The sequence below is a fragment of the Sus scrofa genome, chromosome 1, assembly GCF_000003025.6.
Source record: "Sus scrofa isolate TJ Tabasco breed Duroc chromosome 1, Sscrofa11.1, whole genome shotgun sequence".
Classification (NCBI taxonomy): Eukaryota; Metazoa; Chordata; class Mammalia; order Artiodactyla; family Suidae; genus Sus; species Sus scrofa.
This window is the reverse complement of record NC_010443.5, coordinates 254,077,938-254,366,295: the sequence shown is the minus strand read 5'-3', so window position 1 is coordinate 254,366,295 and position 288,358 is coordinate 254,077,938. Positions and strand designations below refer to the sequence as shown.

The window sequence follows — 288,358 nt, the reverse complement described above, 5'->3', positions numbered from 1 at the left end:
CAATGTTAGATTCAAAGTTTCTGTGTGTGCCTAATACTGGGTATTGGTTTCCTTAGTACCTGCTCAATCATCTAGCAGGCAGTCCCGTGTCATAGAGGCCTGAAAGGTAAACATGGCATTCCCAGGCCCCTTTGCAGTGGGATGCTAAATGTGACCTATTTTATCAGGGCCAGCACTCTGGGCTTTCACTCTGGGCCCCCAAATTAAGGGGATGCCAAAATACTCAGTAAAGAAAAGAAAGAGGGCGTTCCTGTTGTGGCTCAGCAGAAACAAATCTAACTAGCATCCATGAGGATGCAGGTTCAATCCCTGGCCTCGCTCAGTGGGTTAAGGATCCAGCATTGCCGTGAGCTGGAATTCCATGCTGCTGTGGCTGTGGTGTAGGCCAGCAGCTACAGCTCCAATCGACCCCTAGCCTGGGAACCTCCATATGCCATGTATGTGGCCTTAAAAAGATAAATAAATAAATAAATAAATATTTTTTTAAAAAAGGAAAGAAAGAATATTTTAATATTGTGTTTTTTTAAAAAAAACACAATATTAAAAAAGATTTATGATAAAAAGTACTAAAATTTTTAATAAGGGCTGGATCAGTAATAGTGTCGAGCCATATTGGAGCCTGTGTCCAAAGAAAAAGTTACTAATACTGATCTTGTCTTTCTTGTATGATCCTAGACTTGATTTAGGAACCAGGTTAAATCTGGAGAGGAGCAGGTGCCAGGCATCCATTCCTCGCTGGTGCAGATTCGAGCAGAGATAAGATGGGTCTAGAGCAGCTTTGCAATTTAGCAGAGGTGGCTTCCTGCTCATAGCCGAGGTAGCATGTTTTCCAAAGCATGCCTCTCAACCACCTTCCAGTAGCGGCATGGGCATCAGCTCCCTGGGCAGCCCAGTTCTGCCATTTGGCCTTGGCAGTTGTTTCTGGAGGCTCACCCTATAGTTTTTTCCCTTGGATTTCCCAATAAACAGTGCACAGAGCTCCTTCTGTTGACAGCTGGCCAGAAAAGATTTTGTTCTCTGCAGGGGAACCATGACAGACCCACCAGAGATGTTATGGAGAGCAGATGCTAGCCCCTTCCCTGCAGATTAGCCAAGTCTTTGGGGATCAAACAGAAACTGGAGAAGGTGCTGCTGTGAAATGACATCATCAGTGTAACAAATGCCCTTGAAAGATTGAGAATATTTAATCTCACCAGCTTCACTTTTCTTATATATAAAATGAGGGGTGGTAATTCTAGTTTCATAAGGTTGTTGTAAGTATTAAATGAAATAATATACACCCTAGCCTAGGATCTGACCCAGAGGGGGTGCTCCGTAAAACTTTTAGGTATTATCAGTATTGATTTCCCTTATGGGAGTGCCCTTCATGGCTCAGTGGTTAACAAACCCGACTAGGATCTATGAGGATGTGGGTTCAATCCCTGGCCTCGTTCAGTGGGTTAAGGATCTGGCATTGCCATGAGCAGTGGTGTAGGTTGCAGATGTAGCTCAGATCCCACGTTGCTGTGGCCATGGCGTAGGCCAGCAGCTGCAGCTCCGATTTGACCCCTAGCCTGGGAACCTCCATATGTCATGGGGGTGGCCCTAAAAAAAAAAAAAAAAGACTATTTGGCCAGCTCTTGGCATGATCCCTAGCATAAATGAAATGTCCAGTAAGTACCAGTTATGGTTGTTATCGAGAACGACTCCCCCCCATTAATATTGAGGCCAGGTAGCAAGGCTTCTGTAGTTGACTTTAGGTTTTCCACTAATGGGGAATCATTTTAAGCACTTTTATATTGTCAACACATTGCAACAAATTGCATTCATTTTTAGCATCAAGCACAGAATTTAATTTAAAGGGCATTTCTGCTCTGTGGGCATTGCCCCTGCTGGAGAGGAGAGGGGGAGGGGGACGGCTGTGTGGGTCCAGTTCTTATGCATTTTCCTCAATTATTAGCAAGATTTGGGAGAGACGGGTTTGTAGAGCACAGGTGAAATTCCTATCGTGACCTGTTACTATCGGCTCCATTGTAACAACATAGAACCACAGGCACCGAGGGGTCATGGTCGCCCAGATTCAAAACATTTTGGTCTCTCCCAAAGCACAGGGCCTTTGACTCTGTACCGTTTTTGGATCCTCTGCCACCTCTGTCAGGGCTAGCTCCAAAACTGGTAAAAACAAAGGTGATTGGTCAAAGTTTACCAAATGCTTTCCTTTGCGTGTCTGAGATTTTAAACCTCAGTCTCCTCCTCCCCTTGAACATTTTTTTTTTCTTGCAAATGAGCAAAACACACTCTTTTCCTTAAAATTCTGCATGTTCAGCGGGGATATTTTTGGGCATGGAGGTGGATTGTAATGCAAATGCCCTTGATTTTCTTGGGCCGCTCGCGAATTTCAGTGAGTGATAGGCCCCCTTGAGATAAATGCACTTTTGATAGAAGAAAATTCCCTTTTCCCTTGTGAAATGTGCTGGCAGCAGATACTTCCAGCTGGTGGGATTTGCTTCTTAACTCAATGTTCATGCAGGGCTCAGCTGAGCAGTCCTGGAAGATGAAGCAAGGACCCAGGGTTCGGACCCGGAGAAGCCTGTGGGATCAGGGTCCCAGAGGAGAAGGACCAAGATACAGAGAGCTAGAAACAGGGGCCTCCACATTAACCAAGAACCGAGAACTGTGGTGCCCTGGAGGTGACTAAATAGGTGCAAAGCACGGAAACTTAGAGCCAAGATAAGCAAGGGTGGGAGACGGGGACACAGATGAGCAGAACTCAGGAGCAGGACAGATAACAGGGCAGCTGCCATTTATCCTGTCTGTCATGTTGAAGCTGCAGCTGCCGCCAAAGCCACTACCTTTCCAGCCATTCTTGCTTATCCATCAGAGTCTTTGGTGGAGAGCAACCTGCAGCCGTCTCCACTGGACCACTTGGGGGTGTGAACCAGTTCCGTGCATTGGTTTTTTTCGACTCCCAAGAGAAATGATTTAGGATTATGGCTGGGCCAGCGGTATCTTCCAGCCTCATGGACCTCTGCCAGTGTTGTCGTGTTCAGGGGGCTTGACAGATGTTGGCCCGGAGAAGGAGAAGATGAAAAGAAAAAGGAGAGCTGCTTTGAGCAAAGACTCCAGGGAGGCAGCTCCCCACTCTTTATAAGGAAGACTCCTCTAGTCAGAGCAATGGGGGTGATCAAGGAGCAAGGAGCTTCCTGTCACCAGAGGTGCAGCCTCCCGCAGGCCTTCCCCTGCAGAGCGGTGGTTGGACTAGATCACGGTGGAGGGCCTTTCATCAGGGATGCTGTGAGTCAGTACCCGCCCAGGTCACAGCCCTGAGGAACACTTGCCCGTGGCGGTGGCTCCCGCTGCACTCAGGGTTACGCCCTGACTCCTCTCTTCCTAAAATAAAAGAGATATGAATATACATAATGAAAAATCTTCCCTTTGCCTGGGGAAATTGACAAAGAACAGTCAACACTATATCATATCTTAGTGAAAATATTAGATGTTCAAGTAAAAGAAAATATCTTCTGGGAGTTCCGGTTGTGGTGCAGCAGAAACGAATCAGACTAGTAACCATGAGGTTGTGAGTTTGATCCCCGGCCTCGGTCAGTGGGTTAAGGATCCTGCGTTACTGCGGTTGTGATATAGGCCAGCAGCTATAACTCCGATTCAACCCCTAGCCTGGGAACCTCCATATGCCTTGGCTGTGGCCCTAAAAAAAAAAAAGAAAAGAAAAGAATCTTCTGAGCCTTCAGATATAGAGAAAAAAGGAAAGAAAATAATGTCAGCATATATTTCTCAATGGCAACATGAAAGACTAGTCATCAATAGAGTACTGTATTCAAGGAACTCCAGTATATAAAAGCATGAAAAGGAATTTCATTTGTCCTTCAATAGGAAGACGAAGAAAAATATTTCTACATAATAATCCTGCAAAAATTTATAGACTATTGTATTCATAAGTCCTTCCTGAAGAATATAGCAGGGGATTATCTAAAAACACTAGCCGAAGTTCTGATTTTGATCATTGAATTATTTAACCATGAATCTATGCCTAAAACTTAAATTTCCACAAAGGTGGGAGAGAGTTGTGTAAATATCACATATTCTGAGTAAGCTGAAATTATATAACTAAAAATAGGGACCGGAGAGAGGTAAAAAAGAAAATAGAATAAGTTCATTATTGCTACATAGCTAATAAGTATCAAAGAATATCGTTTAAAGTCACAAACCAAAGAGCAGTACACACAGGGAAAGAAAGGGGAATAAGGACAATAAGAATTTCTATAAACATAACCACTAAAACAAAACCGCAAACTTTCTAAACACCAAAAGAAATACAAACAGAAAATGAAACAAAATTTAAGTGAAGAAAATAGAATACCTATCAAAAGCATACAATAAATATGAAGTAGTGTAGCAGAACTAATACTGAACTTAAATCATATTAATAAGTGGAAATAGAGATAGCTTGTATCAGTCAGGATTCTCCAAAGAAATAGACCAAATAGGAGATGATAGATAGATAGATAGATAGATAGATAGACAGACAGACAGACAGACAGACTGATAATAGATATTATGAGGAATTGGCTCCTGTGATATGGAGTCTGTTGTATCTCACAATCTGCTATCTGTAAGCTGGTCAAGGAGAAAATGATGGTAGAATTACCATCCAGACCTGAGGTCCTGAGAACCAAGGGAGCTAATGGTGTTAAGTCCCAGTCTGAGTCCAAAGGCCCAAGACGCACCAGTATGCAAGGTCTGGAGAAGATGGCTGTCCCAGCTCAAGCCGAGAGAAAATTTCCCCTTCCTCTACCTTTTTGTTCTATTCAGGTCCTCATTGGATCGGATCTTTACCCAAATTGATGAGAGCAATCTTCTTTACTCAGTCCACTGATTCAAATGCTAATCTCTTCTGGGTCACACCTGGAAAAAACCTTTTACCAGCTATCTGGGCATCCTTTAGCTCAGTCAAGTTGACATGGACAATTAATCATTGCCAGCGTGTCTGTGTTAGGGCCTCTCTAAGAGAGTGCCCGATTGGGTGGCTCATCAACAACCGAAATTTATTTCCCACAGTACTGGAGTTTGGGAAGTCCACTAGCAAATTGCCAGCGGAGAGAACAAAGTGAGAAGCCCACCATCTATGAACCAGGAAATGGATCCTCACCAGATTCTGAATCTGCTGGCAAGGGAGCTTTCTGGGATCTCTATAGGCACTGATCCCTTTTATAGGGCTCCTCTGTCATGACTTAGTCACCTCCTGAAGGCCCCACCTCCAAATACCATCACATTGGGGGTTAAGTTTCAACATGAACTTGGGGTGGAGATACAAACATTCAGACTATAGCACTTACCTACTAGAAGAAAAAGATGTGCAGATTGATTTTAAAAAACACATATTTTGAAACTAAGTAATTCCAGAAAAGTAAACATAGGGCTGGAGCAAAATATGCCAGGCAAAAGGAAACTGACCCCTTCACCAAATCAAGGTGAGGAGTTCCCATCATGGCTTGGCGGTAATGAACCCGACTAGTATCCATGAGGTCACAGGTTCCATCCTTGGCCTTGCTCTGTGGGTTAAGGATCCACCATTGCCGTGAGCTGTGGTGTAAGTCAGAGATGCAGCTCAGATCTGCCATTGCTGTGGCTGTGGTGTAGGCTGGCAGCTGTAGCTCTGATTCGACCCCTAGCCTGGGAACCTCCATATGCCACCAGCGAGGTCCTAAAAAAGTCAAATAAATAAATAAATAAAACAAGGTAAAATTCAGGCCAATAAGTAAATAAATAAGGCAATGCAGAACCCTGGATAATGTCACAGCTTCAGTTCAAGATGAAGAGGTAATGCTTATGACTATCACTGCACCAATAATACATAGGAATCTTCATAAAGCAGAAACTATAGGACTTGCAAAGTGAGATGCACAGAACCCAATAATATAGGGAGATATTATTTTTCTCTTTTTCTTTTTTAGCCACCCCGCAGCATATGGAGTTCCTGGGCCAGGGATCAGATCCAGCTGCAGTTTCTTTCTCTGTTTTTTTTGTTTGTTTGTTTTGTTTTGTCTTTTGTCTCTTTAGGGCCACACCCGTGGCATATGGAGGTTCCCAGGTTAGGGGTCAAATCGGAGCTGTTGCTGCCAGCCTACAACCACAGCAACGCCAGATCCGAGCCACGTCTTCGACCTACACCACAGCTCATGGCAACCTTAACCCACTGAGCGAGGCCAAGGATCGAACCCACCACTTCATGGTTCCTAGTTGGATTCATTTCCACTGCGCCACAACGGGAACTCCCCAACTGCAGTTTCGACACAGCAACATTGGATCCTTTAATCCTCTGTGCCTAGCAGGGGATCAAACCTGCATCCTGGTGTTGAAGAGACACCACCGATCTCTTGGGCCACAGCGGGAACTCTGAGAGATTTTTATACAGCTCTCTCACTCTAAGAAAGATGAAGTGGACAAAATGTGAATATGGATAATAGAACTTCTAAGCAACATAATCTGTAAGGTAGATATTATGTATATTTATCAAAATGTATGCCATGATCAATAATAGACAAGGTGCCATCTTCTCAAGGGCCCATAACGTTCACAAAAATTAACAATATATGAGATCATATGAAAACATTAGGAAGTTCCATAAAAAATAAAAACAGAAAGAATAAACAGATATACAAACAGTTCACTAAAACATGAAAAATAAGCAGAAAGAACAAAATAAAGAATGCCATGGAAGAAATAATTGTTGAATCAGAAAAAAAATGTTTAGATCTCTTGGCACAATTGTATTCAAAGAAATTTTTAAGCCTAAATGAAAAAGATAATTTTCTGGGAAAAATACCATTTAGCAAAATTGACACAAGTGGAGATAGCTTATATAGGTCAGGTTTCATAATAAATAGAGAAAATGATGAACAAACTAACCCCATAGGAGTTCCCAGCGTGGCTCAGTGGTTCACGAATCCGACTAGGAGCCATGAGGTTGCGGGTTCAATCCCTGGCCTTGCTCAGTGGGTTAAGGATCCGGCATCGCTGTGAGCTGTGGTGTAGGTTGCAGACATGGATCCGGTGTTGCTGTGGCTCTGGCGTAGGCCGGCGGCTACAGCTCTGATTAGACCCCTAGCCTGGGAACCTCCATATGCTGCGGGTATGGCCCTAGAAAAGGCAAAAAGACCAAAAAAAAAAAAAAAAAGAAAAGAAAAAAGAACTAACCCCATAAAATTTTCAGCCTCGAGTGCTTTGAAAAGTTTTTACTGTTCCTTAAAAAATCAGGTAATTCCAATGCCACTTAAGCTGCTGCAAATAACAGGAAAAAAAGGCAAACTTCTGAATTTTAGTAAAAAGTGAAAATAATACTGATCTCTAAACCTGATAAATACTGTGCAAAGAAGGAATCTAAAGGCCAATCTCACTTACTGACTCTACAAAAATCTGAAATAGAACTTTATTAAACAGATTCAACAGCATATTTAAAATAAAACATATCACCAAATTTCACTACAATAATTTTTATTACAACAATTCAAGATTGGTTCAATATTAGGGAATTAATATAGTTCCAACTATTAATAATTCTAGAAATACAAATAATATAATCATCTCCACAGATGTTCTTCTTAGTTAATATAACTTAATATATCCAAAGGTAACATATATAAACTTAGCCCAATTACAATAAAAAATATGACTTTGTATTTGTGTGGAACTAGACAACCTGATTTTAAAGTTCATATGGAAACAAGCAAGAACATCCAGGAAAACACCAAAAACTCAGAGCAATGGCAAGGGAAATTAGTTCTCCCAGATGTTAAAACATATAAGAAAGCCTCTAAAATTAAACTAGTATGGAACTGACACATAACTTCGCAGATGCATCCATGGGATAGGATGAAAAGATCAGAAATAGACTCACTACAAGTGGAGAGTTGATGTTATTAAAGAAGGACTCCCAAATTCTGGGAGAAATATAAACATTTAAGATAAATGATATAAAACAACCAGATAATCACTTGGAAAAACATAAAGCTGGATCCTTATATCATATCTAGATGAATTCAGAGATGGATAGAAAAATGAATGGAAGGATAATCTGTGATAAAGTACAGAGAGTTAAAATGTGAGTGGCAGGTCTTGTGTAATGGATGTTCACTAGAAAAACTTGGATTTTCTAGATGATTAAAATTTTCATAATATCTGTTAGGGGAAAACAGAGGAGTTATTTATTTTTTTTTTTAAGGCACGGGCATTGGCTTGAAGAGGCCCCCATTTGCCAAATTAGGACAATTCAAGCATCAAAACAAATAATGAAAACAATGGACAAAACCAGAATGCATCAATAAAAAAAATCTGAGTCCATAATAAATACTGAGAAGAGAGAGCGAGAAAGACAGAGAGCCCCAGATGCTATTGCTAAAAGTGACCATTACTCCAACTCCTCATTGTGAAACTTGGTAATGAAAGGGAACAAATTAAGCCCCTATTTGATCATTTTAGGATGCTCTACAGCCTATGCCAACTAGTTGATGGAAAACACAAGTGATAGAGGGAAAAAGTCAAAGTATACGAGAAGAAAACAATCAGAAAACTCTAAAATGTAGGATGTTCTGCAAGACAGAGGCCCAGTATTTCCTAAAATCAATAAAAGCCATGTGTGAGAGATGTTTTAGATTAAAAGAGATAGAAGAGATAAAATGATCAAATGTAATATATGAGTCTTGATTGGTTCTTGGTTGAGAGAAAACTATAAAAGACATTTGGGGGACAACTGGGGAATTTTAATGATGACTGGATATTAGATGATAATATACAACTATTGCTAATGATCTTGGGTGCAAAATGACATTCGATTATATACAATAATTTTCTTATATTTAGATATAATATTTTCTTATATTTATATATAGAATCATTATGGGAGTTCCTGTCGTGGCACAGCAGAAACAAACCTGACTAGGAACCATGAGGTTGCGGGTTCAATCCTTGGCCTTGTTCAGTGGGTTAAGGATCTGGGGTTGCCGTGAGCTATGGTGTAGGTCGAAGACGCGGCTTGGATCTGGCGTTGCTGTGGCTGTGGTGTAGGCCGGTGGCTATAGCTCCGATTAGACTCCTAGCCTGGAAACTTACATATGCTGCGGGAGCGGCCCAAGAAATTGCAAAACGACCAAAAAAAAAAAAAAAAAAAAAAAAGGTATAAATATTGCCTAAGACTCAGATTTCGTGGTTACTGAAGACCTACTATATGCCAGGCCTGCTGCTCAGCACTTTTACGTATGTCATTGTATTCAATTCTCATAACCTCCCTGTCAAGTGGGCCTTACTCTCTCCATTTTGTGAATAAATAAATGAAGCTACTAACTCTTGACTAGCATCACAACGGGCAACTCAAACCCAGAGCTGCTGACCTCAAGGCCAGAGTAAGTTAAGCGGCAGCCTTAGCTGCAAAGAAACCAGGCAAAGTTAATGATCACAACTCAGAGAGACCCATATAGAAAACGTTAACTTGAAATCCCTCCAAGTCTTTTCCGAGCATTCCCAACAGAGGACATAGGGTGAGCAGAAGCAGGAAGATTGGAAAGTGGAGTGTGTTCTGGAATAGCAATGGTTCCTGGCTTTGGGAGGTGGAAAAAACGAGAAGAGGAACTGAGCTGGAAAGGATGGCTGGGCCAAGGCAAGGCAGGCCTGGAGTGCCATGCTGGAAAGTATGGGCTCTCCCTGGTTGGTAGGAGGAAGCCATGGAAAGTTGGTATGAGGTGAAGGGCATGGTCAGATAGTGACGTGTTCACTGCTTTCTTCCTCCCCAGTGGGGGACCCTACTAAAATAAACACAAACAATCAAAGCCTACAGAAGGAATTGGAGCAAATTTTTGATGTTTTATTTATGAATTGAGCATTGGTCAAGTGGAAAAAAAAAAAAACCGTAACAAGATAAAAAATTTATGTACAAAGAACCACTCAGTGGCTTATAATAACCCTTAGAAGAGAGGGGGAAAATGAAAAGCTATTTCATAAAAGATTGAAACTCCAGTGTACTCAAGGTTTGAGTGTAGGCAAAAGCTCTCTTGGCACCATGGTTCTTTAATAAATGGAGTGTTTCTATGATGGGAAGGCTTCATAGGGAGTAGGCCCTTTCTGTGCTGCTTGGGGCACTGGCCATTGTCCAAGGGCTTGGGGAGCCACCAAGCCTGGGCAGGACACTGCCACTCTCTCATCACACTGCTGGGCCAAAGGCCAAGATTGGGCAGATAACAGAACAGAGTATCTTAGACTTGAAGAAGCTAAAAAGCTCCCAGCATCCTCACTCCAGCCCTTAAAGCTGCCTCATCATCCCCATCAAGGGATTATCTGCATTTTCTTCCTCCCCTAAAACAAACAAAAGCAAACAAAGCATATACTGTTCATTTATTTCTGATCACAAAACTAACACATGTTTGCTAGTAATTTAGAAAATATGAAAGGGCACAAAGAAGAAAATAAAAATCACTCATTTTACCATCCAGAGATAGACAGTTATATACTTTTTAAAAAAAGTAATCATATTGAATATGCCATTTTGTAATATGCTTTCTTCATCTAATAATATAAAATTTTACCCATGTGAGTGATCTTCTATGATAGCATTTAAAATCACAATTTAACTAATCCTCTTTCGTTGGACATGTTAATTCATTAACAGTTTTTAAGATTATAAAGAATTCTATAACCAGACTTCCTGTCGTGGCTCAGTGGTTAACAAATCCGACTAAAGAACCATGAGGTTGAGGGTTCGATCCCTGGTCTCACTCAGTGGGTTAAGGATCTGGCATGGCCGTGAGCTGTGGTGTAGGTTCCAGAAATGGCTCAGATCCCACGTTGCTGTGGCTCTGGCGTAGGTCGGCGGCTACAGCTCTGATTGGACTCCTAGCCTGGGAACCTCCACAGGCTGCAGGTGTGGCCCTAAAAAGACCAAAAAAAAAAAAAAAAAAAAAAAAAAAAGAATTCTATAACAAACACCCTTGGGAGTTCCCATTGTGGCACAGTGGATTAATGATCTGGCTTTTCTCTGCAGAGGTGCCAGTTTGATCCCTGGCCTAAGGTGGTGGATTAAAGATCCAACCTGTGACACAGGTTGCTCTGTCTTAGATTTGATTGCTGGCCTGAGAACTTCCATAGGCAGTGGGGGTGGCCAAAAAAGAAAAACGAATACCCTTGAATGCAAATCTTTTGTGTGTTCTGCTTTTTTTGGTGGGGGTATGGGGGGGGGGCACAGCATGTAGAAGCTTGACGTGGAATCTCAGTTCCAAGACTTGGGACTGAACACAGGCCACAGCAGTGACAGCGTCAAATCCTAAACACCAGACGATCAGGGAACTCCCTCTTTTGTGTATTCTGGTTATTCCGTAGAAAAATAACTTTTTAAGACTGAAAATCATGTGTTTTTCCTTATCTGTGAGTCCTGTTGTCCTGTAACTCCCCATCCATTATCAACACTCTTTATTACTTCAGGGGGGAGGCGTAGGTACCTTCTAGAGTCTAGACCAAAACAGTCATTGTCCAACTTTAAGTCAAGTTAGGTTTTTGAGGCCAGAGCAAGGCCTTGAAAGATAGGCCTTGTTGAGAAAAATTAAAGTTTTTAAATGCCAAATGCTTCTTTACTGTCAAAAAACAGAGCCTGGAAGTGTCCAATTATGAATTTTTACATAAAGCCATATTACAGGAAAGATGATGAGTATAGATAAGGTAAATTCCCATCAGAGAGAAAAGGGAAAGGGAGGAAAGAAGAGGAGAGAAGAGAAACTATATGAAGGAGAGATTCAGACGTCCAGACCCCTACTTCAGCGTGTAATCCCCAGAATGGAGGATGGGAGGGAATAGGTGGTATTATAAAGATCCAACATGCTATGGATTGAAAGCTGAAGCAAACTGCATGTAGGCATGTCTTACCTTTTGTAGCTCTGGGAGGCAACATGCTTATAGGGCAACCCTCAGTCAACATAGGTAGCTGCAAGGAATTCTGATGTGAGATGATTAGGCAGAGAGAGAGCTCAGTTCTCTCAGCATATCACATAGGGGAGCTAGAAGTTCCCATGCCCTGGAAGGGAACACAGCAGAAGGTACTGGGCTGTAAGCTCACCAGTGGTGCCCACAGGGAGGCGATATAGCAGGGAGGGCTATAGGATGAACCCCTGAATCTGGAGATTAAATAGTATTGGGGCTAAAATGCAGGCAGTGTAATACCAGCTAGAGCCATTCAAGTAGGAACTTAATTAGCAGGAGAAAATGGCGGAACTTCCTAGGAACAACCACAAAGCATTTCCAGGGCACCATCCTCTGTATCGAGGTGACTTGCCCCTCCTATTGAAGCACCAGTCACTTTTCTTTTTTTTAAATTGGGTTTTAATGGACATAAAACATTGTGTACGTGTAAGGTTGATTTGATACATTTCTATGGCAATATGGCAGCCTCGCTATGGCTTCAAAAACCTTACTTGACCTAAAGTTAGAGAATAGCTGTTTTGGTCTAGACTCTAGATGGTACCTATGCCTCCCCCCTGAAGTAATAACGGGCACTGATAACGGATGGGGAGTTACAGGACAACAATAAGTGTTAGCAATATGATAGCTACCACTTCTATCACGTCACATAATTATAATTTTTTCTAATCCTTGGCTCCAAAGAGGCTCTGTCTGATGGAACTTAGGGTCTGAACTTTCAACCTGGAAATGCATCCACCACATACCAGTGGATGCTTTGCTTGCCACTGGACGTCATTATGGGAAAGAAAGAAGTAGTCCCTTCTTGAGCAGTGACGAGAAACTCACTGTCCCCAGAGAAATTTACTCTACCTTTGCTTATAAAAAAGTGGGTTTTCTTGGGAGGGGGAGTGGATGCGCTGGGGTTGTGGGTTGGAAATCCTATGAAATTGGATTGTGATGATCATTGTATGACTATAAATGTAATAAATTCATTGAGTAATAAAAAATGAAATTAAAAAACAAATTTTTTTTTAAAAAGTGGGTTTTCTTAATACTAATGGGCTTTCCATTGGCCTAGCCCTGTGTTCTGAACAAAGTTTCACAAATATATTTTATCTTACATGTCTCCTCCATTCAATTGGTGGAGAGAGTTTGAGGTACAGTGTTGACAAGAATTTTGAGGCTTATTCTGGCTCTATGGGAGGGTGTCTACACTCAGTGAGTAATGTTGCTATGGACTTGAGGGGGGTATCTGACAGCACTTGGGCCCCCTATCTCCCAGCCCTGCCAAGCCATATAAAAGTAACCCAGCTTTTACATGCTGGTCCCGAGCTATGGAAGACCGGGATTATTTTCCTCCTGCCTTCTGTTCAGATTAAACATCCCTATTTTTCAACATACTCCTTAAGTGGTATGCCTTCCAGACTTCTTGTTAGCCCTGGACGGTTTATTATTGCCTCCCCCCACCATAAAATGGGACACACAGAAACAGACATATTCAAGCCTTAATTCAGAGCCCTTTACACACTCACTGAGCATTTGTGAGTCCCCAGCATGTTCCAGATTCTCTCTCTGGCGCCAGTGTGCACAGAGGGAGATCACCTTCCTAACCTGTTTCTGAGGGGTTTGACCAGTGAGGGTTACGGCGAGATTGCCACCTGCCCTACCTCCACCATGAAGAGTCTGTCAAAACATCCCAAATCCCCATCTGCTGAGACTCCCGAGGTCTTTGCATGCCTGCTACTGTGGAGCCCTGTCACCTTGACCCTGGATCCCTTCACTGGGACCAGAACTCGGGACAGGGCATCCTTCCATCTCCTGTCAATTCCATCTTCTCACTTTGGCTCATCTCTCCTGGCCGTTGAGGCTCCTCTGACTCCAGACGCTGCCACCCACCCAGCATATGTGTTCTCAGGCCAGTCCTCAGGGACAGAAAGGGACTCGATGCAGCTCAGATTTCTCACAGGACCGAAAAGCAAAGCCAGCTTCACACCAGAGCGGCACCACTGCAGTGAGCCTACACTTGGTCATCCTTGGTTTTCCATCTCACACTCTCTGAGGGTCCAGCAAGGTTGGGAACCCACAGGCATGTGAAAAATTCCATATTCATCCGAGTTCTCGCACATCTGCTGTGTGCCAGGCATACATATTCCTAGTCCCTATGGAACTTACATCTCAGTGAGGGCAGCGGGGGTAGGGAGATGAGCAAGAACCTAATAAATTATATAGCGTGTTAGAAAGCGATAAGGATGGGGAGAGAAACTGTAGATTGGGGTGCTGATGGAGAGACTGCAGCATCAGTATTGTGGTCTGGGCAGGCATTATTGAAAAGGCGACATTGGAGCAAAGACTTGGAAGAGGTGAGGGGTGAGTCTTGCGGATGTGGGGGGGGAGGGGCAGGGATGGTTCTGACAGAAGCAGCCACAAGGAGGTCAGGGTGGCTGGAACGCAAAAGTGACAGGGAGGACGGTGGGAGATAAGGTCAGAAAGGCAGTGGCGGCAGAGCATGCAGGGTGGGTGGTTCACACAAGGATCCAGAACCTTCTCAGGGTGAGATGGGCTGCCATTGTAGGCATGATGTAAGCTGCCTTGCATGCTTAAGGGACGAGGGTGAGAGCAGAAGATTCAGTCAGGGAAACCAGAAACGGAGCCCAGAGCCGGGCGTGACCTTTCCAAGGTCACACAGGAAGTAGGGAACAGAAGCAGGAAGAGACCAGTTCTCGCAGCTGCTGCTGCCCACGGCTCTCCCTGCCGCCGCCACCCCGACCCCTTGAAACATCAGATGCCCCAGCCTTCAGTTCAGCACTCCAGCGGGTCAGAGGAACTCCAAGCCAGTCCCCAAACCCTGAAAAAAAGTTTCATGAAGAAATGGCGAGAGCAGCTCTGTGATTACAGCCTTAATTTTGCTCTGATTCAACACTGCTCTCCCCTCCGGCATGATTAGTCAGGTACCATTACCATTTTGTAATGAGATTAATGAGAGAATTCATTCAGAAGTCATTATCTTACCTAATAATGACCTTACTGATTACTGTATCTCCTTCAACTAGGTTACTGATTTTGATGAAAATATAATAAATATAGCTTGCAGCACCTGGAAATTTGTTCTCTGCCTGGAATAGTTCTGAGGTGAAGACTTATTTTTAAGAATTTCTTGAAAGTGATTAAATATTTTGGTTCTCCTGAGGCAGTATTTCTGTGTTTTCACAGATGACATTTTTGAAATGTATGAAATATTTGATGATAAAATATTTAATAAGCCTGGCGTTCATATTTTTCAGACATCTGTTTCTACTTTGAGACTGTCTGAATGTGATTTTACATGAAATTTCTATTTGCATGTTGTGTTGGTTTAAGAAAAGGGCTTGTGCTATGCATGACATATGCGTCTCATAAAATAATGAATGCCCCGCGCCTCGCAGTCCAGAAGATATTGTACAAGAAGCATTGTGGTCTGCATATTAAAATGCATCTAAGCAAATCATTAAATAAAAACAGAACCATTTCCAGGGGGGGAATAATGCAACCCAACTCATCAACTGAGAACCTACTCGGTACAAAGCTACAATGGAGAATAAGACATGAGTTTTCTCCTCAAGGTTCAGATTTGGTAAATGTTTAGTAAACTCCTACTCAGTGTCTGCTGCTTTTAGACCCATCATCTCATTTATGAGATAGAGTAGTGCAAGGACATAGGTTTCTGGACTCAAATACAGGAGGTTGAAGCCCCGCTTTATCTCTTGGTGATCATGTCACCTTGGGCAAGTCACTTAACCTCCCTAAGCCTCAGTTTTCACACCTATAAAATGAGGATCATAACAAACTGCTTAATTTGTTGCAAGGGTGAATAATACAATGAGAAAACAGAGTCTAAAGGGGTTAGAAGGCTTGCTCAAGATCACAAGTCTAGTTAGTAGTGAAGCTGGGAGTCCCAGCCTCGTGGACCTCAGGTTTCAAGGTTGTTCTACTGTGCCATCCCATCTCTTATCCCTGAAGTTCAACCTTGCTGTGAAAACAAAGGAAGCATCAATTTGGGAACTTGATGTAAGCTCTTATGTGATTTCCATAAATCTACATAGTTATTGTATGATACCTGCTTCACTCCCTGTTCATCTTAATCCATGCGTCACCTGTAAAGATGGATGAGTAATTTGGAGGCTTGATTGATGTGGGTTTTGCCTTATGACTTTCCTCGAAGTTAATGGGAGCCATGCGGTCCCAGATCCATGAATCACTCCAGCTGGAAGTGCTCCATTTATAAGGAAAGAGAGAACAAAAGATCAGCAGGATGCTGGGAAAACAGTCACACTCGGGGCTAGGAATTGATGGCGATAAAACTCCACATTTGGAAGTGTGGTGGGGGTGCTATGGGCACTGGAGCCGGAGTCATATCTAATCCCCACCCATCTTGCTGTGGAATCTTGAATGCAAGTCATTTCTCCCTGTTGGGCCTCTCGTTCCCTACCTTCCCCAAAGAACTAGGGATTATAAATGTCACTGATTACTGAGGGCCTACTATGTGTCAGGACTAATCCAAGTGCCTCACTGAACACACATTATCTCCTTTTATCTTCACAAAGATTTATGAAGCATCATTAGCCACATTTTGCAAACGAGGAAACTGAAGCACAGAGAGGTTAAGTAACTTACCCAAGGCCACTCAGCTAGAAAGTAGCAGAGGCAGGATTGGAATGCAAGCAGGCAGACTCTGAAGCCCTGGTCCATAGCCTCTACCTAGACTGTCCAGTGGGTATTAAAGGGCTTTATGCACATGTGAGGTCTGTCATTACCATTATTGTATCATTCATTGTATTTTGGTTCTCAATGAAAAGGGAGATTCAAGAAAATAAAAGAGGAGTTCCCGTCGTGGCGCAGTGGTTGGCCCGTCCGACTAGGAACCATGAGATTGTGGGTTCAATCCCTGGCCTCCCTCAGTGGATTGAAGATCTGGTGTTGCTGTGGCGTAGGCCAGCAGCAATGCTCCAATTAGACCCCTAGCCTGGGAACCTCCATATGCCACAGATGCAGCCCTATAAGGACAAAAGCCAAAAAAAAAAAAAAAAAAAAAAAAAAAAAGGAAAAAAGAAAAAGAAATTACTTTGTGTGAAGTGAAAGACAACTCGCAGGACAGATGTGGCAGACATAGACATCAACGCACTGACTCGTGATTGTCTAACTGGGGAAAAAGAAAGAGATGGAACAAAGCCAGGGAGAGGAGCCCTACAGAGACAATTTATAAAAACTAAGAGGTAAAACTCTAAATAGATATTGATCAGCCTTGGAGTTCCTGTTGTGGCTCATTGGAAACGAATCTGACTATGATCCATGAGGATGCGGGTTCTAGCCCTGGCCTCGCTCAGTGGGTTGGGGACCCGGCATTGCTGTGAACTGTGATGTAGGTCACAGGCGAGGCTTAGATCCCCCATTGTTGTGGCTGTGGTGTAGACTGGCAGCTGTGGCTCCGATTCAACCCCTAGCCTGGGAATCTCCATATGCCTCGGGTGCAGCCACAAAAAGCAAAAAAAAAAAAAAAAAAAAAAAAAGATATTAATCAGCCCACATCCTTGGGTTTCCACAGCTACACCCCCATATGCAAAACCAAGTGGGGAAACTCCTGGATAGGACCAGTAGGTAAAATTGTGCTCTTTGAAATGTGGGAGGTCAATGAACAGTTGACATCACTCGGGGCTTTTCGGAAATGTGGAATCTCAGGCTCCACCCCCCAAACCTTCAGAATCAAAATCTGCATTTTCATGAGATGCCCAGTTGATTCACTCCCACATTCCAGTGGGAGAGGCTGTACCCTACATCCACGTGCCAACAACTTGGGGAGCCATGCTCCCTACCCAGAAGTTAGAAATGATCCAGGAAGCAGGTGAGAGATGCCGAGTTTATGTTTTCTCAAAGGCAAGGGATGCAAAATCAAGGAAACTAAATCACAGACAGTCTGGGAACATGTGAGATACACACATATGGGTTGAGACTGGGGTGAGCCCTGGCATTTTTATCAGGGGTGATGAGAAGTCTGAGTGCAGAGGCTACCCCAGTAGGAATCAGACTGACCGGGGTCTCATCTAAACCCTGACACTGCTGCTCTGTGGGACTTGGGAAAGCCAGATTGAGGAGTGGACAGCTGGACAACTGCCCAGGGCACAAATCCGCGAGGGAAGCTAAAGGATCACTAGGATAAATTGTTGCAATGCATTCCACTTCCATCAAAGTAGACAGCGCCCTCCAGTGGAATATAAAAATAAAACGTTCCTCCCAAGGATAGCCCTGTCTTCGGTGGACAGGTCTTGGTGGCCTGCGATTCTGGAAAAATCCTTTCCACAAAGTCAGGCTGGTTACCAGACACAAACAGCTTATTTCATTATCTAAATAAAAAACTCTTTAATATACCTACCAAAAAGTTGTAGTTCAGCCCAATGCAAAAGAAAACTGAAGAGAGTATTTGCACCATGCAAAAGTGGGGGCTGTTTGGAACGCTGGGCAGGTATTTTTCAGAATTTGATATTCCTTCGGCCTGAGGAGGCAAATTATTTGGTAGATTTCTTTTCCTGTACAATTTCTATTAATGTAAAGCAGGTCTCTCTTCCCCTCTTGAAATAGATGTGAGGCAAATATTTAAGGACATTATTTTGAAGGGTTACCACATAAACCACCAGCCTGGATCACTCATGGTCCTTAATCCCTCTCTGCCCTTGGGTGAATCTCTTCCACACCCACCCGGGTACTAAAGGCTTAAGGGAGAAGATGGGTTTCCAAAAAAGCACAACAAAGAGCCTTAAACTATAAACCCAACAAAGGAACATCCAGAGTCGAAAAGGTCCCCAGGCAGCATCACTGGTTCTTGCTCCTGGGAAATTATCCTGGTCGAGAAATTTGGCTGAACACAGACAAAGAAGCAAAACAAACTGGACCAGAACCCCCAGGGTGTTCCACGAAACCCTGCCATGAGTCTTTTAATAAAGACGTTGTTAGCCGCTGCTGGAAATGTGGAGCTATTTTATTGCAATGCCCCCTTCAAAGATCTGACAAGCTGCTAGAGTTAGTGGCTAAAAGCCCGAGTTTGGAACCGCACAGACTTGATTCCAAAATGCTCCGCCACCTAATACACGGGTGACCCTAGCAACTCATGGTATTTCTCAGAGTCCTGGCTTCCTGGTCTACAATGCGGGCAAAACAATTCCTCTGGTTAGGGATTGTTATGGCGGAAACCTCATTCCTCCGACTGCACTTCCATGGCAGGGAACACCGGGGGAGTAACACGCTGGCGTCTTGCCCAACCCCTTCCTCTTCTACCTGCAGAAGAGGAAGGAGTTGCCAGATGTGGAGCAATAGACTTTGGACCAGGTTCTCAGTGGGTGGAGCTAATTTATTTAAAAGGTGGTCGACTGGGGCTGTCCCCTTCTTTAGGTCCTCCTGTGTTCCACGACAGTGCAGGGCAGTAAGTAAGTAGGTGACTCTGAAGCCCAAACTCACCCCAGGTAGGCTGTTCTGAGGTCTAAGTTGGAAAACTGGAGTATAGCGAAGATTCTTAGCAAATCCTTTGACCGCAGGTATGAAGCCCGTTTATGAGTAAAAAGCTAACCTTGGTCTCTATTGGCCTGTCTCCTGGGTCTTGTTTCTCAATGGGTCCTCGTTTTGGAAGGGAAAGAAGGAAGCATTTTTTATTGAGCCTCTTATTTCCCCTAAGGTCGTGGTGGAAAGAAAATGAGCTATGTATATAAAGTATCTGCTTATCATAGGCATCAATAAAAGATTATTGTAGTCATTTTGGCCCAGTTCGTCGCCCAGAGAGGAGGTTTTCCATTTATGCCTGAGAAAGAGGCAGGTTACCAGCAGAGGCTTCCATGAGGACATCAGGCAAGAATTAAGCCTCAGGAGATGAGGCGAGAGCTGTTAGAGCATTTTGGACAGGAAGATTTACACGCGTAAAAGTATGGGTGCTGGGAACATTTTCCAGTTCCTTGCAACCTGGCTCCTACGTCTCATTTCCTCAGCATTCCTTGCCATTTGTCCATCTTTAATGTCATCTTCTCCCCCCCCCCCGGAGTGATCAAGTCTTTGTCTTCATCTGCCCTGGATGGTCTTTCTGTTCACACAGCCATTATCCCTATCCAACCATCCCCCCGGGATCACATCTCCCTTTCTCTCGCAGGATAATAGAGCCTTCCCAGAATGAAGACGACACTTCCCTGGCTCCCTTGCAGCCAAATGTGACCATGTGAGTCAGTATCATAAGGGGATGTGAATGAAAGTCAGGTGTGCACCTTCTGGCTCAGGCCTTTGAAAGGGGGTCTTTCTTGCTCACCTGTCTTCTCCATGTTGGAGGCCTCATCCCTGCCCTCCCTCCTGGAAGCCTTTCCTCACATAACAGTGACAAAGGATGTGTCCTCAGGATGTAGAACACTCGAGAAGGAATCTACACCACAGACAACTTTGTAAAGCAGACTCTCTAGACAAACTAGGGTGTTTAGGTGGGAAAGGTATTAACCCTTATGTAAACCACTGTTATTTGGTCTCTTCATATGTTGCCAGAATGATCTGAATCAATCCTAGCTGCATATTACCATTATGTGGGAGAAGGTTTTTTGGAGGAGGGAAGAGCACAGATACAGGCATGCACGTACCTTCTATGGCTGGGGCCAAGTCTGCGGTGGAAGAAGAGTGGTGAGAGAGAAAGCAGGAGAGGCTGGCGGGATCCAGAGCATGCAGGGCCTTTTATGAAGGCTACGGAATTTGCACTTTATGCTGAAGGCAATGGAATGTCATGGAAGTGTTTAGACAGGCGAATGGCAGGGTGGTAAAGGCAACACCTGCCTTAATATGCAGGGAGCTGGAAGAGCCAGCTTAGAGCCTCCGTTGCTGGTCTTCTGGTCCCCAAGCTGGAATTGCCCACCTGCCCCATCTCACCCTCTTCTCCAAGATCCCCCTTAATGAGAGAGAACCCACGGACTGAAGAGGAGGCTTGATTTCACCTATTCGCTAGAAAGAAATTTCTCTGGAATTATGGCTGCAGCCCTTCTAGCTAGCAGCACTAAAATAACTGAATCTCTGCACCCTTCAGAACTATGTGCCTAGTCAATTGATTATTATTATTTCCATCTCTAGAACATTAAGTTGATCCATAAAAAGCCAATGAGAAAATTTCACATAAAGCCATTAATGGTTTCCCCATCATTGGGCCTCTGACAATATGGCGATGTTTATTCTTAAACATTCAGGTATCATTGGAGGCATCGGATCCTTGGTCCTGCTCTCAACAACTTTGGTGGAGGTCGTAAGCATGGATCACAGTGCGTGCCCTCGAGTTATGAAGTTCCCTTCCCCCTCTCGTGGAGAACAGGAGTGGTGTTCTTTCACTTCTGTTATCCGTGCAATGCCTAGGATTACAAATTGCACCTTGTGGAAGTTCCCTAACATTCGGTCCAATTGGATCAGGCTGATCTATTCCTTAAACTTCCAGTTAGTGACGTTTTACTCAATTGGACATTATGTGTTTTTTCATCCAGGCTTGTATATATGCCTACAAATATAATTGGATGGAATCATGAATTTTCTGGGAATGATTGCTCTCCTCCACAGAGCCACTTCACTCTCATAAAACACGCTTGACAAAAGAAAAGGAAAAAAAAAATCCTTGTTATGATGATTGGTGCCTTATTTCTGTGTTTTTCTAGAAAGCAAAATCAAGATATATGCTCGGCGTATTTATTTTTGAGAGCAGCAGCAGTGGTTTTGTCAGAGAAACAGACTCAATACTACCTGCCTTATGCCAGCGTGCCACAGGTATGTATTGTCTTTTTAAATCATTTTAAGCTACTTTCTTCATATATCAGGGCAGAGAGTCAATAGATAACTTTCTCAGGTTGAAAATAGCTTGCAATTTTCAGTGATGGCAGATCTTATACACTGTATAGTCAAGAAGACACTGCTCACCCGTGCCTTGTCTACCCTCATGACCTCTAGCCCTCTTGCTCCAAACACACAGCAAATATAAGTAAATTATAAGAGGGAAACTTGGAGTTCCCTGATGGCCTAGGTGGTTGAGGATCTGGTGTTGTCACTGCTGTGGCTCAGGTCACTGCTGTGGTATGGGTTTGATGCATGACCTGGAAACCTCCACATACCATGGGCATGGCCCAAAATATCATGGCCCCCAAATATATACATATATATATATATTTTTTTTTATCACACTCAAATCAGGAGTAGCATCTGGAGTTCCTGTCATGGCTCAGCAGTAACAAACCTGACTAGAATCCAGGAAGACACAGGTTTGATCCCTGTCCTCACTTAGTGGGTTTAGGATCATCATTGACATGAGCTGTGCTGTAGATTGCAGGTGCATCTTGGATCTGGCATTGCTGCTGCTGTGGTGTAGGCCAACAGGTGCAATTCCTATTCAATCCCTAGCCTGGGAACATCTATGTGCCTTGGGTGTGGCTCTTAAAAAAAAAAAAAGTAGCATCTCCATGGACCAGAAATGGAAAGTTGGAAGAGGGAGCCTGTCACAATGAGCCTGGAGGCTCCAGGTTGGGAAGCAAGCAGAGGGGGTGAGAATTTGGATCCTAGAATGTAAGAGGAAGTAACAGCCTCCAACCTAAGAGGGGTTCCAGAGCCAGGTTCTTTGCTCCACACCAGGAGTTTGAATGGGCACCCTCTCCTCTTGAAAGGAAGCTGAAAGAGTCTACTGACAGCTTCCACAAACTACATCTCATATGACACTGCAAGCTCAGGGAGCCGGGGGAAGAGGAGCCCTACAACCAGGATCTCAATCAAGCTGCTGACTCAGTGGAAGTATCTGAACATCCCCAGTGTCATCACTGGACTAGAGCCCCAGGCTGCTAATGTAAAGAGATCCTTCTGAACTAAGGGTCTCAAGGGGTAGCGTGGAGATACCCTCACAATGGCTGGGCATGGAGGAGTGCTGGGACAGAGAGAGAGCTCCTACTCAAGATGAACCTGTGAACTAAAATGTTTATAATGTATGAAAAAGTGATATCAGTGAAAATGGCAGAGTTGGGTCTTCCAAAAGTTTTCCACTCCATAAAAGCAATAAGGAGACTAACAGAAATTTTCACAATCAATATTTTTAGAAGTCTGGGAGTTAATCAAAAGCTTACAGCACCCTGAGTCTCTCTTGAGGAAAAACAGCTTAATCTTGATAAGGCAAATGCTGTGGCACTTTCATTTGCCCTAGTCCCATCTCATGCTCTGCAGCTCCACAGTAGCCTTGATAATCAACAGCTTATGGTCATCAGCCTAACAGTCACCAGTAGCAGAACAGGGTTGATGCTTCTTCAAATCCCAGAGAACTGTCTTCATTTCACCTGCCTGGTGGTTGCCTAAAAGATCCCACTTAAAAGGCTACCTTTATTTGACCTGGCTCAAAGCTCACACAGCACCGAGGAAAATGGCTACCAATCCCTAGATTTCTATACTTAGCCCAACTATCATTCCAGAGGAAGAGCAGAATACAGGTGTTTTCCCCCAGATGTATCATTTTCTGTCCATTGATCTTTGCGTCAAGAAGTTTGAAATCAAAGAGAAGAATTCAAAGAAAATGATAAACACAGAAATTGGTAAAATATGCTAGCAAATTTAATGAACTATTTTCTGCATAATAATCTTCACACCATTTCTTGTATATTTAAACAGAAGTGAGGAGTTCCCATCGTGGCTCAGTGGTTAACAAATCTGACTAGGAACCATGAGGTTTCAGGTTCTATCCCTGGCCTTGCACAGTGGGTTAAGGATCCAGCATTGCCATTGAGCTGCGATGTGGGTCACAGACGCAGCTCAGATCCCACTTGGCTGTGGCTCTGGCATAGGCCGGTGGCTACAACTCCGATTAGACCCCTAGCCTGGGAACCTCTGTATGCTGTGGGTTCGGCCCTAAAAAAGACCAAAAAAATCTGTGTTTCCTAATCATCAGGAGCAGAAGCAGGGACAATATATAAAAAACTTTACAGCACAAAGGCAGGAAAGAAAACAAAAGAAAAAGGATAAAAAATGGGGGGGAAAGGATGTAAATAAATCCAAAAACCAGGAATCGAATAAATATAAACAAATTAAATTGACATCGACAGCAAAGACTGTCAGATTTTTTTGATCAGATTTAATTAAAAGAAAATAACAAATTTCTGACCACTTAAAGTTTTTTATACCTTTCATCTCTTAACTTGAGAAGACTCTTTAGCAATCAGTATCTCTTGTATTGAAGAAACGTTCCTCTGAAGTTCCATCCTATTTCCTTCTCTGCTGTTAAATTTAAATATCGTTAAATTTAATACTTTCACTTTTAAACTAGCATGGACAGTATACAGTTTTTCCTATAAAATTATTTCTGGAGTTCCCGTTGTGGCGCAGTGGTTAACAAATCCGACCAGGAACCATGAGATTGCGGGTTGGGTCCCTGGCCTTGCTCAGTGGGTTAACGATCCGGTGTTGCCGTGAGCTGTGGCGTAGGTTGCAGACGCGGCTCAGATCCCGAGTTGCTGTGGCTCTGTAGGCCAGTGGCTACAGCTCTGATTCGACCCCTAGCCTGGGAACCTCCATATGCTGCGGGAGCGGCCCAAGAAATGGCAAAAAGACAAAATAAATAAATAAATAAAAATAAATAAATAAAATTATTTCTTTCTTTTCCCCCTTTCTCCCCCATTTCTTCCCTCCTTTCTCCTTTTTGGTCTGTTCACATGCAGCTGTTCATAGAGCTGGATGTAATTTGTAAGTCGCCTGCTCTTATAGAAAACTGATTTGGGGAGTTCCCGTCATGGCGCAGTGGTTAACGAATCCAACTAGGAACCATGAGGTTGCAGGTTCGATCCCTGGCCTTGCTCAGTGGGTTAAGAATCCGGCGTTGCCCTGAGCTATGGTGTAGGTCACAGACGCAGCTCGGATCCCACGCTGCTGTGGCTGTGGTGTAGGCCGGCAGCTGTAGCTCTGATTAGACCCCTAGCCTGGGAACCTCCATATACTGCAGGTGTGGCCCTAGAAAAGGCAAACAAAAAGACAAAAAAAAAAAAAGAAAGACAGAAAAGAAAACTGATTTTGGCACCAGGCCAATCTTGAGGTAAGACCCAAAAGTACAAGGTTTATCATTAAAAATTCCACTTACTCCAATGTGAGCCAAGCAGACATTGCTGGTGATTCCGTGGGAGAAAGAGTGACAGTGTTTGCTCCACAGTCTGCTGCAGACAGCTTAACAAATCCCCATCAGACACCCCCCATCCCAAGTCCTACGGTGTCATGATCGACTAGGAAGGGCTGCTGTTTCCCTGGACACTTTCCTTCCCTCTCTGTCTTCTCAGCATCTGACTCTACCCACCTGACTCCTATGCTCTTAACCTCTTTCCCTTTCTTATGCAGGCCCATTTAACTTTGTTGCAGCCCTTCCAAAATTCTCATTCCTTATATTGTCACCCCACTCAGCAAAGTGACTACCTTCGCTCCCCAAACCAGAATGCCCCCCTCTTGAGAATGTAGCAAGGACCATGAATAACAATTGACCTCTTTCCTTTCACACCAGACATGGCTTAAGTGAACACAAAACTTGTCCTAAGTTCTGATCTTCTCTGATCGTCAGTGTTTTCAATGAAACCACATTGCTGAACGAAAAATTAAAATCAAATGCCTTCTTTCAGACAGAGGGGAAGGGAGAGAGGAAACATCGTCAAAATTAAGAAGAATTTTCATTAAAAACACCCAAATTCTACCACCTTGATACAGCATTATTATTATTATTATTATTATTACTGTTCCTGTTATTTTTATTGCAATTTCCCTTGGGTTTTATATCAATTCATTGACAGCCATTCCCTAAGATGAATTCACCTATGTTTTGATGCTGTGTTAAATCCATCTGTGTAGCTTATTCTTCTTTGCCATCTTTTGGACAGTTTGTACTGATTAAATCATGGTATTTCATAAATGATATTTTTATCTTTTAAGACATCCACATCTTGCTTGATCCATAACCTTAGTGATGGGATTCTAGTGAAGGATCGAGTCAAAAGGAGGCTTTATAATTCATTGTACTTAATGTCCTGGGTACCACTGAAAAGTGCACAGGAAATATTAAATTTTGAAGAAAGGATTTTTAGCAAACATCCTAACAAGTCCTTACATTATTCAAAAGTAGATTAAAAAGGAATGAATTACCCACACAAGGATAAAAACAATCCCATAATCAAGGGATGGTTCAAATGTTTAAAATAACTCTTAGAGACACAAAATTATCAGAAGTACCCTTAGACAATTGGATAACAAATACTTAACATGTCCAAAGATGACAAAAATGAGAAAGAATATGATAATGGAATAGACATAAACACACCTCAAGGCAGAGGGGTGAATTTTCAGAGAACTGGTCATTAGATGAATTGATAATTAGGCAAAGCGGGTTTTCAGGGATTTCATCTGTTACCGTTTCAACTTAGTTGCGCTCTGCATATTCATTTCATGTTCTATTTCCTTCTCATTTCACATTATAACTAAAGCATTTGCCTCTTTGTCACATATTCTTTATAAAATTAATTGCTCTTTCAATGACATTTGGTTTTTTCTGATTATAAAAGTAAGATGTGCTCATTATAGAAAATTTGAGAAATACACAAAAGCGGAAAGGAGAAAACAAGAATCAACCAGAATCCCATCGTTTGGAAATAACCACTTTAATAAACATCTTCTCAGTCTCGGTGGTGCTGGGTGGGGCCGGGGGGCGGGGGATGACATATACGTGGCAATTACTAATATTTATTGTCAGTCTGGTATTCTGTCATAAATTGCCCCGTAATTCTGTCACCCACTTCCAATTCATGGGTTTGTTTAGTTGTTGTTGTTTTTTGTTTTTAACTTCTCTCTCTCTCTTTTTTTTTTTTTTTTTTTTTTTTTTTGTCTTTTTGCCATTTTCTTGAGCCACTCCCACAGCACATGGAGGTTCCCAGGCTAGGGGTCGAATCAGAGCTGTAGCTACCGGCCTATGCCAGAGCCACAGCAACGCCAGATCCGAGCCGCGTCTGCAACCTACGCCACAGCTCACGGCAACGCCGGATCTTTAACCCACTGAGCGAGGTCAGGGATCGAACCTGCAACCTCATGGTTCCTAGTCAGATTCGTTAACCACTGAGCCATGGCAGGAACTCCTAACTTCTCTTTTCTTGCCTTTATAGATGGGACTATGTTGAAGTTTCAAGCATATAACTTTCTGCCTTTGTTGAATGTCTTCCCCTTCAGGAAAACTTCTCAGAGTGGGATTATGGGATCAAAAGTTCTTACCACGTCAAATTCTAACCCCCAGACAGTTCAAAAGAGAAGACTGAGCCAGAGAGGAGGAAACACCTACCTCCAGTTATTCAGCCACCTCGTAGCCTGGAACCCAGGTCTCCCAACTCCCAGCCACCGCGGTCCCCACGGCTTAGTCTATTTAGGATACGAAGCCTTTCCAGATATGGGGAACCCATCATTGATGGAGGCCATTCGGTTTGTTATTCTTCTCCCATTAAATTAAAGAGACTATAAAAGTTTTCTAATAACCAAATCCTTCAAAATGAACTGTTTGAAGCCTCTGAAGTCTCACCCTGGGGCAAGACATTAAAAAGGCTCAAATAAATCTCTGCAAAGCCTTTATAGGAGCCTTAAAACCCAATTCCACAACAAAATGCTTGTTTTTATTATGAATTGAGTTTTTATTATCAGCACGAATGCTAACGGTGCTGCTGACATGGTAAACAGAAAGCATACGCGCCGTCATAAATATTCACACACCTTTGGCAGAAGTAATTGTTACCTAGGGCAACAGTTCTGGCCAGTTTCTGATGGGCACTCCCAGAGATGTGGGGAATTCAAAACGTGAGGCGAGCCCTCCACCCTGGCCCCACCACCCACACACAGGAAAAGGCTGGGGCGGGGGCTCCACCTCTGAAGGCCTGGGTGGCCTGTGGGAACACGAAAAGCCCGGGCCGGAAGGATCCCGTCTGCTTGGGACCGGTGTGCAGATGGGAGGCAGGATGGGAAGATTGAGATCATCAGATGCCACAGGCTGAACCAGCCTGCTTCTTTTTTGTGTTGATTGAGGTAAAACCCACATGCCATAAAATTCACCATTGTGAAGTGTATCGTTCAATGGCATTTTGTACATCTACAATATTGTACAACCATCACCTCTATCTAGTTCCAGAACCTTTTCATCACCTAACACAGAAACCCTGTACCCATTATGCAGTCACTGCCCCGCCCCATCCTCCCCTTTCCGCTGCCCTTGGCAACAACTCATCCACTTTCTGTCCTCATGGACTTGACCATTCTCAACATCTCATATTTATGGAATATACAATATGTGACCTTTTGTGTCTGGCTTTGTTCACTTAATTTTTTCAAGGTCCCTCCATGTTGAAGCCTGTATGGGTACTTCCCTCTTTTTCATGGTTGAGTAATATTCCATGGCATGAATATGACACATTTGGTTTATCCATTCATCAGCTGATGGACATTTGCATTGTTTCTACCTTTTCACATTTGTGAGTGGTACTTAAGTGGACATGTGTACACATGTTTTAAATATCTGTTTTTAATTCTTTTGGACATATTCCTAGGAGTAGAATCGCTGGGTCATAGAGTAGCTCTGTGTTTATCTGTTTGAGGAACTGCTAAACTATTTCCCACACAGGCTGCATCATTTTACATCTCAACCAGCGATGTACAAAGGTTCCAGTTTCTCTAAAATCTTGCTAACACTTGCTATTTTCCATTCTTATTATTATTTCTCATTGTGGTTTTGATTTGAGTTTCCTTAACAACTGAAGATGTTGAGCGTCTTTTCATGTGCTTGTTGGCCGTCTGTATGTATTCTTTGGAGAAATGTCTATTCAAGTCCCTCATGCATTTTTTTTCCTTTTTGACTGCCCCCATGGCATCTGGAATTTCCAGGGCCAGGGATCGAACCCTCGCTACAGCAGTGACATCAGATCCTTAACCCTCTGTGCCACCTGGGAACACCCCTCCAGGAGTTTTTCATTTTTGACTCCCCTAAGGTATATGGAGCTCTGGGACCAGATATCAGATCTGAGCCACAGTCATGACCTAAGCCACAGTTGTGGCAACGCCAGATCCTTAACCCACTGTGCCAGGCTAGGGATCAAACCTGCATTCCAGCACTCCCAAGACACCACCAATCCTGCTGCACTCCAACAAGAGCTCCCCCTACCCATTTTTAAATGGGGTTATATTGTTGAGTTTTAGGAGTTCTTTACATATGCTAAGTATGATATCCTCGTCAGATATATTATTTGTAAACATTTTCTCCTATTGTGTAGGTTGTCTTTTCACTTTCTAGGTAGTGTTCTTTGATGCACAAAAGTTTTAAATTTGATGAAGTCCAACTTATCTTTTTTCTTTTGTTGCTTCTGCTGGTGGTGTTGAATCTAAGAGTCATTACCAAACCCAAGGTCATGATGATTTAACCCTATGTTTTCTTCTAAAAATTATAATTTTAGCATCTTCATTTTGGTCTTTGAGTTAATTTTTGTATATGGTATCAAAAGGGGTCTAACTTCATTCTTTTACATTTTGAGACCAGTTGTTCCAGCAACATTTGTTAAAGAGACTCATCTTTCTCTCATTGTGTGGTCTTGGCACCCTTATCAAAATTCAACTGACTATAGATGTGCGGGTTTATTTCTGGGCTCTCAATTCTCATTGATCTATATTTCTATCCTTTTACCAGTGACACACTGTTTTGATTTCTGAAGCTTTGTAATAAGTTTTGAAATTGAGAAGTGTGCGTCCTCCAACTTTGTTCTTTTTTTAAAATTGTTTTGGCTATTCAGGATCCTTTGAAATTCCATATGGATTTGAGGGTAAGCTTTTTCATTTCAGCAACAATAAAATTGTAATTTGGGGAGTTCTTACTGTGTCTCATTGGTAATGACCAACTAGTATTCCTGGGTTTTATCCCTGAGCCTGCTCATCAGGTTAAGGATCTGGCATTGCTGTAAACTGCAGTGTAGGCAGAAGATGTGGCTTAGATCTGGCATTGCTGAGGCTGTAGCTTAGGCCAGCAGCTGGAGCTCCAATATGACCCCTAGCTTGGGAATTTCCATAGGGATTTTGATAGGAATTTCATTGATCACTAGATCACTTCAAAGAGAATTGACATTTTAACACTTTTGTATCCAATCGATAAATGTAGTATGTCTTTCCATTTATTTATATCTTCTTTCATTTCTCTCAGCAATATTTTATAGTTTTCAGTATATAAGTCTTGCAAATCTTTAGTTAAATTTATTCCCATCATGGCTCAGTGGAAACGAACCCAACTAGTATCCATGAGAACATGGGGTCAATCCTTGGCCTTGCTCAGTGGGTTAAGGATCCAGTGTTGCCATGAGCTGTGGTGTAGGTCAAAGATGTGGCTCAGATCCTGCATTGCTGTGGCTGTGGTGTAGGCCAGCCGCTACAGCTCCGATTTGACCCCCCTAGCCTGAGAACTTCCATATGCCTTGGGTGCGGCCCTAAAAAGATTTTTTTTTAATTTATTCCTAAATATTTTATACTTTTTGATAGTATTTTTTTAAATTTTTTCTTTTTTTCTGCTGTAGATGGCTGGCCAGAGGTCCTAGGTCCTTCCCATGATTGCAGCAAGAAAGCAAGCACAGTGGACAGATGTAGGAACTATTCTGAGGGCGGCTCCATGGGAAGGATTGGGTTCAGGGAGTGTGGGAGAGAGAAGGCAGGGCTGTCACCTAAATTTGGGGCTTCAGCTGTTGGGTTTCTGTGATGTCATTCATGGGGACAGGGAATCCAAGAGGAAGAAATAAATATGATGAGGTCAGCTTTGGACACGCAGATGTGGACATGCACCTGGGGACCATCCAAGGAGCAGAGGTCCCACAAGGCAGTTCCAGCCTTATTTTGCCACTCATTAGAGCCAAGGTGACGAGCTTTCCTTCCTGTGAATGGCCTGACCTCAGCTGTTACTCAAAAAGTATTTGTAGATTGGGAGTTCCCGTCGTGGCTCAGTGGTTAATGAACCCGACTAGGAACCATGAGGCTGCGGGTTTGATCCCTGGCCATGCTCAGTGGGTTAAGGATCCGGTGTTGCCATGAGCTGTGGTGTGGGTCACAGATGCAGCTCAGATCCCAAGTTGCTGTGGCTCTGGTGTAGGCCGGTGGCTACAGCTCCGATTCAACCCCTAGCCTGGGAACCTCCATATGCCATGGGAGTGGCCCAAGAAATGGCAAAAAGACCAAAAAAGAAAGAAAAAAGGGGGGATTTTCAGATTGAATGAATGAGCAGCTGACTGTGGGCTCTCACATGCCTTGCTCACTTCGCTCTGTTCTCTTCATTTATTTCTTCCCTTTACCTGTTTAAATCTTGCCCATCCCCCCATGAGCCATCTGCTCCGGGAGTCACGACTCTGTGGCCAGTCTGCAGGCCCCAGGGCAGGAGCCCTGAGGAGCCCTGGAGGTGGGGATGCGGTGACACAATGTGGTTGCTTATTGGAGGCAACCTGCAGGTCCAGAACCATCATCTTCTCTCCCTTGGTTTAAGCACAGAGACGGTGGAGGGCTCTGGAGCAGGGCCTGGGCTCTGGGGAGACCTCGATGGAAAGGGCCAGGCAGGCTGGGTAGATCGGGGAGCACAGAGCGCTCTGGCTGGGATGGTTTCCTGTCCGCCTGCCCAAGCGGAACACTTGTTGATGGCGGCCGTGAAGACAGAAGGCCGTGCCAAGGCGGCTGGAACGGAGCGTGCGGCCGCTTGGGATGTGGGTCAGTGTGTCAGATGCCAAAGCTGAAGAGCCAAGGAGGAGGAACCATGCATCCCGGCTCCCAGGGCAAAGGAACAAGCAGTGACAGAGGAGCAGGGGATGGCAGCTCGGACACACTGCCAGGTTCCTGGTTCTCACGTGTGACCCTGCGCCAGGTGGCTCACAGTCCCCACTGTTCCCAGGGCCTTGCACACTCAGACCCCACTTCCCTGCCTTTGCTTCTGCAGAACCATCACCCATGGAGCCTTCTCAAGTCCTCTCCGCCCATTCATGTCCTAATCCACATTCAGAGCCTCAGCCAAGTGGATGCTCAGTCCTCCTTAGCTGTCGCTTCCTTGGATTCCTTAGCTGTCTGCTGGGGGAGCTTTCCCTGAGCACCTGTCATTCTCCATCTGAAGCTGTCAGTAGAGTTCAGAGGTTAAACGCCCAAATGCCACATTCAGCCTGTCTGGGTTCAAACTCAGGTTCTACCACTTACTAGCAGTAAGAGTCTAAGCAAATTACTTAACTTCTCTGAACCTCAGTTTGCTCATCTGTTAACCAGTGTTAATAATAGTTTCTGGAGTTCCCGTCATGGCTCAGTGGTTAAAGAATCCGACTAGGAACCATGAGGTTGTAGGTTCGATCCCTGGCCTCGCTCAGTGGGTTAAGGATCTGGCATTGCGGCGAGCTGTGGTCTAGGTCACAGACACAGCTCGGATCCTGCGTTGCAGTGGCTGTGGTGTAGGCCCGCAGCTACAGCTCCAATTCAACCCCTAGCCTGGGAAACTCCATATGCTGCAGATGCTGCCCTAAAAACAAACAAAACAAAACAAAACAAAAAAAAGTTTCTACCCAATAAACTGTTGGGGGAGGGATTAAGTGAAACAAACAAAAATATTAGCACAGTGCCTGGTGAATTCGAAGCCCTCAGTAGTTACTCTTACTTGGAAAGTCCACATGTCTTGGACTTTTTCTAAGAGTGTGTGTGTGTGTGTGTGTGTGTGTGTGTGTGAGAGACAGAGAGAGAGAGAGGGGAGCAGAGCTTCTTTCTCCAACAAGGGAATGTTCCTTGGGGAAGGAACTCCCTGCTTCTAGTGCAGTTTGATACATAAAATGAAGTATCAAAGTATCAAAATAAGGTATCTCTGAAGGTCCAGAGACAGTAATCAAGAGGGAGCTGGGCACCCGAGAGGGGCTCAAACCCAGAGGGCTTGAGGAAGGGCTGGGCTGCAGGCCTGTCTGTGGTCTGGCCTGCAGGCCTCTCGGCCAGCCCATCACGGGCCCTGTATCCCCATGCCAGGGATGCCAGGGGCATGCTTTCCACCTGGTCCTCTCTGAGGCTGTTCTTATCCCTTTGCTTCACTCGGTCACATGAATCAGCACGCAAGCTAAGTTCCCAAAGGGCAGGAACTCTGTCCTAGGCAACCATGAACCGACCTCCCTGCGGGGGCTGGAAGAGAGCTGGCATGTGTTAAGCACATTCCAGGCACCAGGGGCCATCCGAGCATCTCACGAATATTTTCCCTGAGGCTCACAGGAGCCCCTTGCAATGTTATTATACCCACTTGAGACTTGAGCCTTCTGAGGCTGACAGGGTGGAATAACCAGCCTGAGATCGTCGCACCAGGACTGGCAGCCTGGAGTTCCCACTCCAAAGCTGTGGGACTTAAAAGCCACCCAGGAGTGCTAGGCCCATAGTAGGTGTTCTTGTGTACTTGCCAGAGGATGGGTTGGCTCTTAAATTAAAGCAGCTGCTTCCAGAGGCCCTCTTGCACCCACCCATTGCCCTATCCTAAGAGTAGCTGTAAAACTCTTGAAAACAAATTATTTGAAAGATTCTTTTTTTTCTCTTTTGATAGCCACACTTGTGGCATATAGAAGTTTCTGGGCTAGGGGCTGCACTGGAGCTGCTGCTGCCGGCCTACGCCACAACTACAGCAACACCAGATCTGAGCCACATCTGCAATCTAGGCCACAGCTTGAATGACTTAAGATCCTTAACCCACTGAGCAAGGCCAGGGATCAAACCTACATCCTCACAAACACTGTGTTGGGTTCTTAACCCTCTGAGCCACAACACGAACTCCTGAAAGATTCTTTAGTAAGGGTTCCTATGAAAGCAGATCTTGGGCCAGCAGAATCTCCGCAGACCCAGAGGGAAAGGGCTCGCTGCAAATAGTTTATGTATGGACCTCCGAGGCAAGGCTGCTGCTGTGCCCTGGACCAAATATTCTGCAGCAGAGACAGGTCAGCCTTCCCCACCAAGGCCAGCTAGAGAAAAGGCAGAACGTATGCAAATGGGGCTGGAGGAGTTCCCGTCTTGGCGCAGCGGACACGAATCTGACTAGGAACCTTGAGGTTGAGGCCTTGCTCAGTGGGTTAAGGATCCAGCATTGCTGTGAGCTGTAGTGTATACACGGTTGCAGATGCAGCTCAGATCTCATGTTCCTGTGGCTGTGGTGTAGGCTGGCAGCAATAGCTCCAATTAGACCCCTAGCCTGGGAATCTCCACATGCTGCAGGAGCGGCCCTAAAAAGACAAAAAGACAAAAAAAAAGGGGGGGGGCTGGAGGGAGGGTCCCCTCTTTTCCAAACACCTCCTGGTTTCCTCTTTTTTTTTTTTTTTTGCTTCTTAGGGCCACACCTGCAGCATATGGAGGCTCCCAGGCTAGGGGTAGAAGCAGAGCTACAACTGCCAGCCTACACCACAGCCACAGGAATGCAGGATCTGAGCCATGTAAGGGACCTATACCACAGCTCACGGTAATGCCAGATCTTTAACCCACCGAGCGAGGCCAGGGATCCAACCCACATCCTCATGGATCCTAGTCTTATTTGTTTCCACTGCACCACAATGGGAATTCCCGGATTCCTCTTTCATGTAAGCTGTATGTGTCTCTTACCCAGTTGCCAGGCATGGCGCCCCCCAGTCCAACCAATGAGAAGAGTATGAACCCCCGCATGACCATCTTTATTTTAGGCAAACTCCCAGCGCTGAGGGATTGAAAACTTTGGACTACATAAGAGGCTCTCAGGCCTGGATTTGTATTTACCTGCAAGGTATTCTATTGATATGAGCCTCAGTTTCTTTGTCTATAAAATGGGGATCGTCAAACCCACTTTAGAACATTCTGCGAGCGATAAAGTGAGATTTGTTTGTGTGGCAGATGCTGTGGTGCATCACCCACCCCCTCCTTCCAGGCGGGGGCACTCAAGCCCCAGGATGCCAGGAGAATTGGTGGCCGATGGCTCAGCCTCTTTCTGGGAATAGAGGGCAGGGGCAGCTGGCATCCTGTATAGGAAGATAAAAGTCCAGCCTCCTTGCCTTGATTCAGTCAGAATAACAAAGGCCTTCCTGGCTTTAGAGCTCCCCGTGGGATGGGCTGAGGCCTCTATAGCAACTGCGTTGCAGCCCAGCTTCTCTCTCTGCTCCTTCCTGTTTTCCTCACGCCCCCCAAGGCATTGTCTCCAAGAGCCTTGCCCTATAAACCACCTGCAGGCATCTCTCCAGCCCAGAATCTGTTCCCCAGGGTGATGGTTAATCCTGCGTGTCCGCTCGGCCATAGCACCCAGATATTTGGTCAAACACAAGTCTGAATGTTGCTCTGAAGCTATTTTTCAGATAACATTAACATTTAAATAAGTTCTGGGAGTTCCCGTCATGGCACAGCGGAAACAATCTGACTAGGAACCATGAGGTTGCAGGTTTGATCCCTGGCCTTGCTCCGTGGGTTAAGGATCCGGCGTTGCCATGAGCTGTGGGGTAGGTTGCAGACAAGGTTCGGATCTGGCATTGCTGCAGCTGTGGTGTAGGCCGGGCGCTGTAGCTCTGATTGGACCCCTAGTCTGGGAACCTCCATATACCCTAAAAAGACAAAAGATCAAAAAAAAAAAAAAAACACATTTAAATAAGTTCTGAGTAAAGCAAATTACCCTCCATAGTGTGGGTGGGCCTCGTAGAATCAGTTGAAGGCCTTAAGAGAACACAGACTGAGATTTCCCAGGAAAGAGGGCATTCTGCCTCCAGACTGTCTTTCTTCAGTCTCAAGCTGCAGTATCAACTCTTCCTGGGATCTCCAGCCTGCCGGTCTGCCCTGTAGATTTTGGATATGCCAGTCTCCATATTCCTGTGAGCCAATTCCTTAAAATCTATCTGTCTATATTTATATCACACACACACACACACACACACACACCCTATTGGTTCTGTTTCACAGGAGAGCCCTGACTAATACACCCAAGAACCGAACCTAAGGCTTGCAAAGTGCCTGAGGGAAGCCCTCCCCAGATGGTGGTTTATATAAATTCATTGAAGAGTGGAGGGGGGGTCTCTGACTCGCATCTATAAGTAGAGACCCCCATCTTCACAGTCTCCGGAGACCCATGCAGGTGCACCTGGCTAGGCTGAAATGGGAGGAGGAAATAAGATCCAAGACTCTTACTTGACTCAGGCTTCCTGGCATTTGAGTTTGGGGGAAGGATTTAAATCCAGAGCCCCTCACTCATTGTCTCCCCTCAATTTCCTCCCTGGTGCTATATTTTGAAGTTAGTCTTTGTTAAATAAAAATGGGATATGACGAATTAGTATTTCTCTCCCAGCAAGTGCAGTGTGGTTGGCAGTCATCTACACACTGAGGTGACATCTGATCGCCATCACTGGGTTTTGGTGTCTACAATTGTTTCCTAAAAATAGACGTTTAAAAAGACATATTTTAAGACTTACGCCGCAGTTACGATTATGAACATCTGTTAATGTTTACAGAAGACCCAGATTAAGTTAGAAAATGTCAGTGCAGAGAATGTACACGGAAACTCCCACACCCCTTGGGTTTTACTTTCATCCACAAACGTGTTGGGATACTCGGGGCACAGCGCTTCTCGTGGGGTCAAGTTCATGGTCATTAAAGCGTGAAGGAGCCCATTAGATCAGTGGTCCTCAAGCAGGGTCTTTCCAGGAGGAGCCGGCTCGCTTTTAAAGGCTGGAACGTCACCAGAACCTAAGTGTGCCTGCTCCAATATCTTAAACCTCGTGGAGCAAAAGAGGCCACGCGTAACCCAAGAGGCCCTGGGTGGAGCCAGCGCCCCAGAAATGGCTGAGCTGGTTTGTGCCTTGGAAGAAAATCGCAGCCTCTGTCAAATGATGTCATCTCGCCCAGCAATCCTGACACATCTTAATAATATTTTGAGGCTGCTCATGACATGCTTGCTCAAGCTTCTGGCAGAAGTATCCCTTTCTATTTATGTATTTGATTAATTTTTATTTTGTCAAGCGCTGATGCGCAGGACAATTGGACAGGAAAGAGGGTTCATTCTGCCTGGGCTTCCTTGGTGGCTGATTTTTGTCCTATGAATGAAGTATGCCTTCGGATGCCCATGGTACTTTGTGTATTTGTAGAAATACGAGGCATTTTTATTAAGATGTTTTGAATATATGACTATGAAACTGTGCATGGCTCTTCCTTATCTGTGTTGATCTCTTGTTTCTATGGTGATGCCCATTTCTCATTTTGATTATGTCTCCTTTTTCCCATTGATTAGATTTGCCTGAAGTTTGTATTATATTAATCTGGTCTTTTTTCTGTTTTCTAATTTATTCACTTTCACTTTCATCTCTATTATTTTATTATTCTTACCATTTTCCTTTGGGTGGTTTTGTTCTTTTTTAGGACATAAACCTGGTTTCTTTTCTCTTCTTGATGGTAAAGTTTGTTGAAAGTTTTGAATTTCCTTATAAGGACTACCAACTCTATGTCCTGCAAGTTCACCTATTTATTAATTTCATTGGTCTAGATAAGTTTTTATAGACAAGTGAGATATTTTAGAGGAAATGTAATCATAAGCAGCAAAACAATCCAACCAACAAAAACCCCTGAAATCGCCAGAAACCCCATTTCCCAAAAAGAATATTGGGAAGTATATATTTTCTCGATTTTTTTCTTTGCAGATTTGTACATATAGGTTTTTAAGATTTTACAAAATGGGGTCACACTTAACATCATTTTGTAATGTGTTTTATCTACCTGAATAATAAAATTTTTAGAATGTCTTTCCCTGTTGTTAAGACAAGATTTACACTGTCTTTTGTAATGGCTGTTGAGGATTTATTCTGTTTTGCAGATATCCTATAACTTATGCTACCAAGTTCCTACTCTTAGACATTTAGGTTGTTTTCATTTATTTTGTCATCATAACACACACACACACACACACACACACACACACACACACACTGCAGTGTATACGCTTGTTGGGTATTTGCCTACCTCCGTGATTATTTCCTCAGGATAAAGTCGTATTAATAGAATTACTGGCTGAAAGTAGGAGTTATGGTTTCAAGACTTTTGATATATTGTCTTTCTTTTATCCCCAGAACAGGTGTACCAGGGATTTGCTCTTAGCCAGGAAACTTCCATTTCCATTTACCCTCACCAATACTGGGTATGTCTAATTGGGGACTATTGGTGGGAGAAGCAAAGGTGGATATTTTTTTTCCCACTTTTTAGGGCCGCACCTGCGGCATAGGAAGGTGCCCAGGCTGGGGTCGAGTCGGAGCTGTAGCCGCCAGCCTATGCCACAGCCACAGCCAGGCCAGATCCGAGGTGTGTCTGCGACCTACCCCACAGCTCATGGCAACACCGGATCCTTAACCCACTGAGCAAGGCCAGGGATCGAACCAGCAACCTCATGGTTCCTAGTCGGATTCGTTAACCACTGAGCCACGACGGGAACTCCCAAAAGGTGAATATTTTTGTACATTTAACAGCCACATATTTTTGGACTGCCTTTTCATATCCCTTTCATCTTTATTCTGATTAATTTACATGATCTTTTTGCTCTTTGCCGTATATATATTACAAATATTTTAGCCACCCTATTGCCAGACTTTCAAACTCGCTTAGGTATTCTTGCCTTATGGAATTTGTAAAGTTTTATTCAGTTAAATATATCAGTCTTTTCTCTTTCATGGTTTTTGTTTTTGCACATATGTTTAGAAAGACCTCACATAATGAGGATCAAATGATTATGCATTTCTTATTTATGTGCTTGCATTTAAATCTTATTAGCATCTGGATTGATTTTAGTGTGTGGTAGAAGCAGATTTTATTTCTTCCCAATAGCCAGTTGGTCTTAGTCATATCCCATTCTTTGCCCACGGAAATGACAGTTGTCATATTAAAAATGTATTCAGGAGTACCTTGTTTTATTGCACTTTGCTTTATTGCACCTTGCAGATTTTGTTTTTTACAAATTGAAGTTTTGCAGCAATTCTGCATCAAGCAAGTCTGTTGATGCCATTTTTCCACCAGCATTATTTTTTAATTAATGTGCGTACATTGTTTCTTTTTTTTTTTTTTTTCTTTTCTTTTCTTCTTCTTTTTTGGTCTGTTTAGGGCCACACTTGCGGCACATGGAAGTTCCCAGGCTAGCGGTCAAATTGGAGCTGTAGCTGCTGGCCTGCACCACAGCCACAGAAACGTGGGACCCGAGCTACGTCTGCGAACTACACCACAGCTCAAGGCAACATCGGATACTTAACCTACTGAGCAAGGCCAGGGATCAAACCTGTGTCCTTATGGATGCTAGTCAGAATCATTAACCACTGAGCCACGATGGGAACTCCTGTACATAGTTTCTTTACACGTAATGCTATTGCACACTAGACTGTGGTGTCAACATAACTTTCACTTGCACTGAGAAACTGAAATTAACTCGTTATGACTCACACTGTGGCCATATTTGCTTTATTTTGCAATGTTCTGGAACCAAACCATATCTGTGGGCTACGCCTATATAGACTCATGCCCTCGCGTCCGTTTCTGCCTTCTATTTCCATAGCGTTGAGGGTCCGCCCGTTCATTCACAGAGCCAGCTCCAGTCACTGCAGTGGCTGAAAGGGCCAGCTCTGGAATCATTCCTCTGACTCTTGAGCTTGTTCCCCTTGCTGACAAGCTCTTTGACTTGGACAAGTCGCTTAAACTCTCAGCTTTGGTTTCCTGGAGGGTGGTGGTGGGATTTAGAAGGGTGTGTGTCGAGTTCTTGGCTCCGTACATGGCACATTCAAAGATTCCATGGTGTATGTGGTATTGCCATTGAAACAGACAGACCAGGGGAACCCCATGGCAACGACTACCCCTTACCCCTCAGGGTCAACTTGGCTCCATCCCCCAAAGCGGGTGGAAGGAGGGAGCTGGGCAAGGCCAGAGCCAGCTCGAGATTCCAGTGACTTCCGGGGGCGGTCCCTGATGTCCCTCCCTGCTGATCTTCACCATGTACCCCAATTGTGAGAGGGTCCCTGCTCAGAGTTCCAACCCCCATCTCCATCAGAACCTCCCCCAGCAGCACGGATGACCACAGCGGATGTTCCTAAATCCAGGGAGTGGGGGCACAGAGAAGGCACTGACATTGCGACATCACACTCCACCTATAAAAGTGGAGCAGGGAGTTCCTGTCATGGCTCATCGGTTAATGACCCCGACTAGCATCCATGAGGACGTGGGTTTGATCCCTGGCCTCGCTCAGTGGGTTAAGGATCCAGTGCTGCTGTGAGCTGTGGTGTAGGTTGCAGACACAGCTCGGATCTCTTGCTGCTGTGGCTGTGGCGTAGGCCAGCAGCTGCAGCTCTGACTGGACCCCAGCCTTGGAACCTCCATGTGCCGAGGATACAGCCCTAAAAAGACACACACTCAAAAAAATGCAGGAGGAGGGCCCCCCATAGGGACCACTGGTCCAGGCACCTCCACAGTGTGTTTTACTAGCTTTACCTTAACTGTCTTAGCACCTGCCCTCCCCTGTGTCCCCTCCCTTCTCTCACTCACACTCATTCCTCCTCTTCCCCATTCCTGGCTCCACTCCCACATTCAAAACCACAAATGGGAGATCCCGACCTGGCTCAGCGGAAATGAATCTGACGAGCAATCATGAGGACGCAGGTTCAATCCCTGGCCTTGCTCAGTGGGTTAAGGATCTGGCACTGCTGTGAGCTGTGGTGTAGGTCGCAGATGCGCCTGCAATCTCTGAACTGGCATTGCTGTGGCTGTGGTGTAAGCCGGTGGCCACAGCTTCTTTTAGAACCCTAGCCTGGGAACTATGATGCAAGTGTGGCCCTAAAAAGACAAAAAACATAAAAACCAAAAAACACACAAATGCCTGCTGCTGCCTCCAACACAGCAGCTGCCCCATCTTCTGACACCTTTTGGCACCTGTCAAGTCCATGCCCACAGGCTCTCCTCCCAGAGAGGACCTCGTAGGGCATTTTCCCAAACAAAGACACTTCCCTCCCTAAGAGGGTTTGGTACCAGCTGTTAAGATGCTAAAATAGTCTCCGCCTTGGTATAATAATAATGATTTCCCCAGTTATTTATTGCTTACCGTAAGCCAGACACATACTCTGTATTATGTCTTTTCAACTTCGCAACATTTCTACAAAGCAGCCATTGGGGGAGGAATATTGTGGGAGGAAGGTGACTGGGGCTCAGAGAGCTGACGTGACTCCATCAGGCCACAGTTAAGTGTCAGAAGGGGGGCTTTGAGTCTGGAGGTGTCTGCCTCTAAAAACGGGGCCCTTACCTATACTCTGCACACCTGCCTTTTCAAGTTCTCTTGATAGATATTTTGAACTTGTTCTTCTGAAAGATCCTACCAGCCTTTTGGTTTCAGGCAGGGAATTTGATATAAAAGCTAAAGGCACATCCCGAGTAACAGCCGTTGGGGAAATTTAGGCAGACATCGTTTTATCCACTTTACAACTGGGGGGACCGTGAGGTACAGAGAGGTTAAGTGACCGGGTCAAGTCCACACAGCAAGTTCTCTGGCAGAGCTGGGATTCACATCCAGACCTCTCATCACTGGGTCTGGGGGCAGCCACCTAATCCACATTGCATCCATCCACTTGTCCTCCTGTCTTCTGTCCTATCAGCCAGGAGGGCTGATAGTGTTTCTCTCAGTGACACCAAATCTGTTCAGGCCTCTCTCCATCCTTCGGGGTTCAACTGCCCAGACCCTCCCTGCCCCTACATGGTCAGTCTCCAGGATGGTCACCTTACAGCTACCAGTCACTGGATCCTCAAGACCATTTTTTGGGGGGAGGGGGGCAAATTACCACCCCCTGCATGGGGGCTGCCTTACCTAACAGCCAAGCCTCCCCTCCACACCCCCTGCTGGGAACAGACAGAGGCTCTCCTTTTGTGCGGGGCTGCCACTAATTGGTCCAGGCAGGCACATGGCCATGGAGGACCCACCCATAGGCGGGACACCTATGATGCTGTGGGCCCAAGGAGCTCATCTCTAGGGCTTCTTCCAATCCCACTGCCTTCCCAGAAGTCCAGTACATCCTCACATTACACCTCTTTTTCTCAAGATGGCCTGGGGGGAGCCTGTCCTTGCAAGGGAGATGTTAACACATCCCATTTACAGAGGAGAGAATAAGGCACCGGGAGGCCTCCGAATAGTACACACAGGTAGAAAATTGACAATGCTGAGACCCAAGCTCAGAAGCTCTCTGATTCCAGAAGTCATGATCTTTCAGGGGCTCAACAGAGGGTTTTACCAGCTACCCAAGGAGGCTACTGCCACCTGCAAGACCAGTCCCTTCTCTCCCGGGTCGGTCTAGCCTCCTGGACCCAGCCGCTGCCATTAGCTACCCTTCGTGGGGGGTGAACCACATGACAACGTCACAAGACCTTTCCCTCTGCGCATGATTTTATACTTTTTTTTTTTTTTTTGGTCTTTTTGCCTTTTCTAGGGCAGCTCCTGCGGCATATAGAGGTTCCCAGGCTAGGGGTTGAATCGGAGCTGTAGCCGCCAGCCTGTGCCAAAGCCACAGCAACTCGGGATCCGAGCCATGTGTGCAACCTACACCACAGCTCACGGCAACGCCGGATCCTTAACCCACTGAGCAAGACCAGGGATCAAACTGCAACCTCATGGTTCCTAATCGGATTCGTTAACCACTGAGCCACGAAGGGAACTCCGATTTTATCCTTTAAGGTCAGCATAATTGGGCCAGTTTCCAGGTAAGTAAACCAGATTGAGAGAAGTGAAGTGACTCATCAAAGTCACAGAGTGAGAGGTGATAGTGCCAACTCATTAACCAGGTTGGTCTTCCAGGGCCTCTTCTCTCGACCCCTACAGGGCTTTTCCAGTGGCAGAGGCCAGGGTGGCAACCTCCTCACTCTTCCCCACACACATCAACACACGCACATGTTATCTCACGCTGTTCCCTGTTTTTCTGTCCACATTCTGCTTGTCCCCCAGAATCCATTACAACCTCCCCTCCTCCAGGAAGGCCTCCCTGATGCCCCCACAGAAAATTCTCTATCCTCTGCCTCCCACAGCTGATTTTCTTGCCTTGGGTGGAGGATCATCCCTTTCTTTGGCTCCCCAGCAGCAAGGGCAGAATCCAAGCTGCACTCATTTCCGAGAACTGGGCCCCGGGTACATTACCGCTTACACAACGCCCTCAAGTGCATCCTCCCTCTTGGTCTCCAACATTGCCCAAGGGTCAGCAAGACAGGGTCAGCTGTCCCACTCCCAACCCAGGGAGCTGCGGCTGCAGAAGGTGTAGCGCCAGCCCAGCCCAGGCCACACCAGCCTGATTCAAAAGCCTGTTCTTTGGACTTGGCTTTGCAATGCAGATTTCATGCAATTGCCCGGCAGTGAGTGACTCTAAATACATATTTACGGGTTTGTCAAGTGTTGCAGTGAGCCCACAGATCCCCAGCTCCCTGCATAAAGAGACCTCATGAAAACCAATGAAGTCACAGCCCCTGCACCCAGCGCCCCTGCCTGCAGCACCCGAACGCACGGTCTCCACCGGGGTGGGGGTGGGGGTGGGGGTGGGGGTGGTAGGGTCCCGCAGAACGTATTCACATCCCCTGAGGGTCGAAGCAGATCAGGGGCCCATCAGCTCATGCTCCCAGGGAGGGGCCAGTGGGCTCTCGATGTGGCCATGTGACAAGCAGAGAAGAGGGGTGAGGGCTTTTCTGGGTCTTGGAGCAGGCTTGTGGCAGGACCTTGCTCACACTCTGCAGAGAAGTGGAACTGGGGTTCTGAGCAGATAGCAGCTGCAAACTGCCCCCCCCATAGTCTTTTGCTTTCTCTGTGTGAGTCAGGATGGTGAGTTACACAGTAACCGACCATCCCCAAATTCCTGTGCCTTAACACTATACAAGTTTATTTTGCGTTCATGGAAATCCACAGTGGTCCCCAGAAAGGGACTTCGTGATACAGGCTGCTGTGATCTCATGGCTCCCGTGCCAGTCTGAGGCCCCCTCCACGACCCCTGCAGCAGAGGAAGAGAGAACCAGGAAGTGCACTGGAATCGCACTGCCATGGCCTGAAGGTGCCACCTGGCTCTTCCATTCATATTTTCTAAGCCAGAAATAGTTAGACAGTCCTGACAACTGCAAGAAAGCTTGGAGATTTCCTGTGTGCCACGGGAGAAATAGCCTTTCGCTGTATGTTAGTAATATCCACTGCGCTTTTTTCTGAGACCCAACTGTTGGGGTTCTCTCTGTTGCCCCTGCACTTGAGCCATTTTGAAAGCTGCTCATTTAGGGAAGTGTCTTAGTCAGCAATCGCTGCATCAATGCTGTATAATAGACCCCTCCAAAACTCAGCGGTTTATGACAATAAGCGTTTACTTTTCTTGTTCATAAGTCATAGATTGATGGCCGTGGCTGTGCTCCAGGCTTCAGGTTGGTCTGGCGTGGCTGCAGGCACTGGGTTGGATTCAGTCTGCTCCTTAGATCAGCAGCTGTTCTGGCATATTCGTCTCCTAGTGGATCAGAGGAGCACAAGAGGCCAAATCAAGTCGGCACATTTCAAGGCCTCTGTACACATCACACCTGCTAACCTTCCAGTGGCCGAAGCATGTCCCGTGGCCAAACCCAAAGTCAGGGATGGGGAAGTGCCCTCCCCCTACCACAAAGCCTTGCAGGCGTGGAAGGTAGAGTTCTATTAAAAGGGGAAGTAAAGATGTGGGAGCAATGATCCAGTCCCCGTGAGAGCTCTTTGGGAAAAGCATGGGGCTCAGAGTCGCACAGGTAGTGGTTGGAATCCCAGCTCTACCCCAGCCCAGTCTTTCTACCCCCTGAGCTTCTGCAGCCCCTTCTATAAAATGGGGCTAATACCTTTCTCTCAGGACTCCGAGGCCACTCCTTAATCACAAGTAACAATTTCGTTCCCACCACATCGAGCGCCAGAGGCAATGCTTAAAGTCCACTGTGAGCTCTGCATCCCTTAAAGGCACACTGCTGATAATTCACACATTGGGGTGAATTAGCGAGTGCAGTGGATCCCCACTGGAGAATAGATTTGAGACCTGAACGCCCAGGGATCCACCAAGGTAGAGGGGAGAAGAAAGGGGGGGATGCTGAAAAGAAAGCAGAAAAATATCCAAAGGTCAGAGTCACCAATTTCACAGATCCCGGGCATGCTGCCCTCAGGATTTGGGAGAGCCGAGGGTGCAGATGTGTGGCTTTGCCACAGGGGTCCCCTCTCACTCGGCTGTTCCTTCCTTCCACAAATATTGACTGACTGCCAGCCCTTACTAGGCTCTGAGGATGGGGAAACTGAGGCACAGGAGGACTCTATGAGACCCGTGAGACCCTGTTCTCCCTGAGTTTACAGCCTCTATTGGTCAGGGTTCCCCAGAGGAACAGAACCAGTTGGAGATGTATAGACACACAGTCCCCAACCTACGTGATTCAAACTTATATTTCGACTTGAGGATGAGGATACAAAAGTGACGTGCAATCTGCAGAAAGTGTATTTTGAATTTTGACCTTTTTCCGGACTAGCGATGAACTGGCTGTACAATCCTTTCTCGTGGTGATGGGAGCAGTAGCCACAGCTCCCAAGTCAGCCCCGTCATCATAAGGGGAAACTATCAGTACCACTGCACCCAGTCTGTTTTCCACTTTCAATGCAGTATTCAGTAAATTACATGAGGCACTTTATTATAAAATAGTTTTTGTGTTTGATGATTTTGCCCAGCTGTGGGCCAGTGTTAGCATTCTGAGCATGTCTAGAATAGACGAAGCTAAGCTATTATGTTCTTTCAGTAGGTTATATGTATTAAATGCACTCTTTTTTTTTAAAGGGTCACACCCGCATTATATGGAAGTTCCTAGGCTAGGGGTCGAATCAGAGCTACAGCTGCTGGCCTGCGCCACACACAGCAAACTATTATACCACAGCTCTTGGCAACACTAGATCCTTAACCCACTGAGCAGGGCCAGGGAGCAAACCTGCACATGCTCATCAGGTTCATTACCGCTGAGCCACAACGGGAACTCCTAAATGCATTTTTGACTTAAGGAGATTTTCAGCTTTTGATGGGTTTATGGAGACAGGTAAAGGAAGAGCTGTGTATACAGACAGATGGAGATTAAGGAATTGGCTCCAGTGTTTATGGAGACTAAAAATTCCCAAGGTCCATCGTGGGACAAGCTGGAGACCCAGGAGAGCCGATGGTGTAAGTTTCTTTCTGAAAGCCAGCAGACTCAAGACCCAAGGAAACCCATGTTTTAGTCGGAGACCAAAGGCAAGGGGAAAAACCCTCATCCCAGCTCAGGCTTTCTGACAGGAGGAGGGTCAGCTTTTTTGTTCTATTCAGGCCTTCAACGGATGCCCTAAGGTCCATGCACAGTAGGGAGAGCCATCTGCTTCTCTCCCACCACCACCACCAATTCAGAGGTGGCGCTCACTCATCCAGAAATGCCCTCAAAGTCATACCCAGAGGAACATTTGACCAAGTATCTGGGCATCCAGTAGCCCAGTCAGGTTGACACATAAATAACCACACACAGGCCAATGGGAAAGGCAGCAACTGAAGAAGGAAATACAAGTGGAAGGGGTAAGAGAGCAGATGAATACGTCTCTGTGGGAGTTCACAGCACGTGGTCCTTTGTTGCGAGACATGTTTTTATAATATTTTCTTAGCCTCTTTGCTGAAAACTCCATCTTGTCCTTCCTTACTTTGTCCCGTCTTCCTGCTTGAGAAACAGTCACGTGATGGTAAATGACTTAAGCTTAAGAACAAAGACCTAAAGGCCTACGTTATTCATAGGGTCAGCTGAATGAGGACACAATGCATTGGTCTAGGCACGCCGGACCTGTGCAGATTGGCATGCCATTTGCACAGCATGATTCGTCTCTTAAGACTAAAAGAGCCCCATGGCCCCAAGGGGTTTATGAGGGGTGGTTAGCTGGATATGCACTAGCAAGGAGAACCGAGGTGCAAACCTAGGCACAAAGGGTTGCCCCAAATAGGCATGCCTTTTGCAGAAGCACAGTGAGGATTCTCTGAAATGCTATGCATAGAGAGCTGACTCAAATGCTAATGATAATGCCTAAAGTTTAGAGTAAAAGTTTAACCATTTACCAGCTAAGTGACTTTTAAAATAATAAAAGAACTTATAAAATAATAATAATAATAATAAAAAACCCCTATATCCTGCACCTACAACCCCCTTTTCCCTTGAGCACAATAAAAGCAGTGTGGTTTCTTAAGGCGGGGCTCTTGGTCCCTGAGACCTTGAGTCCCCCGGTTCCCAACTTTACTTAAGGTAAATGTCCCTGTGTCTTGTTTTTTGTTAACTTTTTTTCCTTAAGTTCCACCGCACCCGTTCTTCAGCCCCATCCTGCTAAGCTGGTCCCGGCAGTCCTTGTCTGTCCTTGGAGGGTGGAAGGAAAGGCAGAGGCGCTGAATGGGGTTTCCGGAGCCCATGAGCAGGTGGAAAAGGCATTTCAGAAGCTGGAGAACTTTCTCTCTGGTCATGAATTACACAGTGACAATCCAGGCCGTCAAGGCCCTGATGGTCCTTGCAGAGGAAAGCAGGCATCTCAAGATTTCCCACCCAAACCGACATTCTTGTCGGTGGGGGAATTTGATTCAATGTGGCTGTGGCCTAGTCTGTTGAAAGATCACTGAGATTCAGTCACTATAAGTCACCTCAGGGAAGGGTCCCTAGTGTGAGGTTTTGCTAGCCTTTGGCTTCTTCTTCTTCTTTTTTTTTTTTTTTTTTAATGTTGCCAGATTTCTTTTAACCTGTTTTTAAAGAGTAGTTTATTTGATCCTCACAACAATACTCTAAGGGAGGCATTATTATTTCTGCTCCCATTTGTGCAGATAATGTGCCCAAGAGGTTAAATAACTTGCCCAAGTTTGCACAGCCAGGCAGCCTGGCCCCAGGGACCACACCTTAAGACCAAGCTGGTATCTCCCTTGTTTTTGTCCGACCAGAATTTCAGTGTTTGTTTCTAAACAGCCAGATGACCTGTGTCTTCAAGAGGATCCACTCTGGCAGGGGGGCCTTCTGAACCAGATTGGGTCCATCATGAATCTGGAACAATCCACATACACCTAGCTACCCGTTTCCTTATGTGGTCAGCATCACGCTGGACACCCAAACACATGAGGAGGTCCCGGCCTTCAAGAACTCCCCCAGAGTCCTGGGAATCCACACCGCCGGCTTCCTTCCTTGGGCTAAAGGACTCTTTCCTGCGAAAAAGCCTCTTTACCTGCAGAATGGTCCTTTGCCCGACTAGCCGCAGTATAATGACCCCAACTCAAAGGCCCAGCCACTGCTCCGTTTTGCACTGGAGCACCTACTGTGGTTTCCCTGCAGCAGGAAGGGGCCTGAGGTCATCCTGCTTAAGGAGAAACCAATATTTGCTCTCGATTTTGCAAAAGGGAGGGGGCGCCATCGCCTGTCCCAGCCATGCCTGGCAGAGGTTGTGAGAAGGTGACTTTTCCATTAAAAGCCCAACTCATGTTTTATGTATTTCTAAAGAGCCACAATTTGAATGCGATTCCTCCTCCCTTTAAGACAAGAACCCCAAAGTTAGTATTTAAAATGTCACGTGCAGCCAGAGGCCTCTGCGGGTCACGGAGGCCTGGATGGTTTATCCTGGGAAATAATAAAATGGATGCAGAATGATTTCAAAACCCAGAGAGTTGCCTAAGAGGTCAAGAATAGAATGTTTGAAACCAAACCATGAATAAATCTTAGGAAAGCTGATAGCCGAACTTTAAGAAAGGAAGCTGGTAAATATGCTGAATTTAAATGTTGAGTTCACATAAGGAGGGTTAGTACAAGGAAGTGACACTGAGGTTGACAGCAAACTGTGGAGGGTCATTGGGTGCAGGCTGTAGGCCCCTCACCAAGGTCCCCTCATCTAAAGCACTGTCCTTATTAACCAACAGGACAGCTGAGACACTAGAGCACAGAGCTAGTGAGTAGCAAAGCCCCCCAGGTCCGCCCGCCTGGACTGATGCATATGGAGGATTTAGCACAGTGCTGGGCACACAGGAAGCACAATATCTATGCTAGCATTATTATTATTGCTGTTGTTGGGTTTTTGTTGTTTGTTGTTTTTTTGCTTTTTATGGTTTTTTTTGCTTTTTATGCAGCTTATGGAAGTTCCCAGGCGAGGGGTCGAATTGGAGCTGTAGCCACCAGCTTACACCACAGCCATAGCAACGCGGGATCTGTGCCGAGTCTGTGACCCACACCACACCGGATCCTTAACCCACTGAGCGAGGCCAGGGATCAAACCTGCGTCCTCGTGGATGCTAGTCAGATTCGTTAGCTACTGAGCCACAAGGGGAACTCCAACTGTTGTAGTTATTATAGGACTTCAAAGACTGAAGACATATCCTTTAGGGTCTCAAGGGTCTCGTGGAATGATCCCTTCAAAAAGACTTCCTGGTTGTCCCACAAAAGTGACTTCAGTGGAAACTCGAATTGGTGTGTCGCCAAAAGTGGATCAGAGCAGAAACTGTTAACCACCACTGACTAATCCCAGCCCCCACCGCCACCCACACACATGCGTAGTAATAGCCTTGTATTACCCATCCTGTAGATCTTTCCATATCAGCACACAGACTGCAGCCCAAGGCCATGGTTGGCTGCAGGTGGAGGGCCCTGGCCAAGCTGGGACCGGGAAAGGCTGCCCGGTGCCGTGATGGATTTTTCCGTGCTTATTTCTCCCCATAACCTCACCTAATTATTACCATCCTTCAAATGCATTCCTTCTGAGATGGATCAATTTAACCGTGAAGCCTGAGCATTTCTATGAACCGACAGGCATCAGGGCGGCGGAAGGCAGGGCCACTCCCTTTGTTCTGTTCTGCTTTGTTGTGTTTGTTCTGTTTTGTTTTGTTTTGTTTAAAGCACCTACACTCCCAAAGCAATTCTTTTTTTCGTTTTTTCTACACAAATCACCCACTCCAGGCCCGCACAGCCCGCCCCTCCCCGCCTCCCCAGCCTTTCAAAGCCTCGCAGAATCTTGGCCCCTTCTCTAAGCCTGTGACTTTCAACCAGGCTGCAGAGTTGAACCACCTAGGGAGGTTTTAAAAGGTCCTGAGGCCTAAGCCACACCCAGGCCCGTTAAACCAGCAGCTGCTGGAGGGGGGCCCAGGCCTCAGGAGCTCTAAAACCCCGCAGGCCCCTCCAACGCAGCCAGCAGCCGCCTGCATCGGAACCGCCCAGTTCTATGCCAGGCCCAAAGACTTCTCTTCTATGAAGCAGCCTCTACTTTCATCTGCTCCCACCCAGAAGTACATACACACCACAATTATTTTTCTTTTCAGTAAAAACATTACCTTTATTCGTTCATTGTGGAGTCAGAAATGGATGCGAAATTTTAAAGGTACAAAAAGATAGCGGGAGAAGTCTTTCCCCCCCCATCCCAGCTCCCCTCCCCAGAAGGGAAGGCCTTTGTCCGCTGCTCTGAGGGCACGACAGCTGAGGGAATTGGCATGGTCTTTGGGTCACTCAAAGACTTCAAGTGTCTTGACTCCTGACTCTGCCACTGGCTTCCATGTGACCTTAGATGAGTTTGAATGATGCGTTTGAATCCTGCGTTTGCATCCTGCCTGCGTTTGAATCCTGCCTCTGCCACTGGCTTCCCATGAGACCTTAGATGAGTCATTTCAGGTCTCTGATGTTTGGTTTCCTTTCTGCGACGTGGAGATGACAGCCCCTGCCACCTGGAGCTGTGAGGCTGGGGAGAGGGGCTTTCTGATTCTCTGCTGCAGCCTAACGAATGGTCCCAACACTGCGAGGCTTATGAAACAACTGTTTAATTTGCTCAATGTTCTGTGGGTCAGGAATTGCAGCCTGGGGGACCCTCGCCCATGAGTTCTCCCCAGGGTCATTCTCTTCGCGGGTGACTGGGCTGGACTACAAGGTCCAAGACAGCTCCATTCACTTGACCGTCTCCCTGGGGCCCCTCTGCTTGGTCCTGCCCCCTCAGACTAGCTTGGGCTTCCTCACAGCATGGTTTCTGGTGGTCAGATCAGAAAGCAGACGGGCTGCCAGTTTCCTAAGGCCCTGTCTCAGAAGTTCCAGCGTCAATCCAGATTCACCAGGAGAAGGCAAACCCCACTATCTCAGTGATGAGAAAGTATTACGGTCGCGATGGGCCGTATGTCATGGAAGCGTCTTCGGAAACACAATCCACCAGGAGAGGAATGAATGCAAAGAGTCAGCATGAAGCAGGTGCCAGCAAAGGTTAGATGCTATCCTTCTCGTCAGCATGCAGTTCCTGTGCTTTTTACTAGAGTTCTCTGTTTAAATGCATCTTTGCACTTCCATCCCCAGTGCCTGGCCAAAGAGCCGGGCACAGATCGAGGGCCAATGACTGTTTCCATGAAATCGCCGAGGTGCTCATGAGGCCACTCCTCATCCAGCCTTATGAGTGCTAATGGGTTGGATGCCTAAAGTGCCGGGCCACAAGCCCCCCACCCCCCCACCCCGCCACCTCACCCCACCTCCTTACACGCTGGTCTCTCCAGTCTGCTGTGTCCACAACCTGAAAGGTCCTCCTTCTCTCTTGTCCTCACAGTGTCTTCCGGTCCAAATTCTCCACGTTCACCACCATGAAACCACTTAAATGTCACCTTGACCCGGAAGCCTTCCTCAACGCCCTGGGCAGCAAGGCAGAGCACCTAGGTTTGAGCATCTGCTGTGTTGAGGGCACTTTATAAGAACTTTGGGATGAACAAGATGGGAACAGGTGAAGGGCAGACACGTTTGGGGGCCAGGAGGCAGCAGGAGAAGAGGCGAGGACAAGGGAAAGGCGTGACGGGGCTCCTGCCTGGAAGGACCACGAGGTGAGTGAGAAGGGATTGGCGACCAGGAGTTCCCGTCGTGGCGCAGTGGTTAACGAATCCAACTAGGAACCATGAGGATGTGGGTTCAGTCCCTGACCTTTCTCAGTGGGTTAAGGACCCGGTATTGCCGTCAGCTGTGGTGTAGGTGGCAGACGTGGCTCAGATCCCGTGTTGCTGTGGCTCTGGCGTAGGCCAGTGGCTACAGCTCCGATTGGACCCCTGGCCTGGGAACCTCCATATGCTGCGGGAGCAGCCCTAGAAATGGCAAAAAGACAAAAAAAAAAAAAAAAAAAAAAGAAGGGATTGGGGACCAGACCAAGCACAGTCTCACATGCCCTGTGATGAGTACGAGCTTCATTCTCCAGGCGAAAAGGGCAGGCATTTTAGGAGAGGGGAGACGTAATGAGATACGAGGCAGGTGTGCAGGCACGAGAAGAATAGAGGGCACAGAAATGATGTTTCATCGGGTACCATCCCAGTACTCAGAGTTCTGAAACCTGGACCGTCAGATCAAGGCTTTCCACTCCCACCCCTGCCCTGGTAGAAAGGGAGACGTAGAGAATTGCCCACAGCAAGGGCCGTGGGCCTTTGGCCATGCAGCTGGATTCCAGAAAATGTATCTGCCAGGCCTGCGTCTGACATTGGGAAATGTCTTAGTGGCACAGGGAGTAATGATTGATAGGTCTGATGAATGCATCCCCATTATTATTGAAATTTATACACATTCTGCAGATCGAAGACTCTCTCAGTGCACGAGTCTCATTTAATATTCACAGCTGTTGTTTTTCAACTGGAAACCTAAGACTCTGGCCCCTAGATTGACAAAGCTGAAATCCAGAGGTAACATCCAGAAAGCAAATTCCCTCCTTGGGAAACTGCCCTCTGCCCCTAACTGACATGTGACTCTGGGCACATGGTTACTGGATCTGAGCCGTGTTCTAGAAGGATGAAGCAGGTCGTGGACAAGCCCAGACCCACACATCCATGAGAAGACTCCAATTCCCTCTGATTATTCATTTAGTCATTCATTCGTTAAGAGATATTTTGAACACCTGCTATTTGCCAGGCCCTGCGGTAGGTGCTAAGAATACAGCAAAATCACCATAGGGGAGGGCCTTGCTCTCCTGTGCCTTACTGTTGGTGGAGCAGACAGACTAGAAAGGAAACAAATGAAGCAAAATAAAATAAATACAGCTCGTGATAAGATCCATGAAGGAAGTAAGCAGCGTTGTTGAATGGCGCAAGGCAAGAAACCGTTTGATTTGAGGGTGTTGTTTCCCGAATACTCCCAAACCCTAAGACGCATTGGGCCCTGGGTTAGGCCTTTTTGCTCCACTTGATGAATTGGTTAAGATCACAAAGGGAGGAGTTCCCATCGTGGCGCAGTGGTTAACGAATCCGACTAGGAACCATGAGGTTGCGGGTTCGGTCCCTGGCCTTGCTCAGTGGGTTAACGATCCGGTGTTGCCGTGAGCTGTGGTGTAGGTTGCAGATGCGGCTCAGATCCTGCGTTGCTGTGGCTCTGGCGTAGGCCGGTGGCTACAGCTCCGATTAGACCCCTAGCCTGGGAACCTCCATATGCTGTGGGAGCGGCCCAAGAAATAGCAAAATGACAAAAAAAAAAAAAAAAAAAAATCACAAAGGGAGAGATGATATAAGACACCAGACATGGCAGGTAGACAGACATAAGCAGTAACCGATCTGTGTGCTCACTCTGGATTTTTCTCCACCGACTCAGATGTTATCTGCAGTTTTCTAATTCTGCTGCATTCTAGGATCTGATACAAGTTCGTTTCCGTGCCTCGGTTTTCTTCTCTGTGCAATGACAGTAATAGTAGGACCCTCCTCATAGAGCGTGGGGAGGATTAGATGCTGCATACATAAAGTGTTTAGAACATAAACTCCCCACATCCTTGGATGGGCCGCCCCTGGAGCTGGGCTTTGAGGTTCTCTTGTGTGCAGTGGGCAGAGGGGAAAGATTACCAGGTGGGGGCCTGTCTTGGTTTGGGTTCTGCCAGAAGCACCCCCTGAGGCAAGAATTTATATACAAGTAATCTGTCGGGGAGGTGAAGGGGATACTGTTAGGAAGTGGGGAAGTGAGGGGATAAGGCAGCCAGCAAAGGGCGTGGTATCAAGCAGGTTGGAGCTTAATCTTCCCGGGGAACTGCAAAGCCAGTGTAGTGCACAGCCTCAAATTTATCCCATGAAAGGGCAAGGGAGTTGAGGTGTTTATACACCAGTTCTTCCTTGGTCACCTATTAAAGGCTACGGTGGTGGTGGGGGGGGGGTAATGAATTTTCAGGAAGCCTGCTGTCCATTGTGGCAGGCAAAGTGCACCCTGGCAGCCTCAGAAAGCCTCAGGGAATCCATACAGATTCTAGAAGTTGGGATGTATGCACAGCCGCGGTCCAGGCAAGAGCTGTGGATGGGCTCCAACAGAGCCCAGCACAGAGGCTCAGCTCAAGTAGAGACACAGTCAGATAAACTTGGGGACAGCAGGTGTAACGTCTGGGAGCTGAAGCAGAGCAGTAGAGGACAAAGGGTCATGCTGATCCCAGGTCTGGGGGCCTTGAATGCCAGGCTAAGGAACTGGGGCTTCATTCTGTGAGTAGCAGGCAGCCCTTAGAGATGCTTGAGGAGAGGGATGCAGAGCTGAATCGAAGATGAGAAACAACAGAGGAGTTTCTGGGGTGGCTCTGTGGTAATGAACCCAACGAGTATCCATGAAGATCCAGGTTCGATACCTGGCCTCGCTCCCTGGCCTCGCCAGCGGGTTATGGATGCGGGGTTGCCATGAGCTGTGGGGTAGGTCACAGACACAGCTTGGATCTGTGTGGCTACAGCTGTGGCACAGGCCAGCAGCCTCAGTTCCGATTTGTCCCCTAGCCTGGGAACTTCCATATGCCTCTGGTGCAGCCCTAAAAAGAAAACAACAGGGAGTTCCTGTTGTGGCTCTAAGGGTTAAAAACCCAGCTAGTATCCATGAGGATGCAGGTTCGATCCCTGACCTTGCTCAGTGGGTTAAGGATCTGACGTTGCCCTGAGCTGCAGTGTAGGTGGCAGATGTGGCTCAGATCTGGAGTTGTTGTGGCTGTGGTGTAGGCTGGCAGCTGCAGCTCTCCTTTGGCCCCGAGCCTGGGAACTTCCAGGTGTGGCCCTAAAAAAAGAAAGAAAGAAAGAAAAAGAGAAGAAGCAACAGAATCATTAAGATGGGGGTCTACCCCACCCCCAAGTGTCCCTGGAACCTGCTGACCTTGCTCCCCGTTCCGCAGGCCAGCCAGGTGGTTTCCCAAAGATACAGACTCTAAGAGCAGCTTGCAAGGACTACTCTGAGAAGTCACTGGGAAGGGGCTGGTGCTCCCAGGGATATTCTCATGCAAGAGCAGGGCCAGTCACCACGCCTAACAGTATTAATGAACCAGAAGAGTCAGACCCGAAAGTTTGGGCCAGAGCTGAATTTCTCCATGTGAGAGTTCTAGGCTTCCCACAGGGGGTCCTCTCTGCCCCTCACCCAGGCCGCCCGTCCCTCCTCTGAACAAATGATCAAACACATTATTAAAGACCGTTGTTTGAAAGGATGGCCATACTGTCAGCATTGCCAAGGCATTCAGGTCTCAGCCCAGCCTTGGCACTGCCAGAGGCGGGGTACTGAAAAGCAGGAGGGCTGCAGTGCCTTTAAATGCCCACAGGCACTGTACTGGGTCCCTCTCAACTCTCTCCATCACTGGGCAGGGTAGTTATCATCTCCATCATCCAGAGGTAAAAATGCAGGCTAAGAGAATTTACAAATTTACAAACAGGGCAGGAGCTCCCGTTGTGGTGCAGCGGAAACGAATCTGACTAGGAACCATGAGGTTGCAGGTTCAATCCCTGGCCTCGCTCAGTGGGTTAAGGATCCGGCGTTGCCGTGAGCTGTGGTGTAGGTCAGCAGCTGTAGCTCTGATGGGACCCCTAGCCTAGGAACCTCCATACGCCAGGGGTGTGGCCCTAAAAAGCAAAAAAATAAATAAATGAACAAACCTGTCCTAGAGCAAAGCTAGGGTTATAACTGGAAGGCTTTGAATATTCTGGATTAAGATACCTAGATTTATAAAAACCTTCTGGTCACGCGTCAAGAAGGAGATTCCATCAGAGTGGGAACCCCTGCAGAGAAGGCCTGGCCATCAGATCGACTTGAGGTGAAGAAGGGCAGGGAAATGTGCCCAGAAGTTAGTGAACTTCCCCACATTTGTGTCACTAGAGTTTATAGGCAAGACACCAAGCTGGGAGAAAGGAAGAAAAGAGACAAACGACATCAGAAAGGAATGCAGAAATTCCTGCTGTAGTGTGGTGGGTTAAGAATCCAACCCACTTGGGTTGCTGTGGAGGTGTGGGTTTGATCCCAGCCCTGAGCAGTGACTTCAAGGATTCAGTGTGGCCGTAGCTGCAGCGGAGGTCGCAGCTGTGGCTCCGATTCAATCCCAGACAGAAAAAAAAAAAAAAGAAAAGAAAAGAAAGGAAAGCCATGCTTGGTGCCTGAATCACCTGGCTGGCTGCATAAATGCCTAGAAGAAAATGCAGAACGCCGACTCTGTTAGGAAAAGACACATTTTGCTGCCGAGAGTAAATCGGAGTCGGGGAAGAGTGACAGAAGGGGAAGCCACGTGGATGAGGAGTGGGCTTGCTGTTCAGGAAGCTACAGTTCCCAAGCATCCCTGCAGAGCTCACAGAAGCAGCAAAAGGGACCCTGTGCCCCATTCTGGACGTGTGGGGGTGAGTGTGTGTGCATGCACATGTGGACTCATGTGTGTCTGCGTGTGTGTACATGGGGGCGCATTGCAAGAATGTGTGTGTTTACGCATAGACACGCCCTTGAGTTCGTGTGTGCACATAGCGTGTGTGTGCCCACAAATTGGCATACAGGGGGCAAAACGCACATCTCATCGTCTTGGAATCTGGGTGGCTCTGACACACAGTAGATGCTGCTATTTACTAAGTCAAGTTCAACACTTGGGTTCTTACCAGGGCACTCGCTGCCTGATCCCTCCCAGACAGGAAGAGGTCAGGACGAAGGTGACAGGGACTTCTGCTTTCTGCAGGTGGAGCAGGAGGAATTTCTTTCCTTCTCTCATCCTGCCTGCCTGTGATTCCTCTCCTGCCTCATCCCAGCCATACTGCCCTGCCTTCGGCTCCAGGACTCCTTCTCCCGCCTCGGGACCTTGTCAGGTGCTCTTTCTTCACAAGGCACCCACTCTCTCTCCGTGCTTCTCTGTGAACCCACACCCCACCCAAGCTTCACCTTCCTCCTTCTACTCACAGCGCAGGGCATCAGATCTCCTGGAAAACTTTCCTCTCCTTGGAGTTCCCATCGTGGCTCCATGGTTAATGAATCTGACTAGGAACCATGAGGTTGCGGTTCGATCCCCGGCCCTGCTCAGGGGGCTAAGGATCTGGCGTTGCTGTGAGCTGTGGTGTAGGTCACAGACACTACTCAGATCCCGTGTTGCTATGGTTGTGGTGTAGGCCGGCAGCTACAGCTGATTAGACCCCTAGCCTGGGAACCTCCATATGCCGTGGGTGTGGCCCTAGAAAAGACAAAAAAATAATAATAATAAAATTTTTAAAATTAAAAATACATTAAAAAAAGAAAACGTCCCTCTCCCTTAGCTGTGTTTTGTTTTGTTTTCCTTTTTTAAAAAAGAAGCTCTACTGACATACTCATACGCCCTTCAATTCACCCATTTAAAATGAACAATTCAGTGGTTTCAGTAAATTCACAGGGTTTCAGCAAATTCACAGTGGTTGTGCTACCACTGCCGTAATTTAATTTTAGGACATTTTCATCTCCCCAAAAAGAAGCCCCATAACTATTAACAGTCGCTCTCCATTCCTGCCTCCCCAACCACTAATCTGCTTTCTACCTCTATGAATTCGCCTAGTTGGGACATTTCACATAAATGGAATCATGGAATATATGCCCTTTTTAACTAGCTTTTTTCACTCTGCATCCTCTTTTCAAAGTTCATTCATTTTGTAATACGTATCAATACTCCCCTTCTTTGGATTGCCAAATAACATTTGGCATGTGGTGTGGATATACCACATTTTATTCATTCTTTCATCAGTTGGTGTCATATCTGGGACTACCTAACCCAAGGTCACCAATATATAGGCCTACGTTTTCTTCTTAAATTTTAGTTGAAGCTCTTACATTTAGGCTTATGATCCATTTGGCCTTTGGCCTTCAACAATTATTTATTGGGCAGCTACTATGTGCCAGTCACTGATCCAGGGCTATGTGTATCTCAACATGTCTGTGAGCAAAACAGACAGCCTCCCATTCTTCTTCTTTTTTTTTTTTTTTTTTTTTTTTGTTGTCTTTTTGCCATTTCTAGGGCTGCTCTCACGGCATATGGAGGTTCCCAAGTAGGGGTCGAATCGGAGCTGTAGCCGCCAGCCTACACCACAGCCACAGCGACTTGGAATCCAAGCCGCGTCTGCGACCTATATACACCACAGCTCATGACAACGTTGAATCCTTAACCCATTGAGCAAGGCCAGGGATCGAACCTGCAACCTCATGGTTCTTAGTCAGATTCGTTAGCCACTGAGCCACGATGGGAACTCCAGCCTCCCATTCTTGAAGAGCAAGATCCGACCTCCCAGTGGAGGAAACAGTCATCAGGAAAACCACCAAACAGGATAAACTGAGCAGGTGTTGAGCCCTGAAAATTAAAACCACATGGCACATTCAGGAAACCGGGTCATTCCATGAGCCTGGATCCCTGAGCAGGGGTTCAGGGCTTCCGGGTGACACAGGGGGTGGCCTTCCTGACTCTTCCCTTGTTTGCAAATGACAGACGGAGGTCCAAGAAGGTGAGGTCAGGTGTCTAGCCCTGCTCGGCCAGGCAAGTGGCAGCACTCAGACAAGGCTTTCAGTTCCCAGGGTTCTGAGGTTTGACTTCCATCACTCGCCTGGAACACGGTGCATTTTCCACACAGCAAGGTTTGTTCATGTTTCTTGCTAGCGCGATGCGTCGAAAGTAGCAGCAAGTGCTCGGATAGTACCTGAGCAGTGTCTTAAGTACTAAAACCCTCTTAGATGAGATAATCCGCATGATGATGTTTACAGGCGATCCCCTCACTATGAAAGGTTCTGCTTTGAGACAGGCTATTTCTGCCTCCACTTAAGATAAGATAATATCTCAGCTAATCCATTTCTCTGTTGGGCTCTGCTGGAACGTCTCCCTTAATCTTCATTATCACTTACCATGTGCTTTTGTTGGGACTTTGCTGGACCAGGTTCACCCCAAGGGCCTCTGCGCAGTTCTAAGAAGAGGAGATCAAATGCCGAATCGCTCAGAGCTACGTCTGTCTAGGGCCCAGGTTGGCTGTCACTCACTGGGCGTTTCATCCACTGGACTTCCAGGTTCCCAGGTCCCGGGAGAATCCCCTGTTCTGACACATCTTCCCTTTGGGGAGGTCTGGGGCTGCTTTCTTTGTGGGAAAGAGCAAAAATCTAAGTATCACTCTGTCAGATGAGGTCTTTGCACCAGCAATCAGCTTTCTGAATTTTAACAGGAAGTAGCATGGTCTCAGTCTGAGACGGTAGGTTGAATTCACGTTGCAGGTCACTTCTGACCTTGTCTCCAGGGAGAGGGACAATCAGCTACCACGGCCGGGGGCGCCTCCCTGCCGGTGGAGATGGTTCCTCCTCAGGACACCCGAGTCGTGTGTCATTGGGCGAGTCATGCCATCCTCTCTGGGTCTTCATATTTTTCTGAATAAGGGCACATTTGGCTTTGTCTCTAAGGTTCCTAGCCTCTAAGGTGGCTTCATGAACTCACACACGGTTGGGCAAGAGGGACTGAGCGTTGCCAAAGCCTCAGTGCCAAAGCATTGACTTTGATGGGGGGAGGGGGAGAGTGGCAGGGGGTGAGATCTACCTCTTTTTTTTTTTTTGTCATTTTGCCTTTTTGCCTTTTTGCCTTTTCTAGGGCTGTTCCCATAGCATATGGAGGTTCCCAGGCTAAGGGTCTAATCAAAGCTGTAGCCACCAGCCTACACCAGAGCCACAGCAATGCAGAATCTGAGCCGCATCTGCAACCTACACCACAGCTCACGGTAACGCCAGATCCTTAACCCACTGAGCAAGGCCAGGGATCGAACCCACCACCTCATGGTCCCTAGTCGGATTCATTAACCACTGAGCCATGACGGGAACTCCGAGATCTACTTCTTAAGAGAGATCATCACGGCAGGTTTAGATCTGCCACGTCCATCCCAGTCGCCACTAGCCCCATGTGGCTTTTTAAAATGTCAGTTGATTTAAATGAAATAAAATGTACAAGGCGGTACTTGAGCCACATTTCAGGAGTACTGGACAGTGAAGATGGAAAGCATTTCCATCATTGCTGAAAGTTCTGACAGCCCTGGTGTAAAGAGCCTTTTCTCGTGAAACATCTTCTTGCATTTTCCCACAGTTCTGTGAGTGGAGGGGAAGAAGGCGAACAAGATTGAGAGAGTCCGTTCTACTCTGCTTCCCAGGTACAGCCTTTGCAGTGCATTGCAGGTGATCCGCTCAATATCTTGTCAAAGAAGATGTCATTACTTCCTTTTTAAAATAGGAGAACTCTAGCCGGAGAAGCAGAGTAATTTTCGCAAAGTTATTCAGCTGGTAACCGTCCCCCCTTGCCCAGCACAGTGGCAGCCAGACGAGGGCGGGCTTTGGATTCGCCAGATGAAGAGACAGAGGTTCAGGGAGGTCACGTGGTTTGGGCCAGGGGTCCCTGCTCTGGAGGGGCTCAGCCTCTCCCCATTCCAGCCAGCAGAGACCCAGGAGGCAGGGGCTTCTGGCCCGCTGGTTCTAGACTCTCAAAGGAACACTTTCTGTCTGGGAAATAACAAACCAAGAGAAAATTCATGCTTTTGCAATGATGAAAATGAAAATTTCCAATTTGCTAGTCAAAAGCCTTTCCCTGTTAAGAGATAAGAGTAAATGTGAGTCTTTGTTATCAGTGATTAATTCATTACAGTGCAGAGTCTCCCGGCGATATCTGCCCCCCCCCCCCCGCCGTGGTTTAGGGGGCCCCAGTACCTGACTCTAGCAGCTGGCCAATCCCTAAACTCCCTTTTGCCTGATCTCCTTGCCAACACCGCTTGGTGATTCTTTTTTTAAGGTTTTTTTTTTTTTTTTTTTTTTGTCTTTTTGCTATTTCTTGGGCCGCTCCCACGGCATATGGAGGTTCCCAGGCTAGGGGTCCAATTGGAGCTGTAGCCACCGGCCTATGCCGGAGCCACAGCAACGCGGGATCCGAGCCGCGTCTGCAAACTACACCACAGTTCACGGTAACGCCGGATCGTTAACCCACTGAGCAAGGCCAGGGATCGAACCCGCAACCTCATGGTTCCTAGTCGGATTCATTAACCACTGCGCCATGACAGGAACTCCTCTTTTTTTAAGTTTTAAGGGAAGTCTGCCATGGAGAAAGAGGGGTGTGTGTGTGTGTGTGTGTGTGTGTGTGTGTGTGTGTCAGTCACAGTGTGTCTGGGGCTGTCTCACTAGGTTAGAAAAATGAGGAAACCTTTCAACAAAGCCCCCTTCTGACTGATGTCTGCAGGCAGAGTGCTGGACTGGGTGGGCATGAGGAGACCCAGGCCTGAACCTAGCTTGCCTGTCCCTCCTTGAGCCTTTCAATTTAATTTAATAAGAATTTATTGTTGTTAGGAAAACTGCTAGCCAGGGAAGCAAAATGGGTTTCAGGTTTCATGCCAACGCCAGCTGATGGGTAACCACTGCCTACTGCACTAGATGGAGAAGGATTCTGAGGCTCAGTGAGCACCTTGATTGATTAGTCATGTCTGCCAGGACCCAGGAGTGGGGACTGGCCACATCCTACAGTAAGATGAGATCAACAGGAGTTCCCATGGTGGCTCAGTGGAAATGAATCTGACCAGCCTCCACGAGGATGCAAGTTTGATCCCTGGCCTTACTCAGTGGGCTAAGGACCCAGCATTGCCATGAGCTGTGATACAGATTGCAGACGTGGCTCGATCCCACGTTGCTGTGGCTGTGGTGTAGGCCAGCAGCTGTAGCTTCAATTCAGGCTAGCCTGGGAACCTCCATGTGCTGCAGGTGCGGCCCTAAAAAGACAAAAAAAAAAAAAAAAGATGAGATCCACAGTAATGATCTATCCATAATAATCGTAGTAATTAGCGGAAAACTTTCCTGGTGAGGTCATGGGGATATCAAGTAAGATCTTAGATATGAAGATGCTTCGTGACCTGCACAGGAGACTCATGATGTCTGAGTGCTTATTAACGCTCTGATTGTGATCATGACGTCCTCGTTCTTACAGCTTGGTCCTTTCCCCCACCACCCCCAACCCCAGAGCCCTTCCAGGCCTTGTCATAGACCTGGAGGCAGCAGCGATGGGGAGGGAGCTCTGTGGGTAGAGCCTCATTCGTTCGTGCACCCCTGCCCTCAGCATTCCCAGCTCTCTTCCTTCCCCCAGGATATGCTGCAAAGGGTCTTTTAAGATCCAGATACTGGCACCGAGATGGTCCAGGCCTCTGTCTCCTTAGTGCTCCCAGAATAGTTGTCCTTCGAATATGGTCTTTGGGGAAGGGAGAAATTCTGTCTTCCGCCCAGACGGTGCCCCTCAAAGCCCCCAGGGCTGGATAATATCCACCCTGCCAGGACCACTGGGAGATGCCAAACTCCAGAGCTAAGTGTGTGGTTTATTTGGTTGATGGTCCTGGGAAGCACCGCCCAGGGGCAGGGGCCATAACTCAGGGAAGGGAAAAAGCCAGTTCAGGGGGCATTCGTGAGCAGGTGACCTTGGTGGGCAAGTGGGGCTCCCTCCGGCTAGGATAATATAATATATAATACAATGTAATATAATATAATATAATATAATATAATATAATATAGTATAATATAATATAGTATAATGATAATAAAATAGAAAGGTCTGAGACTTGCCCACCCGGAAGTGAGGGCGTTGGGACATTTGTCCAGCTCTCACCCATCAGTGCTGGAGGGCTGCTCCTGGGGCATTAACTCCCTGACTTTTCTGACCATCCCCACATGCAGGCCAAGTTTGCATCTGCAGCCAGAGAACGTTCTAGGGCAGAGTTCCAGGTGCTTGAATTAGGAAGCCTCGGGTGTGTGCAAATCTGGTAAGTGCCCAGTAGACACGGGCTGGTCACCCCCAGCATCTTCCCTTTCACAGAAATTTAGATCCTCTGATGAGCCTTCTCATTACCAAGCTGGGGAGAATGAAGCTCAGAGAAGGCAGGAGACACACGCAAGTTCACACAGCAAGTCGCTAGCAGTGGTAATAACCCTAGTGCCAGTTACCACATCATGGGTGCCAGGCATGATGGGAGGGGTTTGGCACAATTATCGCCCAGCTTGGCCATTACCCCTACAAGGTACATGCTACTGTGTCATCTACAGTTGAGAAAACCAGGCTTTGGAATTCTCTGGTGGCCCAGCAGGGATCCGGCATTGTCACCACTGTGACTCTGGTCACTGCTGTGGTGCGGGTTGGATTCCTGGCCCAGGAACTTCGGCATGCCATGCGGACAACCAGAAAAAAAAGAAAACTGGGTTTTGAGAGGGGAAATATTGGCCCAGGGACATCAAGCTGAAGTGACAGAGGCAGAATTCAAACCCAAGTCTGTCTGCCTCCTTAACCTGGGATCTTTTCATCACTGGGAAGAACCAGCAGGAGGCTCCAGTTCAGAGCCCAGGGCCCTCCCCCATCACCCCCCCCCACACAGTCAAGACAAGGAGCACCCTCTAGGTCAAGGGCCTCACCTGGCAGGCGGTCTTAAACTCCCTCAAGAGCTCAGAGCTAGCCCACCGCTGGGCATCTCTGCTTCCCTGTGGGACTGTGCCTCGTTCTTAACTAATTGGAGAGAACGCGGTGGGGGGGGGTATAGATACCAGCAGGAGAGTTAAACGGGGGAACCCCAGTGAGTGAGCCTGACCCTGAGGAGGAGCTGCGGAAGGAGTGGTTACCAGCTGTGCTCCTGGAGGAAAGATCCAGGACCCTGCCTCAATAGCCCCACCTGCAAAATGAGCCACTAGCAAACCCTAAGGGCTCTTCTTGTACCAGTCACTCCTCTAAGCACTTTGCATGAATGAGCACAGAGGTCTCAGACTAAGTAAGGCAGTAGGTGCTGCTAACATCACCCCCAGTTCACACAGGAGGAAACTGAGACCCAGAAAAAGGGAGGGGCCCACCCAAGGTTATTCTGCCCTGAGATTGGAATTTCATTGGCTTGATTCCAAATCTATCATCTCAGCCCCTCTGGTGGAAGCCCCCAGGATGTAGTAAACAACCCTTGCTTACAAAGAGGTTTTGGCCCATGTGGGCTCCTTGGCTTAAGGGCTATTGCGATCTCTGTATTTTACCAAAGAAGAAACAGGTCCCAGAGGGGCCAAGGTCAAGAGCAAGTCAGTGTAAAGAGAGTGTCAGTTTCCCAGGCTGGGATGATAGCAGGGAGGGCGATGAGGGGGTGAAATGCTTCGGCATCCCTCTCTGAGCCTCTACCAACCCGGTGCTTTTCCCCACCACTCAACCCGCAGGACCCCCGGAGGCAGCAGTGCTGACTCGGGACCTGCAAGCCTGTCCCCTGCAGCGGAGAGCCTGGGGACGTCCCTGGTGGCACCACCCGCAGCGGGAGAGCCAGAACCCTCAGGGAGAGTTTATATGGGAGCCATCATTGCAGAGGGTCCCTGGGGCCCAGGAGCAAGCGGGGGATGGGGGGTGTGGGGGGGGGAGGAATGAAGGGATGGGGGGAGGAGCAGAGCAGCACAGAAGTACTAGAAGCCCGAAGGCGATCGTGCACGGAACAGAGCAAGGATCCCGCAGAACCCCCACTTCTGTCTATAAGAGGTGTTTCTCATTCTGCCAACCCCATCCCCATGCACACCCCACGAAGAGCAAGAAATCCCCCAAACTAGGAGGCAGATGATGGAGGATTTAGAAAAAACGAATCTGGAAGAGGCCTTCTGGTCCAACCACACTTGCCCTGAGACTCCAGGAAGGGGAGTCCCAGGGGTCCTCCTGGCCTGGCTGGGGGGTTAGTCCTTCCTTTAAAAGGTGGTGCAGGCAGGTCGCGCTGTCCTCCCCCCCCCCGCCCCCGCACCACCCAGCGTCCCGCGCACGCTCCCTCTCTCTGCCCTCCTGCCCTCACCTCCCCATCCACGGCCTTCAGTCTCCACCTCTGGGAAGGTCCCAGTTTCCCCATCACCCCCCAGGACTCCTCTTTTCAAATCCTGGCTCCATCCCTTGGTGGAGGAGATGGCCTCGGAAAGCCTCTGAGGGTGTCCGGGCATCGGCCCGGGGCTTTCCTCCCCCAGAGGCGTGGTGCTCCCCAGGCCCCCGGAGCCCTGGCTCCCAGCCACCACCCACAAGGGCAGATCACTCCCCATGGGATTCCCAGTTCCTTCCTCTGTGTGGGGGACAACTACTCCCCACTGCCCTCGGGAAAGCCGCCTTCCCGCGGAGCCGCCAGGTCCAGCCCCTCCTCCCTCACGCCCCGCCCCTTCCCTCCCACCCCAGCTCCAGCCTCACCGACGCCGGGGCCTGGAGTGCCCTCATTTCCCCGGGCTCTGTCTCCTGACTCCGGGCACTTGCGCCTGCTGTGCCCTCTACCAGGAACGCCCCCCTCAACGTGACTGCAAATGAAAGAAAAGACGTCCAAGAGCCCCCTCACAGCTGGGGGCCGAGGAGGCCTTTTTGCGGGGCAGGGGAGGGGGGAGCTTTCAAACCAGCTGCCTTTTTTCTCCTAAGCAGCTCAGCTCCTGGCCCCTGGAGCGGGGCTTTCTTTGGGATCCTTTGCAAGGATGGGGAAGGAGAGAGGAGAGAGCAAGGAAACTTCCACATCCTGCACCCCCATCAGCCACACCCACACCCCCGGGGGCCTTGGCACTTCCCCTGCCCCTCCCTTCTCCCTGGATCTCCCAGGCCACAGCTCAAATGCCAGCGCCTCCAGGAAGAGGCTGTCCTGGCCGCATGTCACCCAGTCTAATTGTCTCCACAGCGCTTATCGCTTATCGTGAACTGACATCTTTGACGTGTCCATGTACCCCACTGCCTATCTGCCACCCCTCACCCTCCCGCCATGGACCTTGCCCAGGTGGCTCACTGGGGTCCCCCAGCACCTCAACAGGCTGCTACTTAGTAGGTGCTCAATATGTATTTGTCTAATAACTGAAAGGGCTTCCACGTGCCTCTGCATCTGCTCCATCTGTTTGGAGTTGCAGTGTAGACCCAGATGTGTTATTTTCCCTTGTTAATTACTGCACAGTCATTATAGTAAGAAGTGTAAGCACAGAATGCGTTAATGGGGAAACGTAAAAGACTTCGTGCACTGGCTCGCAGCACACTGGGATGGCCTCTCTGCGGCCTGCTGGGATCTGGAGCGGGGAATTTGGCCTCCTGAATCAGGAGCTTGAGTCCTAAGCCACACCTGCTTTTTCATCCCTTCTCTGGCAAGTCATTTCCAGACCCAGATCTGCCCCAGTAGAGGCAACAGTGGGGGTGGTGGAACCTGGTCCTTGGCAGGGTCAAAATCCTGCTTCCATGTGTTTCTAAAGGGCTGGGGATCAGGGGAAGGTGATGTTGAACAGAGGACTTTACTTCTCTGAGCCTCAGTCTTCCCGTCTATAAAGTGGGGGTGGTGACACTTTATTGCCATAGGCCTAAAAGAGACAACATAGGCAAAGTGCCCACAGCAGGTTTCAGCCACGGTTAACTCGGTGTCCTGGATAAAGGGCAGGCTCCCTGCTTTCACGCCTCAGGCCCCCCTCTTCAGCAGAGATGGTGCAAAGCTGTCACCGTTCATGGATTTTCCCTCCTCTACGCTTCAAAAACCAGGGTAGCTTTAGCAAGGTTGAGTCAAATGTCTTTAATAGGGTTGCAGACCCAGAGTTTTGAAAATGTGGTACTCTGGATGGGAGCATCATATCTTCATGAATGAATTCCCAGGTGTACAGCCAACTGTTACAGCTTCTGGAACCTGTTTATACCTCTGCTCACCCCGGACACACACACACACGCACGCGTGCACACTCTAAATGCCAGCCATGCTCCGCTAGGCAGAGAGAGAAGCACAGATACTCCAGGGGTGAAAACCTTTGTGGGCTCAACTGGCAAGGGAAGGAGAAACAGCCAATGTAAGATGTAAAGTGCTGGAGACTCGGGGGTCTTGACGGATATTCCAGAACCAGCTCTTAGGTCCTCTGCAGCCTCTGGGGTGGGTACCGGGCTCGAATTTCGCCTTCCTGGTGATCCTGAGCGCCCTCTTGTGGCATCAGCGGTTTTGCTTTTTGTCAGGTTGAGTCTGATTTTCCTTTTCTTTTTCTTACCCTTTCTAAAAAGTACTCTTTAATTCAGTGCCACAATTCTCATGCATATGCTACCCCCGATCGCCATTTTTCTATCTTCCAAAGCATTGAAGGCTGAAGATCCCATCTCATGACTGGTCCTACCTTAAAACAAGGAAGCATTTAATTTGCTCTTCAAAAAATCATACAAACGTTGACAATATCGAAAAGCACAAAGAAAAGAGTACAACTCAAGACTAAGCTTTCCAACCACATCGTGTCCAGAGGGAGAAGGGAAGGAGGTCACAGTCCTCCTGGTTGACTAGGGATTTATTTGGAGAGAAAAACAGAAGCCTTTAGACAAAATGTTTTTCCATTTGAGCTCCGTTCTGAGCCTGTGAAAGAGGGTGGATGCCTGGGTTTGGGAGCCGAGTCAGTTCATGCTGTTGACCCTATAAGTGAAGAGGCTCCCCACACTCGCTTTTTTCCTTCCAACTGAGACCCCCATGCAGATAGCTCAGTGGATAGAATGAGTGATGGATGTTTGGCTCACAATTCCATTGATCATCGATTTTGAGCCAAATCCTGTGTGGGCTCCTAGGCAGAGAGACTAAAACACAGCCCTTGCCGCTCAGAAATCATAGCCTAGATTAGATACAGATAATCAAGGGATTACAAACTGTGCTTTGACGGGGGATGAACAGGGTACCTTGGGAACCTGGAGGCTAATCCTGACTCCACCACCCCCTCAGCTGTGTGACCTTGGACAAGCTGTATCCCCTTGCGGAACCTCAGTTTCTCTGTCTGTATAATGGGGGGATGAAAGTGCTCACCTCATTCCGTTCTGGTGAAGACTGAATGGAGAGCAAGCGCATGTATAAAATACATCATACACAGATTCGCTTACTAAATGCTACTCCTCTCCATCCATATTAAATTCTCTTTCTTCAGATGCTGGAGAAGAAACTTGACTGCAACTCCCTGTTAGGTTCGAGGGAGAGAATCATGATATTTTATCTCTAATCAATGCTAGAAAGGGCCCTAGAAACCATCCAGCCATGCCCTCTTATTTTCGAGAAAAGGAAGCGAGGACCCAGAGAAGGCAGAGGGTTGACCCGAGGTCACACAGCAGATCTGTGCTTGGTCCTCGACATCTGCAGGGAGGAGCCTGTGCTTGACTCCAAGACTCCACTGATTGCTCGTTTGGGTAAATGAGTTTCACTCTCCGGGTGTCAGTACCCTCATCTGTACAATGGGCACAGCAACAACCTCCTTGTTAGGACTTATGGAAGGATTGCATTAACTGACTCCCAATCCAGTGCTCAGACCACTATACCTGGAATTTCCACAGCTCAGAATTTTAGGAAAGCAATTCTTCATTTCAACTCTGCACATCTTGCATCCAGAGTTCACGACTCAGGAACATGGCTCACATTCTTCCCAAAGGTAAAGCCTCTTGGCAGAAGCATTGGGTAAGTGGAAATAAGGTATTCCAGGTGACCAAAGGGCAAATTATGATCAAAAAGAGTAAAAAGCAAAGCAGTGTCACCCCGCCACCACCACCCCCTCCCCCCACCATGAACCTCACTCAACAGCACCTCAGGGAGCACGACTGGGTGATGATTTAAGAAGATAGATTGGGAGTTCCCATCATGACTCAGTGATAACAAACCCAACTAATATCCATGAGGATGTGGGTTTGATCCCTGGCCTCACACAGTGGGTTAAGAATCTAGCATTGCCGTGAGCTGTGGTGTAGGTCACAGACATGGCTCAGATCCCGCAGTGCTGTGGCTGTGGTGTAGGCTGGCAGCTGCAGCTTCAATTCGACCCCTAGGCTGGAAAACTCCATATGCCGCTGGTGCAGCCCTTAAAAAAAAAAAGCAAAAAAACCCCAAAAAACAAGGATGATAGATTGCATCTTGATCACTGATAGTCCCTTGATGCTCTTGGCATGCCCAAGATGAATTATATTGGTTTAAGGTCAAAAACAAGACGCTAAGAATTTCATCAAAACATCAGATTAAATAAAAACAAAAACAAGCTAACATCAGAATAAGTTTGCATCTGGGTGAACTATTGCTCATGGTAGCCACCCCTCAGCGTTTCCTCTTTTCTTTCAAAAATAGCTGTACGCTCAGAAGCCTCTCAGGGGTCACCCAAATAGAAAAGCAATCCCCTGAGACTGGTTGCAAACTCCCGTTTATCCATAGCACAATGGAAAATCACCAAGGCCACATGGAGATCTCTAATGATTGTCTCTATACTCACGTAAACAAAAGAACATATAATTTTCCTTTTCTTGCCAGTAGAGTGTTTTATATTTTTATTTTTCTAGTTTAGCGAAAGTGTTGAGATCCTTTGGGGGGGTTGTTGCAATGTCTTGAAATCAAAGATATAATATTAAAGAAACGTTTAGAGAAGAAAGAAGCCAGTTGAGGCGGCTGTTGTTTGCAGTGAAGCCAGTTGTTTTATTTGAAGATTCCGATGTTTTCAGGAAGCAAGTGCACGAGGGTAGGGAGAAGTGGAAAATTCCAGAAAGGGAAGAATGCCAAACTCTCCTGGAGGTCAGGCACCCCCGCTTCAGGTTGCTAAGGCAGCCTGTTCTTAAATGATCGGCTTATGGACTATTTTCAAGAATTGTGGCGGCTCTCGAGCCGACCAATCTTGTGGTGTGACAGGCCACATGAGGTGGTGGGAAGAACTCAGACTCCAGCTCAGACAAGCTAAGGTCTCCATCCGGCTCGGCCATCGCTGGCAAGAGACCCTGGGCGAGGGTTTCACCCCCCGTGAGCCTCAGTTTCCTTATCAGCAAAACGTGATGGTTATTATTGCAACGATGTTTGAGAGGCACCTAGAACAGGGCCTGGGACATAAAGTCCACGCTGTTGTCACCATTCTCCGACAACTAGCATCTCATGCAATCCTTGCAAACCCTCTGAGGTCTTCAGAGCTGGAATCCTTGTTCCCACTTCGCACAAACAAAGAGTCTCCTGAAACCCATTCGCTCCTTCATGATGAGCATGGGTGTTTTGAGGGGACGGGCAGACCTGGGTCCAAGTCTCAGCTCCACCAAGGGATGTCACCCACAGATGACATCACGCAGGTGACTTTGCATCCGTGAACCTGTTTCCTCCTCTGTGTTTCTGCACCTCTGTCCGCTGGCCCAGTCACTGCGTGAACGACACCCCTGAACCTTGCAAGCTCTTGGAGGGTTCTGGACACTAAACACAGTGCCTATACTTCAGGGGACAGACTGGAGGTTGTCAGAGCACCCAAAGATGTCCACAGAGGAGAGTGACATTGTAGATCTCCTCGGGAGATCAGGTTCTCCTTCCCTAGCCCTGTAATAAACCTTTCTCTGCTAAGAAAGAAAGAGGCGTTTCCATCATGGCTCAGCGGTAATGAACCCAACTAGTATCCATGGGGATGCAGGTTCAATCCCTGGCCTCACTCTGTGGGTTAAGGATCTGGCGTTGCCATGAGCTTGTGGAGTAGGTCACAGAAGCAGCTCAGATCCCCCGTTACTATGGCTGTGGTGTAGGCTGGAGGCTATAGCTCCAATTCGACCCCTAGCGTGGGAACCTCCATATGCCTCAGGTGCGGCCCTAAAAAGCAAGGAAGGAAGGAAGGAAGGAAGGAAGAAGAAAAAAAGAAATATGGAAAGAAAAGAAATCAGTCAACTTCCTGAAGCACGAAGACATAGGCCATACTTCCGAAAAATGGCCTTTTCCCCAACAACCTCATCTCTCTTCCCACATCCCGGTTTGCCTCTTTTCCCAGGGGGCAGGCACAGTGGCTGGCATCAGCAGGGCCGGGCTTGGAGGAGAGATCACATGACCCATTTAATTGGAGGTGTGCTGTCTCTACAGGACCCCAGCCCTGGAGGCCCCCGTGGATAGCTTGGGAGCTTCCAGCAATCTTGCTCTCAAGCTTCTAAGTTCACAACCATCCCCCAAATCACCAGCACTCTAAAGCCAGGTTTGGCCTTAAAAAAGAAAAAAAAGAGGGAGTTCCTGTTCCAGTGCAGTGATTAACGAATCCGACTAGGAACCATGAGGTTGCGGGTTCAATCCCTGCCCTTGCTCAGTGGGTTGAGGATCCGGCGTTGCCATGAGCTGTGGTGTAGGTCGCAGATGTGGCTCGAATCTGACGTTGCTGTGGCTCTGGCGTAGGCTGGCGGCTACAGCTCCGATTAGACCCCTAGCCTGGGAACCTCCCATTTGCCACAGGAGTGGCCCAAGAAATGGCAAAAAGACAAAAAAAAGAAAGAAAAAAAAAAAAAGAGGAATTCCCATCATGGCTCAGTGGAAACGCATCTGACTAGAATCCATGAAGATACTGGTTCGATCCCTGCCCTTGCTCAGTGGGTTAAGGATCCGGTGTTGCCGTGAGCTGTGGTGTAGGTCACAGATGCGGCTTGGATCCCGCGTTGCTGTGGCTGTGGTGTAGGCTGGCTGCTGCAGCTCTGATTCACCCCCTAGCTTGGGAACCTCCATATTCTGCGGGTGCGGCCCTAAAAAAAAAAAAAGAAGAAAAAAAAAAGAAAACGCAAGATCAAGGGAAAAGGATATGGAAGAGCCCTGAGCAGTGAGTCAAGAGACTGTGGCTCTGGTGCCAGCCTTGCCTGGATGATCTTGACTATGGCCTCAGCTGCCCTATCTGCACATTAGGAGGCCAGATGGGGGTCAGTGTTTCTCAAGTCTCTTTCAAGAATGTCATTTCCCCTCAGAACAAGAGTTCCAGGATCCAGTAATCTTGTCTCCTTCAGGTAATGCCCATTAGTATATTAAAGGCTCTGAGAAGTCCCGCAGAAAAATGCTCCAACCCTTATGTTAGACTATAATCCCCAAGCAGGGCCTTTTGTCTGCTTCAGCTTTATTCACGGATACCCTCCCAGGCCCCAGAACAATGGTGTGTAATAAACCCTCCATGAATGTCTGGTGGATCAACGGATAAGCGAACTTTCTTTAACCCAGCAGATCCCAAACTTATTTGCTCATAGAATCTTATTTTATTTCTCAGTGCCTCCCTAACCCCCTGGAAGGTGGCCCTCTGAGGAACACACTGATGAATCTCGAGACTCATGCATGGGCCCAGCCTAGATCAGGCCAGCCTGGCTCGGGTCAGCAGAACTTCTGCCCCATAGACTCATGAACAATGGCACGTGGTCGTTGTTTTGAGGTGATTTATCGCCTCATAGATAATTAACACAGAAATAGAATTATGGCTTTTCTGTTGTACCTCTTTACATTTTTCTTTTCCCTGTTCATTCTTTTCCTGCCATGGGTGTGGGCTCTTTCCAGCCACCTCACAACCACAAGGCAATAGGCTGGGGATGAGGGGGCAAGATGGCGGAGGTGGGGTGAGATGGGGGCAGATGGCTTTAAGCCCCCTCACCTGCCCTGGACTGCCCACCTCTGAACATGATGTGAGACACATAAAAGCTTTCCTCTAGTCTAACCTGAGACGGGGATTTTATTATTTGTTAGCCAAATATTCCTAAGAAGGTGAATCAATAAATTACCTTGCTCCCTTAAGCTAGATGAAGTTGGATTTCTGATCTTAACCCAGAGAGCCCTCTTTCGAGTTCTCGTTCATCCACTCCTTTCTGTGTGTTTGGTTTGGAGCTTTAGAAATGTAGTTTTTAGAAAACTGCGCATTTATAAAGTCTAATTTTTCGTGGTTGCTCTGGTGTCCCTTTTGGCCACAGGCAAAGGGACCCCAGGGGTTTGAGGCAATGCTGTGGCGTTTGCTGCAGGAGGCGGCGCGCTTTGAAAGCAGAAAAGCCACCGGCATTGTCCTGGAGGCCTGCAAAGTGTCAGGAGACATTCCGGGGGCCTCCTTTCCCATGTCTAAGGTGGTGCCTCATTCTGTGAAGCACCCCCATTCGGACCCCAGAAAGGTTGGGCTCTGCAGATCCCCTCCCGTTTCTTCCAAAAGGCCAAATGACTGATGGCTTTATATTATTTTATATTGCATTAGATTATTTTATTTTATTTCTTTTTAGGGCCTCACCTGCAGCATATGGAGGTTCCCAGGCGAGGGGCTATATCAGAGCTGCAGCTTCCTGCCTACACCACAGACACATCAACACAGGATCTGAGTCTCATCTGTGACCTGCACCGCAGCTCATGGCAACCCCAGATCCATGACCCCCTGAGTGGAGGCCAGGGATCGAACCTGCATCCTCATGGATACTAGTTGGATTCTTAACCTGCTGAGCCACGATGGAAACTCCTGATGGCTTTCTTTTAGTCATCTGTACTTTAGTTCATCTCTGGGAAACTTTCTGTGTATGACCCAGAGTAGGAGCTCAGAAGTTGTGTGTCAGCTGAAGGAGGGAACAGAGGAGCTGAGGACTATACGCCCCCCACCCCCACTCCTGTCCCCTCCCCCCACTGTTTTGTGACACCCTCTTTCTCTACCATTCTCATCTATCTTTCCCCCCACCGCCCGCCCCAGGTGCCTGGGGAGACAGGATGTGTCCCAGCCCCCTCGCTCGTGATCCCCTCATGCTTCTGGAAGCTAAATACATAGGGGCCACATACAAACAGATTCACCAGAGCCCACCCTGTGCCCAGCTGTGAGCTAAAGCCTCGATCTAGATGTGGCCCAGCCTGGGCAGGGCCAAGAGTCTGGCAGGAACACAGGTGTGGACAGATGATGCCAAGCCAGGAGTGAAGTCCTCCAGGGAGCCCCCAGGGCAGGGGCCCTACAGGGGAGCAGCCCAGACCCTGTCCACGGGGCAGCCAGTATGGGTAACTCACACCTGCTTTGTTCTCCGAGTAGGAGAAAGAAGCCCTTCCTGCAGAAAGAAATAGCGAAGGCAAAGGTGAATTTCCAGGGTGCATCACAGTGATTCTGGGGGCTGCTTATGATCCGGGGGGCTGGAAAGTGAGTCTGAGGAGGAGAGCGGCTACAGAGGGAGGACAGGGGCTGAGTGCGGACAGGCAAGAGTCCTGAAAGAAAGACCTTCTTATGTCCACAGTGAAATCCCAGGGGAACAACTCTGACTGACTGGTCCCCTCTGGTTCGTCTGCCCCGCTCTGGGCCAGGGGAAGAGGCTGTGTGGTTTTCAAACTTGGCTACATTTTTATTTTATTTTATTTATTATTATTACATATATATATATATATATATATATTTTTTTTTTTTTTTTTTTTTGTCTTTTTGCCTCTTCTAAGGCCGCTTCCGCGGCATATGGAGGTTCCCAGGCTAGGGGTCGAATCGGAGCTGTAGCCACCGACCTACGCCACAGCCACAACAACGTGGGCTCCAAGCCACATCTGCAACCTACACCACAGCTCACGGCAACACCGGATCCTTAACCCACTGAGCAAGGCCAGGGATCGAACCCGCAACCTAATGGTTCCTAGTCAGATTCGTTAACCACTGCACCATGACGGGAACTCCTACATTTTTTTTAAATTTTTTTTATTATTCAATGAATTTATCATATCTGTAGTTGTATAATGATTATCACAATCCAATTTCACAGGATTTCCACCCCACAACCCAAGCACATCCCCCCACCCTTCAAACTGTCTCCTCTGGAGACCAAAAGTTTTGCCATGTCTGTGAGTCAGCATCTGTTCTGCAAAGAAGTTCAGTCTGTCCTTTTTTCAGATTCCACATGTCAGTGAAAGCATTTGATGTTGGTGTCTCATTGTATGGCTGACTTCACTTAGCATGATAGTTTCTAGGTCCATCCATGGCTACATTTTAGAATTATCCGAAGCATTCTTAAAAATCCCAGTGCTTAAGCCATCCCCCAGACCAGTTAAACCCGAACGTCCAGGGAAGCCCTAGCTGAACCCTGTCAAGTGAGGAAGAGTTGCCGAAACAGAGCCTCTGTCCACCGGGGCTGAAGAGAAACACAGAGACAGGGTCAGGGGCGAAGGAGAGAAAAGTAGCTTTTGTTGCTTTGCTGGGTAAAGGAGGCCACAGCAGGCTAGTGCCTTAAAGACTGTGCCCTCCCTTAGGGAGAAAGTGAGGGATGTTTTATAATCTTAAAGGAGAAAAACGAGGCTTTAGATGAAAATCAGGGTTGGGGAGTTCCCGTCATGACTCAGTGGTTAACGAATCTGACTAGGAACCATGAGGTTGCGGGTTCGATCCCTGCCCTTGCTCAGTGGGTTAAGGATCCAGCGTTGCCGTGAGCTGTGGTGTAGGTTCCAGACGCGGCTTGGATCCTGCATTGCTGTGGCTCTGATTCAGCCCCTAGCCTGGGAACCTCCATATGCCCTGGGAGCGGCCCAAGAAAATGGCAAGAAGACCAAAAAAAAAAAAAAAAAAAAAAAAAAAATCAGGGTTGGGGCAGGCACACATTCTTCTTTCTTTTGGAGAATTCTAGTCATCAGAGCTGGCGTCAGGAGGTTTTCGATGTAATCCTAGGGGTCTTCCAGGTTCTCATACCCTGGCCTTCCTAGATCAGGTACACTTGTAAGAGAATATGTTTTTCAGAGATTATGAAAAACTAGGGAAGTATCAGAAAAATATCAGGTGCTTAGATTAATCTCTAACTCACAAGCAGTGGTGTTCAGTGTGCAAGCGAGGGAGGGTGCAGGAAGAGCACCAAGCTCTTTGTTTCTAAAAAGCATAAGGAGGCGTTCCATTGTGGCCCAGTAGGTTAAGAACCTGGCTTGCATCCAGGAGGATGTGGGTTCGATCCCTGACCTTGCTTAGTGGGTGTTGCCGTGAGCTGCGGTGTAGGTTGCAGGTGCAGCTCATATCCCACACTGCTGTGGCTGTGCCCTGCACTTGCAGCTCAGATTCTACCCCTAGTCTGGGAATTTCCATATGCCACAGGTGCGGCCCTTAAATAAATAAATGGCATAAGGAATGTAATCTCTCTATTTCAGGTGTATAAGGTGTCTGCATCAGAAGGAGTAGTTCTTAGAAGAAAGTCGTTGAGGGGTGCTGCTGTGACCAGAGAAGGAAGGCCGAGCGGTCGGATCCCACTCCACCAGGAGACCAGTTCAGACGATGCTGCGATGACCCAGTTGAGACCATGGTGGGACTGACGGTTGGTGGGTGGCGAGGGTACTGGCCTCAGTTCTCCATGCTGCCAGGAGGGGGTCTGGCTGTCTCTTTCTGCCTCGGCGGGGGGGGGGTGCTGGGGAGCAGCTGGGGCCCACAGCTGGCTCAGCCCCAGTGCAATGCACACTTCCCCCTTGCGGCCTCAGTCTTCCTGCCATGAGTAAGGTTCTTCCAGCAACAGTTGCCTACGCTGGGTCTCTGGGTAGGGGGGGTGCCCAACCCCAGGCCCAGCCCCTCCAGCTTGGAGAAGCACCTAGTCTCAGCACCTAGCATCTCCCTTTCACCACCCCAGCCAGTGGCCCCACTGAAATCGTAGAGGAATGGAAACTGACTATTTGGAAAAACCAGAAGAATGAAATAACTCAGCAAATTCTTGGGGAAAAAATGTCAAAATTCTATGTAATTGGAAGGTAATATTTATGCCAGTCATTAGCAGAACAGCAAGGTTGGACCATCCCGGTGGCTCAGTAGATTCAGGATCCAGCATTGTCATTGCTGTGGTGCAGGTTCAATCCCTGGCCCGGAAATTTCCACATGCCCTCGGCTCAGCCAAAAATAAATAAAAATAAAAACCTCACTATTAAAAAAAAAAAAAAAAGAGCAGAACAGCAAGATCAAGGCATCCAGGTTTCCTCTAATGGGGGCGAGAAAGGATGAAATCAGTAACCTGCCAGGCCTAAGGCAGTGCTGGACAGAGGGTCTGGCACAGAAGGCTGTGTCACCTTCAAGACCCAGTAGGTTCCCGGAGAGGCCCAGTCTTGAGTGCACCGGCACAGGCATTTGGGGGACCCCCAGAGTCTCTTGACTGGGGCTTTTTATCATCTTACTAGGCCAGAATATATATATATATTTTTTGTCTTTTTCTAGGGCTGCTCCCGTGGCATATGGAGGTTCCCAGGCTAGGGGTCCCATCTAGCTGCCGGCCTACGCTAGAGCCACAGCCATGTCAGATCCAAGCCGAGTCTGGGACCTACACCACAGCTCACGACAACGCTGGATCCTTAATCCTCTGAGCGAGGCCAGGGATCGAACCTGCAACCTCATGGTTCCTGGTCGGATTCGTTAACCACTGAGCCAGGATGGATGGAAACTCCAAATCCTTTTGCTGATGGGGAACAGCTGAGGGGCTGGGGAGCCTCTGCAGAAAGCGGAGCTGACACTGTTATTTAAATTAACCATCAAGCTTCTCATTTTAATCCACCTGAAGGGGCATCTCAGGCATGTTGCGATTAGCCCAAGGGAAACTGGGCAGGGGAAGCCTGTGTAGTGAGAGCATCTGTCTTTCTTGTTTCTAGCTAACAAGACCTAACAAGGTCATCCTTGCGTGGAAATCAAGAAACGCAAATGGCTGCTTGGAGGGAACTTGCAGAGAAAACAATCACCATGGCGATGAGTTTGTATACACGAAGAAAAGGCGCGCTTTGCAGCCAGCGATCACCCTCCCCACCTGTCTGCACCGTAAACACTAGTCACATCTTCCAGCTCCGCGCCTTACGCAGATTCGTGCTGGAAAGCCACAGACCTGATGCCGGCACCCACAGAGACCTCGTGCATCAAATGGTGATCTTTTCTTTCCTTTGAGAGACATTATTCCTTCCAAGAAATACATGCACCTCTGCAGAATGACACAGAAGGCGACCTGCCATTCGGAGATGCTCCTTTGCTCGGTATCTGTTCATTTAGTGATTATCCATCTGACATCTAATTATGAACCCTGTCAACGAGGCAGGGCTGGTGGGGTGCGGGGATCCAGAAAGAAGACACACAGGCTTGGTCCTTCCCCTGGGATGCAGACAGGTCAGTAGGGGAGCCTTAGAATGAACAAGTAATTACAACTAAGATGAATGCCGTCAAAGGTGAGCAAATCAACGGGACAAGTACATAGATTGGAGCAGATGGTCAGGGTGTCCAGACTCCCTAACGGAAGTGACTTATAAGCCAAACTGCCCATGGTGAGAAGGAGGGACTGGAGGATTTCCTGTTGTGGCTCAGCAGAAACAAATCCAACTAGTATCCATGAGGATATGGGTTTGATCCCTGGCCTCGCTTAGTGGGTCAGGGATCTGATGTTGCTTTGGTGAGCTGTGATGTAGGTTGCAGACACGGCTTGGATCCCAAGTTGCTGTGGTTGGCAGCTGCATCTCCAATTTGACCCCTAGCCTGGGAACCGCCATATGCCTCGGGGTGTGGCCCTAAAGAAAAAAAAAAAAAAAAAAAAGGAGAGGCTGGAAGAGCATTCCAGGCTGAGGGAACAGCAGTGTAAAGGCACTGAGACTGGCATGTTAGAGGGACTACTTTTCTTTCTTTTTTTTTTTTTTTTTTTCTCTTTGTAAGGAACTGCTTTTCTCAGATGAACTGTAGACTCGGGGTCAGAGAAGAAGTAGGAAGAATAAACAGGAGCCTCTTCTCATGGTACTTTCTAAGCATGAGTATTTGGCTTCGCCCTGAGGACGATGGGGGACCCTGAAAGCATTTTTTGAGGAAGAGACACCATCAGAACTGCCTTTTCCAGATGTCCCGTTGGCTTGAGGATAGCGGGTGGATTATGGGAAGTAGAGGCAGGGGGAACTCTGCATCTAGCGACTCCATTGCCATCTCAGGCTATTCCGCTTCTTTTGAGTAGAAGGAAGGAGCTGGGTCACAAAACATCAGTTGGAAAAACAGAGAAGCATAACACAAATTATGGAATTCTCAGGAGATATCTGGCTTGGGCCAAAAGGAAACAGATCAGTCAGGAAGACACTTAGCAACAAACAACCCTACGATTTCGGTGGCAAAAGCACAATGAGTTTTGTTCATGCAACAGCCCATTAGGGGTGTTTCTGTTTATAAAGCTCTCCACAAGCTCTCCTCCAAGAGGTGACCCTGGGACCCAGGCTCCCTCTAACCCGTGCCTCTGTGGGATCCCCTGCTTCGGGCCAGGAACGGGGAAAGAATACGCAGAGTCATGTGGCGCGGTCTTGTGGATCAGGCCTGGAAGCGGAATATATCCCTTCCATTCTCATTCTGTCGGTCAGAACCCGAAGGCATGGCAGCTGCCAACTGCAAGGAGCCTGGAAAATGCAGGCCAACTGTCATCCGCCCAGGAGGAAACAGGTTGGGGGAAAAGCAGCCTATTTCTTTCACTGAGCAACAACCATTGGGAAACTGAGACCCAGGAAGGAAACCCCATTTGTCTACAGTCACCCACCGAGGGTAGCGATAGACAGGAGACCAGAATCCCCAAATCTTGGTTTTTGATGTCATATCACTTTCCCGCCCTGTAGTGTGGGGGTGCCGTGCTGCTCTAAAGTGCAATGAAATCGACCCAGCAAGATTTTATTACCAATTGCTGTTTGCAATTGGTAGACAGACAATTGACAAATATATCATTTTCCGTCTTCAAGAGGCTGTTTCTCAAGCAGATCGAAGGACGTGCTTCGGGGATCCTCACGGGGGAGAGTTGTGGGCTCAGCCGCAATGGACAGGGTGCATTTTGCTTTTCTTTCAGTTGTGTTGTCTTTCCACTTTCATCAGACTCAGGCGCCAGAGCAAAGGCCCGGAGCTCCTTGTGCCAGCATATTCTCACTATTGAACTGGCCAGGACCGTTTCCACGGGTTTGTGGTTCTGGTATGTATGTATGTATGTATGTATTTCTGCTTTTTTTAGGGCCACACCTGCTGCATATGGAAGTTCCCAGGCTTGGGGGTTGAATCAGAGCAGCAGCTGCCAGATGGCTTATGCCACAGCCACAGCAACACAGGATCTGAGCCACATCTGCAACCTATCCTCAACCCACTGAACGAGGCCAGGGATCGAACCCGCATTCTCTAGTTGGGTTCTGAGCCATAACAGGAACTCCTGCGGTTCTGTTTATTTAAATGTTTTTTTCTCTTTCATCCACAATTCCCACTATCACTCTGTCCCCTCCCCCCCCATAGGCATCCTTACTAATGCGGCTGATATATATTCTTAAATATGTATGAATCCTTATAAAAATGTGTCATGCTGTTCTGTGTTCATTTATGCTTTGAATTAACATGACTAATTCCATGCTCTAGCTCTCAGGCTGGTTCTTTTTTTCTTTTTCTTTTTTTCCATTCAGCACCACAGTGTGTTCAGTGGTGTATAATAGTTGCTTCTATCTGGGCACAGTGTTCCGTGGTGCGCACCCACCACTCTTTTCTCATCCATTTTCCCAGGGACGGACACCTGGGTGGCCTCCAAAGTCACAGGCACTCCAAACTCCGCTGCTGTGGCAACTCCACATGGGTTCCCTTTTGTCCTATGAGGTGTCTCAGGACATCCAGGAATGGACTTGCTGGATAAATACTTAATTTCCTTAACTGTGGACAAATGGCTTTCCAGAGGCCAGGGCCCTGTTGGCCAAATGGCAGCTCTACAAGAACCAGCAGAGGGCGCCCCCTGCAGGTGGATGCTAAGCCGGCAGGTGGTATTGTGCGAATTGGAAGGGGCTTCCTTTCCTCCAGGCACAGCCAGCACTGGGCTATCAGCATGGCCTGTAGTGGGGCAGTGACTGGCCTTTAGGACGCCCTTGGCCTTTCAGCCAATTGCCCTTGTGCTGCCACCCTGGGCATTCCTGAGAACAGCCCCCAGCTGCAGGGCTCCAGCAAGCACGCCCGCCCCTCCCTGCATCCTCGGTGTCACCGATCTTTCTACCTGTCGCCGTGCTGAGGTTCAGAAGGTGGCTTCCCTGTGTTGTTTTCATTTGTGCATCTTGGATTTTAGCGCGTTTGTGCATCTCTGCATGAGCTCGTTGGCCATTTGTACTGAATTGGCTGGAGGTTTTCCTCCTGTGGATCAGGAGGGGTCCTTTGTATGTTACAGGTAATAAGCACTTTCTGTTTTAGACATAATATGCCTTCCCTCAGGTTGGCATCTGTTCGCCTGCTTTGTGCTGTCCTCTGCTCAACACATGTCCTTAATTTTGATGTGGTCGAATCTAACAGTGCTTTGCCTCATCGTGACTTTTTGATCTTCGTTAGGAAGTCTTGTCCTACCCCCCCCAAATCTGTAAATTATCATTCTCAATTTTCTTCCACTTCCTTTAGAGTTTTAATCTATCTGGAGTCCAGTTTTTGTGTGGGGTCAGGCAGAATTAGTGTGGTTTGTTTCCCTATTATCAGCCAGCTTTCCAAACTGCATCCTTCCCTCACGGTCTCGAGGCACCTCTTTCGCATAAAGTGTTGTCAAGCCTGTGCCACTGCTTGTGGACGTTTCTAGACCCTTTACTGCAATGTTTTTATCACTGTGGCTCTAGGGTCTGCCTAATACCTGATATGATAGGGCACGATTTTTAAAATGGAAACAGGGAAAGGGCAGCCCCGGTAGAGAACAGTGCACAAGCCAAGACCTGGAACCTTCCATCCCGATACTTCACTACCCCAGCTCCTTTTTTAGCCTTCAGATCTTAACTGAAATGTCACCTCCTGAGAGAAGTGGCCCTGTCCCTTTATGTGAGAAGCCCCCCACCACTTCCTATCATAGCACCTTTTTCCTTCCATATGGAACACACACCATTTGTCACTTTAAACAAGCTTGCTTATTTATTGTCTGTTTCCCGGTCAACCACCTCTTCAAGGACAGCAACTCAGTCTTAAGCGATGCCCAGCCTTAAACCAGACTTAGCGTTTACGGAGGGCTTAGGCTCTGTGCTAAGCACGCATAAGTGACTGACTTACTACCCCTCACCCACACACAGCCCCAACCTTCTGCAAGAGGAGCTGTTATTAGCTCCTTTTTGTAGCTAAGGCAACTGGGGCACAGAGAGGTTAAGCAACTTGTCGAAGATCACACAGCTGCAATGTAGATGACCTTGACCCCAAACAATCCAGCTCTCATGTTCACGTTCATGTCCACTGGCCAGACCACCTCTCTGTATACCGCAGAGAAGAGCACACGAGTGGAAGAATGAATAAAGGCAGGGGAGAAAGGGAAGAGTGGTCAGGTGATTAAAACAGAATTAACAAGCACACTTGGGTGCAGCTTCTTTTTCATAAGGAGCCAGTTATTATGCCCTTAATGAGAGTTATTTTTTCCTCTAAGATGATAGTTTTCATAAATTATGGAAAATTCTTTGGCCATTGCTTTTTATGTTATGGCCTGGGGTGGAGCACAGGGGGGTGATGAATGACTTTTTAAATTCCTTCACATTGAATTCTCGAAGACAAGACCGCATGTAGAATCTATAATTAATTATTATTCACACTTAATATAGTTAGATAATGTGAACACATACTTTCCATTAATTTATGTGGCTGATTCCTCATCCTTTTCCCATAGGTATAGCTCACTGATTTCTCAAGTTATTAAAAATTAAAATTCATATTAGGGAGTTAGAGGAACCTGGTGTCCCTATACCTATTTTTAGTCTAAAGTCACAAGCTAGGTGGGGGGGGGCAGTTCATTGCCACGGCTTCCTTTGGACCATTCTCTTTTCTTTCTTCCGTGTAAAAAATGGAGAATTTCAGTCACATTTAATTCCAAACCAGAGATCTACTTCTTGAGCACAGAGCAGTCAGAAGAGTCGGAGGGGGACAAACCCAGATATTTAGCAGGAGTTTGGGGAGGTAGAAGCAGTGTGTATAAAAATACAAGAGGGAAGAAGCTCCCCTGTGGCACAGCAAGTTAAGGATCTGGAGTTGTCACAGCTGTGGTGCAGGTTGCAACTGCGGCTAGGGTTCGATCCCCAGCTTGGGCACGGCCCCAAAAATAAAATACAGTAAGGAGAGGGCAGAGGTGAGGGAGGGGCATTCTTTTTTCTTTTTTGTCTTTTTGCCACTTCTTGGGCCGCTCCCGCAGCATATGGAGTTTCCCAGGCTAGGGGTCCAATCGGAGCTGTAGTCACCAGCCTACACCACAGCCACAGCAATGCGGGATCCGAGCCTCGTCTGCAACCTACAGCTCACGACAACGCCGGATCCTTAACCCACTGAGCAAGGCCAGGGATCGAACCTGCAACCTCATGGTTTCTAGTTGGATTCGTTAACCACTGTACCACGATGGGAACTCCAGGAGGGGCATTCTTAAGGAGAGGGGTGGTACTTAGCACAAAAAAGCCGTTCTGTCTAGCTGTCGGCAAAGTTTTCTGGGAAGGAAACAATTTTTTTCTTACTGCAGGGAAAGATATTGACTTTTTTTTTTTTTTTTTTTTTTTTTGCCACACGCATGGCATATGTACGTTCCCACAGCCAGGGATGGAACCTGAGCTGCAGCTGTGACCTATACCACAGCTGCAATAACGCTGGACCCTTAACCCACTGGGCTGGGGATCCTACCTGCACCTCTACAGCAACTTGCGCTGCTTCAGGCAGACTCTTAACTCACTGCACCACAGCCGGCACCCCAAGATTGAATTTTTAAACTCTAGAGGAGGGGTCCTTTTTTAAGAATAAGAATACACAATTATGAATCCAAAGTTAGACTTGTCAGGGAGGAAGGAATTTTCTTCTACTCCTCAAGGTTCTTCCGGCTAGTCTAAGAATTCAAGGGACATGAGAAGGATTGGCAGGAGGAATATCAATCAAGAGTTTAATGTTTAACAACATGGATACGCAGGGGAGGCCCAGGAAAATGGAGTAACTGCTCTTTGGGCCATTTCTAAACTAAACGAGTGGCTGCATTTATTTGCTAGCTTTCTCACTCTCTCTCTTTCTTTTTCTTTATAGGGCTGCACCTGTGGCATGTGGAAGTCCCAGGCTAGGGGTTGAATCAGAGCTACAGCTTCTGGCCTGTGCCACAGCCCAACAACGCCAGACCCAAGCCACCTCTGTGACCTACACCACAGCTCATGGCAATGCCGGGTCGTTATCCCACTGAGTGAGGCCAGGGATCGAACTCACATCCTCATGGATACTAGTTGGGTTTGTTACCTCTGAGCCACAAAGGAACTCCTGATTTGCTAATCTCTTAAATATTGACTCATTACTGCCTTGACAGTCGCATGCTTAGGACCTCTGTCCCCAGTGGGCTCACCACCTCCTCGGTAGTTATTAGTAAGAGGGCTGGGGATGAAGCTGCCTGGTCTTACCTGGGGCACAGGGCAGGAGTAGGTGATGCCTAAGCTGGCCCGTGAAGGGAGAGAAGGAGATAGACGTCGGAGAGGCAAGGGAAAGGCCTTCCAGGGCACAGAAATGACGTGAGCAAAGCATGGGAGGCAGAAGGGGAAAAAAAAGGCACGGCAGGTTCCGGAGGGCCAAAGAGTTTGCAGGAGAGCGTGAACAAGGGGTGGTAGGAGGGAGCGCTGAGCGGGGGGCAGGGGCACTATAAGCAGAGCACGGAAGAGAAAGAGAAAAGAGAGAGGATGGTTCTTTCCAGAAGCCTCATTACAGGATTCCAAAGACTTGTAGTTATCATGGGACCTGAAAGGGCATTGAGACAAAAATCCCCTTTTTGAAGGTGAGGAAACTCAGGCTCACCTATTGATTTAAATTTTTTTTTAATTTAAGTTAATTTATTTATTTTTTCCTTTTATAGCTGCATTTGAGGCATACAGAAGTTCCCAGGTGAGGCGGCAAATCGGAGCTGCACCCACAGCCACAGCAACGCTAGATCTGAGCTGCATCTGTGACCTATACCTCAGACTGCAGCAATGCAGGATCTTTAACCCACTGAGCGAGGCCAGGGATCAAACACGCATCCTCACGGACACTCAGATGGGTTCTTTACCCACTGAGCCACAGTGGGAACTCCAGGACCATCTATTTTAAAATGAGGAGGTCTCATCCTGGCTCAGCAGAAACGAATCTGACTAGTATCCATGAGGACGCAGGTTCAATTCCTGGCCTCAGTGGGTTGAGGATCCAGCATTGCCATGAGCTGTGGTGTAAGTCACAGGCATGGCTGGGATCTGGCATGGCTGTGGCTGTGGCATAGGCCAGTGGCTCCAGCTCTGATTCAACCCCTAGCCTGGGAACTTCCATATGCTGCAGGTGTGGCCTTAAAAAGACAAATAAAGTAAAATTAAATTAAATTAAATTAAAAAATAAAATAAATAAAAATGAAAAGAAGAACTTTTCAGGTCAACTAAATTCATTCCTGCCCAGATATTTGGGGTTAAATACTGTCCATAGGGCAAGGGCATTTATATTCCAACTCCTGGACACAACCCTCAGAGGGGACTTTGTGACTTTGCAGAAAGCAGCCCAGGACCCTTCCCACTGCCCATGCCGTCAGGAAGCTCTGCCGGTCTGACTTTCCAGATCAGAGAATCACAGGTGCGGTAATGGTAGCAACATACCCAGAGCCACCCTGATTTGCATATTCTGCATAACTTTGCATAAAGCATTGACAAGTCTCAGAGCTTGTAAAATAAAATTCATTAGAGCAGCATCTTGCCCCGGAATCCAGACTTCACATGAGGAGAACGGGAGGGGGGTCTCTCTACGCTCCTAACCACTGCCTCAAGCATCGCTATTATGGGGGCTGGTTTAGGACATTGGAGCAAGAAGCTGGGTTAGAATCCCTACTCTGCGACTTGCCATGCGTGTAACCTTGGACACCCTCTGAAACACCGTAATGAGAAGCCTCCAAGCCTAGAAATACAAAGGAGTGGGCAGAGTCATATGAATTTGCGTGTCCAGTATGCTTGCCCCATGGCCAATGCCCATTCAGCACTTGGCAAATATGTAGGCATGTGGGTCCGCTGCAAGTGCAGCAAAATTTCCACCTAATTGTCCATGCCTCCAAATTTTGATCTCACTTCTGAACTGATTCCTCGCCTATACCTCCCAGAAGAGGAACACATATCCCTTAATCAGAAGGGAGACAGACCATGATAGAAGATAATATAAGAAAAAGAATGTAGGCATTTCCGTCATGGCTCAGTAGTTAGCGAACCCAACTAGCATCCATGAGGTTGCAGGTTTGATCCCTGGCCTCGCTCAGTGGGTTAAGGACCCAGTGTTGCTGTGAGCTGTGGTGTAGGTCAAAGACACGGTTCGGATCCTGCATGGCTGTGGCTGTGGCATAGGCTGGCGGCTACAGTTCCGACTGGACCCCTAGCCTGGGAACCTCCATATGCCGTGGGTGTGGACCTAAAAAGACAAAAAGACCAAAGAAAAAAGAAAAAGAATGTATAGTTATGTATGACCGGATCTCTTTGCTGTACAGCAGATATTGACAGAACATTGTAAATCAACTATAATTTAAAAATTAAAAAAAAATAAAAGGGAAATCGCAGGTCCCCAGAAACTGACCTTCTATTGAGGAGGTCATGGCATCAGAAACTCTGCACTGAATATAAAATCTAACCCATTGAGGAAACTGGGGCCCCGGAGAGGCTAAGTGAAAATCAGGTGCTGAAACCCAGGTTTCCTGACTTCCAGCTAGAGTTCCTGCACCTGCCCCTGTGGAGCTGGATTTAGGACTTTTTTCTCCTCTTTCGGCAGTCCTCTGTCCCATATGGATAGATCTGGTTGGAACTTCCGATGATCAATGCTGCCTCCAATACTCTTTCCCTGCGGCAAGCTCACGACATATTTTTTCCACAAGTAATAATTAGCGACAGAAATATCTGACCTACTTACAACTCCACAAATACATACATTTGGCAGCTTCCACATCAGCTCTGAGGCCATCAGAAGGAGCCTGTTTGGGAATAGCTTTTTTTAACCTGGTTAAATGACAATTCTGCAGAGGGCAGTTGGGGATGCTAATTTCTGCCCACCTTACCTTGCAAGGCTGGCACTGCCCCCCTTCAGGCCACCTCCTCCCCTTCGCGGTAGCATTCAGACCCCAAAGCCAGGGATTATTTTTATATTCTGCTCCCATGAGCAGCAAGGGATTGAGTTTCTGTCTTTGGAAAGACAGATTATGCATAGATCTTTTCAGATTTTTAAAGCAATTTAGGCAATGTGGGTTTTGTTTTTGTTTACTTTTTAAGCCCACTCCTGTGGCATATGGAAGTTCCCAGGCTAGGGATGGAATCAGAGCTCCAGCTACCGGCCTACCCCACAGCCACAGCCACAGTAACGCCAGATCGGAGCCACATCTGCCCCTACGCTGCAGCTTGTGGGAACGCGGGATCCTTAAACCAAAGAGAAAGACCAGGAATTGAATCCACGTGCTCAGGGAGACAACGCTGAGTCCTTAACCCACTGAGCCACAATAGGAACTCCTGGTTTTGTTTTTAATACTAAACCAAAAAGGAATCATTTAGCAAATGTCCAGTTGGATGGATGATGTCAGTTCTGCCCTTGAATTTCCTAAACACGGCCCTTGAAGTTTGGGTGGGAGCCTCTGCTAGTCACCACTGTGCACCTCTTCCTCCACCAGGAGGGGGTCCCCTCCCTTTCCTTGGCCCTCATATGCTTTTCCTGGATTCTAAAACGTTCTTCACAAAATTGAGCTAGATGGGATGTGGGGTCCTGGGGCAGACCCCACTGAAGGACCTCGGTCAGAAGGCTGGGACATTCTGGAGCTGCCCTGCTAGAAGCTGGGGGCCTTCTACCTGCCCTTCCCCAAAGCCTGGCACCACCAACTGCTGGAACTGGGTCTCTGGGTGACATTTGTGTCATGCTACTTGCTAGTGGAAGCTCAGGTTTGCGATGGTATTGTGGGCTCCGATATTAAGTTTACCTGCACTGACTGAGTACCTACTGCTGGGCCCTGGGGACACAGTGAATGAGACCTGTCCCTCACAGGACAGTGTAAGAAAGGATGCCAGAGTGTCTGAAACAAAATCAGATCCAGGAGATGTGTAGGGGATGACTGGATGAGAGAAGGCAGCACAGGGTGGGGGTGGGGGGACCTCATGCAACAGGAACATCAGAGACAGGTGCCTGCAGGAGATGCATGGGAGGCCTCTCTTGTTCATCTTCTCCAGGTACACGTGGGGTGTGGAGGAAAAGGCCAAGCCACATAAAGTTCAAGGGCAGGGAGGGGAACTCAGGCTGGAGAGAAGGGCAACTGTGAAACATATTAAGAGACTCAGACTCTAACAGGAGGGCAATGGAGAGTGAATCGGTTGCTTTAAGAAGGAAGTCACATGATTCAGCTTAGGCCTTTTTTTTTTTTTTTTTTTTTTTTTTTTTTTTTTTGTCTTTTTGTCTTTTTAGGGCCGCACCCACAACATATGGAGGTTCCCAGGTTAGGGGTCTAATCGAGCTATAGACGCTGGCCCCTATGCCACAGGCACAAGCAACGCAGGATCCAAGCCCCGTTTGCAACCTACACCACAGCTCACAGCAGTGCAGGATCCTTAACCCACTGAACAAGGCCAGGAATCGAACCTGCCACCTCATGCTTCTTAGTCGGATTCGTTTCCAATGTGCCACACCGGGAACGCCTCAGCTTGGGCTTTTAGAAGACCGCTTTCTAGGTTCCCAGTGCAAAGAACCACTTGGATGAGGAAAAAACAGGAAGATGCTTCACAGCGTTCCCACCCTCTATTCCCTGACCCAGGGCCGGTGGCAGCCAGGACTCTGGTAGCTGTCCTCTCTAACCTTCAGACGTTGCACAGCAGTTGAAGAAAGAGGACACCTAAAAAGACAAAAGACCAAAAGAAAAGAAAAGAAAAGAAAAAAGAAAGAGGTCGAGGTTGGCACAGTGCAGTGCTTCTGAGAGGCTGAGTCCTGAGCACCAGTGGGAGGCATGAGAAAGGGCCCATGGCATCCCCTCGGGGGGACAGTTCTGCCCCTCACACCGCTGAGAATGACAGAGAGCAGACAACGGAAGTGAGACGACGTCACAAAGAAAATATATAAAAATTTGCTAGAAACAGGAAATTTGTGCGGACCTAGAGGACCCTCAGCTAAAATTGCATCAGGACAGGCCTGTAGGAGGCGCTCTCACACTACAGTCATGCTTCGTCAGTTACTCCATACAGGAAGCCACCTATGCCTACATCTCTCACAGGAAGGTGTTGCCAATTTCACTATGAGCAGGGAGAAGAAAATGCTATACCCTATAACAGCCCAGCCAATCAGAGACCATAGCAGCCCAACCAATAAGAAAACGCAATACTCTGGACTCCCAGCTTCCGCCAATGGACGCTTAGGTTATTACAGCCCCTCCAAACCCCACCCCTACCCTTTCCTATAAAAGTAACTTTCCTTGCTCTGCGTTTGGTTACCTTCTGCCAGGGTTCCCGGGTTTAATTTGCAATTCCCTTGGCTCTTCCTGGATAAACTCTCATTTGCTAGTAAAATAGCTGGCTGTGATGTTTCTAAAGTTGACTACTGATATCTGCAAACATGAACTTGTTGTCCTGCTGAAGGACTGGAGAAGTAAATCACCAACCCGATCAAAAGAGAGCAGGTCTGCTTTCTGGCCTCAAGGTAAGGTGAGTAAAGCCGGAGACACCCAACGTGGAACAGGGCAGTGACCAAAAGGTGATTAACCTCCAAAAATGACCCATCGCAGGTCATTTCAGGCCTCCTGATAGAGCCCAAGGAGGCATGGAGCCTGCGGAAAGTAACAAGATGAGATGCAGAAGAGGTGAGTGAGACGAGGGAAGGAGGCAAGGAAACTAAAAAACCCAAAGGCAGGACCCAGGCCACACTGGTAGCAGTAAACAGCGGAATGGATACCACACGTAACTGAATTGGCAGTTCCCAGAAGAACACAGAAGAAAAAGACAAGTAAAAATTACAATGGATAATATGATCATGTCAGAAAAATGGGGAAGAAGAGAGAATGAAAAAAATCATAAAGAACCCGGATCAAATGAAACAAACCCTAGAATGAAAGAAATTCTTCTGAGCTGCCAAAAGAACTGTGTGCAGATCAAAAGGACCCAGGATATTCCAGGCAGCAGTCATGGCAACATTTTCAAAGTAGGGGAGAAAAAAAGGCGGGGGGCGGGGAGAGAAGCCCTAGAAAGTATCCAGGTAGAAAAGGTAACGACACAGTGGAAATCAGGAGGGTGGAATATGGACCAAACAGAACTGCCTATGCCTGCTGCCGAAAGGGAAGGCCTGTCGTGGCACAGCAGAAACGAATCTGACTAGCATCCATGAGGACGCAGGTTCGATCCCCAGCATTGCTCAGTGGGTTAAGTATCCGTCGTTGCCATGAGCTGTGGTGTAGGTCGCAGACACAGCTGGGATCCCACATGCCTGTGGCTGTCGTGTAGGCCGGCAGCTGTAGCTCCAGTTCAATCCCTAGCCTGGGAACCTCCATATGCCGTGGGTGAGGCCCTAAAAAGACAGCATAAGTAAATGAATGCCCAAACAAAAGGAGCTAACATGTACCCAGATGGTGCTGCACTATAGACCTTGTTCTGGTTCTTATTTATTTTTTAATTTAACCCTGCTTTGAAGATCTATTCTGAGGTGCTGTGGGTTCATCTCCTTGGTGGCTGCGGTTGGCCAACGGTACCCTGTGCTGGGCATCTGCCATTTGGGCTCATTTCCTTCTCTTAGAGATGGACTCCTGGATGGCCTCCTGTTTCCCATTCGTCCCAAAGCATGCTCCCCGGAATGAGAATTTCTCCAGGTTATAAATCCAGGAGAGGGTTGGCAGGTTCCAGATTGTTCTCCAAAATGGCCATGCTCTTTGCATTTGTCTCGATAGCCCTCCCCCTGCCCGTGCAGAACAGCCGTTTCCCACGTTCATCCCCACACTTGGTTCCCTCCAACTTGTTCTTTTGCTAATCGGACTGTGCACTTCGTGGACTTTAAATGAGCTCGAACTCTTCTTCATGCTTTTATTTGCGAGCGATCCAGTTTCTCTGCTGGGGAATCGCCTGGCCATCTTCTGACTGGTTAAAGGACTGACGTGGCCACACGCAGTCCTTTCAGCCCAGCCACCCCTTGCACTGGCCTGGGGTGCCATCCTCCCACAGCCTGTGTCTGCCGCATCCCTGACACCCACGTTTTGTGGAAAAGCCAGGACTCAGCAGGAGTCACCAACTCAGGGTCCCCAGGGGGCCGGGTTACATCAATGACACCAGGAAGCCCATCTGAGACAGGAACACCCAGGGCACAGTGGGTCCTTGGCTCAAAAAAGGCAATCACACGGTACCTCCAAAGGACATTTCTCAGAGTCAGAGTAATTCAGTCTGAAGTTGTGTCAAGTGTAGACACCAAGAGCCGTCCCCACTCAGAGCATTTATGGGCCCTTTGTGGCTTTACTTGTACTTTCAAAATTATCTGTGATAAACCTACCTTACTTGTGTAATTTTCGAGAATTGAAAAAAATGTTCAGGGTACACATTCACGTGTCCTGCCTTCTTGCTCACTTGTCTAGGTGGGTTCACATGCATCACCTCCTCGGAGAGGCCTCTTTTCGGCCATGCCACCTAAAACAGTGCCCTTGTCTCTCTCTGTCCCCTCCCCCTGCTGTATTTTTCTTCATGTCCTCATCACCTGCTGGCGGGACTTTATACACTTCTGTTGATTCGCTTATCCTCGGATTCCCCTTTTGTAATGAAAACCCCACAAAGGTAAGAATTCTGTCTGTGTCATTCGTGGCTCTACCCCAGCACCTTGGAAGAGTAACTGGCCCAGGATGGGCGTTACAGTCACATTTTAAAATATTCTCCAAATGTCAGAGAACATGCCCTTCTTCTTGCCAGACATTAAAAAAATATATATCTGTTTATGTATGTAGGTAGGTGTGTATGTCTTTTAGGGCTACGCTTGTGGCATATGGAGATTCCCAGGCTAGATTGGGGTCAGATTGGAGCTGCAGCTGCAACCTACACCATAGCTCATGGCAACACCAGATCCTTAATCCACTGAGCCAGACCAGGGATCGAACCTGTGTCCTCCTGGATGCTAGTCAGATTCATTTCCACTGAGCCACATTGGGAACTCCAAAAATACTTCTCTTTATAAGGCAGTGAGAGAGGCAGTTCAGAGCTCCAAGAGATAGACATGGGTTGAAAGGGGTTTTCCACAAAATTCCTTCTATTTTCTACTCCAAATAGTATCAAATAATCACCAGAGATTGTCAGCACCGAATTTTCAGCCCCCCACCCCCACCCCTGCTCTCAAGGTTCGTCTCCTTGTTTTAATCATTTCAGTTGCAAAGGTCACCCCTCCCCTTTAAGGCTATGAAGGGTCCTCTCCTATGGAGGTGACAGAGGCGGATCACATCCAGTAACTTTTGCCTCGGGGTGGTGGTGGGGGCACTTAGAGACAAGGATTCCCTCTATTTTCTAACAAAAATATTAGTGAGCAAGTAATAACTTAGAGCAAGATGAAAAAGATCGTGAAAAATTCTCATGCTTTTGTTCTCTCTCCTTATTAAAACTTGGACCATTTGCCTCGTGGATTAGGCAAAGCCCACCGCTCTGCTGGTGACAGTTTATCCAAACCATCTTCTCTCCCTTCCTCCCTCCCCCCTCCCTCCCCCACTCACCAAGCACCCGTCTGTTCCAGAAGCCACAGCAGGTCCCCAGATGTTGAGCTAAGCAGGACCATCTCTGCCCTCGGTGACTCACAGAGCAGTGGGGGCGCTGAGTAGTGGGGGTGCCCCAAGCAGAGGGAACAGCCTCATGGAGGCCTAGAGGTGAGGGGGCATGGAGAGGTTAGGGGGTAGTGGGGAGAGTTGGCTCATCACTTGTTCCAGGCTCCACCAGTAACCCGGCAGCAGTTGGTAAAATCATCTACTCCAGGATGAGCAAGTTTCTGGGGTGGCTAAGAGATTCCCAGGACTGGGGTCTGGGGGCTCTTTAGAGACGGGAACCAGGGAAAGGCCTCTGCCTCTTGTGTGCTGCTATCTAGGAAGTGGCCACAAGGTGGCAGCAGAGGATCACTGCGGGGGTCACCTGTTCAGGCCGTGAGTCCACAGACACCCAAGGGGCCCTAGCATGTGGCCATGGCTGCAGGAGAGGGTTAGAGTCAGGCTGTCATAGGTGCGTGTGTACATGCATGCGTGAGTGAGCACATGCACATATGTGTATACATTGTGTGTATGCCTGTGTGCTCTGTGGGCAGGGGTGCGTGTGTTGTGAACATATGTGATGTGTATATACATATGCACGGATGGGGGTTGGTGGAGGTGTGTGTGTATGAGTGCTTATGTGTGTAGGCACACGTGTGTATGTCTACGTGTGCATATGTGCGTGTATGCCTGGTCACATTTGTGAATGTGTGCTAGCAAAGAATCCTGCTAGGTCAGGCTAGCAAGAATCCCCCGACCCCTTGATATCCCAGTCCTTGGCCTGCCTTTAGCAAGAATCCTGTTAGATCAATTTAGCAAGCACCTCCCTACCCGTGAAGTCTCCACTGACCCCTGCCCTGCTCCTTGCCAAGCCCCTGGCTGTCTTTGCTGCCCCGAGAGTTGGGCTCAGTCTCTCTCCCCTATTGCAATAGACTTGAATAAAGTCTTTACCGTTTCAGCAAGTGTCAGAATAGCTTTTAACAAAGCAAGAGCGAGGAGTGGAGTGAGGGAGGGGGAAATTGGAGGAATGGAAGCCAGAGAGGTGGGGGGGAGGGGGACAGGCCAGGTGACTCCAAAACTCACCTTGGCTTCAGCCTCTGTGAGCCCTTCATCTCTGTCCCCTGGCTGTCCCTGCCTCTCTCACCCGGACCCCTGCAACAGCCCCCACCTCCAGGTCTCACTGCCCCCAGGCCACCCTCCACTTTGCAGCCAGAGGCTCTTCCAAATCCCAGCCCTGACCATGTCCTTCCCCTCCAGGGCCCCCAGCCCACAAGCAGTCCAGCTCGTTGGCCTGGAGGGCAAGCCCTGAAGCTTAGAGCCATGGGCATCTGCATGCTTCCTCCCTTCAAGCCTCAGCTCACCTCACTCCCTCTTAGAAATGTACATCTGAGTCCTGCTCCGTTTTCTAGGCCCAGCCCACCCCTCTTCTCCTCCAAGAAGCCTTCCTGTCTGCACTTGGGCTCACCTCACAACCTAGCAGGGTTGGTTCCACCCCCATGACCAGCCTATCAAGCTCCTGCTCCTCTGTGGCACCCTCCCCTCCCCACTCTCTCCAAGTCATAGGACAGAGGACTACTCAGCCATCTTGCATGGTCTGGAGACAGAGGACTGGCCAGCATGGGCCCTTCTGATCCTTCCTGGCTGGGGTGGCAGGAGAGGGTGGCACTGGGTTTGCTGCCACCATCATTGAAGCCCTGGATATCAAAACTCCTACAGTTGGTGTATCACAGTGTTAAGAAGAAGGGCTCGGAGTTCCCATTGTGGCGCAGTGGTTAACGAATCTGACTAGGAACCATGAGGTTGCGGGTTCGATCCCTGGCCTTGCTCAGCGGGTTAACGATCCGGCTTTGCCGTGAGCTGTGGTGTAGGTTGCAGACGCGGCTAGGATCCCGCGTTGCTGTGGCTCTGGTGTAGGCCGGTGGCTACAGCTCCAATTCAACCCCTAGCCTGGGAACCTCCATATGCCGCGGGAGCGGCCCAAGAAATAGCAACAACAACAACAACAACAAAAGACAAAAGACAAAAAAAAAAAAAAAAAAAAAAAGAAGGGCTCTGTAGCCAAGGCATCTGGGTTCAAGTCCTGGTTCCACCATTTAGCTTCTGTGTGACATCAGCCAAGTGGTCTAGTCTCTCTGTGCTATGAAATGAGATAACAACAGGGTTGCTGTGAGGATAAAACACATTAACACACACACGTACAGAGCACTGAATTTGGCATGTGACATGGAATTAGGGCTTATGCAGCTATTAGCTGTGATCCTCATAAAAGGGTTCGAATCCAGCGGCATCTCTGTGACCTTGGACAAGTCACTTAACATCTGAGCCACCAATGTGCTGGCCACATACAAAGACACATCTGTAAGCACACACACGTACACACATACATGCATTGTGTACAGACATATGGAAGCACAAGCACGGATACACATGTACATACGCACACAATTTTGTGTGTTTATTTGTTTACTGTCTTCCTTTCCCAGCACAGACCTAAATGTAAGCTCCTAGGCAGAAAGCACCTCTGACACATCGGCTCCTAGCAGAATGCCTGACAAACGACAGGTACTCAATAAATATTTTCCAAATAAATGAACAGATGCAGGCTTTCTTCATTCCTAAAATGGGCGACAATAACCCCCATCTCACAAGGCTGCAGTTAGGAATGAACAAGACAAGGCAAGGCAAGCTCGCCCCCCCTCCCCCTCCTCCCCAACCCCGGGCCTTGCCAATTTCCTTCATAGAGCAAGGATCTGGGATTGTTATCTTAGAGGCAGACACCAGGGGGCAGCACAGGATCAACTCACTTTGGCTGTGCTGAACCCTTGCCAAAGGGAGCTGGAAGAGAGGGACCCTCCTGCAGCTCCTGGGAGGGATGGGCTGGGCACCTTGAAACGTCACCTTCCATCCCTTCGTGCCCAGACTGCCAGGAGGACTCTCACAGGTCAGATCCACATACATCACTCATTCCTCCACCAAACCTTGATGGAGTCACAGAGCTCAGAGCCTAGTGGGGAGACGGTCTCTGAACGAGCAATTAAAGTAATTACTTTAATTAAAGTAATTAAAGCCAACAAGCGAGTGCTCTAAGGCAGTGAGCGGGATGTATGGGGCACAATGACCCTGTGTTTCAGGCTCAGATGTGATGGCTGAGCAAGAGTTAACTGGGAGGCGAGGGAAGGAGAGGGTAAATGCTCTCAGGCAAAAGAATGACCTGCACAAAGGCCCTCAGGTAGGAAGAGGCTCGTCTACTTAATCTTTGGCCCGAAGAAAGGAAGAGACTCCCTGAGATCACACAGGAGAAGCAGAGCCAGGGCTGGAGCTCAGACTTCCTGGCTCCCCATCTGGGGCTCCTCCCCCAAACCCTGGTTTCCCTTCCAATAAGCATCATCTCTGATGTAGCAGCGGCAGCAGCTGTGCTGGAGGCAGAGGAATTTTGGCCCTGATCCTGCCTGACCCAACTTCCCCAGTATATGAGCTGATAAGAGATTTTAATTCTGATGTCTAGACTAAGACAATGACCAAATGTCTTGCAGCAAATGGGGCTCCTAAGAGCCTATATTTGGGGCTTGGGAGCTCTCTCTGTGATCATATTTCAGTGGCCCTGGACTGGGGCAGAGGGACTGCTGGGAGCTGCAGAGCTGAGCCTGGAGGCTTCTAATGGACTGAGGGCATTGGCTAGGAATCAGAGATGCCTGGAAAGTTCCAGTTAAGGCTGACCTTCTAAGATGAACATTCCAGGGAGCCTGAGCCGCGGACAGGGTAACCCTGCTTTATCAGTCGGAATAAATAAAGCGGTACTGGGGAAAAAAAAAAAAAAAAACTTCTACATCCAAGAGGTTTAAAACCACAAAGATGTATTTCTCCCTCACACAGGGTCCATGGTGGGTGCAAGCAGGACCTCAAGCTGGGTCAGGGAAGCCCCTGCATTGGAAGCCACTGCCATTAAGTGCTGCCACCTGGTGGTCACAGCAATCATCCCAGGGATCTGAGTCGCACTGATGTCCCGCTGCCCACCATGGGGATGGGGAGTCAGAGATGCCAAGGAAGCCACCATGGGCCCGGCCCTCACTTAACTGAGCTTCCCCCAAAGGGCCATGGACAGCCTCAGTGGACAATGGTGTCATTGACTGAGCTCTTATTCTTGTCATTTACTGAGTTCTCCCTGGTGCTATGATGACATCTAATCCCCATGACGACGCTGCAGGTGGGTACCGATATCCTCCCCCATTTTACAGAAGAGGAAACGGAGGCACAGGAAGGTTTAAGCACTTTGGCCAAAGCCACACAGTAAGTAAATGCCGGAGTGAGATTCACACCAGGCACCTGACCTTCGGAAAGAGGGATGCAACTTCCCTAAGAAAGGAGACTTGGAGAGGTGGATGGGTGTCGAGGAAATTTTTCTGTTATGCAAGTCCTGCCTTTATATCTCTTAGAGAGTTCAGTAAAAATGTATGGCTTTTTGGTGCTTTTCTTTTTTTTACGATTATTTGCATTTTTTTTTTTTTTTAATTTTGAAAAATGGGAGTTCCCGTCGTGGCTCAGTGGTTAACGAATCCGACTAGGAACCATGAGGTTGCGGGATCGATCCCTGGCCTTGCTCAGTGGGTTAAGGATCCGGCATTGCCGTGAGCTGTGGTGTAGGTTGCAGACACGGATCCGGTGTTGCTGTGGCTCTGGTGTAGGCTGGTGGCTACAGCTCTGATTCGACCCCTAGGCTGGGAACCTCTATATGCTGCAGGAGCAGCCCAAGAAATGGCAAAAAGACAAAAAAAAAAAAAAAAAAAGTCTAACCCACTGAATAGTTGAAGGACTACGCCTCATGGAGCTCCACCAACTATTAACACCTTGCTGCACCCATGCCACCTCTCCTCCTCCTCTTCCTTTTCTTCTGTTTCTCTGTCTCTTTTTCTCTCCCACGACACAGCCCCCCCACCCCTCACATTTGCCAAACCCTCCAAAAGTGAGGCGGGGCTCCGTGATGACTTCACCCACAAGCCCCTCCGTGTGCCTCTCCCAGGACAAGGACATTCTTCTACACAAGCCCACACCGAAGATAATCAACACAAATTAGGCAAATCACCCAACACCACGTGAAGATAATCAACACAAATTAGGCAAATCACCCAACACCACGTCCACACTCACATCCCCCCTCCACCCCCACTGCCTCCCAAACGTGCTTTGTGGCTGTTTGTTTTTCTGGATCCAGGATGCAGTGAAGCATCACGTATGGCATTTGGCTGTCATGTCTCTCCACTCCGTTCCTCATGACACCAGGCCCTTTGAGGAATCCAGGCCAGATGTTCTGCAGAATGTCCCCTGGCATTCCCACATTGGCTTTCGGCCAAAGAGTCCCATCGAGAATACGCCGTCAGCCCGTCTCCTCATGGCCGAGACCCTGCCTGATGGCCCGGTGGAGGTGATGGCGGCCAGGCCCCTCCAGCATCAAAACACGCTCCCCTGTGTACATAACAAGCCATTTTAGGGGTGATGCTTCAAGACTGAATATCCTGTTCCCCAGGAACTCTCACCCCGTCTCTTAGCGTGGTGCATAGATAGTTCTGGCCTGAATCACTTATTACAGTGGAGGTGACACTATGTTAATTTTCTAAGCCTTATTATTATTATTTGCTTTTTGGGGGCTGCACCTGCAGCATATGGAGGTTCCCAGGCTAGGGGTCTAATCAGAGCTATAGCTGCCAGCCTACGCCAGAGCCACAGCAACACCAGATCCAAGCCACATCTGTGACCTACGCCTCAGTTCACAGCAACACCGGATCTTTAACTCACTGAGCGAGGCCAGGGATTGAACCCACAACCACATGGTTCCTAGTCAGATTCGTTTCCACTGTGCCACGATGGGAATGCCTCTAATCCTTATTACAGACAGATTAGCAGGCCTGGTTCTTCTGGATGCAGTGGCATCTGAGCCTGTCCCAGACCACCCAGGGCTTCCCGGGTCACAGTGCATGGCAGGAGGAAGGAGGGTGGACAGGCTGCTGCGGAAGAGGCGGCTGGTAACAAGCCCACCTTCATCACCAACTAGCTGTGGGGTCCAGAGGTGGGCCTGGGACCAGCATATCTACTCACCTGGGAGATACTTGAAACACCAGCGTCTGGGTTGGAAACTGCATTCCAGCAAGGTCCCTAGGGGAGCCCTGTGCCTGGGGAGGCCTGCCGAGCTCAGCCTTTCGGAGTGTCAGCCTTTCCAGGCGAGACCGACATTGCTCAAGTCTGGCTTCTTCAGCAAAGCAGATTCTAACACCTGCGAGTGCACGAAGGTGGTGATGGTGATAACTACCCTGGCTTTCTTTTTCTTTCCTTCTTTTTTTTTAAACAACTATTTCTAAGGAAGGAAAAGGAACTCAGACTTTTTTTTTTTTTGCCATTTCTTGGGCCACTCCCGCGGCATATGGAGGTTCCCAGGCTAGGGGTCTAATCAGAGCTGCAGCCGCCGGCCTACACCAGAGCCACAGCAACGTGGGATCCAAGCCGCGTCTGCAGCCTACACCACAGCTCACGGCAACGTTGGATCCTTAACCCACTGAGCAAGGCCAGGGATCGAACTTACAACCTCCTGGTTCCTAGTCGGATTCGTTAACCACTGAGCCACGACAGGAACTCCCAGGAGCTCAGACATTTAGCTGAGATTTCTGACTGGCATGTTTATAATAAATAAGAAGAGTGGAATTTGCTGGAGGAGGGGCCTGGGGGCATTAATCAGAAATTCCATCTATTGGGTTGACTTGTGCAGTCACGGGGCCACATAAAGTTTCTCCTTCAAGTTCTTCTTATGCAGAAGGGCAATGGGGACACGCGCCAGCGGGGGTGGGGTGGGGTGGGGTGCAGAGGGCAGACCAGGCGAGAAGAAGCCTGCCGCTGCCTTGAAGTCTCCTCGGCCTTGGGATTTATCTTCAAAATGCGAGCCAAATTTCCCTTCTGTTCCATAACACACCCCTGTTTGTCTCAACACATTTCAAATGTTTTGAATTGCCGTCAGAAGGGAAGACGCTTCCCACCCTGCGATCCCATGGTCTCGTCCCCTGTCCCTGGCACCGCCCCAGGGCCCAGCAGTTTGGGAAGGGCATGGAGCAAGCACCTTAAGGCACCTGCCTGAGGACCCTCCCTGCAGGAGGGAGCAAGGAGGCTCCAACTTGTCCAGAATCACCCCTGGGTGAGATCATGCCACACCACACACCCCTCACCCATCTCTGGGGCTTTATTCTGCAAAGGCTTCCCTTCCAACACCATCTCCCAGCTCCTAGTTCATCCCTCCCCCTCCTATCCCTTTGGTAACTATACGTTTGTTTTCTGCGTGAGTCTGTTTCTGTTTTGTAAATAAGTTCATTTGTACCATGGGCCCATGGCCCTACTGGTCAGGAATCATGACCATCCCCATTCTACAGATGATAAAACTGAGGCCAGAAGGAAAACAACTCATCCAAGATTGCACGGCAAGTTACAAGCAGAAGTAGGTCATAGACTCAGGTGTTCTGACCTCTGGACCACAGAGTATCGCTGCTGGTTTGTCCCAGAAGTCTCAGCCCTTCCCCCACAAGGTCCAGGAGAAGAGCTGGCTGGGCCAGGAGCCCCTCTGGTGTTGCCAAGGGCAGAGAGTGGCCAGTTCCTGCCCGCCTGCTGCAGGGCAGCCACAGCCTCTGGGAAGCAGGCTCTTCTGCAATGGGAACCAGGTGTGCAGAGAGAGAGGTGCTCAGAACAAGGCAGCATCAGAGGGGCCCATTTCCAGGGCCTTCTGGGCCTCCTCAGGCTGGGGAGAAGCCTATGCTGGGCTCAGAATGGGGGGACACGAGGTACCTTGACAAGGAGTCAGGTTTCAGTCCAGGTGGGGGATGCTTTCTTGCAGTCATGGCTAACCTTGCCCAAGGCTGTCACGAACACACTCCCTGGGCCCTATCCCAGCAAAGGCTGGCAGACTTCACCCTCCAACAGGGATGCTGAGAAGGCTCTTGAGCCAAGCACCATACTGAGCGCTAAACCCCGTTCCTATGGGATGGTGAAGCCAGCTTCAGTGCTTTGGCGTTTAGCATCATTTTCAGTTTCTCCTTGATGGATGGTAGACGACCCCAGATCTGCTGTCTCCAAGTGGTCTGGCAGAGGGCAGTGGGTCTCCTGGGGAGGAGATGACCACGGAACTAGAAATCAGCATGCCTTCATGGATGCTGTGTGTTGTTGAGCAAGTCACTTTACCTCTCTGAGCTGTCAGTTCCCTTCCAGGAAGTGATACTACTGCTCTGACTTTTTCAAAGGGCTGACCTTGGAAGTTCTCAAGAAATGGACAAGGGGGAGTTCTTGTGTCTCTCAGAAACTGGGGCTAAGGATCTGCAACTGTCGTTGCAGTGGCTCAGGTTACTGCTGTGGGCATGGGTTTGATCTCTGGCCTGGGAATTTCTGCATGCCATGGGTGCGTGAAAGAAAAAGAAAGAAAGAGAAAGAAAGAAAGAAAGAGGGAGGGAAGGAAGGAAGATAAGGACAAGGGGCCAGATTTTCAAAATATACTCTCTGCTGCATAGAAGACCTTAATTTATTGTATCCCCTTTTTCAGATGGAAAAACTGAGGCCCGGAGAGGAGGAGCAGCTTGCCTGAGTCCACATGGCATCACAGCAGCAGACTCAGGGCTTGAACCCAGGGTTCCCCTTCCTGGTTCAGAGCTGTCTCACTCCGAAGACCCCAGAAGCAGGGTCACTGAGGAAAGGCAGGCTCTCTGTCCCCCAGAGATGCATCCGCTTGCCAGTAAGTGGCTCAGGAGCCCACTGTGGTCTAGAGGCAGGGGTTCACCTGACTGAACAGCTGGACCCCGGCCATCTTCCCCTTCTTGGGGGGGTGGGGGGTCTCTAGCATCACCAAGGCCACACAAGAAAGATGCCCACACGTGCCTTGCCAGTGGAAGCCTGGGGACCCCAATCAGCACCCTAACTTGCACAGCAAGTCGTGGTTCACAAGGGGTAAGGTGACCTGGGGAAGTCCCTGCCGTGGGACCTCAGTTTCCCCATCCATAAGATGCACCAGAGGTCAGGCTCAATCTCTAATTACCTTTGACTTAGAACAACCAAAATGAAGGCTCGATTTCATTCTCAAACCAAACAGATGAAAATTTTCGGCTCCGAGGCAGCTGGGGGCTGAGCCCAGCCCTGCCCCGGCTCCGACATCCCAGCGTCCTCCCGGGTCCGAGGGCTCCTCCGGCAGCGGTCCAGGCGCAGCCCGGGCACATCTGCTTCCACTCAGCGCCCGAAGCTGGCTGCTCTGCCAAGAACTTGGCCCATGGCCTCGCGGGCTCTCAGGGGCTGGAGAGACGGCGGGTCCCAATTAAGGGAGAGACAAAGGCCCCTGACAGGGCGGCCCTCCCAGCTCCCACATGGCCCTCCCCGCCCTGCAGCTGCAGCCAGACCCAGGGGGCCGGCTAGGCAGCCGCCAAATGATGGGGTCAGCTCCTGGAGAGGGAAGAGGTGCTAAGAGGCCTTGAGTGGCTTACTCAGACGCAGACCCCACCGGGGCCAAGGGGCAGAGAGGAGGGCACCAGCCAGAGGTCTGGTCCAGGCCCTGGGCACTGGAGAGGAGACAGAGGGGCAGCTGGGGACCTGGTAGTGGGAGAGGGCACTGGCTCCAGCGTTAGACAGACCTGGATTCAAATCTCTACTTTGGGAGTTCCCGTAATGGCTCAGCAGTTAAAGAACCCAACTAGGATCCATGAGGACGCAGGTTCGATCCCTGGCTTCGCTCAGTGGGTTAAGGATCCAGCATTGCCATGAGCTGTGGTGTAGGTCACAGACACGGCTCAGATCCTGCATTGCTGTGACTGTGGCTGTGGCGCAGGCCAGAGGCTACAGCTCTGATTCAGCCTCTAGGCTGGGAACCCCCAAAGGCCATGGGTCCAGCCCTAAAAAGACAAAACAAACAACAACAACAACAACAAATCTCTACTTTGCAGCCTCAGACCCCAATGTCCTCTGGTTCCTCGTCTGTCAAATGGGTCAGTAATGTTACCAAGTCATTGTTGAGACTTGAATGAGTTAAGATGCGCAAAATATCTTCCACTCTTTACATCCCAAGAAAGTGTATGTATTGTTATAACTACTGTTACAGTAGCTCCCTGTTATCCAGGGGACACGTTCCAAGGCCCCCAGTGGACACTAAACCCTGGATAGTACTGAACCCTATACAAACGACATTTTTTCCTACGATAAAGTTTAAGTTAGAAATCAGGGAGTTCCCATTTGTGGCGCAGTGGTTAACGAATCTGACTAGGAACCATGAGGTTGCGGGGTCGATCCCTGGGCCTTGCTCAGTGGGTTAAGCATCCGGCGTTGCCGTGAGCTGTGGTGGAGGTTGCAGATGTGGCTCGGATCCTGCGTTGCTGTGGCTCTGGTGTAGGCCGGTGGCTGCAGCTCCGATTCGACCCCTAGCCTGGGAACCTCCATATGCTGTGGGAGCGGCCCTAGAAAAGGCAAAAAGACAAAAAAAAAAAAAGAAAAAAAAAACCCAGAAAAAAAACAAACAAAAAAAGAGTTGCTAATAATAAAACAAAGGAATGATAACAATACATAGTAATAAAAGTTATGCGAATGCATTCTCTCTCTTTCAAAATATTGTACAAATTTAGTGCCTTTTCCATCTTCACTAAGCATTTGTCACACACTGTGGCCCTAACTTTCATAGTTTGATGTATAACAGCAAAACTAGCACACATTTCTTTTTCCTTCTTTACAATTTCACAGATAAATTTGGTTTTTGCGTTTTGGGTTTTGGAGCCATGCCTGAGGCATACAGAAGTTCCTGGGTCAGGGATAGAACCCACGCCACAGCAGCGACAACACCGGATCCCTAACCCGCTGAGCCACTCAGAACTCCAGAAGATTTGTTCTTACCGTAGATCTTAGCAACCTCAGCATATGATTCTTTCTTTCTTTCTTTCTTTCTTTCTTTTTTTTTTTTTTTTTTACTAAGTCATGAATTTTCACCTTTTCACTCAAGAAAGCACTTTACAGCTTCCCTTTGGCAAAGCCAAAGTGCCAGCATCACTACTCTCTCTTTTTTTTTTTTTTTATGGCCACACCCACAGCATATGGGAGTTCTTGGACCAGGGATTGAGTCTCAGCCGTGCAGCTGTGGCGATGCCAGATCCTTTAACCCACTACCCCGGGCTGGGGATCAAACCTGTACCTCTGCAGGGACCCAAGCTGCTGCAATCAGATTCTCAAGCCGCTTCACCACAGCAAGAACTCTGGCTTGACTCCTTTGAGCTTTGGGTCATTATTAAATAAAATAAGCGTCGCTCAAACCGTAACACTGTGATAGGGCAATAGCTGACCTGATAACCAAGCGGGCTGATGAATGACTAAGGGGTAGGGTACGCTGGGGCGAGGGATGGTCCATGTCCTGGGCAGGATAAAGAAGGACAGCGGGACATTATTTCATCAGGCCACTTAGGACGGCATGCAGCTTAAAACTTATGAATTGTCTATTCCTGGAATCTCTATTCAATAAATTTGGACTGAGGTTGACTAAAATCACAGAAAGTGAAAGGGTGAATGGGGAGACTCCTATGCTATTATTAATATTAATTTCAGAGAGAATGAAGAGATCCAGGTCAATATCTCCCCGTAAGGTGGGCTCGGCAGGCTTCCGGATACTGCACCCCAAAAGCCACAATGCAGAGGGACAGAGCTGCCAGTCCCATGGGGATTTGGCCGGTCCAGTCAGACCTGGGTGGCGGAGGCCAGATTGGTCCTCTGATGTCCCACCACAGAGCCACAGTGGCCTTGACCCCACATGGGTTCAGGACCCACAGGCTCTGAACTTCCAGTTCTGAAACTCCAGAGATTCTCACTGCACGGGGCAGACTTACCATCTATTTTGAGAATAAGCCTGTCAGTCCCCTGGGGCAGAATGACCTGCCCTTCTAGGCAGGGAGCATGACTTTCCAGCCAGGGAACAGCCACCAGGTCAGCCTGTCTCAAGAGCCTCATTCCTGACGCCAAGGGCAGCCTTGACGCCAAGGGCAGCCTTGGCGCCCAGGCTGAGGGTGGGGGCTGTTTTCTGTAAGGCCCCGCTCCTGGGACAGTGGCAACTCAGTGAAGGGGACCGACTGCCCCGAGGTGCGGTGTTATTCGTTTCTCTGAGAACGTGGCTGTGATGGTTCACTGGCTGATGCTCTTATATTTGCTGAGCACTTACCATGTGCCAGGCCTGGGCTGAGCTTGGGGACACAAAGGTTGCACGTACCTGGTCCCTGATCCCCCTGCCAGGTCATGGGGGACACACACACACACACACACACACACACAAAAGGATTACGGCTGAGGACAGGGAAGGAGGGAAACCAGATCTGTGACTTAACAACCCTGAGGGGTGGAGTTCCCATCGTGGCGCAGTGGTTAACGAATCCGACTAGGAACCATGAGGTTGCAGGTTCGATCCCTGGCCTTGCTCAGTGGGTTAAGGATCTGGTGTTGCCATGAGCTGTGGTGTAGGTTGCAGACTCGGATCGGATTCCATGTGGCTGCAGCTCTGGTGTCGGCGGGCGGCTATGGCTCTGATTGGACCCCTAGCCTGGGAACCTCCATATGCCATGGGAGCAGCCCAAGAAATGGCAAAAAGACAAAAAAAAAAAAAAAAAAAAGAAGAACCCTGAGGGATGACTGTTGCTCCCAAGATGGTCCAAGAAGACTTCTTCAAGGAGGAGACAGAGCATGAGAAGGTACCAGGTAGAAAGCTGTGGCAGGGATGAAGATGCTCCCGCACTTCTCCTTTGCAAGGTCATGTGAACTTGCATGAAAGATGAAGTCTGAGGAGTTCCCATTGTGGTTCAGAGGGTTAAGAACCTGACATAGAGTCCATGAGGATGAGGGTGTAATCCCTGGCCTTCCTCAATGGGTTAAGGATCTAGTGTTGCCACAAACTGCAGCATAGGTCACAGAGGCAGCTTGGATCTGGCGTTGCTGGGGCTGTGGTGTAGGCCTGCAGCTGCAGCTCTAATTCGACCCCTAGCCTGGGAATTTCTATATGCTGGGGTGGGTGGGGGTTGTTCTTAAAAAAAGATGCAGAATCTGTTTTTCTCACCCTTGAATCTGGGCTTGGCCATGAACTTGCCTTGGCAATAGTCTCTTAGAAGGTCTGACCTACACAGAGGTTTGAAAACATGCTTGCAGGAATCTACCTTCCCCAGGACTCCTGCCTTTACCCCCAGCAAGTCTGCTGGGCAGGTAGGAGAGGCACATGGGCAAGAACCAAGGTGTGTCAGCCACTGCAGCCAAGTCCAGCCTAGACCAGTCAACAGCCCTTGAGTCACCACAGGTGAGGGAGCCCAGTCAAGATCAGCAGAGACCCTACTCAACCCACCACCGACCCAAGATGCATGAGTGGCTCCAACAAGATCAGACAAACCCCACTCAGATCAGCAGAACAATTTGACTGGCTCATTGCCTCCTCAAGACACCGCGAATGGTTGTGTTAAGTTGTTAGGTTTAGAGATGGTTTGTTACCCACAGCAATAGTTAACTGATACAGGGGGAGAGCATGCCAGGCAATGGGAACAGCATTTACAAAGGCTCAGAGGCAAGAAGGAGCTTCACGAGTTGGGACAAACAAAAAGGAAGGCAGCATGGCTGGAACCCAGTGAAGGACCAGGTGAGAGAGAGAAAATGACATCCAGAAGACAGATGGGAGCCACGTCCCTCGGGGCTCAGATATTTTTCAAAGTGGAGGCGGAGCCAAGGAAGTTTCTAAGAACATAGTGGAGCAGGGTTGGGGCAATGAATTTATTCTAAAATCTTCCCTCTGGCTATCTTGGGGAAATGAATTAGAAGGAGCAATGGTAGAAGTAAAGAGGTCATTTATAGGGCTCTCCCCTTTGCAAAGCAGGACCTGTTCACACCAACCCTGTGAAGTAGGCATATGGGGAAACTGAAGCTCAGAGAAGGAGCTAAAATGAGTTGGGATGCAGCCAAAAAAGTGCTTAAAGGGAAATTTATAGCTCTAAATGTTTACATTAGAAAAAAGATAGGTTTCAGGAGTTACCTTTGTGGCGCAGCATAAATGAATTAGCTAGTATCCATGAGGATGCAGGTTCAATCCCTGGCCTTGCTTAGTGGGTAGGGGATCTGGCATTGTCGTGAGCTGTTGTGTAGGTGGCAGACGTGGCTTGGATCCTGCATTGCTGTGGCTGTGGTGTAGGCTGTGGTGTAGGCTGTAGCTCTGAATTTCACCCCTAGCCTGAGAACTTCCATATGCTGTGGGTGCAGCCCTAAAAAGACAAAAAAAAAAAAAAAAAAAAAAAAAAAAAGAAGAAGAAAGAATAAAGACAGGTTTCAAATCAATGATCGAAGCTTCACCTGATGAAGCTTGAAAAAGAAGAGCAAATATACCCAAAAGAAGGAAAAGGGAGGAAATACTGGTGAATAGAAATCAATGAAGTGGAGAAGAGGAAAAAATAGAAAGGAGTAAGTCAATAAAACCAAAAAGATGATTATTTGGGAAATATTAATAAATGAACACATTTCTGACAGGCTGATGAAGGGAAAAAAGGAAGAAAGAAGACACAACTGCCAATTTCATGATGGCAAAGGGGGAAGTTCCTGTTGCAGCCCAGCAGTAACAAACCCGACTAGTATCCCTGAGGACTCAGGTTCAATTTCTGGCCTTGCTCTGTGGGTTCAGGATCCAGTGCTGCCATGAACTGCAGTGTAGTTCACAGACTCAGCTCAGATCCGGTGTTGCTATGGTGTAGACCAGCAGCTATAGCTCTGATTCAACCCCTAGCCTGGGAACTTCCATGTTCCACATTTGCGGCCCTAAAAAGAAAAAAAAAGAAAAAAAGAAAAGAGATTGCAAAGGGGCATCAATATAAACCCAAATAGGATAATAGGAGATATTATGAACAGCACTATGTTAATAAATTTGAAAATTTAGATTCAATGGAAAAGTTCCCTGAAAGACGCAAATCACTAAAACTAATTCAAAAAGAAATAGAAACTCTGAATAGACCCATATCTATTAAAGATATAGATTTGTAATGAAAAGTTTCACACAAATAATACTGACCCTTACATCTCACCATATACAAAATTGATGTGCGATAGATCCTAGACCAAGGCATACAAACAAGAATTATGAAGATTTTGGGAGAAAGTCTTTTGACCTTGGATTAGGGAAAAACATTTTTATATAGGATACAAAATGCACTAAATGAAAAAATTTATAAATTGAACTCCATCAAAATTCTTCAAAATCAAACTTCTGCTCTTTAAGACATTTTGTTGTTGTTGTTGTTGTTGTTGTTGTTTGTCTTTTTTGCCTTTTCTAGGGCCGCTCTCGCAGCATATGGAGGTTCCCAAGCTAGGGGTCCAATCAGAGCTGTCGCCACTGGCCTACACCAGAGCCACAGCAACGTGGGATCCAAGCCACATCTGCAACCTACACCACAGCTCACAGCAACACCGGATTCTTAACTCACTGAGCAAGGGCAGGGATTGAACCCGCAACCTCATGGTTCCTAGTCGGATTCGTTAACCACTGCGCCACAATGGGAGCTCCACTTTTAAGACATTGTTAAGAAATGAAAGGCTAGCCACCGACTGGGAGAAAATAGTCACAATACAATATTCTCTTTTTTTTTTTTTTTTTTTTTTTTGTCTTTTTGCTATTTCTAGGGCCGCCCTCGCAGCATATGGAGGTTCCCATGCTAGGGGTCGAATCGGAGCTGTAGCCACCGGCCTACGCCAGAGCCACAGCAACGCTGGATCCGAGCCACGTCTGCAACCTACACCCCAGCTCACGGCAACGCCGGATTGTTAACCCACTGAGCAAGGCCAGGGATTGAACCCACAACCTCATGGTTCCTAGTCGGATTCATTAACCACTGCACCACGACGGGAACTTCACAATACAATATTCTGACAAAGAACTTGTAGCCAGAATATATAAAGAACTCTTTCAGATCACTAATAAAGACAATCCAATTTTTAAAATATTTGAACAGACACTTCACAAAAGAAGATAACAAATAACCAATAGGCACATAACATGCTTGATACATTTCTCATTAGAGAAATGCAAAGACAAATGACAATGAGATGCTAGCATGCACTCACCAGAATGGCTAAAATTAAAATGACTGACAATACTAAGTGCTGGCAAAGATATGGAGCAGCTGGGATTCTCATGTAATCACTGTAAGGATATAAAATGCTACTTTGAAAACAGCTTGGCAGTTGCTTAGCATACATTTACCACATGATCCAGCAATTCTGCTCCTCAGTACTTATCCTAGAGAAATAAAAACAGATTCCACATAAAGACCTGTACGTGAACATTCGTAGTAGCTTCATCTTTAATACCCTCAGATTGGAAATATTCCAAATGTCAATCAAAGGGTGACTGTTTAAATGAACTGGTGCATCCATACAATAGAACAGTGATCCATAATGAAAGGAACTGAACTATTGATATACTCATGGATGACTCTCAAAAATGTTGCACTGAATAAAAGACAAGAGGCCAGATCCTAAATACAACACACTATGTGATCCCATTTACATCAAACTCTCAAAAAGGCAAATCTTTTCTACTCTGACAGGAAGCAGATCAGTGTGGACGGAGGCCAGAAGTGGGAGGCATTGTCAGGAATGGGCCACAAGGGAATTTTTGGAGGAAGACAGCGATGTTCTACATCTTGATAGTGGTGGTGGTTACTCAATGTATACATCTGTCAAAACATGTCGAGGAGTTCCCGTCGTGGTGCAGTGGTTAACGAATCCGACTAGGAGCCATGAGGCTGTGGGTTCGATCCCTGCCCTTGCTCAGTGGGTAAAAGGATCTGGCGTTGCCGTGAGCTGTGGTGTAGGTTGCAGATGCGGCTCGGATCTCGTGTTGCTGTTGTTCTGGTGTGTAGACTGGTGACTACAGCTCCAATTTGACCCCTAGCCTGGGAACTTCCATATGCCAAGGGAGCGGCTCAAGAAAAACACAAAAAGACAAAAAAAAAAAAAAAATGTCGAAACATACATTGAAATGGATGCATTTTATTACATGTAAGGCATATCTCAGTAAAGTTACACTTTTTGTTTTTTGGCCAGGCCTTCTGCATGCAGAAGTTCCTGAGCCAGGGATCAGACCCACACCACAGTATGGACCCAAGCCACTGCACTGACAATGGCAGATCCTTAACCCACTGAGCCACCAGGGAACTCCAAAAGTTACTTTTTGAAAGTGCTCTTTAAAAAAAAAAAAGTGTGTTAAAGCACAGGAAACGATATCCAATCTCTTGTGACAGAACATGATGGAAGATAATAGGAGAAAAAGAATGTATATATATGTACGACTGGGTCGCTCTGCTGTACAGCAGAAACTTACACAACATTGATTGTAAATCAACTATACTTGAATAAAAAAATTTTTTAAATTTGTGGAAGGCAAGTAAGAGTGAGGAATTAGCAGTATGCACTATTCATAGCTGTAGCATTTACTAAAGGAACTGCAATGTGCCAAGTACCTTGGAAAGGTACTTCCCTTTGGGAAGGGAGAGAAACAGATCCTGCTTTCAGGGAGCTTGCAAAAGAGTTGTTACTGGGGAGATTGGTACATAGAAATTTTCGTGGGGTCCTGATGTGCAGAAATTGGTTCTAAGGTCAGCATATAAAGAGAACTCTGAGCATAATAAAAATCACCCTTAAAAATCCTTTATGGGAGTTCCTGTTGTGGCACAGCTGAAACAAAACTGGCTAGCATCCATGAGGACACGGGTTCAATCCATGGCCTCGCTCAATGGGTCAAGGATCCGGTGTTGCCATAAGCCGTGGGGTAGGTCACAGACAGGGCTTGAATCCTGCTATGGCTATGGCTGTGGCTGTGGTGTAGGCCGGCAGCTGCAGCTCTGATTCAACTCCTAGCCTGGGAACTTCCACATGCCTTGCGGGCAGCCCTAAAAAGCAAGAAAAAAAAGAAAATCCTTTAATGGAGGTACCACCCTGGAAAGCAAGATCCTAGACCATCTTCTGTACATCCGACACGGCCAGCTTTGCTCCGGCTCAGATGGATCTGACTAGTTGCATTTGTTGAATATGCAGGGTGAGATATCCGCCCTGCTGGGTCCTTGGGTTCAAGTTGTCTCTCATTCTCATTCTCATGCTCTCACTCTCTGGGAGCTTTTCGATGATTATAGGTAAGACATGTACTTATATCCTCTACTTCATTTAACAAGGAAGGCAGGCCTTGGGATGCAGAAATGGAGCAAAGTCATGGTTCCTGCCCTGGGCAGGCTCACAGTCTCAATGGGAGTGGGGTGTAGACACATAAACATCTATAAGCCAGTGCTAACTGCTGTGAAGGCTGTGTGCAGAAAGTTGAAGGATGAACAGGGGCCGGGGGGTGTATGTGTGTGTACGTGTTGCATTAGCAGAACGTGAAAGGCTGATTCTAAAATGTATACCGTAATCAAAATGGACAAGACACTCAAAGAATATGTAAAAGATGAAAGAGTTGCACTGCCAGTTGCCAAGGCAGGTATAAAGCTATAGTATAAAAAAGTAAAGCTGGGAGTTCCCGTCGTGGCGCAGTGGTTGATGAATCTGACTAGGAACGATGAGGTTGCAGGTTCAATCCCTAGCCTCGCTCAGTGGGTTGAAGATCCGGCATTGCCGTGAGCTGTGGTGTGGGTTGCAGACGCGGCTCGGATCCCGCGTTGCTGTGGCTCTGGTGTAGGCTGGCGGCTGTGGCTCCGATTGGACCCCTAGCCTGGGAACATTCGTATGCCGTGGGAGCAGCCCAGGAAATAGCAAAAAGACCAAAAAAAAAAAAAAAAGTAAAGCTGCAGGAAAGGGTGGTGTTGGTCCAAGAATGGACACACCATCCAATGGAACAGTATCCAGAAACAGACCCACACAGAGGTGGACACTTGACTGAAGACAAAGGGGACATAGTGAGAAAAGGACAGTGTTCACAGCAAGCAATGCTGTCCATGGGATTGCCATATGGAAGGAAAAAAACCAAACCTTGATAGCTATCTCCCACCATACCGAAAAAAATTCTGTGTAGATTGCAGACCTAAATATGAAAAGCAATTATAGAACTTTGAAAAGATATTAAGAGCCCAAGCTAGGGAAGGATTTCTTAAAAAGCACTAAACATATAGGAGTTGGATAAATTTGAAACATTAAAATTTAGCATGTCTGGAGTTCCCGTCACAGCGCAGTGGTTAACAAATCCGACTAGGAACCATGAGGTTGCGGGTTTGATCCCTGGCCTTGCTCAGTGGGTTAAGGATCCAGTGAGCTGTGAGCTGTGGTGTAGGTTGCAGATGCGGCTCGGATCCCACATGGCTGTGGCTGTGGTGTAGGCCGGTGGCTACAGCTCCGATTGGACCCCTAGCCTGGGAACCTCCATATGCCCTGGGAGCGGCCCAAGAAATGGCAAAAATAAATAAATAAAATAAAAATTTAACATGTCTGACCCCCCAAAATGCAATTAAAGGAGTGAAAAGATAAACCTCAGCATGGGAGAGGATATTTACAACGCATATCTGACAAAGAATTCATATCTGGAGGAGTTCCCTGGTGGCTCAGTGGGTTAAGGAGCCAGCATTGTCACTGCTGTGGCTCAGGGTGCTGCTGTGACAAGGGTTTGCTCCCTAGCCCAGGAACTTCTGCATGTTGTGGGTGTAGCAAAAAAAGGGAACTCGTATCTGGAATAAATTCTTACAACCAATAAGAAAGAGAAAGGCTAAAAGGCATGAAAAGAACCTCCCCCAAAAGAAAACCCAAATGGCAAATAACAATAAGTAAAGATATTCAAGCTTACTGGTAATGAGAGATTTGCAATTTTAAATCATGATATGTAATAACATACCCACTAGATTGGCAACAATTAAAAATTCGACAATAGCAAGTGTTTCCAAGGACGTGGAAAAATGGGAACATTCACTCACAGCTAAGAGAGAGAAAGTTGGTACAAACACTCTAGAAAACAGCTGGCATTATTTCATAAAATTGATGCAATGCATATCCTATGACCCAGCAATTCCAGTTCCTAAAATCTGAGTTCATGTGTGCTCCAGGAGACCAAAAAAAAAAAAAAAAAAAAAAGTTTATAGCAGCACAGTTAAAATGTCTATCAACAAGAGAATGAATACATAAATGATGTCATATGATGGAAAACTCTACTCAAAGAAAGTTCATAAACTGCAATCATACACCCCAACATGGATGAGCCTTGCAAACACCATATCGAGCCAAAGCAGCCAAGAATGCACAAAAATATGTGCCGTATGATTCTGTGTTGATAAAGTTCAAAATTAGGCTGTGGTTTAGGAATGCCTTTGTAGAAGCAAAGCTGCAAAAAAAAAAAGCAAGAAATGATCAAAACCTAAGATCATGACTAATTTTAGTGGAAAGAGAAAGGAGGAGTTCCCTGGTGGTCTAGTGGTTAGGATTTGGCACTTTCATCACTGTGGTCCAGTTCAGACCCTGGTCTGGGAACTGAGATCCCACATCAAGCCACTGCATGCCATGGCAAAAAAAAAGAGAGAGAGAGAGAGAGAGAGAGAGAGAGACAGTCATACAGGGGGTTCTAGTTGCTGATTATGTTCTGTCTTGACCTGGGTAGTAGTCAAGTGGGTGTGCCTGTTTTAACATAATTTGTTAAACTGTATACATATTTGATGTACTTTTCTATATATGTAAATATCCCAGAATAAACAAAGAAAGATGAGAAAGAAAATGACAAGAAATATGCAGATGGGAGAGAAACTGTGCCTAAGGAAGTGAGGGAAGAATTCGTGCAAGAGGGGGTCCATTCAGCAGATGCCTACTGAGAGTCCTCTGCACACCAGACCCGAGATGACAAAAGTAAACAAAGACACACAGTCCCTGCCCCGTGGAATTTACATTCCAGAGAGGGAGACAGACAGGAACGAAATAAACACTGTAAAGTCTTCACTGACAGAGCGCCTCGGGGGTCTTCAGCATCTTAACGGCCTTGAGGGTAAAGTCAGGGGCCTTGAGTCCTAGAGAGTGAGTATGGTTTGCCTGGGAACAGTGGGTAGGAGAGATCAAAGGGGCCAAAGAACCATTGGAAGGTTCTTGACTGGGAGGGAGCTTGGCCCCAAAGAACCGCTGAAAAGCTCCCATGACTATGTGCACAGAACCACTGAGCAAGTGGCATGAGATAAGAAGCGCAGAGAAATGGAAGAGGATCTTTGAACTGGGCTTTGAAGGGTGGATAGGAGTTCACCAGGCAGAAAAGATAAAATCCTTAAAGACTAGGATTTCGTGTCTTGCTCACCTATGCCTGATACATAGCTGTGCTCAGTAAATATTGCCGATTTCTCTTGGAAAGTGAAAAGTCAGAGAACAGAAAAAGAATTTAGAGGTTATAAAAGTGGGGCCACTGCCTTGGCCTTGGATAAATGGAGGTGCAGCCATTGGAAGGCTGGGGGAGGAAGTTGTTCTTAGCATTCTAGGGACTGTCTCATCTGTCAACAGCTTTAGAGGTCTATGAAGTCACCAACAGAGGAAGGAAGGAGCCCGAAAGGAAACTTCAAGAGACCAGCCATCTGCTCCGTGGAAGCAGCTGACACCCTGGCCACCACCGCCACCACGAAACTGGCTTGCACCACCTCTTCCACACCCCCACCCAAAACCCCAGGGTCTCATGAGGGTGACAGCAGCAGGGCCTGGGGACACTGGAGCCAGACGCAATCAGAGTGAGGAGCCGCGGCTGCGGTGGCTTCGGGAATCTGGTTGTTAGTGGGCAGCTGAGGGAGCCTCGCTGTCTCCTCTGTGTTTACTTGGCTCCATTGAGGGGTGAGAAATTTGATCTCCGTGGGGACCGGGCCCTGGTCAGCCCCTGCCCAGAATCTCTGATGGAGCCCTGGCTTCTCAGAGCTGCTCAGAGAATGTCCTGTATCTGGGAAACTTAGGCCAGAGAGCAAGCACAGGCAGGATCTGTCCAATGATAACTGGAGAATACCAGCCCCCAGGGATGGGGCGCTTATGACATGCCAAGCACTGGGCCAACCCCTGCAAGGAAAGGGCTCTCCTTTAACAGTTGGGGAAATCGAGCCTCAGAGAGGGCAGGTAACTTCTCCAAGGTCACACAGAGCTAGAGTTGGGTTGCATCCACATCTGCCCGATTCCAAAGTCTGCATCCCTACCCTGTCTTCCCGGTCAGTGTTTGCCGTATGGCTGGGATGCTGGGAACCCAGGCGTGCCAGCCGGGGGCTCTGCAAAGATCTCCATCCACTGTGACCTCCCTCCACGGTGGATCCTGGAGTTAAGGACATCTGTCCTCACCTAGCCTTCCCACCTTCCCACGGAAAGCCTTGACCTCCCGGTGCCCTCTCTGATCCCACCTTAAGCCCCTGCCTGGGCTTCTCATCGCCTTGAATGCCTCTGGAATAGGTCAGTAGACACCAAATTTCCAGCAGCAAGAATTCCTCCACTGAACCAGCCTCATAGAGGGTAAATCCATGAGGATGGGGACGAGCCTACTGTCCCCAGAATCCCACCATGTGGCCTGGCACAGAGAAGGAATGTGAAAGGTCCTCAGCTCCGGCATCCAGCATGAGAGTATGCGGCACACTGAGGAAAGGCAGGTCTGCTGATTGACAGCTGTGTGACCCCAGGCGTGGAAGGCAACCTCTCTGTGCCCACTTCTCCCTCCACAAAATAAGGATATTTAATACTATTTTTTTGCATGCATTCCATTCCATGATCTCATGCATGCAAAGGGCTTAGCACCCAGCAAGTGCTCAATAAATATTATACCCTGGATTTGAACTTGGACTTTTTTTTTTTTTTTTTGGCTTTTGGCTTTTGATTGGTTTTCAGACTTTCTTCCAGCAGTGTGCTACAACTTTCTGGGGAGTAGGGGCCGGGTACCCACTGCCAAGGCACACAGCACAATACCAGGAATACTGCCAATACTAAGAACTCCATTGCTGTTTTGAAAACTTGGCTTCCCCGCATTTCCTTGGTGTGCAGTTTCTGTGGATTTCTCTGAGTCTTGGGAAACTTGTTGACAACTTCAGGCTGAATCCCTCTCAGAGTAAGCGATCCAAGTGACTGCCTTATCTGGTCGAGCGAAGTGTCTAACCTTAATCCCTCTTGCTGTAATCCCAGCCCATTTTCTCACACTCCTTTCTGAGGTGGGAGCAGCTGCTCTCCCCCCACCCCCCAGGGGTCACATGCCCTAAGCAGGAAGAGAGCAGCCCCCATTCCCACTCCCAACCCAGGAATGTCCCTGGTACCTTTCCTACCGGAAATTTCTGCACCGAATGGCTTTCCTTTCCTTTGATGCAATAATGCTGCTTTGGGCTAGGCGATCACCCACCAGGCCTTATAGGGGAAAACTCCTGAGCCTCCCCAGCTTGGGGAATTCCAAGCAACTCAAGCCAGACGGCCAGGACCCTCCCCACCGCCCAGGAGCCCAGTCCGGGCCCCTTCTCGGTTGGATGGGGGAAGCAAAGTTCACCCAACAAGTTAGTGGCACAGCAGGTCCTGCCACACTGCCTCTGGCTCCCAGGCCCCTGGGCCAACAGGTGGGCTCTTCCCACAGCCCTTCCCAAAGCCTCCAGGCCCCTGGGCCAACAGGTGGGGGCTCTGGCGCCCACTGTCTCCTGAGGCAGGGTCCCTCCAGCCAGCCCCGGAGAACAGAAGGCTCAAGCTGTCTGCATAGTGTCAGGGACATGGGGGTCCACCAAGCCACCAGCACTCCTTTGTCAGCTTCTTCCTGGAATTTTATGCCCACATCCTGTGTCACCACCTGTGACTCTGAGAGCAGACTCTTCCTTGTGAGGTGACCACACCAGCAGGGCCAGGGCTCTGGGGCAAGAGAGGTAAACAGTGCTGATTCAGCAAACACATACATTCACCACACACACACACACACACACACCACTCACCACATACACACACACACACACACACCACACACCACATACACACACACACACACACCACATACACACACACCATATACCACACATGCATGGACACACACACCACACACCATATACCACATACACAGACACACCACACACACACCGTATACACACACACACACCACACACACACATACCACCCCCCCACACACACACACACCATACACCACACACACACACATACACACACACACCACACACACGCACACCCATACACCACACACAAACACACACCACATATCACATACACACACCACACGCACCACGTACACACCATCTCCATATGTGTTAAGGGCAGCACAGTGGCCTCTTGGGTCTGCGGGCCTTCTCAGCAGCCCCTGGCTCACAAACCTTGTGACCCGAGCCTGGACTCTTCCCACAGCCTTTCCCAAAGCCTCCAGTTGAGTCAGAGAGTTGACTCTTAGAGTCAGAAACCCTCTGCGCTCCTGCCCGGAACAGAAAACCCTCTTCCAGTTCTCCTACTGCTGGGGAGCTCATGACCCATCAAGGCACCTCACCCACTGCCAGACAGTCCTGGAGGCTGCCTGGAGGAGCAGGCCTACGGGGTCAGAGAGACCCGAGTTCAAACCCTGACTCCTGTGCTTGCTAGCTGTGTGGCCTCTGGGAAAGTTGCTCCACCTCTCTGAGCCCCCATTTCTCCATCACCACAGCAGGGAATAAAACCTGGGCCTTAGGGAACTGCTGTGAGAATGAAATGAGAGGATACACGGAAACGCCAAAGTCAGTGGCAGTCTCCGCGCCCCCGGGGATCCTAGAGTCTCATGCACATCGTCGTGACAACCACTGCTTCTGCTGAGAGATGTGTAACACGATCAGAACAGTGCTCCGTGCCTTGGGGGCTATGCTATTTAATCGATTTCTAAGGGAAGCACTGGCATTGCTCCCATTTCACAGATGAGGAAGCCAGCACCTAGAGCAGCCTGTGTAACCTGCCGGGGCCACACCGGCAGGAAGGGCGAGGCTGGGATTCAGACCCAGGAACCGCGCTGGGAATCTGCTTCCTTAACCACGGTGCTGCAGGCCTCTTCAAACCTGCTGAGGGTAAGCATTCAGCAAACGCTGCTCATCATTAGGGCTATAATTACCGGAGGGCCAGGAATCTTTCGCTCCCGTCTAAAGCCCTCTCTAAGCTTTCAGCATGAGGGTGTGGGTTTCTCGTGATCTCGGCTTCCACACTCTCAGAGCTGACTCAGTGCAGATCATTCAGTAGCCCCAGGAGCGTGTTCTCAGTCCTTGGCGCATCTGCGGAGATGCAAGACTCAGCCCCTTCCTCAAGTGCCAGGAAAAACCCATTCCCCCAGGCATCTGTGGGTGTGCCCTAGACAGAACTGAAGATGGAATATGGAAAAACGTTTCTACTGCAGAATACAACGTTTTCACAAGCGTCTGACATAGCGGTTTTTAAGCATCCTTTTCTCCCCACCCCCGACACCTCCAAGAATCTATCCCTGCTTGATTTGCCTCATGGGGCCCCTGCCTCCCAAGGGCCCAGCTGTGCACACACAAGGGTCTCCTCTCTCCTCCTCCCCATCCCACACCCCTCCCCCTGCCCCCAATTCCAGTCGGTCCAGGATAGGAATTCTGCTGCCTCCAGCCCTTCGCCCCAAGCCTTCCCACAGTCACACCCTCCAAGGGCCTCCCCGTTAACTAGAGCCACCCTCTTATAGGGCAGGGGGGCCTCTGACAGGGCATCTTCATTCCTTGACATCCTGCCTGATATTCGGTGGCTCAGGACCCATAACCGTAACAGCACGAGGAAATCCTGCCTCAGATTAAGTAACAACAAGGTTTTATTCCCCCAATAATGATCCCAAAATATCAAACGTCCCAGACCTTGGAAATTATCTTGCCCAGAATTTCTCGATGAGGCACCAGCAGCCCTCCTTGTGTGGGACTGTCCCATGCAGAGCTGGGTCATTTAGGATCCCCGAAATTTTCCTATATGCCAATAGCACCCCACCTCCGCCACTGGGACAGCTAAAAATGTTTCCCCGAAACACGTGCTCACGCACAAGCACACAAGCATGTACACATGCTTACACACACACACACACACACACACACACACACACACACACACACACACAGGGTATAGAACCGTATAGAACCAGTTTTCTCTTTTTTCATGGACTGTAGCACATGTACTACCCCAAAACACATCTCTTTGGTATATGGATAATTTTGAGTCGTGGGCCCTTAAAAAGCAGCAAATGCTGGCAGAGGCTTTCTCTGAACTCCCTTTATTCGCCTCAAGACAGATCCTCCGAAAGGAACTCAGTTGTCATCAGTCTCTTGCCCAGGCTTCCCCTCAACCAGGGGGACTGAATCTGGACACCTGTCGCAGAGACTAGAAGTCAATGCCACACCCACATGAGCTCCATCACAAACGCTCATGGCTCCTGTCTGTCCTTCTAGGAGCCCATTATTGTTCCTAAACATCATCCCCCCTCTGGGAGTTCCTGTCGTGGCGCAGTGGTTAACGAATCCGACTAGGAACCAAGAGGTTGCGGGTTTGATCCCTGGCCTTGCTCAGTGGGTTAAGGATCCAGCGTGGCCCTGAGCTGTGGTGTAGGTCGCAGACGCGGCTCGTTGCTGTGGCTGTGGCGTAGGCTGGCAGCTACAGCTCCAATTCTACCCCTAGCCTGGGAACCTCCATATGCCGTGGGAAGTGGCTCTAGAAAAGGTAAAAAAAAAAAAAAAAAAAAAAAAAAAAATAGTAATAATCACCTCCTCTCCCCTAAGAGGCCTGCAGCCTCTGGCCCCTTCCCCTCTTTAGAGGGTGCTTCAGGGAGTTCCCATTGTGGCTCAGCGGTAACAAATCTGACTAGGATCCATGAGGACACAGGTTTAATCCCTGGCCCCGCTCAGTGGGTTAAGGATCCGCCATTGCCAGGAGCTGTGGTGTAGGTCACAGATGCAGTTCGGGTCTGGTGTTGCTGTGGCTGTGGCGTAGGCCGGCAGCTACAGCTCCAGTTCAAGCCCTAGCCAGGGATCTTCCACATGCCATGGGTGTGGCCCTAAAAAAAAAAAAAAAAAAAAAAAAAAAAAAAAAAGATGGTGCTTCAGCATGAATTCTAAGCCACCTCAGGGAGTGGCTCTTCTTGGCCACAGCCCGTGAGTTCCATGTTGATAAACTTCTGTTTCTTTTGCTCTTGTTCATGTGTTGTATTACAGGGGTGTCAGCTGAGAACTCGGAAGGGTAGAGAACATTCCTTTTCTTCCCTACACACACTGGGCTCACGAGGCCAAGAGAGGCAGACTGATGTGCCTGAGATCACACATCAAGTGAGGCTGGAACGCAGGACTCCTGCCTCCAGAGGGAGGGCCTGGCCCAGGAGAACCGGCCCCCCCGCACTGTGGAGCCGAGGCCCTTCTGTCCCCAGGCTGGGCAGGGGACAAGGTCCCTCATTTCATCCTGCTCCAGATCTCTGCAAACCCCATTCCTCGGCCCCATTAGAAGCATCAGCAAAGTGCCAGGCAGGGAGCAGCAGCGACACCCTCAGCCTCTCATGTGTTGAGGACTCACGGGTTCTGCCTGGTTCCCTGTAAACCAGAAACACTGACATCAAGTGAGGTTCGCACGGGGGGCTGGCCTGAGGAAGGGTGAGCCAGCCAGATCTCACCCTGGCAGCTCTGGCAGCCCTCCTCCTCAGAGCCTGGACCCCCACCCCTACCACCCCACCCCCAAGCCTAGCTGTGGGATTCTTGCTGTCAGCTGCCAAGAATGGAGGCTGGGGGACATCGGGGAGGGTTTCCAGAATCCAAAAGCCAAAAGGTGCCAGCAAGCCATGCTTTCCTGTGTGACCAGGCCAAACACACAGCTCCAGTCCATGAAGAGACACATGGGGGGCAGGGCAGAGGGCAGGCCCCCAAAGGGCATGACCTTGACTGTACCTCCCTCCATGCACAGGGCACCTCCACTCACCTCTGGATGAATCCTCGTGCAGACGCTGCAACGTAACCCTCTGCATCCCCATTTCACAGATGAGGCCGTTTGGGTTAAGGATCCTGCATTGCTGTGGCTGTGGTGTAGGCCGGCAGCTGCAGCTCCAGTTCGACCCCTAGCCTGGGAACTTCCATATGCAACAGGTGCAGCCCTAATATAGGGGGGGAAAAAATGAAGTCGGTAGGGCAATTCCAGAAACTTTTCTGCTCAGCCTGAAGTAAGGACAGTCTGAGATAACTGTGAGAGTGCCTGGACCCATGCAGAATGTTCTGGTCCAGAGATAGGGGCCGTGGTCTCCTCTTTTGTCTGAACCCACATACCCCATGGTCCAGGCTGCGGTTCCTACTCAGCCAGGGTTAGTAGATGCAAACTTGACGCTCTCTGAGCTCATTTAGGTGAAGGGAGTGACAGCCCCCTCACACCTGGGTTCCCCTTCACACCCACCCCCCACAGGAAGGGATGAGAGGTAAAGGGAGGAAGAGGGAAGTTCTCACCTGGCTGGGTCTGTGCGGAGCTGGCTTGACGCTCTCTGAGCCTGCACTGTCTTCCTCTGGTTGTCAATGTGGGGCCAGGGGAAGGGACTTTTTCAGGGCAGAAGCTCCCAGGTGGACCAGTGCTCTTCCTGCTCCTCATCCCAGCCTTCCCAAGACCCCGCCCCCTTCCAGAAGATTCTCTTGGGCAGGAACCCGAAGGGCGGTGAGTCGGCAGCTCTCCTCGCCCACAGGGGCCTCAGGGAACAACCTCGGGGATGAAGGGCACCCTCTGCCCTGACAGAGGCCACTTGAGCTTTGTCCAGTGCCCAGTGCCCCTCCCCTTCAGGGCACATGTGTCAAGCTCTCTTCAGGGGGCTCATTTAGGTGAAGGGGGTGACAGCCCCCTCACACCTGGGTTCCCCTTCACACCCACCCCCCACAGAAAAGCTTCCTGCCAAGAAATTTCTCACAAGTCATCTCTCCCATCACCCTTGCTCAGTGTCATATTCAAGGGTCACACATTATCTGTCATTTTCTTGGAAATTCCAATGACCTCGCTCAGCCCATGTGGGCCTCGCCATGTATTGTCCAAACAGGGGTGAAGAGTGTGTTGTCATTGTCGTATCCTTTCCACTCAGATTGTTCCTGGCCAGGGAAGGAGGGAGGACTAAAGAGGACCTGCCTTTGCAGAAAAGCAAGTTTGGGGTTTTTTAATAGTAGGTGGTAGGATTTTTCAATGCTGGTTTAAATCAATAAAGTAATATATATTCATTGCAGAAAGCCCAAACAAAAAAGAAAAAAGAAAAAGAATGAAAGCTACCCATCATTCCTCCCCCAGAGGCAAATGCTGTAAAAATGGAAAGTTTTGTTTTCTGTTCACATCTATGGCAGGATAATTTGTTTTTCCCTTCTCAGAGCCTCTCCCCCTCTCCTCCATCGTAGGAGGTAGCGTGGTTGTCAGTGTGGGACCAGGGCAAGGGACTTTTTCAGGGCTGAGTGGCAGAGGTTCCTAAAGAGAATTCCCACTTCCACGTTTCCTGGACGCCTTGAGCTCAGAGAGGGGTTTGTGCTCCGGGTTCTCTAGGGAGAGGGGAGGGGGGAGGGGGAGAGGGCTGTGGCCTTGAGATTGGAGGGGGGGCGCAGGAGGAGGGGAGGGGAAGGGAGCATGGAGAGGAAGAAGCTTCCCAGGAGGAACTGAGGCAGGGCCTGGAGGGGGTGGCTATGAGGGGGGCTGAACCCCAGACCCCCAACTCTCCCACCCCGAAGGAATCGACAGTGGGGGGCCCTCTGACTAGTGTGGACAGAGGAGAGAGGGGAGGAGCCCCAAAAGGAGACTGTTTCCCACTGGTCCTTTTCAATTTAATTTAATTTTTTTATTTTTATTTTTTTTTATTACTCAAATGAGTTTATCACATCTGTAGTTGTATAATGATCATCACAGTCTAATTTCACAGGATTTCCATCCCACAACCCAAGCACATCCCCCCACCCCCCCACTGTCTCCTCCGGAGACCGTAAGTTTCTCCATGTCTGTATTATATTTTATTTTATTTTATTTTATTTTATTTTATTTTATTTTATTTCATTTCATTTCATTTCATTTCATTTCATTTCATTTCATTTCATTTTATTTTATTTTATTTTATTTTATTTTATTTTTTGGCTACACCAGGTATCAGACCTGAGCCCCAGCAGTGACAACACCGATTCCTTAACCCCTAGGCCACCAGGGAATTCCCCTGCTGGTCCAATTTAAAAATTGAGACAAACATGACATTTCTCGCATATCTAAGTCTGTGTTTGTCTCCCTGGCCCTGCTACTCTCTCTCAAATAATTTTTAGAAACTGCGGCATGTATTAACTATTGTAGATACAGTAGCGAGCTGCTGTGCCTGTCTTCTCCCTGAAATACCTCATGAGTGCTCTCTGTTATCACGCAATGCACTTTTAATTAATTGCTGACATGTAATTCACATAACATAAAACCCATCATTTATTTATTTATTTATTTAGGCTGCAACCTATGCAGGTTCCCAGGCCGGGGACCCTATCCAAGCCTCAGCTGTGACCTACGCCGCAGCTTGGGTACCACAGGATCCTTCAACCCACGAAGGCCGGGCCAGGTATTGAACACAGACCTCCGAAGGGACCTGAGCCCACCAGTAGGCTTCTTAACCTCCTGCGCCACAGTGGGAACTCCAAAAGCCATCACTTTAAAGTGTGCGATTCGGTGGTTTCTACCATATTCAGTGTGTCGTACAGCCGTCACCACTGTCTAATTCCAGGCCATTTTCATCATCCCCCAAAGAAACTGATACTTATTAGTGGTTCGTCGCAATTCTCCCTTTACCCTTGCTCCTACCACCACTGATCTACTTTCTATCCATGGAATTGTCATTCTTCACAAGCCATGTAAATGCAATCCAATAAATGGAATTATGTCTGGCTTCTCTCACTTGGCATCGAGTTTTACGTTTCATCCGCGTCGGAGGAGGTCGCCGTTTCTCCTCTGTGGCCGCGTAGTGTTCCATCATATAGACACGCCGTATTGTGTTTGCTTTCTCATTAGGTGATCAACGTTTGGGTTGCTTCCGCTTTTTGGAAATTATGAAGAATGCCTCTGTGAGCATCTGTATCCAAGGTTTTGTCTGGACAGATGTTTTCATTTCACTTGGATATGTATGAAGGTGGAGGATTGCTGGGTTATGGTAATTCTATATTTAGCTTTTTGAGGAACTGCCCAGACTGTTTTCCACAGTGGTGACACATTTTTACATTCCCATCAACAGTGTAAGAGGATTTCAATTTCTCCACATCCTCACCAACACTGGTTATTTTCTCTCTTTTTTTAAAAAATTACAGCCATCCAAGGGAGATGCCAAAGTGGGATCCCATTGTGGTTTTGATTTGCATTTCCCTAATGACTAATGATGTTGGCCATGCGGCTGCTTTTACATTGAGATTTTAGTGGCTGTGTAAATTCAACCATAGATTAATATATTTTTTTAATTGGCTACAATTTTTTTGTCTTTTTTTTTTTAGGGTCACACTTGTGGCATATGGAGGTTCCCAGGCTAGGGGTCCAATCGGAGCTACAAATGCCAGCCTACATACACCACAGCCACAGCAATGCGGGATCCGAGCCGCGTCTGCCACCTACACCACAGCTCAAGGCAACTCCGGATCCTTAACCCACTGAGCGAGGCCAGGGATCGAACCTGCGTCTTCACGGATGCTCGTCAGATTCATTTCCACTGAGCCACGACAGGATCTCCTAATTGGCTACTATTGAAGAGTCAATTTTTTTTTCTATTTTTCCAACTTACACATGTATTTAAGCCTTTGTATCATCATTATCTCTATACAACTTCGCTCACTCATTCAGTCCTTCATTCATTCCTTTAACACCTATCTACTGAGCCAGGCCTCCTCTAGGCACTGCTGTATGGTGCTGAACAAAGCAGATCGAATGCCTGTCTGCCTGGAGCATACACTCTGGTAGCTTAGTAAGCAATCATGTGGAGAAGTTTATCGTTAGGAAGGCTGATGGGTATGATTAAGGAAAAGAACAGGTGGCACATGTAAAAGGAGTGTGTCATTCTGAGCAGGAGGCCAGGAACGGCCTGAGGAAGGGGAGTTAGGGAAATGTGAAGGCAGGGAAGGGCATTCCATGCAGAGGGAACAGCATGTGCAAAGCTGCTGTGGCACAGGTTCAATGCCTGGCCTAGAAACGTCCACACATGCTTTGTGGGTGGTGTGTGGGCCCAATGAAATCGAATAATGTTAAGAAGGATACGATCCCACAGCTACCAATATGTGTAAGAGGCTTTTTCTTTTCTGGACTTTTTTTTTGCGTGCGCGATGGTATTTGTGTTGTTGTTATTGTTGTTGTTGTTGTCTTTTTGCCATTTCTGGGGCTGCTCCCACGGTATATGGAGGTTCCCAGGCTAGGGGTCGAATTGGATCTGTAGCTGCCAGCCTACACCAGAGCCGCAGCTACGCGGGATCTGAGCAGCGTCTGCAACCTACACCACAGCTCATGGCAAAGCCGGATCCCCAACCCGCTGAGCAAGCTCAGGGATCGAACCCACAAACTCGTGGTTCCTTGTTGGATTCGTTAACCACTGAGCCACAACAGGAATTCCAAGATCAGGATATTTGAAATACTGGGCTCTGAGCGCTGGTGCGAGGAGAGGGGTCAGGTCTTTGGGGAAGTGTCTATCTCTGCCCGGAAAGGGCACTTTTCTCTCTGATGTGGGAAGAACCCCTACCCCCTACAGTCCCACATGTCAAGGGTCCAAGATCCTAAAAGGGTTCCAGATTTTAAGAGTCTGATGGTCTGAAATATCCAAGAAGCTAAGACACCTAAAGATACTGAAAGCTTTAAAGTTTCTGAGATTCTCCAAGTTCCAAAGGCCTCCACTGGCCAGTTTCTAAAAGATACCTGCCCCCGCCAAACCCCAGAATCTGACTTAAGGAACCTGAAAGGAGTAGGGCCACTCTCTGCATCCCTTGTTTTTCTCTCCGGCCTGGGGCTGTGGCCATCCTTCGGGCATGACTATTGCTTGAGGGTCCGGGGCGGAGGAGGGGGCAGATTTTCTGAGTTCAGAGTGGTCTCCACAAGGAGCCGAAGAGGTTCCTGGGTAGGGTCAGCTGGACCTCCGTCCTCTGCCATGTCCCCTGAGGCCCCCAATCCTTCTCGAGGAAATGACAGTTTTACCTGGGGCCCTGGGCCAAAAGTCCCATCTCCTGATTCATCCTAAAGCTCTGTGCCCTCAGAGAGCTCACGGTCTAAGAGGGGACAGATGACCAAGCAGGAAGAGCCCTGGAAGGGACTTTAGTAGGGCAGGGGCATGGCCAGGCTTCCTGCTCTTTGGGGGATCAGAGCTCCTACCCGTGGTTTACTGTCTCCCCAACTGCCACCTGCAGCCAGGTCACACCTCACAGACGCCAGTCCTCAGCTCAGGCCCAGGTGGAGGAATCTTGGAGGCTCCAGTCCGCAGAGGTGGGTGCCCCCCCACCCCCCGTCCCCCCAACTGTTGCTGGCTGGACTTCCTGCTGGCTGGGACCTGCCGCTCCTCTCCACCCGCCCACCCCAGGCCTGGCCCTCCCCGTCGGGACAGGTCCAGCTCAGCTTCAGCTCTGGTTCTGCTGCTCCCTGAGCGGGCCCCTCCTGTCCATCCCTGATGCGTATGAGATGCCCACACCTCTGGGTCTCAGGGAGAGAAGCCAGCCTGCTCAGGGCAGCCCGCACCTCGGTCAGAATCCCTCCCCAAGGGGCTGTCCCCGTGGCAACAGCAGGTGGAGGGGACGTGACTTGGGGCTGGGGGCACAGATCCAGAACCCACATCTGACAGGTGGTGAACTCTGGAAACTTCCATTTCCTCCATATAGAGGGAGGTTTTCCTTCCCACCTCTCAAAGTTATTGGGAAATTGGACCCCTTACCTGTTCAAGAGCCATCACTGCACTTCTCCCCGCTCCTCGACCCCTCCCCCACCTCACAGACGTCCCCTCCACCCCAAACCTTGAGTCTCCCTGAAGCAGCAGCACAGAAGGGGCAGGGATGGAGGGGGGGGCGGGTTGCAGAGCTTGAGACTCGGTTTTAACACAAATGCTAATTGTGGGTCCCAGAATGGCCCTGCCTGGCTCCATTCATGAAAGCACTATTTTTAGCCCAGGACTGGCTGCCTGTGGTCCCTGTGGGGGTGGCCGGGCCGTGTGTCACATCTGAGTGAGCATGGACTCACACTGCCCAGGAAACAGCCCCCCGGGGACCAGTTGCTGCATCCCGGGGTTGCGACCACATCTGGGAGGAGGTCACCGTTCAGCAGGACTGGGAGGTTAAACCCTCTCACCCCGAGGGTGTGGGGGTGGCGTGTGGAAGCAGTAATAAACACACATTGCACACTTGCTAGTGCCAGGCACTGCTCTGACTTTACATGTATCAACTTATGTAATCCTTGCTGTGGGGTAAGTTCTATTATCCCCATTTTAGAGATGAGGAAACTGAGGCTGGAGCCACTAGTTTAACCTCCTTTCAGCCCCCATGGTAGTAGCAGATGGAGCAGGGGGATTTGAAGCCAGGCCATGGAGCTCCAAGGTCCATGCTCTTACTTTCTGGCCCCTTGGAATCTGGACTATAGGTGGACAGTCAGCTACGGCCACTAGGTCCCCCGCGTCAGGCTCCAGAGCTGTCCCTTAGCTTTGTCTTAGCCCACGGAGATCTCTGAGGTCACAGGGAATGTCCAGTCCAACACTCCTTTGGAGGTGAGGAAACTGAGTCCCAGGAAGGAGTCCAAGGTTATGGAGCCTGATGGCTCTGATTCCCAGGCCCAGACAATTCCTACAATCTTCCTTGATTCCGTGGAACCAGTTTATCAGGTAACCTGCCCCCCTCCACCTCCTCAGCTCTCGCTGATTCTAGAACTCAGTACCTGCATGTGGTTTTTTTGTTTGTTTTTTTGGTCTTTGTTTTTTGTGTTTGTTTTTTTTCACATCTGCCCCATGTACAAGTTCCCAGGTCAGGGATCAAACCAGAGCCACATCGGTGACAATGCAGGATCCTTAACCCACTGAGCCACCAGGGAACTCCCAGTACCTGTGCTCTTTAGAGTGAGGTGCCTAGGATGTGGAAGCAGACTTGAGCCCTTCTCCTGACTTGCTGTGTAACCTTGGGCAAGGTCCCCTCACCCCTCTGAGCCTCAGCTTCCTCCCCCGTGAAATGGGAGCAACTGGGCTATCTTCATATGGCTGTGTGCTGGGAACCCATTGCCTGGGGAGTCAATAAACATGGGTTTCCCTAACTTGGGCTTCTCAAATCATTAATGAATCCCTCCTGTGAATGAGAGGCATCATATTCACCTGCCCAGGGCTAGGGAGACATTTGGAGCAAATCATGCCGTGCCTCGTCCTCAGCTTCCCAGCAGGAGAGGACGTGGTGGAAGAGAGAGGGGAGACATGGTCTGTCCATCCTCTGAGCCAGTTGCCCAGATCGGAAAGCAGAACAAGCCTGGCAGAGTTCAGGTTCCGCTTGGCCACATCCCTTCGGGGTGACCTTGGGTCCGTCTCTGCCCTTCCCAGGGTCTCAGTCTCCCAAATGCAGAGAGAGGCCCAGAATCCTTCACAGCTCCCCCTGCCCTGATTTTCTGACTTGACCAGAGCAAGTGCCTCTTTCGGGAGCTTCGGACCCTTGGGTTTTACCACCATCACCACAACCACCATCACACACACACAGACACACACATGCCTCACACCCTGCCCGGCACCTCGACTCAAGGAGACTCCACAGCCTAACTTCCAGGTTCACTCTGGACTTGCCCATGACCCGTGTAGGCAGCTCCCCTCCCCTAGGTGGTCCCAGCCCCTGAGTCACACAGCCTCCAAGGTCAGCTCCCAAAAGGTGACAGTTTCCAGTTTTGAATCCTAGTTGCAAATTTCCTGGCCGGAGAATCTAAGTGACCCAAGTGAGATCAGATGGCCAGTGAGCTGGGTCCTGGGTCATGGGCTAAGGGTGAAGCAGCTGCATCAAGAGCAGGGTGCGGAGAAGGAGGAAATCCAAGCATCTCTAATTCGGAAGGAAAACAAATCTACCTGGAAGGTAAATTTGTTACATGGAAAAATTTATCTACACTAACTCCTCACTTAGGCAGAAATCAGAGGCCCTAGGAACTGGGCTTTAAATCACAAAGAAAAAACTACCCCCATCTCCCCACTGCCAAAATAAAAGTAAAAAGTTCTTGCCTTTAACTCATCAGAGAATCTTCTCACTCATTGCTTATTAACTCTTACAGAACAAACAATTCTAACACACATGAGTTATTGGTTTTCCACATGACGGCATTGTCATGAGAGTGGAAAGAAGTAACTGCAGACATGTCATGAAGAAGGAATGTTTTAACATATAAACATAAATGCACAACAAAGCCTTGAAAAGCAAACACAAGGATTTAGCATCCTGGGGGATGTTTTGCACCCAGGCCCAGCAACCACACAGTGTAGGAGTCCCTACAAGCATGGTGCATCACAGAGACAGCCCTTGGGCATCAAGGAAGAGTAAACCTATGTTTCCTGACCTCCATTTAAGACAACATAACTAGGTAATACATTGTGAAAGATTCCCATTTAATATGAGAAGAAGGAAAAAAGTTTTTGGTTTTTCACAGAAGGAATAAACCTCATCTAGAAAATGCATTCTTGCGGAAAAATGCAGTTATAAATGATGTATGACTATCCAAGGGTTTACAAGCCAATCCAACAAAAATAATAAATGGCACAAATTTGAAACCAAACTCTGTAACTAGCAGCTACAGTTTCATCATTATAGGAATAAAGTGCTTTAACAGTGACTTCAGTTGGATGGAGGAGCTCACGGACCTTGCCAAGAGCTGGAAAGCAGATAATTTTCAGGAGGGATGCCCAGTCCTGACCCACACACAATTTTACCCTCTTGTCTCAGACAAGACCCTCATACTTGGTTGTAAGGGGAAAAGGAGACTCGGCAGATCTCTAGTTTGTTCAAACTTGGGACCTGGAGGAAAAATTCCTTGGGTTCTTGGGGGCAGTGGGTTCCAAAAGATAAGTACACCGAAACAACTGGAAGCTCATGAAATGTTAGGACATCTGGGAAGGAATCAGGAAGATGCGTTTTAAACATAAGTGATTCAGATGCCTGTGGTCCGTGAAACACAGGTTGATTAACGCTGCTTCCCCCATTTCACAGATGGGGAAATTGAGGCCAAGGAAGAAAAGAGCAGAGACTCAAAGTCACACAGCAAGTCAGAAGCTGAGCTGGCCTCTGGCCTATCCAGGGCTTCTTTCCACCAAATTCTGCCTGCCCACGGACTGCCTCCCGGGGCTGCTAACATTCCAAGGAAACTTGTAACAGGAAAGGAAATGTCAGCTGTGCCTGTTCCGATGTTCGAGCGCCCATCGTGACTCCAGGTTCTGCCAGACACAGCCCTCAGAGCTCAGGCAGCCAAGCTCTGTGAGCTTGATTTTTCCAGATGGGATTGTGGATGGGATTACAAAAGCCAGCATTTATTTTTTCCTTCCCCCAAGAAAATAAATCGGCTGTGTTGCTCTAAGAAAATGATCAGAGTAAGCTAGGGTCCGAGCCAGGAGGAGATCCTGGAGGCTTGCCAGCCCCTTACAGCCGCTCCCCGCCCCCCCCAGCACCCCCTTAACATCTTGAAGGTGTCTGACGTCATCGTCGTCGAGTGGAGTAGGGTCCTCAGACAAAGCACCCTTGGGGCTTCAGATTCAAGAACATTCCTCTACCAACCACGATGGCTAGGGGCTCGGGAGGTGGAGGGTTCCTTTCTTCCTGGGGACAAAAGGAATTTTCCCCAGCCCCTCCGATTACACACAACCCTCCCCTGCAAAAAATAAAAAAATTTTAGAAAATGTTTAAAAAATCTAAAAATGGAAAGTGATGGAATATGTGATTCCTGCCAGGTACCACAACTATGATCATCGTTCTCAAAGGGGGACAATTTTCCTCTTCCGGGGGTGGAAAGGGATATTTGGCAATAGCTGGATGCGTTTTAGGTTGTCCCGACCTGGGGAGAGGCCAAGGAAGCTGCTAAACATCCTGCAATGCACAGGACCGTCCCCCTTCTCCCTGCCCGAAGTGTCACTAGCTCTGAAGGTGGGAGACCCTGAACTATGGGCAAGAGGTCCAGGATGTTGGAAGTCTGGGTGTGAGTCCTGGCTTGCCTCAAAATGCTGTGTGAGCTTGGGCAAGGCCCTACCCTCTCTGGGTCTCAGACTCTCATCTGTATGAGGACTTGGTAAAGAGGCTTCTCTCTGGGGCCGTCACAGTTGTGGTCTTTCAGGGCTTGGGAGACCAGGAGGCCTGAGACCATGGGCCCACCTTCTGCAACTTAGACATGGCCCTGCGAGGATTGGGGGGCGGGGGGGGGGGGCTCTACCCAGCCCCTCCCCCACCCCATGCCTGAAAGACAGATGATGATCCGCCCTCCTGAGCCCCTCCCCCCAAGTGCAATATCTGGACCGCCTGCTCCACCAGGAACGGAAAAACCATTATCTCCACATTACATCACTTTGCAAAAATGCAAGTAGCAGTGGTTGCCGAGCAGAGCTCCACGGAAGGGAAGGGAAGAAAGGGCTCAGAGGGAGCCAAGCACCGGCAGCACTGGCCGCTGGCACCTTCACGCATCTCAGGACAACCCTGGACCAGCTCCCCAACTTCCCTGCACTTTGGTCCTCCCGCTTGCCATGAGAGGCCAGACCTGGGCATTGCCAGGAGCGCTCCCCTTGGGAGAGTCCAAGACCCTGTGACTCTTCCAGATCACATCTCTGAGGGCCTCTGGGCTGCAGGTGCATGAGAGAGACCCCCAGGCCCGGTGAGCTGGGATTGGGGGATGGAAGGAGAGGGAAGTCTGCCACCCTGCTCGGCTGAGCCACACAGAGGCCATTGGTGCCACCAAAGTGCTTGAAAACAGACTCTCTTCCTGGAGAGCTGGTCATGTGTCTCAAGCACCAGCCGAATTTCATTCTTGGTCTGGAGTTTGGTGGGGCATCCTGAAGCAACAGAGTGCTGGAAACAGCAGCCCAGGTGCGGGGCGGGGGGGGGGGCAGTGCTTTAATAGATGAATGAGAATGACCCACAATCCAGCATCTTTCCACCAGTGGTCCCCATAAAGAGCAGCTCTGATGAGCAGAGTGGGCTCAGCTACACCAGAGGAGTCCTGGGTTCCAGCTTCTCCTTCCGGACGATGCGAAGTTTTATCCCGAGAGCCTGTAGGGTCTCAGTTCCAGGAGACCAGGACAAGTTCAGGTCAGGGCTTCATGTGGGTGCCAAGCTTGGCAGAGCTGGTACCTCTACCTGGTGATAGTTCCCTCCATGTCCCCACTTGCATCATACACAAAGTTGGGAGTTCCCTGGTGGTCTAGTGGTTAGGATTCGGTGCTTTCACCACTGCGGCCCAGGTTCAATCCTTGGTCTGAGAACTGCAATCCCACATCAAGCCACTGCACACTGAGGCCAAAAAAAAAAACGACAGAATCACCATTCGACCCTGTTGCTTTTTCAGTGGAAGAAGAAGAAGAGAGAAATCTAGATCAGCCTTGGCCAAGCTCAAGAGAGGGTCCGGTACTGTAGCTGAAGGAGCACCCTTCCCCCACTCACTGAGTCCTGCTGGGTGGCAGTGTGGTCTAACGATCAGAATATTCGGGCTGACAGCCCCTCTACACCAGGGGCTCACATATTGGTCTGACAGTCTCCAAAAGCCGTGCCAGACTTGACTCAGTTTTTGCAACTGTAAAATGCAGTTTGGAGCGTAACAAACCCAACTGTATCCATGAGGATGCAGGTTCAGTCCCTCGCCTCACTCAGTGGATTAAGAATCCATGAGCTGCCATGTAGGTCACAGACACAGCTCGGATCCTGCGTGGCTGTGGTGTAGGCTGGCAGCTGTAACTCCAATTTGATCCCTAGCCTGGGAACTTCCATATGCTGAGGATTTGGCCCTAAAAAAAAAAAAAAAAGAGAGAGAGAGAGAGAGAACAGGCATCTCTTTGGGGGGTAGTTCGGTTTGCCCTGCCCTTTGCCTCCTAGATTCATTCTCACCTCTTCCTGTCCTGCTCCAGGGTGGAGATCTGAGAGCCAGAGGAGGAGAGAGAGGTCAGGGCAGGTCCATGCTCCCTCCCTGTGGGCCATAGTGCTGACTGTGGCTGTGTCCCTCTTCCAGGCTCACCCCTCCTGTCCGGCTGCCCCAATCCACACCCCCTGCCCTGTGGGTTCTGGTAACACTCTGCCCGCCTCTTACCCCTTCTAACGGTGCCTACAGCTTCCTGCTGTGGCTGGTCTCTGAGTTGTCACTATCCCCTTCTGAATTCTTTAACCTCTGGGCTACACAATTCTTTCATTATTCTCCCAAGATGATGTATAGATGCCTGACAGGCATACCAAAAGATGCTCCACATCCCTACTCATTAGAGGAATGCAAATCAAAACCATAATAAGGAGTTCCCTGGTGGCCTAGGGGTTAAGGATCCAATGTTGTCACTGCCGTGATGTGGATTCGATTCCTGGCTCGGGAACATCTGCATGCCACGGGTGCAGCCAAAAAAAGAAAAGAAAACAGTATGATAGTTCCTCAAAAAATTCAGACTAGAACTGCCATATGATCCAGCAATTCCATGTCTGGGTCTATATCCAAAAGAATTAAAAGCAGGGTGTCAAAAAAATATTTGTACACTCATGTCCCTAGCAGCGCTTTTCACAACAGCCAAAATGCAGACACATCCGTCCGTTCATTAATGGATGAATGGAGAAGCAAAATGAGGTGTATTCCATTCCACACAATGGGATATTATTCAATCCTAAGTGGAAGGAAATTCTGACACACATGGATGGGTCTTGAGGACATCATGTTAAGTGAAATAAACCAGTCACACAAAGACACGTCCTGTGCGATTCCACTTTCATGGCGTACCTAGAGCAAGTGAAGTCACAGAGACGGAAGGTAGAGTGACGGCTGCCCAGGAAAGCAGGGGAGGGAGATGGGGAGAAGTCGCCTAATGGGCACAGAACTTCAGTTTTGCACGATGAAAAATTCTGGAGATCCATTGCACAACGATGTGAACATAGTTAGCATTACTGAACTGTACGCTTGGGAATGGTTAAGATAAGAGTTCCCGTTGTGGCACAGCAAAAATAAATCCGACTAGGGACCATGAGGTTGCGGGTTCGATCCCTGGCCTCACTCAGTGGGTTAAAGATCTGGCATTGCTGTGGCTCTGGTGTAGGCCAGCAGCTGTAGCTCCAATTAGACCCCTAGCCTGGGAACTTTCATATGCTGTGGGGCAGCCCTAAAAAGCAAAAAAAAAAAAAAAAAAAAAAAAAGGCTAAGATAGTAAAAAAAAAAGTTATCAAACTATTTATTTTATAGAGTTCCCATTGTGGCTCAATGGGTTAAGAATCCAACTGGTATCCATGAGGATGCCGATTCAATCCCTGGCCTCGCTCAGTGGGTTAAGGATCTGGTGTTGCCCTGAGCTGCAGATACAGCTCAGATCCCATGTTGCTGTGGCTGTGGTGTAGGCCGGCAGCTGCAACTCCTATTCAACCCCTGGCCTGGGAATTTCCATATACTGAAGCTGTGGCCCTCAAAGGGAAAAAAGAAGTATGTATTTTAAGTATGTGGGTTTAGCGGGTGTTAATGATACTTCAATGAAGCTGTTTGAGGGGGAAAAAAAATCCCTTCATGAAACTCTCTTCAAGAAACCTGGTGGTTCCCATACCCACCAGTTAGAATCTTCTGGGATCATTCTAAATTCCAAAGCCCAGGCCAATACCCCAGACCAGTTAAATCACATCCCTACGAGTAGGACATGGGCTCCAGAAAACATTTTGGGGGGCACCCAGCACCATTGGGAGAGTTGGCCCTGGAAACAGCAGGGCCTGCAATCAACAGACTTTGAGCTGATCTGTTGATCAGACTTTGGGGCCCCCTCCAAGTTCTCAGGGGTCCTCAACCACTCTGGACAGCCCCAAGAGCCTTGAGGCAACTAAGAACTGCCACTAAGTGTCTGCCCTGGAGGGCATTCACCTTACTGGGCTGGTCATGGAGGGGGTGCCAAGGAGCAGGCCTCCCTTGGCAGCTGCCTGGGAGCTGGGGGACAGTCAAAAGGCCATCATGTTGGGTTTGCCTAAAGAGGGACATCTCTCCTGGCCAGGAAAGGACTTTGAGTGAGGAGGTGCTGGCCCAGCCTGTGGTTTCTCCCCATCCATCCCTCCATCCATCCATCCGTCCATGCATCCATCCATCCATCCTACAAGCACTTCCTGAATACCCACTGTGTGCCCAGCTGGGGCCCTGAGATCCACTAGTGAACAAGAGCTGGAGTCTGGCTTGCAGGGGAGCAGGGCCGACAAGATGCAGAAGATCTGGTGGCAGAAGAGCCCCAGGCAGACAGACAAGTGTTTTGCTCTGTCCCTCCTATGAGTCTTGGGGGAAGTGGGTCCATCTCCGAAGCCTCAGCTTTGTCTTCGGCAAAAGGGTCATAGACCCATCCTCACAGAATTGCTGATGAAGGAAAGGAGACAGGATGACATGAGGGTCCCTTTGAAGCCCTTTCCCCAGGAAAGGAGAGCACAGCCCTGAGCCCTGACCCTAGCCCAGGACTCTTACCTGTAGCACGGCTGATAGGGGTTGGGCTGTGGCCAGGAGCCAAGCTCAGTGGGCCCCCCAAACCTCAAATCCACACCGGGAAGCCCTCCTCCAGAGCCTGGACCTGGGAGCCTGGGTGCCTGAGCCCCCATCCAGCTGGCAAGGTGGGAGACAGTGGACTACTTCTTCCGCATCTGTCCATCAGGGCATCATAAGCTCGCCCAGCCCTGATATCCCCAGGAAGCTAAAGACTTCATGGTCCCTCCGTGCAGGTGGGAAAGTAGGGGCCTAAGGAGCACAAGGGATCTATTCAAGGATGCAGGAGTCTGCATCAGAGTCAAAACTAGAAGCCCCATCTCCTGGCTCCAAATCCCTAGCACCCCCCACACTCTCCTCCAGAGGGGTCTGTGCCCTGGGGACCAGTAGGGTACCATGAAGTCCTGCTAGAAGATGTGGCTCCCTGGAGTTCCCGTCGTGGCGCAGTGGTTAACGAATCCGACTAGGAACCATGAGGTTGCGGGTTTGGTCCCTGCCCTTGCTCAGTGGGTTAACGATCCGGCGTTGCCGTGAGCTGTGGTGTAGGTTGCAGACGCGGCTCAGATCCCGCGTTGCTGTGGCCCTGGCGTAGGCCGGTGGCTACAGCTCCGATTGGACCCCTAGCCTGGGAACCTCCATATGCCGCGGGAGCGGCCCAAAGAAATAGCAACAATAACAACAACAACAACAACAAAAAGACAAAAAAAGACAAAAAAAAAAAGATGTGGCTCCCTCTTTAAGGACCTTCCCAACAAAACCTCAGCTCCAATCAGGCAATGAGACATCCCCTCCAAAGAGCTTCCAAGTCCTCCCCTTCTCCACACAAGTCCCTCTTCTGCTCAAGCACCTTCCATGGCTCCCTATCACCCAGTGAACATCTCACCCAGCATCCAGGGTGCCAAGCTATCTCCCCAAGCTGAGCTCCCTCGGCCCTATGTTCTGGTCACCACATAGGAACCACTGCCCCATTGCAGGCCTTTGTTGATTCTAGAACACTCTTCTCTGCCTTCTTCCTTTCAAGCCACCCAAATGTTGCCTGCTCCAGGAAGCCTTTTTTCTCCCCAAATTGGACATGGCCTCTTCTTCCCTAGGCTACCAGAGGTCTCCTTAGACTGGCTCTGGGTACCTCGAGTCCCATCTGATGAAAAGTACCTGGAGGCAGAGTCCAAGCCACACCCCTTCCTGTCCTCTTCCCATCTTTAGCACCAAAAGCACTGAAAGAGAAAGGGCTTAGTGACACCTGGTGCCCTGAGCTCACACCAGGACAAACGGACAGGGACTGTTCTGTGCCCATTTGGGACCCAGTTCCAGGTCGGAGGTGACCGGAGCCTGGGCTGAGCGCCTGGACGCAGCCCCTGACCCCGCCTCCGATGGCTGTGTTTGTTTTCCTTCTCCCTGGGCAGAGGCTGCGGGGGCCGTTCTGAGCCACAGCTGGTTTTTATTGCATCAAGGCTCAAAAAAGTCCTGAGCATATTTTTAGAGAGAAGGGGAAAAAAAAGAATATTTTCTTCCCTGACCCAAGAGGAGGGCCCGCTCCAATTTTCCATCTGCTCTGCCTTCTGGGTGGAGCTGGCGGGAAAGTCTCTCTGCAGGAGGATCCTTCAGCACGGTGGGTGATGAGCTCAGAGATATGGCAGCGCAAAGGCTGCCTGGCCTTCTGCCGGCCTCCCTCCCCTGCACCCGCCCCCCACAGACACACATACACACACACACACACACAAATGCCACGCTCACACGGCAGCCCTCACTCGACGCACAACCTCGCCCCCATGTATGGAGCGAGGGAAGCCATGCCTCGGATGGACAGCAGTGGAGCAAGAGGGACCCAAAATCCCCCTGGAAGAGGGTGACTGAATGGTGGCTGAAGCAGGGTTCCCCCACTTGCATCCCAGAGCCTGGGGTGTGCAGCCCTCCCGCTGGGCTGTCCGGATCCATAGGACCTGAGACCAGAATAAGGAATGTGATTGATGCATCTCCTGATGGCTGGTTTTCAATTGTCTGAAGATGTTGTCAGGAGGAAGGAAATACAAATCTTGAGCATCACCGAACTCATAGAGCTTTTTTTGCCTTATGTTTTTTTTTTTTAGGGCCGCCCCCAGGACATATGGAGGTTCCCAGGCTAGGGGCTGAATCAGAGCTGTAGCGGCCTGCCTACACCACAGCCACAGCAACGCAGGATCCAAGCCGTGTGGCGATCTACACCACAGCTCACAGCAACGCTGCATCCTTAACCCACGGAGCAAGGCCAGAGATGGAAGCTGCAGCCTCATGGATGCTGGTCAGGTTTTGTTTCGGCTGAGCCACAACAGGAACCCCTCATAGAGTTTTTTTTTGGAAATGCATTTTCCCAATCAAAAATGCTAAATGCATCAGAGTTCTGCTGCAGTGTGTGTGTGTGTGTGTGTGTGTTTAAGTCTATGTGTGACTATGGTGTCTGTGTGTGACGTGTGCTGGCGTGTGTATACATGTACTGCATATGTGTGTGTGTGTCGTGTGTAGTGTACATGTTTGTGGTGTGGTTTGTGTTGTGTATGTTTGCTGTATGTGCTGTCAAGGGGGGGGGGGATGTGTGTGCAATGTGTGTGTTTGAGATGTTCTGAGTGTATCGTGTGTACTTGATGCTATAATCAGGCCAGAAGCACATCTGGAAGGGGGGCTGTGTCGGGGAGGGGTCCCCGCTTCCCCCGGCACACTCTTCCAAGTGGCACATTTTTGAGATCTTTCCAGAGCAGTTTGTTGGGAAAGCACCGCACGTCGGGAAAGTCGTTGGAGGGAAAAGAGCTGTTTTATGAACTGACTCCCTCCCGGGCCCTGCCCCTTTCAGAACTAAACGTTGCCTCTGGGGACACCCAGTCCTAAAGGCCCCAGTCTAAAGACAGTCAGGCAGCCAAGCTCGAGTTCCAAGAAGCCAGTGTTACCTGCAGAGTAGGAGCCTGAGCCCAGCCCCCTACGTCCTCCCCATGGTGGGCTGGGCTTCAGGACCTGAGCCAACAAGCAAAGCCCACATGGGTCCTAGCGACAGTGCCCAGAGCCGGCACTCAGGGACCACGGCTCTCTCCAAACATGACCTCACTTCCATCTCATGCCCACCCAGCAAGGGGGCAGGATTATCCCATTTTATCAGAGAAGGGAACAGGCTGGGGGGGGGGGGAACAGAGGTGAAGGCAGGCCCCTGGCAGCCACGAGGAGAGAAGAAGTCCCTGGAGACAGGAGGGCAGGCTCTGGCTCTGAGGATCAGGCAGGGAGGTCAGGAGCAGCTGGCAGGTTTGTGGGCTTTGAGCTCCACGAAGACCACGGCTCTTCTCTCATATCTGCAGAGATGTAGGCCCAGAATTGGTGCCAGGAGGGGGCGGGCAGTTGGGCCTTTCTCTTGCCCAACTCACCATCTTTCCCTAGCAGCTCAGCTAGGCCAGGCCCCCTCTTACCTACGTAGTCCCTGTGTCCCCAGACAGCAAGGGCTACTAGAGGCTCACCCCTCCTTCTTCGAAACGGAGGCAGCCCAGAAGGGGCCAAGGGGAGCTTCTTGGGAGATGGGCTTTTCTGGCAGAAAGACCCCGATGCAAGGCTTTCCCAGCCCAGAGGTCTTGGGCAAGGCCTCCTCCCTCCCTGTGTCTCAGTTTCCTCCTCTATAAAATAGGGAGACCAACAGCTGTCTCCCGGGAGGGTTGGGGGGACCACATGCAGGTGTGTGAAGCGCTTGGCGCAGGCCTGGCACAGGGAGGTGCTTGATCGACGTGTGTCCTGTTCTTGTCCCCGGCTGCCCTGGTCAGCACGAGTTACAGCAGGGCGTGACTGATCCAAAGGTCCCTGGCCCCAGGAAAAGCTGCAGAAGCAAGAGAAACAGCAGTTCTTGGAAAGCCACCATGGCGTCCTCCGTGGAACATGTGGGCCATTCATCAAGATGCCACTGGGTGGCCACACCAACCAAGGGGCCTGCAGGGGCCCTCCGTGACCTCTCGGCTGCCTGGCTCTGAGTTTCGTGGTCCGTTCTCCACTCCGTGTCTACCACGGGGACATGTCCAGCGGGGACTCGTCCGATGCCATGCGACATTTCCTTCCTGGGGTCATCTCACGTGAGCTTCCCCTGCTCAGAGCCTCTCCTGTTCCTCGCCCCACCCCACCTCACCCCTAGTTGGCATAAAGTCCTTTATGCCTCCGGGCACTGCCAGCCCTCTTGGTCTGGCCAGCACCCACTGTGCTCTCTCCTCAACTCTCCACCTTGCACCCTTCACACCAGCCGTGGCCAGTCCCATATGGCCACCCGGTTTTGGTACCTGTGGGAAGGGTTTAGTCCAGGCCTGGTACACAGAGGTCTGCTCTGCAAGACGTCATCCAGAGTCAGCAGAGAGCCAGGCCTATGTCCCCGCAGGACTGCCATCGCCCTCCACTTAAAGACCCACCTTGCTCTCACCTCCTCCTGGAAGACTTCCTTGATGCCCACCCCCTCCAGGCCAGTAGAGGTGCCTTCTTCCCAGGTAGAGCTGCCTGGTGGGCCCCAACCTTCCTCTCCTTGCTGTCCTATCTGAGTAACTTTAGTCCCCACCCATCAGCCTGGCGTGTCCTCCATCCTGTCCCAAATCCCTGTGGATTCCGTAGAGCTTATGTCCTCCAGGGGTCTTCTTTGCTCTTGGCCCCTCTGTGCCAGCTGCAGGCACCTTACCCCAACAGCCTTGTGATGCCCAGTGAATTTGGCTAATAGAATTCCCTGATGTTCTGGTAGCGGAGAGCAATGCCAGGGCCAAGTACAAAACAAGTTGATATTCAGAGTCAGGCAGCACGATTCGCAATTCGTAGGAATTTGTCAACCAGCTCTCACCCGAGAGAACCTCTCAGCAGTGGGGGAGATGGGGGTGGAAGGGGGAACCTGACCTCTGGGAGTGTTCTGGAAGCCTTCCCTCTCCCAGACGAGCCCCTCCTCCATCTCAGGTGGGGACGAACTTTGTCTGGCCGGCTCCTGGGACTCCCCCATCCCCATCCCCCAGAAGCCCCATCTGAGACAGACTCACTCTTTGCCCATATGCAAAGGCAGCTGCTATATTTTATTTTAATAGTTTATTTTATTTTATTTTATTTTTTTAGGTCCAGGCTAGGGGTCGCATCCCAGCTGCAGCTGCAGGCCTGTGCCACCGCCATAGCAGCATAGGATCCGAGGCACATCTGCAACCTATGCCTGACCAAGGCCAGAGATGGAAGCGGCATCCTCATGGACACTGCGTCAGGTTCTTAAACCGCTGAGCCACAACGGGAACTCCTTGTCCATTATTTTAAATAGCCACAGCTCTGGGCTGAATTGTGTCCCCGCTGCCCATATTCATATACCAAAATCCTAACCCCCAGGACCTCAGAGTAAAACGGATTTTGAAGACAGGACCTCTAAAGAGGTGATTAAATTAAAATTAAAATGAGGTCTTTAGGGTGGGTACCAATCCAGGAGGACTAGTGTTCTTATCAGAAGAGGAAATTTAGACCCAGTCTTGCCCAGAGGGGAGATCCCATGTAGGCATAGGGAGAAGAGGCCAAGGCTGTCTGCAAGCCCAGGAGCGAGGCTTCAGGGGAAACAACCCTGCTGACACCTTGACCTTGGCCTCCAGAACAATGAGAAAACAGCTTTCTACTGGGTAAGCTCCCAGTCTGATAGGGCAGCCCAGGAAGCTGATCCAGATGCTCTGAGGCCTCTCTCTCACTGCGCTCTCATCACCTGTTCCTGGGCCAATCTCCCTTTCAGACTATGAATGCCCTGGAGGCACAGGTACCCATTCCCCCCCCCCCAGAGGTCCCCAGGGCATTCCCCCCATGAATGCCTCTTGGAATAAACAGAACTGTGGTTCAGGGGTTCTTTAAGGCAGGAGAGACCCGACCATGACCACGCACATCCCCTCCCTCCTCCGCACCCCTGCCCACCTGGGGAGCAGCCACCTGGCCCTGGTTGGACCCTCAACAGTCCTGAGAGAAAGGCTTCCCTCCATTTTACAGATGAGCCAACTGAGGCCCGGGGAAGGCAAGTGACATGTCCAAGGTCATTCATGGAGTCAGAGCCATTAGGCAGGAGAGAGCAAAGCCCATGGGTCCCAGGGAGGGTCTGAGACGGGGAGGCCCACCTTCTGGAAGGAGTTGGCAAGGACCTGGGTTTGAATCCCCACCGCTTCTCTTGCTATGTGTGAGCAAGTCACTGACTTCTCTGAGCCAGAGCCTCAGCTCCCGCATCTGCAGGACGAGGCTGAGAAAGATGAGACAGCGCGTGCGGTGCTTGGCATGGTGTCTGAGCCACAGAAAGGCCTCGAGACATGATGGTGGTGCGGCTGCTTATGAGGACAGCCTTCTGGCATCACCCAGCTGGCCCGGCACCTGGCCCCCTGCAGGAAGTCTGACAAAGAACTCTCTGCGGAAGCTCTTCCTGCCGGTCTGCATGGGAGGCGGGCAGCCTCCGTCCCCCTGCCTCTGACCACGGCCCCCAGTCCCCTGCACACACTGTCATTTGCCCCCCGCCCGGCTGGCCTCTATGGCCTATTGTTCTCCATCCAGGCCCGAACCAGGCCAGACCTGCCAGGAACCAGCGGCTAAAAATAGCCCCACCAGAGTGTCGGGGTCCAGCTGCTTATCTCACTCCAGGGTCGGGAGCTTTCCCCCTTTTCCTGGCCACTATCCTGGGCCAAGTCCAGCTCGGCCAGCTCTCAGCTCGCGCTCAGGGAGGTCTATACTCACACCCACTAAAGAGTTCGTGGCAGATTCGAGGCCGGGTACGATGCCCCGAGGGCCGTCTTGGTGCAGCCTTGGCCTGCGCTGGGTTGGGTGGAAGAGCCCGGAGGGACAGGCCTGGGCTGGCAAAGCAAAGAGAAACAGAGAAAGGCATTCCAGGTGGCAGGAAGAGCAGAAGCGAAGGGATGAGAGGTGAGGCTGGACAGAACAGCGAGGGGCTGTGGGGAGTCTGTTTGGCCGAACAGGAAGGGAGTCTTCAAGGGAAACTCGAGCTTCGCTGAGCGGGACCCTGAGTGCCAGGCAGGGCTTTCCTCACCATCAAGTCCACGGCTTGCCTGGGGCAGGTGCCAGGGATGCTTTTACCTCCAGGGCCTCCTCCAAGCCCTCCTCTGTAAGGAATCACCACAGCCCTGATGGAGGTGGGCGAGGGCTAGTGAGGACAGACAGAGGTGCCTTTAGCCCATCCCTCCAGGCCTCAGGCAGGTGGTTTTACACCAGCGACGTATCATCTGATGAAGTTAAAGGTTCTGCCTGTGGGCTGTGAATGCCAAGCCTGCAGCCATTCAGGCCTTCTACTGTCAGCTTTTGGGAACCTGTTCTGGGCTGGGCCCCAGGCTGGGCGCTGGGCACCCAGACAGCCACTCAGTTCCAGCCCTTCAGGGGCCCATAGTCTGGGAGAGAAAGAGACAAGTGAAAAAGCAGCTCTGGGGCTGAGTCACCTGAGCACAGTGCTGGGACTGGGACGGCCCAGGGCAGAGCCCTCCTCCAGACCTGGCCCACTGGCAAAGGCTTCCTGGAGGACATGCTTCCCTGAGCTCAAAGGTTAATGAGGAGATAACCATGTGCAGAGGCAGCAGGAACCATGTTGCAGGCAGAGAGCAGCTTGTGCAAAGGCCCTGGGGTGCAAGTGAGATGAGCTTATATGTGTGTGTGTGAGAGAGAGAGACAGACAGGGTAGAGATGGGGTGTGGGGGGGTCGAAGCCGGAGAGGTCTTTGGGGACCAGATTCTAAACTTCTCTCAGTCATAAACATATGGACATAAACATTGTTGTCACCCACAGAAAGGCTGGTGAATGAGATTGTTGGAAAATGGAAATCCACTAAATTGAGTAGATTAATTTTTTTTTTTTCTTTTAGGGCCATACCTGCAGCATATGGAAGTTCCCAAACTAGGAGTCAAATCAGACCTGCAGCTGTGGCCACACCAGATCTGAGCCATGTCTGTGATCTACACCAGAGCTCATGGCAACACCAGATCCTTAACCCACTGAGCGAGGCCAGGGATCGAACCCGCATCCTCATGGATACTAGTCAGGTTTGTTTCTGTTCTGCCACAACAGGAACTCCCCCTAATCCTATTTTTAAAATTTGGAGTCTGGGAATTTGATCATTGATTATACAGCAAGGAAGGCCTTGTCTCACTTGTCCTTAAGCTGTGCTTAAATAGAGCAGACATATTACACAGACAGTGTCTTCAAAAGCCTTTCCTGAGAGGGTGCAGCCAGGCAGACACGGGTTCTAGGAAGGCCCAGCATGCACTGGCCTGGGGGTGCTTGCAGCCCAGAGTGAAGAGCTTAGTTCTGGTGAAATAGACAGAAGGTAGATCATCCTTCCGCACCCTTGACGGCAGGCACAGCCACGTGACTTGCTTTGCCCAATGGGATAGGAGCGGACAAGTTTCAAACAGAGACTTAAAATACACTTGCCTCTGAATGAAAAATTAATGCCTGTTCTACACAATCTTTCCTAGAAAAAGAGACAGAGCATTTCTCAATGTTTTTGAGGAAGCCGGTATTACCTTGATACCCAAACCAAAGAGAGTACAAAGAGAGAAAACTACAAACCAACAGCCCTCATGTAGATGATGCAAAAATCCTTAACAAAATATTAGCAAATAGGAGTTCCCTGATGGCCTAGTGGTTAAGGATCTGACGTTGTCCCTGCTGTGACTCAGATCCCATCCCCGGCTTGGGAACTTCCACAAGCCGCGAGGGTGGCCAAAGAAAATTTTACAGCTAGATGAAGAAATTAAATCAACACACACAATTTGGGGAGTAAAAAAGAATAAAGTAGGAATAATTCGTGTACCCGATAGAGACATAAATCAATGAAACAGAAATAGACCACACAAGTATGGCCACTGATTTTTGACATAGAGGCAAAAGGCATTCGATGATAGGATGGCTATCAAAAAAATTACAGCGGGAGTTCCCATCGTGGCGCAGTGGTTAACGAATCCGACTAGGAACCATGAGGTTGCGGGTTCGATCCCTGCCCTTGCTCAGTGGGTTAACGATCCGGCGTTGCCGTGAGCTGTGGTGTAGGTTGCAGACGCGTCTCGATTCCCGCGTTGCTGTGGCTCTGGCGTAGGCCGGTGGCTACAGCTCCGATTCAACCCCTAGCCTGGGAACCTCCATATGCCGCAGGAGCGGCCCAAGAAATAGCAAAAAGACAAAAAATAAAAAAATTACAGCGAATGTTGGTAAAGGCGTGGAGAGATGGGAACCATCACATGGTGCTGGTGGGAATGTAAAATGGTAGTTTGGCCGTTCTTCAAAAGGTTAAGCCTAAGAGTTTATGAGTCAGTCATTCCACACTAGGTATATACTCAAGAGAATGGAACACATATTTCCACACACAAACTTGGACGTGAATGTTCTTTGTAACTTTAATAGCCAAAATGTGGAAACAAGCCACATGTCCATCCACTGATGAATGGATAAAAAAAAAATGTGGTACATAGTAGCGGTGTTTGAAAAGTGATACATACAATGGAATACTATTAGGCAATAAAAAAGAAATGAAGTCAGGATCCACACTACAATACAATGGACTTGAAAACATTACGCCAAGTGAAGGAAGCCAGGCAGAAGAGACCACCTACAGTGCGATCCCATTTATATGAAATGTCCAGAACAGGCAAATCAGTAGAGACAAAAAACAGATTTGTGGTTGCCCAGGAGTGAGTAGGAAGGGCTATGAGATAGGGAGTAATGCCTAACAGCTCCACAGTCTTTTTTAGGGGATGATGAAAAATATCTAAAATGGATTGTGGTGACAGTTGTACAGCTCTGTGAATGTACCAAAGAACTATTGAGCTCTCTACTTTGAATAGGGGAATTGCATGTGTGGTTACATCTCAATAAAGCTGTCATTTAACAGAATCAATGGGACTGCCCATTGTGGCTCAGTGGTAATGAACCAACTAGTCTCTTATGAAGATTCGGGTATGATTTCTGCCCTCGCTCAGGGCGTTAAGGATCCGGTGTTGCCCCAAGCTCTGGTGTAGGTCACAGATGCAGCTCAGATCCAGCGTTGCTGTAGCTGTGTCTTGCGTAGGCTGGCAGCTGCAGCTCTGATTCGACCCCAAGCCCAGAAACATCCATATGCCACAGATTCGGCCCTAGGAAGAAAAAAATAAATAAATGGATGAAAAATATTCTTTTCAACAAATGGTGCTGCAGCAAATTGGATGTCCATATGCAAAAATAGATAAATAAATCTCAACATAGATCTCACCTTTTATAGAAGAATTAACTCAAAAGGGATCCTAAATTTTGAATGTAGAGCAACAAAACTTTTAGTAGAAAACATAGGAGAAAATCTTTAAGACCTAGGCTTGGTGAAAAGCTCCCAGCTCTAACACCAAAAGCATGATCCATAAAAAACAAACAAAATGGTAAATTGGACTTGATCAAAATGCAAAGCTTTTACTTTGAAAAAGATGTCATTAGGAGGATGAAAGGACAAGTTACAGACGGGGAGAAATTATTTGCAAATCACACATCTCACAAAGGATTCGCACATAGAGCATACAAAGTGCTCTCAAAACTAAACTGATTAGAAAATGGGCAAAAGACATGAAGGGACATTTCACCAGGGGATAGACAGATGGTAATAAGTACGTGAAGAGATGTCCAATGTCACTGCCATTAGGGAAACTCAAATGCAGGGCTGGATGGGATATATCACCACACATCTACTGGAACAGCTCAAATAAAACAGAGGGGCAGGAGTTCCTATGGGGGCTCAGGGGGTTAAGGACCCAACACAGTGTCTGTGGGGATGCCAGTTTGATCCCTGGCCTTGCTCAGTGTGTTAAGGATCCAGTGTTGCCACAAGCTGTGGCATAGGTCGCAGATACAGCTCTGATTCTACTCCTAGCCTGGGAACATCCATATGCTGCAGATAAAAAGAGAAGAGGAGAGGGGAGAGGAGGAGTGGGGAGGGGGGAGGAGAGGAGGAGGGGGAAGAAAGGGAGGTCCATTGTGGTTCAGCAGAAGGAACCCAACTAGTAGCCATGAGGATGCAGATTTGATCCCTGGCCTTGCTCAGTGGGTTAAGGATCCAGCGTTGCCATGAGCTGTGGTGTAGGTTGCAGATGTGGCTCGGATCCTGCGTTGCTGTGGCTCTGGCATAGGCCGGTGGCTATGGCTCCGATTAGACTCCTAGCCTGGGAACCTCCATATGCCAGGGGTGAGGACCTAAAAAAAAGAGAGAGAGAAGGGAGAAAAGAGAGCCAAGCCAAGCAAAGCAAAGCATAGGGGCACCTTTAATAGCTGGCAAGGAGGCAGAGACACTGAACGTCTCACAGTCAGCTACTCCGGAAGACAGTTTGGCAGCTTCTTAAAAATTAAACCTATACTCACCATGCAAACCAGCAACGGCGCTCCTTTCATTCACCCCAGAGAAATGAAAACTTGTGTCCACGCAAAACTCTCTTCCCAGTTGTTTCCAGCCCCAAACCAGAAGCAACCAAAATGTCCCTCAATAAGCGAATTGGTTTGACAAGGATGTACATGTACAGTCCTATGCATTCAGCAACGAGGTCGAACTGTTCACACACGCAACAGCCCCTGTGGCGCTCAAGGATATTTCGGTGAGTGGAAAAGATAGTTTCAAAAGGTCACACGCTGTGTGAGTCCATTTATATAACATTCTTAAAATGACAAAATTATAGAGATGGAGAGCAGATTCGTGGTGGCCAGGACTTTGGGATGGTTGGCGGAGGGGAAGATGAATGTGCCTGTAACGGGATATCGAGGGAGATCTTGGCAGGGAAATAGTTCTGCACCCTGACGGTGGCAGGGGTTACATAATATACACATGTGACAAAATGACAGGGAACTATATACACACACGGAATACCAATGTCAGATGCTGGTTTTGATATTGTACTATAATTAGGGAAGATGTAATTCTTGGGAGAAACGAGGTGAAGGACACACAGGACCTCTCTGTTTTATCTTTGCACAAATTCCTGTGAATACATAATTACTTCCAAATTGAAAACGGAAAAACAAAAACCAAAACCGCTTTCATGTCAGGGAGGACTTGCCCCAGGGAGGTGCTGACCCTTCTGCCTGGCAGGAGGGGCACATAGAGCAGATCTGAGCCCAGCCCGCAATGAAGAACACCCCAGCTCCTTCAGGATCCATTGACTCTAGTGGGCGTGTAGAAGCCTAAGGGAGAATAAATGAAGTTTTCAACTGCTGAGCTGTGAGTGGTTTGTGTTGCAGCACTAGTATGATGCTAGCTAACAAATACATGTCTACTTGCCATACGTCCTTTCACTGCCCTAAGAGGATGGATGTCTATCATTAGTGACTGTGGCAGAGACAGCTAGATCTTTTCCCCAACATCGGCTCTACACTTCTGTTACCCCAAAGTTATAGAGCCTCTGGTTTTTGTCTGGTCAGGTGGCTTATCTGGATTCAGACTACATTCTCCAGCCCTGCTTGTAATGAACTAGGACCATGTAACATCCACCTTTTGCCCTCTCTTTCTTACTCCTTCACCCTTATCACAAATTGGAATGCAGAGGTGATGGCTGGAGCTCAAGCAGCTATTATGGACACAAAGTGGAAGTTACAATTTGAGAATGGCAAAGCAATAAAGTAGGGGAAATTAGATTTCTTCATGATCAGGGAGACCCCATGTCAGCCCTGGGATGTGTATATATTAATTTCCTTTATGTGAGAGAGGTTACAAACTCTACCTTATGTGTCATGTCACTCATAAAGAACTCAACATTTACTCATATAGTGGCTTCTCACCTTTTCTCATGAGCTTATCCTATACAACTACTAACCATGCTAAGGACTATCATATGCCTTCCATTCATTGAATAAGTATTTATTAAGCATTTACTGTCAGGCGAGGTAATAATGCTGGGGAAACAGTAAGAAGCAAGACAGACGTGGTCCCTATTCTCAAGGGATTTTTACTTGGGAAGACAAGACAGACTGCAATGAAATGGACACATATGTGTAAGTCATTGCCACCCATGGCATGTGCCATGAGAGAAGGGCACAAGGCACTTTATGAACAGATAGCAGGGATTTTCCCTAGTCAGGGCAATCAGGGAAGGCTTCCCTGAGGAAGTGACATCTAATCCGAGCTCTAGAGGAGGAAGGGCTAGGAATACGTATAGCTTATGCTCAAAGGCATTAGGTACTTTGGACCCAGCCAGCCTGGGGTCAAAACCCATCTCCCTCTTGTTGCAATGTAAACGTGGACACGGCATAATCTCTCTGTGCCTCAGTTTGCTTGTCTGAGACATAGAGTTTTATTAATAAAATGCTAATGTAGGGAGTTCCCATCATGGCTCAGCAGAAACAAACCTGACGAATGTCCATGAGGATGCGGGTTCGAGCCTTGGCCTCACTCAGTGGGTTAAGGATCCAGCATTGCTGTGAGCTGTGGTGTAGGTCAAAGACACAGCTCGGATCCCACGTGGCTATGGCTGTGGTGTAGGCTGGCAGCTGCAGCTCCAACTGGACCCCTAGCCTGGGATCTTCCACATGCCACACCTGCAGCCCTAAAAAGAAAAACAAACAAACAAACAAAAAACCCACTTATATAGCATTTACAATGTGTTAGGCATGGTTCTAAGCACTTTGTATGTGTTAAAACTTTTAATTCTCATTATAGCTACCTTGTGGTACTAGTCTTATGCCTGTCCCCATGTACAGATGGGTAAACTGAGGCCCAGAAAGAGAAGCAACTTGCCCCAAGTCATACAACTAAAAGGAAGAGCTGGAAGTTACCTCCCTAGCAATCTGGCTCCAGAATGCATCCTCAAGACTCTTAGCTCATGGGGTTGTAGTGAGCGTAAGATAATAAAGGGTCAGACAAATACTCAACACAGCACTTGACAAGTATTAAGTGCTCAATAATACTTAATACTTAGTATTAAGTATTAAGTATTGTTCTTGTCATTATCATTAACAATGAAGGGAGGCAGGAAAAAGTGTTCTAGCCAGAGGGAAGTGCACATGCAAAGGCCCTGAGGTTGAAGGGGGGTGGGGGAACCTTCATTCCAGGACTTGAAGGCAGACCAGAAGGGCTGTATGCAGAGGGCTCACAGGTTGCTTTTATCTTTCACGACAACCCTATTAGTGGAAACTATTATGACACCCTCTTTACAAATGGGGACCCGGTGGATCAGAGAGGTTAAGTGACTTGCCTCAGGTCATGCAGCAACTAAGGACCTGAGCCTGGCCTCAAACCCTGTCAGCCTCCGAAGCCCACTATCTTAGTCACCGCTCTCCAGTGCCTCACAATGGACTGGTTCCAGGAATGGGGCCAGTCCCCATGCCAGAACCCTTCAGAGGGAGAAGCAAATACAGCCCGAGGTGTCAGAGTCAGACGCCTCCAGGGGAGAACCCTGCCTTTCTTCATCCCTTTCATGTTTTTATATTTTCCTTGGAGTCACAACCTGAGCTCGCCCCCTGGGAAAGACTGTTCTCAGCCGAGCTCCGTGTGTGTATGTGTGTGTGTGTGTGTGTGGAGGGGGGGTGTGCGTAAGCACAGCACAGGCAGGGTAGGCTGTGGACTTTACCTCAAGGGAAAGAGTGGGAATAACCAGCAGATCCTTCCTCAGCCCAGCCTGACTAGAGGACACCGAAGGGCCGTGTCCTGAGGCGCACTGAACTCAGGAAGACCCAGGGCCCAGGGGTAGGTAGGCTGCTTCATCCCAGTTGGCCCCTCCATTCCTCCGGGGAAGTGGCTAAACCCTATTTTTAGAATCCTAACAACTCACATGTACCCACACACTGAGACACAGACACACAGACCCTACATACAGAGACCCACTCAGCCTGAATCCCAGCCCCTCACACACAGCGCCATCTGCCCCTCCAGAAGGTCCTCAGATAGGAAGAAAGGCTTGATTCTCCTTGTTTCCCAGGAGAGAAGAGGGGCCTCAGCCAAGGTCGCAAAGGCATCTGGGACTGGTCTGGAGGCCGGGCAGCTGCTCAACGGTGTAAGTGCTATTCAGTTACCTCCAAAATGGCAGGGAGGGTCGTGCTGGGCCCAATGGCGCCTGGGGCCCAACTCCATCCCCTTGGGGCTTTGCCCTTGCCGTTGAGTCACCAGCCATCTAGGTAGAAACTGGCTTCAGAGTAGATGTGGGGCCACCTCCTCCTGTGAAGCTGGTTGCAGGGCCTGGCCTCATCCATTGGGTCACTTGGTCGCAGCCCCAGGCCTCCCTCCGGCCCCACGCAGGGCACCCTCTGTGCTGAGGGCTTACACAGATTCATTATCTCACCAAATCCACATGAGTTCCTTGAGGTGGGATTATTATTCCCATTTTACAGATGAAGCAACCAAGGTGCAGAGAGGCAAAGCAACTTCTCCCACAGCTCTACTGAGAGCTGAAATTCAGGGCCAGAAAGCCACACACACTTAAGCTCATGCCTTCCCTAGAAAACCTCTGACCTCGGGAGCTCCCCCTGTGGCACAGTGGGTTAAGAATCCGACTGCAGTGCCTTGGGTTCCCTGCGGAGCTGCAGGTTCAAGCCCCAGCTGGGTGCAGTGGGTTAAGGATCCGGCATTGCTGCAGCTATGGCATGGGTCACAGTTATGTCTTAGATTCATTCCCTGGCCCGGGAACTTCCATATGCCTTGGGTGCAGCCACGAAAGAAAGAAAGAAAGAAAGAAAGAAAGAAAGAAAGAAAGAAAGAAAGAAAGAAAGAAAGAAAGAAAGAAGAAGGAAGGAAGGAAGGAAGGAAGGAAGGAAGGAAGGAAGGAAAGAAAGAAAGAAAGAAAGAAAGAAAGAAAGAAAGAAAGAAAGAAAGAAAGAAAGAAAGAAAGAAAGAAAGAAAGAAAGAAAAAAGAAAGACAGACCTCCGCCCTCAAGCCAAGGAGGAGCTGAGTTAAGAGGCCCCATCGAAGCCACTAAATCTCTCAGAGAGTGATGCTGCCTGGGAGTTGGGGCTGGAGTTCCAGTTCCCACTCAGCCTCTCCGGTACTTGTCCCCTTTCTCTGATCCTTAACTTCCTCACTTATAAAATGAAAACAATCCTCAGACCTTCTCCAGACCTGTGGCGAGGCCTTGGTGGAGATAAGGAATGGACCCTCCTGTGTGTGCCACGCAAGCCATCACTTTTTTTCCTCTGCAGCCTGGCACTGCCCGCCCCCAGCTCCAGCTATGCCTTCGCTGCCATCATCCTGAGCAGGCCCAGGTCAGTTCCACAGCTCTTCCTCAACGGCCACCCGCCACTCAAGCCCCGCTGTCTCCTCCAGCCCAAGGGAGGGGCACCCCGGCAGCAGCAGGCCCAGGGTACCCCCTTCCCTCCTGCCTGGCCTGACCGGGGAGAGGCCAGGCAAAACCAGATGTTTCACAGATGTTGCTGATTGTCAGCAAAACAAGAGCTCGGGAGCGCCTTCTCTGAGGCCCAGGATCTGTTGCTTGAGGGCCTGAGAGCACTGCGAGAGAGGCAGGGGTGAGGGGCCGCCTTCAGCAGCAAGAGAAGGAAATTGGAGATTTTCCAGGGTAGGAGGTCCATGGGAGGGATCCAGAGAGGGAACACTAGGCACAGGGTCCAGGGGGAGCAAGGCTGGAAGGTGAGGGCAGGGAGCTCGGGGAGACTAGGGGGCGGTGAGGGGGGTACGGAGGAAGGAAGCTGGAGAATTGGGCCAGGATGTCCGGGGCTGCCCAGCCAGGAGACCTGCGGAGGCTACTGCTGACCTGCCTCCAGAGCCCCACCTCTGCCCCAGAACCCCAACTTCAGTGGAGGAGAACTTGAGAACCCCCAAGAGGCTCCCAGGCCCTCCTGAGCTATCTCTTGAGGTAATGAGCTCCCTGTCACAGGAGGGATGCAAGCAGAAACCCAAGAAGGGATCCAAGCACCGGCAGCAGTTGGATCCAGACGGTCTCTTCCAGGCTGGAGGGTTTAGGAGGCTATATCTGTCCCCAGCCAGGCTGAGAGCCTGCGGGAGGCAACTGAAGCTGGCTTGGGCAGACCAATGCCCAATCCCCGCCCACTGGCATCCACTGGAGTGGCACTAGTGTGCCCTTTCCCCTTTCCACCCTTCACATTTGCCAGCTAACCCCAACTGCTCGCAGCCAGGCCAAGACTGGGCAGCAGCACAGGGACAGACTGTTTCTGACTTATTCCCTGGAACAAGCTGGCTTTGCCCTCCACCAAAAACATTCCTGGAAGGATAGGGATCTGGGGTCTGAGATGAAAGGCTTCCTGACCCCTCTAATCCAGGTAGAGAATGTGCTTCGCCACCTCCCTGTGACGCTGAAAATGTGGCTGACAGCAGCTCGTGTTGAAGACACACATCCCTGGGCCGGGCACTGGGTTCAACTTGCTGCCAAAGACCTCCTGGCAACTCTGGGGTCGGTGCCAATACGCTCAATTTATGGATGAGAAAACTGAGGCAAAGAGAGGCTCCGTGACTGGTTTTTTTGTTTGTTTGTTTTTTCCCCCAAAGATGTGCAGCTAGTAGTAAGCAGTGGGACCAAGGGCTGAATCCTGGAGCCTGGGCCTTGCACCTTTACTCAGCGCTGTTTTCCTCCCTCTGCCTCTGTCTTCCCATCTGTGAGATGGGAGGGAGCTGGATGCGGGGCCCTCACAGCTCCCGGATCCCATACTGACCAGCCTGGGCTTCGCCTTCTGGACACCATACAGGTCAGGGCACTGCGGCCTCAGGTGGTGAGGGCTGTGCCCAAAGCCCCCAGGAACCCGGGCGGGGGTAGGGCAGGCGGATCCAGGCGCCTTTCCAGGCTGCCCTCCAGCTGTTCAGCGACGCCAAAGCAGCTCGGAGGCCAAGGGCCTCGAGTGTGAGTCATGGAAACCAGGCAGCGGGATCTTCCGAAATGGGAATTCCATCTGCCTGACTTGGTGCTCCTAGAGGGTGGTTTCCATGGCAATGTGGGAATACTGGCCCGAGGCTGAATCCCTGGATCCTAAAGAAAGGGGAAGGTGAGTCTCCTCACAGGCCCAGTGTCTCCTCCGAGCAGAGGAGGCCGCAGAGAGGCCGGGCGGGCTGGGACCCAGAAGGCCTGGGCGCTGCCATCAGCTGTGCGGCTATCATTTTGGGGGACAGGAGTGGTGTAGCCATCCACTCTGTTGGACCTTGATTTCCCAGCTGTCAGGTCCCCAAATCTCAGGCCTGGATGACACCTGAGAGGTTCCCTGGCCCTGAATGAGGAGCACACGTCTCTGTCCCCAGTCCTTCCAGGGGCATCACGGCAACTCTGTGGTGAGAAAGCCCTTCACCATTTACAAAGCCAAACAGGGCTCGCTAGCCAGGTCCAGTGCCAGGCCCCTGGCACCTGGAAGAAGACCCAGCCCCACTCCTGAAGGAGCTCACAGGGGAAGAGGCTGTAACATGTAGTGAGCACCTTTTGTAACCTGGCCCCAAGTTAGGCCCCCCAAGACCACCATTTCTGATGCTTTCCCAGTTCGGGGGAAACCTAGGTGTGCTCTTGCTCAGGGAGCCCAGCAAGGGCGGCATGGAGGACAGTGGCTGCAGCTCCAAGTCCTCGGTGGGCAGACCTGAACCCAGGGCCCCACGCAGGGAACAAGCTCCAAGGAGATGGGGCCCAGCCCCTCTGGCACCAATTCTGTCTCCCTTCATCTGTCAGCCCAGCTGAGCCAGTCCCCACCCCAGGGCCCCACTCTGGTCGCTGCCTCCGGATCCTGGCAGGTGGTATGTGTGGGCAGCTTTTGCAACGGCTTGGGCAGGCTCTCTCCCACCCCTCTAAGCAAGTGGTCCAGGGCCCCCTCTGGACCGTGGCTTTGAACCTGGCCTTTCCTAAATCTGCATCTCCTGTTAGGCACAGAGGGGGACGTCCTCCCCAGGGCCACAGAGGGACACTCGGGGAACACGATCCCACCCCGGCCCCGTCACCTCCCCGGCTCGTTCTCTGTCCTAAAGGCCTCCACAAGCCTGCCATCTACGGCTGCCACCCTGCCTGAGATTCTGGCCTCATCCACCTCCACCAGCCATCCTTGTACCACCAGAAAGTTCCACTGGAACCTCAGGGTGTGGCAGGACAGAGACGGGAAGGGACTAGTAGCAGCCAAGTTAGGAGTCCCTCCGGTAGCTGGTAGGGGACAGTGATGCAGAGTATAGCCAGGCTGGCTTGGGCTGAACCATGTCTCTGCCACTTGCTGGCTGTGTGACCTTGGAAAAGTCACCTAACCTGCCTGGGCTTCACTCGCCTCATCTGTTAAAGGGGGATAAGCCCCAGCTCCCAGGCTTGTGGGGAAGATGAGATAGATGTTAAGTGGAACAAGCCTGGCAGAGCGCCTGGCACAGAGCAGGCGGCTGTCTGGGAACAGCACCAGCGTATCATGTATATGGCACAGGGGTGGGAGGCAGGTGATGGCTAGAGAGGAGAAACAGCTAGAATGACAGCCCACCTACCAACTGCCCCAGGCCCAGTCTCCCTAGGAAGCCTCAAAACCAGGAACACACAGAAAGGGTCAAGAACAAAAAATAACACAGGCCTTTTATTTGCTCCAGAACTCGGCCACTGTCTGGTCTGAGGGTGCCATGCTTCCCTGGAGCCCCCGGGGGGCCCTCACTCAGGGGTGCTGGATTTCGGTGTGAGGTCAGACTGCGGCCCCCACCCCTCCGGGCCTTGTCAGTCCAGCAGTCCCAGCTGCCCGCCACTGGGGCTTGGGACCAGTGAATCCCCTGAAACCGGAAATGGTGTCCACCTTCTCTGCGAGGTGGCTTTTCACAAGGCGTTGGTTAAAATATTGCACTTGGAAATTAGGAAAACTGATGAGGCAAAAGGTTTCCTAGTACAGGACGACGTGCCAAGCATCCAGCTACTGTTTAAATAAATAAAACTCAAGGCAGGGGTCTGAGCTGAGAGCCCCGGCGGCCCCCCTGGAGAGCCCCGGAGCCCAGGCCTGAGCCCCTGCCCCATCAGCCAGTTCTTTAAGGAACTTGGTCATTGCAAGAGTCTCCACATCCGGGAGCAGCAGCTCCGGATCTGGCTCAGCCAGGGCCCCTGACCTGCCAGGGCCCTCGGGCCCCCTCGTACCAGGGCAGTGGGGACCCACTGGGGCCAGTCCCTCTACTCCTCCAGTGGCCTGGGCCTCTCTTGGTCCAGGCCTCTCATCCAAATGTCCGTCTGTCTGTCCGGACACAGCCTTCCGGGCTTGCTTGCCCCCCTGTCACGGGGAGAGGGAGGCAGTGGGGAGGCACCCAGCCCGCCTGGTGTGAACGCTGAGCTCCACCCCCGTGGCCCCTAAAGCGGGGGACTCATCTTCTTCTGGTTAATGAGGTCCAGGTAGAGGTCAGAGCGGAGGAAGCGTGGGTACGAGTCCTTCTCCATGAGCCCAAAGATACGCTTCTGCGCCAGATCAAAGCAGCCCCGCGTGACGCTCTGCAGGTTGTCCTTGGTGTGTTCCCGTGTGTATGAGTCCAGGTTTACCTGCAGGGCAGAGGGTGACATTGTCAGGGCTGCCTGCAAGAAGCTGCTCCTGGGGACTGGGGGCCCCTGGACGGGACCTACCAGCTTCTCACCTCCAAGCCCCTGCCCTGTATCTTAAGGTTCAGAGCGGAGGCCCACAGGTTAGTGGACTTAAGTCCTGGCTCGGTCACTTCCTATTCAGGTGGGAGAGTTAACAGGGCCTGAAAACACCACCTCCAGGGTCTGGTTCCCTGAGTTCAAGATCCCAGCAGTGCCACATCTAGATGTCTGATCTTGGAGTTCCCGTTGTGGCGCAGTGGTTAACAAATCCAACTGGGAACCATGAGGTTGCGGGTTCGATCCCTGGCCTTGCTCAGTGGGTTGAGGATCTGGCATTGCCGTGAGCTGTGGTGTAGGTTGCAGATGTGGCTTGGATCCCTCGTTGCTGTGGTGTAGGCTGGTGGCTAGAGCTCCGATTAGACCCTAGCCTGGGAACCTGCATATGCTGCAGGAGCAGCCCTAGAAAAGGCAAAAAAAAAGAGACAGAAAAAATGGATGTCTGATCTTTAGCAAATTATTGAAGGGCTCTGTGCCTCCCCTGCCTTGTGTATCAGCCAGAATGGTGGTATATTCCTCACCGAGTTGTGGAAATTAAGATCATCCATATCAAATAGATGGACTGTATTTAATATGCATGCAGAGGAAGCACCCCACAGATGTTAGGCTCTCTGAGACAACCTCCTCATGTTTAAAGGAAAATAATATTAAAACCTATTTTATGGGTTGTTGGGAGGGTTAGATGTGAGAGCCCACACATGGAGGGCTTAGCGTGTGCCTAGCAGCCAGCAGCACCTTGACAGGTGGTGCTTGGCCATTATCCTTGTTATCCATCAGGATTCTGTTCTTCCCGGGGCCCCAGCCTGCTTCCTTGTCACCCTGGGCCCACGGTCCCTAAGCATCGCTCTGGCCTCTCCCCTTCCTGAGCTGCTTGCTCCTTGAGGCTGCCAGGCACCCCGGTCACTGGGAGGCCCCCGGCATGAGGACGAGGGCTCGAGGGTCCAGCCCCAAAGCCTTACCTCCTTGCAGGCCTGGATGGCGATATACTCAGCAAAGATCTTCTTGGCCTTGGCTGCCATCTTGGACTGTGACTTGACCTTCTTGAAGTCCTCGCATGCCAGCCAGAATTCCAGGTTCTCCTCACTAAACTCAGTGCGAAGGAAGGCTTGGAAGACCGCTAAGCCATCTGTGAAGGAGAAGCCCAGACCCCGAGGTGAGAGGCAAAACCAGCCCCTTCTGCCCTCGGGCCCTCCAGCTAACCCTTTTGGGGCCTTTCGGGTGCAGATGCTGGGAGCTTAGTAAGCTGACCCACTTCTGAAAGCCAGGAACCCTGGGATGCGGTCCCGCCCCTGCCGCTGCCTCTTTGTGGGCTCGGCCAGGTCTGCCCCCATCTGTGCCTCCATTCCTTCATTGGACAATTGGGGATCCTCAGTCTCCTCTCCTGGTGCTGGTGAGGCTCAGAAGCACTCCTGCCCATGAGCGGGCGGGCACATCTGGCCCAGTGCAAGCCCTCAGTACATGGAAATGTTTATTGTTATTCTGGGAATATGGGTCTGAGCACACAGGTCCCAGTGGCCTCAGGCAGGCAGTGCCAGCTCCCATGGACAGGGAGGGGCTGGCGGAAGCCGGCTCCAAGGCCGGACCAAGGGCCTTGGCCTTTCCCAAGAGTAGGGACACCTGACTGCCCAGGAGAGGGGGACAGGCAGCCTCTCCAAGGCCCGATGCACTCCCTGAGCCTGGGAAAGCGGTGGAGGAGGAGAAGGGGGGGAGGACACAGGGAGGGGACGGGCCGGCCGGCCCCCACTTACATTTGTGGACCAGCAGCTTCTCCAAGGACTCGCCCCACTTGAGTGCTTCCTCTGAGGTGGGCCTAAGGGGTGAGGCAAGGGGCTCGGTGAGGGCACTGGGAGGCTTGGGGAAGTGGGGTGGCTGGAGCCAGGTGACCTCTGTCAGCTGCCTTTGGCCCTGGAAGCAGCTGAACCAGGCTGGGGAGCCCAGAAGAGGTATCACTTCTGCCTCCACCTCTGCCCCTCCCTGGCTGCCCTTCCCGAGGAGCAAGGAGCCGAGGTCCCCTCCCTGAGGAGCAAAGCCCCTCTCCCAACCGCGAAGGCAGCTGATCCTGGGTACCAGACTCCCTCCACGAGAGCCTCCATCCCCCAGGGAAGCCGACAGCATTCTCTCTTAAGCCCATGGCCAGCCCTGCACCCCCAGGGACCGGTGAGTGTCTGAGGGGACCCAGGGGTGGCAGGGAGGACCTACTTGAATGACTTCATCACTTTGTCTGTCTTGCCCGCTGGCTGGGCCCCAGGGGATTCGTTCCGCCGCCTGAAGATGCCCAGCTTGTTCTTCATGTCCTTGGCTCTGGGGGCAGAAGCAGAGACGGGGGTCAGTCAGGCTGGCGCACTCGGCTGCTGCAAGCTCAGGGTGGGGTGGGTGCGGGCTGGGGCGACGGGCACCTACTCCTTCATGGTGTGCCGCCTCTGGAGGTTCCCGTTCCGAGTGAGGTACATGCCTCGGAGCATCGCTGTAGGGCCCCCCACCTTGCTGCCTGGGACGGTCCGCTGAGAGCACCCCCGGGGCTCCTGTCTCCCACCCCGCGTCCCAGGCGGCAATAGTTCTGGCTGCAGCCGAGTGCTGCTCGCTGGGCTCCCAGTCGATTGACTGGCCTCCCAGCACAGGCCGGGCTGAGACTCAGACAGGAGGAGCCAGGAAATGGGAGGGACCAGGATGGGAGCCGGGGAGAAAAAAAAAAAATATTCCTCCTGGCCAACCCTGAGAGGCAGCCTGTGAAAGGGGCATGTGTCTGTAAGGGGCGGCCTCTGGGGCCCGCCGGGCAGCTAGCCAGACCGGTTATTTGTGACTGGCCTCCCGGTTACCATGGCAGCGCCCTGGGAAGGAGGAGAAAACAAGTCAGCAAATTGCTGGAAGGGAAGGAGGGAGGAAGGGAAGGGAGCCTCTGCCCACCAGGGTGGCAGGCCCGGCTATTTTTAGCCACGAACCATTTTTAGCCTCGCCACTTCCCCAGGCGGATTTCGGCATGGGCAAGCAGCTGGCAAGAAAGGGGTTAAGTGTCTCATGCCCCTGTTTGCCTCCCCCTGGTCCCTAGACCCTTGCTCGGGGCACCTCCCAGAGAATAGTTCCTGCCAGCGGTCCGCCCAGCCTCAGTCACTGGCTTTGGGTACATCCATCCATGACTGAGAAGGATGTCCTGCAAACTCTCGGTAGTTTTAGGCTTGAATAATTTCAAAAGTACAAATTCTATAAACTTTCAAAAACATCATTTGAAATGAATTTTTCGTGCCTATTTAGTCTTACGATTTTTGAATAATCAATTTTTCATTTAAATTGTTGATCTCTGTCCTTCCGATTAAAGATGGAAAGTGCTGACTGAGCCAAAAATTAAATGTGTTAAATTGAAAACGGGTCATCAAAATCACAAAGCTATTAAGCGTAAAAGAAATTTAGATAATTCAACTTATAAAGGTGTTTCATGAGTTGGGAATGTACTTCTGACGTCATTCAAGTTTCGAAGGGCACTAAGACCTAGGATCACTCTGTTTAACTAAGGAAAGTGGTACCTGGGGGAGGCTAAGAGCTGCAGTAAGACAGTTGTGGATTCAAATCTCAGCTCTGCAGTTACCAACTGTGTGCCCTTTGTCAAGCTACCTAACCTCTCTGAACGGCAAGTTTTCTCATCTGTTAAACACAGATGATACTAATACATACCATCTGCGGGGGCTGTTTTTGAAGCGAGAAGAAAATGCACATAAAGCTTTAGCACGGTGCAGGAGGCAAAAGCGCTCAGGCTTATCCACACGTGTCCTGAAGGTCTGGGCCAGCTGACTAGGGATGCAGAGCCTGTGCTAGCAGATTCCAAGCTAACGAGATGAGGGATCGGCAGCCCTATGGTGAGGATCAAGGCCCTTGGAGAGCCCTGGGTGGCTAGGAGTGAGAGAGCACGGCTCCCTGGGACACAGCGCTCCATCTCAGAGCCCAGGTCCAGGTGAGGACACAGAGGCCCAGGAAAGGGGAGGGGCCTGCCTGAGGGCCAACCTGCTGGCTGCCCCCACCCACCTGGGCTCCTTGCTGGCTCCTCTGGGCTGGAGGAGGCTGAAGCTCCTGCCCAGCCAAGCCCTTCCTCCCAGAAGCACAGCCAGGCAGACCCACGGGACAGGGTACAGCTGCAAAGGTCCTTAGAAGTCCCCGACTGCCACGCAGGCAACTCAAGAAAGGATGGGAGAGGTCAGAGGGCCCCAAGTGTCCCCCGAGGGCCCAGAGAGCAGAATGGGGACCCACAAGAGGAAGCTAAAGGAATACATTCCTCCGATCAGTCATGAAAAGGTGAAAGGAGTGGCCCCTGGGAAATGGGCTCCCATCAGGAAGGGCTCAAAGACTCCTTAGCCTGGGGGGGCTGTGGACCTCCTTCAGAGCGGCTGCACTGGGCTTAAAAGCAGCAGCTCTGCATAAAAAAGAATCAACTAATGCCACTTGCAAAAACACAGATGGACCTAGAAATTATCAAACTAAGTGAAGTAAGTCGGAAAGAGAGAGATAAATACCGTATGATATCGCTTATTCATATGTGGAATAACACAAATGAATTTAACTACGAAACAGAAACAAACAGAACAGACTTGTGGTTGCCAAGGAGAGGGCGGTGGGGGAGGGATGGATTGGGAGTTTGGGGTTAGCAGATGCAAACTATTATGCATAGAATGGATAAACAGCGAGGTCCTACTCTACTGCACAGGGAACTATATTCAATGTCCTGTGATAAACCATAATGGAAAAGAATATGAAAACAAATGTATATATAATTGAATCACTTTGCTGTACAATGGAAATTAACATAACATTGTAAATCCACGATACTTCGATAAAATTTTTAATAAAATAAAAAATAACAGGCTCTGAAGAAATATACATATATATATACCTACGTACGTATATTTATATTTATATTTATATATATTTTAGAGCCCCATGCCAGGTTTCAGATCTTAACTCTACCACTTACTTGCTTTGTGACCTTGGACAAGCAACTTAATCGCTTTGTGCCTCAGTTTACCCATTTGTAAAATAGGGTAAGAAAAAAAGAAATGTAAAATAAAATTACAATAAAGGTTGTATTAGATAACATATGTAATGCACAGAGAATAGTGCCTGGCACAGTCAATGTTTATATTATTCTCCCAGATTCTAAGAGTCCTTGACTAAGCTTCTAAGAATGTAAGCTTCGGGCAGTCAAAAGGCAGCACCCACTTAGAAAGAAGACTTGAGTTGGTGGAGCAGGGTAGCTCCAGCATCCTGGACACCCGCCCTCCGCTGCTTCATCCCTGGGAGGGCCACCCATGCAGCTCTGGTCCTACCTCGACCAGGGATGGTTGGTGCAAAGAATTGGTTCTGTTCGTGCATTAAACCTTCCCTGGAAAGTGTGCTTGTTCCAGACTGAGGAGTGAGAGAAGCCTACAGTTGCTGCAAAAAACTAAAGAGGGAAGAGGGCAGTTCCTGTCGTGGCGCAATGGAAACGAATCCGACTAGGAACCATGAGGTTGTGGGTTCGATCCCTGGCCTGCTCATTGGCTAACGTTGCCGGGAGCTGTGGTGTAGGTTGCAGACGTGGCTCGGATCTGGCGTTGCTGTGGCTCTGGCGTAGGCCGGTGGCTACAGCTCTGATTCGACCCCTAGCCTGGGAACCTCCATATGCCGTGGATGGCCCTAGAAAAGGCAAAAAGACAAAAAAATTAAAAAATGAAATAAAATAAAGAAGGGAAGCTAGGGAGAAAACGTTTCTAGGGAGTGGACCCCAGCCAAGGTCAAGGTCAGGGAAGAAGGTTGCTCAGGGAAGAAGGTTGCAGGAGGCAACTGGGAAGGATGCCTGTTCTCTTCCCTGCCCCAGGTGGTGAATGGTGGGCACTAGAGGATTGTACGGGGGGTTCCCTCTGCGCACCACGACATGCCCCCTGCCTCCTCCCCTGTTCCTGGCCTCAGTCTCTAGGGCCCGAGGTGCCAGGAGACCCGAGAACACCCTCGTTCTCTGTGAATGAATGAGCATCTCCAAGGAGCCTCCAAATCGAAAGTGTAAATGCTCTGATGGGGCCAAAAAGGCACGGGGAGCATGGGATTCTCTCTCTGGGCCAGCAGCACCCTCTCCTGGCAACGTCCAAGACTGCAAGTATTTAAGAGCTTAAGAGGAGAAAAGGGAACCCCTGGCTGGTCAGCAGGAGCAGAGAACTTGCCGTGGCTACCTGGCCACTGCTTGGCTTAGAAGTTGGCAACCTGGCAGGTTGCTTCTTCTTGGTGCCCTGTGGCTTCCAAATACTAAATTAGCACCTTGCCTCACTGTGTGTGGATGCAGAGGGCAGTGCTGCTGCTCAGGACCTCACCCCGGGGCCACTGATAAGTCCCAAGATCTTGCAGTTCACGGGCCTCTGTCTGGGGCAGAACTGGGTGCAGCCCCTTCTCCTCGCTCCCTCCCCTGGAGGAAAAAAAAACCCAAAGGCTGAGTAAGAAGGTGCAGGGTCCTCCCTGATCACAATGGGGAGGAACTTTTCAACGTACAGGTTTTTGCTCTTTCTCTTCCGGGAGGCTTCGTCATCATCCCCAACGGTGTCAGCCCCGCTCATCTGCAGAGAAAAGACAGACATGCTGTAGTCTGGGTGTCCAGGGGCTGCTGCCTGAGCAAAGAGGGGCTCGGGGATCCAACAGCTCCTGCAAACCAGCAACCCCCACCCCCAGGCTCCCACCCCTTGAAGAACGGGGGCGGGAGGAGACCCCCGCTACTGAGACCGGCCTGCCCTAGGAGTGTGGCTGGCTTGGCAGAGCTTCCACCCAAAGAAGTCTCCTCCTTGGGCACCTTCTAAGCCAAGCAGTGGCCAGGTAGCCACGGCAAGTTCTCTATGTGGGGAAGCCAAGGGCACAGCATTAATGGCAGTAGGGAGGCCAGAGAGCAGCGCTTCAGTCAAGGATCTGCTGTGTGACTTAGCAAATCACTGTCCCTCTCTGAGCCTCTATTGCTTAATTTCAAAATCAAGATCGTAATGACTAACTCACTCAGGATTTGACATTTTAAAGAGACTAGGATTGGTCAGCAGTGTGTTAAGCGAATTTAAGGTACCTCTCCTGCCTTAACGCTTCCACAGCTCCCCAATGCCCTTGGGATAATGTTCAGATTCCACAACATGAACTACGGGGACTATCGTCTTAGGATCTGGGCAGAAAGCTCCATTTCAACATAAGTTACCACTCCTTCCGTTATCTCTCCAGCCTGACCCCTGCTACAGCAACCCCTCCAAGCTGCCCTCCAACCAAAAAAAAAATGTCTTCACAGCCCCATTCCCTCATCTCAGGCCTTTACACGTCCTGGTCCTTCCTTGGGGGATGCTTCTGTGACTGTCCCACCTCCCCTTCCTCTTAAGACCCAACCTCAGGAAAGACCTAGACCTCAGGTAAGCTGTCTAAATGCCACCTCACCTGGGAAGCCCTCCTTGACCCCTAGACAAAGGTTGGGCCTCATTCACCTGTTTTGAGGTCCCCACCACACCCAACATGGCATGTTCCAAATCTGTCTCCTCCACTGGACCGTGAGCTCCCCAGAGCAAGGGCTCTCAGTCTGCCTTCACCTCTGTCTAGACCACCTTCATGGTCTGGTACATGTTAGGAGCTCAAGAAATACTTGTCCAATGAATGAATGACTCGAGAGAGGCGGGGAAGGCAGGCTGGGAACGATGGGTCTTGAAGGCCGTGCTACTTGATCCAAGGCCTGAGACTTGACTCCCCAGGGCTCCCCTGAGCCCAAAGATCCTGCCCCACCCCTCTGGCTTTGGCTGCCTGGCCCCCCTCCCTTCCTGGAATGCCTGCGGCCCAGTCTCTCTGTCTTCCCAGCCTGCCGCTCCTCCCCGCCTCCAGATCACTCCAGACTCGCACCCTCTCTACTGAGGCTGCCCTCGGTTGCCTGCCTGTGCATGTTCATCCTCCTCAGGGGAAACCAGGGTCCCCCCCCCCAGTGCACTTCAGAACAGGAGCACAGGAAATGCACTGAGAGGCTCGAGGAGCCAGTGCTAAGGGCAGCCTGGGTTTGGACGCTATGTCCTAAGACAAGTCAGGGGGCCACCAGGTGTGCATCTCAGCTCTGAGGCCTCACGAGCTGCATCCTGGGCCTCAGTGTCCTCATTCGTAAGACAAAAAAGATGGGCTAAGCCTTAAAATACTACGTTCTCAGAATAGAGAGCCCAGAAATAAACCTCCACACCTACAGTCAATTAATCTATGACGAAAGAGGCAAGAACACTCAATGGAGAAAAGACCGTCTCTTCAGCAAGTGGTGTTGGGAAAGCTGGGCAGCGCATGTAAATTAATGAGGTTTGAACATACCCTTACCCTATACACAAAAATAAACTTAAAGACTCAAATATAAAAGACATGACACACATCATAAAACTCCTAGAAGAGAACATAGGCAAAACATTCTCTGACATAAATCAAACCAATGTTTTCTTGGGTCAGTCTCCAAGGCAATAGAGATAAAAGCAAAAATAAACAAATGGAACCTAATCAAACTTACAAGCTTTTGTACAGCAAAGGAAACCATAAACAAAATTAAATTAAAAGACAACCTACAGACCGGGAGAAAATATTTGCAAATGATGTGACCGACAAGAGCTTGATTTCCAAAATATACAACAGCTCCTACAACTCAATAATAAAAAAACAAACAACCCAATAAAAAAAAAAGGGCCAAAGATCTAAAGAGACACTTCTCCAAAGACATACAGATGGCCAACAGGCACATGAAAAGATGTTCAACTTTGCTAATTATCAGACACATGAAAATCAAAACTAAAATGAGGTATTACCTCAATACTGGTCAGAATGGCCATCATTTAAAAAGTCTACAAATAACAAATGCGGGAGAGGGTGTGGAGAAAAAGGAGCCCTCCTACACTGTTGGTGGGAATGTAAATTGGTGCAGCCTCTTTGGAAAACAGCATGGAGATTCCTTAAAAAATTAAAAATGGAGTTGCCATATAATCTAGCAATTCCATATGTACAATGGAATACTACTCAGCCATAAAAAGGACAAAATAATGCCATTTGCAGCAACATGGATAGAAATAAAGGTACAAAGTGAAGTAAGTCAGAAGAAAAATACAAATACCATAGGATATCATTTATATGTGGAATCTAAACTATGACACAAATGAACTTATTTATGAAACAGAAATAGACTCACAGACACAGAAAACAGACTTATGGTTGCCAAGCGGGAGGGTGGTGAGAGAGGCATGGGCTGGGAGTTTGGGATTAGCAGATACAAACTATTACATACAGGATGGATAAACAACAAAGTCCTACCGTATAGCACAGGGAATTATACGCCATATTCTGTGATAAACCATAATGGAAAAGTATGAAAAAGAATGTATGTATATGTACAAATGAATCATTTTCCATACAGCAGAAATTAACACAACAATTAAATCAGTAAAATAAATTTAAAAAAAAATACTGTGTTCTAAATTCTCAAGAGAAAAGTGGACTTGGAGTTCCAGCTGTGGTAAAGCCGGTTAAGGATCTGGATGGAGTCTCTGTGGCAGCTCGGGTCACAGCTGTGGCTTGGATTCGATGCCTGCCCAGGGAACTTCCATGTGCTACTGGTGCAGCCAAAAGAGAAAAGTGGATTTCATCCAGATATGGTCAGCAGGAGGAGCTACTGGCCTCGGTGGCTCAATCATCCATGAATGGATGGACGGATGCATAAATGGTGGATGGATGGACAAACCACAGCTTCATTCATAGAGCTCAGGCTATAGGCCAGACCACAGAATGGGCTATATCCAGATGATATCTTATTAATCTTCAGAGTAGGTCCATATTCTTCTCTAAGAACCTTAGAGAAGTTAAGTCGACTGCCCATGGATACCTGACGTTGAAGTGACAGCTGGAATCTAGGTCTGAATCTAGAACTCAGGGACTCTCTTTCTCCACCAGAGGATGCTGCTACTCAAAAGTAAAGACGGGGCACATCGGGAATGTTTTCAGTGAAAGACTCAGGGGAAATGCTGCCTCTTTCCTGAAAATGCTGCCCCACCAAGCCCGTAAACACGTGTGTACGTGCGCACACAGGCACACACCCGCCTACGGTGTGGGGCTCCTGATCCACAGTTTGCAGCCAGACCTAAGTATAGATCCTGCTTCCAGTGACTTTGGAGACGTTTTCTAGCCACTCGGTTTCAACTTGTTTAGGTCCAGCAGAGGCGTGGTGATGGTCACCCACCGCACTGTGGGGAGATGCACCAGGAGAAAGCCTGGTCCCCCCAAAGCCCATCCTGGCATGCCAGGGGCTGACAGCATTCACTGCCCAGTGAGTGCTGTCGCTGTCACTCCATGCACATACAAGGCCATAGTCGTGCTGGCCTGACTGGGCAGCGCCTGAAGCCCCCACCCGTGGGAAAGGGCCACGAGCACTGGGCTTCCTCCCATTCTAAGCTCAGCTTCCGCACTTTATCGGCCCCACACAATGGGCCTGGGGACCACTCCCGCCCGGTCCACCGCCCCCAGCCTCTGCACTGCTGGGAAATGGGCTCTTCCTTTCACTGCTGGGAGGGGGTCATCTTCTCCAGGGACGGGCCCACACCAATCAGCCTTAGAGGGGGGCCAGGGAGCTCTGGCCCTGGGAGCCGGCCCCCAAAGTGACCAGGGAAACCCATACAACAAGAGGGTGCTGTGCGCCAGGAGGAGAAGAAACAGACAGAAAGTCGGAGCTCTCATGTGCAGCCTCAGAATGCCTCCTGAGCCTCTCCAGGAGCTGTAGCGAGGCCTGCCCAGGGCCCAGCGTGCACAGGGGCTCTCCTCCCACTGCCCACTGCCCCGCAGCCCTGCTCTGTGACAGGGCCCTCCCTGCTGAACCTCCCAGCACCCCCTTCACTCCAGACAGGAATCCCCAGAGCATGCCCAGCCCCCACCAGCCACTTCCAGGGACTGGGAGCTCACTACCTCTTAGAATAATAACTATAATTCGTATTATAATTAGAGCTATAATAATAGTCCTGGTTAAGAGTTAGATTCTGCGAGTTCACAGAAAACAGAACCTGACTAGCATCTATGAGGACATGGGTTCAATTCCTGACCTTGCTCAGTGGGTTAAGGATCTGGCATTGCCGTGAGCTGTGGTGTAGGTCGCAGACACAACTCAGATCTGGCATGGCTGTGGCTGTGGTGTAGGCTGGCAGCTGCAGCTCTGAGTCAGCCCCTAGCCTGGGAACCTCCATATGCCACAAGTGTGGGGCCCTCAAAAGCAAAAAAAAAAAAAAAAAAAAAAAAACACACACACACACACACACACACACACACACACACACACAAAATGAGTTAGTTTCTAAACTGCCTGGATTTGAATCCTAGCCCAGTCACTTAGCAGCTAAATGACCTTAGCCAAATCCCATCCCCTCTCTGTGCCTCAGCTTCCTTATTTGTAAAATAAGGATAATAATTGGACCTACCTGGTAGGGCTGTGATGAGGATGAATTAACATGTGAAATGCTTACCACGGAGCCTGGTACTGGAGGTGCTCGTAACTCGTAGCTCTGGTGGTCACTGCTGACATTTCCTATGTGCCAGACACCATGCTCAAGTGCTATGTCATCCTTTAGTCTTCTCAGCAATTCTAAGAGCTATTTGCTGTGATTTCTCCCAGTTTATGGCTGAGGAAACCGAGACCCAGAGTAGCCCAGTAACTTCCCTGGACTCTCCGAGCTGGCCAGGGGCAGAGAATCTCAGGTCCAGCTCCAGAGCCCGCCCATGGCGAAGGCGCTCCTGTGAGCAGGGCCTCACCTGGTTTCCCCTATTGGCCCTGACCTGACTTCCAGGCCACCTGGCCCTGCCTGGCTGCTCTCTCTGACCCAGACCAGCTTGGTAGACCCCATGGAACCCTGTGCAAACACTGGGGCTAAATGCTACACTTAACTGTTTAGGAATAGGAAATAAAATTCTCTAGGCTTTTTGTTTGTTTGCTTTAGGGCCAAAGATGCGGCACATGGAGGTTCCCAGGCTAGGAGTCGAATTGGAGCTACAGCTGCCGGCCGACACCACAGCCACAGCAATGCAGGATCCGAGCCTTGTCTGTGACCTACACCACAGCTCATGGCAATGCCAGATTCTTAACCCACTGAGCAGGGGCCAGGGATCGAACTGGCATCCTCATAGGTACTAGTTGGGTTTGTTTCCTCTAAGCCATGAAGGGAACACCCTAGGCTTTTTAAAAACTGGGAGGCTGGAAGGTGTTATCCTATCTTGGAGCTGGAAGGCATCTTAGGGGCTGTCTTGTCTGACCCTCCGCTGACAGCCTCTGCCCAAGCAGGAGGGGAGAAGGAAGCATGGCCAGGGAGGGGTCATAGCCTCTGTCTCCTTATTGTCAAAGAATGATCCTGAGCCAAGCCAAGCCAGGCTGGGGTGAAATTCAATAGCAGCACCGTGGGCCCAGACCCACATACTCTTGGAGCTCCCCTGGCTCCCAGGAAAGGGCAGACATGAGCCTGTGGATCTGCCCTGCAGGACCTCCAGGGAGAAGCCGGCAGGGCGTCCGTCTGGCAGCAGAGGGCACTGTGGGACAACTCAACCCAGCACAAGGAGCCAGATCCAGGGGATGAGCCCAGGATAACCCTGGGGGATCTCCTCCTCCCCAGACGTCAGGCAGTCCATCCATAAGGTAACCACGGCTGAGAGGACCATCTCTCAGGCAGGTCTGGCTCGGAGACTCCTATATATAGCAGAGTCTCAGTACATATAGGGACTGTCACCCCTGTGCCTACAGCATGCACCCAGGACCCTGGACACCCTCAGCTTAGCCACAGAGCAGCACAAGGACTGGCCCAAAGCCACGCCTGCTCTGTCTGGCTCTCCTGGGTCTCACGTCCTCAGAGGATCACTGCCATGGGCACAGAGCTGTTAGCATCCTGCAATTTTTGGAATCCCTGCACAACTCAGTGAAGACTTCACATTCCCGTGTTATAAGTGAAAACTGAAACTCAGAGGAAAACACAACCTGGCCAAGGTCTTGGGACAGGAAGGAGGAGGCAGAGCCGACACTTGAACCCAGTCTGCCCCACTCCACAGCCTGAGGACCTCAGGCCCCTCCTCTTCACCTCTGTCCGGCTCTGCCTGGAAACTGATCTGTCGGCATCCATGGACCTTCCCAGAAAAGCCAGGCCCAAGTCAAGAAGATAGAAGCCACAGGAAAACCTGCTGCCTCTCCTGGCTCCAGCCCCCCACCCCTGCCCCTCACCAGCAGGAGGCATGCAGGGTCAGGGGCAGAGCCAGAGACGACTGGACAGGGTGAGGCCACCTCCAGCTTCATTGTCTTGTGGCCTGGGACAAAACCTTCTCCCTAGGCCTCAGGCTCCCTACTGTAAAATGTGTACAACTGGTCCCAGCTCCCAGCAGTGCTGTGAAGGTTGGAAAGGAGAGCTGCAGGGAGTTCCCACTGGGGCGCAGTGGAAATGAGTCCAACTAGTATCCGGGAGGATGCACGTTTGATCCCTGGCCTTGCTCAGTGGGTTTGGGATCTGGTGTTGCCATGAGCTGTGGTGTAGGTCACAGACACGGCTCAGATCCTGTGTTGCTGTGACTGTGGCGTAGACCGGCAGCTGTAGCTCCAAGTCAGCCCCTAGCCTGGGAACCTCCATATGCCGTGGGGTGGCCCAAAACACAAAACAAAAGAAGAAAAAGGAAGGGGAGCTGGGGGCACCTTGTGAATGTTGAGATAACTGTCACTGCCCTTGCTACTACCATCCTCCTCCTCCTCGCCATCATTGTCAGCATGATGCCCATTTAGGAGCACCTACCAGCTGCTGAGTACCAGGCCCTGCCCTAAACATGCTGTCTGAGTCAGGCTCGGAGTCTTCCCAGCATAACACCGAGGAGGTATGATACCCACTTTACCGATGAGGAGACTGAGGCAGAGACTCACTGCCCAAGGCTCACTACCAGTAAGGGATGGAGCGAGAGCAGGGTACCTGCCCAGCCTAGAGCTCACCTCCCCTTGACAAGGGTTGGTTTCCCACTGAAGCCACTGCCTGGAGGGAGGATGTGAATGATGAAGGACTCGAGTCCTGGTAAGCGGAGGCCATGTGGAGGGGTAGCCAGCAGGGGCTAGTGGCAGCCTCTGAGGTCCCTGACAGACTAGTCACTCAGGCCCAGGAAAGGAAGCGCCAGGCAGTAAGAGTGTGGTGGAGGGGAGGATGCCAGTGAGAACCTTGGGCACCCAAAGGAGGAAGCTGAGACAGGAGCGAGCAGGCCTGGGCCTGCAGGACGGCCGGGTGGAAGTACCTGCCCCCCAAACAGGAGCTGAGATCAACTGATTGGCGGACCTAGAAATTACGTGAGAATGTGTGGGGATTTATCTGTATATACATATTTGTCCTGGAACAAAGGGGAAGGGGACAGAACGTGGAAGGGTCTGGTGGGGAGCACTGAAATTGGGGAGCCCAAGGTAGGTGGTGGGCCCTTGGACCTCAGTCATCCTCCAGAGCAGAGCATCCAGCCCGGGCCTGAGTCAGCCTGAGGTTTCGCCTCAGTAAAACAGAGTTCTGGACTCTTTCCTAGAGAAGCTTTCTCAAGAATGGCCTAAGATGGTGATACTCAAACTATGGGGAACATCTACTCCCTGAGGGGCTTGCTTAGAATGCAGGGTCTGGGCACCATCCCCGGAAGTTCTGATTCCAGAAAATCTGATTCCAGAGCCTGGGGTCAGGGATTTAGCAATCTATACATTAATAACTTCCGCTTCTGGTGCGTTCAGAGCACATCAAAGTGCTTACAGATGAGGAGAGAGATCCAGCCCCAATTCCTTTGGGATTTAGTTCCAATACCGAGGCACAAAGCGTAGGGCCCTTTTCCGGAGGGCCCCAACCTGCCCTTCCAGTCTAGCTACCTTTTAGCAGAAAGTGTCCTCCCACAGGCCGGACCAGCCTTATTGCTAGTGGCTGAGAAGCTGAGGAGGCCTCTGAGGCCATGTCTCACCTTGGTGGGGAAGTGTGCTGGAATCCATTAGTCATGTCTGCCACGGGTTTGGAGGCAGCAATGGCAGCACGGGTCCCATGTGTCTACCATCCCGCACTTGAGAAGTCTCCTGTTCCAGCTACACTGGCTTCTACAGATAATTTTGCCCAGGTCATGATCTTTCACAGAATGCCTGCCTCATCCTCTGTTTTTCTTCTAAACCCACTCAACTTTCAAGGCCAAGCTGAGGAGCATCCTTGGTCAGAAGCCTTTCTTGGAGGCCCTAGGCCCTGAGGTCTCTCCTCCCTGAATCTGCAGGTGTCTGAGGGTCAGCTGCCCTCTGTGGTCACTGACCACCCTCACCCACCTAGCCTGACAACAGTTGTCATAACGACACCTGGCACTGCACCAGCTGTCAGCACCTCCACGGCATCCACCTGGCACCTGCACTAATGTCACCAGGCACCAGACTCTTTGGGTTCCTCAACCACCATAGGATGTGAGCACTATTCATTTCTGCTGTTCAGAGAAGACACTAAGGCTCAGAAGAGCGGTGGGACTCACCTGAGGCCACACAATAAGTAAGGGGCAGGACCCAGACTCAAGCTGGCTAATGAGCTTCCCACGGCCATGACGCAATCTTTTCACTGTTAGGGCACCTTCCCGGCCCACACAGAGAAAGCATTCCTCACAGGCTGAGATCAGCCTCACACATTTCTATGGCCCCTGCTATGGCACAGAGCACAGGGCCTGACACACAGCAGGAAATCAATAAACACTTATTCATCTATTTATAAATATTTGCGAGAGGCAAATAGCATGGTGGTTAAGAGCTCCAGCCCTGGAGCCACATTCTAATTCTGGTTCAGACATTTACAAATTATGCAACTTGGGACAAGTGAGATAACCTCTCAGTGCCTCAGTTTCCCCATCTGCAGGGGGCGACAACAGTAAATTACTTAGAATAAAGCCAGCACAGAGAAAATCTTTGTTGTCATGGTTGTTGGCTGATAGATTTCTAGTCTGGCAAGGCCTAGACCAAATGTAAATTATAACTATTTTTCCAGTGGAGTTTCCTTTGTGGCTCAGTAGTTAACGAACCTGACTAGGATCCATGAGGATGCAGGTTCAATCCCTGGCCTGACTCAGTGGGTTAAGAATCCAGTGTTGCCATGAGCTGTAGTGTAGGTTGCAGACACGGCTCAGATCTGGCATTGCTGTGGCTGTTGCATAGGCTGGCAGCTACAGCTCCGATTTGACCCCTAGCCTGGAAACTTCCATATGCCATAGGTGTGGCCCTAAAAATAAAAAAAAATTTTTTTTAAACTATTTCTCCATCTATTAAGTTGGAGCTTTTGGATCCACATACACCTGCTCTACTTTCTGTGGGTGCCCCCAGTACAACGGAGAATCTCTAGAGTCGTAAAGTCATGGGATTAAGTCCATGGCTTCTGCCTTCTTGGTACCTCTGGGCCTCAGTTTCATCCTCTGTCAAATGGGTAAGAAAGCTCACCGGAAGGCTGAGAGAAAGGCAGAGGTGGGACAGAGCGAAGGCTTGTTCCCTGTAGCATCTGGACCCATGCTCTCCCCACCCCACGGTGTACCCACTGCCCCTCCGCCCTTGGCCTCCTTACCTTCCTGTGCCCTGTGAAGAAGAGGGAAAGGTGATGCATTGAGCCACCATTGCGGCCCAGTTCCTTCTTGAGCGTGCGGGGCGAAGGCATGGCCCAGGTGGACGCAGTGCCCTCTCCGTCAGAGCAGTGCAAGGTGGTATCGGAGGAGAAGCAGGGCCCACGGGCCTCCTGCAGCAGGCTGCCCTCGCTGTGCGTCCGGCGCCGCAGCGAGTTCTGCACGCGCAGCGAGAGGCCGCCCTCCGCGCCCTGGCCCGTCTCGATCATGCTGCTGCGCTTGGCCTCGCCGCGCTCTCCATAGTTGTCATCGCTGGTGTCCTCGTCCTCGTCCTCCTCGCCCTCCTCCCCCTCCTCAGCCTCTTCCGCATCCTCCTCATCGCCCGAGCTGCCCCCCTCCGCCCCTGCCTTCTGGCTGTAGACACAATCCAGCCGCACCTCGGGGATCACAAAGTTTGGCCTCGAAGCCACGGGCGGGTCCCCTGTGACTGCTGGTGGGTCCCCTGAGCTCGTGGTCTCCTCAGCAAGGGCCTCAGCTGCCAGAGGGGGCTGGCTAGGGGGCAGATCTTGACCGAGCTGAAGGTCCTGAGCAGGGGGTCCTCGGCGGCAGGGAGGTCTTTGCTGATGAGAAGGTCTCGCCCGGGAGAGGGTTCTTGCCCAGCAGGAAGGTCCTGGTGCGGAGAAGGGGCTGGGGGTGCAGGGGGTTCCTGGCACGGTGGGGAGTCCTTGCTTGGCGAGGGTTCCTGGCCCGGAGGGGGTTCTTTGCAGGAAGGTGAGTCTTTGCTGGACAGTGATTCTGGGCCAGCAGAAAGTTCCTGGCCAGAGGAGGAGTCCTTTTTGGGTGGAAGGTCTTGTCCTGGAGGAGGCTCCTGGCCAGGAGAGGGGTCCTTGCTGGGTGGGGGGTCCTCAGCACCCAGCCTCTTCCCTTCCTCTAAGGGCATCTCCCTCTTCTCATCCGCCTCTGCCTTAAACATCTGTGAAATAAAGAGAAATGAGCAAGGTTCACAAGGGGAGGCTACTGTGCACGAGCCAATGTCTCAGAAGCTGAAACAAACTCAAGCAGCAGCCCAAACCCCACAGCCTGCACCCCACACCCCACAGTGTGAAAGTCAAAGCACCAGATGGAAGCCTGAAAGCCCCTTAGCTTAGCTGAAAATGGGTTCCCACCCTAACTTCCTTGCTGGAAACTTCTGCTCCATCAAAAACGTGGTTGGTCAATTAAGGGAGAAGGGGGAGAAGGTACCATTACCTGCTCTATTATCTGCCAGGGGCCACAGCAGGTGAAACCCCTCTTATGGAATTGCCCCGATGGCCTTCTAAGGGAAGTGCCACAGGCCCTCTGTGAGCAAGTCCCCTCTGTGAATAAATGAGGAGCCAGACGGCCTCTGCCTTCACGCACCAGAATCAAACAAAACCCCAAGCCAGAGCAATCACTAAGTGAGAGAATCCTGGACCCAGACACCCAAGTAAGAACTTGATCTGAATGTTTAGATCTTTTTGAAACGAATAAACTGGAATAAAACTAGAACCTCAAGGAGTTCCTGATATGGCGCAGTGGAAACGAATCCCACTAGTATCCACGAGGACTCAGGTTCAATCTCTGGCCTCACTCAGTGGGTTGGGGATCCAGTATTGCCATGAGCTGTGGTGTAGGTAGTAGATGCGGCTCGGATCCCTCATTGCTGTGGCTGTGGTGTAGGCTGGCAGCTGCAGCTCAGATTGGACCCCTAGCCTGGAATCTTCCATATGCCATGGGTGCAGCCCTCAGAAAACAAACAAAAAAACCTGGAACCTCAAAATACTGTCCACACTTGGACTAGACAGATGTCCCCAAAACATCTGGGGACATCTGCCACCCAGTGATTTTTAAACTGTGCTTGGAGGAACCTCAGAGAAGTTCCATATATAAAAAGGAAGCATTTCCTGCCTCTCACACCACCCTCAGAACCCTTGGAGGTTTTGCTGGGTTCCTGCAGATTCATTGCACAGGGAAAAAGCATACCCTCGGGGGAGTCTGAGAAGAAGCTCTCACAGGAAAACCAGGGCTCCAAGAAAGTCAGGGGTGTCCCAGGCCGGGGCTAGGCTAGGCCACTCATCGTAGTCAAGGACTTGAAATGCTGGACCTGGAACTACGCAGAGCCCAGATGCCACGAAGAGGCCATAACACCCAGAACAATGAAGAGAAAGATGCCACACGTTCCTGGGAACTGCACAGATCCAAGGGGACAAACGCACACGGGCAGAGAACTTCAGGGGTGAGTCCTTCAGAGCATAGGTTAAGAGCTCTTATGGTAAAAACCGCTCATGTCCATGTGACAGATGAGGAAGCTGAGCCCACCGCTATCCACTACTGCACAGCTGCCAGAAACTGAAAGGCTACGCCTGCAGCTGGGAACTTATGTAAGCCCTTGGCCAGCCGGGCCTCACATCTGGGAATAAACAGCCCAGCCAAAGCTCAAGGCAGCTGCAGGGTGCCACACACATATGCTGGGGTCACCGTGGCATCTGGGAGCACCAGAGCGGATGTGAAAGGAGTGTGGGCAAAAGCCACCACCTGGAAGCAGTCAAGTGAAAGCCCTCCCTACCTCACCGCCACCCCCAGAGCAGCAGGGAGAGGTGTTGAGCCGGGAGGGGACGCCTCTGGAGAATGCCTTAGGAGGACTTGGCCAGGGTCTGGTTCCCAGGACAGCCAATGACAGGGGCCCACTTGCCCCGAGGACTTCCTGCCCTGAAATCCTGCCTGCAGCTGGATGATGACTCCACCCGGGAACCCCTCAGACTTTACTGCCTCCGACCCTAGAACGTCAGCAAGCCCAAATCCCCACTGCACAGGTGCGGAGGCTGAGGGCCAGCGAGGAGCAGGGGCCAAGCTAGAATTACATGGCAGCGCCAGACAGAGTCAGTCATGGAACCCTCTGGGCCTCAGGGTCTCCACCTACGACGTGGGATGACCAATGTGACCCAGTGACACACCAGGAGAGTGACTATAAAAAGTAAAAGCTCTGAAACGGGATAACGATGGTGGCAGTAGTCATGGTGATTACAGCTATGGTCCCAAACTCAAACAGTGGCCCATCTTCCCACACACCCCTAGAAACAAACTGTCAGCCCCTGAATGGAAGTTGGCGATTGGGATACCCGGAGCCCCAGTCCAGGAATCTCACCTGGGAACCTTAGTTTGTTCCCAAGGGATCAGAGAGACCCTCCACTGAACTGACAGGAAGACAGAGGGCCCAGCCTGGATGTGACCTAGGGACTTGCCCAAAGGTACATGTACCCGCAGGGCTGGGCTGGGGTTAGAGCCAGGCCTCTGGCTCCTTCATCCAAGCTCACTTCAGATCTCAGGCCCAGAGCAGCCCAGTCCCCTGGCCAGAAACCCCCATCTGGAAAGACAGATGAAAGAAACAGAAATGGTGCCCCCATGCCCCGGGGCCTGGCCCTGGGCCCTCAGAGGGAAGCAGCAGCATTTCCCCTTTCCTGGGGGCATGGGGGCGGAGGTACCAGCAGTGACTGTGGCCAGAGCCCGCCCACCCCTCGGGGAAAGTGCAGCAACAGACCCAAAACCAGAAATGCAAGTCAGCCTGCCTCTGCCAATCCTGCCCTAAACCAAGGCCAAACCAAACAAAGCTAGGAGGGGAAGTGCCTCTGTCCCCAGAGGGCCCCCGCCCCAGGGTACCTGAGAAACCACCCAGGACCCAGAGCTCACTGAGCGCCCAGCATTTCCTGCTCAGACACCCTGCTCCGACTTGGTTCTCATTCCAGCAGTGTCCGCTCCAAGCTGGGTGAGAAGATGGACAAGCCTCTGGCTATTCCGAGAGTCTGCTTCCTTATGTGGAACAGAGCCGGGCTATCACACCAGACTCAGAGGACTAAGCTCGTGCTCTTCACGGCCAGCCCCAGAGAGGCATTTGATAAACTGGTAGCAATTATTAGTCTCCCCTTGTCTTAGAGATAGGGAATCTGAGGTCCCAGAGCCTAAGGGAATTACCGAAGATCCAGTTTTAGAACTCATGTGTCCTGGCCAAGGGTCTCTCCCCACCACTCGGGTCCTTGGGGTCTAGACGGAGGGGGAGCAGGCTATGAGCCCTGCCACCAGAGGCCCTGCACCTGGGCCCGACCCACATGAGACCAGAGCTCACTGGTTCCCTCCCCAGCCCCTGGATGGGCTTGTGTGTGCCTCTGAGTAGGTCTGGCCAGGCCTGTGTTCCTAGGAAAGCAGGGGTGCCAGTACCTCAAGGGAAGGGAGCCTCTGAAACAGGAAATCTCAGAAACCTGGGACACAGGGTGGCGAGTGAGAGAATTAGGACAGGAGATAAAGAGGAGAGCCAGGTTACAGAAGGGACGCCAATGCCGGGCCGTGGGACCGTCCTGTGAGCGACAGAATGACCCATGCAGAGCCCTAGGTATGACTGCTCTGGGCAGGCCGTAGGGCAGGCGGAGGGCTGGGACTGGCTTCATACATGCCCTCATTCATTCTCCAGGCACTGAGTTAGACCCTGGGATAGGGGTGGGGACAGCAGAGACCAAGTCAGACACAATCCCTGCCCTCAGCTGAGCAGAAAAACAGAGGCTGAACAACTGGCCTTAGTGAACGTGGTGAGTGGTCTGATGGAGGAAGTGCAGGCAGCCTCGGACACCCAAAAAGGCAGTTGTTACAACAGGTGAGGGTGAGAAGCACCCAGCCAAGGCACCCCAGGGACCAGCCTGCTCACCCAGGGCCCTGGGTCCAGAGCGCTCGCCGCGGCTCTTCCCCTTCCACGGGGAGCGTGTCTCTCCCATCCGCCACTTCCTTGGCGTGGCTGGACCAGGGTTAATTCTGTGCGTGTTTCGCCTGCTAGAAGCACACAGGAAATGAACCAGGCCCTCTAAATGGAGCTGTTGTTTAGGATCTAATCAAATCCGCTTCCCAATCCAATGCAGGGCTCGGAACAGGCTGGGAAAGGGTGCCAGGTATGACACGCAGAGGCCTGCTCACCCCAGCTATGTCCCCTAGGCTCTAGACCCCTGCCTGCTATGGAGGTTGGGGGTGGCAGCAGGCGCTGGAAGTGACTTGCCCAACGTCACACAGCTGCTAAATGTGGAGCCAGGTCAACTGACCCCAGCATCAACCTGCAGCTTTCACTGAGATGACTCATCACATCCCCCACAGATGCCCGCTCCGCATCTGCCCTCAAAACCCACTTCCTGCACTGGGCTGGGCTGGGCTGGGCTGGGCTGGTGGAGGTAAGGGGTGAACTGGGGTTTGCCTCCATCTCAAAGTGGCCCTTACACAGGATTTTACAGAAAGAGCCCTGGACGTAAAGCCGGAAGACTCGGGGCTGGAATCCTCCCTCGATCACTTGCTAGGTGTGTGATCCCAGACTACCGCTTCTGGGGACCAAGTCTGAGAAAGGGCAGGAAAGTGCTCTGTAACATGGAAAGTTGTTGGAGAAAGAGAGAGGCTACTAGAATCCCACCTTCTCTCTTCTGGAATAGGGTTGCTCAGCTCTGTATGCGTCTGGGGCCCTGGCTTGATGCTGGCTTCCAGGAACCCCAGCTCAGCCTCAGGCCATCTCTACAGGCCTGGCTTCTTGACACCCAGAAGCTGGAGCCACCGCCCTGCCTCCACCACTGGCTCAGGGGCCTCTAGGCTGTTCTCCTCCCCCGCCACCCCCACTGCGACAGGTTCAGCAAAGTCCAGGAGGATGCAGGCCACACCTCCTGGGGTGACAGCTCTGGGATACTGGTCCCCACTTCACACTCGCTGGCTGGGTGACCTCGGGGGTAATACGTCTCTGGGCCTCCGTTGCCTTTGCTGTAACAGAGGATGCACTGGGAGGAGCCGACATCCACCCAGAGCCGGCGCACAAGCACTCCATAAACAGCAGCCACGACCACCACAGCACAGCCTGGCTTTGAATTCCCCTCCCTGGCTTTCCTCTGATGGAGCCAATGGCCCTCTTCTCCGCTCCATCACCGGCCTCTCGGCCTGTGGTCTGTTCCTGGGAACCTGCTCCAGCCCTGCCCCCTTTCAGCCCCACACACTCCCCACCATGCACCGTCCACTCCCCAGGCGACCATCACCACATGCGCCATCTGGCCCGGACAACACCCAGTCCACTCATCCTTTCTCAGAATGTTCCAGGCTCTGTGGATACACCGGGGAATAAGAAAGACATAATCCTTGTCCTGGTGGAGCTTACAGGCTAGAGAATCAGACATGAATCAAGTCACCACCCAAAGAGACAGTTTGGAAAAAAACTGTGATCCACGAGAGGAAAACTGCCAGGCCCTGTGAGAGAACAGAGGCGCGAGGGCGAAAGGCCCCCACTGTGGAAGGACACGGAGTCTGAAGTCTGCTCGGTGGGCACGGACGGGCTCACCAGGGAGCAGACAGCCTGAGGCTAGAGCCAAGACCCCGAGACGGAGACCTCCTGCGCATGTCCCACTGCAGCTCCCAGCTCCACGCGCCCCACACTGAACGCGTGACCTTCCCCCAAGCCCATTCCTCCTCTCAGAGTCTCTGGGTCAAGGATGCCACCACCAGGTCCCCAAACAGGAGACCTGGGAATCAGTCTTTCTTCGTTGCCCTCCCACCCCCCCAACCCCTGGCCAATCATAAAACCCTCCTGATTATCTCTCGTAAAATCTTAAGAATTTTTCCACTGGGGGAGGTTATGGGCGAGCAGGGACAGGAAGTATTGGGAACTCTATGTACTTTCCTCTCAAATGCCTAAAATGACTCTAAAAAATAAAGTTGATTAAAAAGGAAAAAAAAAATCTACTCTCTCCATCTCCACTCACTACCACCTGCCTGAGGACCACGTCGTCTCCCACGGAGACGGATGCTGATCTCGCAGCTGAGGTCCGCACCCCTCTGGCTATTCCCTGCGCCATGCCAGGGGAGTCTGCTACATGCTAATCTGACCGTGTTGTTCCTCTGCCTAAAACCTTGACCTGGCTCCCCAGTGCCCTCCAGATAAAGTCCAGGTTCTGTAGCCCTGGGAGATTCCGGCTTTGTCTTTCCCTCTAGCCTCACCTCTCCCCAGTCCGCATCTTAAGGGTTGATGATGAATGAATGAATGAATGAGTGGTCAATCCAAAGAACTTCACGGACCATCCAGGCTCTTATTATCTAAGTGTGACTCATGAACCTGCAGAAGCACCTGTACCTGGAAGCTCATAGGAAACACAGACTCTTGGGCCTCAATCCACACGTACTGGATCACATTTTACCAAGATCCCAGGTGATTAATTCGCATGCCAAAGTTGTAAAGTACTGATCCAGACTATGGGTTCTCAACAGAGAGATATACTTCAGAATCACCCATGGCACATTTAAAAATATATCTATATCTGGGTCCAATTCCAGACCTCCTGGATAAGAGTCCCCGTGAGTAGGGCCCAGGCATCTTGCCGTTTTTCTTGACTCCCTAGAAAATTCTGGGGCGCAGCTTCAGTTAACAGATAAGGTACCTGAAGCCCAGAGAAGGAAGGTAATATACCCAAGGTCACACAACAGAATCAGGACTAGAATCCAGACCAGAACCTAGAGTGGGGACCAGTTTCAACACAGGGTGCTCCCTCTGTAACTGAGCCCACGCAGAAGAGGCACGACCTTGAGGAAAGAGGAGGAATTTGACTACTAACTGAAGATTCTGTCCCTAAAGATCCCACGATCTAGCTGATAGATCTATCTGGGGCTTAGGAAGGCAACACACCACAACAAGGAGCACACCCATTGTACTGAAAGCAATGCTGAGGCACGGAGGAGAAGCAGCGCACCCCTTCAGAACCTCTCAGAACACCGACATGCAGGGAAGAGGAACGCCTGAGGAGTAAGAAGAGGGGGAGCCCTCTTAGAGGCCTTCCCTGCTCTTGGCTTTCACCTGGCTGGGAGGACATGTCCCCAGGAACCTGCTGAGATGCCCACTTCCCGCCTAGAAGCCCAGCAGGGGAAGCAGCTCCCGAGGTCTGAGGTTCTGGCACTGAGCCCCCCATTACCACCTGGCCAAGCCCCTTCCCCTCTCAGGTCCTCTATGTGCGTGGTGGGGGGGCCTGGACTTGCAGTCTCTGCTCCCCAGCCCCAGCTCCACAGCCCCCTTCCACACCTCCAGCTTTCTTTTCATCAGGAAGTCATGCAAGCTGAGAGCAGAAGTTTCCCCAGCCTCTTCCTGCCCCTGTGCTGACTGATGCCTTCGTCACAGGGTGAGCACAGCCCATGGGCTTCTCCTGCTGCACCCCAGGGCTCTCTGCTTAGGAACCAGTTCACCTGTGGGCTCCACCACTGCTCTCTTCCCACCTGGCACCTCCTTCTCCCCCGATCCATGTGAGCACGTGCACTGTCTCATTTCCCTGTTATCTTGACCTCAAGACCACTTCCTGTCCATCCCCTGGAGCCCAGTTAAATGCTCCCCATGCTGCCCTGGCCAGGGCTCTGCTCTCCTGCCACTGCTGGACCTGCCCAGCTCTCATGGCCCTGGCAGGTCCTGCTTTGGCTCATCAGATTGTGTCCCTGGCTTACTCACCGCACCCCCACCCCCACCCCCAGAGTTACTCAGCAAATACCTAAGGAGCCCTTGTGCCAGGGCCTATGCGGGCACTCGAGCCAAACTGTGGTAAGACACGTGCCTGAAGGCACTGGGTCTGGGGATCAGAGAACCAGGCAAGGGGCGAACAGCAACCTCCCACCCACCCTGCACCACCCCAGGGGGCTATGGAAGCACAGAGGCAGCAGGAGAGGCTGGGATGGCTCTTGGAGGAGATGTGGAAAGGGATGGGAGAGGGTATCCAGGCCAAAGCAGAGCACGGAACATTTGAGGAAGTGCAGGCGGTTCGATGGCGCAGAAGCAGAGCTGTGTCAAGGAATTCGGACTTTACCCTGAAAGCAGTGTTTACCTGGTGCCGTAAAGATAGGGAAGGTGGGGCTAGAGATGATAGAAACAGAAACCAAGGAAAAAGATGCGTGGAGAGGGCCCGCAAGAAACCACTAACTGAGCATCTACTAGACAGCAGGCCCTGTGACAGCTACTCTACAGACACGCTCTCAAGTCCAGCAACATGATAAAGTCACTATCACTGGCCCCATTTTGCAAATAAGGAAACTGGGGCTCCAAGAAGGTGAGTAACTTACACAAGATCAAAAACCCAGTAAGCAGAGGAGTCAGAATGGAAACCATGGCCTGCCTGGCTCTAAAGCCCTGCTCTCTCTCTGCTGTCCCGCCTCCTCTCCTGCTCCCTTCACTGCCTTTCCTCCCTCCTGCCCCGTCCCTGTCCTGGAAAGACGATACCTAGCTCCCACCTGGCCAGGCCCCGTGCTAAGCAGTGGTGAGCAACTCCAAATGCAGAGTCCCTGCTCTTACTCCAAATTAGCAGAGACTGGGACAGGGTGGGGGTGGGGGTCTGACTTGCCTGGTGGGGGAGGTTCTGGTACGGAATTATGGACACCTGAGGACCCTCCCAGGCACCCCCTTCATGAGTGGGGGAGTCAGAAGCATGTAGCTTCTCCGTGATTCCTACACCAGGCTGATCAACGAAAAAGCTTGGCCAGGCTAGAAGGACCCCAGGGAAGGGCACAAATAGCACTGGGGTCAGGAGACAGACTTGGAATCAGGCAGGCCTACGTTGAATGTCACTTCCTCACCATGTGGCTGAGTCAATGCCACTCCCTGGCAGGGATGCTAAAGGGCAGGAGGCAGGATGCAGGACCTGGGGCACAAGAGTGCTCAGCCCGTGGCCATGGCCATGACCTTCCTCTGGACTCCTTGACTCTCCCGCGTGACCGGGCACCGCAGACCAACCCTCAAATCTCAGGCTTCACTCAAGTAACATCTTGGAGAATGGGAGCACTTTCAGAGCCAAGGGGGGGTGGATTGAAGCCAATTTCTGGTGAAGAACTGGGGTCTGGAGACAGACAAAACCAGGTTCGAATCCGGGCCCTGCCACCTCCTTGCTCAGAGCCCTTTTGCGGGCTGCTTAACCTCTTCAAGGCTCAATGTTCTTATCTGTAAAATGGTAACAGAGGTAGCAGGTGTTCAATCCCACAGCACTCTTGGGCGACCATCCAGATAGAGAGTCCTGGCTCACAGCAGGTGCTCAATAAACACTTGTAGTTCCTGTAATCACACTTCCTTCTCCCATCGTGGTCATCACCATCAGTCCCCTCCCCTGCATTCCACTCCAGGAGAAGGTCCTTGATACATTCTGACCACAAGGGAGGCACTATTATCTGTGCACTTCAGGGGAGGAAACCAAGGCTCATCCCAAAGGCCTGGAAGCTTGGGGTGCGGGGAGCAGAGAGTGAGCTCAGCTTCCCCTAGGCTGGTCAGGCTGGTTCACTGCGTGGCCCCAGGCCAAGGGACTCCCCTCACTCGGCTGCATTCTCCCGAACGAGGTCTGTCCAGCTCTGAATCTCAGCCAGCCTGGGAAGGTCTGTTCGTTCTCAGGGCCCCAAGGTGTGGCCAGGATCCTTGTGGGTGCACCAAGGGTGGGGGAAGCAGAAAGCACTTCCTTTCCAGAGACACACCCGCCAGCTTGTCTGTCTGCTCCAGTTCCTAAAATAGTCCTCCTTTAGGGCCTGTAGGGCTGGGGGCACAGGGGAGGGGGGGTTGAGTGGGGAGCGGGGAAGCCGTTCCACTCGAGGACACGAGAACGTATCTCCGGCCATTGGACTCAGCTACAAACCCGCAGCCAAAGTTCACCCTCCAAAGGCCCAGGCACGCTGCTACCTCCACCACTGCTTCCCCGAAGCAGACTCGCTCTGTCTCAGCTGAGGGGTGATGTCAAGGCCGGGTCTGTCTGGGATGACAGTCTGTTCCACACTCATCCTCCGTCAGGGACCACCGCTCATCTCCCTCACATGAACCCGAGTGTATTCCTCTCCTGCTTCAAAGCCCTCCCTCCCTCTGGGATGGTCCCAGCTGCTTGCCCTGTGGGTTCTGCCCCTGCAGATGGACCTCTCCACCACACCATCGCCCCTCGCTTCCAGCCTGGCTGAAGTATTCGTCGCTCCCCAAACAAACGCTACTCTTCGGCACCTCGCAACCTAGGCTCGCAGCCCTTCCTCCCTGGAACATAACATGCTCCCCTCCTTTGTCCACCCAGAGAAATTCCTCCTCATCTTTCAAAACTCAGCTCAGCCACACATGCGTTGCTCCTCAATTTCTGACAAAGGCGATAATGACAGTGAGAAAGAATGATCTTTTTAACAAGTGTTTTTTTAACAAATCGGATGTTCATCCAGAGAGAATGAGTCTGGACCGCTACTTTCACCCGACATAAGAATCTATTTCAAGTGGATTTTAGAGTCAAGCATGAAACATAAAACGATAAAGCATCCAGAAGACAACACAGGAGAATATACCTACAAGCTGGTAACAGGCAAAGAAATGGGATTCAACAAGCATTCTCCACAGAAACAAAGACCAGACAAGTTGGACTGCATTAAAATGAAGAATTTCTTTTTTTTTCCTTTTTCCTTTTTTTTTTTTTTTTTTGTCTTTTCTAGGTCCTCACCCATGGCCTATGGAAGTTCCCAGGCTAGGGGTCTAATCGGAGCAGTAGCCGCCGGCCTACGCCAGGGCCACAGCAACGTGGGATCGGAGCCGTGTCTGCAACCTACACCACAGCCCATGGCAACGCCAGAGCCTTAACCACTGAGCGAGGCCAGGGATCGAACCTGCAACTCCATGGTTCCTAGTCAGATTCGTTAACCACTGAGCCACAACGAGAACTCCAAGAACGTCTTTAGAAGATACCCTGAAAAGAGTGAAAAGGCAAGCCACAGAGTGGGAGATATGTGTGATGTGCATATCCAACAACTGACGTATATACAGAATATGTTTTAAAGCTCCACAAATCACTAAGAAAAAGACAGACAGTCCAAGAGAAAACTGGGGAAAAGACTTGAACAGGTACTTCACAAAGAGATTCTCCAAATGGCCAATCAGCATATGAAAAGGTGCAAAACCTCATTAGTCAGCAAGGAAATGCAAATGAAAACCACAATTAGATATCACAAGAGCTCATACCAATTATGCTGGCGAGGACATGGGGCAACAGGTGCTCTCCTACATTGCTTGAAGAGGGTGTCACACTTTAGAAAATATGCAATGGAATCTACTAAAGCTAATTATATACGACTTTATGACACAGCAATTGCAAACCTTAGGTATTTACCCGACAGAAAAGTATATTTGAGGGCATCAGAAGACATGTGTGAGAATATTCACAGCCGTACTATTCATGATCACCTCAACTGGCAACAATCCAAATGTCCATCAGTGACAGATTGGATAGACAGAAGGGATAAACTGTGGCACGTACATTCACGTGACGAACTAGCACACAGCAATGGGGGTGAACAAAATAAAACTGCAAATTTCAATGTTATTATTGATGGATCTCACCATCAAAATGCTGATCCAAGGAAGTCATAAAAGAATACATATTCAATGATTCCACGTATGCAAAATTCAAACAGGCAACGCTAACCAGTGAGACACGTCAGGTCGAGGGTTACCTCTGAGGTGGTAGTGACTGAGGGGGTGGGTGGCCAGGGGGCAGGGGAGCTTCCCAGGTACTAGAGTGTTCTATTTCTTGACCTGGAGTTTGGCTATTCATTGGCTACTTACTTCTAACCTTGCTATAAGTGTGAAAATTCATTGGCTACTTACTTCTACCCTTGCTATAAGTATTTTCTATTTCAATTTAAAGGTTTATTTAAAAAGCAAACAAAAGTCCTCCTTCCAGGGTCTGATAACACATTCCAACTGATTTCTCCTCGCCTCCTGTCCCTCCCACACCGCACCCCGAAAAGCTGCTGCACCACCTCACATCTGGCTATGTGTCAGACCCTGTGCCGAGCTCCTCGCTTCACCTACATCAATTCATTCAATTACAGCCACCAGTAAGGGCAGGTGACAGGGCAGCCCCACTGCCCCCACGACCACTCAGTGTCAGTATGCACGCCGTCCTCTGGACACATATCACCTCAGTACCCCCAGGAGGCTGGACCCTTGCCTGAGGAAATCCAACATGGAGAGGTCCTGTCCGGTGTCCTGCCCAATGGCACCCAACTGCAAGTGGGAGAGCCTGCCCTTAAGTCCAGAGCCCAGACACCTGCACCCATTACACGGCCTCCTCTGAGCTAAGAAGCATGCAGCCCGTGGATACACACAGGCAATTTCTCTGGCCAGGCAGGCATCATGCCTACACCGCAGAGGAGACAAGTGCCTTCGACAGATAAATGTCTATGCATCCAGATTCAGCCTCACCTCCTGCAGGTAGTTTCACTGAGGCTCCCAGACTGGGTTGGAAGCTTTTCCTGCCTGCAGTCTCCCCATCAAAGCTGTCTTGTTAGCATCCATCACATGTCCACCCCGGCACTAGATTAAAGATGGGACCTTTTATATCTGTATCTCCAGCACCTGGCCGGTGCATGGTGCACAGTAGGTATTTGACAATGTGGAGGGAGGGAAGGGGGCGGGGAGGAGGGAGGCAGAGAAAGCAATTACAGAGCTGTTCTTCAAATCAACTGGGAACTTCATTAATGGAGGTCTGGGTACCGAAGGCTTCGGTGCTCTGGGTGATATCAGTTACAACCCCTGACTTGAGGAGCGGGACAGCCATGCCATCTTCCCTTCCATGGTCCTCCCCATGGCTGCCTCCAGCCTTTCAAGGTTGTAGTCAGCCATTTAGCTCCTCGAGGCTCTGCCCTGCTCTCTCTCTGCCTTTCCTTGTGTCCCCTACCCTCTGCCACTGTTTCCAGTGTCTGAATTCTGCTATTTGCCCGGGGCAAATAGGTAACCAAGGACACCAGAGTCCTGGCTACGTGAGGGAGAGTGTGCCCAGTTCCAGGTAACTTACTGCACCCCACCCCTTTATAAGTTGGGAGCCGCTGACAGTTTTCCTGCAGAAGCCTGAGCCCCAGGGCCAGGTGCACGCAAGCCGGCCCAGGGCAGGGGGAGAGCCCAGAAGCCCTGGGCCATCTGCAGTCGAGGGCATGCCTGGCAGCTCTCCACACATCTGGAGCAATGACCCAGGCCTATTGCCAAAGGAACAGGGCCTCCTGGGACCCTTTCCCTTTTCCTCTGCACCCGGAAGCGCCAATCTCTCCAGTGGCTGATGGCCCCATCAGCCCTCTCCCCAGTCCTGACCCCACCCAGCTGGTCGTGCAGCCAAAGGTGGTGGCTCCCTGGGGCTGGCCCGCTGTGAGTGGCTCCAGCCTCTCCAGGCTTAGCGGGCTGAGCCATAAGCAGCCTTGTTTACCCCTGGGAGAAATGATGGTTTTCCCTGAGCAATGACATCTTGGAAACGGCCTGGCTCCACAAACAACAACAACGAACCTCCCAGCCGCAGCCTCAGCCTGGGCTCCAGCTTCCATGAGAAGGTTTCTGACCAGAAGTGCCTAAGGAACAGGTTGGGGGCCATTCCCTGAGAAGCGGGACCCTGGCCTCGACCAGTGACTCTCAGAACCCAGCGAGAGCATCTGCAGACAACGGAGGCGTCTCTGGATGGCTAGAAGGGGCCTGGCAACCCCGGGTTCAGTCCCTGGTTGCTCCAAAGAGGAAACCGAGCCAGAGCAAAAAGCAGACTTGCCAGAGATCATCCAGTGAGCAGGGACCTGAGTGTGCCTCAGTCCCCAGGCTGCTGGAAGGCCAGGGGGGCTTTTGCTACTGCACACGCTGCTTTTTCAGAGGACAGCTGGATTCTAGCCAGTAAGTGTGAGGGTCCTGGAAAGGAACATGTCACTAAGGGAGTCCAAAAAAGGGGAGCATCAAGATGAAAGCCAGGTGCCCTGAGTCACCCAGCTATTGTGATGGAGAGTCCTGGGCAGAGGACCTGGAGACCTGGCTGGACCTTGTCGCCGCTGTGCTGCTGAGTGGCATGTAATCTCAGGCCAGTCCTTCTTCTCCTGCTTGAGTTCCCTATGTGTCCAGAAGGCAAACACACAGCCATTCTATGGCCTTGGGAGACTTGACGGGAAGAAGTTCTAAGGGCCCCCAGGAACCTAGCAGGGCCGGGGCGTTCCCACCTCAGCTGTGCCTGCTCTGGGGCAGCCAGGCAGAGAACCACACGTCCCCAGCCCCCCAACCTACCTCCCCTGTTGGCCGCATCCCAACAGGGCCCAATCTGAACCCCAAGCTGCTGCAGTCTGAGCAAAGGACCAGGAACACGGTGTTCGAACCATCTGGGGCTGCCCCTCCCACCCTCTGTGACCCAGGCCATGTGGATGGCATACTACCCATCCCAGCACAACCCCTAAGTGGGCTTTTCCGGTGGCCTCGGCTAGGCTGAAACCAAGGTTCTCCCCGCCTCATCTCCTAACAAATCCCATTCCCAACCCCTTGGCCCTAGGGAAGCAACCCTGACATGCAGAAATGAGGGCCCCTCCAAAGGGACTCCTGGCCAGGCCTCACACTGGTAATGCCCACTGTCTGCCAGGCAGAGCTTGGCAATGAGCAGGAAGAGCTGACGTGCTTGGCAGAGCTTGTCCTCAAGGAAACCCATCCTAGCCCTCTCCTACCATGTCCTGGCCCCAGGCTAGGCCCTTGGGACCAGGGATGATGAAGGCCCAGGGCCCACATTAACAGGACATGAAGCAAGCACAGTGGGGACCACCCCCAGTGGACAGCCAGATTCCACCTGGAGTATCTGCTCTGGTCGTGGAAGCCTGGGTAGGGCTGAGACCTGGACGGGAGAGAAGAGGTGGGCTTCTGGGCAGTGGAAACAGCACGGGCAAAGGCAAGAAAGCAAGGGGGTGGGGTGGCTTCACGGATACCAAACACTGAGAGTCAGAAACCCCATCGTCAACCATCTCTGGTTCGCAGCCCTGGAGACTTTCCAACAGGGGGTCACTCACCTCAGCGGCCTCCATCTTCACCATCCCCTGGCCGCAGCAGATGCAGGCTGGGCCCGGAGTGGCCCCTGCTGTGGAACTTGGCTCCCTGAAGGGCCCGCCCTGGGCTTAGCCGTGCCACGTGCTCGGGCTGGGGAAGAGGGGAGGTGCCCCTTGGCTGGGCGCAGAGGACTCCAGGGGCCCTTGTGGAAACTTTGACTGTGGCCGCAGTGCCCTGGCTGGGATCCCGTGGGCATTGGCGGGGAAGGCACTGCAGCTCCTTCCTTCCAGGAGATGTACCCACTCCTGCTGCCTCAAGAGGGGAGCCAGAGAGTCCCCAGCTGGAAGGCTTGAGGGCAGCAAGAGGGGTGGCAAGTTTGTGGTGAGGGGCTGGTGGCCCTGTACTTAGCTGGGCATCTCAAGCCAGGAGCTCCAGATTCAGAGCTGAATTTCATAGTGGAGGTTGGAGTAATGGCACCCACATCTCTTGTCCTCACTGACCCAGGAGGCAGACATCCTCCATCCTGGTCCTGGCCAGAGACCTGCTCTGTGCACTTGGACACGGCCCCTCCCCTCTGGACTCGGGCTCTCCCTCAGCCCTGAGGTCCCAAAGCACACGGGTTCTTCCCGGAAACCTCAGGACAAAAGTAGAGATGCGGGGCCTCCAAGTTGATAGAAGAATGGGCCTCCGTGCACTCACAGTGCCTCGCTCTGCAGGGTGAGCGTGTCCCTAACAATTACCCCATTCCTTACTGTTCTCAGCTGGAGCCAAGGAAGCAGGTGCAGGACTTTTCCCAAAGGGCTCGGGAGGCAGAGCATCTCTGCCTGTCCCTCCAGTGGGCATGTCAGCAGAAGCTTCAGCGATCACATGCAAGCCCCTCACGGCCGAGACCAGCCCCCAAGACCACCTCCTTCCCCAACATGGAACTAGGCAAGAACGGCAAACCCGGTGCCTTGTGTGCGGTCAGCATCCTGGCATGATCGCTGGCTGAGCACTCCCTCCCCGTGCCGTGTCCTGACTTCTGGTCACCAAACACTCCTTTCTCTCGGAAAGAAAAGCCGCTGACCAGCCTGGAAGTGGGAGCAGCACACAGTGGAAACATGCCCCTAGCCCTGCGGGGCCCCCAGCCCCTGAGACAGACAGACGGATACACACACACACACACACACACACACACACACACACACACACACAGAGGACTATCTCAGAGGAGAACACACATGGTTTGGTTATAAAATGCCTACCAATGGCTGCCCTAAGGAAGAAACAATAGAAACAGGGGCATGGGGTGGCCTGGACAAGAGCCCCCCCACCCACCGTACACACACCCTGGCACCGAGGCACCTACCCAGCACACTCCGGCAGGGACCCAGGGACTCCTGGCGGCGGCTCCTGCCAGCCCGCCCGCCCGGTCCCCACCCGGCTCCTCCCGCAGGCGGGCAGGCGGGCGGGCGGCCGCAGCTGTGGCAGCTCCTGGCGGCCGTGTCAAGCGGCTGCCTTCCCCAGACAGAGCTCCTTTGTGTCAGCAGAGCTATTTATGGACTTACCCAAGTTCCCCAGGGGAGCGATACCTGCTGGGAAAAGCAGAACCAAATGACCAGGTTCCACCTCCCACATCTAGGTAGCGTTTTCAAAACCCTTGCATCACTCGTCCCTCCTCCTCTTTCTTCCTCCCCCTCCTCCTCTTTGCCCTCCTCCTCTTCCTCCTCCTCCTCCTCCAGCGCCCTTTCCAAACACACACCCCGTCCAGCCGGCTGCCGCCACTCTGGAGAGAGGCTGGATTTCCTTCTTCCACCAAATAGAAAACTCTGTGATTTCCCAAGACACTTTCATCTGAGGAAGAGTCCAGGATGTCTTGAGGAAGAGTCCTCGGCCACCCCGTCCTTCAGCCTGCAAGGGGCCCGGCCAGCTCCTGGGTTACAGGCTCACATGGCCGAGCCCTGGCTCCCCTGTCGCCTGTGCCCAAGGACCCTGGCTCCCCTCCAGCCCCCACCAAGTGCTGCTCTGGACGGAGAGGCGTCCATCGCTCACAGCGGCATTCCCTGGCACTGGGATCCCAAGCGGGTTACACCCCACCCTCATCCCGAGGGCTCCCCCAGCTGGGGCAGCGCAACCACTGGCCACAGCTCCCCCCACCCCCCACCCCCTTGCAGGAGGCAGCCAATCACCAAGGCTTCCCGGGCACACCCTCACCCCCACACTGCTCTCATCCCAGTGGGTGGCTGCAATTTAACCCCGGGTCCTGTGTCCTGCAGACACGCACTGACTCCAAGAATGCCACCGCCCCCGGTGCGGGGTGGGGGAGCGGCTGCTTCAGTCACCTCCTCGCAGCGCCATCCAGCGCAGCCCGACACACGTGTTTTTATTTAGTGCTTTTGTGTGCCAAATCTGGGGAATCAGAGAGGGACAGAGAGTACGATGGCTCAGAGGAGCAGTTAGGCTCACAAGTGAAGGAGGCATCCCTAACAGAGGGACCTGGGGGTGGGGTGGGGGGAGCGGTAGGCAGAGGAAGTGCACTAGCCTAGGAGGCCAGGGTCCCCAGTTCAGGTTCGAGCTCCAGCCCTGGTTGGCTGGGTATCCCAAGCAAGTCCCTGCCCATCTCCGAGCCTGGGTTTCATTATCTGTAAAATGGGCCTGACCACCCTCGACCTGCCCACCTGTGGGATTAACACAGGATTCAGTGACCTTGAGGCTAGGCACTGTTCTGAGAACTTGGCCTTCATTAACTCATTTAATCCTCATTGGCACTTTATGAGGCAGGGGCTAGTATGACCCTCTTTATAGGTCCAACTCCAAGGTGCCCACGTGGAACAGTGCCCGCCACTGTCTTGCCAGCACAAAGCTGTTTAACGCTGAGGCAATGGCTGCTGCAGTTGGTTGCCTGATACCAACAGACACACCCTGGGCTGTGCCTGGAGCCCAGGGTGGGGGTGTCCATCCCACAGTCGGTGCCAACCTGAAACGGCTGCTCACTGGAGCAGCAGGCACCCTGGATGTCGACCCATGAAAAACGGGGCAGGAGAAGCACCTGTCCGCCTTTCCTACCTCACCCCACCTCAGCGACCCTGGGTTGTCCCTCGGCCTCTTATTGTCCCTGTAGCAGCCTCACTGTCTCTGAATGTCGGCCTCTGACTGTCGCCCTGATCCTGTCTCTGTTTCTGCCCCTCACACGTACAAGCGTAGTCACACATGCTGACATAAGAAAACATCCTTTATTAGAATCAGCTCAGAGCAGCCCTCATCTGAGCTGGGAACTCACACCCCAGTCAACGCACTGTCTTGTCCCTGGGGGCAGAGCCAAGGCCGTCTTTGCAGGGCCCAAGAACCTTCCAGATTGGAAGGCTATCACTTTTTTTTTTTGGGGGGGTTTTTAGGGCCATACCCACGGCATATGGAGGTTCCCAGGCTAGGTCGAATTGTAGCTGTAGCCCCCAGCCTATGCCATAGCCACAGCAATGCCAGATTCAAGCCTGAAACAGCTCCCGGCAAGGCTGGATCCTTAACCCACTGAGCGAGGCCAGGGATTAAACTGTGTCCTCATGGATGCTAGTTAGATTCGTTTCCAATGAGCCACAAGAGGAACTCCAGAAGGCTGTGATCCTGCAGGTTCCTGGGAAGCAGGGCCCACTCTTGTCCTGGGAAACTAAGGAGGTGAGTCTCAGGAGATGGCCAGTTCCAATGGCGGCGCTGGCCAATTCCCAGGATGGAATTTCGGGTGCTTAGGATAGGATTTCTTAGGGTGGAGAGCCTGAATATGGGGTTCCTTGAGATGAGAGGAGTCCTTGAGTTCAGACAGGTCCTCACTTCTCAATCAAGAGAAAGTTCTAGAGCACCAACTACATGCTAGACTCTGCATTGGGCCCTGAGAATGGGGTGAACAGGCAGACCAGGGCCCTGCACTCACCAAGCCAACAGCTCAGTGAGGGAGACAGATATCAGGCACCCGGTGAGACTAGTGAGCCCATGATTAGCACTGTGCCACGACGGGCAGAGCAGCCCTGCCAACCCAGGGCACTGGGTCCGAGCAGATCCAGAATGCATTGTCAATGCTCTGGACCATAAGGATAACGAGAGAAGGGTCCAGCAGTTAGTACCCCGAGGCCCAGGACCTGGCCAGGCCAGGTTAGAAGAGCATCTCGGGCCTGGGAAGACCGGGAAGCCACTGCCCCCTGCCTTGCCACAGCTCCAGACACAAAGTGACAAAGCATGTGGACCCTCCCATGTACAGCCTGGAGCAGGATGGGAAAGTCACCATCAATCAGGCTATCTAAACTGGAAGGGCCCCTAGAGATCTTTCACTCCCATTCCCTATCTACAGCCAGTGAAACTAACGCCCAGAGAGGGTAAGTGACTTTTCCAAGGAAACAGAGCAACCGAGACCAGGGATTGCTGACTCCCAACTCAGTGCCTTTGTCACATTCCAGTGCTTCTCAGAGTGATGTAAACGACAGTGCTATTTGGTACAGGAGGAATGGAAACCCAGGGAACAACCAGATCCAGGTGGCCTACAGGCCACAGGATCAGCCCCTGGGTGCTCAGGGCCTGGGTCCCACTTGTTGATCCACACAGTTTATTTAGTACATACATATGTGACATATAGCATGTGTCAACACTGTTCAAAGCACTTCACAGTTAGCAACTCAGGAAATCTTCATAAACCTATGAGATGTGACATCTAACGCCCCCATTTTACGGATAGGAAAACAGAGGCAGAGAGATTATGAAACCTGCTCAAGGTCACCAATTAAGTGCCGAGCTACAGATCAAACCCAGCCCACTGTGCCCCAGAGCACTGCACAGGGCAGCCCATGGAACAGAGCCCTCCTGCTACGTACTGAGAGCTGGCTGGCTCTCCAGCCCAACTATGCAGGCAAAAGCCTCACTGTTCAGACAAGCTGGCAGCAGCTCTCAGGGCTAAGACCAGGGAGGGTTAGCAGGGAGCCAGTATGCATGCACCTCCCACTTTAAGAGGGGCAGCACCCCCAGGAAGAGCCCCGGGCTACAGAGAGGCCCCTCAGGAGATGCAGCCACAGTAGGGTGCAGCCCTGACGCCCTGGTCAGGCCGCTGCCCTGCAGCCACACCACAGCAAGGCTCCCCTGCCTTCCCTCACTGCCTCCACTGCGTTAAGCCCAGTACACCCAGACTTGTGCTGGCAAGACCCCGCCATGAGCCCCGCACAGATGGAAACCCACCCACCTTCCTTCCTCAGGCAAATCCCACCTGGGGGAGGCTGAGCCTTGGTGATGCCCTCCTCCAAAAAGGCGGGCCCTTGCCAAAGGCTACTGAATGAGCTTCCCTGTCCTGGCTTCTGATCCAAAGTCCACTGGGATTTTATTCTGCAGTGGGGAGGAGGGGGATGCCACTAGGGCAGAAACTGGGCACGAAGCCAGAGAGAGGCGTGGTTCTAGGAATGCCAGAGCACATGACACACTAAGACCTCTCCAGCCCCCGCCAGCAGCTGCTCAGGCTTTCACTGTCTTGGACAATGAAATGGCCAGGCCTGTGCTTGGGGTAATGAAACCCTGGGCCGGGGATGCACTGGCCTCCCCTTCTACAGAGCCCTGCCCCTGCCCCGACCTGTTACAGGGGAGGGTGGTGGCCCTGGGCCCCCCTGTGGAACTGTGGCAGTATCTGTATGTGCCCCTCCAGCCCACGCTGTGAATCTGCTAACCCGTTTAGGAAGTTCTCTGGGCCTTGACGCATTGGGTCTCATACCCTTGGCTTGGGAATCTACAGACTCCATGCAGAAAAGGCCATCCCCATGGATGAGTGGGCCAAGAAACACGTATTGGGAGTTCCCGTCATGGCGCAGTGGTTAACGAATTCGACTAGGAACCATGAGGTTGCGGGTTCGGTCCCTGCCCTTGCTCAGTGGGTTAACGATCCGGCGTTGCCGTGAGCTGTGGTGTAGGTTGCAGATGCGGCTCGGATCCCGCGTTGCTGTGGCTCTGGCGTAGGCCGGTGGCTACAGCTCCGATTGGACCCCTAGCCTGGGAACCTCCATATGCCGCTTGAGCGGCCCAAGAAATAGCAACAACAACAACAACAACAACAACAAAAGAAACACGTATTGGTTATTTCGAAAACTCCTGAATCCCTATTACGGGCTGGAGCCCATGCTCAGAACTGTGGACACATCCAGGCAAGCATCCTGCACCTAGGATCTGACTGGAGGGTGGGCACAGCTGACCCGGGCGCCAAGGCTTCAAGAAGGAACTGACCTGCTGTGTTCCGGCCTCTATGACCCTAACACCAGGGCAGAGGACACACTCTCCCACCGCCTGCTAAGGGCATGCTCCTGGATCTTCCTAGGAGCACCTGCTTTGTTCTTGGGCACACATGCTGCTAGTGGTGGGGTGGGACCAGGCAGAGCAGGTATCCACCCTCAAGTTCAAATTCACAGGAAGTTCCGGCCTTCCCTCTTACTGGTCTCTGTCTTCTATCCCTAAAATGAGTCCGGAGATGAGTGTCCAGGAGGACCCCTAGTTCCATTCCTCGCCTTCAAGAGTCAGTCGTAGGCCCCACTAGGTCCTCTTACTAAAGGATCGGGTTGTGTCCGTGGTATTTAGAAAGGGCACAGACTTTACAGCCCCGACCCCAAATCTGAGTGTGTGTCATCTTGGGCAAGTCGCTTTAATGTCTCCGAGTCTCGGTTTCCTCATCTGTAAAATGGAGCTGTTACCATCTGCCTCAGTGGGCTGCGTGGGAGGCTAAGTGGGGTAGGGCATGTGGAGGGCCTGGTGCAAGGCGAGGGTTCGATAATTAAGAGCCACCACTGTGGTTGTATTGTCACTGGTGCTGCTGTCATCTGCAGAAGGACAGAACTGACCTTGAGAAAGTTGGCGAAAAGAGCGATGTTAAATGTGAAACTACTTGTGGACGGTCTCAGAGATGAGGGCCTAACATGGTGGCCAACTGGACCAAGAGCGGATCGTCACTAACTTTTATTGAGCAACAGGCGACCACCATGCTCTCCATCTTACAGAAGGGAAAGTTAAGGTACAGAAAACTTACATGGCAAAAGCAGTGGCAAAATCGGCAGCATGGCGCCTTGGTGTGTGTTCTTAACCACAATGTCCTGTCCTAACTCGTGTTCCCCAAATGTCTCTGCCCTGGCCATCTGCCTCTTCCCAGCAACTCTGGGCACCAAGGACAATCCCCGGTCTGCTCATGGGGGTTGCCGCTCCCAACCAGAGCAAGTGGAAGCCCACACACAGCAAAAGCCTGGAGACAAACCTCCGCCCCGTGAGCTGGTCCTGAGAACAGTCCCTGGCTGGCTTTTGTCCCCAGCCAGAGACACACATCACAGTCACCTCAGCAAGCATCAGCCTGACCTTGGGTGGCTGGACGGCGTGGGATGCCAAGAGCCATGACCATCTCCTTGCCTGGTTCCAGGCCAACCAGCCACACGCTGGCCTGAGATGTGAGGCTTTTGAAAGCAATCCTCGACCTACTGCGCTTGTGCCAGCTCCAAGGTCAGGCTATCCTGATGACCGGAGTTCCTGGGAAGTGTTCGGCACAGAGGTGGTGGCCAGCCCTGGGACCCGGGCCGCGAGACACAGTTCATCCCTGGACTCCCCCAAGTCCACTTCCTTTTTGGCTTGTTAAGCCTAAGCCCAAGTCACCTATGTCACCAAAACAGAGGGTCAGCATGCGAAAGACTGAACTGAAATGCTGGCTTTGCTGCCACTTTCTGCAAAACCTAAGGCAAGGCCAGTCCCCTCCCTGGGCCTCAATGTTCCTGTCTCTAAAATGGGTGCTGGGGTTGGATGAGATGGGTGCCACTCAGCATGTGGTCTGCAGAATGTACTCGTTCACAAACTGCTTGTTACTGGTTTACGATGAGATAAGTAGCAAAATCAAGAGTGTCTGGAGACTTCGGTAGCAACTTGACATTGCCACGACATTCAAGTGCAAGGCAGTAGATCGGTCTGATTAAGTAGGTACAAGGCTGGTTCAGGCATCATTTTTTGGTTTGCTTTTTGTTTTCTGGGTTTGTTTGTTTGTTTGTCTTTTTGTTGTTTTTTTGTCTTTTTAGGGCCACACCTGCAGCATATGGAAGTTCCCAGGCTAGGGGTTGAATTGGAGCTACAGCTGCCAGCCTATGCCACAGCCACAGCAACTCAGGATCCGAGCCACATCTGTGACCTGCACCACAGCTCACGGCAATGCCGGATCCTTAACCCACTGAGCGAGGCCAGGGATCGAACCTGCGTCCTCATGGAACCTAATCAGATTCATTTCCGCTGAGCCACGACGGGAACTCCCAGTTCAGGTGTTGTTAAAGCAGCATGAGATATAATATACACTGTGTGTATTAACAAAAGTATAAGGCTCTTCACAGCAGGTGACTTAGGAAGACTTGATCTAAATGCCCTCATTTCTATGAGAACTCATTAACCAGGCCTCTATCACAGCACTTCACACCTGCAGTGGGCTCAGGATCCTGCCACACCATCGGTTCCCCCTCCCCTTCTCCCAGCTTACAGAATGGCACCATCCATTCCGTTTGCCTGAACCAGGCTCCTGGGCGTCATCCCTCTCCAAACACCCCTCCCATCCCATTAGTCACCAGATCTTGCAGACCCCACCTCGTCCACATCATGCAGGTCTTTCATCCCTCTCCACCCCTGCTGCCTCCACCCTAGTCCAAGGCACCAACACCTCACCCCAGGCTGAGGGCCACAGCCTCCGGATGCTCCCTGCCTCTTGACTTGCCGTCCTCCACGCCACTGAGCTTCCTAAGACACACACTGAACACACAGCTCCCAGTGCCCTAGGACACAGGTGAGACTCCTTACACAGCCTCTCAGGCCCTGAACACCCCTCCAGCCTCCTCTCATGCTTCGTTCCCCTTCCTCCCACCTCCACTCACACTGGTCTGCCTTAAGGTCCTCACTAGAGTATCCTTCCTACATCCCAGGTCTTGCTCCTTGCCTCAGACACCCTCCTAATGGCCCTGCCCAGATTCCCCCGGGACGTGCTCTCATTGGGCCTCTTCTCACACATGTCACCTTTCCATTATATACTGTTCATATTCAGTCAGTGTCTGTCTTTCCCGCAATTGGTCTCCCGCCACACTAGACGACTGGCTCTATGGGGATGGGAGTGCTGGTTGATGAACCACAAAGTAGAGAACACCTGAGAAGTTGCCTGACCTGCCTCTCTTCGTCCTTCTTTTCCATCTGAGGAAACACTCTTCCTTCCCTCACTCTCCAGCCAGGTGGCTCACATGGAACTGACCCATCTCCCACTCCAGGGATGGCCAGGTGAGCCAAGCCCCAGCCCGTCACTTTATCCCATCCTACCGTCTTCAGTGACGGGGATAGGCATTCATCCTACTTGAACCAGAAAGACTCAGACCCAGGCATATTGTTGAAATGACCCAAGGAGTCAAACTGTAAGGCCATCACCCTGGTACTTCCAGCAGCTATCTGCCAACACGAAGGGAATGAGCCAACACATAAGCAGGTAGAGCCAGCAGATAACAGCAGTGAGGCCAGTTCTTGGTGACCTGAATCCAGCTATGCCTGAAGGCTACCCTCCTAAATCCAATAAATGCCATTTCCTGGCTGAAGCTCATTTGAGTTGGGTTCTCATCGCTTGCAACTAGAAGATCCTTGTGACTAATATGTACTGTATCATCTGTACTTAGCACAGGGTCGGACATAAATAGGTACTATGAAATTATTTTTTCATTCACAGAGTCATTCAACAAACATTCAGCAGTGAGAAGGTGACCAGGTCTGCTCTATAAGAGGAGTCATCTTGGCTGCTGTGTAGAGAGGTGACTAAAGGGACAGAAGTAGGAATGGGGAGCTCCACCAGGAGGCCATACAGAAGTCCCAGGGACAGAGATGAGGCATAAAAATTGTTGCTGAACAGAGGAAGGGGAGGGCGGCAGAGATTCCCGACTCTAAATTCACTGGGGAAACTTTAATGGTCCCTGCTCCTTTCTGGTCCTCAGTTTCCCAATTGGATTCAGCTCCATCACTCTAGCATCCCCATGTTTTTTCCCTGGTTAGAGAGTCCCTACCTATCAACACTCAAACTTTCATGGAAGGTACTGAGGTCCGGGTCAAGGTTGGGGATGGGGGTTGGGTTTGACAGGAAGGGAGTATAGTGTATTAGCTAAGAACACAGGTTCTAGAACCAGATGCCTGGGTTTGGATCGTGGCCTACACCTCCTAGCTGTGAGCCTTTGTACAATCTACTTAACCTCTCTGCTCCTTTGTTTCCTCATCTATAAAATGCAAACACTAACCACAGTGTTGAGCAGATTACATACTATACCAGAAGGAAAGCGCACTTGATAAATATTAAGTGGTATTATTATTATCATTATTTGTAGTAGGAAATCCAGAAAGAGAAAATTTTAAAACACAGAAAATACATTATTCCAAAAATTAATAGAAAGTCTCAATGAACAACAATAACAAAAAAAGAAATTTGAAAATAAAATTTCCCTAGACTAAGGGAAGACATGGGTCTTCAGACTGCAAGGGCTTACTGAGTTAGGACCAGGAAAAATAACCAGAAGAGAACAAACAGTTAGAAATAATCCGGTGAACTTTCTAAATTCCAAAGACTGGAAGGAAAAATCCTGCTTGTTTCCATAAAGAAACATGAGAGAATCAAGCGAGTACTGTGCTTCTCACCACCCCAAACGCTGGGACAACACAGCCCTTCTCTCAGGTTTCCGCGGGAGAAGGACTATTAGCCTAGAATTCTCTGCTCAGGCAAAGGATGACTCAAACATGAGGGCAAATATTTTCAGACTTACAAAGACTCAGAAAATATGCCGCCCACGGATCCCTTCTGAAAAAATTACTCAGGAAAGCTCTCCAGGCCGAAAAGGATCAACCTCAAGAAATCAAGAAGAAGATGTTGTGGGATAAAAGCGACTGGCAAGCAAGGAAGCCAGAAACATGTATACACTTAACTACATCATTGAGAAGTTAAATGCAATTTTAAGTAAATGATTCTTAAAACATAATAGAACCAATATTCAAAAACAGTAACCATCAGAAACAAAAATTTCATACGATTTCAGTGATACCTAGGAGTCAGGGAGGCAAGCGAAGAGAAGTAGAGGACAGCTGATGTGCTTCGTGTGAGTTGTAGGAGTGAAGGACACACTAGATCTGGTGTCACTCTTTTTTTTCTTTCTCTTTTTTTTTTTTTTTTTTTTTGTCTTTTTTTTTTTGCCTTTTCTAGGGCCACTCCCGCGGCATATGGAGGTTCCCAGGCTAGGGGTCCAATCGGAGCTGTAGCCACCGGCCTACACCAGAGCCACAGCAACGCGGGATCCGAGCCGCGTCTGCAACCTACACCACAGCTCACGGCAATGCTGGATCGTCAACCCACTGAGCAAGGGCAGGGACCGAACCCGCAACCTCATGGTTCCTAGTCGGATTCGTTAACCACTGCACCACGACGGGAACTCCTGGTGTCATTCTTGATACTGAAATATGTATGTGAAAATGATAAGGGTAAAATCACCAGCAGACTAGAGTTAGGGTCCATAACTTCAGAGGAAATTTTGCAGAAGAATGATGGAAGGTCAGCCTTGGGACGTTTAATCCTACTAAAATATATTCTGAAGCTACACTGATTGTCTCAACCTGAAGTAGGAATAGACAGATTAATGAGGGAAACAAGAAAATTCAAAAATCAACTCACCAAAGTGTGAGGATTTTGTCTATGATAAGCGAGCAAAGGAAGGATGATTCAAAAACTAGGTTTAGAAGAGTTCCTGTCGCAGCTCAGCAGATACGAACCAGACAGGATGCAGGTTTGATCCCTGGCCTCGTTCAGTAGGTTAAGGATCCAGCATTGCCCTGAGCTGTGGTGTAGGTTGAAGATGCAGCTCTTATCTGGAGTTGCTGTGGCTGTGGCGTAGGCCAGCAGCTGCAGCTCCAATTCGACCACTAGCCAAGGAACTTCCACATGCTGCACATGCAGCCCTAAAAAGAAAACAACAACAACAACAACAACAAAACAACTAGGTTTAGAAAAACTGGTCAACCACTTGGTGAAAAAAATTAGTAAGAATTCTATCTAATACCAGATACTAGATTAAGTGCAGTTGAATTAAAAATATGAATATAAAACATAAAAGGCTAAAATTACTTGAATAAGATATAAAAGAATATTCATTATTAATCTTGGAGAGGAAAAGCCATCAGAAAGTACAGCCCCCAACCCTAAAAAAACAGACTTGATGACAAAAATATTTGGATATATCAGAATTCCCATCATGGCTCAGGGGAAACAAATCTGACTAGCATCCATGAGGATAAAGGTTCAATTCCTGGCCTTGCTCAGTGGGTTAAAGATCCGGCACTGCCATGAGCTGTGGTGTAGGTCACAGATGCGGCTCGGATCCCGAGTTGCTCTGGTTGTGGTGTAGGCCAGCAGCTATAGCTCCAATTGGACCTCTAGCTTGGGAACCTCCATATGCCACGGATGTGGCCCTTAAAGGACAAGGAAGGAAGGAAGGAAGGAAGGAAGGAAGGAAGGAAGGAAAGAAAGAAGGAAATTTGGTATAAAAAAAAGTTAACTTCTGTATGATAAAAGATGGTATAAAGTTAAAAGACAAATCATAAACTAAAAAAATATTTGTAACCTATGTAATAAGCAAATGGTTAATATTCTAATATTACAAATAAAACAAATGCCCCGGTAGAAAACTGGGCAAATGATATGAACTGATGAGCCAAAGAAAAAGAAACATAAATGACTAATAAATGTAAAAAGAAGCCCAACCTCACTAATCATCAAATGATTGTAAATTAAAATGAAATATAAATTTCTCTTCTCATTCTAACAAAGAGTTTATTTCATTTCTTTTTTTTTTTTTTTTTTTTTTTTTTTTGGCTTTTTGCTTTTTAGGGCTGCACCTGTGGCATATGGAGATTCCCAGGCTAGGGGTCAAATCAGAGCTACAGCTGCCAGCCTATGCCACAGCCACAGCAACTTGGGATCTGAGCCACATCTGCAACCTACGGCCATGCTGGGTCCCTAACCCACTGAGCGAGGCCAGGGATCGAACCTGCAACTTCATGGTTCCTAGTTGGATTTGTATCCACTGCACCACGATGGGAACACCTCTAATAAAGAATTAAAAGAACAACAACATCGACTATCAGGTAAGGGATAGGGACACAGGTAATTTCATCCACAGTTGTGTAAATTGTACATTTACTTAACCTCTCTTTTCCTTGTTTTCTCATCTGTAGAATGGAGATAATAGCAACGGTGTTGGGCAGACTGCCTGTTTAAACACAAGGAAACATTTGGAGACCCCTCCGATAGTGTGTGTCACACTCTACCCGACAGAAAAATGCAGCAAGATGTGACATACAGAACATTCTTAGGATGTTTAAGCAGCATTGCTCACAAGGTCAAAACAGTGGAAACAACCTGTTTGCACACCAATATGGGCACATTAAATAAATTGTGGCCCACTGGCTACTAAAAAGAAAGAGGACTGATGTGAAAGATTTATAAATGAGGTTTTTGGTTTTTTGGTTTGTTTTTTTTTTTTTTTTGTCTTTTTGCCTTTTCTAGGGCCACTCCCGCGGCATATGGAGGTTCCCAGGCTAGGGATCAAATCGGAGCTGTGGCCAGAGCCACAGCAACGCAGGATCCGAGCCACATCTGCAACCTACACCACAGCTCACGGCAACACCGGATCGTTAACCCACTGAGCAAGGCCAGGGATCGAACCTGCAACCACATGGTTGCTAGTCAGATTTGTTAACCACTGCACCACTATGGGAACTCCATAAATGAGTTTTTTAAAATGAGTTATAGAAACTTTGGTGTAATATGACACTGTCTAGTAAAATAAAGCAGCACGTGTCCATATACACGTATGAAAAATATTTGGAAAAACACACCAAACTTACAGCAGTGGCTATCAAGGCAGAAGGGGCTTACAGAGTGGGAGATTTTCTTTATTTATTTTATTCAGTTCTGTAATGTTTAAGATTTATTTGAACCAGTTTTGTATAAGCATATCATCAAGGCACAGATATAATGCAAATAAATAAATATTCCTATTTGTAATCTAAATACAAATTTTCAATTTCCTCAAAGAAATTTAACAGCAAAGACCTATATGGAAAACATTTTTTTTCCAAAACTTTACTTCAGAAATCTTAAAAAAAGATCTGCCTAAATGAAGAGACATAATCCTATTCCTGGGTGGGAAGACAGTACTGTATAGGCTTCAACACTCCTCCTTTTTATGTATATTTTTAAATATAATTACAATGGGAGTTCCTGTCGTGGCTCAGTGGTTAACGAACCTGACTAGGAACCATGAGGTTGCAGGTTCAATCCTTGGCCTCACTCAGTGGGTTAAGGATCAAGCATTGCTGTGAGCTGTGGTGTAGGTAGCAGATGCAGCTTGGATCCCACATTGCTGTGGCTGTGGTGTAGGCTGGCAGCTACAGCTCTTATTAGACCCCTAGCCTGGGAACATCCATATACCGTGGATGCAGCCATAGAAAAGACAAACAAACAAAATATATCTATATAGATATATAGATATAGATATAAATTACAATGGATATCTCAATGAGATTTGGCGGAAGGGGCAGATAGGAAGTGAAGACTGAATAAAATTACACTGAATTTCATTGGGAATAAATATATGAGAATAGGATCTTTTAAAAAAGTAATGAGAGGATACTTATCCTAACATAATGTACAAACATTGGAGCAAATAACTGCTTGGAAAAAACATGAAAAGAATTCTTGCTCAGTCTATAAACCAAAGTAAATTCCAGAGAGACTAAAATGTTGAAAGTTGGAAAGTACAACCATAAAGTTCAAGGTGTGGGGGAAGCGAAAGCTGTATATTCCTGGGGTGGAGACCACACGCTGAAGGCAAAAAACACTTTTTAAAAAATTATGTACATGGTATCTGTCATCAGAAAAACGCAATTCAAAACCATAATGAGATGCTACTTCACACCCACAAGGATAGCTAATTACTGTACCAAATGGGAAAACAACAGGTGTTAGAGAGGATGTAGGGAAACTGGAATCCCTCTATCCTGATGATGCGAAGGTGCAATCATGAAGGTACTTTGGAAGAGTGTCTAGCAGTTGCTCAAATAGTTAAACAGAGAGCTACCATTTGATCCAGGGATTCCGCTCCTAGATATATACTCAAAAGAAATGAAAACACATGTCCACGCAAATACTCATACACAAACATTTATGGCAGCATTATTCACAATAGCCCAAAGGAGGAACCAACCCAAATGGTTTTGTTTGTTCATTTGGTTTTTTAGGGCAGCATATGAAAGTTCCCAGGCTAGGGGTCAAATCAGAGCTGCAGCTGCCAGCCATGCCACAGCCACAGCAATGTGGGATCTGAGCCCCATCTGCAACCTACACCATAGCTCACGGCAACACGGGATCCTTAATCCACTGAGTGAGGCCAGAGATCGAACCCACATCCTCATGGATACTAGTTGGGTTCCTTACTGCTGAGCCACAACAGGAACTCCAACCCAAATGTTTATCAACAAATGAGTGATAAAATGTGTTACAGCCATACAATGGAATATTATTCAGCCATAAAGAATAAAGTACTGATACATGCTATAGCATGGATAAACCCTGAAGACATCTTGCTAAAGGAAGGAAGCCAGTCACAAAAGAACTAATATTACATGATTCCATTTATAAGAAATATCCAGAAGAGTCAACTCTATAGAGACAGAAAGTGAATGAGTGGTTGCTTAGGACTGGAGAAGACAGGGGCACTGGAGGGTGATAGCTAAAGGGGATAGTTTCTTTTGGAAATAATGGAAATGTCCTAAAATTGACTGGTGATGGTTGTACAAGTCTGTGAATATATTAAAAAAAAAAAAAACACTGAATTGTACACTTTAAATGGACGAATCGTATGATTTATGAATAATATTTCAATAACGCCTCTACAAAAGTAATTTACAGATATGACTACCTACAAGTCAGTAACATCTGTAATTTGAAAAAACAATAAAACAATAAAAGGCTAACATATGCATATCCTTATTATATAAAAGATTTTACAAATTAATAAACTATAAACAGCCCAGTAGAAAAATGGGCAAAAGGTTTGAACAAGCTACTCATAAAAAAGACAGTGTAAATAACTATAAAAGGCACATAAATAAATATTCACCATCTCTGGTAATCAAAGAAATGAACCTATTGAAAAACGTGACAGTGCACAGTGTTGGTAAGTGTGTGAGAAAATGGTCTCTTAGCCAGACTATCTCAATTTGCTTGGGAATGAAGTTTCCCAGGAAGCTGGGAAGAATTTCCATGTTAAAAAGGGAGAGTCTGGGGCCAAGCCGGGTGAATTGGATAATCTTTTAAGTGGGATTATAAATCGGTACCATTGTTCTGGAGAGTCATTCGGCAGTAGGTATCAAGAACCTTTTTTTTACAAATATATATCCTTTCGCCTGGAAATTCTACTACCAGGACTTCGTCAAAACAAAAAGTTCATTCATCAGCAAATATTTGTGGCAGGTCAAGGATGTACACTGGATGCTGGGGACATTTCTATAAAGATTTTTATCGCAGGTTTTCATAACAATGAAATATTAGAAACAACCTAAATGTTGATCTACTGGAGATTTTTAAAAATAAAACCTGTTTCACCTGCACAATGAAATACTCTGCAGTCACTAAAAATGATGTTGCAGAAGAAGATTTATTGACACGGAAACATGAATATACCACATTGTTAAATGGAAAAAAGCAGGTTAGAAAATTGAGTGCACCAGTAACCGCAATTTGCAAATAAGATACATGCGTGTGTAGGCAAATGCCTGACAGTATACACCCCCAAAATGTTAACAGTGGTTACCTCTGGGTGTTGGAGTTAAGGGTGAACTTCCTTTTCCTGTTCAACTGTATCAAATGCTTTCTTCAAAATAAACATGAATTATTTTTGAAACACCAAAGTCAACTGCATTAAAAAGGAAAAAGAAAAAAAACCCACACCTTCCATGCCCCCATGGGTGGAGGCTCCAAGAGAGGGGGTTGCACAGTCAAGCACGTGTTCCCATTTGATCCAGCAATGACAGCTGCCATTACTGAGTATGACTGTCCCTTGGTATCCGCTGGGGAGCGGGGTGTGGCCTGGTTCCAGGACTCCCCTGTGGATACCAAAATCCAGGGATGCTCAAGTCCCCTATATAAAACGGCATAGTATTTGCATATAACCTGTCCCTGTCCTCTCATATACTTCACAACACCTCTAGATTACTTATAATACTAATAATAACATAAATGCTATGTAAATAGTTGTAAATACAATAGAAATGCTGTGTAAATAGTTGCCAGCTCAGCGAATTCAAGTTTTGCTTTTGGGACTTTCTGGATTTTTTTTTTTTTTTCACTCTGCGGTTAGTTAAATCTGTGCATGTGGATATGGAGGGCTGACGGTACTTACTACATGCCAGGCACTCTGCACAGGCCATTCCCCTTAATCCTCACAAGAAACCCAGGGAGATAGGCAAACTTGTCTCAAGTGATAGATGCTAGGTGACAGGGCTAGTAAACCCACGGCTAGTGAGAAGCAGAGCTGGGATTTGAACCCTGGCCCGTCTTCGTCTAAAGGCAGGCCCCTCCTCTACCTTAGCTACCTCTGCTAATTTCTGGGAATGGGCAGAGGAAGGGCCCAAGCCACCAGCCCCTCTGACCTACATGTAGGTCGGTTCCATGCGGGCCCTTGTTCTCCCTCCCCACAGACAGTCCAGGGGGTGACAGAGGGACGAGTCAGCAAAGGACGAGGGTGGGGACACCAGCAAAGGGAAGGCGTGGCGCTGGAAGGCCAGCTGGCTGAGGTCAGGGCTCAGGGCAGACTAGCTGGGGACTCCTCGCCTGCTGGGCGACAATCAGGAAGCCCAACCACATCCGGCTCCAGGAGTTCCCAGGCCCTGCGTGCTCTCAGAGGCAGGGAGAGAAAAACCTCACCTGGCCTGCTGCGCCCTGCTAAATTAAAGCGGGAAGAAAACAGCCTGCCCTCCGGGACCTTCCCCCAGGGCTCCAGCCGGCCCGGCCGCCCAGTCCCTTCCCTGGTCCGGGGTCTCCAGGGTCTCCTCTTCTGTGTGGCAAGGGGCTGTGAGGGATGATGGCTCCAGGACCCCCGCCCCAGAGGTAAATTCTCTGCATCCATGGCACTTCCCCAGCAGGAAGAGGAAGGGGGTGAGGCACCCCACCCAGCTCCAGAAGGAGCCCCCTCCTCTTCCCTTCAGCTGCAGTCCCTCCCGCTCCTATTTTTAGAACAGGGAGTGTCTGTGCCAGTCCTGCCCTGCTCAGAGCTCCAGGTAAAACACAGCAGCTCCATTCATTCCGCTCCAGCAGGAACGCACTGGGAATTTATAGACCAGCCAGCCGACGAGACAACCTCTCTCCACACCCGTTTAGCTGGGCCCTTTCTCACTATTTCCATTACAGCTCAAAGTGGTGACTTATTGCTAATGACAACACAGCTGAATGAGATGACAAGAGTGTCTCTAAGACAATCTGTGCCCCTCCCTGTCCCCAACCTGGCAGACTCTTCAAAGCCCCTGAAGAGAAGCACTGGGAGTGGGCCCTAATTCTGGCCCTAGCACCAACGATGCGCCCCTGGCCAAGTTCTTGCCGTTTTCTTGCTCTTGGTTTCTGCAAATTGGCTTGTTAAGCAGTTGATCCCAGTTGGAGAGGGAGGGAGGCTTTTCTGTTCTACATGCAGAGTCTGTGGTTCTATCAAAATTCTAGTCGCTCATAAAATAAACACTATTTTCACTGCTTTTGGGTGTGGAGCTGTATTCCCCACATTCGTCTGAGAGTTGATTATGGGTCTCAGAGTGCATTTTCCTGTCGAAAACTATGTTATAAGTGGTGGTCAGATTCCTAGGCCAGTCAACGGACCCTCAATGTTCTTCCACAAGGAGAAATAGCAGCAAACCATCTTGTGATAGAATTTAACCAAAATGGAAAACCGCTAACACTTAAAAGATACTGTTTTAGAAAATGTACCCTGAGTAGTGTTTGAGCAAAAGAAGATATACATTAAAGGCAGTGAAAAATCAGTGGCAGCTTCTGGGGACGAGTCTGAAGGAGACGTCTGACCATACTAGAAACTAAAGGCACTGCATACGGATTCTCACAACTGTCTGTTGAAAGACAGCCTTATGCCATTGCCCAGTGGTTAGAAAGATTAAAGAACATATGCGTGCGTGTGTGTGTGTGTGTGTGTGTGTGTGTGTGTGTACACATAAAGTTAAAACAGTGAGTCCAGTGAACAGAAAAAAAGAAGGGACAGGGAAGGCTCCAGTTTGAAAGCTCTTTTGCCGCCTTTCCAAGGGCAAGCCTCGAAAGAGGCACCTTTGGGTGGGAGGAGGCAGGACTGTGCTTATAATGAGTGTCTATGACGAGGACTCCTTCCTGTATAAAGAACCTATTTGTCACCAGTGCATGAATGTTAACTATGCACAGCAATTGCAGATATTCACACGTATACATTCTTGTTCCAGTGGGAGGACCAACATGTCTGATTTCTTTTCTCTTTTAACTTATTACCTGAGGTCTTGAAGATGACTCTGGGAGATCATCCCAACGCCCTCGTTTTTCTCAGTAAAGAAACTAATGATCGAAGAGGTAAAGTAATTTACCCAAAGTTACACAGTGAGTTATCAGCAAAGTCAAGATTTGAACCAAGATCTTCAGAATCCTACTGTGGTTTTCTCTGAGGGCAAGGGGCTCCCCCACCACCAGGGAAGGGAAGCACTGGAGTGGTTCTGCTCAGGTCTTCTTTCCTCCGAGGACAGCCAAAAGTCAGCATGAAGTAAGTATGTGGTGTCCGTGACTTTGCAGTGAGCCTGGCCAGCTGAGATGGCTTAATAAACCAAGCAGGCAGCCAGGCTCTGGTCTTACAAACCAGGGTGCCATGGAAAGAGCTCTGGGGAAGTCAGGAGACCTGAGTCCTGGTCCTGGCTCAGCCACGACCTTGTCCCATGAACCTGGCCAGGTCACTTCCCCTCCTTGAGCCTCAGCTTCCTCATCTAGATTCCAGAACATGAGAGATGTGACCATGTGGCCCAATCCAATTCTACAGCATCTACTGAACACTCACCAAGGACCAGGCAATAGCAGAATCAGAAATATATAACATATGATCTCTACTGGCTCCCACGGAGCTCACCGTCTTACAAGGAAGACATATCTGCCTAACATTGGGCTAAAAATGAACAAAATATTCAGGATGCAGAGGGGGAAGCAGCGACTTCTGAGGCATGCCTGAGAAAGGTGTCTCAGGGGAGCCTTGAAGGTTGAGGACTGAGTGTGGCAAGACCAGTAGGTAGAAGAAACAGCCTAAACACGAATGTTCATGGGGAATTTAGAGATGGGAAATAACCCAGCGGGACCAGTCTAGGGGCAAAGCAGGAAGGCAGAGAAACTGGGGAGAGCCTTGAGAACTAGGATGGGACCAGGGCCTCCCACGATGGTCTTGAATCAGGAAGTGTGACAACTGCTCAGGCCCCCCACTCCTCCCAGTTTAGACGGTCCGTGATTGCTGGGAAGTAGGAGAGCAGAGCAATCAAAAGCCAATGCTCTGGAGGTGGGGTCCCCAGCTTCCAGTCCTAGCCACCCACTTGCTGTGCGACCTTGGACTCAGCATCCTCATCCATCAGTTGGGTATAATGAGAGTAAATGTGTAAGGACAATGTACCCCCAAGGCCGTAGTGAGGATCAGAGGGACAAGGCAGGTGAAGAGCTTGGCACTGCTCCAGGCTCACTGAGAAATTACCTGCCCTTAAATCAAGGATCTGAGAACAATCTAGAGGATGCGACCTATTCAGAGAAAGCCTTGAAGAAAGATACGGTCAAGACAAGATAGAGGGGAAGGTTGGGATATCTCCCTTAAAAAAAAAAAAAAAAAAAAAAAAAAAGCAATAGGAAGATGGCTGAGACCAAAAGGAAGGTGGGAAAGAAGGCAGTGTCTCTATACCAGACAGGCAGCGAGGAGGGGAGGGCGGAAAGCTGGGGAGACTGGAAAACAGTTGAGCTTTTTTAGGAAAAGAGTCTGCTTCTTTGGGGGGACACCTGAAATCCAGTCCAATGGCCACCCAGTTACTTTGGGTTGAGATTCAAAAGCAGTCAACTAGCAAAATCTGAGCCCCAAACCCAGAGCGGGCTCTCTCCCCACCCTCGACTGGGCTGAGGTCAAAGGCCTCCTTCCTCTACTCATGCTCAGCCCACCAGGGCCTGAATCTGAGCTCTCCCTTTCCGCCTCAGGCCACCACTCCACTGCACTGGGTACCCCCAGACTGTGCTGCTGGTCCTCTTGAATGCCAGGCTCAAAAGGGGATGGGGGTAACCCAGGCAGGCAGCCTGGGGCTGCTGACGGCCTATCATCAGGAGCTCTGTGTTGTCTTTCCCAGCAGACTTTTCAAACCTTGCGTGAAGCTAGTAATCTTTTCAGGCGGGGGCATCCCTCACGAATATGAACTCTGGGAGTTTATCTCCCACTGTGTAGAGAATAAAGCATCTCATTTCACTTGTCCTAAAGCATCCCTCTAGAGCTTAAAGGGCCACAACTTCTATAGGTAGGAGGTCGTCCTCCTGGCTCTTCCTGGAGGAGATGATTGATTTCTCTCATTTCCACTCTTAAAAGGCAAACCTTGGCCATCAGGAAAGAGCAATGGATTATACTGAAAGGTCTTGGCTTGAGGACTAGCTCGGCCTCTTACCAGCTGTGTGACCTTGGAGAAATCACTTAACTTCTCTGAATCTTAGTCCCTCTCAACTGGACAATAAGGCTGCGGGGTGGCCTCGGAGCGGTAATGTCTGGGGATCCCCACTGCCATCTCTGAAGCCCATGCTCTCACTGTGGGGAGCCCTCCACCCAAAACTGCCTGTATTTGTAGAACCTTCTGGGTGCCATGTATGAGAAGTACAGGCTTTAGCGGTGGAATGTATGAAAAAGAATTTAAATAATGAATAAAAAACCAAGACATACATAAATAAATGTCATCATTATTTCCAACAGGTCCCAACCCCCAAACAGCCAAAAGACCCAGGCCGGCAAAGACCCGGGCATGACGGAGAGTTTCAACAGAGCCCCAGAGGCTGAGACAATAACAAGAAAATGGGATCAAAGGATGTGGCCGGGGGAGGGGACGACAACTTAAAGAATCACTTTGTATTCAAATCACACAGATGGCCTTTTCAACAATGAATGGTTGTGCTCCCGTGCTCCCAGCTCACAGACCCTGAGACACCACACCAAGACAACTGGCCCATCAGAAAAGGGACCATTGTCTGAGCTTCTTAGTGATTTATGTGGAGGGAGGGGCTCGACCACATTTCCCGTGATTATGCTTCTCAAACGCGATTTCGATGCTTGTTCATCATCCTGGACGGTTGGGATGGACTGGGCTGCTGAGGAGCTGGGGCCACCCGGTCATATTTCATCTGCTCCAGCCCGTGGAGCCAAATTAATTGTTCCATCGATTTCAGAGGCAGAGCAGCGATGGCGCTGTGGCTCGCCACAGTCACTGGGGGCCCTCCAAGAGCTGATGTCGCTTTCCCAGTTGGGTCTAGGACCCTGACGTGAGCATCCGCTTTGCTCAGCAGCTTGTTGGGACAAACCGGGAGGAAAGTCCTGTCCCCAGGGCTGGGTGCCACCTTCCGAATTTCTGTTTCCCTGTGGTGGCCAGAGCTCCCAGCTTCTTCATCTGTCTGGTGCACAGAGGTAAGTCCCCAGGTCCAGGAGAGAAAAAGCTTGCTGCCTTCCCAGACAGGCGATTCTCTTGTGCCTCACATTCCTCTTAATGTCATTTTGTAAGGGAATCAAATGAAACCAGAGCACAGCTTGCTGGCTGTGGACACCCAGCTGCTCAGCCTCTCAGAATTAACCCTGCAGGCAGGAGTCTGGACACTGCGATCACTCGTCCCACTTTAGGCCGGTCTGTTCCTCTGCTGGGTGGACACTGTCCCAGTCACAGGCAGATACGCCCCACCCCGTTAGATGGCTGACAGGACACATCAGATCTTTCCTGGGATGGGAGCGGGGAGGATAAGTGGGAGATAAGGGAAGAAGTCTTGGGGTTCAAGTGGCCACAGCAGCTGAGCAAACTCCCCAGGCTGAAAGACTCCTCTCTCCAGACACTGAGAAGGTCTTACAGGACACGATGCAGAGAGGATCCAAGGTCCAGGGGCGTCTCTGACTCAAGCCATCTCCCCAGCCTCTCTGAGCCCCTTTCTGTGCAAGTGACCTTGATCCTGCACACTTCCTGTATGTGTGAGCTGAGTCTGGGCAGTTAGAAAAGGGCGTGAAAGCTGCCTGACTCCGGGCTCCAGCAGGAGGTGCAGCAGGCAGCAAGCAGGTCCCCGCTAGGCCTTTCTTTAGCCTCGTGGCAGGACAGTCTCCTCTAGAGCTTCTGAGCCACACCGACCCTTTGTGGGAAGCAAACCCAGTCAGATGCGGGGGCGGGGGTGGGGTGCTGTGCTCCAGCGCCCCATCAGACCATTCAGCACAGGATGGAGAACAGCACAGGCCACCCCGGCTGAGGCTGGAGAGCTGGGAACTTGACCATCTCAGCCAGGGAACGTGCTCACGGACATTCCCAGAACTCAGCACGGGTCCCCAGCCGGGCCTGGCCTGGAGGCAGCTCCGAGAGGAAGGAAGGCCCCATCCTTACCTGCATCCACTGAAAGAGTGCGATGCAGCTGAAGGTGGGGGTGAGGGGTGTGGAGAGACAGGAAACAATCTCTTCTCCTCCCAGAGCCTCCCCTCCCCCAAGCTCTGGGCATTCACGCCCCAGCACCCCAGCCACAGTCACTGCCCCTCACCATCGCCCTGTCCCGCTGATCTCCTCACATCCACTTGGACCCCTCCCTGGGCTCTCTGATTTTCTGTAATTGTCCCTGAGACTCTGTAACCGCTTTCTCAAAAAACCTCCCATGGCTTCCCACTGTATCTAGGAGGAAATCAATACAACACTAACCATCCAAGCCCTGTAGGAGCGTGCTCCCACCCACCTGGTCTTCCTCCTCGCTAAGCTCCAGCTTCACTGGCCTGGCCTCTGCTCCTCCAGCGCACCATCCGTCTCCCTATCTCAGGGACTCTTCACAGGCTGTCCCATCTGCCTGGAACATTCTCTCCAAGGTCCTTGACCGGCTAACTCCTTTCTGGTCTCGGCTTAAAAGTTCTGTTCTTCCCCGGTCCCTCCCCAACCCCCGCACATAGCAATCTAAATAATATTCTCTCTTAGAGGAAGCTTTTCTTTTCCTTGATGGAGTATCACAGTTTGTAGCCGTGTGTGTGTGTATCTTGGTGTATATGTAATGCTCACTCCCCTACTAGGACTGAAAGCTTGATAAGAGCAGAGAACACAGCCATCTCATTCTCCCAGAATCTCCCAGAATCTCCAGCTCCTAGCACAGGGCCTGGCCTAAAGCAGATGCCCTTGAAATATCCGTTGGAGGAAGCACTGAACGCATGAGTACAGATGGGAACTGAGTGAATGGGTGGAGATAACTTCTGGCAGCAGCGGGTCTTGGCACTGTTCTCTGTCAGGGTGACCTCTTCTGCTGCCCTCAAGGCAAGCACTGGAGCCACCAGAAGCCCAGATGCTATTTTACCTCCTTCTTCTGTAGGGAATAAGCTTCTAGGTCTTCTCCATTTGGGACTTTCTGATGCCAGCCTGCATCTGCCCACAGGGCCTCTCACACCACTGTGGTCCTTCCGATGCCAGTCCACACACACCCGTGGGGCCACTCCCTTGCGATGACCCTAGGCCCACCATCTTGGTCCTCCGTTTTGGGTCCAGTTGAGGTGAGGGTACTGTGTGGTAGGGGGTGCCCACGAAAGGGTTAAGTTGCCAGAAGCAGAGTCCCGCCCTTGGGTTTGCTCAGCCAATCAAAGTCTGTCCTGATGAGGTAAAGCTTCTATCCTGGGTGGCATTGGTTGAGTTGGCCAGCCCCATCTCCTGCTGGAGAGAGCCATAAGGGTGGAGTTTCTGTGGAACCAGACAGAACTGGAATTAGCTCGCTGTCGACTCAGGCCAGGGCTGCCTGACTCCAGGACCTGCCTCTGCTCCTTTCTAAGGCACTCAGACAGAACTGGCGTCTCTGGGGCCCCGTCTCTAGTTGTCCCGGTGGAGATGACAAGGTGGCATGTGCCTTGGTGTCACATCTGGGAGGAGTCTTACAGCCAGAGCGGACCCAAGAGGCCTCAGTTTCCCTGGAATATCACAGGTGGATACCAGGAAGTGACATGGAGCAGTTGTCACATGTGCTCAAAGCGGTAGCATTCGGCTTCAGTAAACAAGGCCACTAGATGACTCTTCCTATATAGACATAATGATAATTCACAGAGTTCTTCTTGTGCACCACATTGCTAAGCATGTTACATGAGTTCAGCCCTCACAAGAACCCTGTTAATCCATCCACTTTACTAATGAAAAACCTGAGGCTCAGAGAGGCTTGCTGCCTTGCCCGAGGTCACAGAGCAGTAAGAGTTACACCTCCCATATCCCTCGCTATGTTATTTTTGAAAAATGTGTTGGCATATGTCTCCACCACTGGACAGCAATTTCCCAAGAAAAGAATATGACAGATTCATCCATGCATTCCTTCACTGAGCCCAGGATGCACCCTGAAAAAGGACAGAGCCACCCCAACGGCTCGGTCAAAAGCCTGCTTTTCTCAGAGGCGCCCTTGCCCAGCCCAGCACTAGACTCGTGATGGGGGTTCAGTGGAGGTTCACTGAGTGGACAGTGAACGTGCAGCCAACACCTCTCACCCCTGGACCACTCATAGCACCCATCAGGTATGGCCTTCAATGCTTGGATTGCCACTCCAGTGCCCTTGCCACCTCCATCCAATTTCATAAGGGCAAGGACCAGGTCTCACTCATCCAGAGGTCCCTATGACCCCAAAGGACCTTAAACTAGTTTCTGGGACAGAGCAAGCGTTTATTTCTATATTTGATTGACTAGCCAACATAATGTGCATCTGTCTCTCCCTATGAGCTTAGAACCAGAGCAGCCACAAGGAGGACCGCCTACAAGTTATTCTAGATTTGCAGCACAGGAGCATTCCCCAGGGCAGGGAGTTTAGTAGAAGTTATCCCAGGTGAAAGAAGACAGGTAGATTCCCTCCAGGGGTAGATGATGAAGCCAGAAAGGGGGCAGCTGACGAGGAAGAAGAAGGTGGTGAGAAGGAAGAGGGCCGCTTATTTCTACAGAAAGGGGGAGCATGCCGGCCAATCTGGGGCAGCTCTTCCACCCACCGCGCTCAGCTAGGGGTAAGCCGGAGAAAGGCAATGGAGCCCCAGAGAAAGGATGCAGTCGGGTTGCCGCCTGCCTCACTGTATCCACCATGCCCCAGCCGGGACCCCCCCAGGGGTCACAGGCACCTCAGACACACACAGAAAGCCGGTGTCTGCCCCCTCCCCACCCCTCCAATGAGGGAGCAGACCGGGCCCTTAAAGGCAGCGCAGTTCACAGGCAATCAAGTTCTGCAGAAATCTCCCGGGTATGGTTCCCTAATGGAGACCAGATGACTCCTGGTCCTCAGCTTTTGATAATCACAAAGCCTGAAAAGCTGGGGGAACAGCCACCTGACCAATGCACAGAGGGGACCACCGAGGCCGAGGCAGGAAGCAGTTGCCAAAGGTCACACAGCAGGTGGTAGCACACCTGTCTCTCTGTTGTTCTTTGCCCATTTTCCTCCAACTCTCTCTGTCCTTCCCCAGAAGCATTTCATATTCAGAGACCATCACATGTATCATGTTTTGCAAATTTGGAAAGAACTTTGCATTCCCTGACGTTTGAAGGATCCCATATTCCAAGCGTCAGCACACACTGCTGAAAGGAATAAGGTTGAGAAGGGGCAGCACGGGAGTTTGGGGAGCTGCCTCACAGAGCCCGCTTTCCCCACAGAAGCATTAAAGTGGCAGGGCCGGGGGACAAGGAGTGGCTCAGGCAGCGGTTTCCATTCTACGGCAGAAGGCAGAGCAGTCTCGAAAGAACCAAGAAAAGGTGTTTTTAAAAGGCACGCTACTCAGTCAGCACTGGCCAAGCGGAACTCTTTTGCCTGAAAAGCAAGAAGCCGGTGTCCGAGCTCTGCTGGCCATCCCTCCCCTCTTTCCCCTAAAGGACAACAAGCCCAGCAAAAAGGCTGTGGTCCAGCCCCCGGCAAGGAGGTTCACGCTCACCTCTGAGGCAACCAGGACCTGGGGAGCTGAGTGCGGGGCGGGGCGGGGTGGGGGGGGTTGGATAACCTGTGCCAGCGAGCCAGCCACATGGGCCCAGTGGTTAAGGGGTTTTTTTGCTGAAGCACTCCTGGAACCACAGGGGGCTGGAGAAAAATCATATCTACTGGAACTCCCTCAGGAAGCATTCTGCAAGCAACTAGAAGGAATGAGTTGCGAAGACTCTTCACATATATGGTGAGAGAGGGGGTGGAAAAGATTGGGCCGTGAGATACCCAAGGGGCTTGCCTAACAAACAGTTAACTGCCTGTCTTCCCAGGAGGAGGGAGGGCCAAGTGGGGTGTGCCAGGCTGCGCAGGGCCCCGTCTCAGGTGCAGGGGCAGCCCCAAGGCTCCCCCAGCAGTCGGGCCCTCCTTCTCCACCTCCTGCAGCACGGGCCTTCTCCGCTAAGCACACATGTAAGGAGTTTTGAGTTGAAGAGGTGGTCCAGCGGTTGCCTGCCCACGACGCCAACTTATCTTGGGGTGGCCCTGAAGCCAGGCCCCAAACCCTCAGGCCCTTCTGGAGTCCTGCAGCTCTACAGGGGACAAGTGCCTGTCGCTGAAACCCCGCCTCGCTTCAGTCACTCAAACTGCCCCCCTGCCCCCACCCCGCAACTGACCGAAAATAGAAAGACTCCCCAAGGCATTCAGAAGGCTGTTGCCAACACTCTCCAGAGCCAGCAAACCTGAAGCTGAGACAGAAAGAACTCTTTTCCCCCAGACCAGAAGGGGCTAAGCCCAAAGCACAAGAAAATTAAGGAACACAAGGGCAAGCATGGGACATCCCAGCAGCCGCCCCAGGGAGTAGGAAGGGGCCTGGCTTCCGACCGTGACCAACCCAGGATCTAGGGAGCCAGGCAGCCTACAGCCTCGGCGCACATCTCTGTTCAGTAGTAGAAGCTGAGCATGAGACCAGCCAGCGTGGCAAGAGTAGCTGGGTGGAGGTGGGGGCAGCGCACTCCTCACAGCCCAGCTGATTGAGCACCTACTGAATACAAGGCACCGTGCTGACTGAGCACCTACTCAGTACAAGGCACCATGCTGTGAACTGTATGCACGGTCTGATTTAACTCACACACCAGCCCTTTGCAGAAGAAACTACTGTGCTCATGGGGACGCCAAAGCACACAGTAGTATAGTGAGTGGCCCAAGGTCACCCGCCAGCCCGCAGCAGAGTCAGACTTGGAATTCCATACTGTTTCCGCTGTCCTACCTCATCACAGTTATTCCTGCCCCTGGCGAGCGCAAAACAAGCCACCTGTGAATCTGAGATTATGTCACTCTCAGACACTATTTTAGGAGCTGCCATCCACCACGGCCCTCCAGAAGAGGCTAGGCAGCCATCTCTTCCCCACCTCCCCTCCCCGGCAGGCCTGCCCCGTGGCCCTGCTGGGCACATGTGTGCCCCCAACCAGGGCAGGCTTGGACCCAGAAGGAAGAAGCATGAGGCCTGCAAGTTTACCAGCTGCTGCTCACTTTCTGTTCCCCCTTCTCCCTGATCCCACTAACCAACCACCTAGACTCTTTTTTTTTTTTTTTAAGGGCTGCACCCACGGCATATAGAAGTTCCCAAGCTAGGGGTCAAACCAGAGCAGCTGCTGGCCTAGGTCGTAGCCACAGCAATGAAGGAGCCAAGCTGCGTCTGCAGCCTACACCACAGCTCACAGCAATGCCGGATCCTTAACCCACTGAGCGAGGCCAGGGATCAAACCCACATCCTCATGAATGCTAGTCGGGTTTGTTACTGCTGAGCCACAATGGGAACCCCCCACTCAGCTCTTTGTGCAGCCAACCAGACCAAATCCCCAAACGGCCAACACTTTTAGCAAGAGAAGAGACCTGAATGACTCATTAACAGGGGATACAGCTGTGCCTTGTGCTGGCATCTGGGGGACAAAGCAGAAGGCTATGGTCCAGCTCCTGGCCACCGCCTTCCATAGACACGGGACCAGCAAGGGGTGCCTGCCCCAAATCAGCCTCAGCTGGGGGTCTCCAATCTTCCCTGATGCTTCAGCCGGCCAGGCCCCAGTCCCCAGCAAACTCCGCTTGGCTCCACTTGGCTTCACTTGGCCGTGGCTTGCATGGAACCAGCACAGCTTCTGCCGCAAACGTCCCCTCCAAATCATGTCTGCCTCAGGCCAATGTGAAACACCAGTGTGCTCCCCCAATTGGGCCTACCCCATGGCAGAGGGGGCCCGAATGCCAGGCTGCAGCAGGGAGGCCGGCCTGAATTAGACCTTGCCACAGGCAAGCCAGAGAACGGAGCCGGGAATTGATGGGTCATGCTCAATTTGGCTCTGTCACTCTACCCAAGCACTGTCAGACTCACTCATCAGACCTGGTGGCAGGCCAAGGGGGAGTCATTCAAGCACAGGCCTCCTTGCCAAGAGTTTGTTGCCCATATCCAAGTTCTAAGCTAGGACTGGTTCCAAGCTCAATTCGGAGGCCCGAGGGTCTGGGCTGATTGAGGGGGAACCAGGCGGCCAGGGCTGCGGCCCCTGGCAAAGCCCTTACCTTGCTCTCAGGGGATGGAGCTGCCAGCTGTTGCTGCTTGGCGATGTTCTCCGACAGGCACCAGCACACCCTCTTCTTCTGCTCCTGTGAGTGCGCTTCCAAAGTGAATAAGCACTCTGCCTTCTGACGTCAGAGAAAACAGAGAAAGGGCTGGTCAGGGCTGCTCCCCGGTTCGGGGGGCGCCCAGGCCCAAGCCCATCCCTGGGCTTCTGAGGGTGAGGCTGAAGCAGGGAGGGGAGGGATCGTTAAAAGCCACAAATGCACACTAGTCCCCGGTGACATCGAGGTAGCCAGAAGAGCAGGGAAGCTGGTTCAGGGGCCAGCTAGCGAGCCATGTGCCCGTGGCTTGGGGGAAGGGAGGGAGGCAGTGGTTCCCAACACAGTGGAGTCCTGTGGAGAGCCGCTGACTGCAATGGTGAGGTCACCCCCGGGGACAGGCAGCACAAGGCGGCAGCTGGGGAACACACGGGGAACCCAGAGCCAAGGTCTCCACCCCTCTGATGCTCTGTGGAGCCAGGACCTCACCCAGGGCTCAGCGAACCGCCCCCCGCCCCCCCAACCTTAGCAGACTCGTGGGATCACAAGGCCAAGGTTAGATGGCTGCCCAAACAGCAACTCAGTCCCTTTGGAAAGTACTGGCGAGAAAGAGTCGTGTGGCCTTCCATAGCCCCACAACTGCCTGACACAGGAGCTGGGTCTGATCAATGTCTGTTCAGCTCAATTGAGTGCAAGTCTCTGGCACTGCTGTCATTTAAATCTTGCTTTGCTATTTAACCTTGTTAAGAGCTGCAATCTTGTCTAACTAGACTAGAAACTCCTTCTAGGAAGGCCTTTTTCATCTGGGCCTAGCAAGTAAAGTGCTTGGCATGTAAAGGCCTCTGTAAGCTCCGGCTGCCTGGAGGGACTTCTGGGATGAGGTCAAACCCAGGCCAGCATTGGCACGGGCACCAGGGAGCTGCCAGGGACCCAGGCAGTCGGCAGTCGGAAGATGCTGGGGGCGGGGAGGGGCAAGACAGCGTGCCCAGTGTTATCATCCACTGCAGGACGCTCAGAACAGGGGATGGCAAGCTCCTTCTGTCTCTGCTAGAATTTGATTATAACCCCACAGGGCTGCGATTAGATGAACTCATCCAGAGAGCTAAGAGCCATGAGCTGGATGGCTGGCAACAGAGAAAAAAAAAAAATAGTGTTTCTCTGCAGTTCTGTGTTATGCAGGCCTGGTTTGAATTCTAGCTTTGCCATCTCCTAGCCGCCAACTCAGGAAAGTCTGTAAAATGGGAATAACGGTGATATCACCTATCTCAGAGCTATGGGGAAGGCAAGCAATAACTCAGGCCTCAACAAATAGCAGCTACTGTTGTTATTACTCAGTACTTCACTTATTTAAGAAATATTTATTGAGCCCTTGTTTTGCGTCAGGGACTGTACTGGGCCCTGGGGGCCAAGGCAAAAATAAGACAGACGGAGTCCTTGCCCTCAGGATGGGAGCAGTGACAATAAACCAACAAACAATTAAACAGTGTGACTACAAACTGTGAAAGGCTGCTATTTGAAGAAGGCCTTTCTGAAGGGGCAGCCCTCCAGCAAAGTTGAATGAGAAAGAGCCAGCCAGGAAAGTGCTGGGGAGAAACTGGTCCAGGCAGGAGGAACAGCAGATGGGAAGGCTCTGAGTTTGGGTGGTTATCAGTGTCATCTAACAGGGCTTGGGGACATTTTCTAAGTTGCCATGCAACACAACGCTCAGGGAGGTCACCCACCCTTCAGGGCAGGGCCACAGCCCCTGCTAAGTATTCCCAGAGTGCCAGCCATTCCTCTCTGGCCCAAAAGTGCTCGGAAGTTGATGTTCCTAAAAGCATCAGAGGAGAGAGGTAAGAAAGCCCCACCTCCTGGCTTCAGGGAACTGAGTGGATGTGGTGAGACACATCTACTTCCTAATAACAGATTCACTTCCTAGAACCCCCAGCCCACTACAGGGGAAGAGCATGCCCAGCAAAGACCCCCAGGGAGAAACCAGGTGGGGCAGGAGCTGGCCCCAGGGCCCTCTACTCCCTGTCTCGGCTCCCTGCAAGGGGAGAGGTGGGGCGGGGCCTGAGGTCCTTTCCTGCTTGGAAAGGCCACCACTCCACAAAGCTGGCCTTGGCCCGAGTCTCCCGGGCCTGCCTCTACCTAGCTGTTTGGGCTTCAGCAAATCCTTTAATCTCCATCAGCCCCAACTTCCTCCTCTCTTTCTGTTCTGAAGCAGGAATTCTGCCTTAGTAATAATTCCCTTTAGCTAATTATCAATTTTAAAAAGCACCTTCTCAGAGTTCCCTGGTGGCCTAGTAGGTTAAGGATCTGGCCTTGACACTGCTGTGGCTGGGGTTCAATACCTGGCCCAGGAACTTCTATATGCCATGGGCGTGGCCAAAACATAAACTAAAATAAAAAGCACTTTCCTACCCATGATCGCAAGAAGACATCTCAGGCACCAAGGACCTAAACCTAGGCCTGGCCTGGGGGTTGGCTGTCTTAGACGGGCACACATTCTGGGGAAGGCCCTCGCTCCCAAGGCTCCTAAGCATTGCCTGGAGTTTCAGAGGTTGGCCTGGCCGAGAGAGAGCATGGAGCCAGCTCCCTCCTGGGAGACTGAATTCCCATCTGCCTCATTCAGGGCCCACATTGCCTGCCTGGCTGCCCCCGCATGCGAACCGTCTCTTGTGGTCCACTGTGAGCTTCAACTCACCAGCTTCAATACCGATACCCACTGTGCCCTCAAACATCAGGCTCCAGGGTCAAGGCTGTACGCTGCCCTGAAGGACCCTCACAAAACTCCCTCCAAGGCAGGGCCTCCAGCCTGTAGGGTGGCTAGCTAAGCACACAGCTCTCCACGTGAGACAGCACTGGGCCCAGCCCTCTGCCCTCAAACGTGAGCACCCCCAAATCCAACTAGAGAGCCGGCTCCTCCTGGCTTCTCTAAAACCCCCTTCTTGCCTCAACCTCTTTGTTCCTGAATTAATATGATCTTAGTAAAAACTAAAACCTCTTCTACTACTAACATGTTTGAGTGCTGTTCGGGGGAAAGAAAATGCTATAAAATCGGGTTGTAACGTGTGTGTGTTCACTTGCCATGACAAATGCTCTCTCATTTAATCAGTTCTCCCAATGACCTTATGACATAGGGTTACCATTTTTCAGTTACCATTTTTCAGGTGAGACAACTAAGGCTCAGAGAGGTGAAGTCAGCAGCCCTAGGAAGTCTCAGGAGAGAAGGGATTCGAAGTCTGTCTTCTGCTTCCTCCAGAGCCTGCAGTCTCATTTGTACAACCGTATATGTACATTACAAAGAATGTGCGATATTCCTCTTAGCTTTTATTTTAAAGGATCAATAAATCATTGGTGAGGTCTCTAATGGAGAGTAAATGAATTTGAAAAGCTCTCCCCGTGTGATGAAGCTGACAGTAATAATAGCTACCATTTATTGAGCCCTGGCTGTGTGGCAGGCTCTGTGCTAAGTGCCTTGGACACAGTATCTTATTGAATCTCATTTAATCATTACAACAACCCTACAAGGTAGCCTCCTCAGGCTTGTTTCAGAGACGGGTATGTGACTCGCTCAGATCACTCAGCTGGAAAATCACAGGGCCAAGATTCAAATCCAAGTCTTCCTAACCCCAGAGCACAGACTCTTTCATGAACTGAGCCATGATCAAATTCTAAGTTAGAGGATGGTGGGAGTTCCCGTCGTGGCTCACTGGTTAACGAATCCGACTAGGAACCATGAGGTTTCGGGGTCGATCCCTGGCCTCGCTCAGTGGGTTAAGGATCCAGCATTGCCGTGAGCTGTGGTGTAGGTCGCAGACGAGGCTCGGATCCCACGTTGCTGTGGCTGTGGCGTAGGCTGGCAGCTGTAGCTCCGATTAGACCCCTAGCCTGGGAACCTCCATATGCCTCGGGAACAGCCCTAGAAAAGGCAAAAAGACAAAAAAAAAGTTAGAAAATGGTCCCTGACCTGTGTGTCTTTGACTGCATCTGTCCCATGGATGTGTAGACGAACACTTGTCCAGGGAAATAGAGATCCCAGGGCCAAGGACTGCTCAGGACAATCCCACCCTCTTAACAATGAACCAGGACCTGTTACTGGGGAACAGTCAGAGCAGCGGTCATCCAGGCGAAGGGGCTTTCTCTATGCCGAGTGGAAAACCACCCCCAAGTCCTGCCTCTCTTGCTCTGGCTTCCTCTCTGGACACCACCTGCATGTTAGGCAATGAAGAGAAACCATTTGCTGGAAGTCCCAGCTAAGATGTGAGTCTGGGGTTCTCCGTGGGTTCCAAAACCACCATGTCGAGCCTGTTCCAGGCCACAGAGCAAGCAGGGAGCTTGTCTTCCTTGCGTTATAGACAGGCATCTCCTAAAAAGCAGCCCATTAAGAGAAGAGAGGCTTCCGGCTGCCTGGGAGCTTCAATTCCCCAGCCCCTCGGGGTCAGATCACCTGACACTTTAGTGAAATAAAAGGCCCAGATCAATACCCCTTCATCAATCTTTGGACGGCCAGGAGGTCACAGCTCCCTGGAAACCAATGAGCAGAAGTGCTTTTCTCCGGGAAAAATAAACCCAGCCTGGCAAGAAGCAGCTCTCTTGGCAATAAAGAACCTGAAGACCCATTTCAGACCCCGCTGGAGAGAACTGGAATCCAGTTGGGTGGGGCTGGGCATGCAAATGCTCTGGCTCTTCCCAGTCTGCCTCACAGCTTCTCCTAAACTGCTCGCTCAGCTCCATGGAAGTGAACACGCACCGGCCCCGAAGTGTCTCCACCAGCCACTTCCTGGGCTCGGCGAGGCTCTGCGGACACAGGGGAGGAGAGCAAAGCCTTCCTGGACTGCGAGTCATCGTTCGAGGCTGCCAGGGTCCCCGCCTGAGCTCTGACAATGTCCCCTGCCCTTTGGAACTCCAGATATCTCCTGAAGCTAACTCCTCATCAAGGCTTCTCCTTGGGGGTCTGTTCACCCAACGGGACTCACCCGAAGTCCTGAACTTAGCCAGGCACTGAAAGAATGACTTTCCAGGCACGACGCCACACAAATTCCTTCTCAAAAGGGTGTACTGTCTTGGTAGTAGACCAGGCCTCACCCACAACGTGTGGCCGGTGTAGACTCTCCCACAAGGCAGGCGGTTTCTCAAGACTGTTGTTGGGTAAGCCAGCAAGCAGAAGCAGAGAAAAGGAGTGCATCTAATAAACCCCTGCTTGGAACGGGTAGCAGATGCACATAAGCCAAGACAGCAAGGTTGGGATTTGAAAATGTGCTGAAAATTGAAAAAATCTGTACGGCTCAGGGGATCTCAACTTTTTCATCACCACGGCCCTCTTTGATTAAACCCCTGGCGGTGATATTTTATCTCCCAAACCATAGCAGCAATGAGCTATTTGCTCCATTTTGCATCGCAAAGGCTCTCTGCCCAGCTAAGCTTCTGATCAGACTGAGATAACCAGGGGAAGGAATCAGGGAAGAGCCATCACAGAGGGCATGTCACTCCAACCCAAAGCAAGACACTCAGAATTTTCTATCGCCTGTATTGTCGGACCCAGGCCAAGAACCATTACCTCCAGGCCTTTTCAAACACTCATCAGACCCTGTAGGAGGGGACAGGGGTGGTACCTCCTGGAAAGAGAGGCGGACATAAGAATCAGGGCACTCTCTAGAGGAAAGATGACCAAAGGAATAGGGTGATGCCCGGCTGTCAAGCCACACTCTCACTGGAGGCCAGGAAGTCCTGAGCAGGAGACCACAGGGTCCCTCTGTCCCCTCTAAGCACTTCATGCCCACTGCTCCTCTACACAGAGGTAAGAGACACCAGGGCAGGGACTGCTGTTGGCATTTCACAGAGCAGCACACGGCCGTCCAGGACCACTGCAGGACTTGGGGTGGAGGCAGCACCAGAACCCTGCAGTAGAACCCAGCCCAGCATTTCCCTGCAAGCACCAGGGCAGAGATCTCTCTCCTCAAATGCAAAAAGAAGGACCACTCACCTCTGCTAGATACAGCACACAGAATTTCAGGTCTTCTGAGGAACCTTTGAGGAAACAAAAAGTAAGACTTGCATTAGAATTGGCTACAGAGTTTCAACAGTTTGCTTGAACACAGCCATCTGTCTCACCCAGAGGTTGCATGGGGTACTTCCTGTGAAAAGAGGAAGAAAGAGGCAGGCACAGGCATAGGGAAGTCTCTGGAGGAAAGCCCACTTAATAACTAACTAGGCTGCGATACAGCTGTAAGGCCTGTGCCTGCAGGTCAGCCTGACCCAAGGAATGCGGAGTTCTCAGCGCCTGAGAGGTGGCCAGGAGCACCCTCTGGGCATCAGGCAGCTGGCGCAGGGAGCTGTCATCCACCCCAGGCCTCTTCCTCTCCACCTCCCTGCCTGCGTCTACCTGGGGTTTCTCTTAAACACTCCAACTGTCTTTGCCATTTTGAAATTCAACAAGGAGCCACCAAGGAATGTGTGGGCTCTACACGCCCTGGGTGGGGCCCAGAGATGGCTCCCAGGCCAGGCCTAATGCCCCCCAGTGTGTTTTCCAAGCCTTCTCACGCCTGGCCTAGTAGCCCAGTCTCAACCACTCACCAACTGTCTCCACCCAGGAGGCAACCGGGAGTTACAGTGGGCTGCTACCTACCCTGAGGCGGAAGATGTTCTGGCCAGCGTGCTGCAGATATGCAAGAGCCAAGAGACAACCCCCAGCTGTCGGGGAAGGCTTCCTGGAGGAGAACCCTTTTGAGCCTGCACTCAAGATGGGACGAAAGGGCACCCTGGGAGGTGGGAACAGCATGGGCAAAGGCATAGGGATGGGGACACACAAGTTGTGCTCAAGGGGGGCAAGTGCGAAGAAGCCCTGCCTCTTCCTCCAGGCTGTCTTCCCAGACCACAGCAGCCCGCTCCTCAGAACCTGGCAGCACTCCCCCAGGGAGACACTCATCCGGGCACAGGCCGGGGATGGCTACTAACTTTCTGTATTTCAAGCACTCAGCTTCACCAGACAGGTTGTCCTTTTTGAGCAAAGCAAACATACAGCATATTTAACAGCAAACATTTAAAGTGCCACAGGGAAGTTTGCATTGTGGCTCAGCAGTAACAAACCCGACTAATATCCATAAGGAGGTGAGTTTGATCCCTGGCCTTGCTCAGTGGGTTAAGGATCCGGCGTTGCTGTGAGCTGTGGTGTAGGTCACAGTGGCGGCTCGGATCCTGCATTGCTGTGGCTCTGGCGTAGGCTGGCAGCTGTAGCTCCGACTGGACTCCTAGCCTGGGAACCTCCATATGACCACGGGTGTAGCCCTAAAAAGCAAAAGACAAAAAATAAAGTGCCACAGAACTTTAGAGTACCCAGTGCTGCGTGGCAACCAGTGCGCCAAATGTTTTATGTGCATGCACTTGACTCTCACAGGGACCCCGGTGGGGCAGGAGCTACTATCCATGACTCACATGAGAAAAGTGAGGCACAGGAGGTAACAGGCCTCAGGTAGAAAGAGGAAGAACCAAGATTTACGCCCAGGACGCCTGGCCCCAGAGCCCACGCTTAGAACCACTACCCTGTCGCCTCTCAAGTGCTTACCACACAGGCCCTACCCAGCCCCCTGTCCCCTCAAGGAACCTGGACCAGGGACTGGCTCAAAAGCAGAACCCTCGACACATATTTGAGTCAAACAAATTGTCAAAAAAACAAACCCAAAATATGTTACAAAGTAAAAATGGCAAGGAAATAACAGAGACAGTGGGTTAAGCTTATTCCTAAGAAAAGTAGGGAGAGGCCCTTGAGTGGGTGGAGGCCAGGCCCCCTCGGAGCAAGTTTATGGCAGTTTCCTGGGCCAACGTATCCCTAGGTCTGGGGATGCCAGCCAGGGCCAGATAAAAATAGCTCGTAAGTAAATGGGGGTTTGCTTTGGACTGAGAATAAATCCTCCTGCTTCTCCCCACCTAGAGATGATGGGGAGGGGGAGCCCTGCCTAAGAAGGCCATCATGTTGAAGAAACCTCTCATTTCAAAGCGTCTGCCAATTCCTTGCGTTGCTGAGGGTGGAGTCAAGGGGAGGTGGTTTCTTTTGTTTAAGAAAACACACTGGGGCATTTCCTTGACTTTCCAGAAGCAGACTTTAGAGCCAAGGGAGAAACAAAAAGATCTGTGTAAGAAAATAACAGAAATTCAGGTTTTAGAAGCTGGCAGTGGGAGAAGAGAAGGTTCTAGAAGAGAGGGGAATGCCAAAGAGATGGGAGCATCAGGGAGACAGAAGGCCAAGGTTGGGAGGACGCAGCCTAGGCCACATGGCCAGTGGTGAAGGATGGGTGACGGACTGCCTTGAAACTTTTCTGTGCCGTGACACCCCCATCACACCCCTGCGTTGCTGCACACCTTCACTGCAATCCGCTCCCCGTGGCGGCCTTGTACTGGGAGTGCTTTGGGAGAAGGACAGAATGGGGGCAGTGCTCAGCATGGCTCGGAGCCTCATTAAAGGACAACCAGCCTCAGGAGCCACAGGGGCCAGGACGGAGCTGCCACTGCAGAGAAGGAGGCTGACCCAGGAGAGAAACCTCAGCCCCATCAGAGACCCTTCTGGAACGCTGGACGGGCTCTGGACTTCCCAGGGTGTGGAAACGGGCTGAGTGTGAAGGAAATGGGACGGTGTGGCAGAGCACATTTGGGCTTTCCATCCAACACCCCAGCTACTTTTTGAAATTGAACATGGAGCCATGTGGTTCCTGGGTAAACCCTGTTTCCCACCAAGGAATGTGGGCTGTGGACCATGGGCTACATGAGGGTGCTCCCCAGCCACGGACTCCCCAGCGGGGTGCGGGCAGAGATGGCTTCTCAGCCCAGGTCTGACCCTGGGCCCTCTCAAGCCTGAGCCCTCTCAAGCCTGGTCTGAGATCCCCGACCAACCATTTCCCAGGGCGTCTCTGCCTGGGAGACAGGCCAGGAGGGCTGCTGCCTCCACTTTCCAGATACAGAAATTGAGGCCCCGGGAAGGAAAACAACGTGGAGAAGGCTTGATGTGGACAAGCGGCAGAGCGGAGATTTGAACCCAGGACTGCCTGCTTCCAAAGCCAGTGTTCTGATCCCTGCGTCACACTTCTGTCCCTCTACCAGTTAACTCATCTGTCATTCCACCAAGCCACACGCTCCTGAGGCAGGACTGTGTCCTTTCCTCTGCTATCATCCTGGGTGCCAGCGTGGAAGGGGACTCTGAGGAGGTGCTAAGAAAATGTCAATCGGCTAGATTTAACTCCAAGGTTCCAGAATCTTTTTTTTTTTTTTTTTTTGGCTTTTTTTTTTTAGGGCTGCCCCTGCCACACATGGAGGTTCCCAGGCTAGGGGTGAAATCAGAGCTGTAGCTGCCGGCCTACACCACAGCCACAGCAATACAGGATCCTTAAACCACTGAGCAAGGCCAGGGATCGAACCTGCAACCTCATGGTTCCTAGTCGGATTCGTTTCTGCTGCGCCATGATAGAAACTAACTCCCGGTTCCAGCATCTTGAACCGAAGCAGCTGGGTTTCCAAAATGGGGCACCTGGGCACCCCAGAGTGAGTGGTGAACCCAAGAATCAGCTGGACATTTCCAGGCCATCCTGAGAGACCGGGGTGGGTCAGGAAGACACGCTGTGGGGGGATGCTGGCCGCCCAGGAGGCAGAAACACAAAGAACAGCAACGCCAGTGGGCGGCAGAGGCAGGAAGAGACCACAATGGGCCCCGGCTGACCGGAGATGTCCCGATTGTTAGCGCCAGCTCTCCGCCTGTTCCCATTACACTGCCATCCAGCGCTGCTGAAGCTGGGGGGAGCCGGGCAGGAGGAGGGCAGGCAAGGTTTAGGGCCACAGTGGGGGGCCCTGAGGGAGGAATAGAGCCCAGCCCCCAAGCTGAGGCCATGCTTCCAGTCTCCTTTCAGTCATTCATTCCCTCACTCACCAAACAAACATTCGCTGGGCACCCACCATGTCCTGTGCCCATGCCCCAGCCTGGGAGTAGGCTGGGCCAGGAGAGCTGAGCGCCCTTCAGACACATTGCACGTGGGGTGCACGCAGGAGTTTTCGGTCCCTGGGTGGGGCAGATTCTCCCCTACCAGGGAACAGCCCTCACCAGCCCCAGCCTGCAGGGAAGGCTGGGCGTGCTCCTTGCTTATCATTCTCTCTGCCCCAGATTGAACTCTCCATACATGTTGATTTGAAAGAGATGAGAAACACAGGAGTCATGAGCAATATTAATCAGAGACCATTCTGTAAAGAGAAGCTCCAGCTGAGGCCCCATATGTGTCTCTTAAAAGCCCTACTCAGGCCCTTGCTGCTGTAGCGAGTCTCTGGGGGCTCGGGGGGAGGCAGACTGGAATGCGGGCGCCAGGACTCAGGATACTGTGCCCTGAGGCTCCAACTCCAATAGCAGGAGAAGGGGTCACTGGAATTCTGCAGTCTCCAGGACCCACAAGCCTGGGGGTGGTTCCTCTGCCATACCCCCAGGCCCCACACCACCCACCCACCCTGACCAGCCGCCACCCTGCCTCTCACTTCAAGCCCCGAGATGGGGGCTCCAGTTCCCAGCGGAGGCCTCCACCAGGGGCGGAAGCCAGACAAATGGGTGCTATCCTGCTTCTAGGTCCCGCATCTGTGGGCATGTCAGGGCTGGGAGGGAACATGAGGGCTGCCCAACCCTGGGTTCACAGAGAAAGTGAGCCCAGAAAAGAGAAAGGGCCAGCAGCAAACCTGAGCCCAGGCCCTGGTGTTCCCAGCTACCCTCGGCTCTTCGTCTGGCCCACAATGCCCATCCCAACCCCCATCCACCGCACAGTCAGTTTGAAACCCCTCTTTTTCCTCCCTCTGATTGGCGGGAGGCATAGCAGACCTGGGTCCTGGGTTTGCAGGCCCCAGACTTGTGTGAAGAGCACAAAAGAGCAAAGGTCTGGTTCTTACAATCAATCGGCATCTCTTAGTGAACACGGCTCCCCATCAGCACCCCTCAAATCTGAATGGTCCTAGATCGTGTGAGCTGGGTTGGGCCAGGCATGTGAGTGAGTGCGTGTGAGTACATGTGCCAAGCAGTGGGAGGGGCAGGAGGATGGGTGGGTAGGGGAAGCTGGGCGGGAGAGCCAGAGGGAGGGGCAGGGCAGCAGGAGGCCAAGCCTCCCGCTGGCACAAGGGGCTCCCAGGAAGGCCAGGGTCTGAGCTGAACTTGCTCAGAGGGCTGCTCCTCACCATGACCTTGGTCAGGTGCAGCCTGCCAGGCAGGAGAGGCTGGCCCCAAGCTAGGTAACTTGCTTTCTCCCCTCTGGGGCCACCCTGGTCAGCAGGCAGGAGAAAGCCAGAGGCAGGGGAGGGGAAGTTGGAAGTGACTTCCTGAGGGGCATCGAGAGTGGAGGTTCTCACGCGGGCTGGGTTTCTAAGGAGGAAGAACAGCGGGGACTCCGAGCATGCAGGCCAGGTTTGCAAACAGGCAGGAAGTTTTCCTGGAGCAAAACCCGTCAAAACAGAATTCTTTTGCTGGGTAATGTTTTCCTCCCTGCCCCTGTCACCCATGCTCCTACAGGTCTGGTGTTGTTTTCATAATCTGGGAGAGGAAATCGAGCCCCTTTCAGCAGAGACCTCGGGCGCCAAACCAAACCACTCAACAGATACTCCAGGCTGGCCTTCCGCTCCCACATGGAGAAGCAGGCACCGTGGCAAGTTTGGGGTAGGCTCAATTCAAGCTCCTGCTTGCCAGCCCCCAGCCACACGCGTGCCAGCTTCCAAGGGCTCTGGCCTGGACGACGCAGCTGGGGAAAGGAGCCGAGGTCTTCTGTCCCAGACACGTGTGTGTGGTGAGTCAAAGAGCAGCTAGCGCAGCCTGGCCACCCGGTGTGGGCCAGCCATCTTGCATAAATGACCTTATTTCACCTTCACAACAACCTTCTGAGATACTGTTGGGATCCCCAATTACACATAAGGAAACAGGCTCCGAGAGGTCGAGAAACTTGCTCGAGGTCACACAGGTAGTGAGGGGCAGGGCCAAGATTTGAACACAGGTCTGTCTGAACCCAGTGTTTTTCCCACTCTACTCCCAGCCTCCCTGAAACCTCTCTGGAGGAGAAGCCTCCCAGCAAAGTTCAGGGGGCCTGCCAGCCTGGAACGGAAGTAGCCTTTTGTGTGTGTGTGTGTGTGTGTGTGTGTGTGTGTGCTTTTTAGGGCCGCACTTGTGGCATATGGAGGTTTCCAGGCTAGGGGTCGAATCGGAGCTACACCTGCTGGCCTACACCACAGCCACAGCAATGCAGGATCTGAGCCACAACTGCAACCTACACCACAGCTAACAGCAACGCCAAATCCTTAACCCACTGAGCAAGGCCAGGGATCGAACCCACAACCTCATGGTTCCTAGTCAGATTCATTTCCGCTGTGTCACAATGGGACCTCTGGCCAGCCTGGAATGGAACGCCAGTGTCTGACAGCCTACCAGCCCAGGGGGCCCCAACCACACCTCCCATTCGTGTGGCCCAGAGCAGGGAGGCTCAGGCAGCGTGGATGGTGTCTCAGGCACGCACTCACCTTCCTGCAGCTTCACACTCTGGAGGTAGAGGGGGTTCCTCAAGACGTTGCAGCGGCCCGGCTCATCTTCCTTGGTGAAGAGCAGCAGGTCCGAGTAGGCAAACAGCGTCACCTGCATGAGGAGAGAGCAAACAGAGCTGGCTGCTCTGCACACCCAGAGACCATCAGCCACAGCCTCCCCAGAGGTCGGGGTAACAGGTCCCCATCATCTCAGGCAGAACCAGGGGCAGATGCTCAGCGTGGCCTCAGCCAAGGACAGAGACCTGAGCCGCAGTCGAGACTGCCCTTTGGCCTAGTCCTCATAGTGGGGGAAAAAAAAAAAAAAAACAGAACAAAAAAGGGGCCCTCGTCCTCATCCTCGTCCTCCATGCCAGGTGGCCTCTGCCAGCTTCCCCACAGCCTGACATCCACAGGCCCACCTCTCTGAGTCAACGCCTCCGGAATCTCCAGCCCAGTGCCCTTGGCTTGGTGCCACCCTTGAGCTACATTTGCTTGCGTTCTCTAAGTGTCTGGCTGAAAACGCACTGGACTTGGAGTCAGAAGTTGAGGTTCCTGTCCCACTAAGGAGCAAGGAACACTTGGTTAAGTCCCCTGGGTCCCCTTGGCCTCAGTTTTCTCATCTGTACAAACAGGGGGCAAAGATCCTCTCCGGCTCCCACAGGCTCTGTGAAACTGAACTGAAGCCCCATGCAACGTGAGTATTCTTACCAAATTCCTTGCAGATAATTTTAACTGTGCTCATGCACAATCAGTTCAAGAAAAAGCCAGTTATGCTCCAAGACAGACAAATATAGAACTTTTGTCTGTTTTATGCACTGGCTGCTCCAAAAATAAAGGAGAAAGATATTTTTAGACATTATAGGTAAACCATCGGGGAGTTGCTGTCATGGCGCAGCGGAAATGAATCCGACAAGGAACCATGAGGTTTCGGGTTTGATCCCTGGCCTTGCTCAGTGGGTTAAGGATCCGGAGTTGCCATGAGCTATGGTGTAGGGTCGAAGACGTGGCTCGGATCTGGTGTTACTGTGGCTGTGGTATAGGCTGGCAGCTGCAACCCCTGGCCTGGGAACCTCCATATGCCGCAGGTGTGGCCCTAAAAAGCAAAAAAATAAATAAATAAGCCATCAGGCGTGCTCAGCATATTTTTATGCCAAAAAAAAAAAAATCCTCTGGATCCTCTAATGCCACTAAAGATTACACTGGTCTTTGTTTTGTAAATCCTGTGGTGGCCTTTAGTCAAAGGCAATAAAATCCTATTTTAGATTCTCTGATGGAGACAAAATATTATGAATTCTGTGGACGTCCCTTTGAGGTGTCAAAATCTGACACTTCATCTCATCTGAAGTGAGAAGAGTCAGAAGACTGACCTGTGCAGCTAAAGGCCATGATGAGGGTGAAACTAAGGGCCAGAGTAAGTGCGTGCTGGATTGTTGCTGAAGTTAGTTTAAAAAGTCAACATGTTGATATCTGGCTGTCAAGACTGTTAAAGATGACCTAACATGGAGTTCCCGTAGTGGCGCAGTGGTTAACAAATCCGACTAGGAACCATGAGGTTGTGGGTTTGATCCCTGGCCTTGCTCAGTGGGTTAAGGATCCGGCGTTGCCGTGAGCTGTGGTGTAGGTTGCAGATGCGGCTCGGATCCCAAGTTGCTGTGGCTCTGGCGTAGGCTGGTGGCCTCAGCTCCGAATGGACCCCTAGCCTGGGAACCTCTATATGCTGTGGGTGTGGCCCTAGAAAAGGCAAAAAGACCAAAAGAAAAAAAAAAAAAAAGATGACCTAACAACTCCACCTTTAGGACTAGCCTACAGGCATACTTACAAGCACATAGAAGGATGGACATGTAAGGATATCCTCAGAGTGTTTTTGTAATTAATTTTAAAAAAAACCATAAATACCCATTAAGAAAGGATAGAGGAGTTCTTGTTGCAGCTCAGCAGGTTAAGAACCTGACTAGTATCCATGAGGATGCGGGTTTGATCCCTGGCCTCACTCAGTGGGTTAAGGATCTGGTGTTGCTGTGAGTTGCAGTGTAGGTCACAGACATGGCTCAGATTTGGTGTGGCTGGCTGTGGCATCATAGGCCAGCAGCTACAGCTCCAATTTGACTCCTAGCCTGGGAACTTCCATATGCTGCAGGTGCAGTCCTAAAAAAGACAAAAAAAAAAAAAAAAAAAAAAGAGAGAGAGAGAGAGAAAAAGGATGGATAAAATAAATGATACTACTTTCATATGGTAGAATTTTATGCAGCTATGAAAAGATTAAAGTACAGCTATGTGGGCAGAAATGGAAATCTGTCCATCAAAAGTCAAAATAGTGCACTGTGCAAAAATACCTAGCATACAATCCAACTTTGTAAAACAAAACTGTAAACTTGTCTATATCTATACATTTTTTTAAATGTCTAAGACACTCACTGCACTCTTCACTGTGGGGAATGGGATTTTACTTTATCCATTTCTGTTTAATTTTCATTATTTTGCAATGAGAATCTGCTACTTTTATAACTTAAAAATACATAAACGATTTTCAAAGGACCACTTGGCATACAGAGGTTTGAGGGAATCTAGGCCACAGAGACAACAGGGGGCACCCTTGAGCAGGAGGCGCTCAGGGCTCCGGCTTCTCCAATGGGGACCAAAGATGAGAGCTCCTGAAGCCTGGCCTAGAAAGGATCCCAGCAGGGGCTCTCTCCAATCCCGTTCCCAACGCGGCAACACGGAAACTTCCATTTATTGAGAGCTTACTTTCTGCTCAATGGATCCTCACTTGTAAATAACATCATTGCCCTCGTGTATAAATGAGGACTCTGCCGCTCAGAGAGGGTAAGAGACCCAGCCAAGACCACACAGCCAAGGACCATTGCCCAGGTCTGGCTGACCCCAAAGTTTTCACAATATGGTGAGGTGGCAATATGCCTACAGCTTTCTTGTCCCTGAATGTGAAAGAATCCAAGCAGGGACCCAAGAAGAGGAGCAAAGGAGACAAAAAGATGAAGTTAGGGGATGGGAGGAAGATGATCCGAGAGTCAGAAGGATTTCGGGGGTTGGTTGTCCGGGAAGAAGACGTCAACCTCCAAGCAATGGAAAGGAGAGGGCTCTACACCGGCCAACATAAGGGAAACCCTCCCGCTCCCAACCTGCTTAAGGCAAACCTGGAAGTGGCCTCCAGACCCGCGGAGAAGCTGGCAGGGGGTTGGGGGGCGGTATGGGCCATCAGAGGAGATAGTCTGGCAGGAGTCTAAAAAGTCCAAAAAAGGCCCAGGCCCAGAGAGGGCTCGATGGATGGCAAGTGGGGAAGTGCCAGAGCAAAGGTGAGAAAAGACCAGGCCGCCGCGCTGGCCCGGATTCCCAGAGCTGAGAATGCGGTCTAGACAGGAAGTGATTAAGGCCTGAATGAAGAATTTCCCCAAAAGTCAGGTCGGGGAAAGGGCAGACCTGGCACACGGCAGGAGGCAGGGCAGGGAGGCGAGCGTGCCAGGGGAGGTGGGCCCCTCTCCAGCACACCAGCATCCTGCTGGCCTAGCCCCAGCAGCCCCAGGGGAGTGATACCCATCTCCACGGCCCAGGTACCTGCTGCCCTCCACCACAGGGATCTGTGCCGCACCTGCTCCAAGGACACATCTGTTTTCCCAAAGGGTCAAGAGTTGAGGGGTCGCTCAGTTAGGAAATCCTTGCAACTTATAGGGTCACTTCTCCCAAGTGGCCCTAATCAAGCTTCCTCCCAGGAGTCTTGCCTAAGGGCAGGGTTTGCAGAAGAGACCTTGGTGCCTTAGTTAATGGTAAACTCAATGAGTCAGTGTGTAAAGTGAGGGTGTGTCTGTCTTGGGCCTCGCAGGACTCCTGGAATCCCGAGCGCAGGCCCTGGCTCCATGGCAGATGCTCAATAACCATTATTTGAATGTAGAAAGGAGGCCCTGCCAAAATGCTGATTCGATCTCGGGGCACATTAATCAAGTTTGTGACTTCTGGGAGGGGGACGACGAGGGCAGTTCACAGTGTGGGACTGGACCAGCTCGTGGAGCATGCCCAGGGAAGAGATGGGACAAAGAACCAAGGCGAACGTCCCAGGAACAGAGATTTCTGCTGAGCACCGGGGAGAACGTTCTATAATTTAGCACTCTCTAGGAATAAAACCACTGTCCAGAGGGGCCTCTGAAGACTCAAGTACAGGACGGAAACAATCAGCTGGAAACTTAAACAGGGAAGCAATCAGAATGGAAGGCTCCTGAGGACCCACCCAGAGCTTCAATTCTCCAAAGCTATCCAAACCCCTCTTGAATTGGTTTATATTTTTGGCTGCCAAGAGTCACATGTTTGCTTCCGATCAAAGTTCAAGGAAAAGAAATGTACTTTTTAAATCACTTCTTTCAGTCTTCAAAGGGGGTCTCTTCGTTCTAGGGCTTCAAAGATCTACTAAGCAAAGATGGTTTGGACAAATTATAACTACCATCAGGCTATCACTTCAGCGTGTGTTTGCTAGTTTTTAAACAAACACATTAGAGATAGCATAGAATTCTGCTTTTTTTTTTTTTTTTTTTTTTTTTTTTTGCTTTTTAGGGCCGCACATGTGGCACATGGAAGTTTCCAGGCTAGGAGTCAAATTGGAGCTACAGCCATCAGCCTACACCACAGCCACAGCCACACGGGATCCGAGCTGTGTCTGCAACCTACACCACAATTCATGGCCACACCGGATCCTTAACCCACTGAGCAAGGCCAGGGATCGAACCCGCATCCACATGAATACTAGCAGGGTTCATTACCACTGAGCAACAATGGGAACTCTGTGGCATGGAACTCTGGAAAGCACTGCTGAGCCAGAGAGATCCTAAGTGCTAATCAGGGTTCCATCTTTTAGGAGCCTCGAGATCTTCGGGTCCTCATTAATCTCACTAGAGCCTCAGTCTCCTCATCTATTGAGGGGGGGAAATGTGCCCCTCCTGGTGGAGCTGCAAGAGCTAACTGGGGTCAGGCACCAAAAACCCATGCAGTGGGGACATATAAACCGCTCCATGTTTGCAGGTTCAATGGTGAGTGAGCAGGGAAACAAAAGAACACATTTAGACATTCGTGTGTACTCCTGGGTGGCCGCAATTTCTAACTGCCTCCTTCTGAGTCTCGTGAACGTATCACCACATTTCAGTTTTTGACCCTCGGCTACCTGACCTAGCTCCACCACGGACTTATTCACCAAGCACAGCTTCAGGGGACTTTTTGTTCCTAAAACTCAAGTCCCTTTCAAAAGATGAAGTTTTACTCCCGGGGAAGCAATTCAGAAGCTAGGCCAAGGTTCTTCAGAAAGTTCCCGAAGAGGAGGCCCAGAAATGTGGTGAGCAGCACCAATGTGGTAGAAATAAGCCTGCCATCTCCCGAGGAAACACCCCTGAAAGGGACAATGCTTATTTGGAAAATGTGAGTTCTGGTCTGCTTATTTAAAAAACAAAACGAAAGCAAGCCTTCTTTAGCCACAACTACACATAACAACCCAGAATGCTGAGGCTGAAAGGGCCAGCAACCGTACCTTGCTGCCTAAAACACACCCACACACACCCACTGTTCAGATAGGAAGACTGAGGAAGAAGGAAGTCATAAGGGAGTCAGTAGCAGAGGGAGTGCTGGCTATCTGCTTTCTGCTTCCAAGTTTCCTGATCTTTCCATCATCTCAACTCAACCAAGCCACCCTGCCAGCTCTGAGTCAGGGCCTGCTCGGCAGCAAGCCCCCTATCCTCTCGTCAAGGCTCCCAGGTAGCCGAAGTCAGATCCCAGGGCGCCAACTTCTGTTCCCAAGTAGAAGTAGATTTAAACTCATGACACTGAGCCGGAAGCGGGCCAGCTCTGGGGATTGTGTGGGCGAGTGAAGTTCCCCCAGTTAGAGCTGAGCAGGGCCCGCTCCAGGAAGAGCAGCGTGACCTCCACGCCCAGGCCTCTGTTTGGCAGAGCTAGAGCCTAAAGAGATATCCCTCAGAAGAGGGTTGGGGATTCGGGTTAACACACACCCAGAACACCCAGGTAAGTGATGCTCTTCTAAAAATTCTCTCTGGCTGACGGCTTTAATCTTCTCACCCACAAGGTCATTCGTCATAGCTGGAGTGAACTGCCATTTCTTCCGCTCCTTAGAGGAAGTTGGGATCAAAAAGGGAGTGTCACTCGGGGCTGGAAAAACTTTCTAACCATCAAAAATGGAGTAAATATTAGCCTTGAGAGGTGGTGAGTTCCCCATTCCTGGAAATATACAAGAAAAGCTGGGTGGCCATTTGGTAGTGAGGGCACGGAAGAGTCCCTCCCTCAACTTTTCAGGTCTTTTCCACCCTAACTATATATCAGGAAGAGAGGAAAGTTAGAGGCCTGGAGGATGAAACCCACCAGGAAACCCGGCCTGGGAAACACAAGCGTAAGTCTTACCTCGGCAGCCTTGTTCCTTCCCTCGTACAGCAGCAGCTCCTCTGTCAACAGGAGGGTTCGGGCAGGGTTGCAGAGATCTAAAGGCTGAAAACAAAGAGCACGGTTCAAAGGGGCCCGATGGAGATGGGAAGTGGGGGTAGCGGAGGCAGCCTGCCAAAGCCAGCCACGAGCCTGCCAGCCCTGCCCCCGCCCCAGGAACCCACACACCCCCTCACACAGACAGAAACAGAAAGGCTGGGCTGCTCATCCTGGGCGGTACTGCCGCCACTACCTTCCCCCCCAACCCTCCCTGTGAGAGCTACCCTCTCGCTGCAGGAAGTCCAACCACAGGGTCGGCCTCCCCACCCCCAGCTCCCGCCCTGTACTGAGCTCCTGGGCCCTCCTGGCCCCACGCTCCCTGTCCCGTTCACGCTGTAGGGCCCAGGCTCTCAGGACACCTCCTGCAGTATCCTGAGAGCCTCATGCCAGATTTGGTCACCTGAATCCCTTCAAGGCCCAGCCAGTCCCTGCTGTACGTGCATCACACAATTGACCTCACTGCGTCTTCTCAGCCATGAGTTCCCAGGGACCAATTCTCACCCAGACTTCTGCCTCCATGCCGTGACCCTGCCCCATACCCGCTGCAAGCCCTGTCCCTCCCACGCCCCCACCCCCCCCCCGGCCCTGCTCAGCCTGAAGAATCCACCCTAAGCTCAGGACTACCCAGCAGGACTTATCCTTGTGAATATGCATGCATAACATGGCTTCTAGGCATCTGACACCAAGCAAGGTGCTGGAAGAAAGATGACAAAACAAATGTCAACTACACACAACAACCTGGAGAGAGCTTACAAGTAACGGGAGACAAAAGAAGCAAAAGAAGATACGAGGTACAGTTTCTGTGAACCACGTTCGGAAGGAGGTCCTTTAGGAAAGCATGCAGAGATGACAAAGCCAAAGAAAAGCAAGGCATTATAATTCCTGATTATTATAAAGTCAGGCTGGCGGCTATGTCTGGTGGGGAGGAGGGTGCTGTAATCAGGAAGAGATAGTCATAGCCTCCAGAGCCATGGCCATGGTCTAGTCCTTTCTCTCAGTGCATGTCTGCCTTAGAATCACTTGTTAAACTGTACATCTAAGGTTATGCCATTTGGGGTTTAGGTAGTTGACAAAAGTTTTTATAACTTTGAAAAACTAATTTTAATTTTCTTGGTAAAAACTTTAAAATAAAAACAAAAAAATAAGCCCCATGGATGCCAAGACCTTTGTGGTTCCATCCTGAGAAGGAGGAGATACCAAGAGAAAGGCAAGGGGCAGACCCTGCACATAGAGTTGTCTGGGGAGAGGCATGTCACCTGCCAGAGATGCACCGCATCCTAAAAAAGTATGAGTTCTGAGATCCACTGGGCAGTGACAGGCCCAGAATGGGATGCCAGGCGACCAGAGATGGAAAACCTGGTCAGAAATGGAGCCCTTAGGGCCGCGTCCCCTCTAGGCTGCTGACGAGAGGATAAACTTGTGGTCTTTCTGGGGAGCAATTTGTCAAAATCTGTATAAAGAGCCTTCGAGATGTTTATGACCCATGACCTGGTCATTTCACTTCTACGGATCTCTCCCAAGGAAAATCATCTGAGAGGCAATTTACGCATGAGGATTTTCATCACAGAGGTATTTACAATAGCGAAAGAGTAGACATAACACAAGCGTCTGAAGAGAGAACTAGTTAAATAAATAGGGTACATCCATATCGTCGTGGGCAACCACCACAAAACACAGACTCGAAGACTATTCAATGATGTAGGGAAATACTCATGCTCTAATTCTTGTTTAAAAAAGGTAACCGGATATAAAATGTATGGTATGATCTAACTGTGTGGTTTTTTTTAATAGGGATACGCGGAGGCAAGCTATCTAAACCCTCATATTGGCTACATCTGGGGGACAGAATAAAGAAAGGTTTAGAGATGGGGAGGAGCAGAAGGAAGACGAGAGACAAGTAGGAGAAGGGAGATCTAAATAAACCCAGGCCACCAGCTCATACTGGCCAGACACGAATGCTAAGACCAAGGAGACCAGACGAGATGCCAGACCTCAAGGCTCTCTCCCTTGGCCATGTCCAAGCAACGAGGCCCTGGAGGAGCCAGGAAGCAGGAGCCTTGTCCCCCAGGCCCTGTGACAACACGATGAGCAGCTGAGCATGGGACATGCCCCCAGAGAGAAAAGGGGGCAGGGGGCCTCCTTGTTGCTGAGCTTTCCTGCCCCCGCTCTCCTCCTCCTCCTCCTGCAAACCTCTGCTCCCTCTGTATAAGCCCCAGAAGCCTGAGCCCCTGAAGCTATTTGCCTTTCCCCAAAGGGGGCCCTTAGCGCTGGCAACGAGGCACCATCCCTGAGTCCTGGGGTAAAGGACCCTCTTCTTTCTTGCCTCCTCCAGGAGAAGCCCTCAGGGTCAGCCATCAGCTCACCTGAACAAAGACGGGGAACACCAGGACCTTGGGGGCCAGGGTGACGTAGGTGCCATAGCTTGAGTGTGGGGTGTGCGGCCTCATGACTGGGCAGTTCTGGTAGTTTCCGTGGCCCTTCATGGTCTGCACTGTCTTCATCAGCCGACACTTCTTCCCCAGGCCTGAGTAGGACTTCCCTTTACTGGGACTCCCCGATTCTGTGGGACAGAGACGGTGGGCTGTGAGGTATCTGCGTCCCCCTGCAAAGGCACCCCCTCTGCAGAAACAGGGAAGAGCCTCGGTCCCTCAACAGCCACTGACAACAGCATGTACCATGTGCCAGGCCCTGAGCAAGGTGCTGCGGAGACAGGGAGGCCTCAGAAGGAATTCCCTCATCCTCCATCCTGACGGCCAACCAGCAACTCCAGGGCCAGGACAGAGCTGGGCACCACCAACCATGAGGCAGCCTTCCTCATCTGGTGACCCAGGACCTGAATCGGACCTGTCAGTTTGGGCTCGTACTTTTAAAAATCAGAAAATCTCTCAGATTTAAGAAATCAGAAGATCTGCCCTCACTGGACCCAGATGGAGCAATCAATCAATGCAAGCGCCCCGGGCAGCAGAGCACGTGCGCTCCCCCTTGGCACTGCCCCCACGGCTGCCTGCCCCACCCAGCACTGCTGGTCCCTTTCATGGCCTCCCAGGTCCCTTGAATGAAGGGACTGGAGAGCCTGTCTCTACGGTGACGGCAGAGACAGTGGGCTTTCCCAGGATGTGTTTTGGGGGATCGGAGCTCTGCTAGCCAAGGACGCTGCAGCAGCCTGGCTCACTGAGTCAGTCTGGAATAAGGAGTGGCACCTGCAGCTCTAGTTCTCAGGGAAGATCACCAGCTCTGGGCCAGGGGGCTGCACCCAAATCCCATTCCTCTTGCTGACCAGCTGGGTGACCACTAGCAACTCCTTTCCCCCTTCAGAGTCTTGGTTTCCTCAAGTGCAGTAACAGAACCAAGCTCACTGGGCAGGGCGACGGGGGGTGCTGTGAGGATTAAATGAGATACCCCAAGTAAAGTCCCTAGAACAATGCCTGGTAGGTGCGAGATAAAGGTGAGCTGCTAACTTATTGTGGTTCTTGTTGTTGTGATTCCTCCGCTTGGAAAAGCAAGTTAATCGGGTGCTCCAGGGACTCTTGAATCTTAGGTTTCATCACGGCCAGGAGGTTCTCCCGGGGCGGGCCACTCACTCAAAAATTATTCTCATCAGAAAAGGAGAGAGAGAAAATCATCACCAGGAAAGAGCAGAGGAGGTGCTACATGGGGTCCCTCTATAAAGCGACACTGCAGGACACACACCCTCACACTAAGCAAAGGGTGACATCCTGGGGTTAATAGATGCAGACTATTGCCTTTGGAATGGATAAGCAATGAGATCCTGCTGTGTCACACTGGGAACTATTCTCGTCACTTATGATGGAGCATGATAATGTGAGAAAAAAGAATCTATACATGTATGTGTGACTGGGTCACCATGATGTACAGTAGAAAACTGACAGAACACTGTAAACCAGCTATAATGGAAAAAATGAAAATCATTATAAATGAGAAAAAAAAAAGGGGGTGACATCCAGATCTTTACCATGTCTCATCAATGCGCAGAGGAGCAAAACACAGAGTAGCTAAAAAGTCAGGAGTTCTTGGACTCAAGTAGGTAGGAGACGAACTCAAGGGCATTTGGGCTCCACACACACCTGGGCCTTCCCGAGGGTTCCTGCTGCCAGGTGAGCGACTGACCAGCTCTCCCTAACCTGCATGCTCAGACCTGGGGCCCAGGTCTCCTGCTGCCACCCCCGGTGCTGGCAGCTAGAGGGTAAACAGGTGGCCTGAACCGAGTAACATCTCAGGGAAGCTCCCCACCAACGCGTGGTCCACGACCTCAGAGGAAAAACCCAGCTCGGAAGGTTTCACACTTGCTTCCTCCACCCACCCAATGCCCCTTCTCACCAAGCAGGTGAGAAAAACAAGTCAGCCCCCCGTACACAAGTGACCACTGATCACAGCAGTATCTTGGGGCAGCACTCAAACCATGATCACCTAAACCACTTCCTGCCTCTTCAGGGAGTCGCTAAGAGAAGAGCAGAAAGAGCGGGAGCCCAGGCGGGGGCGGGGGCCTGATGCATGAAGTACTTACACAGCCCTGGACGCCAGCCCCAGAGGGGTCTGTGCAGCCAGGCCCTGGCTCCTGTGCTGAAAGAACCCACTCCCTGGCTCTCAAAATCTGCACTGGATGTGAGGTGGACCAGACCCCTAAACTTGACCACTGGCTTCCTCAGAGACTGGCTGTGCAACCTTGAACAGGCTCTTCCCACTCTGAGCCAGAGTTTCCGCCCCTGCAAAGTAAACACAACACAGCAGAGGGGGCCCACGTGAGAGGCCCAATAGGACAGGGTTTGATGAGTGGTTCCAGAGTGTGAAGGCACGAGGATTACCAAGCCAAGCCGGCAAATAGTCTATCCGACAGGGCCGGCGAGAGGACAGGGCTCCTGGGCCACAGATCACACTATGAATGGGGGTCACGGGTCAGTCTGCGATGAGATAGTCTAGTTTAAGCCAGCCAAGCCTAGACCAGAGAGGACAAAACCACACAGGACTGACAAGCAAAGCAAAGCAGACCAAACGTAAGGAAGGGTGCTGCTCACGCATGCCAAAATCTGGGCCCTGGGCCTGCCAGTCTGACTTTTAAAGGAATCCTTTTCTTCCCTTCCTTGCCCAGCTGCACAGAGCTGTCACAGAATCTTCACCTCGGCAATAAAGAGTCATGAATGAGCCACCTGACACACACTTCTGCCTTCAGGTAGGAAGCAGCTCCATTTTACAGACAAAGCAACCGAGGCCTGCAGGGATTGCGGGACTTGCCCAAAGTCATCTGGCGGGATCAACCCAACCTATGAGGCATACCCTCGGGTCCCATCTCCAGCACCCTGGATAACGTGGGGCAAGGAGGCTTGGTTCTCCAATACAGAGTTTTTAAAGTATCTTTCTTAAAAAACAGTCCAGGTTGCATCCCAGCCCCTGAACTCTGTGAAGGCAAACTCCTTGACTCCCCCTCTGCTAACTCGTACACTCTCTGGTCCAAACCCCCATATCACCCCTTAAACACCTGCTTCACTGACCAAACACAGTAATTACTTGGCTTTTCTCTAGCTTCCAAGACAAGCCCTGGCAGCTACCCGACCCAGGCAGGGGCGAATCTGAGCCCGGGCTGCCTTTACAGGGCAAAGGACAATGCTGAGGGCCCCAGGGGCCCCAGAGAACATGTCAACCACAGGCAGACAGGCCGCCCCCCAGGCCCCGGAAGGGCACAAGACCCCATTCAACTCAGGTGGGCTCAGCCTACACTCCTGAAAGGAGGCCAGGCAGCCCAGCCAGAGGAGGGGACAGAGGTCGGCACGCTGGTGACAGCTTTAGCCTCTACCCAAGGAGTGCATCTAAAGGAGGATTTGCGTTCTGAGTTTCACCTCTTCCTCCGAACCTCAGGACAAGGAGTCATGAACACTTGACCCCTGGTGAAGAGCACAGATGAACCTGGATACCAAAATAGCTATTATCGTGAAGAATAAATGAAGTCAAGCTCTTAATACAGTGCATTCGAGTTACCATTATCATTAGCAGCAGCAGGATATCCTTGCCTGTCTCTCTCCCACAACCTGGATGATGGTGCCCGTCTTGGTTCACTAAGTACTATATTCTCAGAGGGGAACCAAAACTTGGATACAAGCTGGGGGACACCAAGAGGCATGTCTTGGGCTGAGAAAGAATCACACCAGTCCCCAGCAGGCCACACACCTTCCAGCTCCCCCCACCAGCCCCACGGTCAGGATACAAACACTTAGCAGCAGCAACCCAGGGCATTTCCCTTCAGTCACTCGGCAAAATTCTGTTGAGTACCTGCTGTCACGCTGCCTGTCAGACCCTGGGTCCAGCGTCAGATACACTGAGATGAGCTGACCTAGGCCCTGCCCTTAATGGGGTCACCATTTAGCAGTGACATCCCCATTCTAACCTAATTCCCCAACTAAAAGCTTTTTAAAATCTGAGAGTTGAACCACTCTCAGAGTTTTTCTAGAAGGTACACAGATTCATTTCCAGCAGGCCAAGCCCAAACACCCAAATGCCCCAGTCTGGAGAGAATGAAGAGGCCTTCCACCCGCAACTCTAAGCCTGATGGGAACCCTTTTTCCCAAAAAAGGCATCTGCTATAAGCAAAGCATTGTCTTCACACTGCTGACAAGAAGCAAGTCTGCAAGTGGCTGGAAAAGGCCACTCTCAAGGAAAGACGTCAAAGGGCATTCTGTGTGTGCTGAAGGAAGGGCTCAAGCATATCCAAGGTCAGCGTCATGGACCATCAGGCAAGGCTGGTCTCAACCTCCTAGATGCCAGCTGCACTCCAGCTAGCTGGACTCTAACAGGCGCAGAGAGGGAATGCCCAGCTGACTCCAGCACAACAGCAATGCTGCAAACTTCCTGAGAGGAGGGACTGGTTTGGAGCTCAGCTTCTCTCCCTGGCTCTGAGAAAATCAGGCCGGGATTTAAAGGGAGGAGCTCCCTTTGTGGCTCAGCAGTAACAAACCCCACTAGTATCCATGAGGATGCCGGTGTGATCTCTGGTCTTGCTCAGAGGGTTAAGGATCCCGCGTTGCCCTGAGCTGTTTTCTAGGTCGCAGATGTGGCTCACATCCCACATTGCTGTGGCTGTGGCTGTGGCGTAGGCTGGCAGCTGTAGCTCCGATTGGACCCCTAGCCTGGCAACTTCCATATGCCTCAGGTGCGGCCCTAAAAAAAAAAAAAAAAAAAAAAAAAAAAGGCCAAGGGAGAAGAATTCTTTCAAACAGCAGAGACATCTGTGCACTTCAAAGACAACCATCTCCCATGTAGCATGGCTCAGTAATCAGGCTGCTGCTCAAAACCACTATCTCCTTTAGTCCTCCCAGCAACGCTCCGAAGCGGGAAGTACCAGCCCCATTTTATAAAGAAAGAGGCTCAATGAGAGGACATGAATTGTTCAAACTCACTCAACTCCAATTTGAGACCTCCCAGTTCCAAATTCCATCCATCCTTCCAGGCGGGCCTGACCAGTGCCTATAGCATCTTACACACACTGGGTGCTCAGTAACGTTGGATGAATCTCAGCTGAATGCCTAAGCCTGTCTCTTAGACTGCTCTGGGAAGATGCCCTCTCTTGCTTCTCAGTTCAGGCTCCAAGGAAGAAAGACACTGGTTCAGTGAGGGAGAAAGGGTCCCAGGAGGAGAGTCTGTGTCCACATGTGGGGGGATCTTGACGCTGCTGGGAAGGCCTCCCAGCTCTGAGTGGGATGCAGGGCCCAGCCTCCCAGCTGACTCGCCATCTCACAGCAGCCGAGGACAGACTCACCTTCAGGGATGGTGTCCTCCTGGTACACAGGCCGCAGCAGCTGCAAAGGAAAGACAGAAACCACCTGAGCCCCAGGACCAGGGCGGAGGACCTGGCAGGCTGCTTGGCCCTGCCCTGGGGAGAGCAGGAGAGCACCACAGGGCAAGAGGGCAAAACAACAGAACCGCTAACAAGCTCATGGGGAGCTTAGAGGGATCCCAGAATCTAGACTCCTCCAGGATGTTCGAGTTGAGCTTTGAGCTGTCATTAAGACTAACCCCTGGGCTGAGTCCCCAACCTCCCTGACAGCAGCTTGTTCCAAAGTACGTTCTGTGGAACATCAGCGCTTGGGACACCAACAACTCTGCAACAAAGGCTGCGCCATCGGGGGAGGTTGGGAAACACTGGGCTAAACCACCACCTTCACTGCAGATGCCCTCAGGGCCTCAAATAGGCTAATATGCATCGGGAATCGCCCAGAAAAGGCAGAGTGAGTGAGGTATTTCTCAGACGTCTCTGACCTCAGCACACTTTTTCCTCAGAGTATCTCATGGGATCAATGTCTGGGGGCACGCACTCCATTGGCCCCCTTTGCCATCTTGTAGCTCTAATGACAGGGGCCCAGGGCCTACCCCGGGCCCATTCCGCTGGAAAAACACAGACTGGCAGAAAGCTCTTCCTTCTTTTAAGGTGAAATCTTCCACCCTGTGACGTCCACTGGTCCTAGATCTGTGCCCCTGAGGCCACGAAGGCCCATCTGCTCTCTACCCAGGACAGCCCAACACAGGCGGGAGCAACACGTACCCCACTTCCCCAGCCCCCACTCCCACCCCCTGGCAGGCTCCTCGCAACTCAATTTTGAGTCTTCACGTCTCCCTGGCCTCACACAGGGGCCCGTGCTCCTTCACCTTCCCCGAACCAGCTGTCCGTACCTGGCTCCCAGGGTTCAGCGGGGCCAGGATGATGTAGTTGGGGTCAGTGGAGGCAGTGGCACGGGACAAGGCAGGCAGGGTGTGCTGGCCCCCGCGCTTGGTCACCTCTGTGTAACGTTCCCAGCCGCCAAGCAGCAGCCCATCTGAGCTGTCACACACCAGGTGACAGCTGTGGCGCTGCTCTGGCCGTGCCTGGGCCCCATGGGTGCAGTTCTTCTCCCGCTTGTTGGGGGGCGACTGGAGGTCATGGGTTGACTTGCAGGAAGCCCGCCGCAGGACCCCGCCATCGGGCCCCGGCTTCACCTGGGGGACCATGCGCCACACGAGCAGGATGATCTCGCCGGGGCAGCTCCTGGAAGTTGGAAGGGGTCACACGGAGAGGTTGAGCCTTGGGGAGACCCACGTCAGTCAGGGTTGGGATTTGTGGAGGCAGAGAGGGGTCCTTTAGGTCGACTCTAGCTGACTGACAGAGGCTGGGAAGGGTGCTAAGGCCAAGGCCAGGAAGACAAGAAAGAAGACCAAACGCAACCAGCGATGTCCACCACGGGTAAAGCATCATCAAGGAGGAGCAAGCAAGCCTCCTGTGTACAACCCCTGACCCAGTCATTCTAGAAGCAAACCGAAAATGGCCATGAGGGCTTTAACCCGGAAAGTCGAAATTCATAATAGCTGTTTAACTGTGCAATTAAAAAATTTTACCGTGTCTACACATCCTCAGGAAACAATGGGCTTAGCTCTCAGGTCAGGGAACTAACGAGCTACAGGGGAAAGAGACACCCCCCACCGGAGCCCCGCCACGAACCACAGGGTCCGTTTAAGAGCTTCTTCCCCACTGCTTGCTCTGAGCCTGACCCTTCAAATTTAAGGCCAAGAAATTCGATCCCCGAGGAGCAAAGCGAATTGCTCACGGCTGGGAAGGAGGGACAGGCAGGGCAAGTGCCCAGGGCTGGGAAGGGGAGGCACGCATTTGCCCAAGGCCCCAGGCCGCCCCGCCGCCCCTGTCACCGGATCTCATGTGCCAGCTCCACGCATTTCCAGTGCTCCACAGGCCTCTCATTCAGCTGCAGCACCGTGTCCAGCTGCTGCAGCCCTGCCCGCTCTGCCGGCCCCCCTGCAGGCACAAAGAAAAGCCACTCAAGGGCTCCTGAAGCCCACAAACCCCTCAAAGGCCCTGGGGTCCTTTGTTTCTATGGTGACCTTGGCCAAGGACTGCCCCCTCCCCACCCCGACTCTTCATCTGTGAATGAGGGGCTGACCTTGAGGCTTTTGGGGACCTTAAAGGGAGGCTCCCTTTTGCCCTCATTTCCTCACTGCCTGCATACCCAGTACTGGCTAACCTCTCTGCTGGCCACCCTTCCCTGCAGGGCCCCCTTCTTCAACAGGGCCTCCCCCCAGTCCCTTGAGAACTCTTCCTTGTCGCCAGGCTCCCACACTTCATTCATGGGGCACCAACCTCCGGCCCCTCCCTGCACAGGCATCGTGGGTCCCCAGATCGCCATGGTCTGGCCTCTCCTCCTAGGATGCTCACTCTGTGAGTAGGAGAAGTCTTTTATTTGTGAAAAATAGGGAGGGAATGACTACTTTTAAGGGCCCAGCAGGCTGGACTAGGATAATATCGACTCCAAACTGAGTTCATCAACAACTCTCATTTTCCCATCTAGCCATAACTGAAAAATATAGATTTAGTTCCTGTTTGAAATGACTGGGAAACAAAATATAAAAATCTATTTTCATTTTGATTAAAAACAAAAAAAAAATAGAGAGTGGGTGTATTTTCACAGACCTCACTTTCATCTGCGGTCATTTAAAAATATTATTCTTTTCATTTTGAAAAACCAGGACATTTTGCTCCACTTTAGGGTCCCCCTTTCAGTTCCAAGGTCTTGTTTGCAGAGCCTCGGGCTGGCAGCACCCAAGACACTCACTCACCGGAATCCACGGCCTGGACTCGGACCGGAGAGTCGCAGCAGATGGTGAAGCCAAAGCCGTCCTTCCCCCTCGGGATGGTGATCTAGGACACAGCCCTGCCCGGTTACTCCCAGAAGCCGTGAGGCTGCTGCCTCTGCTCCAAGGTCAGAGCAGGCCCCACCCCAGAGCCACCTTCCTCTCCAAGGTTGCTGGAGCCAAGGAGGAGGCTGGCCAGCCCCTCGCTGTCCCTATCTCGGCCCAGGCATCTTGAGCACTGGTTGTGGGCCAAGCAGGAAGGCTAGGAGCTCATGCAGGAGGACCTGGGATGGGCAGAGCCTTGGGAGAGTGAATCTGCCTTCCTCAGCCCTGGCAGACATGGGGCCTAGCCCTTCCCCTAAGGGCCTGCTGTGCTGCTAGTCCCACCCCACCTGTGACCTGCTGCCTGCCCAGCCCCTTCCTCCTTTCCCCGGGGGTTCACGGAGCATCGCCCTGGGCTGGCCCTGCCCTGATGGCCCAGAGACGAAGCTGACCTGTTGGCTGTTGGCTGCCCTTCGGGAGCACAGGGGAGGGAAGACAGGGATACACACACTCGCCACCTCGGGCCAAGGGGCAGGGGACATGTGCTCACAGTCATCCTCCCTTGAAGGTAAGGGAGCAGGTGAGGGCAGTGCTAGGCCTCCTGGCTGAACCTGAACTGGCCAATGACCTCACGGTGCCTGCTGAGGCCCATGTACATGCCTAGTTCACAACCCCTACTTTCAGAAGCCCCCTGAAAGTCCATGGATGCTCTTTTCAAAGCAACATGCAATAACTGAGCTCTGTAAGCCAGGCTCTGCTGAGGCACTAGGGCATGAGGCCTTGGTCTCTGGCTCCCAGAGGGGCAGGAGGGTACACAGATCTCTCCAAAGCAAAGCAGGACATGAAAAGCATTAGAGCAAAATGTGAGGATGGTGCTAGAAAGAGTTCTTTGTGCCTTTTTTTTTTTTTTTTTTTTTTTGCTTTTTAGGGCCATACCTGTAGCATATGGAAGTTTCCAGGCTATGAGTCGAATCAGAGCTACAGCTATCAGCCTACACCACAGCAACTCAGGATCCAAGCCTCAGCTGCAACCTACACCATAGCTCAGGGCAACGCAAGATCCTTAACTACTGAGCGAGGCCCGGGACTGAACCCACACCCTCATGGATACTAGTTGGGTTCATTACCACTGAGCCACAATGGGAACTCCGCGTCCTTTGTGCGTTGACTTTAGACAAGGGGCTTGGTGCTCTGCAGGAACCAGCGAGGGCTGTGTTAGTGAGGACAGCGTCCCACCAGCAGCAGGAAGCTGTCGGGATGCAGCACCGCCTACTGGCTCAGCACAGCTCAGCCTTGCTGCGCCCCCTCTGTGCACCCCTGGCTAGGCTCTGGGAGGCCTGCAGCCCCTGCCCACCCAAACAGTGATTCTAGCCTGCTTGAATCAGGTGCATAAGAGGGACAGACTAAGGGTGCTGAAGTCAGAAAGGGGGTCTGGTCCCCTAGAAGAAGCGGACGTGGCATGGGCCCTGGTGCAGCATGGGGAAGGGTATCCCAGGCAGGCTGACCAGGAAGCCAGCTCAGCAGCCCTGGAAAAGATCAAGGGCTGCTGTCTCGTTAGGAGACTTCTGTCTCCTTCCTTTAGGGGCTGCTTCTTCCAGGCCGGGCACCTAGCATTCACCTGCCAGCCATTCCAAAGGCCAGGCATGGGAGCCCAGGGCCACCAGAGCCCTTGGATGTTGCCGGGGAGGCCCCTGAGGATCTGCTTCCCACCAGCCCTGGGCCTGGATTCAAAGTGAGTTTGTAAAACAGGAAACCTGACAGACAAGGGGAAGGGGGGGCAGGAAAATACCCCGTTCCCATAAGAATTCTGGGAAAACACATAGCTAAGACAGGAAGAGGAAAAAAAATGGAGAGAAAGAAAAACAAACTCTGGAGTGAGTATGGAAAGCCCAGGCTGAGGCCAAGGGACGATGACAGGAGCCCGGTCCACTCCATGCGACCAGCAGGGATTTTAGGGGCCTCAAAGCCCATCCTCAACCCAGGCAGCAGCTGAGATGCCAGCATCTTACTTGCCCTTCCCCAGTCCTACCCGACGAGGGGCCATGGTCCCTCCTGCCCGGGGCCTGGCTCTCAAAAGCAGGGCCCAGCACCCACAGGCTCAGGGCTGAGAGTCTGAGGACCAGCCCCAGAGTTGACCACACCCTGGTCCCCTCATCCAGGTGGGACTGTGGGCGGGAGACCCCTCCACCTTCCCTGGCACCAGCCTAAGGAGAGCCAGTGCAGAAACAGTCTGGGCCCGCTGGGGGCTGGGAAGAGGGGGAGCAGAGAGGGTGTCCGGGAAGCAAGCCCCTCTCCTGCTCAGCGTGAGCAGATGGGACGCATGAAGGAAGCAGGATTATGCTCTGTCCGGGATGACCACTGCCCTCATGGAGAGGACAACGTCCAAAGAACCTGGTTATCACTGCAGCCCTGAGGGGGACACAGGGCTTTATTGGGCCCATTTCACAGAGGAGGAAACTGAGGCCCGAAGCATAAGTGCTCAGCCCTCCTCTCTGACCTTGGGCCTCAGGGTCAGGCGGTGAAGGGGAGCAGCCCCACCCTAACTCTGGGACCTCGGCGACTCCTGGCAGAGGCCTTCCTTCCTCGGGATGGTTCTTGCTCTTTCCTGTCCAGAGCAGGAACTGCTTCTGCTCCTAGATCTCAGCCATGCCAGCACCTTACTTCTGCCCTCCTGCCTGGTTTCTGACCCTCTGTCATGCCCAGAGTTCAATGCCAATCCCTAAGTGCTACATTTATTGAATGTGTACATACCAGGCCCTGCACCAGGCACTGCATACCCATTCCTTCCACTCTCGCAGCATCATCCCGTGATCACCCTCTTCCACTGACAGCTAGAGTGAGGCTCAGGGAGGTCAAGCGACGTGCTCCGGAGCCAGAGCTCAAGAAGGGCAGAGCTGGGTATGAGCCCGGGTCTTGCACAAAGCTGGCGCTCTCAACCCTGCCCTGCTTTCTGGCTTGGGATCTGCCTTAAACTTGAGCCCCAGAGCCCCAGGCCCAGACCGCACTCATGCCTGACACCACTCTGCCTGCCAGTGCGTCCCATCCTCAGGCCAGTAGTGACCAAGGACTTCTGACCTCCCACTCTGCCTCACCACCCTGCCACCCAGTTTCCAGGGTCACAGGGGCAGCTCTGCAGGCCCCCGGGGCGGGGGCGGGGGGCCCTGAGAGCTGGGGGCTGGAGAGAGAACACGCGCGTCCCCTGCGCAGTGCAGGAGGCCCCTCTGAGCATCTCCCTGAGACTTACGTTGTCTGTTTGAGGGAGTTCAGGACCCAGATTCTAGTCTGGACATTAAAACACACAGAGGGACCTCGCTATACTTTTAAAATCAGGACTTTTCCTTGGACATTCCTGAAATCTGGATGGCCATTGCCTTCACCCAGCCTGACACCATGCTTTTTAATAAGAAAAAAATGTCTTGGGGGCTAACACGTCATCACTCCCACTCTGCCCCCAATCCTGAGACCCAAGGCTGAGAGGTCAAACCCTCTCTGTGAAGTCAGGCTCTGGAACCAGAGGACCCCGAGGTGCCTCAGAGCATCACGGCTACAGGGAAGGAAAATCTAGCACACAAGCACACACCAACACACACCGAAACACAGTCACACCTACACGATGCAGGACAGGCACTGCCATCCCATCGGAAATAGGGAAAGTTAGCAAAAATACAAAGTTAGCAAGAAAGACAAACCCAGCTGCTCAGCAAGCTAGTGGCTTCCAGTCTCAGGCCGGGATGCTCCCTTTAACTACCCTTCTCCCAAATCAAAATGACTAGAAAAATCAAGTAGATAATCTCACCACGGACACTACCCGGTCCGTGGTTAGGATGGGGCAGAGCTGGCATCGTCTGCCCCTAGAGAGGGTCTGCGGGTCCAGCTCCTGCCTCTGTCCTCCCCTCAGATCACATTGAACCTGCAAGGGGCACGAGGAGGCAAGGAAGCCCTTGTGGGGAGAGACATCCTGCTCAGTGAGCCCCCACTTCCAACCCCCAGCGACACCCCCGTGCCCCCACCCTCAAGGGCCAAGCACCCACCTGGCGGTAGCGGCGCTCCGAACACACCTTGCAGAGCCCATTGAAGCGGTTCATGGCTGCGGGTCCTGCCTCGGCTGCCGCCCCATGAAAAGCCGGCTCTCCCCCCAGCAGTGGGAGCCCGCACTGCGCCCCGTCAGCCTGGCATGACCGCCCTGGGAAGCCCGCCCCACAGAAGAATGGCAGGAAATCACCTCTCACCTCCCCAAGCCCTGTCTGTGCTGTGTGCCTCTGCACGATAAGCCCGAAGGCTTCCTGAAACCTCCGAATGACAAGGAAGAGGGAGAGTTTTATATTAAAATTCCTGTCAACTAGTTAGTATTCCCCGGGCCCCGGCGGGGAGAGGGCGCCTTTGTTCTGGCTGCATTCTCCGCCATGGGCCACTTTGTGATTCCAGAGTTCTCACAAACACCCCTGGCTGGAGGGGAACCCAGGCAGAAAACGCAGCCGGCTCTGTAACAACGCGCCTCCCCCTGCAAAGCCCAGGGTCCCCAGCAGCAAATCCAGGAAACCAACCTAGCCTAAGAGTCCAAGGACACCTTTGGGGGTACACCCACAGACTTCCCACGTCAAGACAGGGAACACAAAACCTCTGGCGTCTGCCTGCTGCTCAGAAGCTACTTAAAAGTCAGACTCCTCGCCCATGGACGTGGGCTGCTTTAAGGATCGGATGACAAGCAGACTGTAAAGTCAAGCGGGGAAAGGATTTCCAATCACCAGATGATCCGACCTCCTCATGTTACTGGTGAAGAAGCGGGGCCTTGAGCAGTCAGGGTCAGCCAGCAGGGACCAGGGCCCGCCTTGCAGAACTGTGCCTAGTGAGCCCCTTACGCCCCCCGCAGGGCCCCTGGGAAAACCACCCAGCCACCCACATCCTCCACGCCAGAGACGTCCCTTGGTCCAGCCCGGCTCTGGCTGCTGTGACGGGGGACAGGTCACCCAGGTTTCTGAGCCTCTGGCTCCCCATGCACATGATGAGGGGGCTGAACACGTCTCCTCTCAGGGGTCCTCCCCCTGCCCTAACCAAGTCTCTGACAATCACCCCAACTTTGCTGAGTCCTATGGACATGGCTGCCTGTACAAGCCTGGGAAAGTCAAATGCGCCTTAGAACAACATCCCTAGAGGTCAGGGCCTGTGTGCGGGGTCCAACAGGACTCTCTCAGGCCACCTAGAAACCTGCAGTGCTGATGTCCCTGTAATTCCTACAAATCCCCAGGGAGGCTCCCTGGTCACTGTCCCTCTGTGCTCGGCGTGTACAGAGAGAGGGAGAGAGGCCTTTGTAGCCCGTCCCTCACCCCAACCCCCCAAAACCAGAGGAAGCTTTTAAGCTTGTAATGAAGCCACAGAAAGCAGACCCCTGGCAAGTTACTCTAATACTGTAATATCCAATATGGTAGCAACTAGACACATGTGCAATTGAAATTTAATTAAAATTAATTAAAATGTAAAATTCAGGTCCTCGGTCATACTAGCCACATTTCAAGTGCTCAGTAGCCACGTGGTTGCCATAGTGGACAGCAGAGCCCTAGCCTGTTGGCTCTGGTGGGGGGCAGGGACCTCTGGCTTGTTGACAGCTATACCCCAGCACTGAGCACAAGGCCTGGTCCATGTGGATCTTCCATAGGACCGAATGGGAGTTCCCATTGTGGCTCAGTGGAAACAAATCTGACTAGTATCCATGAGGGTGCAGGTTCGATCCCTGGCCTCGCTCAGTGGGGTAAGGATCCAGGGTGCCATGAGCGGTGGTGTAGGTCACAGACCCGGCTCGGATCTGGCATTGCTGTGGCTGTGGTGCAGGCCGGCAGCTCTAGCTCCAATTCAACCCCTAGCCTGGGAACCTCCATGTGCCGTGAGTGCAGCCCTACAAAAAAGACACACACACACACACACACACACACACACACAAGGACTGAATGACTGAATGAATGACTTGAGTAAACGAAAAGGAAAATGTCTTGTAGATTATAACACACCTCAGTGTCACATATTGTCATGGAAAATATTACCATCTTATCTTCCTGGCTAGGACACTGGTAAGAGGTAGCCATACCTCACATCAGATCCTACCTCTGCCACTTGCTGGCTGCGTGGACATGGAAAGTGACCTAACGTCTCTGAACCTCACATGTCCCGCTCATCCTCGGGGATGCTGTTAGGCAACCACAGAGGGGCTACTCAATCACTGGGAGTTTGTTCCTCCCTCTCGGGCATTAGAGAAGACCATAGATCACCTGACACATCCTACAAGGAGAGGAAGTGAATTTGGACGAATTCCCCAAAATCCCGACAGGAAGGTTCCTCTCTAAATTCAAAGCCCTAATGAAGTGACAACCCATCAGCCTTGGGCTCAGACACACAGCTGCTCCCTGACATCAAGGGAGCCTAACAGGGAGGGAATTCAGCCACAGTGCCAGGGAACGCAAGGGCTCTGAGGGGGCCTGCAGGAAACAGAGGACTCAGCTTCAAGAGACCAAAAGTCGGTACCACCCAGACTCCCCCATTTCCAGGGACCAGGGCCTGGTGCTCTCCCCACCCCTGCCCCAAGCCTGAGTACCCCAAGAAAAGCACAAGAAATGACCCTTAAAATTGCACAACTTGCTGAGTTTCCAAGTGCCAAGTGGGCTGGCACAGAATGCCAGTCTGTTTAGGTGTCTCCTGGGCCAGGGGACTGATCCGAAGCAGATTAGAGCCCAGAGCGGTTACTGTCCCCACCTACCTCGAATTTCTCCCCTTCCGCAGGGTCCTCACATCCTGGCATTGCCAACAACGGGTCTGGAAGGCGATGGAGCAGAGTCAGAAAGTTTCTTCTGATATGTAAGTGCCCATCCTGCAGACCACCCGGAGGACAAGGCCAAGGTGCCAGGGCCATGTGGCTGCCTGAGCCACTCCTGGCCTCTGGGATGTGGGAATGTCCAGGCTCAGGCCCGGCAGGGGCTCGGGAATCAGGTCTGCATGTGGGGACAGCACAGAAAGAGACAATCCTCAGGGCCCACATGGTTCATCTGTAGAGGTGGGCACCCCAGGTCGGCAAGGCAGCCATTGACCTCAGGGCGGGGCCCCCAAAGCTCAGCCCACCATGAGCTAGAGGTCAGGGGAGCCGAACCACATGGGGTCAGGCCATAACCCTCTCCAACCAGATAAATAAAGGTGTCATGTGTTCTAGGGCCGGAATTCTAGCAGGTGCTTGCAAGAGGGTCTGATCACAGCCTGGGGTGACACCTGTCACAAAACACTGATGTTACTATGTAGGAACAGGGAGAGGGGCAGCATGTCTGGGCAGAAGGTGGTGTGTATGTACCTCTCAGGGGCCGCAGTCTTCGCCTGGCCACTTTCAGGTGCTTGGTCAGGCCCAGGTCCTCCCCAAGCAGGTAGTACCAGCCGCTGATCTCCTGTCACAAGAGAAAGCATGACATGCTCAGAGGAGGCAGAGGGCACAGGTCAGGCAGCCCCAATCCTCCTCAAGAAGCAGCAGCTGGAGGGCCTCCCTCAGAAGCAGCCTCTCTGCAGAGACAAGACACTCCAGCCCCCCACCCCAAAGGAGCCTGCACTTCCAGGAAGCCCTCCTTGATGCTCCAGGCAGAGCTGGTCCTCCCCTCTACCCAATTCTCACCACCTCTTGTTCCCAGAGAATAAGTCTACTCACGAGCCTGCTTCCCCACAACCCCAGGCTGTATACAGGCTCTATGATGTGCCTAGCACTGTGCCTGGTATGTAGTAGGAGCCAAATAAATGTTGACAGAACAGAAGGGGGAAGCCAGAAAGTAAGCCTCCTGAGGCTCCTGAGCAGCGGGGGAGCATCTTCTCCCACTAGGGAATGAAGCCGAGGCTGAGGCTGTGGTTAAAACCAGAGATTTGGGACCTACGGGTAGAATAAAGGGTCCTCAACCACCTTCCCCAGACTTGACTTCCAGGACACAGAGCTGGGTGGCAGGGCCACCTGGCACCTGCATGCAGCAGGCCATCAGGACATCTCCAGGGATGTGCAAGAGGAGCACTGCCTCTCCCTGTCTTCAGAAGCCTCCAATGTTGGGAATGCAGTCCGACAGAGATGGGTAAGGGACTGGCCACCCAGAGGGAGGGGCCCCTAGATCCCAGAGTCTTTACCCGGCGGAAGGAAAGCTCCACAGAGGACACTCTGAGCACCTGCCAGGCCCAGAAACACGAGACCTGATAGACAACATCAAGGTCATCCCTGGAACAGACCATGAGAAGCACCTGGCCCTCATTCTCCAGGGCAGGGCATGCTCTGAGCTCTGAGGGACCTGCCAGTGTCCTTAAGGATGCAGGCCAGACCCAGAGCTGCCTGGCAAGACTTGGAGCTGCCTAACAACTGGTCTCTGATAAGAACGAGCCAAGACGGGGACCCTTGGTCACACAGGTGACAAACAGTTGTTATCAAGCCACAGGGCACTTCTCTCAGTGGGGCACCATCTCACAGTCAGAAGCCCCGCCCAAGGCCTGCCTGTACCAGGCCTGGCCTAGGTGGCCTGATGCCGCCAGAAGCTTCCCTAGGACCCACCTTGTCCGGAGCCAGGAGGGACTTCACCCCGAAGCTCATGCAGCCGATGAATCCACTCTGTCTGGGAGAATAAGAGAAGCACAAGTCAGCATCTTTTCACTGGGCTATCTCAGGAGGTCGGCAGACGAATGCAACACAGGTTTGCCTGACGTACTGCAGTTCACAAAGCACTCTTACCTGCATCCTCTCATTTGATCTTTCCAACTTTGTGAGTTAGGCTGGAGCAGATTTATTCTCTCCACCTCACAGATTAAAAAAAAAAAAAAAAAAAATGGAGGCTAAGTTGATCCCCTTCCCAAGGTCACAGAACTAGTTAGTGGTAGAGTCTCATGGGAAACCAACCACAGAAGCTCAGCGCTACCTCATAAGCTTGAGCTGTTCTGGTGCTGGGAGGCTGAAGAACTGGTCCCCAGAGGGAATTTCAGCTCCCACATTGGCTGGTGATATTCGATCCCAGAGAGAAGTTATGGGACCTCAAGCTCAAGAAGCTTTGTCTTAGGTCCAGGTGGGACCTGGGCAGTGCTTGGACATTTCCAGTTCAAGGTTCAAACCAAGGTGACACACAAAAGTCACTGAGACCAACACGAGCTGGCAGTAGGCATTAGCCAGGGTCAGGATGCATGGGGATGTCACGCTCAGCCAACAGGCTGAATTCAGTTGGGTCTTTCTTGACTAAACATAATCAAAGTTTCTAAAAAAGCATCCATCACTGAGTCTCAATGTCCAGGCTTCAGAGACTGATCGATATGTGGAAGCTCTCAATAATGATGAGAAGATTAATATCAATGAAATGCAAACATCATCTTGCTATTGTGAGGCAAAAGCAAGTTTACAAATTTGTGATTTAATGAGAAAGATATCCACTAGGAGTTCCTGCTTCAGTGTGGTGGGTTAAGGGTCTGGTGTTGTCATAGCTGAGGCATGGTCATAGCTGCCGCTCAGCTTCAGTCCCTGACCTGGGAACTTCCATATGCCACGGATATGGCCAAAAAAAAAAAAAAAAAAAAAAAAAAAAAAAAGGAAAGAAAGAAAGATGTCCACCAAAATATTAACAATGGTTGTATCTGTATCTGCTGAGTGGGATTAGAAAGGTTTTTGTTTTCTCCTTTGGGTTTTTAGTACTTTTAAATCTTCACAGGGAACAAGCACTACTTTGGGAATTAGAAAAGCAAAAACCAGTATACATGTATTTGAAAGTACTTCTCTCCTACCACATCTTTCTCCATCCCAGCACCTCTTAGAGTTGCTTTTTTGCCTTCTGTTCTCTTCCATCTTGGCACATTCCCAACTTGGGCCCCTACAGAGGTTGGTTTAATAGCTATCAATCAAGAAACAATAAGGAGAGTCTGGAGAAAGCTGTCCGCCCACCCATGCCTGCCCCGGTCGAGGACCAGTGGTTTACGATGTCTTTATAAACACATTTTGTTTGGATTCTCAAGAAAGAGGGGCAGCTCACCACCCAACAGTCCTAAGAAAAATAAAACCAGCTTCTTGCAGACAGCCAAGCCAAGCATGGAACAGGACTGCAGAATGCTGGGAATCGGTTCTCAAAACTGGCGCCTCTGCCCTGCAGATGCATGCTCTGCACCAGGCCCTGACTCACCAGCTACTCGCACTCTGCTCCTCCCTCTGCGTTCTCTCCATGCCTCCCTCTCCTGCAGCCTAGGTGCCCCCTTCCCATCATACAGGCCATATGAATCATCTACCCATAGACGACAGTGCAGTCACCCCATTAAAGTGACCTTTCCACATCCACCTCCCCACCCACCACCGAAAACAAATACTCCTCCCTCTGGGGACACGGCCAAGTCAGCACGAATGGAGGGGCAGCTGCAGTGACCAACACAAATGGCAGACACTGTCCTGAGCTGCCATTCCAGAAAAACCTTGTCAAGACTTTGCCAAAGTCCTCATCACTGATTTAATTTCGTCTGTTGACACATTCGAGAGCAACCCAGCTGGTATCTAGGTGCCCACCCTGCCTTGCTGTACACTTTTCTTTCACTCTGGGCATGGCTGTAACTTTTGAAATCTCCAGGCACGGTGCTTTAGCTGTAATAAAACCTGCCTCTCCCTGTCTTCAGTAAGTGGAATTTTCATTCCCTGGTGCTTAGAGAATGATAAACGGTTAATAGCCTCCGGTGAGCTTCACTTCCTGCTAAGGGGCCTCCAATGATTTCATGATAATTCGGGCCAAGCAAACTGTCACAGTTAATGTCCATAAGCAGGAATCTCTCTCTAAATGTTCTTTGATTAGCTACTTCTGAAGCCTGCTTTTGAAAACCTTTGGAAGAAGACAGACTTCTTTTACACGCAACCTGAGTACTTGACATTATACCAGGCAGGTAATAAACTTGGGAACAGGTGCTCATCCTGGAGAGCACCCGAAATTTCGCTAGTCACCGAGTGTCAAGGGCCAAGCCTTGGGTACTTCTGAATGCTGAACCCTGAGCTCAGGGCCTGGTGCCCTCAGTGAGAGCTTGACAAATGGATGAATCCATCATGTCCATGTTGGCAGGCAGTGGGCAAGGAGCCACAGCATTAAGGAAACAGGACAAATATGCAGGAATTTAAATAGTAGTTCAAGACAGCAATAAAAGGATGTCACTCGACAGGGCGAGATTGACAGATGAACAGGCCAGGCAACAAATGCTGAAAGCTCAGAGAGGCAAGAAGGAGTTTAGGACTTAGATGCTCAAAGAAGGCCTCAAGAGTTTAGCCAGAGAGAATGAAAGGAAGGGCATTTCAGGCAGAGGGAACAGCCAGTACAGGAGCTCGGAGGTAAGGCTTCAGGGAACAGTCATGGGATATAGTACAGCCAGCCCTCCATAAGCAAGGGTGCAGAACCTGTGGATACAGAGGGCTGACTGTACCACACTGCTTTATAAAAGGGACTTGAGCATCCACGGATTGTGGTATCTTTGGAGGGCCTGGAACCAACTGCCCTCAGACACCGAGGGATGGCTGTACTTGGCTCGGCTTACTTCTGCATGCAGGGTAGGAGACCCACTACAAAACAAAAATGCATTATTTTGAGGGAGTGCAATTTAATTCTCTCTCTCAGGGGCCTTAATCTATTTCTGTTACAGAGTCATCCCATTTAATCTCAATTTATTTTTAATTTGATGGCTGAAATTGCACACATATTTTTCCATTCATTTTTTTTTCTTTCCTTAGACTCAGTCCCCATCTCTGGTCACAAGCTCTCTACCATTACAGCGCTGTACTTGGCACTGAGGTCCTGTTTATAAAACATATTAAAGGAAAGAGCACAGAGCACCCAGGATGGTGTGTGACACATAGCAAGCAGCCTCTCCATATATGTAGCTACTATTAGCGTAAAAGACTATGTTCATCAAACATATACTGTGTGTGTGTTATGGTTTTTTAACTTGGTACAAAACACTATCATTCTAAGATTGTCCTCTGACCGTAAGTTCTGAAAATGCTATGATCGATACCAGAAGCTTCAGTTTCATCCAACAAAACTTTTAAATAGCTGAGTTCCACAGTCAACAATATTAAGGAGTTTCTGTTACTTCATAAATGTGATAATGGCATTGTGGTCGTTTTTTAAGCCGTCTTATAGAGAGATACATAGCTGAGATGAGATCATGCCTGAGATTTGCTTTAAAATAATCCACTGGAGGCGGGGAAAGCGAGTGAGGCCCCTAAATGAAACAAAATTGGCCATATATTGATAACTGATCAAGCTGGGCTATGAATACATGAAGGCCTATTCTATAAGATGTTTTAATTTCTTAAAAACTCACAGAACCTGCAAGCTTGAAAGAAACCTGAGCGACCACTGCATTTGAGAGGTGAGGAATCCGAATGTCCAGAGCGGGGAGGGGACCTATCCACATACTCACAGCGAGTGAAGCTAAGCCCAAACCTACTGCTCTCAGGCCTGGTTCTCAGCTCCCACTGCGGTCACCACGTGAGCGGGAACCATCCAGCCCTTCCCCAGGACTTCTTTGCAGATCATCCTGTTTCTCTGACACAAATTTACAGCCATCACTGGAAGGATCATGAGAATTCGAGAAACAGATGCTTCCCTTTCACCTCCCATCAGTTTCAAAACATAACTGCCACATATTCAGCTGGATGATTTGTATATAAACCACATCATAAATGCTATGAGAAGTGGCCTGAGGCCTGAGGCACAAGGGTACTGACAGAAAGTGGCTTGGAGCCCTTTATCACCTGTGTGAGCCGGTCAAGTGGACTGTCATGTAGTTATGAGTATGTGAGTTTGGTGCCAGGCTGTGCATCTTGTTTTCACCACATCCTGGCTGTGTTACCTTAGGCAAGTTACTTAACCTCTCTGTGCTTGTAAAAGGGTGACAGAAAGAACCCCTACCTTATATGGTGTTGTGAGGACTAAATTAGATAATGCGTGGAATACGCTTGATGTCCACACTCTTAGCGGACATCAAGTGCTTAATAAACACAATCTATTATATAACCTCGGGCGAGTTCCTTAGCCTTTGTAAATCTCTTCTCTGAAGTGAGGGACGATAACAATCCCTACCTCTCAGGGTCATTATGAGGATTAAACGAGATAAAGTACATAAAGTGCTTGGCACAGAGAAGGATTCGTGAATGTTTGTTTCCTTCCTTCTGTAATTGTCCTTCATGTCATTAAGTTGAATGTCCGTCCCTCAGAGGAGGACAATTTGGGTTGAGAGTGTTGAGCGGGGCCGAAGTTTCCGGCCATCGCCCCATCTCCTCCAGCTCAGAGGCCTTCTCACTCAGAGATGGATCGATATTCTGCCTCCCCACCCGCCGAAGCCGGCCCCTGTGGTGCTGGCACCTTTGGCAGGGCCATCTGTTCAGAGCGCAGGCCTGCCTGAGCCTGCTCTGTCCCTCCTGAGCCTCGGGTTGGGACTGTGACCACGAGCTTGACTGTGTTTTGTTTAAAAAGGAATCTCACTTTCCCAAAATAGGCAACAAGTGGAGACACTGCCTCTGTCACGCTACCTCACTGGGTGCTGACTCACTTTCCCCGGCCTCACTCTCTTTTCCAAAAACCGCCAACTGCATTGCTGCTGCGTCTCCCGTAGGCTCTGCCCAGCTCGCTCTGGTCTCACACAAGAGCGGGTCAAAGTGGAGGGAGGGAGGGAGGGAGCAGAGGAAGCAGCCGCTCCCGCAGTTTGGTGTCTGCCTCGGGCACCTGCTCCCCTCTTCCCGCCTCCATCCAGGGGGCTCTTCAGGCGCCAGGCGCCCTTCCACCTCTCTGCCACCCCTGTCTCCGTCAGGGCTTTCCCTTCCTGTGTTCATCCCTTCAAGACTGGATCCTGACCCTTGGTCCTTGGCACCCATTGTCTTCCTGGGTGGTCTCACCTGTTCAAAATTTCACCCACTGCCGTGGCAGCCAGGGCTCCCGCTGCTCCACTGTGGCCACAGGCCTTTCTCCCCCGAGCTCCAGGTCAGTAAAGGCAACCTCCTACAAGCGCTCAGCGGGCTGCCGTCCAGGCACTGCCATCTCACCATATCCCAAGCTGGCCCTTGCCCCTCCAGCACACTCTGGCCTAGCCGGAGACATCGCCAGCTACCCAGAAGCTATCCTTGGCTTCTCCCACTGCTCTCACAGCCAAATCACCACCAAGTACTGTTGGTTTCATCTCCTAAATATATCTGAATCTGTTTCTCTCCCCTTTATCCCTAAATCATCTCTCTCACAGATCACCAGAATCTCCCAGCTCTTCCTCCACCTTCCAAAGGCCCCCCGGAATGATACACACCTCTGTCATCCCTTGCTCAACACCCTTCAGTATCTCCCCATCACCAGGGTCCCGAACACCAAGCTGGCTGCATGAGAGTCACCCTGAGAACATGGGTGAATGCAGATTCCTAGGCCTCGCCCAGGAAAATCTGGACTTAATCCGATATGACACCTGGGCACCTGTGGTCCTCACAAGCATCCCGGGTGAGTCTGAGGCACAGCCAGGATTGAGAACCACAGGCCCTTTGGAGAAAACTCACACTCCAGAGAAAACCTAGGCAATCATCTGATGTGGTTTACGCCAACCTGGTCATCTTATCGCCCGCCAGCCCCTACTCTGTAACTGACCCCCCAGCAATAAAGAGTTTGCAGATCCCTCCCCATTCCTGCCCCTTCTGTCCAATCCAGGGTCAAGACCGAAGATCCCAGGGTCTAAATGCCTGGGCTCCCATCTTGGCTTTACAGTTAGTTCACTGGTCATGGGACCTGGAGCAGGTTACTCCCTTTCTTAGCTGCAGTTTCCTTTTAAGACAAAAACACACTTTTCTTGGAGTTGTTTGAAGAACCAAATGAGATAATGCACTGTTAACCCTTGGCTTGTGGTCAACACCCCGTAAATGGTTGCTCTCATCATCGAGGCCGTGTCCTTCTCCTCACCCCCACCCCCCAAGTCTCTGTCAGTGGTCCTCTCCTGAGCAGGACAGTCTCTGATTGGCCCCACGTGTCCCCAGCACCTGTGACAATGTTGCCACTTGGTTTTGGTTTTTGTTTTTGTCTTTTTGCCTTTTCTAGGGCCGCTCCCGCAGCATATGGAGGTTCCCAGGCTAGGGGTCTAATCAGAGCTGTGGCCACCGGCCTACACCACAGCCACAGCAACATGGGATCCGCATCTGCAACCTACACCACGGCTCACGGCAATGCTGGATCCTTAACCCACTGAGCAAGGCCAGGGATCGAACCTGCAACCTCATGGTTCCTAACTGGATCCACTAACCACTGAGCCACGACGGGAGCTCCAATGCTGCCACTTGGATAGCTAGGAAATGGCAGCCCGACCGATGAGGTTTACAGCACCCTCAGCACCATTCCATGATAACAAGGAGATGTTCTACTGAAAGACAAATCCTTCATTATAAAGGATGAGGAAGGCTCTACTTTAAAAGCATACTGGCTATCAACTTTAGGGTACCAAAAAGCCTTGAGCCCCCAAATGTTTCCTGGGTCTAAGTTGATGAGCTTAACTGATTTTCATGCACCTCTGCCCTTCTCCAGTCCCATCCAGCTCTACGATGGTTGGACAAATGTTACTGGCCACAGAGTCCCCCAGATTTCTTGGGCTGAAAGAGCCCCTGCTGCTCACAGGGGACCATGCAGTCAAGTGGCCTCAAGCCCTTCCTTTAGCAGCCAGCTCTCCCCCGCACTACCTCCCCTGCTCTGTAGCAGCTGCCATCACCAGTGACCACATCTGCTTCCTGAGTCCTGGGCTGCCTGAAAGATCAGCCTGTTTGCATCGTCCTACATGAAATGCTGGGCCTCCTAAAACCGGCCGCCTCACGGCAGCCTTAAGCCACCAAGCATATTCCTGCCTCCTCGCCTTTGCCCCTGGTGTGCTCCTGGCCCCGAAGTGCCCTTTCCAACCTTCTCTCCTTGTCTTATTCGCAAGTTCTGCCCCAAGCTCAAAATCCCACTTTCTGCATGAAGCCTTCCTGGATCACCCCAGCTTGTGATGAATTCTTTTCCTTCCACACCTACTGTCCTATCATTCATTTCATTCTTCTATTCAGTCAAAAATCACCGAACATCCACGTGTGAGTCACTGGGTACAGAGGTAGCTAAGAGAGAAATGGCCCATTTTTTCATGGAGCTTCTACATCTGTGGAACTGAGACTTCGGGTGTTGCTACTGTGCTGTTTCTCCATGAAGAGCCTGGTGTCCCCTCCTGAAAGTAGGTGCCTTGAGAGCAGAAGCCACATGTAGGCTGGCTGCCATCCCCAGTGGCCGACACAGTATCTTGTTGACACCAAGGACCCGGCACACGCACCTTGGTGAACACGCTCCTTGGGATCACCTGGAGTGACAGGAACTCAGTGGGGTGGCAGTCTCTCAACCTTAGTACCGCCACTACCATTCATTTATCCAACAAGCACTAATGGAGCTCCTGCTGGATGCTGGCCACCTGGCTGCCAACCCTTAAGCCCAGAGCAGGGTCTCTCCCCGAGCTGAGCAGCTCTCCTCACCTGGAGCCACCAGCCCTGTTCCACACAGTGACCAGAAGGCGCTTCTGCTCGTCTTCCTCTTGGACAGGCCTGCAAAGCAAACCAGACAGTCAGAGCTCCAGTCCAGACCCACAAAGTCCATCTTAACAGCAGATTTTGGAAATAAGCTGAATGTCCAACCATAAGGGGCTGGTTAAATAGAGCACAAAGAGTGTGGGAGGTGAGTATTTATATTCATAAGTGAGTTTACATTATATTGTTAAGGATGAAAAGGAGGTTACAACAACATTACAGAACAATGTCACCTTTGTAAACACACTCCCACACAAATTCAAAGATGCGAAAAGAAAATACCACAAAACCTGTATCAGTGGGTAGCAGGACTAGGAGTGTTTTCTCTTTTCTTCTTTTTGTTTACCCGTATTTTCTACTTCTGCTACAATAAGCAAAATCACCTTGTGTATTATGGAAAATAACAAAATATTATTAATTTTCACTAATAAGAAAAGACAAAATGTCCATGACCTTCCCACGGGCCCCAAAGTTTGAGGGCAAGGGAAAGAAAGAATAATAACAAGAACACCCGACACTCTGTGTTACACTGTAATATGTACACTTCTGCTCTCTGAGATCAGCACTCTCCTAGCCCCCTCTTACAAACAAGGAGGCTCAGAGAGGTGAGCAAGTTGGGGATGGCTGGGTAGGGAGGCCAAACAGCCCTCAGCTTGGAAAATTCCTTCTGCTCAAGGAGCAAGCTTGGCCCAAGGCACAGTGGGAAATTGCCGACTTTTTTTCAGGAGCTGCCAGCCTCAGGCTGGGCATTTTAGTTATGAGAACCAGCCACATGATACCTTATCACTGTGGCCTTGCTGCTGGGCTGGGTGCCAGGGATGCAAAGACACAAGTGAATGAGAAAACAAAGACATCCTTTCGAAGGCATTGTTTTTCTGCTTAGATCTGGTCCTAGATTTGGCAAACAGAGCTGCTTCCAGATAAAGATCCCTTCCCTCTCCTCTCGAGGGCCCAGCTGCCCCAGACTCTTACAAGAAGAAGTGCTCATGGAAGACCGGGTCTCTGCAGTCTGGGATAGTCTGCGTTTTCTGGCGGCCCAGCCGATTATCTTCAGGGATCAAAGAAATCTCGAATAGGAGAGAAGCAAGCATTAGCTGATCTCAAAGCCGCATGATTACCCAAGCCCGAGGCCAACTCTGCACATCTCCAAGTTAAAGCCTTCCCAGTGCCCTTCAAACTGGCCTCTGCAGAGCACCTAGTGGTATCCCCAGTCAGATGCTGGGAAAGAAGGAGGAGCCCAGAACTGGAGGCACTGGTGTCAGAGGCCAGGAGAGGGCCTCAGAGCGGGGGAACCAAGGAGGCAGCCACAGGCCCAGGCAGAGATGGGGTACAACTTGACCACCTCTGCTCTTCCTCCAAACAGAGAGCTTCCCCCGCCACCACCCCTCAGCACCAGTCTCTTCTACGTTCCCAGCAGCTGCTGAGGGCTCCCTTCCCACGAGGCTCCCAGTCAGCCTCCAGGCCCCCAACCACGATCTCATTCCAGCACCATACATCCCCAGCCTCAGGTTCCCACCCTGCTTCTGACCTTGTCCTGGCCCAGAAGGGCCTCCCCTGGGGGCTTGGGGAAAAACGCCCACACCTGACATCTGACTGTCTCACCCTCTGGGAGGTGCCTGGCCTTCGACTTGGGCTGGAAGTAGGCGCGTGCCCCTGTGAGGCCTCCATCTTCACAGCCAAGCCTCCACTCAGATGGATCTTCCAGCCTCAGAGACACTCCCTCCACTCCACCACCCAAACCTGCCATCCTGCCTCTAGTCTCGGGGAAGAGGAGCCATGAAGATGTTGCTTTTCACAAGAGGGCATCCACTCACTCGCTCACGGTGCCCACCTACAGGGTGACGCACAAGATCACCCAGAAGATTCCTGCCCTTGCGGGAAGCCCTAGGGACCGAGCCAGGCTAAGGGAGGGGGTCTCTCTCAGCTCAGGGCCTCATCACTAGGCCTTACGAATGGCTGCTGACCAAACAGGTAACCGTAGCTGCCACCTCGAATAGCCCCAGGCCCACATACGTGCTGAGACCTTGGAACTCAGTCCAATGATGTGGCCCCTCACTACCCCCACCCCACCCATCACACCCCCACCTCCAGGCATCATATACCTTCACGTAGGAATCACAGGCGCCAGGTTCCTTGCTCATCAGATCTTTGCCTTCTATGACTAAACAGAGAATTAAAATGTTGGGGTGAGGAGTTCCTGTCATGGCTCAGTGGTCAACGAATCTGACTAGGAACCATGAGGTTGCGGGTTTGATCCCTGGCCTTGCTCAGTGGGTTAAGGATCCGGCATTGCCATGAGCTGTGGTGTAGGTCACAGACATGGCTCGGATCCCATGTTGCTGTGGCTCTGGCGTAGGCCAGTGGCTACAGCTCCGAGTGGACCTCTAGCCTGGGAACCTCCATATGCCATGGGAAGTGGCCCTAGAAAAGGCAAAAAGACAAAAAAAAAAAAAATGTTGGGGTGAGAGGGAAGGATCATCACCAGGCTCTTTATCTGCATAAGAACCACTGGACATCAGCCCCTCTCTGGTCTGGCCCACTGCCACCAACGCCCACCATCAGGCAGCACCTGCACTGAGACATTATATGGGCTTTCAATGCCCTGAATCCCACTGCTGGAAGGGAATGTAAAATCTGTTGAGTCCAACCCCTCAGTCAGCGGGGAAAATGAGGCTATGAGGAGGGCCCAGAGAAAGTAAGAAACTTGCCCAAAGTCACAGAGCAATGGGAATGACAGAGCTGGGTTCAGATCCCTGTCTCTGACTCCCAGTCCAGTGCTCCTTCCACCACACAAGGCTGCCTCCTGGGATGGAGGGGCCAAGCTGGAGAACTTAGCCTGCCACTTACCAGCCATGTGAGCCAGAGCAAGTTGCTTCACCCCCGAGACTGACTCTGCCATTTGGTCAGGCGTCAGTGACAACAATAGGTTGGTAATAATAATATCCACTCACATGGTAGTTGTGCAGATTAAATGAGATGATATGCTTAAGAGGCTTAGCAGAGTGCCTGGCAAATAAGTACCTGCGCAACAAAGGTTTGCTAAAGGAAACAAGAATAAATAAAGACAAGGAAGAGGCAGGGGTGGGGTGGAGGTCTGGCCATGAGAGTAGGTATGGCTTGTTTGCCTGAGGTCTGTAGAAATCAGACAGTGGAGGCTTTCCTGTCCTGGCTCAGTGGTTAACGAAATCCGACTAGGAACCGTGAGGCTGCGGGTTCGATCCCTGGCCTTGCTCAGTGGGTCTGGCGTTGCTGTGAGCTGTGGTGTAGGTTGCAGTCGCAGCTTGGATTCCGCGTTGCTGTGGCTCTGTTGTAGGCCAGTGGCTACAGCTCCGATTCCCAGCTCCCTAGCCTGGGAACCTCCATACGCCACAGGAAGGATCCCAAGAAATGGCAAAAAGACCCCCCCAAAAAAAAAATCAGACAGTGGACCTGACAGAAGCTGAGCCTCTTTTCTATTTTCTTTTCTGATGAGTTTAGAACGAGCCCTTGGGCTTGGCTCAGATGGAGCCCCTGTAGTCTGAAGCGTGAGGCCTGGGAAGCCAAAGGAGAGAGGACAACGGCCTGGAAGGGATGAAGGGCCTGAGACTGGGGAGAAGCCAAAGCAAACTGTGCAGGACAAATGGACTGGGGGAGGCCAAGATGCACTTTGCAAAAACTGTTTGCACAGCTGGAGTCAGGCTCTGGCAGGCAAAGAACCCCCCTCTGCTGGTCCTTGGGAACTTCACCCTGGGCTCCCCAAGGCCAGGACCGGAGGGCCCTGGTCGCCTGCTGGCCTGCTCTGCCTGGTATCCTAGTTACTGCTCCTATGTGCATCCTTCCTGTGGGTGTGGTTCTTGAGGGCAGGGTCCAGGCCTGATGAACCCCTGGGTCTCCCTGGCCCCCCGTGGATGTGAGGCAGGCATGCCCCCCCCCCACTACACGCCCTGTCTTCTAAAGAAAAAAGACCCTAGACAGACCAGAGTGACACAATGTAGTCAGAACTGTGATGAGGACCCAGAGGAGGAAGCAACAAACTCGCCCTGCAGAGGGGTCAGGGGGCGACTCCTGGAGGTGAAAAATGAAGCAAATGAGCCTTCCCCCCACATCTTGATGAGATTAAAGCCAGGATATTTCTTACAAAGTCAGAGTAAGGAAGACTTACTTTTCAAAGGGAGTTCAAAAAGCAGGCAGGCTCAGACACAAGGAACAGTGGGTGCAGAGGCAGAGACATGAGCAAGCATGATGCATTCAGAAGTGGGGGTGGGGGAGATATAACCAGACAGAACAAGGTGGAGGGTGGGTGCCTTAAACAGAAAGAGCCAGGGAGGCTGGAGAGATAGGCAGGGCTTGCTGGGTCAAACACAAAGAGTGCGGCCACCACAGAAGTGGTGTGTGGTGTGTTGGATGGAAGGACGGACAAATGATAAATGGCAGGTCAGGTATAAAACCCTCCGGGTAGGACCTCAGACCTTCATGGTCTGGCCCCAACTGATCCCTCCACCCCTTCCTGTGCAGTGCTCTCCTGTGCAGCATGCTCTCTCTGACCCCCGGGGCTTTGCACTTGCAGCTCCCCATGTGTGGACAACCTGGCCTGCCAGCTCCCCTCTGCCTAGCTCAGGCCCATTCCTCCCTGAGGATGGAATGTGGACATCACTCCCCCTGCCAACTCCTCTCTGCCATCCTATCAGCACCATCTTTTAAACACAGGTGAGTACTCTTCCTTGGCATCCCCAGACCTTAGCCCACGGCCAATGCTCAAGCCCTATTTTGGGAATTTATGGTTTTCTATCTCATTTAACAGACACTAATACAGGGCTTGCCACATGCTGGGCTCTGTCCTAAGTGCTTTACTAGTATTAACTCCTTTAATCCTTGGCACAATCCTTAAGATAGGTACTAATCTCACCATTCAGCAGGTGAAAAACCAAGCTTGCTTTTAGGTCCCTTGGGAAGACAAGTATCAGAGCCAGGTTTCCGACGTGAGCAGTCCAGTGACACTAGGCTGCTATCAATGAACCCATGACAAGAAAAAGAGAAAGAGAGAAGAAAGGAGGGAAGGCCCCCTGCTCCATCAGGCCAAGGACAATGCAGAAGAGCTGGGGACAGCTCCTGCCTGCTGTGGACTCTGCCTGCATCCAGGCAGGACAGGGCAAGGTCTCTAGATGGCCTCCTAAGTGAAGAGCCACTTTTTTCAGTGGACACTTGGGCAGGATACTATACAAAGATGAAAAAGAGGCCTTGGTCACAGGGACGGGGCCACCTGTCCCTGGCTCCAAGCAGGAGGCTGAGTGACTCCCCCGCTCCCTGGTGAGCCCAGTCCCCAGCCATACTCACTGTGGAGCAGCAGACCCCGGTCCTGGGCGTCAATGGACAGCTTCAGCTGACCTGGGGAAACAAGAGAGATCATGTCGCCTCGTCTCCTTGCTGGATGAAAAATGGAGTAAGAGGGATGAGAATGTCCTTCTGTTCAAGTGAAGTGGCTCAGAAGGGAGCTCAGGAGTTCCCGTCATGGCGCAGTGGTTAACGAATCCGACTAGGAACCATGAGGTTGCGGGTTCGGTCCCTGGCCTTGCTCAGTGGGTTAACGATCCGGCGTTGCCGTGAGCTGTGGTGTAGGTTGCAGACACGGCTCCGATCCCACGTTGCTGTGGCCCTGGCGTAGGCCGGTGGCTACAGCTCCAATTAGACCCCTAGCCTGGGAACCTCCATATGCCGCGGGAGCAGCCCAAGAAATGGCAAAAAGACAAAAAAAAAAAAAAAAAAGAAGGGAGCTCAGAAGCCACTAGCTAAGCCTCCTCACTGCATCAATACTTCCAGGGGTGGTTTCCCAGCCGAGGCTTATACCCCACGACGCACCTCCTCACTGCTTTACAAGACAGCCCAGGTCAATGCTCAGGAGCTCTCACTACTGACAGTCAGGAAAGTTCTTGCATCCACATCATGGTGAGGCTAGACTGCAGAGGTAAGGATCCTGGGCTTCAGTCAGGAGTCTATGATTGGGGCGGGGGGGGGCTTGGCCAAAGCTCTCCAGCTGGGATAGACAACTAGCTACGTTCTGGGAAGGCACTAACAACACAAGGATCTAGGATGAGTGAGTCCAGGGAAAAGCAAAAGGAAAGAGAGCAGCTGCAGGCAGAAAAATCCTTCAAAGTCAACATTACTGCCCCCAGCTCTTCCACAGAACCTGACCTCTCTAAAGAAAAGCTAAAGAGACTGTCTTTAACCGTGACATAGAGCCTTGCTACTCAAAGTGAGGTCCAAGAACCAGCAGCATGAGAAGTGTCTGATGATAGTTTAAAAATCAGCATCTCAAGCCCTAGCTCAGGAATACTGAATTCAGGTCTATAGCTTAACAAGATGCCCAGGGAGTTGCATGTCCATGAAAGGTCGACGAGCCCTGGACTAGCGGACGCTGAAGAGCTTCTGAACATGTTTCTAAGCTTGGAGAAGGCCCTCTTAAACAAGATACAGGAGTTCCTGTCATGGCTCAGTGGTTAATGAACCCAACTAGCATCCATGAGGACAAGGGTTCGATCCCTGGCCTCACCCAGTGAGTTAAGGATCCAGCATTGACGTGAGCTGTGGTGTAGGTCACAGACATGATGGCTCAGGTCCCGAGTTGCTGTGGCTGTGTTGTAGGCCGGCAGCTATAGCTCCAATTTGACCCCTAGCCTGGGAACCTCCGTATGACACTGGCGTGGCCCTAAAAGACAAAAAAATAAAATAAAATAAAATAAAAAAATAAACAAGACACAAAATGCAGAGGGACAGGGAAAAGATAGATAAATCTGACTCCATAAGACTTTATAAATATCTCATAATTAAACATATCTTAAAAAGTTATGAAACAACACAATAGAAAAGCACAAAGGAATTGGAAAATCAGAAATGATAAAATGGCCAATAACCACAAAAAAAGATATTCAACCTGATAGAGATCTGAGACACGCAAATTAATAGTAAAATAGCAGAGTTCTAGTCATGGCTCAGTGGTTAACAAATCCAACTAGGAACCATGAGGTTGCGGGTTCAATCCCTGGCCTTGCTCAGTGGGCTAAGGATCCGGCATTGCCGTGAGCTGTGGTGTAAGTGGCAGACACGGCTCGGATCCCACACTGCTGTGGCTCTGGCGTGGAACAGCAGCTGCAGTTCCATTTCTACCCCTAGCCTGGGAACCTCCATATGCTGCTAAGCGGCCCTAGAAAAGGCAAAAAAAAAAAAAGTAAAATAACATCTCCAATCTGATTGGCAGATAATCTAAAAGATGGTAATGTCAAATGTTGGTAAAGATACAGGAAAATAGATACACTCACACCCTGTTGGAGGAAGTGTACAGGGAGGGTCATTTCTGGCAATATCTATTAAATTTAAATGTTCTTATCCTTCAACCTAACAATTATACTTCCAGGTAACTGTCACAGATAAAAAAACTCAGGTGTGCACAAAGGCAGGAACTATAGCATTGTAAAAAAAAAAAAAATTGGAAATACCTGAAAAATTCATCAATATGGAAATGATCAAATGAACCACCTGCAGCTGTGTTGTGGAATACTACGGTCTGATTTATTTATTTATTTATTTAGCTATTTTAGGGCCGCACCCTAAAATAGAGGCATATAGAGGTTCCCGAGCCAGGAGTCGAATCAGAGCCATAGCGGCTGGCCTACACCATAGCCACAGCAATGCAGGATCCGAGCCACATCTGCAACCTACACCACAGCCCACAGCAATGCCAGATCCTCCACCCACTGAGCAAGGCCAGAGATTGAACCCACACCCTCATGGATCCTAGTTGGTTACACTAACTGCTGAACCACGAAGGGAACTTCCAGTATGGGCCAATTTAAAGAATGGAGGAGCACTGGATGTCCTGGATTGGAAACATTACCAAGATGGGTTTTTAAGCAGAACAAGCAAATACAGAGCAACACGTATGGTATGTATTTCTCTCTCGGTGTGTATGTGTGTGTTCTGAAAGGAAGTCAAATTAAAAACAGTGATCTCCTCTAGGGAAAAGACTGGGAGTTAGAGTGAGGAAAGTCAAGAGGAATTTCGATCTATCACTGTTGTAGTTGCTGTAACTATACCAATATATCTATGACCTATAGCACTTCTATAATTAAAAATAAAGAGGTGGCGTTCCCCCTGTGGCACAGTGGACTAAGGACCTGGGGTTGTCTCTGCAGCGGCTCAGATCACTGCTGAGGCACAGGTTCAATCCTCAGCCCAGAACCCTAGTTTTACGAATCCAGCGTTGCTACAACTGTGGTGTAGGTCACAGCTGCAGATCGGATTCAGTCGCTGGCCTGGGAACTTCTATATGCCATGGGTGCAGCCAAAAAAAAAAAAAAAAAAAAAAAAAATATATATATATATATATATATATATGTATAAAGAAGAAAGAAAGAAAGAAGGGAAGGGAAAGAAAAGGGAAGGAAGAGCAAAAAGGAGGAAGCAACAAAGAGGGGGGAGGGGAAAATATGAAAATAATCAGAGGACCAGGGCTGGAAAACAGGTGAAGAATAAGGAGCTGGACAAGGTTTTTCCCCTGGCTTTTCCATTTTTTTTTTTAATTTTTTCTCTTTTCTAGGGCCGCATCCGAGGCATATGGAGGTTCCCAGGCTAGGGGTCTAGTCAGAGCTGTAGCAGCTGGCCTATGACACAGCCACAGCCACTGCCACACGGGATCTGAGCTGCGTCTGCGACCTATACCACAGCTCACGGCAACACCAGAGCCTTAACCCACTGAGCGAGGCCAGGGATCAAACCCGCAACCTCATGGTTCCTAATAAGATTCATTAACTACTAAGCCACAATGGGAACTCCTCCAATTTTTATTTTTTAAAAGAAGACAATATAAAACAAAATGCACAGGTCATCCTCACAGACACCCAGTGGCCCTCCAGCATGCGTATAGGAGAGAGACCACATTCCTCTCCCCCAAAGACATGTGGGAAACTCTTCTCTCAGTCAAACAGACTCCTCCTAGAACCTCAAGGAGCTGCTGGACTCCGTCTACCCAGGGGTCATACACTGGGGAGCCAAGGTGGGGAGGGGAGGGCTTCCCAGCCTGCAGCAAACTAGCACATCAAGCAGAAAGCCCTGCGTCTGCTCCATCCGTGACAACCCTATCTAGCAGTTCTCTGCCTCTGCTTGGTTACCTCCAGTGATAGGTTGCTCACTTCCTGTAGTGAGAGCCCTTTCCCTTTTGAGATAGCTCTGACTGTCCAGTGCTCCATCTTCATTGAGCCAAAAGGGGTCTCTCTGTAACTTGCATTGACTAGACCTCCCTCTGCAGTCTCTGGGCTCTTTCCTTTAGACCAATCTAAAGTCCTTCTCCCATTCCCCATGGCACAGTGAGTTATCCCTCATCGCCCCAACTGTTGCCTCTGCACATGTCCCATGAAACTGAGCTGATGGTTAGGGCATGTGCTTTGTTGCTGCCTAGAGGATGGGCAGGCAGAGAAAAGAACAGAGGGACCAGAAAGGAGGGAAATTCCACATCTCATAGCTTTGCACTAGTCCACCAACCACTCTGACCTTGCCCTCATGTTTTGGGATGTTTAGATGTTCTGTGTGAATCGTTCTACATGTAGATGGGGTTTTGTTTGTTTGTTTTAACATGTTTGTGGGAGAAGGTGAGTGGCACATCTTACTCCTCTGCCATCTTGATCCCACCCTCCCCCTTTGAGGTGTTTAAACTATAGCCTCAAGCAATTCAGGCTCCAGCAAACCATGGTCCAGCTCTTCACCCATCAGAAATCCCTGCTGCTCTCCTGCCCAGGACACTGATCCCAGAAGCCCGGGAGGCCTGTTCCAGTTGCAGCCCTGACTACCCTCCTCTCTCTCCAACCACAATGTCCACAGCTGTGCGCTAGAGCTAATAATAGGGATTGTCGCACTCTCTGAGCTGTGTGGGGATCAGATAACGCTGGAGGGCGAGGAGGTCCTTGGATGAAAGGCACCAGGAGAATCTATGGTATTATTAGCTCAAGGTCTGAGCATTTACCACTTCGGGGCTCCCTTGAGCTGAAAAACCTCAACCGTCCTACAAGAGCTGTTCCCAACTGAGTGTGGAGTGGGAGAGGGAGGTCAGAAACAGACAAACAGGGCCAGCAGCCATGGGCTGGATCTCATCAATCCAAAGGCATCTATGCTTAACTTTTTTTTTTTTTTTTTTTTTGGAAACTATTACCAGTGCAAAGCCAGCTCAAGCCCAAAACACGTCTGGTTTTCCACAGCGTGGGAACCGCTATGCTGCCCAGCACCTCACACCTTCCAACGCCTCTTTTCCAGAAATCAGAACGGAGAAATGTCCCAACACAAATGGTCACTAATTCCATTTCACAAACATCTGCTGGGTACCTGCCCGAAGGCCTGAGTGAGGAAGCACAGATCCGAATGCTGCCTGCCGTCAGGGAACTCACTGCCTGGTGGCTAAGTCAGGGGCCTGGGCAAGGCCAAGAGCTGGAGCAGAGGCCAGGCCTGGGATGAAGACTGACTGGGAAATCAGAGCAGTCTGTGCAGCTCCACACAGCTGCTTCTTCCAGGCTCTGCCACGCGTGTCTCCTTGGGGAGGGACCAGGCGCCTAGACCCTGTTATGGCAGAGAAACTAAAGCCAGCAGACCAGGCTCCAGGCCCCCGGTGCGGAGCACACCTTACCCCAGGTCACAGATGAGGGAAGGCAAGATGGAGAATGGGACCCTTCCTTCGGCCATGCCTGTCGCCTCTGTCCTCGCCCCTAGCCCACTCCATCAGATGTCTGAGGCTTGAAATCACCTGGCCCAACTTCCCCATTTGTTAGCTGGAAGAGTCATGCCCAGAGATGGAAGATGACTTGTCCCGGGCCCACAGTGACCAGGGTAGGCCGAGCCAGAACTGGAGGCCAGAACTCTTCCCTGTGCACTGAACCAGTTTTCTAAAATACTCACAGCCCTCTGCTGTGCACCACTGCATCAGCCAAAGCAGCCACAGGGTCCAGAAGCAGAGAGCCGTCAGGCCCAGGAAAAGGGTTGTCCTTTGCTTAGAAGCCAAGAAGAAGACAAGAAAGGGCAGGCTCCAAGAAATGCCTCCAAATCTAGAGAAGTGAGCCATCAGAAGGAGGGAAGTCACGCTCAATGCCTGGGGCCTTCAGCTGCTCTCAGCTAATCAAGCCCCTCACAAGCCCCCCAGATCTCTGGTCTTGACAACAACCCCACTTTCTCCCCAAGCTCAGGGTGTGGCCTGAGAGCCCAGCAAGTTCAGATTAGAGGGCCTGAAGTCATCCTCGTCGGCGTAATCAGGGGCCCTGGAGAAGGCACAGCCCCAGTTGCCATGGGGCTACATCTGGACACCAACTCTGTGTGCACAGGGTGGTGGTTGACGGGTGCCCAGAGAGGCTGCAGAAGTGCACCAGGGAGCAGGGGCCCAGAGGTAAAGGGAGAACAGATGGGCCCCATATGGCAGGAAAAATACTGGATGAGAATGAGCATCAGAAAGAGCAGGGGAGGCAGCGAAATCACATTCTGCTGGGCACAGGACTCACTGGACATTGTGGGGAAGAGTATGGAAGCTGGCTAAAGAAATTCAATCTGGCTGACCTCACTAAATAGAGGGCCACAGGAAGATGGACTCTGACTCTCAGGATGCAGGAAGAGACATACTCAGAAGACAAAGCAAGATAGGGGCTGCCCACCACTGCTGGGCTCAGGGGTCAGTGGAAGTGTGTCCTAGAAGGAGCTCATGCCACCCTGGGCTGTGCAGAGAATACATCTCTGAGGGACTTTCCTGGCCAGCATGGAGCAGGAGTCATCCCGAGACTCCATTCGCCCCCAGAGCATTTTCCTGTTTGAGAACTGTCATGTGTGGACAGCCGCAGGAAGGAGGATGGAAACAGGATAAATATACAAAGGAAGTGGGGTCTACGCAGAGCCTAGTCAGCCGCTAAGACTCAGCAAGGTTGTGCCCTGTTTATGGATTTCACCTTCTGCCCTCTAAGGGAGAAATGGTAGCTGCAGTGGTGCCGGGGAACTGGAGCCACACAGCTCTTAGGATGGAGCCCTACAGAATTTCAAGGGCTTTGTTCTGAGGAGGGACAATCTTGAGTTCCACTTGGAGAAGCAGCCCTGGCTTTTGATGGTACCTGCCGGCTGAACAAAAGTGAGCAGGGGGCTGCTGTGGTAGAATAAACCTCATGATGGGTCGATTCAATCCCTCTCATTTGACTCTCTGCTTCCTGTGAAACCTGATATTACAGTGGCTTCTCAAGCTTTTGGCTTTTCCTTCCAGGAGTTGATTGCACTGGCCAGCATACATCTTTTCTGCAACCTCCCTGGGAGACCCTGAGCAAAAACCAACTAGCTAAGCCATCCCCAACTCCAAACTCACAGAAACAGTGAGGTAGAAATGTTTGGTTTTTTTAAGCCAACCCATATTGGAATCACCTGTTATGAAGCAGTAGATAACTAATTAATATATACCTACATTGCCCCCACAGTTGGGTGACATAAATCTGATCTCAATTCTGAAGCAATTTTTCAAATTTAAAAATTGTTAAGAAAACACAGTTCTAAGACAAATCAGTATTGTGTGACTAAGGACAAAGAAGACTTCCAGTTTTCCAAGTCCTTGATTTTCTTTTCTTTTCTTTTTTTCTTTTTACAACCACACCTACAGCATATGGAAGTTCCAAGGCCAGAGGTCGAACTGGAGCCACAGCTCAGGCCTACACCACAGCCACAGAAACACCAGATACGAGCCATATCTGTGACCTACACTGCAGCTTGTGGCAATGCTGGATCCTTCACCCACTGAGCGAGGCCAGGAATCAAATCCGCATCCTCACAGAGACATTTCAGGTCCTTAGCCCGCTGAGCCACAACGGGAACTCCTAGGTCCTTGATTTTCATAATAAAGAATTCTGATATATTTAAACTATACTCATTACTACCAAATTGCAAAATCTGGAAAGGTCCCACATTAACCCAAAGATAGCCTAGCACATGCATGAAAATGCTTCATCTGCAGAGCATATGGTTTTCCTTTACACACATTTGTGGTACGATACTATAACATATAGAAAATTCACACTATCCTCCCCTCCCAATTCTCTTTTGGATTTATTATAATAACTTTAATCACATCTATAAAGTTATATGTTTAATTCCAAAATTGTCAGTTTTATCACATTTTATAACTTACTCAGCACCCTTACTTATTTCATATTACAGACTTCTCCAAAGTTTAGCGTGTTATTTTATACTGATTAGCACCCGTTATGTGCTTGCTGCTAGCTTTGAGGCATACAATAGAGTCAATCATTTTTTTCATTATGCTTTACATTTGCATTATTTTTCACTATCAAATGAAGTTTTCCAGCAAAGCAAGTTTACTATGGAAAACACAAGAGAGGAAGCATGGAACTCTAAGCAAAGTGTGGGTTTTGGAATCAGTAAGACCTGCTTTGGATCCTGGTTCTACCACTGATGATCCTTAATCACTACATCTTCAGTTTCCTCATTTGTATAATGCAAAGAATAATAATAATACAGCTCTCACAGAGCTGTTGTGAAAATGGGAACTAATATATGTGAAGCACCTGGCAAACAGAAGGCACGCCCACTGAAATAGCAAAAGGAAGGCAGGAAAGAAGGAAAAGAAAGAACAAGTCAGAAAAATTAGAAAACATATGTAGGGGACTTCTATTCCTGGGATGACAGACTCACTGAGGAAATCTAGAAAAGCTGGACAAAATATTTGAAGGCAGCTTCTTGGAGCTTTAACAAGATAGGAACTATGAAGCACGATCTGAGGGGATAGAGGACCGAGGAATTAAATTTAATGTTTCCCTGAACTAATTTTCTCCTGGGGGTATTTTCAAATTCCAAAGATAACACAGTCTGAGAGTCTGAGCAGAGTTTCCGGTTGCTTCTTGAGGCTGGAGGAACAGCAACCGGAACAGCAACAGCAACAGTGGGGTCCTTCTGAGCCCCTACCTCTTGGGTTGGAGCCCAAAGGGTTGCTCCTTAGCAACAGAACAAACCATGATCAGACACAGTTCCTCAGGGGATTCAACTCAATCTCTATCCCTAACACTGAATGAAAATTATTCCAGATCACTAGTGACCTCAAGCACCCATCAGAAGCACATAAAGCTCTTATTGAAGAAAATAGCATCCCAGGTCTGCATTAAGAAGGAAAAAAAAGCAACGGTGTGTCTGCTATTTGTAATAGACATAGTACACCTAAAACATAAAGAAAAAGAAAGATTGAAAAAAATAAGATGGAAAAAGATATGCCAAGCAATTATTAACCAAAAGGAGCCGGAGCATCTATGTTAATTTCTGGAAAAATAGACTTATCTGCACTAGAAATAAAAAGAAGACTTGGAGTTGCCGTTGTGGCGCAGTGGTTAACAAATCCGACTAGGAACCATGAGGTTGTGGGTTTGATCCCTGCCCTTGCTCAGTGGGTTAAGGATCCAGCGTTGCCCTGAGCTGTGGTGTAGGTTGAAGACGCAGCTCGGATCCTGTGTTGCTGTAGCTCTGGCATAGGCCAGTGGCTACAGCTCCAATTAGACCCCTAGCCTGGGAACCTCCATATGCCGTGAGAGCAGCCCAAGAAGTGGCAAAAAGACAAAAATAAATAAATAATTTAAAAAATTTTAAAAATAAAGGTTTAAAAAAAAAAAAGAAGACTTGAGGAATTTCCATTGTAGCCCAGTGGGTTAAGGATTTGGTCTTGGCACTGCAATGGCTTGGGTCCCACCCCCTCACCTGCAAATAAAGTCTTTATAACAATAAAAGATTACTTCAAAATAATAACAGTCTCAGCTCACCAGAGAGATAATAATTCTAAATATGCATGCTCTTAATATTGCTTCAAAATATATAAAAGACTGCGTTGCTGTGGCTCTGGCGTAGGCTGGTGGCTATAGCTCCGATTGGACCCCTAGCCTGGGAACCTCCATATGCCGCGGGAGCGGCCCAAAGAAATAGCAAAAAGACAAAAAAAAAAAAAAAAAAAAAAAGTATATAAAAGAAAAACTGAGTGAACCTTAATGAGAAATAGATAAATTTATAGTCACAGTAGGAATTTTAACATACCTCTCTCAGTAACTGATAGAACACACGAGGTAGGGACTCAGCAAGGATATAGAATATTTGAACAACCTAAGTAAACAAACTTGACCTAAACCTGACATGTATCAAGAACACTACACACAACTACTGCAAACCTTTTCAACCACACACAGAACATTTATAAAAACAGTATATGACAAGCCACCAAAGGGCTGAAAAGATGTAGAACAGGTTCTCTGACCAAAACGTAAAATAAATTTTTAAAAATTACTAAAATCCCCAACATTTGGAGGTTAAGAAATACACTTCCAAATAACTTATGGATTCAAGAAGAAATGACTACGAAATTTAGAAAATATTTTGAACCGGGAGTTCTCATTGTGGCTCAGTGGAAACGAATCCAACTAGTATCCATGAGGACGAGGGTTCGATCCCTGGCCTCAGTCAGTGGGTTAAGGATCCAGCATTGCCATGAGCTGTAGTGTACATCATAGACATAGCTCGGATCCCGCATTGCTGTGGTGTAGGCCAGCAGCTGTAGCTCCAATTTGCTTCCTACCCTGGGAATTTCCATATGCCGCAGGTGTGGCCCTAAAAAGAAAAAGGAAAGAAAATATTTTGAACTGAATGATAAAGAAAAAAACTACATACCAAACCTAAGACTTCTTGACCCCAATAAATGTTACACAGTGTTTGCTCTGTGACAATAAATCAGTGAACTACCCATCATTTGGGGGGACACTTCTCTATATGTGTGTTATATTTCATAATAAAACTTTTTTTTCAAAACAATATCAAGTGCAGAATTGGAAAAGAAAGCAAAGGGCTCTCAACAGGCCAGGAACTTTGAGAATTTCTGAACACCCCCAAGCAATGGACTCCAAATGACAGCAAAGCCAGTAAATGCGGAGGACCCTGATCAGCAAAAGATGAGCTCCTGAGAAATGGTTGGATGGGTTTCCCAGCCAGGCCCAGGGAATGTCCTAGCCTCAGAGCAGCTGGGTAAGCCAGGGGCAGCTGGCAGGGACATGTCACAGGCCTCCAGCTTAGGGCCTGACTTCACATATGCCTGGCATTTCTTCCCAAGCTTCATTCTCACTGCAGAAAATAGACTTTTTTTTCTCTCTGTGGCTTCTAATGAGAGACAGAGAAAGGAGAAGGATGGGTCCCAGCTAACACTATACTATCACAACAAACATAGAAAAACAAAGAAAATGCCGAGCACATTGATGACAAGACTTAGTCTACTCTGCCTTCGCAACCACATCTTCCCACCTTCCCTCCAGCAAAGCAAAGATCCCAGGCCCTTTCTCTAGAGCTTACACACAGAGCCGCTACCCACAGCTTTCATCTTGCAGGTTCACTTGGGGATAATAGTTCTAAAGAGAGTTGGGTTGTATCACCCAATGTTCACAGCCACCTGTCCAGCCTGCCTATCACCTCCTGGTGCAGACACCCTGAAGGAAAGGCAACTTGTTCTCTCCCATGACCACTCACCACGTTCAGGCCCTGGACCAAATCCCAGGTAGATTAATAATCTTGCTTCATGCAAGGTAATAAGTTGGTATTCTTTGGAGTTCCAGTTGTGGCTCAGCAGAAATGAATCTTATTAGCATCCATGAGGACGCAGGTTCGGTCCTTGGCCTTGCTCAGTGGGTTAAGGATCCAGCATTGCCATGAGCTGTGGTGTAGGCCAGCAGCCACAGCTCCACTTTGACCCTTAGCCTGGAAAGCTCCATATGCCACCCGTGTGGCCCTAAAAAACAACAATGACAACAAAAATAAGTTGATATTCTTTCAGAAAGTAGTCTTTTTCTCTTTCTTTTCCTTCCCTTTTCTTTTTTTTTTTTTTTTGTCATTTTTGGGGCTGCACCCATAGCATATGGAGGTTCCCAGGCTAAGGGATCAAATTGGAGCTGCAGCTATAGCCTACACCACAGCCATAGCAATGCCAGATCCTTAACCCACCAAGTGAGGCCAGAGATCAAACCAGCATCCTCATGGATACCAGTTGGGTTCGTAACCTACTGAGCCACAATGGGAACTCCCAAGAAGACATTCTTTAAACATTTATCAAACATGTTGTGAACTTGGGTTTATATTTTCTATACAAAATATTTTGCCTAAAATTCATATGGAAACTCAAGGAACCGAAGACAGACAAAACAATCTTGAAAAAGAAGAACAAAATTTGCGGGGAGCCAAGAAGATACAAGAAGCCAAGGAAGGGAGCTTGCCTGAACGGTGCAATTCCGAGGGCAGGCTCCTATCAGGAAAAGGGGCCTGTCTGAACAGTACAATTCCGAGGGCAGCTGCCTAAACAAGGGGATGCCTGCCTGTACGGCACAATTCCGAGGACAGGCCTCAGAAGACAATAAGGCTCGCCCGCTGACATAGGTGGAAAACTAAATTTCCCAGGAAATAATTTCCATTTTGTGTTGCTGAGTGGGGATTGGTCCATGGATAACTTAGTCTTTTCTGTTATTCACTTGTTATTCAGTTTTCCTCAGTCTTTCCTGATTATTTACTTATTATTCTTATTTTCCATTCTTATTTTCCCGTGGTGATTTGTGATTTAACAAAATTACAACAATAATATAATAAGAATTTCATCCTAAAGGACTTTCCCCTATTTAAATCCAACTTAATTAAAACATAGTGTTTATCTACTAACTAGTTATATTGTAAACTTTAGAGTTAGGATTTTAATGAGGTTTATAGAAGTTAGACATATATTATTCTTGACCAAAAGACACCTAGCTATGAATTATAAAAGCTTTTAAGTGATAGCTAGTTAAGTTGGTTTATATTTTCTTACACTGTCTCCCTGCCATAACGCTTTAAAGATAAGCACCAGTCTAAAAACAAGATTTGTAAATGCCAAATTCTTGTGTCTGTGACCTCTTCAACTTGTGGAGACTTGCTGGCCATGGGATAATTTGTAGAGTCTCCTCCTTTCCACATGATGTATTGTACCTAATTGCCCTTAAATTGTACTCACTAAATTTAGTTAAAACAAAGATCTTAGAACTTGATGTTTAGCTGCTGTACCATGTAAAAGTTAACCAATGTACTTTTAACATTATGATGTAATCTGTAGTAAAAAAAAAAAAAACTGTCTATATGATCAACCACCTATGCCAATAAAATCTGAGCAGTCCAGCGCCCTGAAAGAAGGGACAAAGAGGCTGTCTCCGTTGCAAAAGCCGACGTCCGTCCATCTTCTTCGGCAAAGTATACACTCCCTGGCCGCCAGAGCTGGCCTCCGGCAAAAATTGAAGGATTCACACTTTCCAATTCCAAAACTACTACAAAGGAACAGTAATCAAGATAGTATTATATTGGAATAAGGACAGACAACTAGATCAATGGACTAGAATTAAATGTCCAGAAAGAAACTCATATAGGTACAGTTAATTTCAACATGTGTGCCAAGACCATCCAATGACAACATAACAGTATTTTTAACAAATGGTGCCAGGACAACTAGCTACCATATACACAAGAATGAAGTGAGGATCCTTTCCTCATACCATATACAGAAAGTAACTCAAAATATTTTTTTAAAATATGTTTTTTAATTCAAAGATCTAACAGTCAAAACTATAAAACTCCTCGATGAAAGCATAGAGGTAAATCTCTGCAATCTTGAATCTGACAATAGATGCTGAGATTTGACAACAAAAGCACTGGCCAACAAAATTCAAAATAGATAAACTGGACTTCATCAAAATGAAAAATATTTGTGCTTCAAAGAACACTATCAAGAAAGTGGATCAAGGAGTTCTGTGTGGTTTAGTGCGTTAAGAACCCAGCATAATGTCTGTGAGAATGCAGGTTCAATCCCTCGCCTCATTCAGTGAGTTAAGGATCTGGTGTTGTAGGCCAGCAGCTGCAGCTCCAATTCAACCCCTAGCCATGGAACGTGCATATGCTGTGGGTGTGACTGTAAAAAAAATAAAAAAATAAATAAATAAATAAATAAAAAAAAGAAGAAGAAGAGGAAAAAAGAGAAAGAGAAGGAGAAGAATAAGAAGAAAGATAAGAAAGTAGATCAAGGAGTTTCCATAGCGGCACAGCAGAAACAAATCTGACTAGGAACCATGAGCTTGCAGGTTTGATCCCTGGCCTTGTTCAGTGGGTTAAGGATCTGGCACTGTTGCAAGTTGTGGTGTTGGTCACAGATGCAACTCAGATCCAGCGATCCAGCGTGGCTGTGGTGTAGGCCAGTAGCTGCAGCTCCAATTCAACCCCCTAGCCATGGAATTTGCATATGCTGTGGGTGTAGCTGTAAAAAAAAAAAAAAGAAAAGAAAAGAAAGAAAGAAGAAAAGGAAAAAAGAGAAAGAAAGAGAAGAAGAAGAAGAAAGATAAGAAAGTAGATCAAGGAGTTCCCATAGTGGCACAGCAGAAATGAACCATGAGCTTGAAGGTTCGATCCCTGGCCTTGCTCAGGGGGTTAAGGATCTGGTGTTGCCGTGAGCTGTGGTATAGGTTGCAGACCAGGCTCAGATCCTGCATTGCTATGACTGTGGTGTAGGCCAGCAGCTATAGCTCTGATTTGATCCCTAGCCTGGGAACCTCCATATGCCACGAGTGTGGCCCTAAAAAGACAAAAAAGAAAAAAAAACAAAAACTGCAGATTAAGAGAAAATATTTGTAAACACTATCTTATAAGGGACTAGTATCTAGCACAAATAAAGATCTCTTACAACTCAACAATAAAAAGACATTTGGCCTTGAAATTCGCTATTTTAATTTAAAATTTTTTAATTTTTAAATTAAATGGGCAAAGAATCTGAATAAACTTTTCTCCAAAGAAGATATACAAAGAGCCAATGAGCACATGAAAAGATGCTCCATGGCACTGGTCATCAGGGAAATACAAATTAAAACCACAATGAGATACCACTTCACACCTACAAGGATGGCTAGACAGAATCAAAAGTCAGATAATAGCAAGCGTAGGTGAGGCTGTGGAGAAATCAAAACCCTCATGCCTTCCTGCTGGACATGTAAAACGGTACAACCACTCTGGAAAAGGGTTTGGTAGTTCTCAAACAATCTAACACAGAGTTACTTTTTGACTTAGCAATTCTACTCCTAGGTACACACCCAAGAAAACTGAAAACATTTGTTCACACAAACACTCGTGCATGAATGTTCACAGCAAAGCAATATTCATAACAGCCAAAATATGGAAACAATCCAGATATCCATCAACGAATGCATAAACAATATGTGGCATATCCACACAATGGACTACTACTCAGCCCTCAAATGAATAAAGTACTGATACAGGCTACCACATGAGTGAACCTTGAAAATATACTAAGTGAAAGAAGCCAGTCACAAAAGACCACACACTATACAATTCTATTTATATGAAATGCCCAGAATAGGCAAATCTATAGAGACAGAAAGTAAATTAGTGATTGCTTAGAGCTGGGGGGTTGAAGGCACTGGGAATCAGGGGTATAGTATTTCTTTTTGAGATGATAAAAATGGTCTAAAATTGACTGTGGTAATGGTTACACAACTCTATGAATATGCTGAAAGCCATTTAATTATATATTTTAAATGAGTGAATTGTATATATGTGAATTATATCTCAATAAAGCTATTTTTAGTCAACAAATATACTGATAAAATTAAAATAGATAATCCTGAAAGAAAAAAAAAAAAAACTCATGTGCATCTACAATGGCTTCTTCAAATCATATCATTTCTTATGAATAAAAAGCCCTTTGGATTAGTTGCTCTGAGCTCCAGTTTACTTACTCCCCTCCCCTGAAACCAGGCCCCCTCCTCAGAAGGCAACTTAATTACAGCCAATTAACGTTACTTGATGTTGCCCCTTATTGGGGGACAAGGAGCTGTACTCATGCACATGAACACACACACGTACACAAATACAAAAACCACAACATATTCCATATAGTGTTCTCTCTGAAAGGAATTCTAATCCAAACAATTTTGTTTCTTTATCATTCCAGAGTTGCTGGAAATTTAGCTCCTTTTAACTGAGCTCAGGAAGCTGCCAGCCAGGCAGCAGCTTCATCTGGCTCTACCAGGACAAAGTCCATTGCTGAAGGCCAGGAACTACCTGCCATGCTGGGGAAAAAGCCAACAAATTGAAGAAAACTTAGCAAAACCCATCATTTTAAGGGAGTCCACACTGACTGTCAAAGCTGACTCTGAATCCTTAGCCTCCAAACCTAGCTGATGATCAAAATACTTCTTGACTTCTTAAAATTACTGACGCTCTGGCTTCAGCCCAGACCTGCTGAACTTGGATATCTGGGCAAAGATCCTAGGAATCTGTATTTTTAACAGGTTCTCCAGGTGTTTCTGATAATTAGCCAGGTTTGATAACCACCGATAAGACTCTTTAAGTACAAGCAGACCAGCAAAGATCGCTCAGTGCATGAAGATAATCAGCAGCTTGGAAAGGGACGATGGCCTTTGTCAAGGAAACAGACTTAATGCAAGAAACAGGAGAGAGCTCTTCCAGTGTTGGAGAAATCTGAGAGGAGCTGCATATATGCAGCAGGAGGCTCTCCACCCGACCAGGTCCCTGCCTGCCCGCTGCACACTCAGGTCACAGTCACTGGTGCAAGTGGCAACCTCCCCTAATACCCACCCAACCCCGCCCAGAGGCCATGGCTGGGCAGGGCATCCACTCCCTGCTGGGCTGGACCCCCCCCCCACATACACACACACACACACACACCCCAACTTCCCAGATCTGGCAGGGACATTACCTCAACAAAAGAATATGGACTGATACAAGGAAATAGTCACATCATACCAGTAAGGAAAAGAAATGGGTTACCAAACCGGATACACAATAGGATCCCAATATGGCTAAAATCAGGCACAGACAGACGCATAGAAATAAATCTGGAAGGATATAAATCATGCTAACAATGGCTTTCTCTGGGGAGTCAGATTACAGGTGATTTTCCGCTTTCTCCTTTTCACTAAGTTTTCAACAATGAATACATCTTACAGTGATAATAAGGAGGAAAAAACAAGGAAAAGGATTTTCTACTTTTTGATCAGCACACAGCTAAGGTAACACAGCCTCACAGCTCTCTGACACTCTTTCCTGACCACCCAACCAAATCAGACTATCCTGGCAACCTCCCCTATCTGGTAGAGTCTCAACATCCCTGTAGGGTTAATAGGAATTGCCTCCAAGGGTTGGAAGAATTAAATGAGATGATGCAGGGAAAGCCGTTGGCACAAAGCATGGCACATGATGAACGTGCAACAAAGAGTGGCTAATAATTACTCTGATTGTTATCCTCCCCCAACTGGACCCATGAATTCCAGGATGCCGGACCACAGGCCATTTCCAGGGGCCAAGCCACTGCTTTTCCATCCTTCCCCCGGCCCTAGAGAAGGCAGGTGGTGAAGAGCCAAGCGAGCCCACAGAGGTTAGCCTGAGAGTGGGAGAGCCAGAAGCCCTGGGAGGAAGTAACTCCTTAGGTGCTCTGTCTTTGAAATGTGGGCAAAGTCCACTTATGTTGCAATAACCGCTCCAACCTTCATAAAGAAAATTGTTTACAAGTTTGTGTGTCTGCTGGACATATCATTGCAGAAGGCTTGAGCCCAGGTACCAACTCAGCAACTGGCTCGATGGGAGACCTTCCTCTCTGGATCTCAAGCCTTCACAGAGGAAACATAACTTCCTCCCCCCAGGGAATTACAGAACCAGTGGGGAAACAAGAGCTGTAAGAAGCTGTATTCTAGGACCGGGCAGATTATCTTTACCATGGAGACGTGGAAGGCCAGGTTTGTCCACACCGCCGGGGCAGCTGCTGCCCAGCTGTTATTTGGGGGAACCTGTCCTGCTACCTAGGGGTTTGAAAGCAGGAGCCTACTGCCCACTTCTTTCCGCCTCAAGGCCCCAAGGCAGCCCTGTGACACTGCTGGAAGCCCAGCTACTCCCAGAGGAAAGAATCTCTTATCTCTGCTGTGGGTCAGGCATCCACTGAAGCCATCACACTGCAACCCCAAGGTGAGCCCACAGGAAGCCAAGGCCATCTGGGCTGACCCAGCACCTGTTCTGTCCCTGAGCCAAAGGAAAGAGGACCCAGGAGATCTCAAGAAGGAGCAACGAGGCCTTGATTTAATCCTGAGCTGCTTGTCAGTGGGAAACTCAGTGGTGGCAAACCCAGTCTCTGAAAGATTAAGTGGGGCATGATTATTCCAGCCAAGCCAGGCAGAACCAACTGCACTTGGCACCAGTGGCCAGGCAGCAGGTGGTGCCCCATGGCTTGCTGGGTCTGAGCCTGGCCATGAGCCCTTCCTGGGCGACTACGGGAGGAAGGGGCCAGAGCAGGTGACCCAAAACAGAAGGATGGCTGCTCCTTGCCTCCCCTGTCACCGTGAGGGTTGTCCTCTCTGCGCGCTGCCAGCAGAGTGAAGCAGCCCCTGGCGGCGGCCGCCGCGGGCACTTACCAAAAGTGCTGAGGTAGAAGGACAAGCCCGGGTGGGCGCGCCGGCTCCCGAGGGAGACGCGGTGCAGGGAGCGCTCCATGGCAATGGCCCCGGCTCAGGCTGGGCTGGGGCGCCTGTAACTTGAGGCGTCTGTGTTGCTCCCAGTAACCGAGGCAGCAGGTTCACCCGCCCCCGCCAGTGTCTCCGGCCGGCGGCGCGCGAGGCTGCTGCGAGCATTTGAACCGGCGGCCGCGCCAGGCCCTGATTGGCCCGCGCGGGTTTGAATGGGGAGATTTCCACCTGACCGAGCAGCCGCCGCCGCCACCGCCGCCGCCGCCGCCGCCGCCGCCGAGGGGAGGAGGCGCCTGCGACCCATCTGGAGGGGCAGCCACCGCGGCCAGGACGGCAGTCTTCCCCGAGAAGCCAGCAGGACAGGCGGCCCCACCAGATCTCGTGGCTCTGGGACCGCTCCGGGCTGCGAGTGCCAGTCCCATGCCAGGCCTGAGGCCCCTGGCGCGCCTACTCAATGGGCTTAGCCTGCTCGCCCAGCTCCCCCAAGCCAGCAATTAGCCATGTTTGCAACTTGCTTTGAAGCTCAGACCTGTAATCATGCGACCCAAGTAAGGGCAGAGGAGCACCCTTCTGGCCCAGTACTGTGGGTCTTGGAAAATGGCTCTCCACGCCCGGCTCACGCTCCCCCACCAGGCTGCAGGCCCTTCCCTAACCCTGGCCCCTCCATCTCTTTCTTGAGCCTTCTCTCAGATGAGCAGCCTGGCACAGGTCTAGACCAGAGCAGTTTCCTCCAGCAGCCTCTTGGCCCCGCCATCTGCAGCCGGTCCTGGGAAACAGGAGGACAGGCCCCCAGCATCTGAGGGGACAAAAATGCACAACACAGTATGTGGTGGATAGGCGCTTTCAC

General features: G+C 50.2%; 1 protein-coding gene, 1 long non-coding RNA gene and 1 other non-coding gene across 3 annotated transcripts; 2 read left to right on the top strand and 1 right to left on the bottom strand.

Moving 5' to 3' along the window:
- LOC110257083 lies at window positions 14,645-28,745 on the top strand. The gene is made up of 3 exons (XR_002339311.1): window positions 14,645-14,882; window positions 21,618-21,726; window positions 27,175-28,745. It is a non-coding gene; the product is annotated as an uncharacterized LOC110257083 (long non-coding RNA).
- RGS3 (regulator of G protein signaling 3) lies at window positions 154,491-287,678 on the bottom strand. Its single transcript, XM_003480580.4, is given in 24 exon segments — window positions 154,491-155,452; window positions 156,508-156,674; window positions 157,297-157,358; window positions 157,748-157,849; window positions 162,050-162,114; window positions 172,120-172,709; window positions 172,712-173,087; window positions 217,714-217,836; window positions 223,718-223,761; window positions 230,248-230,359; window positions 236,650-236,733; window positions 239,091-239,287; window positions 244,493-244,532; window positions 245,404-245,755; window positions 246,409-246,514; window positions 247,333-247,414; window positions 254,135-254,190; window positions 254,717-254,807; window positions 255,938-255,998; window positions 263,903-263,971; window positions 264,926-265,020; window positions 266,056-266,114; window positions 269,267-269,317; window positions 287,461-287,678. Coding segments are annotated over 24 exon segments (3,249 nt in total). The 5' UTR covers window positions 287,540-287,678; the 3' UTR covers window positions 154,491-155,266.
- Window positions 230,725-230,801, top strand: MIR378B (microRNA 378b). The gene has a single exon (NR_128559.1). It is a non-coding gene; the product is annotated as a microRNA 378b (primary transcript).